The sequence below is a fragment of the Haliotis cracherodii genome, unplaced genomic scaffold (assembly GCF_022045235.1).
Source record: "Haliotis cracherodii isolate W230 unplaced genomic scaffold, xgHalCrac1.p SCAF_1, whole genome shotgun sequence".
Lineage (NCBI taxonomy): Eukaryota > Metazoa > Mollusca > Gastropoda > Lepetellida > Haliotidae > Haliotis > Haliotis cracherodii.
Window position 1 is genome coordinate 57,132,820 of NW_027266264.1, and position 279,663 is coordinate 57,412,482.

Here is a 279,663-nt window from a genome sequence, read left to right on the forward strand (position 1 = left end):
AGGTAACCTAGCTATACATTGAAAACACAGTATGTCTGTCTCCTGATTAACATGACTGAATAGTTTTGGGAAACGCTTAATAAAATACTAACGTTTTAGACATGTCATGTAGATATAGTTAGACCATCATCGGATTATACACAGAGTAAGCTGAAAACAGCAATGAAATAGCGTTTGCTTTCTATGTGGAATATGTATTTTATTTTATTTTCTCAAGTTCAAACGTGCGAAAACGATGTATGCCTGTTCGCCTAGGGTACATAAACGTTTTATTGTTCTCTGTTGGAAAAGACTAGATAGTCTTACTCCATTTCCGCTTCCGGTGACCAATGGCGGAGATTTTCTTTCGTATGAAATTACAAAATTGTTTTCCTACATAGCTTTCTGATTTCGAATGAAAAAATGGAAACTCAAGCACAGCCCACTTCAACTAACCAGTCTTCAACCCCAGCATTCCCAATCCCTGGATACGTGTTGGACGACCTGTGCAGGTTTGTTAAAGAATTATTGAATTGTCAAGGCTAGTGATCTTACTGTGTCTTAGCACCGGACACTCTATTTCCGCGAAATGTAGCTGTTGTAGAAGTCCATCTGAATACGAAATTGCATGTCACCAGCCCATGTCATTTTCTTGAATTAAAAACTCGAATTAATAAGTTCGTGTTGAAATGTGATTATCAATACCGATCATATTGACCACTAATCTCTTGTGTCAGTACGATTTTCATAGGCTTGGAATATAATCATCATGTAACAAACACCTTGTTTATATACAACATATGTCTAAGTTCAGTTTTCAGCAAGTTTAGTTCACATTTTATTGCGATATGGCATCAGAGGATCCAGATAAACCAATCAAAACATTACCACATAAGTGAATCAGGACGGTTGTCGTACATTTAACGTTTAAAGTTCAAGGGAAGAGGAGTATCTTTAGGATTCTGTGTCGCACAGCCTGTGGGCATGGCGAGAACGATCTATACTATAGGTGGAATTCTATAGAACACCAGAAGAAGGCTTGGCAACAATGCCATTTACCGGTTAAATTACTGCTCTATACATCTGCTATAGGGCTACCACTGTCTCACTATGCTATTACCATGGCTCACACTCGAATGCACTCGCACTCGTCTAAGGTAGCTGACACACCTTGCGATCCATCACCCTTTACGATCTTAGGGAGCTGTCACACCTTTCCGGCCCAAAACCCCTTTGTATTCATTATGGTTAGCCTTGTTACAGCTAGGGTAAGCCATAATTTCTTACCTTTTTATAGTGTTTCCAATAATCCAGTGAGGGTAATCTTTTTAGAGCATAGTCTGTTTTAACACTTTTGTCACTGAATTGGTTACTCATTTTGATGGACAATGGCAGTCATGGCTTCCTCAAAAAGATGAATGGAGACGGTAGTAGTAACACGCATTCGAAATCATTGTTCACTTAACTACGCATGAGTGTTAATGAGGTGCAAATGACCCATTAAACGAACACTAATTACATGTGATGGTGCTCTTGGTCCAGTGGTAGAGCGTCAGCTAACTAATGCACTAATGAGCCAATCCGGTAAACGCGTCACAAGTTACAAACAAAGACAGAATCTCTATTAAATTTGCATCATAATGATAACAACCTGGCATATTTTCAATGGACCCAGACACAGTAAATCATTCAGCATTTTGTTGTGGTCTGCGTGTCACTAAGACAAGCAAACCATTTTTTTAAGAAACTCACGACATGCGGGTTGTTAGTCTGACAGCTAACTGACTGAGCTACATCCACACGGTTAAACTGATTTTACCTAGTCATGCCTGAGATGTTACGGAAATGGTCGGAAATGGTTGAATAGATGATGGGCACTTACGAAGATTATGGGTAGGCATGGTGTCTGGTGACAGACACTGACGATTGATCCCGATGCCATTTTGCACACTCATCAGGTTCTATAACCTACAAGATACAGAGTGGTTAGGAATAATCCGTTATTGCATTAACTGAAAACACCTCCAGGCAACAGATGTTGAATTCACAAGAGTATCAGTATTTGTTTATTCATGGGGTGATATTGTGACTGAAAAGAGTGAGAGGGACCCTGTTGCAAGAGGGTCGTGATGGGTTTTAATGCTTAACGTAAAACACCCTTCAAACACTATCGTAAACGTAAAAGTCATCTTTTTGTATCGTAAAAGCTTATCGTAAAATACCAAAAATAGCTGCTTAACGTAAATAAATAATTTACTGCTTATCGTAAAATGATTAAAATGGTGAAAAAAACAATCTGTCTTCAAGACCCAAATGCTTCGCCACAGAAAGCAGGCTGCGCAACTGACGCAGGGGACCAGTCTAGAATGTTTAGCGATTTGAGATTTTACCAGGTTTTAAAAATATGAATTGTCAGGATGAAACGAAAGCAGAATTAAAAGTCCCATGTCCTGCCATGGCTGATTTAGGAATTTTTCGCGATGATTTTATTGAAAAAGAAGAAAAAATACTGCTTAATGAAAACATACCCTAAATTTTACTGCTTATGGGACCCCCCCATCAGGACCCTCTTGCAAGGCTGACGTCGCAGGGCATTGTTTCACTGGTGTATAGGGCAACAAAATTTCACAAACAACGCCATACCGTTTTGTTTGTAAACTTTGTGTTGCTGAATACTAAAGGTAGGCCTAAGAATTTTTCCCTTTTAAGGAAGAGTTACTGTTCTTTTCACCCATGTCAAAAAAACTCCAAATACCCAGTTATCTGATTGAAATTTGCATACAGCTTGGAATCCAGTGTTGTGTTTGGACCTGATAACTCCTGCAAAATGCCCATTAAAATGAAAAAACAAATGTTTTATTTTAAGCAGCACATATATATATATGAACACTACATCTAATAAAGTTTACACTGAATTGCTACACAGGGATGTGATAATCCAAGCAACAACTCCAAACATGCTAAACTGACAAACAAACATTTATTGGCATTGCAGCCAAGTTCAACTGGTCATCAACGGTTTTGATTATGCTCAGCGGGGTGGTGTGAGTGTGCATAGTGGAATAGATGTTCCTAAATTAAGAAAGAAATGCTGGAAGCAACTTACAGCTTAGCATAACAATTACAGTATGTACAATGATGTATGTGCCATCACATTATGGCTGAAATACTGCCAACATGACTTTAAATGGAACTCACTCACTATGTATGTACCATTCAACAAACATATAAGTAACCATGGTAACAAGAGATAACTCCATAATAATACCAGTAACAGGATGTTTATGAATTCCACATAAACATTATTGATGGGTTTGACTTTCTGATCTGTCGCTCGAACCAAATTTGGACTACTTGAATCTGATTGGTTCACATAAACAGACACCTATCATGGCCTATAGACCACTCAATGTAGTTTCATGGTTTTTTTTAGTCGATTCATCATCAATATCCCTGAGGAGGAGCGTCAGGACTTGATCCGCATCTTCTTCCAAGTAGAGCTGGCACATTGGTTCTATCTTGACTTCTACTGTGCCGAAAACCCAGAACTGAAGACATGTGGAATCAAGGAATTCTCTTCCCACAGTATCCTTGCTGTAACATGTACCTTATAGCATTGTATAGATCTTATTTTGATGGTACATAAACAGCTAAACTTATTTCTTTAAGGCCATGAAAAGTTAAAAAAGGGTTTGAAATCATGATACAGGAAGTTTTGAAATGTATATGTGACAAATGTTTTTGATGAGAAATCAGTAATCATGACATTGTTTGGTTTTGTCTGGCAAAATGGTAATGTTAGTTCATGCATGTCAATATTGACCAGAGTCTAATGTAAGGGTTATTATTCCTTTCTCAAACTGTGCCAACATGCTAAATTAGTTTTTTTCTGGTAAGGTTAAAAGCCTTAATTTTTGAAAATGAGTTTTTGATGAGAAATGTTTCTTTTCATTGCCTAATCGTGATAGTAAATTAAATATATTTTCTTAACCATATCAGTTTTCCGCCACTGTCCATTTTTGTCTATTCATGCAGAGCATGTGGACAAGCGGCTCGAAGAATGGAGAGCCTACAAAATGAGCGTCCCAACCTATGGAGCTATCATCCTTGATCCCGACAAAAAATATGTATGTTCAATTAGCATTCGTGATGTTAGTGTGTGCTGGTCACATGTGATGAGTTACATCTCATCAACTGGGTACTTTGGTAGTTAAGTCTATGTGACCCTGTACAAAAATAGGGGCCCAGTCATCTGAGGAGCCAGAATTTGCTCTACAGAGTAACATCCCTTAGGCATGTCAGGAAGCTCTGATTATGTTTCTAGGTTTTTCAACACGCAACTCATGTTCGTGGGTTTCACAATGGAAAACGTGCAAGACCCACATCACTTCCGGCTTTCCTCCGACATTAAGCTGACTTGCAGTGATGTATGCCTAACTATTTTCAAAGCGGTGTTAAAATCACTCACTCACAATGACTTGCGATCAACATGCTAAATGAACTTCCCAGGATTAAAAAAATAATTACTTCTACTGTTTCCATATTTTAAGTGACATTTTCAAATCTTGCATAGTTCATAACAATTTATTTGTAATAAGTAATGTAACTATGAGAAAGATAAGGCGATGTAGAAAATGTATGTGGCCGCTTGCAGTGTCTCCTGGTGCAGGGGTTTTGGACCAAGTCAAGCTGGGGGTTCCCTAAGGGCAAGGTGAACGCCGAGGAGATTTCCCTCAACTGTGCTGTCAGAGAGGTAAGTCCAGCAATAAGATTGGCTACACATTACTTCTTTCATAGGCATACTTGCCAACCACACTCTGTATATCACTTGCTTAATAACGGTGGTAGAACCTACACCGAAACGTTGCCCCTTAATTGTAATAAAGAAGTTGTTCATCCATAAATTCTTATCCTTTCTTGGCTACGCATGCTTTTATGACAAGAGAACCTAAAGTAGCAAGCTGTACCATTCTTGTATTCATGTAGCATGATTTCAAAAGTAGATATCCATGTAGTATAACCCATAGGGTAGAAGGATCATGTGTAATAGCTTTGTGATATTTGTACGTAAATTTTAGTGATTCTCAACATGCTCAATGCTGATTGGTCAATTGAAGCCACATGATGTCACAGTGCTTCATTGTAGAGAAAAATGTGATATGATGTCATGCACCATTCATGACGTCACACATTGATTACATTACGTCATCTGAACAATATTCTACCATCTTTGAAGTTTCTATGCAGGTAGAAATTTTTTATGTTTTTCTGGATTTTCTTTCAAATTTTTAATGAGTAATATATAGAATAACCTACGTGGAATCACGGATTATCAGTACCTCGTGAATTAATGCTGTAAGTCCCTTGCCAAAGGCTTGGGATTAAAGCCATTCACTCTCATGTGATAGATAATACATTCCTCTAAGCTTGTTGGTTATTGTCTAATTCTGATTCGGATCAAACCACAATATGAGAAAGGGGGGAACTTACAAATTTGGGGGTGTAGTTAGTTTGATTCATGTCTTTCAAACACAAACTTCCCCCTCTGCCAACTCGGATTTATTATGTATATCAATGCTAAATAACAATTACCCCAATCAAATAGACATAGCCTCAGTTTCACATGATGCACTTATTAGTAATTTCATTGTCGAAACCTATACTGAAAATGAACAATAGGCGGAATAGTATAGTCCTTCTTTAAAAGGACTGTGATGATTCAACATAGTGCTAGTACAATATGATACTTTGTGCCATTATGCGATGCTTGTGTCCTAGGTCCATTTTTTACATGATGTATCGTAGCCATTTTCAGAAATTGTCTTGACATTGTAGATAGTGTCTTGTGTCAACAGAGATTATGTCTCTATGTAACAAGGTAATTAATGACCAACTGTTTGATTGCCTTAACAGAATAACTAAAGTCATTTAAAAAAAATTGGGTGTTCTTTAAATCTTTTTAGTAGTTTACATCATGAAATTTGAGTAAACAGACAGACAAATAAGTTTGTGAACAAAATGAAACTTGTAGGGATTATAAATTTGCCTGAGGATAGTTCCCCCTTTAAAATTAATGATGTCAAATGTTTCTTTAATATGTCAACTTTGATTTGCTATCATGACAACTTTAATGATGTGTATTGTACAGTGAGAGTGACCTTTATATGTTTATTGATAAAGAGACCCCCCGTGGTCTAGTGGTAGAGCATCTGCCCGGATTGGGGAAGGTCGTGTGTTTGATCCCCGGCCGCGTCATACCAAAAGACGTTAAAATATGGTACTTGTTGTTACCCTGTCTGGCACTCGGCATTAAGGAGCTAAAACAAGGACTGGTCGGCTCAGAGTCAGTATACTCACTGTGTCTGACCAGGGTATTCATGTTAAACTGCGGCATGGTATCTCAGTGAGCTAGCACTATAAATAAGCATCAGTTCGGACTAGTACAAGCAGCCACACAAACACACGTACATGCAGTCGCTATATAAGTGCAATAATCTTGGACGCAACGTTAAACACCATTTCACTTCACCTCACCTATTGATAAAGTACAAATTTACATTTTTATCTGTTGTTAGGTGATGGAGGAGACAGGATTGGACATATCAGCACTTATCCGAAAAACAGACTACTTGGAGAACCAGATGAATGATCAGCTGACCCGTCTGTACATCGTCCCAGGGGTGCCACTCAATACACATTTTCAGCCCAAGACACGCAAGGAGATAAAGGTTTGGTGTCTTACTATTCTGTTGTCCTTTGATAATTATCATGAAGTGTTATTCCCTGGTCATATGAAAACAACAGAGTTTAGACCTGATCTATCACTTATTTCAAAACTCGTACAAACTTAAATTACAAAATAACACTCAATCACCGGACCAGCGTGTCATAAATTTTACTGGTCCTTAAGAAAATCTACTAACTAGGAACAGTGGCTCAGTGTTAGTGTAAAGTACTGAGTCTGTATTAACCATGTTATTGTCAGCTGTGATTAAGTATGACACCCAGGAACTCAACTGCTTTGTCATAGATTAAGCTTTTTAGCTATCTCTGTCGCAAGAAAGTTTACAAAATGAAGATCCAGGTTAGAATTGGTCCTCACCAACCCATGTTTGTCATAAGAGGCAACTAACAGGATCAGGTGGTCAGTCTGGCTGACTCGGTTGATACATTTCATCATATCCCAATTGTTTAGATCGATGCTTAAAATGTCATCACTGGATTGTCTGGTCCAGACTTGTTGGAATTTTGCTGATTGTAGTGTTCAACATCAAGGGGCTTTATCTAGACCTGCTCAAGTTTGGAGCAAATGTCAGAAAATTTTGATTAATTGGAATTAAACATTTCCTAGTTCATGCTGTTACAGTTAACGCTATTAAGTGTTATGACTTTGGAGAAGGGACTTGTTTTCACTAATAACAGAACCAATATAGAGGAAGAAGCTTTAATCTTTAGTTTCACTAGTGTTAAAATGAGCATTGATGCCTCTTCCTCTATATTGCATTGAATGCAATGTGAAAACCTCTGAATTTAGGCAAATAATAACTTTGAAAAAAACCACAGTTTTAAACAAAATAGCGATTTGCCTGCTGATTGCACATAGTTTGGAGTTCTAGATAAATCTGTGGTTTTGTAGACATGGGTCTGGCCAGAATAGAACCTGTAATCATGGTAATAGTATTACATGTATGCAGATGTTTGTTTCAGAGCCTGCAGTGGTTTCCCATTGACTCCCTCCCATGTCACAAGAAGGACATCGGGTGCAAGACGAAGCTGGGGATGAACCCAAATAATTTCTTCATGGTTATCCCCTTTGTGAAGTGAGTGTTTCTGTGTTTCTGCAACTAAGTTGACATTACAGTCATTGAAGATCCAGGTTAGAATTGGTCTTCAGCAGCTCATGCTTGTTGTAAGAGGGGACTAACAGGATCAGGTGGTCAGGCTTGCTGAATTGCTTGATGCATGACATCGTATCCCAATCATGTAGATTGATGCTCATGATGGCAAACATTTGTCTGTCTGGTCCAGACTCTATTATTTACAGACTGGTTTCATACAGATGGAATAGTGCGGTGTTAAACAACAAATAAACAAACAAAACACGCAATGATGTCAAATTGTTATGATTCAATGCTGCCCACTTTGTAAATTGTAGGAGTATCACAAGGGGTATAAGTCATTTTAGTCACGAGTGAGTGGTATGAAACCTAACGCCGGATGTAGCAAGGTGCAAGAGATGTATTGTCACTCTCAAAAATCCATGTGCAGTCTGTTTCCTTCATGGCGGGGTAGAAGGGATCTATTCTCCCGCTCAGGACGATATTTCCCTCCCAAGCGGGATACGTGGTACGTTATCAAGATCACGTGAACTAATCAGATCTCAACATTCTGACATGTAGTTAGTTTATGCCTAAGTGAATCAAGTGGTCAGGCTCTGTGACTTGGTTGATGCATGGTACCCCAACGGTGTGAGTCATTGCTCATACTGGTAACTAGGGCTGCAATGAATACACTATGAGGTGAATATGATTCGTATCACAAATATAGTGTAACGAATACGAATATTAATTCACGAAAACAATAACAAGTCAGCAGTTGCTGTATTATTTGTTATATTCAGTGAAGCATTAACATAAATGTTTTGACATGGTTTGTTAATTATAAATATATTATACATTTATATACTGCACTTATCCAGGTATAAGTATCTGCTCAAATGTGACAATGACCAGTGACCCCAATACTGTTAAATTAAATATTATAAGAGTGTTGTCTTTGAAGAAATCTATGCATATCATATGTTCTTATGGATATTTTTAGGTACAGGGTATGTAAATGCACATACTTGCATATTCATAAATATTCGATTCTAATGGCAAAGAATAACGAATTCAATTCATGAATGGATACGGTTCGATTCACCGAATATGCGAGCGAATCGTAACAGCCCTACTGGTAATATCATTCACTGGATTGTCTGGTCAAGACTAAATTATTTACAGGCTAACGTCACACAGCTGGAATATCGGTGAATGAGGCGTTGAACAACATACAAACGAACAAAGAAACAAATGCCATTTTCAATAATATAAAGTATATTGTGACAATTTGATGTTTAGTCTATGATTCCTAGAGCACAGGTTAATGTTGGTGATGTTGGTTATTAAAGTATTTTGAACTGTGAAGATCTGGGGTATAATAGGTCTTCCGCAACCCATGCTTGCCCTCAAAGGTGACTATGCTTGTCATAAAAGGCAACTAACGTGATCAGGTGGTCAGACTCGCTGACTTGGTTGATACATGTTATCGGTCCCAATTGCGTGAATCGATGCTCATGATGTCAATCACTGGATTGTCTGGCCCAGACTCTATTATTTACAGACTGCAGTCATATAGCTGGAATATTGCTGAGTGTGGTGTTAAACAACAAACAAACATTAAATCATTTTAGATGTAGAACATTTGGAGTAGCAATCTGAGCACACAGAAATATCAACCTTGATTATCCAGTGTATTGTAATATCTATCCCCCTTCTATTATGTTAAACACCCTGGACATGTTCTCTACCAAATCTCCGATTCAAATGTCACAACGCTGAATGGGTCCAGGGGCCTGTTCCACAAAGCGATCTTAGTGCTACGGCTGTCGTAAGCCTGTGTAAAGTAGAAGAGTTACGATCATCTAAGCGCTAAGATCGCTTTGTGGAACGGACTCCAGGACATTTATCAAAACAGCATGGAGATATAATACACTGGATAATATAAGATGATATCTTTAAGAGAAACCAACCAACCAGCACATCCTCACACACGTTTGAAACCCTCTGTGAAAGGTCTGCTTTTCCATGTAGTTTATTTCCACTTCAGACAGCTACGCAAATGGTTAGGCTTCAATTCAGAGTCTCAAACTCAGTCTCAGTCGGATGGAGAGTTCAAGAATACAACCAATCAGCAAAAGGCATCCAAGAATCGTGAAGCCAGTGATGGGAGACAGTCTGGGACGCGGCAGAAGCAGCGGCAGACGTTGGTATTTGGTCAGCAGCTTCAGAGTGACTACCAGGAGTACATCCAGCTGAAGGAGTCCGCCAAGCAGGCTGTGAAGGAAAATAAGCATCGAGCAGAGTCCCCGGGGAAAGGGCGTGGCAATGTTGTCAAGGCAACAGGAAGCCAGCAGCGTCAGCAGGTGATGCAGTCTCCACACCAACAGAACAAACAGCAGTACCAGATTCTGGTGAGGCTCTATGATGAGAAAGTATCTATACTCCAACACTGGCTGACCCCCTCCGCTCGGCATTCCCTCACCACCACCCACCACCACCCACCACCACCTACCCCTCTTATTTTTTCTCTCATGGATTCAGCAGTCAGGTCATGATTTCTCCCAAGATTTAAACTTCAAACATGCTACGCACCGGCGGCAATCATGAACAAATATAAGACATCGGGGTGGAGACTGCTGCCCAGGACAAACATAGTTTCGGATTAATCTTTTTCGGGATTAAGCGTCAGTAGTTTGATAAACTTTTGCATATCTTGCCTTGATGTGTGAGATGAGGTACGTTCTTCCGGTTTCAGAACGATAGGTAAAATTGCAAGAATCTTGATTGTTTTTCGTAATATGCATTATTTTTCGACTGAATGGTTTACCTATAATGTATATAAGTTCAGATTTTTTATTATTCGCAGCGTTTGTTGACTTTGTTCAACTAAACAAATCGCGAGTTAGGCCATGCTCAAAACATATTTCTTTCGTTGGTCGGTTTGTCAACAACCGGTCAATGTCAGAAAGTTTATCAAACAAAATAAAAAAAAATGAGATTTTTTTTACAAAGATATATATACTTCCATGTTTCTAATTATAGGAACTTAAGTTTCTGAATGTAACTGAATGATTATAATAGTACTACGGGATCACGATGCATGTGGAGTTGTTTGTTTACCGCCGTTGCCATGATTGTACAAGTTCCATCCAATTGATGATGTTATGATTCAGATTGTTTTTGTTTACAATTAGTTACACCGAAAGTTGCTAATTTTTAGAAATTAATGAACTTGAGTGTTTTTCATTCGTCAGCAAACAAAAAATCATGATCGAATGTAAAAAAAGATAAAATTGTAAAGAAAATATCGGACTGCATGCGGCTTAACGTGAAGTGCCAAAAGTCAACAGTGGTTGTTTCTGGTAGTTATGCGCCGAGAAGTTGGGCCGAAACTTTTTTAACATGTGATATTTTCTTTTTGAGGTAAATAAACCACTGAAAGTTTTAATATTGAGCAAGCTCATTAAGCCTTCTTGGTAAATAGATATGGCGAGTTTTATTTTGGGGTGTCGTTATGATATTCGCCTGTCGAATGGGTTTGACATCAGATGCACGGGAAGTGACACCTCTGTCGAATGGGTTCAACGTTATCGTGCAGAGCTTTAAGCAGTAGCTAGCTGCTGAGTGTCCAAGCTCCATGATATTGACTCCTTTGAGGTGTTATCATACAAATACTATTTCTTGTTGGATTTTAAGTTAAAAAAATCATTAGTACACATTTTTGTAAGTTGTGTGAGTTTTTTAACTATATTTCATAGCTCAGCATCTGTGTCAAATGTATATGAGTAGAATGTGCTGTTCTGTTTGCCAGGCTCGTGATGGTGCTGTGACGGGACAGACAAGGAGGAATCTTGCCACTCAGTTTGACAAACAACAAGGTAAGCACACTCAACACGCCGAGTACTGTCTTAGTCTGGCTGGGACTCATTTCATATTACCCAAAGTAAGCCAACAGAAATTACATGAGATAACTCTAAACATATTTTCATTTGGAATAAAAGATTTATCCCCGTGTATTAAGGGTAAAAATATATTAGTCTTGGTTCTCAGGTTCACATCATCATTAAGTCAGACGCATGTTTTGTTTTTGTTTCCATTTAAAAAAAATATGTTTTAAATATCCTTAAATATTCTGTGTTTTGAACACACAACCTCGGCAGTGAAATGTTACAATACAAAGTACTGTATAGTATTTTACTTATCAAGGAATACATTTATGTATGGAGGCCCTTTCCCAGGTTGATTGTACACAGCTGTTTATTTGGTTACATAATAGTTTGAAGAACCAGAAAAAAAAAACAGAAAAAAACACTGCCCACCACAATATTTACAAAAAAACATCACCTGAGAACTCATTCCTTTATTTTAAGCCATATATTTATATTTATGTCCTTATGCTGTATATTGGAATAGCAATGGCTATGATGCAGGTTATTTTTCCTTGTGAAGATTAGATCAAGTTCCTTACGTCGAGCCCTGCTTGAGATAACTCAACATATTGTCATTTGAAATAAAAGATTTATCCCTGAAATAAGATGGCCTCATACTGTATATTGGAAGACTTTATCTGTTTACATGCAGCTATCCTCATCCATAGGGTTTAGCATATGTCTGGGTCTCATACTGTATATTGGAAGACTTTTTCTATGTACATGCAGCTATCCTCGTCCACAGGGTTTAGCATATCTCTGGGCCTCATACTGTATATTGGAAGACTTTATCTGTTTACATGCAGCTATCCTCGTCCACTGTGTTTAGCATATCTCTGGGTCTCATACTGTATATTGGAAGACTTTTTCTATGTACATGCAGCTATCCTCGTCCACTGTGTTTAGCATATCTCTGGGCCTCATACTGTATATTGGAAGACTTTATCTGTTTACATGCAGCTATCCTCGTCCACTGTGTTTAGCATATCTCTGGGTCTCATACTGTATATTGGAAGACTTTATCTGTGTACATGCAGCTATCCTCATCCACAGGGTTTAGCATATCTCTGGGTCTCATACTGTATATTGGAAGACTTTATCTATGTACATGCAGCTATCCTCGTCCACTGGGTTTAGCATATCTCTGGGTCTCATACTGTATATTGGAAGACTTTTTCTATGTACATGCAGCTATCCTCGTCCACAGGGTTTAGCATATCTCTGGGTCTCATACTGTATATTGGAAAACTTTATCTATGTACATGCAGCTATCCTCATCCACTGTGTTTAGCATATCTCTGGGTCTCATACTGTATATTGGAAGACTTTATCTGTGTACATGCAGCTATCCTCGTCCACAGGGTTTAGCATATCTCTGGATCTCATACTGTATATTAGAAGACTTTATCTATGTACATGCAGCTATCCTCGTCCACAGGGTTTAGCATATCTCTGGGTCTCATACTGTATATTGGAAGACTTTATCTGTGTACATGCAGCTATCCTCATCCACAGGGTTTAGCATATCTCTGGGTCTTGGGAATGACAATGCATTAAACATTTCAGGACGTTCCACTCAGTCGGAGAAACTACAGAAGAAGCGTGACCTCGGAAAAGGGGAACTTTACTCAAAGACATGGCTCAACTTTCGTTTTGATGTGGATGCTATAATGGCCTGTCTTTCCTAGTTGTACAGTTCCCGGGAAACAGCAGTTTCCGTGACGACACTTTTGCTCATTGTTAATCAGGACACCTACAGAACAAAAGCAGTCTGGTACCTGATGTGATTCTGCAGTGAATAACTTGCTCTGATGCTCCCAAGGGCATGGGTGCCCAGTGGCCTAAGGTATCAGATTTTAATGTGCAGAATCGTACCCCTTACATGTGCCAGGATCTGCTGACCATGGGTTGGAATTCCAGATTTCCCCAGGTTATGGTCCTTGAGTTGTCAGCACCATGAACCTGTTTGGGCGTTTCACCAGAGTGGTAAACATCGAAGACCAGTGCCACCCTGGGCTATCTTCCCACATTAAGCCATGATGGAGGTAAAATACTGTTCACAGCAGCATTTAACCCAACCTGCTCACTGATTCTCCATGTTGCATTAGCATGAAGAAGGAAACTTTAAGACGTACACCAGCCAGTATTCCGAAACTATAAATAACTTGTTGAGTTGTCCCTAACCATGTATTGTTCAGAGGAAAGAGGGGAGGTTTTTGTTGAAAAAAATATTAGATATTGAGGTAAGGTTGTTGTCACACTAGAGGTTAATTTAAATCTTTCTGTGAGATTGAAAAAGCTTTCTACAAAAATATTGAATGTTGCTTTGGATGTTTGTTTTTATATTATGAAAAAGATAAACAATGATGAAAGTACTGTTAAAAGTACATTAGGTAGGTCAATATAAGAAGGTTAGATATGTTTTGCTTTCTAATAATGTTTCACCCTCAGAAATGGTTTAATAAGTTTGTTTACAAAAAGTTGTTTCTCGGATTTTGGGGGATTTTCTTTTTGTTTTGTCCACTGACCATACCACTATTAAAGGAAGAATTTGCAAACCAAGTAAATTAAAAATCAATTGGCTGATATCGGTTCCTTTATGACCTATCAGCATGTTGTGTGTAACATTGAGTGGGAGGGGAGACAGGATTGGCTGCTGGCCTCTGTCCACTCAAACTCTGGAAGCACTTTTGAAAGCTGAATCACAATTGACATTTATTATTCCTACTCATGGACTTGTTGTATCTTATCAGTAGGAGGGCCGCGAATAGCTGTAATATTGCTGATGCGGTGTAAAGCAGTATTTATTCATTCATTCTTTTAGCGGATCAAAAGATTCAGTTGCTGAGTTGCCATGGTTACTGCCCATAGCTCTATTTAACATTCCCACCAATATCCATGTAAAAAGCATTATTTCAGGGTACTACTGTAGTTGTTAGGGTATTTTAGTGATAAGAAAAAGTCTGTGAACAGGATTTATTGGATATTTTTTAAAAATACATGATTTCTTATTTTGCTGAGAATGTACATTTCTCCAGAAAACTCAATGCTATCATCAATCATCGAGCTGTTTGGGCAGCCATTGTGAGTTTCTTATTTCTGATTGTTTTAGACCATAATCACAACAGAAAATGACACATTTACTTATATCATATTCATATTCCTTCGGGCATGAATTGACTTTTGTTGATTGATGGAAAATGTACCCTGATATTACTTTCATGAAAAGACTCCATAAAGGACTTACATTTCATATTCATTTTTGCATTTTGAGAATACAACTGAGAAGTTTCATTGTCACCATTTTAATGAGTTCATTGTACAAACACGTGGTTTCCATTTCAGAAAACAATTTTTGATTGAAACCTGTATTTGTCCCTCCTGGATTATTGCTGCAACAATGTGTAGGTACTTGCGCATCATGAAGCACATGAAGCATGAGCACATTGAAGGAGTAAGTTTAATATTGATTGAGTTAGGATGTACTTCATTGCAGTCACAATCTCATTAAAATCAGATATTCGTTCTCGCTACCGCCAGTGAGAGCTAAGATCATATTTTAATGAGATTCTCTCAGGCACCATTTAATGCAAGTAATTGTTTTGTACGTTTGATAGATTTGTAAATGTTTGCTGTTGTATAAACTTTTTTTAACAATCCTGATTCATGTTGTTATTTTGTGGATGTCTTGTAAACCAGAGTGTTATTTCACAATATTTCAAATGCTGTTGACAGCAGTGAGACATGTCTTAGTATCTGGAATCATATCTCCGTATCCATCTGTCATGATTTCAACCATCCGATTTCTAACTTACAAGATCATGACCACTCATCTTGTAACAAGAAATTATAATACCTCAGTCAATGTATTTGGGAAATGCCCATCCCAAACAGAACAGACCCTGAAAACTTCCCTGTGGGGACTCCCAGACCTCCTACTTTGGGCTGACCATTAAGATCAGATGGTTTTGCAAGGCCTAGCTGATGGGGTCCTCAAACCCAAACCGGGTGCTTCATTGCTGATGCTGACAACCATTTTCAACATTACTCACAGACTCTGTATAAAACCTTACGCAGGGCGCATAAAACCCCATGTACCCCTTGTGAACCCGCTACAACTAATAAAACTCTCTCTCCGCAAGCCATCAGCATGCATCAGGACACATTATGATCAACAACAATGTTGGATGATGGTATGGTTTTATTGAGAATGGATATTCAAATATGCAATGGTATCACAAAGTGTAGTAATAGGACAAGTACAAACTGATATGTAATCATTGATGCACGCAGTGACACACGCAGCCATACTGATGGGTACCTGTAAGAGTAACACTGGTTCATTGCAATGTATTTTGTCTAAGAGGATACATATTGATACAGACCCTTGAAGATCTGGGGTAGAATAGTTCTTCAACAACACTTGCTTGCCGTAAGAGGCGACTAACAGGATCTGGTGGTCAGGCTCGCTGACTTGGTTGATGATTGATGCTCATGATGTCAGTCAATGGATTGTCTGATCCAGACTCAATTATTTACAGACTGCCTGCCGTCCTATAACTGGCAAATTGCTGAGTCTGGCATAAACAACAAACAAACATATTGATACAACCTTGGCTCTTAAAACTTTTCTTTTCAAGCTCTAACACAATGAATTCCCTGTTTACACCTCTCTTTAATATATTTAAACATCAAAAGGATAAATCATCAAATGTACATATTAGATACTTCTAATTTATTCCTAATGAAGACTGGAGAATGTTTTTGTTGACACTGAAAGAGTTTGTGTGTTGTTTTACGCTGGCCTCAGCAATATTCCAGCTATATGACGGAGGTCTGTAAGTAATCAAGTCTGGACCAGACAATCCAGTGATTTACATCATGAGCATCGATCCACACAAATGAGATACGATAACATGCATCAACCAAGTCAGCGAGCCCGACCACCCGATCCTGTTAGTCGCCTCTTACGACAAGCGTAGTCGCCTCTTCCGACAAGCATGGGTTGCTGAAGGCCTATTCTACCCCGGATCTTCATAAGTCTAAGAGCCATGTGTTAGGAATGTAGGTTGTTTGTACACATACATTTTTGTTCTGTTAATATTGCAAACCCACATACTATAATATGTGTCCTCTGTTAATGTTGTAGGTTTCACTAATATCATGACATGAATATCAGTAAAAAGCATTATCGCACACACCTTCCAGGACAGGTAACTCCCTTAACCCTGGAAAATGTGTTGGACAAGGTTGGAAGAGATTTTGAATTTCAACAGGAAAACTTGAAAATCACAGTGTTTGTAATCATGGTAATGTTTGTACATATCATGACCGTGAATCATAAACATATTACGCTTAGTACATGTCCAGTGCAGCAGTGTTGTGTGAACAGGAATTTACGCTTACACATATTTCATCCCTCGAAAAGGTGCAACACATTTTCCAACCAAAACATACATGTTACAATTGATAGAATAGTTGCATACTGACACCTGAATCAGTGGCATATAGTCAACATACTGAAAACTTTTGTGATAAATGAGTAAATGTTTAAAAAATATAAACCAACGCCGATATTGGTCAAATTTCCCACTAAAACATAGATGGGTTCAGGAACCAATCTTGATATACCCAACGTCTTATCTTTTGATAGTACATCTATGAATCAGGATGAACTGACATCTGCCACTTAACCATGTTAACAAGTTGGGTCTATAGAACAAGCATAAAATAGGAATACAGTGAGCAAGTGAGGTACTTTTATACCAACAATGCTAAGCGACATGCCGAGTCTTAGACAAGTATGAATAATGATACAGTTGCTTCTATATGTCTATTGCATTTACATGAGACTTAACCACACCTATAATTAATATCACATTGCATTTTGTTCTTCCTCAAGGTTAAAGGGATTGTTTCCCCTCTTTCCTGATTAGTCACCAAAGTTTGTTATCAGTGGAATGGTAGATACAGAAGTCTTGCCTACTATAAGGGTAACGCTATTTTTCAGGGCATTATCATTTGCAGAAGCCCAAGGTCTTCCATTTACTGCCCGACAAAGGATGGCAGTTGAAAAGACCGAGGGCTTCTGCAAATGATAATGCCCTGAAAAATAGCATTACCGTTATTATAGCTAAAATGGATGGAATTTGTTATCAAATAAAAAGAAACAACAATGTCGATTTTGAAACATTTACTGCAATCAACACGAATGTCACTGACCCACTTTTACAAATATGGAAACGTCATAGAACAAACCAGATGACGTCACTATTGAACATTACGTCACCTATCCCCATCCTATGACGTCACCTAACAACGGGCATGATAATGGCCCTTTGTCAAGTAATATAAGGGCATTATCAAGTTACAGTGGCCCGCTCATTTCTGATAACATGCAGGCGTTTTTATGATAATTCTATCCATTTTAGCTATAATGACAAATATACTCAATGTACAACAAATACCTGAGACATGCTTCTATTCCTCTGAAACTTAAATCCATGTAAATAAAATTCTTCTTCTCTGTCTTGCATAAAATACACAAAGATGTTCATAGTCTTCTTCCAAGGCCCTAAGCTAATCACATAGCTGTTTACATCAGCTTTGGGATTTGTTAAGGAGCACATTGATATCTTCCTGTATTGTGTTTACAAGTTTCCCATGGTCCTGTGCTCCGTTCAAAAAACCTGCAAAAAGAAAAACAAATCTTTAAAACTTTGATGCCATGTAAAATGATCAAAACATAAAAACTTTGGCGTATCATCAAATGTTTAACCTCTGAATCTGACATGAAACAAATATTCACTATGATGTACAGTAAATTATGGTTGTAAGAACTCTAAGTTTAGTTTGTTATATCTGTCTTCCGTTATGCGCATTTCGACCGTCAGACATCTTTTATCAAGTCATGTGACATCCTTTTACTTGACAAATAACAAAAGTGTGCACTGTACATGTACAGAATATATCCATTTCAATCATTGTGTTACTATTGTTAATTGAGGGTGTAATTTGAGGGCAAGGTGTCAGTACTTAAAGAGTAAACCAATTGCCTTCAATTGTTTATTGACGTTTTGAAAAGCAGTGCTTGGTCGCAGTTGTTTTTAAAGGGAGATAAGTGACACGTGAGGAGCTCAGCTCAGGGATTAACAGTTCCTTATACACTTAAACATTATCATTGACAGAGTACACCCGTGTGCGAAATACGCATTAGTCGGAAAGCGCACGTTAATTCTCCAAAGTAAGTAAGTAAGTAAGTCAGAGTACACCTGGGACCACAAGGTGAGTTCGCTGTATCTGTTATTTTGTTATGAGGGTTATACCCATCAACTTTATATGATAAAATATACAGCAAAGGGCCGGGGCCAAAAGAACAGTTCGGTATATCCGTCAGTTTTAAGCGTGTTCGTTACAAACATAGTTTACTGTCTATGATATAATCACTAAGATGTATATGATTATTGTTAAATCTGGTGCAATTTTAGCTGTAAGCAATAAGGCCACAATCAATTAATTATTAGATTTTCATCAAAATATATTTGAAATGTGTTTTTTCGTCATATTTTGCTGTCAAGTCATCTGCGTAAATTAACAGTCAACAGATGTGATTGACATGAATACTTGGTAGGACGATGTATCTTATCTGTTTCAAGTCAAGAAAGAAGGCAACACAATGCTGCTGATTTTCTTTGTCTGAATGTACTTGGGAACAATAAAATGACGTGAGGCGGTTGGGGACGAAACCCTTATAACAATTATATTATGACCTAATGCCATCCTCAGCCGAAAGTTTTCAGAGACAAAAATATAAATCTAAGATGCAAGGACCCCGTTACCATGGTTACATGGAACACTAGAACGCCCATTAAACAAAAAAACATTAGGTAAAAATATCTATTGCAACACCTTTTTCGTCAACTGTTAAACTTACAATATAAACAAAAAAATATAACCCAAAACCTTTTATATAAAAGCATGGCAACATAAAAAAATCAGAAAAATGTCTCAAAGATCTTCGTAAAGACAGCCACAAAAATGGTCGCTAATTAATAATTAACAAATTAAATATTCTAAAAATCCCTGACCTTTTACTGATCATTAATGAATGATACTGCCACTTAAAAAAAGTATCTGATCTATAAACTATCAAATGCTGACTAGCGTTACACTTGTACAGGTCAAGTATACACCATGTTCTTCCTTTGATAATGTAAGTGGGGCGGTCAGGTAGCCTAGTGGTTAAAGCGTTCACTCGTCACGCAGAAGACCCAGGTTCGATTCCCGACATGGGTACAATGTGTTAAGCCCATTTCTGGTGTCCCCCGCCGTGATATTGCTGAAATATTGCTAAAAGCGGCGTAAAATCAAACTCACTCACTGATAATGTAAGTATGGACATGATTCACACTTAGAGGAGAAACCTACATATGTCGTTCTGTTCTCTCAATTCCTGTAGGTTCAGGTTATACATTGGCCACACCACCTCCTCAAAATACCACGGGGGATCTGCAGGTATGTAGACCCTCTCACTGGGGAACAACACATCAACATATTAGTATCATGCAAACAAGGCGACACAAAAACAATGTCATCGGTATACCTCAGCCTTATGGAGATGTTTATAAAATTACAATATAAATTATTTGTACATACATATGTCGTATATCTGAATATACCAAACAAAACTACTTCTGAAGCTTGTGAGCACATGGAATATTATTGTGTACCCATTTTGTCTCTCCATGATAACTCAACACCATAAGATTCCTTCTGTTCTTAAAATGCTGTCATTTCATCCATTCAAGTGAATTTAGGAAAGGTACCAGTTCAAAACAGAACTTTTCATTTCGAAGTCTGTTGTTTAATGCAATGCCGCACTCAGCAATATTCCAGCTACATGAGCTTCACACATTGTACCAATGTGGTGAATCGAACTGTATTTCAAGATGAAATTGAATAATATCTTGAATAATTTTTTGGTAAAAATGAGACCCTGAATATATGCTCAACACACATTGAGCATGTTGAGAGCCATCTTCCTGAGGCAAGTGTGTACACGAGCCTATATCAAAGCCTAGTTTCTACCCTTGACACATCAAGGCCACTTTACTTGGCTTGACCTCGTGCCACCTCGCGATGATCACGAGTTGTGCCCCTTGTAATGAAAATGCGACATCCTATCAGATTCATCCCTAATATTAAACATAGGCAATCATTGGGGTTTTTTAAAAGATGAACAGAGACAGGCAGCAGTAAATCACTTTCATACGAAGGTGTGTACCAGTACGAAGATTTTGTGAAACGTTCTCTGATTGGTCTATCGATATGTGCGATTGTCCAATCATACTTAGCACAGGAAAGTGGGCTTGATGTGGCAAGGGTGGAAACAAGACTTTGATAACAAGGCTAGTGGACGTTCTTGCCTTGGGAAGTTGTTTGACAGCATAATTCAACACCACTTTAATTTCATCCGTTTGTTGTTTAATGCCGCACTAAGCAATATTCCAGCTTTATGATGGCAGTCTGTAAATAATCTAATCTGGGCCAAACAATCCAGTGGTTGACATCATTAGAATTGATCTATACAATTGGGATAGATGACATGCATGAACCAAGTCAGCAATCCTGACCACCCAATTCCACTGGTTGTGTCTTATGACATTCATGGGTTTCTGAAGACTAATTCAAACCCAGATCTTCACAGGACTCACTCAGTTTGATCAAGAAATATTGAACGGTCTTTCAGTTATGCTCTGGAAATAAAATGTGATGGACAGAATGATTCATAGACAAAACGACTCACAATTCTTCCTCCCACCTCGTGGTTGGTAATTATAAATAGTGATACAGTTCCTGAATTGATATATGATGTACATACAAAGTCTACCATTGAAACGTTGTTGATTGACACCAGGCATTAGTGGACGAAATGAAAAGTAGAAACAAAGTCTCACCTCCGTCGATCTTTACACGTTTGCTTGTCAATGGTGATGAAATACTTCTTGTCGAATAACCTTGCCAGTGGACTGTAACAAAATAGTTAACTAGATATGAGTGAGTGAGTGAGTGGGAGGGTGGGTTGAATAAAAATCTTGACTATTTCAGTGAAAAACAAATTGGCAGCAAAGTATTGCTCATTTTCAACAAGCTAAACATAAGACCCTGAATATTTGCTGAACACACATTGAGAGTATAATTCAACACCTGTTTCTTTTTATTTGTTTGTTGGTTAATTCTGCACTCAGCAATATTTCAGCTATATGATGGCAGCCTGTAAATAATCGAGTCTGGGTCAGACAATCAATGACATCCAGAGCATCGATCTACGCTATTATGATACAAAGCCATGTGTCAACTAAGTCTGACGACTCTATCCCATTAGTCACTTCTTACAACAAGCAGGGGTACCTGAAGACCAGACCCGTGAAGATTCCGGGATAGAATAGGTCTTCAGCAACCCATGCTTGCCGTAAAAGGTGACTATGCTTGTCATAAAAGGCGACTAACAGGATCGGGTGGTCAGGCTCGCTGACTTGGTTGATGCATGTCAGCGATCCCAATTGCGTGGATCGATGCTCATGACATCAATCACTGGATTGTCTGGTCCAGACTCGATTATTTACAGACCGCCGTCATATAGCTGGAATATTGCTGAGTGCGGCGTTAAACAACAAACCAACCAACCAACCAACCTGAAGACCAAGCATCGAACATCACAAAATCTTACTCAGGGTAACCCCACCAAAATGTGTCACAGATACTGGCACCCCAACCTACCCGTAGTTGAAAATAAGGATCCCCTCAATGAAGAGAAAACTTGTTGAGTTGTTTCCCTTGGTCTGTTGGTTCTGTATCCACTTGTGAACATGATTCACCATTGACTTCATGTCCATTGCTGATAGCTCTGTAACAGTGTGTAGATATGTCTCAATCGGTTAGGTGTAAGGTACATGTATATGAATGACATGATGTCTTGTTGATGTTGTTATGGGTCAGTCTTTCATATACCAGCCTCCATGCCGCATCATAAATTTATCACTAGTAAAACAAACAGAAAAACAGAAGAAGCCTGTTACCATTTCTAGAAGACCGAGAAATTATTCCATATCAGTTAGGTGAAATACATGCCTATGGCAACGTCAAACCAGATGTGTTGCTTAGATAACTTTGTTTATTTGTTGTTTAATGCCTTCCTCTGAAATATTCTAGATATCTGACATCTATATGAGCATTTATATAGCATCCACCTATATATGGGCATCGATCTACACAACTGGGATATGATGACACGCATGAACAAAGTCAGTGAACCTGACCACCCAAACCTGTTAGTTGCCTCTTATGACTAACATGGATGGCTGAAGACCAACTGTAACCGGGTTGCCTTCAGCTAACCTAATCAAGAACCTTAAATGCAATTTTGCCCTAACTGACATCACTTCCAGTCTAATGACATGATTTATGGTTTGGGAAACTAACATGTCATACACACAGCGCGTTCAGGTAACCAGGAAGAAGGCTTTCTATTCAGTGACAATTTCTGTGTGACCTTGACATTCACTCAAAACCTTTCCACTTTAATGCGCCACCCAATGTTCGTTGCATATCAAATTTCATTCAATTGCAGCAAACACTCCTTGAATTATCATCAACATTATGAGTGTTTGGATTGGTCTTAGGACAGTCATAGGAAAGGTTTTGCTTTGGAAAAAATCAAACATTGAATTCATTTGTCTAGGCTAAAAAAAACCCACAGTCTTGGTTCTCAGGCACTGCCCGCATCATCATAAAGTCTGCAACGTGTTTCGTTTTTATTTCCATTTTCAAAAAATAAAAGTCTTTAAACACACGACCTTGTCAGTTAAATGCTACTATACTTAACAACAACATGATTTCCCCGAAATTTAATGTAAACAAAATTTGGTTACATCCTAGCATGAACAAAAAAAGCCAACAAACCACTGCCCGCCCATGCGATAATTTCAAAAGCCATTGCCTGAGATTAAATTCTATTATTTTTTTTAAAGCCCCATGTGTATACTATGCATCCCGTCTCTGTCATGTCTGCATAGCTGCGTTTTCTTCTTAAACAGCGTGTAACATGCATACACAAGACAATATGGAACACACTACAGTGTAACGAACTGGGGAACCGAGAACGACAATTTGTACAAACAATGACAACATGATGAACTTACTTTCCCAGTTGGCATGATCTCGTTGTGGTACCATCTCCAGCCTTTCATCACGGGGATCCTAGAAAGCATTCACAACAAAGTGTTAGCGTAACTTAGACAGAGGATGCATGACAGTACATTGTCAGGATATAAAAGCATTGCCACCAAAAAGACGGCATGCAGTGCAAGGTGATTCCAGACATTTTTCAAATTGTCACAAGTTATATACCACATAAAGCCAAAATACCATTTGTGTAAATAATTCATCACACACATCTCAAGAATTGTCAACAGTAGGTTTAACAGGATAAAAGGGAGGTGAAGAGTGGGGATGAACGTCGCGTCCAAGATTATTGCACTTATATAGCAACATGCATGCGTGTATGTGTGCGTGCATGTACTGGTCCGGACTTATGCCGATTTTATAGCGCTGACCCACTGAGATACCATGCCACAGTTTCACATGAATACCCCACTCAGACACAGTATAGAGACTCCAAACCGACCAGTAATTGTTTTAGCCCATTAACATGATTAATGCCAAGCCCTAGGCATGGTAACAATAAGTACCATCTTTTAACGTCTTTTGGTATGACATGGCCGCTCTCCAGGAGGACACTCTACAACTAGATCACAGAGATAGTCCCAGGACATAAGTGTACTCTGGGATCATTGCATAAGTTCACAGGCAACCACTCTCAGACATTGGTGCATCACACTAAATTCTGCAAATCCATCATTTTTAATGACAATTACAAAATATTTTTAAAAATTTCATATGTCATATGAAGAAGACTGTTATCCATGCTTGAAATATCATCATACTAAAGAGATGAGTTCAGTGTGTGCCTAGTTGTGTTTGCTAGTATTCTTACTGGGGAAAAATATAAAATGTTCCTCCCTCATCACTTTTGTTATCAATAGTAAAAAAAACAATACATCCTACCTACTTTTGAGACAAATGTGACCTAGGAAACTTTTTTTATGCAGCCTAAACAGTCTTTTATTTTACAGATGTTGTGGTCTGTCTTCAATATGAACCCACCAGGAAGTAGAAGTCTTGACACATCGCTGTAGCACCAGGAAAAGTCGCACATAGTTTCTTCACAGCAGTCGTTTTTCCACTGTTTGTTGTACTGAAAATATCAAGATCCAATTTACTAAAATCTGAGTGACTAAGAAACTTGCTCTGTTTGTATACTTTGAATTTAGTCCAGTTTCTTGCCAGTCTGAAACCCCTTCTGAACTTATTGGGTATACCACAAACCACTTGCTGCCCTCTGACATTTTAGATTACATCACAAATATTCAGGGATTCCCCTGAGGAGACAACTGATGACATATTCTATGTTGTTACTAATTCTTGGGATCAGTTGTGGACACTTAAATCAGATGAGCAGACAGAAAAGCCCTGTAATATAATACAAAACCTGAGGCAGAAGTGGGCTGGCTGGGCAGGGGCTTGATTGTTGAAACTATGCAGCATGACAAAAGAAGCAGAACCCGTCTTAACTTTCATTGAGAAAATATCCTAAAATGTGAAAAACTATTTCCATTTCTGTACTCATACTCCATGTGATGTCATCAAAGCCCTACGGAGAGCTAGTGATATGGTCACTTTGATGTGTAAAGCTATATGGTCAAGCACCTCACTGTTGCAGTTCTAGTAGTATGTCTTAATTATAAATAATTTTTTAATTTGAAGTTTACACGATATACGGCTTTTCCATTGGACGAGATGTCGGTCACATGACCACAAAACTGACGTTCATAAGTGTATGAACGACACAATTTGACGTTAATATGTTTTTCACGAGGCCGTGTTCTTGAAATGATGTAAACACTGACGGACTACTTCCACATTCCTGGGGAAACCCCTCGGAATTCCCCAGCACAAAAACATGCATAAGCGTTCTTTCTGATCATTTAGAACCTTTATTCTTGGTCTCAGCGTTTCAGTATACACTGAGAAATGTCAGAGAGCGTGACTGCATGATTGTTCACGAATATGAACAAACGAAGAAATGCACATCTAAACTATCGTAGTATCGACTCGATCCGTGCCTAGGCTGACATTGACTGTCTCCAGCAATCTATGAATTTACCTTAGTGTCTGTTTGACGCATCTTTATTCACACTGAGAAATGTCAAAGAGCGTGACTGCATGATTGTTCCCGATTATCCTCACTACGGCCCATCCTAATGAATAAACGAAGAATTGCACATCTAAACTATCGTAGTATCGACTCGATCCGTGCCTAGGCTGACATTGACTGTCTCCAGCAATCTATGAATTTACCTTAGTGTCTTTTTGACGCGTCTTTATTCACACTGAGAAATGTCAAAGAGCGTGACTGCATGATTGTTCCTGATTATCCTCACTACGGCCCATCCTAATGAATAAACGAAGAATTGCACATCTAAACTATCGTAGTATCGACTCGATCTGTGCCTAGGCTGACATTGACTGTCTCCAGCAATCTATGAATTTACCTTAGTGTCTTTTTGACGCATCTTTATTCACACTGAGAAATGTCAAAGAGCGTGACTGCATGATTGTTCCCGATTATCCTCACTACGGCCCATCCTAATGAATAAACGAAGAATTGCACATCTAAACTATCGTAGTATCTACTCGATCCGTGCCTAGGCTGACATTGACTGTCTCCAGCAATCTATGAATTTACCTTAGTGTCTTTTTGACGCATCTTTATTCACACTGAGAAATGTCAAAGAGCGTGACTGCATGATTGTTCCCGATTATCCTCACTACCGCCCATCCTAATGAATAAACGAAGAATTGCACATCTAAACTATCGTAGTATCGACTCGATCTGTGCCTAGGCTGACATTGACTGTCTCCAGCAATCTATGAATTTACCTTAGTGTCTGTTTGACGCATCTTTATTCACACTGAGAAATGTCAAAGAGCGTGACTGCATGATTGTTCCCGATTATCCTCACTACGGCCCATCCAAATGAATAAACGAAGAATTGCACATCTAAACTATCGTAGTATCGACTCGATCCGTGCCTAGGCTGACATTGACTGTCTCCAGCAATCTATGAATTTACCTTAGTGTCTGTTTGACGCATCTTTATTCACACTGAGAAATGTCAAAGAGCGTGACTGCATGATTGTTCCCGATTATCCTCACTACGGCCCATCCAAATGAATAAACGAAGAATTGCACATCTAAACTATCGTAGTATCGACTCGATCCGTGCCTAGGCTGACATTGACTGTCTCCAGCAATCTATGAATTTACCTTAGTGTCTGTTTGACGCATCTTTATTCACACTGAGAAATGTCAAAGAGCGTGACTGCATGATTGTTCCCGATTATCCTCACTACGGCCCATCCTAATGAATAAACGAAGAATTGCACATCTAAACTATCGTAGTATCGACTCGATCCGTGCCTAGGCTGACATTGACTGTCTCCAGCAATCTATGAATTTACCTTAGTGTCTTTTTGACGCATCTTTATTCACACTGAGAAATGTCAAAGAGCGTGACTGCATGATTGTTCCCGATTATCCTCACTACGGCCCATCCTAATGAATAAACGAAGAATTGCACATCTAAACTATCGTAGTATCGACTCGATCCGTGCCTAGGCTGACATTGACTGTCTCCAGCAATCTATGAATTTACCTTAGTGTCTGTTTGACGCATCTTTATTCACACTGAGAAATGTCAAAGAGCGTGACTGCATGATTGTTCCCGATTATCCTCACTACGGCCCATCCTAATGAATAAACGAAGAATTGCACATCTAAACTATCGTAGTATCGACTCGATCCGTGCCTAGGCTGACATTGACTGTCTCCAGCAATCTATGAATTTACCTTAGTGTCTTTTTGACGCATCTTTATTCACACTGAGAAATGTCAAAGAGCGTGACTGCATGATTGTTCCCGATTATCCTCACTACGGCCCATCCTAATGAATAAACGAAGAATTGCACATCTAAACTATCGTAGTATCGACTCGATCCGTGCCTAGGCTGACATTGACTGTCTCCAGCAATCTATGAATTTACCTTAGTGTCTGTTTGACACATCTTTATTCACCTTTCAATGATCGGCCAGTTGATCAATGATGACTAACACATGTAACCACCACAGGTTCATTAACAACTTCGGAAATCTCTCCCGTCACGTTTATTGTGTCGGCCATTTTGACGTCTTGTACTTGATGTAAATGTATTATGACGCGCTGTCATTGTGACTGACTTACTGAGGTAGTTCTTTACAGACCTTTCTCATCTAATGAGGATATGATTTGAACACATGTGCTGCATAAGATGTTTCTGAAGAGCAAGTTGTGCATCCATACGCCCATGTCACCTCTCTTTTTGAGGAACTATTTTACTCCGCGATATAGCTGGTTGTTGTATGGCTGTCAGTGTAAACATGAAGTCACACGTACTAAATAAAATTGTGTTTAGATCTTGACCTACATCCTTTGAGGTAAGAAATTGTGATAAAAATTATAAGAATTGACTTTCACTTTGAAAGCTCCGACGTTCATACAGTTTGGCCCTCACTCTATGAAAGTTCATACTCCAATGAACTCACACAAAGTGAAGGTCAATTCTTAAGTAAACGATATGTAAAGCATAGTAAAAGGCTTGCATTATTTTTTCAGAAAAGTCCAGTCACGTGATAAGCCTACACCGGCGGTGTGGTCACTGGAGCAGAAATTCTCGTGGACTGAGGCGAGAATAGCTATGCTGGGGGGTTATCAGCTGTTGTTTACAAACAATACTTCAGAACGTCAGTGCCCTATCCCACATGGTATCGTGGTCGAGCAGTCTGATTGGTAATATCACCGTGTGGGTTTGTTTTGGTTGGAGCCTAGACCAATCACAGCACTCGACAAAATTGAGCGCAGAGATTTTGACCGACAGCTACGACTGAGCCAATATTTTGACAAAATCACCCGATATAGGTAATAAATTGAAAAAAAATGAGGCATTCAGTGAGTATGTTGAGGTAGGTGGGGAAGTTTTGTGAACATGACATGCATACATTTCCATTTAATTTAACCCTCATGGTGCCTGGACGTCAGTCAGCCTGCAAACCGCTCAGTGCCGCACTGTGCTGACGTCGCGGTTACAAAAACGTATACATTGTATCAAAAGTGTTGCAACGTCTTTATTTCTTCACACAGTGTAACCAAATTGTATAACATGCAACTCGGGTTGATTGTCTTTCCAACAGTATCTAAAGTCACCAAATCCAAAAGATCTATGCACTGCCCAGCCATGGATAAATGTGCTAGTATTAAAAGTTTCCTACTTTTCCACATTAATCGTAATATGGACGCACCCGAATATGGCAAGCAAAGTCAAGTAAGCGCCCTTGTTTGAAATCTAAATGACCAATAATTCATATCATTGGCAAGTACATGTCCTAACAGTGATAGACATATAATATTTATGTTGTAGTACACATTCACTGAGAATTTTCCGTGAGTTATATTTACCGATAAAAAAAACGATGAAATTGTGTGTGTTTTTGACGTCAAAACAAAATTGACGGAAGTGGTCGTGATTAATTCATACACAGACTGTTTCAAAGATTATGTCACAAAACGAATGACAGTTTGGAATGTATATCGTGAAGAAATCCCGGTTACGTCCATGTATGTTTCAATGACCGTGCTCTTTTATTAGTGATAAAAACAACTTCCGGGTAATTGACATCGTACATTTTCAAAGGACAAAATGTGAAAGATCGCTAAACAGCCCTAACAATACTCAAATTGACATCGCTCAATATCAGGCATCATTGTTATTTCATAATAATTAACAAGATTATACTAACGTAATACCACCCAAGAGTAAGTACATATAGATTCAATCAAAATTGTTGAAACGTTTTCATGGGCAGCAAATCTATTCAACAAACCTATTTTCGATCACTCGCAACTCGGGCGCCATATGTCATTGTTTCACTATGACCACCAGAAAACACATCCTCGTATCAGCTCGTATTTCGCACTTGGCTGCCTAACTTAGACCTTTGCTAATATACTTGTATGGCCAGTCCATAAAATACCACTTTTTCTTTCATTTATTCATTTGTTTTATAAATACGACTTTAGAAGTGTATTTACACCTAGCTAGGTATGTACATGTACATTAAAGGGCATACGTGATAGTTTATTTCCACTAGTTTCCCATTCCATCCCATTCTACTGAAGGAAAAGTTTGAAAAAGATAATGATCGTTTGTCAATGAAAGTAATGGAATTATTTGTCATAAAAGGAAAAATATATTCTTGGTATTGAACTTCGAAAATTGAACCAGCAAAATCTTACATAAAAATGGTTTATTATGTCTTTCCTTTTTTTCTTAATTTTGGCCTAGATAAACAACAGCTTGGAGGGAAGATATACAAAATAAAATGGTGGAAAAAAAACACAAGAATGTATTGATTTTACTCTTGGACAAATCAATACAAAGAAAAATCTATTTCATACCTAGGATAAAAAACTAAGTAGAATCTAGTTACTACTATATGTCACTGGTCGAAGTATTTGGTAATGCAGAGTGAAAAAAGACATACAAAACGAATTCACATTTACACTAAAAACTCTTTGTCTTTCAGAAATTGATTATCTATATATTGTGAGAAGATCTATGATTACTTTTACTGTTTATGTTATAAATTGAACCATTCGAGATTCTAATAGATGAAGCTAAAATATTAAAAATCTAGATGGTTTAATATTGGATCCATTTTGACAGCTTTCTCACTGTACTCAACTAAATGCATATTATTTTTTTGGAATATCAAGCATTCAAACAGATATGAAAAGCACATGTCAACATACCAAAATTAGAAAACTGCGCCAAATATACTAACACCGTTAGTCAAATGATAAGCGATCTCATTCACTCGTCGGTCGCCGTAGACATTTTCCAATCGTGATGTACTAGATATGCTTTCTAGTTCAGTCAAAGAGAATATTGTTATTTGGAAAAGGAAACCACGTGTATCCATTATACTACCACAACATTAGATCAGCTGTTTCAAGTGACGTCATCCACGTCACAACACGCGAGGTCAAATCACGCGCACCTGTCCAGACGACAAATTCACAGCGGCGGGAAATCATCGACCGTCTATTAGCCTATTTGAATAAAATTGCAGATTGTAACGAAATAAAATTAATTGTACTCATTGCTGACATTTCCGATGACATATCAAATAAGAGTTGAAGACTTGCAATAGATTATCATACGTTAATCGAGAGTACAGTGTACATAAATAATTTGTAAATCTAATATTATTTTTTTATCTAATATCCATAGCAGAATGTTTGAAAACGAGCTATAATATATTCCATTTTCTGAAGAGATTAGTAATGTGGATTTGATGATATATATGCATACACAATTGATTATCAATTATCTTCTACAATCACAGCATGTACCATGTACATTAGACTCATGGAAAATACTATTTCAGCACACCAATCACAGCGCCATTATCACAGTTTCAATGAAAGGAAAAATAAATCGCAATCGAACTTTACAACACATCGTATCCATAAGCAGTTAATCCAAATGCAAAGAGGTATTGCTGGCATCATTGTAGAAGTTATGTTGATGTTTTCAGTAGTTCCATTATGTTTGTTTCGCTTGTACCATCGACAGAAACGGGGCCCGAGCTACCACATTTGGAACCGACCTTGACACAATATTTGTTTACAATATGGCGTCGACTCACGTTAGATGTCGTGGCCACACTTTTAAAATCTCCATTTGCGACAAAATGTGAAACAGTTAGGGCAAGTCACTCACACGGTCAGCTAGTTTGAGCAATCACACATGACTCTTAGTCATTTCATATGAAAAAAGTAGCAGTTATTTGTCTGAACGGGCGAGTATGTAGGGCAACCGGTAGACAAAAAAATCACGGCACTGCTATGATGCGAACGTGCCCTGTCGATCACTTCGGGCTTGGCCATTCAATGTTTAGGTTTTGATCATGAACCTCCTGCCCATAAATATACACTATACCAACTTAATATTAACGATTATAGCTATCTTTCCGTATCTTTGATTTGAATATTTTCTGTAAATCAGCATCATAAACAAAAAGACAATCTGCACTGTCTGTTTGTATGTAGCGCCGTGCTAAATCGCCATGACACAGTCGATAAACATATGTAATACTTGAACAAAAAACTTCCCTGGCCGACTAAACGTTAGTACTCTTACGCCAATAACTAAACAGTGGGGACTAGTGAATATTTCTGACCGGTCCGATCAGATTTCTTTTTCAAATTGGCTGTCTGATATAATAATAGTTACGTGTATGTGACAACGGTGCATAATAAAAAATTGCCTTCATTCGCATGAAGTTCAACATGGCAGAAAAAGATCGAGAAGCGCGGTAACCACATTACTAATCTCGCCATATTTCGCAATCCGTAGCACTGCATAAAATATGAGTTACACGATATTAACGTTGAGATGATTAGGGTGATGATGGTTATAAATTCATTCAATGAACGGCATAAATGTACTGGAAATATACACTGTCGTTTTCTCATGCGTACCGACCATTCCGCCATTACCGATAGTCGATAAAAATATACAAAACGTGTAAATAAACGTGTTCATAAAGGAGTGAACAGAATTGTATTTACGTGAATAAGTATTACAGTTGGGAAAAATATGTCTCTCTGACCACTCAGGTCATATTTTTTCTTATGAACACGGATTTTGTCTGAAAATATTTACGTGTATGTGACATTGGTGCATAATCAAAATTCGCCGTCATTCGCTTGGTGTTCAAACATGGCAGAAAAAGGCCGAGAAGAGCGGTAGCCACTTTACTAATCTCGCCATATTTCGCAATCCGTAGCATTGTATAAAGTATGAGTTACACGATATTAAAGCTAAGATGATTGGGGTGATGATGGCTACAGTTTTGACTTTGCGCACTTAGTGTTAAATATCAAAATTCACAGTTTAAAAAGGGCATTTTCTCGGGACCATATATGGTCCCCTGGCACTATGCGGGTGTGAAAAGTGAGGGACCATATATGGTCCCGTGGCACCAAGAGGGTTAAACGATACAGCTGATTTCTACATCGGCCAAGATGGCGAGTGATGTACCTTGTCTAATTATATATATATAAATATATATATGGGTACAGTGTTTCAGTAATATTACTATCCTGCTTCAGGGCCTGTGGCCTGTACCACCGACCTCAAGAGATCGTGACTTTGAATAATCTAATTACTTATTTACTTCAGCTTACCCAGATATGCCAATTAGAAAATAGTTTCTTGCCATAGTGATTAGTTAGACTCGTCAAAATGGTCTTCCTTCTTTTCGCCTCCCTCCGCTTTATTGGCAGCAAATGCAACAGAGTTATCGCCGGTGTTCAAACGAGACAGAAATGCACCCAGCAATTTCTTGTTCAAGTGATCTGTTTGAGTTATTTTGCGTTCGTCCTTTTCGTCTTGGTTGGCAGATGCGTCTGCCTGAAGATGGGTTTCACTTATTTTCTTTTGTACACTTAACAATTCACTTTCATCTGTGTTATCATCATGTGAGGAAACTTCGTCATCCATGTCGTGTAAACAAGTACTTTGTATCTGATGCGATGCACAATCTACGCCGATGTAAACATATAGACAGACCACAAGTTTTGTAAATGAATGCTCCTCGCATTACTAAAATACGCTGCAAGGAGCTACCAACTGGGTTGTTTTAAAATTGGTATCGTACATTGTAAACTCGGAGCCGAAAACCTAATAATTTTTTTCACTCATAGAACGAAAATTTGGTGTTATTTAATATTAATTAGCGAAATCGTGCTGCTCATGGGGCTAAATAAATTCATGTGTTTGACAAAAGCAATTACACCATCTACATCCACTCGCGTCCAGACACGTTTGAACTTTGGGATCGTATTTCTGAATTTGCACATGGATGTGGTGACACTTCCTTTTGGTCGTCGCTATTTTTAAAGAATTCCTTCTCACATGTAAATATTGCAAAGTTGTGAGAAATATTGGAAGTCGACCTCTTTTTCTGCCCGTAAGACTCAACAGATGGTCATAACCTATCTGTTTAACCATTTTGTTAGTCCAAAGGTAAAGTTTACAGGTAATGTGTGCAACAGACATGTTGTCTAACCAGCAGCTGATGAGAGTGGTGTAAACTTGCTATGAGAATTTTGACGCAGACTATAGTACCCTGTATAAATACTACCAGTAATTATGTTAGAAATTTAAACTGCTTGTTTTAGAAAGTTTAAAATCAGACTTCTTGACTTACTAAAGTCACTAGTGCCCTCGTCAAGTTCACTTCTAAGCCTATATTTCTGTGATTTTTAGCAGCTGTTCGAGGTTTGGATTTGTTTGTTGTTTTTCTGAACTCTGCATCATTTATGATGACGGCCTGTAAATAATCAAGTTTTGACTAGGCCATGTTTATGACCATTGTCGTAATTATTATGCTCAGGGTTTTATCTTGACTTACAAAAGTAGCGTCATTGGGAATTCAAATAATTTAAGGGTCACTGCAGGAAATATGAGTATCCTTTAAAGTAATGAAATGGTGTAGTGTAATCTACGGTTTAATAATTACTTTAGAGCCTGGAATGATTAAATGATCATATGGACAGTTGTCATGATTGATAGATGAAATGAAAGATGTCCATAACAGCTCTTGATGCGCTGTAAGTAAAATGAATATTATTGTGCATCCTTCAGGATGCAGTATCAATTATCATCAATTATCAACATTTGTGTGTACTAGAGGCACATTCGTGCATTGCATAAATCCCTGATCCTGATCTTTTATAATGTACCACAAAAGGCATAAACATGGTGTAATTAAGTCTGGACCAGACAAACCAAGGATTGATATACACCATGTCTAACCACCTGATCATAGCTGAGTTGACTCTTACATATCTTGTGACAAGTGGGGGCATGGGTGGCCCAGTCGTCTAAGGTGCTTCAATTCACTGTATGGAGTTGTGTCCCTAGGGCACACCAGAAACCTTTGATTGTGGATCAAATCCTGGTTTGCCCCGAGTATGTTTCCAGGTTTGTCAGCACCATAACTATGCTTATTGGTTTCACCAAAGTGGTAAAATGTCTGGGACCTACATCACTTTTGGCGTTCCTTCCACATTAAGCCGACACACTGTGATAGAACTTGAATACTGTTCACAGCATCGTTAAACCCATCTCACTCACTCACTCACTCGATCCCAGAAAACCCACAGATCTGGTATTTGACCCAAGTTGTGTCATTCTCCTTTCCATTTGTTTACCTTTGTATTTTGGTTTTATTTGTTTATTTGTTGTTTGACGCTGCCCTCAGCAATATTCCAGCAATATGATGACAGTCTGTGAATAATCGAGTCTTGACAAGACAATCCAGTGATTGACATCATGAGCATCAATCTATACACTTGATACAAGGAAAAACAAACCATACACAAAAAGCACAACTCATCAGTGCATGGCTAGACTGATATGCATCAAGCAAGTCAGACTTTTACGACAAGCATGGGTTTGCTGAAGACCTATTTGACCCCTGATCTTCACTGGTTTTGTATTTTGTGTATTCTGCAGATATATCAAAGTACTGGACACAGTCATTTTTGAAAAATGCCTAAGAAATTCAAAGGAGAAAATTCTAAAGCAGTGGAAGCAAGGGTACGAAGAGATGCCCAGAAACATGCTGAACAAGAAAAGAAACAAAAAGAAGCTGAAGACGAGCTTTGGAGAGATGATGACAAGCATGCTACGAGGAAACAGCAACGGAAAGTAAGAACAAGTTGAACATAATTATAAACTTGAAACATGCATTCAATAAACAGTAAACATTTACTGAAAATACAGTCTCCATTCCACCAGTTACCAGTTTGATTGTCCATATACTTTGGTCTTCTGCAAACTCATCTACCTTGTTAACATGTTTAATCTGACGAAATAGAAGCATGAGACCCCTTCACACAATGCATATCATGTTCTCTGGGCACTTGTACGATAAAAGAATTTTGTGTAGAGAGCATTAACACAGCCACCAGATTGTGGAGATGAAGCCATCTTTCGTCTTATGGGAACTCTACTCATGCTCCACAAACTATACCAATGAATATGAATAGTTTCAATATATATCTAGTGAAAGGGCTCCCTTCTGGGTGATAACTTGTGGCTTTGGAACGCCTATTACTATCAGTCTTCAGTCACTGTCTACAAAACATCAATTCTCAGCCACTGCTACATCAGTGATTGTTTTTTTAATCTTGTCATGGTAGGAATTAATCCAATGAATTTGGACCTGAATGCACAGCTTGAGGTTTCAAATGTTAAATTTAGCATAGTTAAATGTACAGGTAACCTACCACAACATTGAAAACACAATATGTTTATCTCCATTCTACCATGACTAAATCATAAGGGAACTCTTTGGTGTTAGCAAATATATTGAGTGAAGTGGCATATGCTCAAGCTGTTTCTCTACTGGGTAATACTTCATTCAAACTTATGGCAGGCACTGACAGCATGTAGCATGCCAATTTCGTAAGCTTGTGAGGTGGGCACCCCTAAAGAAAACTAGGCAAATGTTTCGTTCCACACCGCACGTCACTATTATAACACCATATCATTCATTGTGACGCAAAAGATATGAAGTCACACTCCTATATATTGTCTTCAAAACTTGAAATACATTCTTTTTGCAGATCTCTAACATGTTTTCTGCATGATAAGTATTGTCACACATCCTTTGAATTTTGTAGTAACAGCAACTTTGCATTTTGTAGCCTATAGTTATACATATAATTATTTAAATATGTCTACCAACAATGATTGTAAAAGAAGTACTATTCTAAAAATATTAGTTTCCCCGGTGATGTGGCTGTCAGATCGGCTGTTTCAATCAGAGGGGGTTTATTGTGATTTGAAACCTCTGATCGCCCAATCAAAATCAAGTATTTTCCAAATTCATGGTAGAATACACATTTATTATGCATAGACTACATTCTATCATGGACATGTGTTTGGTGGTGTGGTAGTGTTGTGGGTAAAGCATTCACACATCACACAGATGACATATGATATTGTCACAGTGTGTGAAGATACTTCCTGGCGTCACCACCATGATTTAGCTGTTTGATCTCAAAATGTGACTTATGAGCCAACTCACTCACTGTTTGTTCAGGAGGACAAGGAGAAGAGGCGCTTGGATCAGGTGGAGAAGAAGAAGGAGCTGCAGCAGCTTCATGATGAGGAGATGAGCAAGCTGAAAAGTGCCAAGCCTGTCGCCGCTGCCAAGTTGACTCGTGCAGATATTGCATCACAGCAGGAGAGACTCCAGGCTGCAGCAGCAGCAGGTAAAGTCTACTGAGACACCACATGTAACCTCATGTCAGTAGGGCAACTTTAGAGATCTGGGTGCTTATATCTTTGTCATTCATTTATGAAGCTTTGATGGCTTTGCCTTTGATTGTTACACACTCTGTCAACCACTGGTTTGCCTGGCCTTGGTCCTGTTATTTATGGGATGCCATAAAGGCGAAGTGTATGGTGGATCAGTTGGAAATCACATGGTGGTGTCTTCCCCTGTAGGATATCACATGGTGGGGTCTGCCCCTGTTGGATATCATATGCATGGTGGGGTCTACCCCTGTTGGATATCACATGGTTGTCTACCCCTGTTGGATATCACATGGTGGTGTCTTCCCCTGTAGGATATCACATGGTGGTGTCTTTCCCCTGTTGGATATCACATGGTGGGGTCTCATGGGCGGATACAGAGAGGGGTGCGCAACCCCCTTTTTTATTTCGAAATAAAACTTTATTTCTGTATAAATTACCACCAAAGACAATAAATAGATCTTAATTGTGCACCCCCCTTTTAAAAAAAGCTGTATCCGCCTATGGGTCTACCCCTGTTGGATATCACATGGTGGTGGCTAATGGACCTAAGTATATTTCTAGGTTTGTCATCACAACACATCACAATGTGGCAGATGTCAAAGACCTGCATCAATATGCATCACTGTGGGCTTTCCTCCCACATCAAGCCAACATGCTATGATATGACCATAACTAAAATACTGTTCAAAAGCGAAGTTAAACCCAACTCACTTACTCTCTGCATCACATTTGCCAACAGGTTATGCTTCATTCCATGTTTTCGTTTAGATTAAAATCATATTTATGATCTCATGATCATACTACTTATGCGATGGATATTCTCAGTTGTCAGCTGTGTATGGATGACCATTTTGGGGGGTGTCTCACTGGACCAGATGTTTGGTATGAACCTGTTCCAAATCTTTTTCCACAGCTGAGAAGCATGACAAGGAAGTGTCGCATGATGAGAAACCCCTTGAAGAAAACATCAACCGTCTGGAAATGGAGGGCCAGGAAGCAAGAACTGTAGAGGAGGCCATTTCCCTTCTCAGGTGCGAGCACTTCCTTAAGTTGTAAAATTAACTGGTTGACTTTGTTCAGGTTGTATTAGTCAGAGTTAGATTTGGTTGCAGTTTTTGTCCCAAAGTGTAGGGTTGGTTCAGGATGAAAGGACAGGACAATATATTTATTTTCAATTTTCTTGGTTCAATATCTGAATTTGAGGGTAGGAGAATGAAAGGTTTAATAATTGAAGGTTCCTACCTGCAACGTTTCATTAATCATGTTTTAACCTTATATGTAATTATTTAACATTGATTACCACTCTGTTGTAAATGTGACCACGGGTGCACGGCTGTGCAGAGTTGTGTCCCTTGGGCACATCAGAAACCTATGATTGTGTGTTAAAATCCCGGTTCGCCCCGATTATGTTTCTAGGTTTGTCAGCACCGTACCTGTGCTCACGTGGATTTCACCAAAGTGGTAAACATCTGAGACCTGCATCACTTCAGGTTTTCCTCCCACATTAAGCTGACACGTCGTGATATAACTGGAATACTGTTAAAAGCGGCGTTAAACCCAACTCACTCACTCGCCAAATGGATCAGGTGGTCAGGCTCTGTGACTTGATTGAGTGCCTGTCATCATACCTCAACATTGTGGACTGTTGCGCACAATATGAATCACTGGATTGTCTGGCCCAGATTTGATTATATACAGGCTGCTGTCATATTGCTGAGTGCTGTGTCAAACAACAAACAAACTGTAGAAGGATAATGTCTGCAAGTTTCAAGATATTTTTTTTCTTTCGTTTCTTTCAGTGTGAAATCAGAAAGACTTGACAGACATCCAGAAAAGCGTGTCAAGGCAGCATACACTGACTTTGAAGCTGAAAATCTTCCACGTCTCAAACAAGAAAATCCCAATCTCCGATTATCGCAGTTAAAACAGATGTTGAAGAAAGAATGGCTAAAATCGCCTGAAAACCCTCTCAATCAAAGGTCAATTGCATATAATTCAAAATGACCTGTTTGAAAAGGACAAGTGTGTAACCTTCCATTGTTAATCCCCAGTGAAATCTTATTATTATACAGGTGACAGAATGAACAGGCCCTCCAACTGAAACAGGTACCCAGTACTGCTAGACACAGGGACAGTGTGGAGAATCGACCTGGAATGTATTTGTTTTGAACAGTATATCCTCATTGTTGTCATGACGACAAGAGTCATGCTTTAGAACTAAATATTGTCGAGATTCGAGCATAGTGCTATCCCCAGCACCCAAGCACATACCACACACACAACCTGACCATTCTGTGTAATCTACTAATGCCTACAGTGACAAACGCATACAGTGTCACGTTACCAACCACACAATTGTCTATACCAGCTGCACACAAATATGAAAATGCTTAAATTTAATTGATTGCTGTGAAAACTGCCTATTTTATGGCTTGTTTGCACTGAATGTTTTTTTTGTTAGTTATTGAACATTGACCATAAACACCCATCTTCCCGAGGCAAGGGAGTTAACTGACCATAAAGGTCCAGTTCCATGCTTGCCGAACTAGGCTGGAATTCTGGAGTTATGTCTTGGCTGGACTGATAAATTCATACATAGTCCAGTCATAATTGTGTAACGAAATTGGAATCTGGTTGGTAATCTGCCATGCAGATTTCGGTCAATGGCAGGATTTGCAAAACATGTGACCCGTCAATTTAACGTCAACATATATATATATATATTCCATATCTTTTCATGTTTTTAATCAAGCTGCTCACGTGATTTGATACACTTCGCGAAGTAAGACCTGTTTTATTACAATAAAGATCTTGATTATCAATCAGATCGTCTTCACTGGGTGCTGCCATTTTGTTTCAAGCAAATGCAATGATATGAGAGGTGGAATCTGATTGGTCAATAGGAGGGACATAGAAGGGACATAACTCATATTAGCCAGTGGTGGCGCTATGATTGAGCCCAGAAATTCCAGTCAATTTTGGCAAGGGTGGAAACTGGACTTTTACAGCCAGCTAACCTCCTTGTTACAGGAAGATGGTAAACACCAAATACAGGTTTATTATAAGAACAGATTGATACTTTATTAATTTTTGGTAAACACAGCTTGGTCTTTGGTTCCTGCTTAAAAGGTCTCAATCTTCTCCAGTGCCCCAGTATGAACACTTTGTATGATGATGTTTGCTTTATTAGATCTATTGTGTGTGTGTAAAGTGACCTTGTGAGTGTACTGAAATCTGAGCTGCTGCAGTATGTGCCCATACCTAGGTACAAATTCCTTGTTTACATTCATTTCTACCAAATAACAATTAACTTCTAAAACACTTCTCAAGGACCTAAGTACCTATAATGTAAACCACTGTCAGTACTTCGCAGATTTCTCCATTACCCACGATTACATACCATCGCTTTAGTGACGTGTCTTTCTTCAGTCAGGCTTTGTATAACTCAAGGAAGTCAAATGAGCCTTATTCCATGCATGTGCCAACAGTAGCGTTGTCTGACGTTGAAGCAATGTGTAGAGTAGATGCCATGTTGGAAAAGAAATATCGCCAGGGTAATTTTTATACTTATTGTTCTGAAAACTGGCTGGTTTTCCCCCTTAGCTTGGACAGGACCAAGGCTTGATTCATTAGCTAAAATAGCGACTGCACCATTTTGTGGTTGTATGTATTTACGGTGGACAGAGGAATGTAGTGCACACAACCTGTGAAGTATTGGAGCATCTGCAGACTATTCACTTGGGTTATCTAACAGAGGTTGTCTGAACATCTGGTTTACAGTGGACTTTTGCTTCTCAATGTAAGAGTCAACGGCAGTATGCTATTTCTTGTTACTTTCATTTGCTGAAATAAGTTGAAACCACTGTTTTTGACATGTTAAAAAAATATTATGGTCATTTCAAAGTGCTATTTTCCGATGTACTATTTTTTTCATGTGGTTATTTGTTTTGCTTAAGAAGCAGTCATATATTTATTCTACCTTGCTGTTAAGTGTACATATTAACTGTGATGTGTTTTGTACAGGTCATCTTATCTTTGTACACTATTTCAACATGTTGCTGACCAGACAGACATCACTGTGGAGACATTCTCTAGGCACTTGGCCTACATTGCAGTACTAACAATAAAGGATTTACAGAATTTAACTTTGTTGTTGCTTCTCAAATAAAGATGTTAAAATTCAAAGCAGGTGGGAATATTATGTGCAGTCTCATACAGTAAAAAATTCTGCTTTCCAAGCAGAACAGCAGTGTTAGAACTCACTGGTAACACGACCCTGCTAGACTTTGGCTGCTATAATTTTCGAAAGGGCTAGTTAAATGCAGAAAAACACAATACTAACTTTCAGAATTGATTTTCCTGACTTATTCCATGCTGTGATATAGTTCGTTTTTGTATTCACTGATAGGTAGATTGGATAGGCTAGATCAGAAACAATCTCATTAAAATCAGATTATCGTTCTCGCTACCGCTAAACAAAGATCTGAGGACATCCCATTAGGGGTCACATCAGAACGACCTTTCATCCGACCAATCAGAGCATCACTTACCAGATTAGGAAAGTGAAAGTCAGATTGTGATTTCTAATCATGCAACCTCCAAACAATAGTTACGGGTTTAATGAATCCATACAATTTAGACCATCTATTAACCATTCCAGAATGTTCTTTTGTTCAGATTTCAAATTTGTAATCGAGAATTTGTCAAAATATGTTTCGAAGGGTAGTCGCGAATTTGAAATTTGTGCTGTAAAGCACGAGAAAGCTGCCTTCTGATTGGTCATTCCATTGGTCTGTCAGAGCTCGCGCAAGGTCGGTCTGACGTGACCCTTAATGGGATGTCCTCAGATCTTTGTTTAGCGGTAGCGAGAACTAAGATCTGATTTTAATGAGATTGGATCAGAAAACCCACTGTAACAGCTTTCAGTAAACAAAAAATAAAATAATGGCTTACTGGCATTCATCAGGGCTAATCCATATTGTATACACCTGGTAAAAACACCACACCAAACTTGTGTTTATCTTTTGGAAATATAAACTACATGTGACATTGATTTTATATTCCGATACATATCTACGATATATAGTATTAAGTGGTATTAATTAATTTCATGTGTATGTTTTTCCAGTGCTGAATGGCTTATGAAGCAATTGTGTTCAATTTTAACAGTGTAAAGAGTCCTATGTGGTAGGAACTGTGTATTTAGCACAAGTAGAAGTTGTGTAGCATGATGTATGTAAAGTCCAGTTAAAGGGCTTTGATTCATACCAGAAACATTAACATGCATAAATGGACCGATACCCTGTGAGGAGCATGTTGATCATCTTCCCGTGACAATGGAGTTAACTGACTATAAAAGTTGTTTCCTACCGAACTAGGCTGGAATTTCTGGGCCTCGATGGTAGCGCCACCAGTGGCTTTTACGAGTTATGTCCCTTCTATGTCCCCACAACTGACCATCTTCCTGTGACAAGGAGGTTCGCTGACTGTAAAAGTTCAGTTTCCACCCTTGCCAAAATTGACTGGAATTTCTGGACTCAAACGTAGCGCCACCAATGGCTATTATGAGTTATGTCCCTTCTATGTCCCACTTATTGACCAATCAGATTCCACCTCTCATATCACTTTCATTTGCTTGAAACAAAATGGTCTCACACTGTCTAGACACACAGTCTTGTGGAACCTGGACTTTCGTAGTCAGTTAACGCCCTTGCCTCGGGAAGATATGAATGTTGATATACTACTCAACTTTTGATAGGGATATTCCGATATGTCATTCCATTTAAATATGCACTTGGTATGTTATAAGAAACGGTTTTGTGTATCATAGAAAGATAAAAAATATCCCTATCAAGAGTGGAACTGTATATATATTCCACTGTTCATGCTACAGAGTTGCATGTCAGCTATGTGCCAAAAACATCACCATGATATTTCATGGTGAGAATTCATTGAATGATTCATCACGGTACTGAGAATACTTCAAGATGAATTCATGAGTCATGAGGCCATTGATATTTGTTACTTGGATCATGGAATTATTCAGATGGGATGAAAAAGAAGACGATACGGACACCAAACCCGCAAAGTGTGCCAAATCTGGCACCTTGGTTAAACAAAGTTTACTGCCTATATGTTCAGCAGAAACAAAACCAATGATCAATTCATATTTTTCACCCAAATCTTTCAATGATCTCAGTAATAAGGTTGGCCTTGGGATGTGAAGAACCTTGAAGGGTAATGAGAGCCTTGTTGTATTGGTTAATATAAATGAATGGTATTTCTATCTGTATGAAAAACCTGAAATAAATTTTCAGATGGGATGCCTTTATTTGTCATTTACTTGTATATACTACTCAAAAAGAATTTTAGAACACTTGATTTTTATCATATGACTTTAGTATATGAGATGACAGATTAACTAAAGTGAAAAATAGGGTGTTGTTTTACATCTTTTCAGTAGTATATGTAAATGCTATAGGAGCAATAGGAGATAAATATCACGCCATTTTCTTGTATTCCACATCATAAAAAGACCTATCATGCACTATGAGATTTGCAGTCAAACATCTATTCCACATAAGACCAAACCATTCTTATTATGAAATCATTTATTCTTTAAAAAAATAGACTTCATGTACAATGAGATATTACTGTGATATCATTCATTCTACATTATACTTTTAAAGCACTGATCAGGTGTAGATCTTTCAAGCAAGAAGATTTACTGCTATCTGCATGCGGATGTATAGGTTCAGCACACTATACATGTACTCACAATACGTTTTTGTGAAAGAAGTTATAAAGAACATTCACACCATCCAAAACATTCTTGGACATCAGCAAAGATTACACTCAAATGTTACAAGTATACCTACTAGTTTTTTACTGCTTTACATAAAATCCTAGTACAACAAACTCAATGACATGCATAGAAATGACAGACACAGATATTCATTGATAGGCAAGCTATGAGATTCATGCCAACCGACTATATTGTAACTGGGGCAATTTGAACCTAGTCAGAAGCTCCTGGCATGGGCAAGGGATGCAATGCTGCAACAACAGCCCTTCATCCCCACAAACAATGTTCATGGTCAAAGAATTATAACAATAAAAACAATCATGATATTATATGCCAAACATTGAGTTTGATTATGCTTGAAACACATGGGCCACACTCTATATTTACCGCCTCCTTGGTCTAGTGGTAGAGCATCCGCCCGGAAAGCGGAAGGTCAGGGGTTTGATCCCCGGCCGTGTCATCCCAAAAGACGTTAAAAGATGGTACTTGTTGTTACCCTGTCTGGCGCTCGGCATTAAAGGGCTAAAACAAGGACTGGTCGGCTCAGAGTCAGTATACTGTGTCTGAGTGGGGTATTCATGTTAAACTGCATCATGGTATCTCAGTGTGCTAGCACTATAAATCGGCATCAGTCCGGACTAGTACAAGCAGCCGCACACACACACATATGCCAATCTCATTAAAATCAGACCTTAGTTCTCGCTACCGCTAAACAAAGATCTAAAGACATCCCATTCGGGGTCACGTCAGAACGACCTTTCATCCGACCAATCTGTGCGTCGCTTACCAGATTATGAAAGTAACAGTGGGAATGTGATTTCTAATCATGCAATCTCGAAAACTTTAACATGGGGTATTCCGAACGATAGTTACGGGTTTAACGACTAAATCCTTACAATCTAGACCATCTATTAGCCATTCCAGAATGTTTTTTTGTTCAGGTTTCAAATTTGTAATCGAGAATTTGTCAACATGTTTCGAAGGGTAGTCGCCAATTTGAAATTTGTGCCGTAAAGCACGAGAAAGCTGCCTTCTGATTGGTCATTCCATTGGTCGGTCAAAGTTCGCGCAAGGTCGGTCTGACGTGACCCATAATGGGATGTCCTCAGATCTTTGTTTAGCGGTAGCGAGAACTAAGATCTGATTTTAATGAGATTGACACACGTGCATGCACGTCGCTATATAAGTGCAATAATCTTGGACACGATGCTAAACCCCATTTCACCTCACCTTACCCTATATTTTCTTTTACATTGGTAACAGTTGACATAAAGGTCATAACAGGAGGGAGGAAGAATGTTCAGAAATAAGTAATCAAGATTCAATAAAACGTGAGTACTTTCTCATGATTCGTGTAGAAATTAGTAAAAAAGATTCAATAAAACATGAGTACTTTCTCATGATTCATGCAGAAATGGCTGAGATATGACATGTTCAAAACGGCAGCAGTTTGTAATCTGGCCGAAATTAAAAAGGCAAAAGTGGAGCCCTAAGGAAAATAGAAATGCTGTAAATCTAGAAAAACAGGGGTTGTGACGGTCATGGACACAGAGAGGATGATAATTACTCTATGCCAAAATACATATGTTTAAAATTAGGTCAGAATTCTGCAAGCACATTTTCGAGACTACATAGCTGGGTTGATGCTTATAACGTTTCAGCCTCAAGGGCCTTGCTGTTTCAGAGGGGGTTTTCAGGAGATGTAAAAGTTAAAGAAGAATGCAGGGTCTGTTAGATGAGGGACATGTCATATCATAAGCCCTCATGAAATGACAGTTCCAGAGAGCTAAAACTATACACCACCTGCAGATGTAACAGATCACCATCTACACTTACAAAACATAGTTATTAAATTATTGTGTCTGAGAAAAAATTCCCATGACATTAACAAATGAGATTTTTTCAAGACTGAAATATCAGCTAGCTTTTCCATTGGACATTATTTTTCTGCATTGCCACACATTGGCAGAGAAAACCAGATCTGAGGTTAATTTGATCTTGGTATGTTTTACAGATTTCTTTTTATCTTAGATGTTTGATACAGTTCTGTACAGGTCCTTAACGTAAGTGACTGTCAGGAATGGTTTCAAAAGTCATAACTGCACAATACTGTCAAAAGAAACAACTGCCTTAACTTCATGGCACCCTTCAAATTAATTGATTAAGGCTAATGGTTTCTGTAATAACTTGTACATTGTACAATTCAAATTTAGTTTGCATAATAAAATATCCAATCTGAAACATGCATCATATCAATGTTGACTGTTAGATGCATAACTCTCACGCCGCACAATAATGGATATGCCTAAGATATGATTTAGAATAATACAATTTTCAAGTTAAAAAAGGTAATATTTTCTCTTGGAAATATTTTCAGTGAGACAGTTGGACATTTGTGACCGGAAATCTCATTAAAATATACATGTATATAGAAAGTCTTTACATTCACATTATAAATAAGGTGCCTTTGACAAAGCATATTATGCTAATCATCAATAAAATGGTGAAAAATACATAAACTCAGTTATGAGATTAAAACCAAATAAATATCAAAAATGATAAACATTCATTCTTGCATATAATATAGAATCACAGCTCAGTTTTATCACTGTAGTCATCACTGTTTACAAGCTGCAAAGCTTTCTTGATGAGTTCAACAAACTCTCCTACTTGAACTGTAGTGTCTGACTGTCCATGATAGGGATCGTTTTGGAGTTCTTGGGACAGGTTGGCATGCTCGTTGTGCCACTCAAGGTAAGGACCACGGTTCTTCAGAAGTTTACCGAATTCTTTGAAGTTGAGATCAGCCCTGAACGGCACCAGCTGGACAGTGACGGCACCCGGGGACAGAAAGAGGCCATTCATAAGCCCGGCGCCATTCATGCCAACAAGCACGGAGTACTCCTGCACCTTCTCAATCTGCCGAAAAGAGACATATCCGAGTCATCTTTGGAATCACAGTTTAATCCTCAATCAGTGTGTGTTGATATTGTTTTTGGAGGGTGTTTGCAAATTCCAATACGTCAATATCAATATATGGTCTTGTATCACAGATGTATTCAATATACATGATATAAATTTAATGAAAGAAGAATTTTTAAAATAACCAACACATCTGTTTTATGTAAGTTTTTGTCATTATCCATATTAAGATATTAAAATTAAGATATAACCATTGGGGGTAACTGTGAACTTCCCCCTAACATACAATAGCCTTATTCTCCTGTTAGTAGTTACCTCCCTTAGCACATGCCGGGAAACAACAAACACCACCTTGAAGCTATCATGACATTACACATTACACTAGAATCAGCCTCGTAATCATGGTGAATGATATTCTGAATGGAAGAACTTGAAACTGGAATCTCACTACAATAAATCGATTAGGCCCTCACAATGCATTTGTCCTTCATCTCCCTTCTCAACTTCTGCAGTGCTCTGACTACAACTACTACTGCTACTACTACTACTGCTGCTACTACTACTACTGCTGCTGCTGCTGCTGCTGCTGCTGGTGGTGCTGCTACTACTACTACTACTACTACATTTATATGGTGCTGTATGTAATGCATAAGCATGCTCTAGGTGCTAAGACATTAATACCCTGGTGAATGGAACATTGTGCACTTAACAGTCATGGTCAGCTCCCTGGGGAGTATACAGCCATAGCTGCCTGTGAGGCATAAGAAGGTTAACAACTACATTGCCATTTCAACCTACAGGTTCCTTTTCACTGGTTGGAGAACAGACGCACAAAGTCATTTGCCCAAACACACCACATGTGTTACAAGTGCTTCAGTCTGGGGCAAGACCAAAGCTCAAGAAACACTGAGGAGGCAAGCTGCCGAACATGGTCACTCATTCAAGGACTCTCTGCCACCAACATGGCTTAATGCTGTAACCTGTGCACAGGACCACGTGCCACTGTACTGTTGACAGCAGGAAGGCATAGGCGTGGAGATTTTCCCAGGAAACGGTCACAGCGTCATGATTCCCGCCCAGTAGATCTTGAATTGGAGACACAAATACTGTAAGCCAGTGGTTGTATCTTGCAGTGCACAGATCATGACAGGATGTCAGCAGACGACATTTGTAATGCCTGGGGTGTGGTGATCTATTGTCACTATCACAGCTAAGAAACTGTAGGCTGTTGATCTCCTGACCACCCTACCGAGACTGAGTCGTGGTCCTGACCACCCTACCGAGACTGAGTCGTGGTCCTGACCACCCTACCGAGATTGAGTGGAGGTCCTGACCACCCTACCGAGATTGAGTGGAAGTCCTGACCACCCTACCAAGTCTGAGTGTGGTCCTGACCACCCTACCAAGACTGAGTCGTGGTCCTGACCACCCTACCAAGACTGAGTGGAGGTCTTGATCACCCTACCAAGACTGAGTGGAGGTCTTGACCACCCTACCAAGACTGAGTGGAGGTCCTGACCACCCTACCAAGAGTGAGCAGAGATCCTGATCACTCTACCGAGACTGAGTGGAGGTCTTGACCACCCTACTGAGACTGAGTGGAGGTCTTGATCACCCTACCGAGACTGAGTGGAGGTCTTGATCACCCTACCAAGACTGAGTGGAGGTCTTGATCACCCTACCAAGATTGAGTGGAGGTCCTGACCACCCTACCGAGACTGAGTGGAGGTCCTGACCACCCTACCAAGAGTGAGTGGAGGTCTTGACCACCCTACCAAGACTGAGTGGAGGTCCTGACCACCCTACCAAGAGTGAGTGGAGGTCCTGACCACCCTCTCGAGACTGGCTGGAGGTCCTGACCACCCTACCAAGAGTGAGTGAAGGTCCTGACCACACTACCGAGACTGAGTGGAGGTCCTGACCACCCTACCAAGATTGAGTGGAGGTCCTGATCACCCTACCGAGACTGAGTGGAGTAACTCTGTCAGAATTTGTCGAAATGAAACGGGACTGCGATATGTGTGTCATCAACATGTCGACATCTTGTGTGTAGAGTGTCAGGGATATTTTCTAAAAGCTGGAGGAGGAGTTGATTTCACAAGCTTAGTACCCTCTGTGTGACGGACGGACAGACAGACAGACAGACAGGCAGGCAGGCTGGCAGGCAGGCAGGCAGACAGACAGACAGACAGACAGACAGACAGAAGGACAATCAATCAGTCAATGTTTTTGTCTGCTTTCTGGATTTCTTTGCTTAGCCTGATGTCACATTTGAAGCCCACAAGACATATGAATATCTCAGCGCTAGGGATAGGCTCATGTACCACACTCAAAAAAGGTTATTCTTGTTGGGTCTGCCTGACAGGGGAATGAGGCTAGTGTATTCTGGAGGGGCAGTTTTGACAAAAATTACATATGTTCAAGAACTTGTTGTGCTGACAACTGGTCTATTCATCTACAGCACAGATATTTGATAGTCACCACTTACCACAAACATGGAGAGAGGAGCCATTTAGTCATAAGGACAAGGAATATCTTTCCTTACAAAACAGATTAATACACATGTACAAAGGGAATTAAACTGTCAAAACCTGTTGCTTAAAGCTGAGTCTTGAGAAGTCTACCAGTTCCACATCAGCGATGTTGGACACTGCCTCAACCAGCTCTCCTTCATTGAGGATTCTGCGACGGTTGGTTCTGAAATGGTTATGACGATATGTCAGCTCATATGATGCGTTGTCTGTCTGTCTCATATTTTCATTATTTTAGTGTAAAATAAAGAGTTCCTGAATGTCATTTTCTTTCCTTAGAACAAAATCCTGGAGGTGGGGTTGGGGTTGGGGTTGGGGGTGGGGGTGGGGGTGGGGGTGAGGGTTACTGCCGCAAGCTGCTGCACATAAGGTTGAAATGATCTATTAATTCAATACCAATCTTAAACTCGCCAATGCCATACATGCTAGTCTTCATTCAATATTGATCAGAATTGTTTAACAACTTCTTTTAATGATCTGCACATCAGATAGTTTACTGGTTTGAATGGATATCTTACCTTTTTCCTATGAAGTTAATTTTGGGGGAAATAAAATCAGCTTTTGTTATTCTTAGTTATGTGCAAGTGATTCCATTACATTTGATCAGCTAACCAATTAAATCTTTTTGCTCATATGGGGCCATAAACCTAAAAATCAAATCAGCCCACGCCTGCTAGCAGACTACTTTCAGAGTGGTTTCCCTTTACAAGGCTGAATGATGTCCCTCATCTTGTGTCGCTGTCCACAGTTTTTGGTGTTAAAGATTAAATAACCTGTTTGTGTAGTGATAATTGTTGTCTTATTTTATTAATAATATTTGACTTCGACTTATGTCCGAGTTATGGAGATGTAAACATGGTAAACAGGTTTGCACACTTTGTGCTAAACAGATTTACACAGTGTACACACTGATTTGTAAGTTTATATGTAAAACACAAGAAGTACACAGTATATAACGTATATAACGAACACGGATAGAGCAAACAAACGGATACAACCAACTGTTAAAAAATCCCCGATTTATCTCCTATATAATATCATATATAATTTACATACATAACAAACTCTCTACAGCAAACTAACGGATACAGCGAACTGATATCTGAGAAATCTCACTCAGTGTCAAGTGTCACTGACAATTGGCTGTACGCAATCAGTGGTGAATCAACACAATTGCGGCGAATCAACTCAATCAGCGGTAACAGACCAACCTTGTTAAACTTGCAATGTGTTGATTTTACCTGTACATGTAATCTTGTTTGTAAAACAAATATTAAACATATAGATTTTACGAGATTGTGTCAAAGGGACAGGTCAGCCGAAATTGCTGAGACAAAAGGCGACCTCTTATAACACTTATAGCACCAACAACATCAAAGTGTCAGATCACTTGCATGTGCTATCATGGCGAGCAATAGTAAGAGGAAAGCTATCAGTTTAGATACGAAATTGAGAATTATAAATGCTGTTGATGTATATAACGAACAACGGATATAACAAACTTATTTCTCTGGTCCCTTGTAGTTTGTTATATCCATGTTCTACTGTACATATGAAACATATACTTGTACAAGCATGTACATTATAAGCTGTCAACCGTCCCTCGGGGTACATGGTGTGATGTATCCAGTGTGTGAGCCTATATACCCTGAACCGTCAGGCAAGAGGCGCATAGACTTTCACACAGGGTACATCACACCATATGCCCCGAGGGATCGGTACACAACGAATATATCTCACCAACATTCATTCGTACAGACCCGTTATATATGTCCGAAGTTTCACCAAATAAAAGGCTTTGATTCAGCCATGTTGACAGCTAGCCGACGACAAAAACGAACCGAGTTACTTCCCTTTATCCATTGCATTCGGATAAATAACAGCTAAACGATACTTATGCAAGATAAGCAAGTAACCTAAGGTCTGTTCCGATTGGTTTCTCAGGGGGCTAAATGAGCGGGCTACATGGAAAATAATTACCGGCTCCTTAACCAATCAGAAGCTAGTATTTCAATTAGGGCTGGGACGGGCAACTCGGGTACCCGGGTCGGGTGGGTACTGAGTAGGACCTGGGTACCCACAGGACTACCCGAACCTGTGGGTGATACATTGTCTAATGACTGAAATTATCTGGAACTCTATGGTTACACTACAAGTCATTAATGTTTGCTTTTCCTTCTGACTATGCACTCATTCCTTCTGACTTTTCATATGGTTGAATAAACATATACCTTATGTCAACTTCAGTGTATGCATGACCAGATTGTTTAATACATGTATCTAAATACGTTTTGCCAGGGCTATGCTAAAAAATATCCCAATCGGACATTTTGAGACATCTCCTGAGACCTAGAGTGGGTATCCGGGTAGGGTCGGGTAAGAGGGGGGCCGGTACCCAGGTAGTAAATTTGGACTCGTCCCAGCTCTAATTTCAATGTGAAGTGAGATAAGACGTGAATGGATAGCTTCAATCCTAGTTTACAGTTAGAGTGACGGATTACCTCTTGATAATACCAACTTTATCCTTTGAGATTTGATGATGTCTTACACCAAGCTCTTCTTTGATGAACTGAACATAGGGTATAATGAGGTCTTTGTCCGCACTGGAATACATGGGGGTCTGAAACACAATATTCATGCAAGTCTTTTTAAAACAATTTTATCAAAACTGTTTCAGTTTATTACCATCAGCTTTAACAGTTCCGTGACAAGAAGTAGAATATTTCAATTCATTCAACATTTTATCAGTTCTTAATAGGGCATTCTTCTTTATCATTGCCTACTAATCGGTCGATGGCATGAAAACATTAAGAAATCAGTGACTTACCAGTAAAACATTTTAATTTCTTTATTAACACATTAATAAGACAAACTTTCAAAAGTCCTTTATCAAAATAACCCCTACACAGATTTCCTTTATTTATGTAGTGTAATGAAGGACTCGGAAACTTAACATAGATAAAATGGAGTAGAATAGTTAGTTGTATGAAGCTTTCATGGGCTCTGTGGTGCAGACAAGTTTCATTTCATCCTTTGCTGTCCTGTCAAATACAATACTATTTATATACGTCTCTGATTTTAACCAAACACATAATTTTTTATGGTGACCATGCTCTCAATTCATATCACAAAATGCCCAGTCGTATTGTTGGCATATTAGAGTCACATGCGTTGGGTAACAAAGATCGGTAAAACTACTCTAATGAAAGCAACTTGACCAATGATGATAGTTCTACCATGAAATTATACTTGATTCTGATTGGTCATTTAGAGGTATCAAATCCCAATTGAAACAGCTGATTTGATGATGACATCATTCAACGTTTATCTCCCAATTGAACTGTCTGACAGATGTTGAATCAAGGCTAACTGATAGAATGTATACTGTACAGGGCAGAAAATGCTTACAACTTAAAAGGTATATCATACTTCTTCCGGACACAGGAGCCAACAGTCCTTGAATTTACAGGCCAAACCATATTTTACTATTCAAAATCTGGTGTACTGGCGGAGAAACACTGATATGGTACTGATTGTCATACGCACCCCAAAGTTTATGGTCTTGAAACATATGTTTCCTTGGCTCTTTTGTATCCTGTCATCCAGAGGTAGGAGAGTGTGTGAGGAGGCCAGCACCTGCAACATCCGCATCACACCGGTCATTATTACCATCATATCGGTGAAAAGGAGAGCCATACATCTCCGTAGAATTCTACTTGTGTGAGTAAGTTTATCTCCCAATCGAACTGTCTGACAGAGGCAGAAAATCCTGAAATAGCCGGTCTTAGACCTTTAGAACTTTGGTAAAACCCACGAGCACTGGTATGGCGCTTACAAACCTAGAAACATAATCCAGGTGGTCTGGGATTCTATCACATGATTTCAGGTTTCTGGCACAGCAAATTGTTGCACCTCTTCATTGGTAGACAAGAAAATGTCTATAGGCTTCTACACAACAGAGGATTCTACACAATAGCCTCACTGCCCAGAGAGTGGACGGTCTTTGGTTCAATCACCTGGCCATATCACAGCAAAAGATGTTAAAAGATGGTATCCTTGTTGTTACCCTGCCTGGCCCTTGGCATTAAGGGAATAATACAAGGACTGGTAGGATTAGATTCCATATACTGTGTCTGAGTGCAGTATCTTGGCATCTTTCCAAGGCAAGGGGTTAACTGTTTATAAAAGTCCAGTTTCCACCCTTGCCAAACTATGCTGGATATTATGGCTGGACTAAAGATTCTATGCATAGTCCAATCAAAATTGCCATCCGGTTTGTAAACAAAGTGGATTTCAACACGCAGATTTTGGTTGATTGCAGGATTTGCAAAGGATGTGTACCGTTAACTGGGTGTCGACAGATATTTTTCAAATCGTTTCATGTTTAATCCAGGTGCTCACATGATTTGATGCACTTTGCGAGGCAAGACCTGTTTTATTACAATCTAGATCTTGATCATCAATCAGATTGTCTTGACTAGGTGCCGCCATTTTCTTTGAAGCAAATGCAAGTGATATGAGTGGTGGAATCTGATTGGTTAATAGAAGGGGCGTAGAAGTCAAAAAGCACCACATAAGTGGTATAAGTCTGTACTAATACAAGCGGCCACATACACAAATGTGCATGAATGACACTATAAGACCGCCTCCGTGGTCTAATGGTAGAGCGTCCGCCTGGAGAGCGGAAGGCCTGGGGTTTGATCCCCGGCCGTGTCATACCAAAAGAAGTTGTAAGATGGTACTTGTTGCTACCCTGTCTGGCACTCGGTATAAAGGGGCTAAAACAAGGACTGGTCAAACTGCAGCATGGTATCTCAGTGAGCTAGCACTATAAATCGGCATCAGTCCGGACTAGTACAAGCAGCCACAAACACATACACACACACACACACACACACACACACACACACACACACACACACACACACACACACGTGCATGCACATTGCTGTATAAGTACAATAATCTTGGACGCGATGTTAAACCCCATTTCACCTCACCTTACCATGAAGCTTTATAAGTGTAATAATCTTGAACACAACATTAAAGCCCATTATACTTCAACACACAACAGACCGCCTCCATGGTCTAGTGGTAGAGCATTTGATCCCCGGCCGTGTCATACCAATTGACGTTAAGAGATGGTACTTGTTGTTACCCTGTCTGGAACTCGGTATAAAGGGGCTAAAACAAGGACTAGTCGGCTCGGAGTCAGTATACTGTGTCTGAGTGGGGTATTCATGTTAAACTGCGGCATGGTATCTCACTGAGCTAGCACTATAAATTGGCATTAGTCTGGACTAGTACAAGCAGACACACAAACGTGCATGCACGTTGCTATATAAGTGCAATAATCTTGGACGCGATGTTAAACCCAATTTCACCTCACCTCACCTCAACACACAACAAGGAGATTAAACAGCACATCGATAGACATTAATAACTGGCTGCGAAGTGGGCCCAAATTGACTGCAAATCACAATCTGGGAAAAAAAGACATTTTCAATATGGCTGGCATGAAGGAACAATAGGTTTCACAAACTTATGTTATTGTGAGCAACATATTCCAGTATATAACTACTCACATCATCAGGGTTCAGCGACCTCCATTGTAACCACCTGATCCTTAGTTTCTGGTTCTTACAACAATCGTGGAGTACTAAGGACCTACACTGTCTCAGAATCCCAACATGGGGTTAACAAAAATAATTTTATAGCAAACACAGCATGATAATCCTGTGCAGGATTAAGTGCAGAAATTGGCAGATAATTTGCGATATTACAAGTGTTTAAGAAAACATGCACTTCCTGTGACATTCCTGTGACACGGGTTCTGACATCGTCAATACTTCACAGTGTTGTATACGCTACGTTCCTCCATACATATGAATACATATGGCTGTTTTGCACTATTTTTAAAATCTGGTATGTTCAAGCAACGAATCAAGCCACGGCCTGACTCCAGCGAATGGGAATATGCGAGTATTATACCAATGAGCCCTCAGATTACACTGCACGAACAGCAATGTGTCTTGCTTGACATCACATGCTACAGCCTTGTGGTATCTGCTCTACACATCTTCAATGTCAGTGTAGCGGCCCAAATAAACCCTGTGTATATGTTTTGCCATTAAAGATTATAGAGGCATTAATTTTGTCTGTTAAAAAGGGGAGATTACTCTAATTGTTTGTGACCTAGAAGCGGCATGGCCGAGATTTGAATGTAGATGGGCTGTCTAAGGAGAATGTAGAGTCATGTGGTCATATCAAGTGGCATGTTCAAGTAACTTTAAGCATTAACGCAATAAGCTTCATTATATGTAAAAAAGCTCAAATATTTATATTTAATGTTCAACTTGTATTTGCATGCCGTGTCATGCTGTTGGCCATTACTGCAGTAGAGTAATTTTGCATATTTCACATTGTTGCAGTCAATCTTTATCTCACATATCCTCAGCTACAGAATAAAGAGAAATGAACTGACATGAATTGACTTTTATAGATACAGTCAGGCAATGGTAGGGTTTGCACAAAGTTCCTCTACAGAGTAAGGTTCACATAACTTCCATGCATTATTCATGGCCTCTTTTGATTTGCTGACTGACAGTAGACATCCATCTCCACTACAGAGCAATGTTATCATCCTATAAAGGACCAGTGGACTAAAACTGTTAGTTTCTACCACTGCACAGCATACCCATTCACTGTATTCATGGTGATGAGGAACTTAGTGTATGCACTCCCATGAAGTATTGACGAAGCTCACTTTGGAATCCTGGTAGAGACCAGCTTCCTCTCACCTTCAGCATCTGGTACCAGTACTTGGATGTGTCGTGGAATGCTTTTGTCTCCCAGTACATGGCCTAAAACACAAGAGATGGGAAGATCTAATATGCTTCACACTTTTGAATCTGTTTCTAAATCACAAAGTAAAATATACAATCATGTAGTTTTCTCATATCAAGTTATACCCAAACTGTGGTAAGTCCTGAAGCTTGTGAGTACAAGTGACACTTTGGGGGACCCTGGCAGAATCATCTCCAATCTCATTAAATTCAGATCTTAGTTCTCTCTACCGCTAAACAAAGATCTGCGGACATCCCATAACGGGTCATGTCAGAACGGCCTTTCATCCAACCAATCAGAGCGTTGCTTACCAGATCAAGTAGTCAGCAAGTCAGCAAGCCTTGGTTGTTAGTCGCTTCTTACAACAAACATGAGTTGCGGAAGAACAGTTCTAACCCAGATCTTCATGGGTAGTGGAATAGTAATGAATGAACTCAAAGGCACAGCACTAACCCATCACTGTCTTTACAAACCAGAGCCTACAAACCTCACCAATTTATATTTTGACCAATGTTACTATTATCAACATATGACTAATGTGTACAAAGTTTTATGAAGAAACAGTTTATGAGTGATGCTCCGGAAATGAATACAACAGATGGATGGAGCCTATTTCCTTTACCCCCACCAATCTTTCTTTGTGGAAGAGATAATCTTTACACCAGCTGATAAAAAGAGACTGAATATTAAAAACAATATTTACAACACATCAACTAATACAGTCCAACACCAATAGTATAGACACATCTACCTGGGTCTCCTATTAAGGAAACAGCTGTTACCGTAAGCTTTTATTTATTATTCATACAAAGAATAGCATATTGCCTTGACAAGTTTGAAGGCTAGGTTTATTCCAGGTTTAGATATATTAGATATTTTATGTCAATTGGTCAGTTTAAGTGATATACATGTATTTCTAAAAGAGTTTTAATTGTTTTTCCTGAGAAATTATCCTGTGATAAAATTGAAACACTGGATCAGTATCAGTACAATAATGCTGTCGACCTCATTCCTATTCAATTGGATATAGCATCTGCCCGAAGAGCAGAAGGCTGGTGATTTGATCCCCGGCCGCATCATACTAAATGACATTAAACGATGATACTTTTTGTTACCCTGTCTAGCACAAGGCAGATAAAATGAGGACCTGTCAGCTTGGAGTCAGTATACTGTGTCGGAGTAGGGTATCCATGTTAAACTGCAACATGGTATCTCAGTAGGCTAGCAGTAAAAACAACATTAGTCCAGACTGGTACAAGCAGTCAAACATACACATGCACGTGCCCCCTCATTTCACTATAAGAGCATAATCTTGTTTGCGATGCACAACCTTTGTCACCTCACCTGATATTAAATTAATCCTAAGACTTACCTGTAAGCGAACTGACTCGACAGAGGGCATGAGCACAATCTTCTTCCCCTTGTCCTCTTTGCGCAGCTCAGAAAACAGTGGAATCATCATGTCATAGTGGAGGTGGAAGTAGTTGCTACCGTAGTAGAAGTACATGGTGAACACGTAGCCTTCATCGTACGTCTCATCACAGGTCATTGAATCGGATTGTTCATCAGGCCGAACAGACCATATTCCTGCTACTGCTCCACAAGAACTGTCAAAAGTGTTCCTGGAAGTGAGATCCTGCTTGTACCTAAACACTCTGTCTCTGGCATCTAGAAGGACATGCGACATCTTGCAGAACACTGGGGGATAGTGTCCTGGCACGGGGGAAATGTTGGAGGTCGGCCATGTTGCTTTACACAGGCTAGTACATATGGTAAGGAGGACTATTGCTCGGAACACCAGCAGCTTGAATAATTCCTGACTGTAGTTGGTCATGGTTCTGTCTGCAAACAAGAAACATACATCACAAACACGGGCAAATCCAAACAGTTGTTGAAAAATAAGAAATGTTTGAACTTAATGAATCTATTCATGATTATAGTTTACATCTGTTCACTGTACTCTGAATATACCAATGTCATGAATTCCACACCTAACTCTTTATAAGCCTGTTACTAGTTGGCACAAATACTGCAAGAACATGCAATGTTTCTAGTATTCAAAAGCACTACAATATACTCTACCCACTTTGGTCCTGTTTCATGAAGATAATGAAACCTTTAGGTATTAACACATGTTTCATATATGATATAACAGCTTGAATCAAGTAATATTAATATCATATAATCAATAAATACTTTGTTCATTGTCATAGCCACGGGCTTGTCTTGTTGAATAAATTTATACATATGACAGTAACAGGTGTGGGATGAGCCCCTCAAGTTTTCAAAGGTCAACATGCGACTCTTGCCCAAAAGGTAAAACACTCAAGGTCTTGGCAAAGCTTTCAAAAGGTTTTATGCAGGATGCTTCAAAGTTTTGATGCATCCATGACCCAAAATTGTATCTGATGCAATTCCCTTTTTTGCCTTGTACCATTGTTCCCATGTTTTATCATGTAAACAAGTGACTTGCCTTTGTATGTGTTTGTGATGGGTGCCACCATGGCAGGATGCATTCACCTTTATGTATCCCTGTGCGGTAACATTTCTTATGTCAAGTAAGATCATTTTGTACTAGTCCATATATACTAATACAAATGTCTACTGGAAATAACACCAAAATACAAGTATGGGCTAGTGAAATGAAAGAGTTTTGCACAGACTGTATAGATCTATGTTGCACTCAAAATAATCCAGTCACTGGCTAGAAAATCTGGAAAACGAAATCCTCCATATGTTTTCAGAGCATCCTTGATTATCTAGTTAATTATATCTCCATTGTATCTCAGTGAATAACCCAGACCCACTGTCCACCATAGCTTAGTGTGAGTGAGTTGGGTTTAATGCCGCTTTTAACAGTATTCCAGTCATATCGCGGCCTGTCAGCTTAATGTGGGAGGAAAGCCCAAAGTGATGCAGGTCTCAGACCTTTACCACTTCGGTGAAACCCACGAGCACGGGTATGGTGCTGACGAACCTAGAAACATAATCGGGGCAAACCGGGATTCGAACCCACAATCATAGGTTTCTGACGTGCTCAAGGGACGCAACTCTGCACAGCGAATCGCGGCGCCTTAAACGACTGGGCCACCCATGCCCCCACCATAGCTTAGTGCCAGAAGTCATGTGACAATCACTATTGCTCCTACCTTTAACTTAACAGCACAGAATTTCTCTCACTTGTAAAAGTAATGATTGGATGGCTAATTTTAGCCTCATAATTTTCGAATTGGGCTCAAATTTGAAGCCGATGTAGCAAAAGTGTCCAGGACATTTATCAAAATAGAAGGAAGACATTAATAAATTGGATAATGGAGGATGGTTGCAGTGTATCAAAAGCATTTTGGCTACAAGTTCCTAATTTCCACTGTTCACCACATACCTTTGAAGCTACATCAGGGACTAAAGACATTAGAACATTCCTGAAAATTTTAATGATTGTATCAATTTAAAATGACCTTCATTTTCATCTTTTCTAAACTTGTCAAAAGTCTTTGGATAACAATCGGTTTGTGTCCTGGAATGTGACCCAATCTGAAATCATGAAATACCATGAATATGTGACTTGGCAACTGTAGTGTTGTGTTGTTTACATGGTGCACATGCACATTCGCGCACTGCCAATTCGGATGTGATGTCACATGTCGAAGTGATGTCACTGGTGACGTCCTGCTTGTATTGTCATCGTGGGCTCCCAAGTAAACAGGCATTAACTAAAAGGCATCTTGTTATCATTATGTACTAGTTACTGAAGAAATACTTAGGCCTATACACTACAACCTGGCGACGAGATAAAAACTTTGAAGAACAAGACAGTCACAAGAAAATGTTCTTGGACGAATAAGTGGAATAACGCGGGACATTCAGAAACCAAGTTATCGGACAGAATGGATTCTCGGAAGTGTGGTACCTTGTGAACTGAGGATACAGTGACTTTGTGGAAATGTGTTATTTTAGTTAGTGGTGTTGTGCGGTGCATGTTTTCTCACGGATATTCATGGAAATTCATGGAACTTTGGAAATAACCAATTCCGAAACACAAAGGTGGGATCGTTTCAATATTATCTCAGCCCTGCAACATTGCCTAAAGTACATTGATCTATAGTCAAATATCAAACATGTCTATGTTTGGGCGTTTGGAAGAATTTGATAACAGTAAATGTGACTTTGAAACTTACATTGAACGTTTTGAGCAAATATGTAATGCTAATGGTATTCCGGACACCCGTAAAACATCGACACTACTGGCTTCAATTGGTCCTAAACCTTTCACATTGTTGAAATCTCTCATTGCACCGGTAAAACCTAATTCACTTTCGTACGAGGATTTTGTTGTGACCTTGTCTGCACATTTATCCCCTAAAACTCTGACAATTGCTGAACGGTTCTGATTCTATAGACGAAATCAACAAGAGGGGGAGAGTGTTTGAGATTATGTGGCAGAATTACAGCGTCTTGCAAACAAATGTCATTTTGGAAATTTCTGAGAGCAGGCCTTGCGTGATAGACTAGTCTGTTGGTTACGAAATGAAGCTATTCATCGGAAATTATTGTCAGAAGTTGATCTTAACCTTAAGGAAGTTCAAGACATTGCCATTGCTATGGAATTAGCCGACAGAAATGCACACGACTTGAAAACTGTTCAAGAACAGATCGGTGGAATTCAAATCAATAAGGTCACACAGCAATGGTCAACCAATAGGAAGCAATGATCGCGTCCTTCACCTCAGTATGACACAAATGTAAGGTCACAGTCACAGAATCAGAAGTGTTACTGCTGCGGCAAAACTAATCATAGATCAGAAGATTGTTGGTACAAGAACTTTAGATGCAATGATTGTACCAAAATTGGCCATTTGCAATCGCAATGTAGATCAAAATCAACCAGTTCAATGAAGTTTGTTGAAGAAAACCTGATCCCAAATGGATACGGAAACAAAGAAATAGATGATTATATCAGTGATACCGTTACACTGGGACTTTTTCACAACAGTGAAAAGACAGTCGGGAAGCGCCAAGCGGTGAAAGCTGTTATCAGTTTAAACAGACAACCAATCTCTATGGAAATTGACATGGGTTCAGCAACCACAATCATTCCTTTTTCAGTATACACAGAAAAACTGTCTGAAGTAGATCTTTCTGAACCTATGACAGTACTGAAAACTTACTCGGCTCAATCCATACCTTTGATTGGTCAGGCTGAAGTGGACGTAGACTACAATGGCACCATTCCTAGTGGCTGATGTGGCCAGTACACCGGCAATCATGGGTAGACTTTGGATATCCAAACTAAATCTAGACATGAACAGTCTGTTCACAGTGAATTTCAACACCGACTCTGATGTAAAAAGTGAAGTTGCAACAGTGTTTAAGAAACATGCAAGCATTTTTGCTGATGGATTAGGAACAGTAAAAGGAAAGGAAGCTAAAATCACAGTGAAACCCAATGCCAGGCCTATATTCATGAAAGCAAGACCAGTGCCATATGCCCTGAGAGAGACAGTGGAGAAATAGCTAGACAAGTTGGAGTAAGATGGAGTGATTTAAAAAGTCAACTCAAGTGATTGGGCAACACCCATTGTTGTTGTTCCTAAGAAATCAAATGATGTGAGAATCAATGGGGACTATAAAGTTACCTTTAACCAGTGGATTGAAATGGAAAAGTACCCCCTCCAAATAGCGGCGGATTTCTTTGCAACTCTAGCAGGCAGTGAAATCTTCTCGAAAATTGATCTGACAAAAGCGTATCAGCAAGTCCTGGTAAGTGAAGAAACCAAGAAGTTGCTAGTAATCAACACTCACAAAGAACTTTACTGTTACAATCATCTTCCCTTTGGCATCGCTAGCTGTCCAGCAATATTTCAACATATCATGGAACAGATCCTGCAAGGTATACCTAGAACTGTCTCCTTTCAAATTACATAGAAGTAGGAGGGAAGACAACAGAACATGTTCAACTTCTTGACCAAGTCCTTGAGAGATTAGAACACTTTGGAATTAGGGTTGCAAAAGAAAATGCCAGTTTGAACAACCTAAAATTGAGTATTTGGGTCATGTGATCGATGAAAATGGATTGCGTACAATTCAAGAGAAGGTTGAAGCTATTACCCGAGCCTCGGAACCAACAAACAGAACCCAGCTCAGATCGTTCCTCGGAATGCTGCAATACTATGCACATTTTATCTCCAACCTTCATCCTCTCAACAATCGGCTAAAGGAAAACACTGAGTGGATCTGGACACCACAATGTCAGGAAGCTTTTAACCAAGCAAAACAAGTCTTGTCTTCAGCCGAAGTGTTGACACATTATGACTCCAAGAAGAAAATCAAGTTGTCATGCAACGCATCCAATTATGGACTAGGTGCGGTTATCTCACACATTATGGACGATGGAACTCAACAACCAATTGCATTCTCATCAAGAACTCTGTCAAACAGCGAAAGAAATTATGCCCAGATTTAGAAGGAAGCACTTTCCCTGATATATGGAGTGAAGAAATTCCACGAATATCTCTATGGCCGCTCATTTACCTTAGTGACAGATCACAAGCCTCTTCTCTCAATTCTGGGACCCAACAAAGGTGTGCAAACTCTGGCAGCAGCTCGCATGCAGAGATGGGCATTAATCCTAGCAGCTTACCAATACGACATTGAATTTAGAACCACTGGTCAACATTTCAAAGCAGATATGCTTTCTCGATTACCACTACAAGAAGAAAACATTCAAGATGAAGAAGACATATTCAACTTTTCCCACCTTGAAAGCCTACCAGTCACAGCCAAAATCATTGAAAGCGCAACCAGAAAGGACCCAACTCTATCGCGAGTCTGTGCTTTCACACTGAATGGATGGCCTGCAAGTGTGACCAATCTAGACCTACTGCCATTCTTTGTGTAGCGGCCATAAAATTTCCGAGTCCCGTGATGGGATTCGAACCACGGACCTTCTGATCAGAGGTCGGATGCCTTGTCCACATGACCAAAGAGGTTAACCCCGTCATCAAGCTGACAAGGTAAGGATGTCATCTGTGGGATGACTCCACGCCCTGCTACATACTCCCCCGTCAACAGAAGGCACGTCCCGGGCCGCATAGTAGGGTACTGAGGCTTATTTTGCTCAAATTTGATATGAACGTGCTCAGCCCCACGTTGGACGCCAATGTAGCGGCCATAAAATTTCCGAGTCCCGTGATGGGATTCGAACCACGGACCTTCTGATCAGAGGTCGGACGCCTTGTCCACATGACCAAAGAGGTTAACCCCGTCATCAAGCTGACAAGGTAAGGATGTCATCTGTGGGATGACTCCACGCCCTGCTACATTTGCAAGAAGAAATGAACTGTCAGTAGAACAAGGTGTTGTACTATGGGGACTCCGCATGATCATACCATCCTCACTTCAGCTGAGAGTACTCGAAGAACTTCATTCCAAGCACATTGGCATTGTCAGGATGAAAGGAGTATCAAGAAGTTTTGTTTGGTGGCCGTCACTTGATTCTGACATTGAGAAGACTGTTAAATCCTGTGAAAATTGTACATCTGTGAGAAACATGCCCAAATCCGCCCCACTGCATGAATGGCCATGGCCATCACAACCGTGGGAAGGAGTTCACATTGATTTTGCCGAGTACAAAGGACAAAATTACTTCATTCTAATCGATGCCTTTTCCAAATTGCCAGAACTCTACCTAATGAATTCAACAACCACAAGCAAGACAGTTGAAACTCTGCGACATATCTTTGCTACACATGGCACACCAGAACAGTTAATATCTGACAACGGCCTCAGAAGAATTCAACATTTTTATGGAGATGAATGGAATTAATCACCTGTGCAGTGCTCTGTATCACCCAGCAACCAACGGTGCAGCGGAGAGATTTGTTCACGTATTGAAGATGCACCTCAAAACTTCAGAAGAATCTGGTCCCCAGAGACAGTTAGCAAATATGTTGATTGTGTACAGAACTACTCCTCACACAGTCACTGGAAGAACTCCGTCAGAACTGCTAATGAAGAGAAAAATCAGAACAAGAGTTGACTTGCTCCAGCCAAATCTAAGACAACATGTTACAAAGAAACAAATAGGCCAGAAGATAACACATGATGGTGGAAACCCTACCTTGAGACAGTTTGAACCTGGACAAAGAGTAGCCGTCAGAAGATTTAGAGGTCCAAACAAGCGGGTCTATGGTTCCATATTGCAGAGAATCGGCCCCCTTGCTTACATTGTGGACATTCACAATCACCCAAGTCATGTGCATATTGATCACATCATTGTGGCTCCTAACAACGATTCAGGTAGTGAAGACATCTTTCACAGAAGAGAAATGCTGTTACCAACAACTTTGCAGACATCACAGACCATGCCTCAGCAGCCTGCAACACCACCATCCACCACAGACAACAATGACTTCAAACGACGATGCAAGTGAGATGTCTTTCCCCAACACCACACCGGCGCCATCCATGATGATGCAACGTTCACAACGACTTCGCCTACCTCCTAAAAGACCTGATTTGTGACTTTCTCGCATTGTGACTTTTTCGCATTCTCGCATTGTGACTTTTTCGCATTTCCTCCTCCTAGTGTTGCTTAAACTTGTTCGCGGTTGTGTTGTATATTCTAAACAGGGAAGAGTGTAGTGTTGTGTTGTTTGCATGGTGCACGTGCACCTTCGCGCACATGTCAAAGTGACGTCACTGGCGACGTCCTGCTTGTATTGTCATCGTGGGCTCCCAAGTAAACAGGCATTAACTAAAAGGCATCTCGTTATCATTACGTACTAGTTACTGAAGAAATACTTAGGCCTATACACTACAGCAACCTGTGGCGGTACAGAAAAAATAAAATACTAATTTGACCTTTATATTGAGTATATAGAATAAAGGGTGTGTTATGTATGTAGCCTACACGAAGAGAATTTCACCCAAGTATTTATTGATAAATCAAATATATAAACACAAGTCGGTATCTGAGGCTTGATACACTTGATATCCAAAGACACGAGGGTGAGATTCTATTTATCATCCAAAATCATTCTTTCAAGATTTTCAGTAATAAATAGTGTCTGGTGTGTAAACATGACAGCTCTCCAGCTTCTGCTTCATTTGATTATGACGTCATGGTAACAGCTGGATGTCTGAAAACCATTGTGATGCAATAGTAGTGATATCTACTGCTTGATCAACAGAAATATGTAACTGTGCACACAAAAAGTAACTAATTTATAGACCCAAGTATCCTTCAAGTCAAATGATTTTATGTGTACAGACACGTATTCAAGTGCTTCATCTCACCCAGGCGATATCTACTGTGGAAGCCAGCTTTGGATAATAAATAACATTTAGTTCCTACATATCGTTTGGCTAAATATATTTCCTATACTAACCCAGACTCCTATGAATGATAGTGTAATAAAGTATTTGACACGTGAAGATCCGGATTAGAATTCTTCTTCAGCAACTCATGCTTGTCGTAAAAGTGAAAAATCCTAACGGGATCAGGTGGTCAGGTTCTCTGATCTGGTTGATTACAGGACCACGTAACTAATAATAATAACAAACAAATGTGCAGACAAGGCCGAAGGCCGAGTTTTTTGCAAGTTTGTTTATTATTATTATTATTACTTACATAGTCCTTTTGGTTGATGCATGTCATCGTATCCCAACATGCGTAGATCGATGCTCATGATGCACTTGATTGTCTGGTCTAGACTTGATTATGTACAGACCGTGGTCATATAGCTGGAATATTGCTGAGTGCTGCGTTAAACAACAAATAAACACATAATTTATTTCCCCTTGCTACCCACAATAACGTACAAATGTAACCAAAGCCTTTATTCTTATGTAATAAGACCTTAAATTGTAAATATTATGAAAAGTAATCTTCCTAATTAAATATTAATTCCTTAAATAAGCTGGGAAAAAAGAAGGTGTTGTTAAACATAAATTATTGTCGGAGGATACTGTCAACGAACTGTCATGGTTTGTCCCCCCCCTGGATAAAAAATCACGGGCTACTTTTTCAGACTTACACCGAATGCTGATGGGATTGTTCGATCTGAGGCGGATGCGGGAATTTTCAACAGTTCGAAAGAGGGGAAGCACATAGATACTACCTAGTTAACATGCAAGTTGTCTAAAAAAAGGGACCCACAGTGGCCCTACAAAAATGGATCGTGCGGGTGCCATTTTGATTCCACGTAGCCATTGTGCTGTCGAGCGGCACTGGATCAGAATTGAGCCCGTTTCAAATAAAACACCATTGGGTGTCAAATGTCATCTTATCGTTCGTGCTTGAGTAACCTCGGATCGTTAAAATGTCTAAAAAACCTGAACAGATAATTTGCGCAAACCCAATAAAACGCACTTACTGTCGTTACTTAGACTTTCCTAATAGATGTAGATCTTTGATCTACTTCTTGCAAGTCGTATAAACTTGGACACACCTGTTGTGCTGAGTAGAGTTCCAGATGGTTAAAGGGAGATAACTGTAATTCACGGATATTACTTTTTATTATACGATATTGCATGCAACACTGGTTCAAAACAACCCGTGCATTATCTCACTTTTAATGATTTGAACTTGAAAAAAACAAGATATTTACCTCTACTTCCCACGTTGTGAAAATACAGGTATCAGATGTCAGATTGAAAACAAAGGTATCTAACGAGAACGAGTGTAATATTTTCTATTGATTTAAAATAAATTAGGCCTAATTGTTGATAAATGCACAGTCTTTCAAATTTAGTTCTTAAAAATTTAATAGATCAGAAAATAGACTGAAATGCAGACTCAGTCTGCAGTATGTATTGAGGATAATGTGTACTTTGTTTAATATATTTTGTTTCAATGACATCATTTATTACCTTCAAATGTCGTTATCCTCTCTTAGTTCATGTAGATCTCTGATAAACTAATGGGATTCAATAGATTAGATTTATAGGTTTTTAATTATTATTATTATTGTTGTTGTTGTTGTTGTGGTGGTGGTGGTGGTGGCGGTTGTCCTCATCAGCAGCCCACGCTTACGGTAAGAGGCGACTAACGGGATCAAGTGGCCAGGCTCGCTGACTTGGTTGATGCATGTCATCGTATCCCAACATGCGTAGATGGATGCTCATGATGTCAATCACTTGATTGTCCAAACTCGATTATGTACAGACCGCGGTCATATAGGAATATTTCTTATAGCGGTTTTAAACAAACAAACAAACAAACAAACACGCAGCAGCAGTAGGTGTAGTAGTTCTTTTGGGATTAACAGTCAGGTGTGCCTCTATATAGTATAGACTTAGACTCCCGATGTGAAATGACAGGTTTCTTATTTTTATACTAATTAAATATTCACTTTTAGTCATCTCGCTCACAGCTTTTACACATTGTACGATAGATTTACGGCAATTTGTTCAAGGACTTCATGAAGCAGTAGGTAATTTTTGCCCGTTACAAATGAACATATATATACCAAAAATAAAGTGGATATATAAAAAGACCTTTTTACTGCCCGCATCAAATATTATACACACTATATCAGTTCAAAATTAACTGATTGTTTAAGATATACGAAACAAACAAGACTTTGTCTTTGAAAATGTGATATGTTATAACAATATGTAAATATAGATGAACCACACTGTGTATCACCTGATTGGTCTTTCCTTGGCCGCAGGGGCAGTCGGGTAGCCTAGTGGTTAAAGCGTTCGCTCGTCACGCCGAAGACCTGGGTTCGATACCCGACATGGGTACAATGTGTGAAGCCCATTTCTGGAGTCCCCAGCCGTGATATTGCTGGAACATTGCTAAAAGCGGCGTAAAACCATACTCACTCACTCATTCACTCACCCCTTGGCCGCACAGTTCAGAGGCAGTAATGGGATATTTTACAGACGCTTCCTAGACCATACGCGTACCCCCAGACATGATCTTGTGAATTCTTCCGTGATTGACTGAGTTGAGTTTTAACGCGCTTTGAGGGAGTGAGTGAGTTGGGTTTTTACGCCGCTTTTAACAGTATTCCAGTTATATCGCGGCGTATCAGCTTAATGTGGGAGGAAAGCCCGAGGTGATGCAGGTCTCAGACGTTTACCACTTTGGTGAAACCCACGAGCACGGGTATGGTGCTGACAAACCTAGAAACATAATCGGGGCGAACCGGGATTCGAACCCACAATCATAGGTTTCTGGCATCCCCAAGGGACGCAACTCTGCACCGCGAATCGCGGCGCCTTAGACGACTGGGCCACCCGTGCCCCTACCTCGCTTTGAGCATCATTCAAGACCTATCATGGCAGGGGACACCACGAATAGGTCTGACACTTGAATTCAAGTGTGGAGTCATATAGTTATAACTGATTTAGTGTCTTTGTTAATGAAGCACTCCTCGAATGAAATGACTTCATCATCTGTCTGACAGAACACACAACTTTAACATGGGTGTATGGAATCGGAGTGCAAGACCATATTAAAATCTTACTGGTAGGCTTGACCCTCGATATGATTTATATTTATGGTTGATAAGATTTGAATCATATACAGTTGCAAGGATGGTACGTAATAGTGGAGAAGAAAATGTATTACTCTTTATACACGACTGGTATTCGTGTCTTGAAATCCGGACTGCTACCTTTGTGAAATCTTAGAAGATTAGATATAACATTGTTCTCTTAAGTCCATAATACATTAATTATTAGATTTCTCTCCCGCCCGCCTCGTTACCAAACACGTATCATGTTATGTTTTCACACTCCTAAAATACTCACAAACGCAGAAAATCCCATCGTGTTGCCTTGTTTATTTTCTTGAAATTACAATACGGTCAGGCATGACGGCAATCAACAATCAGCAGGAGGTGCTAACACGTTTGGACTGACCAGTCATTCATATGTAGGTTTACTCCCATAAGGCAGATGTTCCAATTCTCAGACAGTGGAGGGGGAAAATAAGGTCGACACCCATATCCCCCCAATTATACATACATCTCCGTGTGGTTTCAATGAGTTTTAACTACAATGCACATTAAATTGGTGAATCCGGTATACTCGCTTCCCTTTAATCCCTCCGGTCAGTTATGCACAATTACTGGCTTCTCCGAAAGAGCCTGTGTTCCTATATATAAGGCGGCTTAGACAAACATCTAGTCTTTGAAAAAATATATTTTACAGAAAAAGAGTTGTTAAATTATAGTTATGAAATATATGAAAAAGGGCCAAGACACCTTAATTTTCAGATACTGTAGTATTCTAGACTTGCCAAAAATATATAGACTTGCATGGGCTATATTGGATATATTTATTTCTGGGTCTGTATGACAGACTACAAGGAGATATAAGGAGGAAGGTATAAGGTGGAAGACTCCACAGCAATGGATCGGGCGAGCAGCAGCCCTGTCCTTCCTTCTCAAGATACGCTACACGTCTTATTTGCTTGTATCACATACGGCTAAGTCGGAAATAGCTAGTGTTACAACTATAAGTGTTATGGCATGAATACTTTGTATATGTTATGTAGAACGAGTATCAAAGGAGCAAGTACCTGTGTCAAATGTAATTTAGAAGCTCAAAACCCACTACAAAGTAACCTTTTCTCACGTGTAATATACACTATTCACCAAGCAACCTAAATTTTGAAAACTATTCGTAGGTCTCCACGCAAAATAGTATTTGCATACCCCCACAAACTAGGGGTGTCAAGTGTGATAGCTGAAAGGGAGATAGCTCATTATGTAGATATAATTAATCACAAAGTGTGCTTGTCATTGAACATTATTTAGAGATGAAATACATATGCAGGTATGATGTTTTACAATCCTCTCTGTTAATTAATTAATTATTCATTGATAGCAATGCTCAATTTATTAAATCCCCATTCTCGTTGCAAAATAAATAATAATAACAAAATAAGTCAGGGAGGGGAATACAATGTGCCTAATTAATAATACAAGTGGACATGAAAGTCCTCGATATCCCCACTATTGTATTCAACGTCTTTAACGTGGTTTGGGTATTTTGCATGTTGTGTGATTTTGAGATGTAAACTAAACGAGAAACAACATTGCATCGTTTTCCTTAAACATCAGTTTGACCATACATGTGTTTCATTTGTATAATCAACTTATTCTACTCGTGATGGACAGAGCACATCCCGGGTTCAGTTATGACCGAGGCATGCGCTCAACCGTCACTCTCAATCACCGACGTTCTAAACGTGTGAGTTATCTCCTCCTGAAACTGCGCCACCTGTATAATGCTGTCCAGACAGGTGCTTGTCAGAATCAAAGGTTTTCTTGTCAATTATCCGGATGTATTGCATTCTAATGTACATACCCACAGGTAGTGACACACCACGGTTATCAAACTACATCACACAAGACATTGACACTTGAGTAAGTGATTAATGGACGCTAGAAACTGATTTAAAAGAATTCGTTTGGGCACAAATCAAACATATTAGTACAGTTCTTTCTTACAATGCTCAGATGTACATCCTTTCTGACGTGTTTGATTGAGTGCATGTGAATTTTATTTTTCTGTACTACACTCTAATGACAACATCGTGGTTAAGTTGTTTGTAGATGGCATTTGTTACTTACGAAATCAGTTTATATAGTCTCGCAATTGTCAACATGGGCAGATAACTCGTGGTGGGATGATAAATATACTGTAGGGTAACGGCAACTCATATCATCCGTGTAATAGAGAACATCATAGCTTGAGGCATTCTTGTATTATGTGATTGTTTTTTTTTCAATATTGCATGGCTTTCAAAGAATGACAAAGACACTTCTGGTTCATTATATTTGATTGACACTAATTTTGTCGATGAGGAAATGAAACAGCCTCAAGAAATTTATATTCCACATACAAAGATGATGGTGTAACAGAAATTCTAAATGGATGTTTGCCTTCCTTTACTCAGTAATGGTATTCATGAAGTCAGTAAGGGAATGAAGTCGGTCTGAATCCAACTCCAATCATAATCCAATCTTAACAGATTATATTACTGTTCGTCTATAGATACTAGTACCTATGGTCCTATGTGACAGTGGTCACAGAGATGAACTTAACTCGTATAACTAAAATAATTGATGAATGTTTAAGTATAGGATAAATCTTGAAATTAACCACAGATATTTCATTATATATCTATTTACTGTAAACCATATTTGGTGTTGGAACTTAGAAGGGGAAATCAAGGGTTCAGTGTCGGATGACTTACGTTAAGATTGATAAATGTAGGGAGCCCTTAGATTCAAATACTGTTGGCGAAATCCTCAAGTATTTGTTTTTTTATTTTTCAGTTTGAAGTTTTGCATTGTGATCACTGAAGATCCCCACCATGGACCTGCCAATGACAGATACCAATGAGAATGTACTGGTGGTCACCGAGGACTTCCAGTACTACATACCCAACTTGAATCAGGCTCAGGTGCGGCAAGTTCAGCATACCCCAGTCTCTCATCATAACAGTATGAACATGGGAGGTCACATCCCCATGCCCCAGTCCAGCCAAGCCCAGCATCTAGCCCCTCCAAACATCCATGCCCCTCCCGCAATGGGAAATATTGGGGGCATGAGGCCAGTACACATGGTACCCACAGGGATGGACATGGGCGACGGGCTCCAGATGCTGGGCAACATCTGCATGCAGACACAGCAGGAAAATATGGGAGTACCGCGGACTATGGGAATTCCACGAACAGTTATGCAACCGACACTTCCAGGTCAGAGTTGCAGCTACGCCCAAATGTCCATGAATGGAGGGTCAATGCAGCAACATCCTGGGAATACCATGGTGACTCAAGCAAAGGACCATGGGTATTCCAGGAACATGATGCAACCCCAAAGGGATAATGTGAACTATCAGTCGTCTGAAGCTTACAAAGCTGCCCTGATGATAATGACACCCGATAACATGCAGGACAGCATGACAACATACCAGACAGTCCAACTCAGTAATGTTAATCTCAATATCAATGCAACCAATACCAACATTCTTCCACAAGTGAACAATCCAGTGAACTCTTTTAGTGCGACTATTAACACTCTGAACTCTGTGAATGCATTGAACACCCTTCCTCAGCCTGCGGTTGTCACCCAGACCATTGACAACTGTCAGCTAACGGAACTGAGGGCCCAGTTTCACACTGACTACAACACAGACCCATTCCAGAAAGAACTGGAGGAAGATAAATCTCCTAAAAAGAGAAAGAAGATGGCAGTTTTACGAACAGGGAAGGAAGATGATGGGAAGGTGAACCAGGTGATGTTGGACAATGTAACTCTTCAGATGCCGAAGATACGAAAGAAAGGTAGTGGCAGAAAACCGAAGGTCAAGGCATGTCATTTCTGTGCAAAGGAGCTTGTGGAACCAGACAAGTCTGTGTTGTTTAAGATTGGAGAGGATGGTAAAAGCGTGTTCTTTGATACATGTAATGCTTGTTTAGCTCGGGAGAACTCACAGATTGCTGCAGGAAGGGGTGAAGTTCAACCAGAGCCAATACAACATATTCCAGTTCCAGAAATTCCTGCTCCTCCTATTGTTGTACCTAAGGTTAAAACTCCAGAAAACATCTGTCAGGTATGCTCGAAACATGTGGAGAAAATAACGTCTGTCATTGCTAAAATTGAAGATGGAAAAGTAACCTACTTAAATGCTTGTAAAGAGTGCTCCTTCAAGCCAAAGCCAGTTGAAGAAAAGAAGAAAAAGAAATTGAAGGACAAGAAGAAAAAGAAGTTAAAGAAATTAAAGAAGTTGAATGAAGTAGAAGGTGGTGCAGCTAAAGTAGATGAGCCTGTCATTGAAGGTGGAGATGTTACTGAAGCCAGACCCGATGAATCTACATCAGACGAACCGAAAGTAGTGAAGACAATCGGAACTCAGGTTGATGAAAATCCCTATAAATGGAAGTGTAGCACGTGTAAGAAGCTGTTTGGTTCTAAAAATGAGCTGCAGAAACATCGTCGTCAGAATCATCGCTACTATCGACTCTTTCAGTGTGATCAGTGTGAGAGTAAAATCAAGATCTACAGCTCGACAGAGATGGTTGATTGTTTCAACTGTGGTAAACGCTTTGACCAAACAAACTATAGTCCATATACTTTATCAAAACAGTTCTATGTTAAAAGAACTACTCAGGACCTCAAGTGCCCAATTTGTGAGAAGCAGTTTTCTTCACGAAGAGGTGTCCTTGAGCATCAGAAGATCCACACAAACATCAAGCCCCACCTGTGTAATGTGTGTGGGAAAACATTCCGGACCCTGCCCCCACTGCGGATCCACATGAGGGTCCACACTGGGGAAAAACCGTACCAGTGTGAAATGTGTGGCAAGTGTTTCCGACAAAGTTCAGCTCTCAACATGCATGTACGTCATCACACGGGAGAAACTCCATATTCTTGTGAAGTCTGTGACAAAAAGTTTGCACGAAGAAGCCAATACACCAAGCACATGGAGAGTCATACTGAGAAAACATTTGTATGCACAGTGTGTAGTAAGAAGTTCCCTACAGAGGTCCGTCTGAAGCGACATCACCGTAAGCACACAGACGAGAACCCATACAGGTGCACTGTCTGTGGTATGAACTATGAAGAAAACAGCGCATACCGCAGACACATGCAGAAGCATGACGTGATGAATCCCTACCGCTGTACCCTGTGTGGCAAGCAGTTTGGGGGACGGCGGGGATTGATGGAACATGCCGTGGGTCACCAGGAGGGCAATGAGTTCAAGTGTGGCATCTGTGGGGAGGAGTACACCAACAAGGAGGACCTGGACACTCACATCCAGTCCCACTTCATTGAGAAACCTTACAAATGTCAGCACTGTGACCTCTCCTTCTCCACCAAAAGCCTGCTGGAACACCACACCAACTTCCACTCAACCAGGGAGTTCTTTGACTGTAAGAAGTGTGGTAAAAAGTTCACGAAGCGGGTGACCTTGGACATGCACATGAGACGTCATGATGGTGCGAAGCCGTTCAAATGTTTCATCTGTGGTGAGGAATACTTGTGGAGCACCACATTAGATTCTCACATGAAGACACATTATGTAAATGTTTAGACAACTGACTGTACGACTTGGTATTTTACATGTTGAATGATAGACACATAGATGATCCATTGTTTGGCTGGGACTAAGTCTAATTATTAAAATTGTGATATATTTAACTTCTTGAAATCAAAAGACATTTTCTGTAAGGTAGGAAGACATTGTTTTGCTTACTGTATTGTAAGCAGTTAGTCTGTCCTATGACCTGGACGAGTGGTCGAGTTATATATGATTGTATAAATATGATAAAGATCGAATGACTTCTGAAACTTATTCACATTTATGAAAACCCACATTAGTCCGAACTCAATTCTCAACGAGAAAGAAGGATAAGTACCTCAGCTCAATGTTTCAGGTGAGCATGGGAACTGACCCCTGAATAGATAAAGCACATTAATTATAGAGCAGTAGGCATGAATCTCCATAACCTTACTCATCATTTTCACAGGTAGGGAATCAGGCAGACTTATACTTTTGAAGGAGCTTTGTAAGCATGCATATTGTTAAGTTACTCATAGCTATGCAGAGGTCATGTCCAGTATTGGAGACCTTGTATTGTATATTTGTGTGTATAACACAGTACACACTTGTGTATAATCAGCTCCCCGCTCCTTCATGGGTTCAGGGGTGTTTTTTTAAAATGCTAACCCATGTACAGTGTGCCCTCCAAAACTAGATTGTATTGGGTCAGATGAAGTATATGTTGGCGCAGTCAGGAGATTTCAAAGTAGGCCATAATGTCAATGTATAAATGTTGCAAGAAACAATTACTAGACATCAGAAAATATTCAGGGTACTAGAGACAATTGATTTAATTGTAAGTTTAATAGACATTATAGCCTAGCTATGTGTATATATGTATATCTAGTTGTGTGTATCACAATGTTGGTAGAATATTGAGTTTCATCATGTGTATGATGTTACTGATTTGTATGATAGTTATGACAAAGTCAATTATCATAGAAAACGAGAGAGGAGCATTCTTTGAAACTCAAATATTGTATGGCATTACGGCTTGCTATGCAGTCTGTTTGTACATAATGAACAGCTTAATGCAGAGACACTCCAACATCTATACAGTAAAGGTTGTTTGAAGAATACTTCTGGTAATGAGCTCTATATTTTATGCATCACATCAAATATTATTTTTGAAGATGAGGAAAGAGTCAGGAAATGATACATTGATGTACATTCTCAATATAATGAAATCTTTTCTTCCATCTGATACTCTTCGTAGTGAAGATCTGAGGACACTTCATAGGGGAACTTTCTAATCAGCCAATCAGCATCAAGGTCTCTAAATTCTCAGTACAATCGTAAGAGGCGACTAACTGGATCAGGTGGTCAGACTCGCTGACTTGGTTGATGCATGTCATCGTATCCCAATTGCGTGGATCGATGATCATGATGTCAATTACTGGATTGTCTGATAGAGACTCGATTGTTTACAGACCGCCGTCGTATAGCTGGAATATTTCTTACGTGCAACAACCAAATAACAAACAGTACAAATGATTGAAGTATTCAAACCAGCATATCTGATTTCTGTATCTCGAAAACAAACAAGTCCCCAAAGTAGAAAGTATGAGGGCATCATCATGGTTGTGGACGATTGGTACATTTTCTCGCTCCAAGCGCCATGGCATGTACACACAATAGCAAGTACCATCAAAGAAATATGATCTTCAGCAACCCATGCTTGTTGTAAGAGGCGACTAACGAGAATGGGTGGCAGGCTTCGTGACTTGGTTGATGCATGCCATTGTATCCTATTTGCATAGATCGATGCTCATGATGTCAATCATTGGATTGTCTGGTCCAGATTTGATTATTTATAGATAGATGTCATATAGCTGGAATATTGCTGGGTGCAGCATTAAACAAGAAACAAACAAATGAATTAAGGTGCTTGATAGTCAAATTATTTTAAAAAGCTGACATTTGAATTGCTCTAGAACAGCCTTCATTTAGACAGGGCGATTTAAGTGCACTCCTGGTTGACATCATGCGAACCTCCATGGAGGTGATCTCAGATCTTAACGCAGATAAGTATCATGTCTGTGTAAAAGATAGGATTTTAATAACATTGCATTAATGTACAGCTTTCAACAGAATTATGTTTAAGCAGTTTGGTTTGAAGTGGTTGTTAGTTCATTCTGTAAATCTTTAATAATGTATCCATGGTATAGTATGACAATCCTTAGTTCAAAGGATCTGGGACATGTACAGTACTTTAAGGGTAATCCTTTATCTGTTGGTCTAGATGTAATGTAGTGACAGATTATATTTCATGTACATGCATTATTAGTAGTTCTCGAATGTATCACAAGAAGGGCTCTCAAGATATCGCAGGGTGGATATTGCAAGGCAATATTACAATACTGCAGTCATGTTTTAATATTGCCACCATACAAGAGTATGCGATGGTTGGGTATACAATTTTGTGTTGGAAGGCACACAGTTTGGATACATTTTCAGTTGATGTGATTGAACTTATGTGAATAGGTGAATAGATGCCTGGCTTGAATAGACACGACTGATAGGCTCACAAATTAAATAAATGCCTGTGAATTGTTACCAGATCAATGCAAATGGACAGGGAAACTTTTATCTCTACACATAGATATTCCTTTATGTACTCATTGAAGTGATAGTAAGGAACAAAAGCTGTCATCATACAAAATGCAAATGTCACTCGTTCACATTTAACACCGTTCATTGAAATTAAATGTTTGCAATACTGAAAAAAATAGATGCCTGCCTTGAAAAGATGCTGGGTGTAAGATGCCCAGGCACCCATTCAAGGATATATAGTAGTTGGCCGAGTGTCCTTTTGGGTCTCAACCTCTCAGGTGCCAGGATATTCTTGTCCTGCATTTGAATGCTTAGTAGGTGGACACAATATCAATGCTTATTGGTGTCACCAAAGTGGTCAAAGTTACTATGTCAAGCTTGAATCTGGTCACTAGTTTGAGATAGAAGACCCTTACCATGGTTACAGTTGCCTCTTACAAAGTTGAATATGTGTATTGAATATTTAGTAGTTGTTACTTTGTGAATGAAATGCAATAAATGTGATAATACACTCCTTCTGAGTGTAATAACCTATCAAAACAAATAAGACACAATGCAATACAATGATGATATGTTACTATTAGACTGGAGTCTGTTATAGATTTATCCACTGTTGCACCAATATTGTCCAGTGCTTTATAGCATTTATCTGAGATGTGACATAGTAAATAAATACTAAATATGCAATAAATGCCCCAGCGTGAAATGGAATTACCACATCAGTCAGGGTACCTGTAATTCAATTGGGGTTATTCATGGGGCAATATCATACCATATGATAATATTTTTGTTTGTGCGTTAGTTTGAATGCATGAAGTATGACATGTACATTTTTTTAAATTTAGATCTTACAGTTATTTTGTGTGCCATGATTCCAATGTATAATCCCCTCTCCATAAAAATGGATCAATAAATTTCCATAATAGATGAAACATGTTTTCTGGGTTTTTTTCTTGCAAGTCTTGTAAAACGGAAGTCACCCCTAAATGTAGAAGTGATACTTTTGACACTGTTTAGGACACAGTAAATCTATTTCATTACCATTAGAAATCAAAAGTTATGTGAATTCATTCGTTGAATATTGTGAGGATCGGTGAAAAGAGAAAGTTGGTGAAATGACTCTCCGTGGCGGTACTACAAGAAAACTGAAGGAAGCACACGTCTGCTCTAGGTGACCATTAGTACTGCTTGTGTCCCCCTCTTGCGATTTTGTCGGCAGCTCCTTTTGAATCCACTTTTCGCCCGTATTCTCAGCATACTGGGTATCCTGCCAGAATGGATCTGGCATCATGTTCATCCCCCGTACGAGCGTTGAAAAAACAGCAACTGAGGTGCTCCTGAAACCGCGGAAGAACAAGTTCTTGCAAGACGTCATACCTGCACACCCGGGTGTTAACATTCAGTCTGAAGATGTGAAGGCGATTGTGTGCATGACTAGCACTGCCACCTCCGAATCTGTTCCATCATCACACAGTTGTCTGCATATCCAGCTGAAAACACTCATTGCGTCGTTGCCAAACGCGGACACGACCATCAGCATGAGGCGGATGAAAAACGACTCTCAACACAGAACATGACTTCTTGCATGTAGTGAGCGATCCGTCAGTCTCTATATGGCAGTAGAATGTTTGAAACAGGCGTGTGTTTTTAGGCTGGTCTGGAAACTGTTTACTGTTTGGTGTTTTATCCGGTAGTATAATCCCATTAAACGACAGCAGATGTTTTGAAAGAACTGTATCCAGACGTTTTTAAGATCCCATCTTTGGGGTTGTAGTCGATTCTTAGAGTCTGAACAAAAGAGTCACAGTGGTCGGGAGAACTTTTGTAATCATCTCGAGCACGTATTGGGAGCCAATGAAGAGACTTAAGTATTGGCTGATTGACCATATAGTCTAATTGATGGAGAACATTAGACTCAAAATAAATGAGAAAAAACACACACCTTGTTAGTAGACACAAGCAAATGCTTTCCGGTAGTCGCAAGGATCAGTTATCAGTTGATCAGTCGTTTCCTATGCTTATGAACCAGGTTGGATTGAGGGTGTCGGGCTCAGTGACCCTCTCATCACAGAGGTCCTGGCATCACACAGTGAGGTTGGCGTTATAACATTGCTCATAATACCAACCACTGGTTTGTCTGGTCCAAATTCGATTACAAACTGAAAATAGAGGTCATGCATCCATAAGATGACTGCATACTTTATCAACATTCACTCACTAAGTGTCAAGTACCTGATGTAACAGAAATACTTTCAAAACGACCTCGCTCAATACACCACCATATATACTGAACTAAATTAAAAACTTCACAATCCTAAAATTTTAACATATTGACCAGTTATCATTGTGGGCCCTTATTGTGTATTTAAACAGTAATGGCCACGTGTTGTCTTCAGATAACACCCGTTTTTGTGCAGGTGAATCGATCAAAATCATGTGCACAGCACTATAGTGGCAAAAGTGTTTTTTCACGTGCAACTGGTCGCGTGGCCATAATACCGCACGTGTTTTCAGCCATACTTGTTAGCAGTCATTAACAAAAAAAGAAAAACACAAGAAAACAAAAGTCTTTACGGCCATTTGTCATGCCACGCCTTTCAAATGTGCAAGAGGATCGTCAGATTGCCTTACGTCACCTCCGTAACCGATTTTTGACGGCTACATCAACCAGAAATGAACTGTTTAGGGGGAGACTGAGTGCGCAAACTGTTCGAAACCGTCTGAGAACTGCTCACCTTCAAGCACGACGGCCATACAGCGGTCCGATTCTGACTCAATTACACAGACGTCAACGTCAAATGTGGGCACAGCGACACTTACGATGGACTCAGAGGAATTGAAATCAATTCGTCTTCAGTGATGAATCCCGATTTAATCTTCGATTTGTGGATGGTAGGGCGAGGGTGTGAAGGCGCCGTCATGAACGTTACGCCCAGTGTTGTGTTCAGGAAGTTGACAGATTTCGAGGCGGAAGTGTCATGGTGTGGGGTGCTTTCTGTGGCAATGCACGTTCCAGGCTTCTTGTCATCCGTGGCAACCTCAACGCTGCTGCTTACCGTGGCCAGGTACTGGCACCAGAACTTGTGCCTTTTATGGCAGCACATGGACCCGGTTTAATCTTCCAACACGACAATGCCAGACCCTGCACAGCAATTTTGACTAGGAATTTCCTTCAGAATGCGGGAGTCAACGTCATGGACTGGCCGTCAAGGTCTCCCGACTTCAATCCCATCCAACACGTCTGGGATGCTCTTGGCAGAAGTGTGCGCACACTCCAGAACCAACCACAGAATTTGCAAGATCTTGGCACCATTTTGCAGCAACAATGGCGTCGTCTTCCCAAGCATGTGTTCACAGGCATCACAATGTCCATGTGGAGGCGTTGTGTGGCAGTTGTCAACGCACATGGTGGCCGTACACGCTACTGAACTTGTGTGCCATCAGATTCTCGTGCTTGGGACTTATGATTTAAACTTTTGATGTTATTATCGAATACCGTACGTAGGTGCATGGAACAAATTATGGTTACCACCGTTAATTAAAATCCTTCTCTGATACCTTTGTCCGTTGTATATCATATATGGGATTACTTTTAAAAATGTGAAGATTTTAATTTGACTCAGTATATATATAAGCAAGAGTAAGAAATTTGTTTTACACGAAAAACATTCATGGGTAAACGTACCGGGCTAATGATCACTTTATTGCCAATTATACAATCAGTCGTACATATTGTGAAGAAGTAGTATCCCTTAACCCGTGTTACAGGCGTGCCGGGTCAACGTGATTCGTGGCAAGAATGATGCATTATTGCGTCATTGCACTGAGTGACATCAGTAACCATTAATTTACGTCCACGGCAGTAGTTCATTACGTCAACAACGGTGTTTGTATTACGTACACGGCATCAGTTCATTACGTCAACAACGGTGTTTGTATTACGTACACGGCAGTAGTTCATTACGTCAACAACGGTGTTTGTATTACGTACACGGCATCAGTTCATTACGTCAACAATGGTGTTTGTATTACGTACACGGCATCAGTTCATTACGTCAACAATGGTGTTTGTATTACGTACACGGCATCAGTTCATTACGTTAACAATGGTGTTTCTATTACGTACACGGCAGTAGTTCAGTAGTTCATTACGTCAACAATGGTGTTTGTATTACGTACACGGCAGTAGTTCGTTACGTCAACAACGGTGTTTGTATTTCGTACACGGCATCAGTTCATTACGTTAACAATGGTGTTTGTATTACTTTCACGGCAGTAGTTCATTACGTTAACAATGGTGTTTGTATTACGTACACAGCGGTTGTTCTTATATCCTTTTAAGTCACGGTTTTGATTTTGAGACGACCCCTGCCTCCTTTGTTTTATTTATCATACCTTAGACTTTTGGCATAAAAGCGCCAGAACTTGGGCAGTTCGTCTATACACTCTATCTAAACTAATAAATGGTTTCCCTCTATCTCCCTCAAGTGTATAGAACTTGTATACATTACCTACTATACATGCAGACTCCATGCATGTCGTTTACCATGGGTTTGGTAAGCTCGTACGTGTATTGCAACATTTCATCATAGGAGCAGTGTTGCCCTAACAAATGCAGCGTGATTTTGTTATTTTCTAAGATGCACACCTAAAATGTTCTCCAATTGACTTGCTTTTGTTGTTGATTAGATGTTGTATAAAGACTATATTATTATCACAACGGGAGCCGCATGTGCTTCTATAACATGAAATTGCTGTGTTTTTTTTTTTTTGGTGGGGGGGCGTCAATATCCCAAGTTGCCCGAATGGCAAATATAAAATGTAAATTCTCGACAGTGGGACAAGTACCGTCAAACGGTTGGGGTTGCAATGAGATCAACGTACATGTATCCCTCAACATGGTGGATATACCAGATGTTGATCTACACTAACATATTTTAAAGATATTATCGTCATTACGCCTTCAAGTTCACCACAACTTCACCAGTTGCCTTATTTTTTGTATTTGTATTTTTTTAAATAGAATAATTACACGGATATGTTAACTCGCTTACTTTGCACAATAAAATAAAGATCTACATTCTTAGTTTTCCGTACACTTTTTTTACAAAACATTTCAAACGAGAATGTAAATTTAACAGTGTTCACATTCGGAGAACGAACGCTGTGACATGACGCCGACATTGTGACCCTCGTTTATCCAGTTAACGCACATCTGATACAACAGTCTGGATTAGACGAATTAGATGAGACGAATGCGGATGCATGCCGTCAAGTGAACTAGCCTTTATACACCAAAGGACCTTGGAAAACTCACGTTCAAAAGGGTTGTTTTGAAGTGCAGCTCTTTAGGTTTTGCGTGTTCCAAATTACCCTTAAATCAGCATGTCATTATCGGGAAAAGTTGCACTGATTACTGGAGCAGCGCAAGGTTTAGGAAAAGCTTTCTCGGAAGTCCTGTTGAAGCGAGGGGCGAACGTAAGCGCAGAGGATATTTGGAGTCTCAGAGTGGCCGTTCATAATTATTTTGTACAGTGTATCTATAGTTTAGTGAGCTTTAAAGGATATTTCTTTAGAGGAATCGTCCAAATTCATGCTAAAATAAATGATTAACTGATTTCCTGTTTACAACAGGTTTGTGTGGCCGATATCAAAGTCCAAACAGGGGAGGCAACTGTGTCGTCTTTCCAACAACAGTACAGCAGAGACAGAGTTTTCTTCTTTAAGTGTGACGTGACGCACGAGAATGACATCAAAGGTTCGAATCCTCATTAGGAAATATATTCCTTGAAAGCATTAATTACTGGAAAACGTTATCGTACATATTCGTAACGTATAATTGAATCCTAAGCACATTATTTGGCTCCTTGTGTGAAACCGCAACAACATTGAGACTTGTTAACAAGTACCGAATTCGACGTAATAAGCGCCCCTCTCTAATAAGCGCCCACCATGATATTTGCTAATATATTGGCTAGTGAACAATCCAAATTAGCACCCCTTCCGATCAATATACACAAGACTTATTTATTCGTGTATTATACTCACTCGATCGTGTGTAAAATGCATCCTTAATTACAGGCAATTAAATTCTGGAAAATATATCTGTCGTGTATAATACACACAGACTTTTCTTTTGTATCATTTCAGACTGTCTGCATAAACCACAAAATTTACAATCTTTCAACTCTGTTTTGTTTTTTTCACCAAAATTATATTATAATAAGAGCCCCCTATTCTAATTTTGAGAGCACCCTGGGCGCTTATTATGTTGAATATGGTATACATATAAATGAAAAAAAAAGAAAGGGGAAGGTCATGAACAGATATAGCTGAGAGCCGCGATGGGGTCCTACAGTCAAGACATGACCCTACATCACGTGACTGTAAGACCCCATCGCGTCTCTCAGCTAGAACAGATATTGTGCAATATTGTGTGTTACTGAAGTTATTTGAAACTTTCAGCCACATTTGATGCAGTGAAGAAACAGTATGGGCGACTAGACATGGTGGTAAACAATGCTGGCATAGCTGATGAAGGCGCATGGAATAAAATGATTGATATCAATCTGGTTAGTGGAACATGTCCTATATGCTCCTTGGTAAATAAGATGTCACTCATACTACGTTTGATTACTAAGTGTACTCACTGGCAGGGGTCAACCGCAATCTCAGCCGTCATGACTTTTGTACAATTAAATTATTATGAAAATTCTTGATCTGTCTCTGTAGACTCCACTTAAACCTCTCAGTTGGTACATTTTGTTCAGGGCTAATATCACAATATTAGTCATCATGCTCTGACAACATATACTCACTGCAGTGAAAACTCACACACCCACCCCACGCCCCATCCCACGTCCCATCCAACACTCCATCCCAAGCCCCCATCCCACACCCCCATCCCATGCCCCGATCCCACTCCCCCATCCCACGCCCCATCCCACGCCCCATCCCACGCCCCATCCCACGCCCCGATCCCACTCCCCCATCCCACGCCCCCATCCCACGCCCCATCCCATGCCCTCATCCCACTCTCCCATCCCACACCCCAGTCATCCGAGGCCTCATGATGAAGATGGTTTGAAAGTATTATTGGAATCAATGGGATAAATGATGCTCGTGATACAGGAGCAGGGAAACACTGGCCAAAATTGTCCTAAATATAAGCTAAGACCTGTCTTCAAGAAACGCTCTCACATAACCAACTGCCGTTATCTGCATATGCAGTTTCGGACCGCCTCCATAGTCTAGTGTGGTAGTGCATCCACCCTAAGTGCAGAAGGTCTGGTATGCGGTATCATGACATCCCTAGAATCATGTACTGGTCATGACATCACAAGTTTATCAAATGAACCGGTTGACTTCATTGAAGTGTTTCTAAAGGGTTGACATTTTCTTTATTTCCTTCCTTGAAATGAGATAAGCATCATAAGTAATACGTAGAATAACCTGCACCAAACTAGTAATAACTGATTATGTGTGATACATTGTGGCTTGGTGATTACTCTGTAATTAGTTCTAACCGGTATTAGCATAGCATTAGAACTGACACCATCCTTGTTTGTGTTGAGCAGAAGGGTGTTGTCATGGGGTCCCAGTATGCAGTGGAAGCTCTGAGACGTGACAAGGGAGGAAATGGAGGCCTCATCATAAACGTCTCATCTGCTGCAGGTATCTACACTATCAGTTGTTATAATCATGTACAGTGAAACCCCCTATTCCTGACAGTTTCCAGCAAATTGTTCAGATTAACATAGTTGCCTGATCAACAAATTGTTCAGATTAACATAGTCTCCTGATCAACAAATTGTCCTGATTAAGAAATGTTTTTATGAACAAATTGTCTAGATTATCAAAGTGTCTGGTTAACAAAGTGTCTGAATTAACAAACTGTCCTAATTAACAAATTCCCCAGATTACCAAATTGTCCTGATTAACAAATTTCTGAGATAACAAATCATGGGTACATAGGAATGTCCCTTTAAATTAGTAGTATATAGATGTTCCCACAGAATAGGGCGTCCAGATTACAAGGTTGTGGATTAATGAGGTGTCACTGTGAGTACCTCAGCATGCAGAAGGCCACAGATCATAGATGCCTCGACAACACATACGACCCCTATATGATAACATGGGTCTCTTCTCTTCACATTTCTGAAACAAGGCAATTGCCATTTTAACCAACCTCCCAGATATATTTGCTATATGTCATTACTGTTGATTAAAGCCGTTTTAATGGAGCAGTTTTGAAATCTTTTCAAAGCCTTTCCCAAGAGGATTTTTAATAAACAATGCAAATGCGATGAAAACTTCTGTTTAAAATATTCAGCTTGGGTCATGGATTTGGTTAAAGTTTGATGTTCTCTTGGAGTTAAGATTTTCAAATCTTTGCATGTCGTAAGAGGCGACCAGATGGATTGGGTGATCAGGCTTGGTGACTTGGTTAATTGTCATCATACCCAGATGCCAAGGATTGTTCACTGGATTGTCTAGTCAGATTATTACAAGCCAAGGTATACAAAAGAGTCACTTATGATGTGACGGTCAAGTGACTAGGACGTCATCATGACTGTACAGGCCAACCAGTTGACATGTATGGACCAGCCAATCAGAGAGCTAGTTTCTGTAACACGTAGTGATACATCTCTTCGCAGGTCTCACGCCTGTGTATATCACACCAGTTTATGCGGCTTCCAAGTTTGGAGTTGTTGGTTACACACGAAGCTGGGCGGTGAGTGTTAGTTAAGGTTACTGCTCAGGACCGAGTGAGTAAATGAGGTTTCTCCATGGTGGTCAGTTTTGCAGCGAGTGTGAGTGAGTGAGTTGGGTTTAATGCAGCCTCTAACAGTATTCCAGTTATATCACAGCGTATCAGCTTAATGTGGGAGGAAAGCCCGAAGTGAAGCAGTCTGGAAGTGTTTTAATTCCAAACATTAGTAGGGGTATAATGATACAGCGATACAGTATTGTATCCTAATACAAGGCCAACAATACAATACATCTTTGATGTCTGAAATTTGAAAACAATTTTCTTTGAAATGAATTGTGGCTGTGATTCACCTGAAAGTACCTCATCAACTTATGAAATAAGAGAACTGTATCAGGATACGAATCATATCACATCCATAGTATCCAGATCTATACATATCATATCGCAACCCCACCCTATCATCACACCTCTAAACATCAGATCAACAAACTGAAGCGAAACTCTAAACCCAACCCTATCATCACACCTCTAAACATCAGATCAACAAACTAAAGCGAAACTCTAAACCCCACTGTATCATCACACCTCTAAACATCAGATCAACAAACTGAAGCGAAACTCTAACCCCCCCCCCCCCCCCCCCCCCCCCCCCCCTATCATAACACCTCTACTACAGTGAATCTTTAAACCTGTGTTAAATGTGCTGCATGAATACAGGTTGTTCGGTTCACTATCACTTCGAAAAGTATTTCAGTTATATCACAGTGTGTCCACTTAATGTAGGAGGGCAGACTAAGGTGATGCCGACCTTTGACATCTATCGTGAAACACATGGGTATGGTGCTGATAAGTCCAGATACATCATCAGGGTGAATCTAGAAAAGAAGTTATTACTTCAACAGTTTTTACATTTTAAGGCCAATCCTCATTTGGGATCAATGGGTCTAAGCTTCTGCTGCATGTGTCCAACGTTTGCGGAGACTGACATAATGAAAGGAATTGACGATGGCAGCAAGTCTCTGTATGCTGATGATGCACAAGGGCTGGTGAAGATGCTGGGCATAATGTCGTGAGTATCAGTATTATATTAACACAACAGGAATATCTCCTGGTGATGCAACATCATGGTTTGTTTTTTGGAAACTTCTAAATGACAGCCTGGACAATTCATAAGGGTGTACGAAGCCATCTGAATATCAAATAGTGTGTACTAAATGCTGACTTTTCACTTTGTGGTTAGGACAAGGCTTATTCTATTTAAAATGTGTTTGAGAAAAGATTGTATCATCAATATTCCAGCTATATGATGAAATGTAAATAACAGAACAAACCAGTGATGAAAGTATGTGCAACGTCCCAAGTCATTGGGAACATTGACATACAAGCAACTGTGTTGACCGAGCCTGACCTGCTAGATCTGGCTGCCTCTTACAACCAGCAGTGGTTGGTGGGGACTCCTGCTTGATCTGGCTGCCTCTTACAACCAGCAGTGGTTGGTGGGGGACTCCTGCCTGATCTGGCTGCCTCTTACAACCAGCAGTGGTTGGTGGGGGACTCCTGCCTGATCTGGCTGCCTCTTACAACCAGCAGTGGTTGGTGGGGACTCCTGCCTGATCTGGCTGCCTCTTACAACCAGCAGTGTTTGGTGGGGGACTCCTGCTTGATCTAGCTGCCTCTTACGACCAGCAGTGTTTGGTGGGGACTCCTGCTTGATCTGGCTGCCTCTTACAACCAGCAGTGTTTGGTGGGGGACTCCTGCCTGATCTGGCTGCCTCTTACAACCAGCAGTGGTTGGTGGGGACTCCTGCTTGATCTAGCTGCCTCTTACAACCAGCAGTGGTTGGTGGGGACTCCTGCTTGATCTGGCTGCCTCTTACAACCAGCAGTGGTTGGTGGGGACACCTGCCTGATCTGGCTGCCTCTTACAACCAGCAGTGGTTGGTGGGGACTCCTGCCTGATCTGGCTGCCTCTTACAACCAGCAGTGTTTGGTGGGGGACTCCTGCTTGATCTAGCTGCCTCTTACAACCAGCAGTGTTTGGTGGGGGACTCCTGCCTGATCTGGCTGTCTCTTACAACCAGCAGTGGTTGGTGGGGGACTCCTGCTTGATCTGGTTGCTTCTTACAACCAGCAGTGGTTGGTGGGGACTCCTGCTTGATCTGGCTTCTTACAACCAGCAGTGTTTGGTGGGGACTCCTGCTTGATCTGGCTTCTTACAACCAGCAGTGTTTGGTGGGGACTCCTGCTTGATCTGGCTGCCTCTTACGACCAGCAGTGGTTGGTGGGGACTCCTGCCTGATCTGGCTGCCTCTTACGACCAGCAGTGGTTGGTGGGGACTCCTGCCTGATCTGGCTGCCTCTTACAACCAGCAGTGGTTGGTGGGGACTCCTGCTTGATGTGGCTGCCTCTTACAGCCAGCAGTGGTTGGGTGGGGACTCCTGCTTGATCTGGCTGCCTCTTACGACCAGCAGTGGTTGGTGGGGACTCCTGCCTGATCTAGCTGCCTCTTACAACCAGCAGTGTTTGGTGGGGACTCCTGCCTGATCTAGCTGCTTCTTACAACCAGCAGTGTTTGGTGGGGACTCCTGCCTGATCTAGCTGCCTCTTACAGCCAGCAGTGTTTGGTGGGGACTCCTGCCTGATCTAGCTGCCTCTTACAACCAGCAGTGTTTGGTGGGGACTCCTGCCTGATCTGGCTGCCTCTTACATCCAGCAGTGGTTGGTGGGGACTCCTGCTTGATCTGGCTGCCTCTTACGACCAGCAGTGGTTGGTGGGGACTCCTGGCTGATCCACCCACCCACCCACACCCACACCCACACCCACAGAATCTGATATATACAGAATCTTAGCAGCTGGAAGTTCCAGGGTAGAATAGGCCTTCAGCAACCCATGCTTGCCGTAAAAGGCGACTATGCTTGTGGTAAGAGGCGACTAACGGGATCCCATGTTGGGAATCGAACCCGGGTCTTTGGTGTAACTAGCAAAGATTTTCTACAGGTAATGGTAGGTTGGGAAAAAAGCAGTTTAATCTTGTTTTAGCTTGCTTCTTCATTACAGTTGCAGGTCAGCTGGTATAAAAAAATATAAAAATGGTTTAATGTGTGAGGAGAGCATTCAACACAGCTGTTGCGTCAAGCAATGGGGTGTTATTGTCTGCAGTGTCTTGTTTGTTTTTGAAACATTGATGTATAATTATTGATAGTGGGTCATATTGTAAAAACTATTTTGTGGGTGCAATATACTATCAGCTTATCAGCACGTTATAAAAAAAAGAGCAAAATCAAAATTTCTGTTTTCCTTTCACCAAGCAACGATAAATAAAAAGTGTAGCCTTTGGCTTCTTTTCTTTAAAGTTTCTTGTATTGTGTATTGCCGTGTGGACTCCCAAGAGTTACACACACAATTAATTGACTTGTGAGCTTGTAATGGAAGTTTGTTACAGGAGTCAACAGCAGGGTGTACAGGATATATTATCTTGGATAAGTTGCACAAGTCATTATAATATTGCTTATATTGTGTTCACATTTCATGTTTTTGTTTCAGAGTGAAAGAGGTGGTTGGTGCCTTTGAACAACTTCTGGACCTCCCTGATAAGAATGGTGTCGTTGTTACAGTTACTAAGAGAGATGGAATACACATAAAAAGACCAGATATGAAAAATAAGCTATGATCACATATCAGTGTACCTTATAGGGCTGGGACGAGTCCAAATTTACTACCCGGGTACCCACCACGCTATTACCCGACCCTACCTGGATACCCGCTCTGTCTCAAGACTTGGGTGTAATAAGTCCGATTGGGAATAGTTTGACCGTAGCCCTGGTAAAATGTATTTAAATACACGTATAAAACGATCTGGTCATGCATGCACTGAAGTTGACTGAAGTTTTATCTTTTTTCAAACCTATAAAAGTCAGAAGGAATGGATGCATAGTCAGAAACAAATGCAAACATAAGTGACTTGCAGTGTAACCATAGAGTTTTAGATTATTTTTGTCAATAAACAATATATCCTGTGACTAACCACGGGTGCGGGTAGTCCTGTGGGTACCCAGGTCCTACTCAGTACCCACCCGACCCGGGTACCCGTCCCAGCCCTAGTATTATATATATATATATATATATATATATATAACAATAGGATAGCCGAGCTTTGACATCGGAAACTCCCATAGAAAGCTATCCTGTCATCACTTTGTACACCCAAGTTTCATCATCAAGCATTTCAATGATATGAAAATGTGTTACCACAATGTGAAAACGGAACAAAATTTTCAGACGATCACCACATCTTGCTTGCAATCCATGCAAGCCAAGTATTACTCTGACAATTTGGCACCAATTCGTTGCACAGGTTTGTCACATGACTCATATTACTACAGTAAATCTGACATGACATAGTAATATGAAAGAACCAGGGCCCGCTTGCACAAAGCGATCTTAGCGCTGGGATGATCGCAACTCCCATACTTTAACATAGGCTTACAACAGTCGTAGCACTAAGATTGCTTTGTGCAAGTGGGCCCAGGTGTTCTTCAGAGTGGTGTATAGAGTATACAGAGTTTAGATAGCATAAGGCAGCGTATCTACTGGTGTAGAGATCTAATATTTTGCAGTTAGTTTTTTGTATCTTAAATAAGCAGATTGTTGACAATAAATTATTCATATTTTTGCATTATGATTTTCTTCCTGCTGAACAACTGAGAACTCTGTATTAGAACTTGAGGTTTCTACCAACTTGGATATAGGCAACATTTCATCTGACTTAGTAGCCAAATCGAATTGTGGAATTAATTCCTTCTCACTTCTTTCTACTGGGCACAACTAGAAGATTTGTTGCTGGTAATGAATGGATGTTGTTCCATGACAGTAATATTCTAGCAATGTTGTAGATTAGTAACAATGTTGGTTTTCTAATACATGCAGTTGTCACCATGTGAGTGAATGTTTTGTGCGGCTGTCAGCAATAGTCCAGGTACATCGTGTCAGCATGTTAGTATCCAAGGCAACCCAGTGATTTAAAGTATGACCAATTATCCATGCTAGTAGGCTTGATGGCATACAGCCAAGTCACAATCTTACTTCATGAAAGCTGTGGTCCTAACCAACTTTTGCTTGCCATCAGTTGTATAGATGGTTCGGGTGGTTAGACTTGATTATTAACAGACCACCGTCGAACGTTACAACAAACACACATACCTGATCGGCACTATGGTTGTCCCTTCTCACTAGCATGAGGTATGGTGATTATAGGGGAATCTCATTAATCGCTGATATTTTACTGATATGTGAAACCTGTGTGTGAAGTATCTTGAAGTGTCATATCTGCGTAGAGGATCGGATAAATTAAATTGCAAAATAGGTAGAAGTATTTCATTAGAATTGATCTGAGTTTTGACAACTTCCTTTGTCAGAGATCAAGCAGTAGGGATTAAACTTCAAAAGTACAAACGTTGTAGAAACTAAAACTTTGTCATTAAGTCTGGCAATAATATATCTCTTCCAACAGTTTACTAGGACTTACTACATTACTCCTAGATTGGTGTACAATTTGGTTGGTAAGGGTAGCTTCATACTGCAAATACGGAAACATATTAAGCGTCCATGTTGTGAAAAAGCTTAAAATGTCTCAAGTCATAAGATTCAACAAAATATCTTGGGAAGTCAGTGACTTACCACTGATCATACAGTTCAGTATTCAGGTAGAAATTATGATTCTGAAATGTTCCCTAGCTGATTACTGCACTGAAGCAGTTTGGGCAAGTTAATCATGTGCTAAACCAGTTAGTTTCATTTGTAACCTCAAGTCTTGCATGCTGCAGGAATAGATAGTTGTTTGAAATTGGTCTGGAGTCCATATATAAATATTGAATCGCCTATGGAGTGACCAACTAAGACTTCATTTCTGTAGACCCATGAAGATCTGGGGTAGAATAGGTGTTAGCAACCCATGCCTGCCATGAAGGGCAACTTTGTTTGTCTGAGGCGACTAACGGGATCGGGTAGTCAGGATCGCTTACTTGGTTGATGCATGTCATCATATCCCATTTGCGTAAATCGATGTTCGTGTCAATCACTGGAATGTCTGGTCCATATTTGATTGTTTACAGACAACCGTCATATAGCCGGAAGATGGCCGAGTGCAGCGTTAAACAAAAAAAAAAAATTTCTGTATTCTGACTTTGACCAGGGTATGTTTATGTGTGTTGAAAGTGTAACCCTATAACATAATGACCCTTTCAGTCTTATTTACATACTCAGTCACACAGGGTCATCTGAGAGGTCATGCTACCTACTTGTTAAGGTCTCGCTCAGCAACGTTCGTTACACACAGACAGCCTGTGAATAAGCAAATCTGGACCAGTCACACCATTGATTCAGCAAGTCCCACAAACTGCTTTGATGATGGTTTCAAAATGAATAAGCTTCGACTTTCATATATATATCTCTGACCAACCATTAAATAAGGGACCTTAAGGGTAAAAATAACATTTTGTCATCTCATTATATTTACTATAGGAATACAATGCACAAGAAAAACTTGGCATCGAACTCAATTTCTGCAAAGTCCCATTTTCAGACTTAAAATACATTAAATAATTATTTATGTAGCAATAGCAGTTCTTAAGATATGAAATGTTTTGGGAAAGAGAAATATCTCCTTAATGGATGCATGCTATTTTAGAGGCTAACATTTCATTTGAAATACAGTGTACAGGAACAGAAGCCAACAATATAATTTTGTTAACTTCAATATGTCACTGGTGGATCTGAGGTGTGTGATAGCAGTAGTTTGGTTGCACAACATACCCATCTCTTTGTCTGGTTATCCCCCGCCGCGCGAAAGCGCGAAGCGGGGGATATAGTATTCACGACCGTCCGTCCGTCCGTACGTCCCACCTGTTTGTTGCCGCGATATCTCAAGAACTAAACACTGGATTGTCTTCATATTTGGAACTATGGTGTATATACAGACTCCGCAGACACCAGTCGGTTTTGGTGACCTTGACCCCATTTTCAAGGTCACAGCAGGCATATCTGCTTTTGGAGTTGGAAAACGGTGTTGCCGCAATATCTCAAGAACTAATCTCTGGGATGTCTTCATATTTGGAACTATGGTGTATATACAGACTCCCCAGACACCAGTCGGTTTTGGTGACCTTGACCCCATTTTCAAGGTCACAGCAGGCATATCTGCTTTTGGAGTTGGAAAACGGTGTTGCCGCAATATCTCAAGAACTAATCTCTGGATTGTCTTCATATTTGGAACTATGGTGTATATACAGACTCCGCAGACACCAGTTGGTTTTAGTGACCTTGATCCCATTTTCAAGATCACAGCAGGCATATCTGCTTTTGGAGTTGGAAAACGGTGTTGCCGCAATATCTCAAGAACTAAACACTGGATTGTCTTCATATTTGGAACTATGGTGTATATACAGACTCCGCAGACACCAGTCGGTTTTGGTCACCTTGATCCCATTTTCAAGGTCACAGCAGGCAAATCTGCTTTTGGAGTTAGAAAACAGTGTTGCCGCGATATCTCAAGAACTAATCGCTGGATTGTCTTCATATTTGGAAGTATAGTGTATATACAGACACCGCATACACCTGTCAGATTTGGTGACCTTGACCCCATTTTCAAGGTCACAGCAGGCAAATCTGTTTTTGGAGTTGGAAAACGGTGTTGCCGCAATATCTCAAGAACTAATCTCTGGAATGTCTTCATATTTGGAACTATGGTGTATATACAGACTCCGCAGACACCAGTTGGTTTTAGTGACCTTGACCCCATTTTCAAGGTCACAGCAGGCATATCTGCTTTTGGAGTTGGAAAACGGTGTTGCCGCAATATCTCAAGAACTAATCTCTGGAATGTCTTCATATTTGGAACTATGGTGTATATACAGACTCCGCAGACACCAGTCGGTTTTGGTGACCTTGACCCCATTTTCAAGGTCACAGCAGGCATATCTGCTTTTGGAGTTGGAAAACGGTGTTGCCGCAATATCTCAAGAACTAATCTCGGGAATGTCTTCATGTTTGGAACTATGGTGTATATACAGACTCCGCAGACACCAGTCGGTTTTGGTGACCTTGACCCCATTTTCAAGGTCACAGCAGGCATATCTGCTTTTGGAGTTGGAAAACGGTGTTGCCGCAATATCTCAAGAACTAATCTCTGGATTGTCTTCATATTTGGAAGTATAGTGTATATACAGACTCCGCAGACACCAGTCGGTTTTGGTGACCTTGACCCCATTTTCAAGGTCACAGCAGGCATATCTGCTTTTGGAGTTGGAAAACGGTGTTGCCGCAATATCTCAAGAACTAATCTCTGGAATGTCTTCATATTTGGAACTATGGTGTATATACAGACTCCGCAGACACCAGTCGGTTTTGGTGACCTTGACCCCATTTTCAAGGTCACAGCAGGCATATCTGCTTTTGGAGTTGGAAAACGGTGTTGCCGCAATATCTCAAGAACTAATCGCTGGATTGTCTTCATATTTGGTACTATGGTGTACAGGCGGGGGATATTTCGTCACTCTGTGACAAATACTTGGACATGAATTTTATTTTGTGAAATTAAATGTGAACATCTGCAATTATGCAAAAATGTAATTTTCCTTTGAAAATCACTCTTAATGAAATTGACTCGCATAACAAATACCAGATTTGCCAGATTAAACAAGACGCTAGAATTGTTTGTTGTCCAACACCGCACTCAGCAATATTGTAGCTATATGACGGCGTTCTGTATATAATCAGGTCTGGACCAGACAATCCAGTGACTGACATCATGAGCATCGATCCACGCAATTGGGATTGATCACATGCATCAACCAAGTCAGCGAGCCTGTCCATCCGATCACGAAAGTCGCCTCTAATGACAAGCATAGTCGCCTTTCAGGGCAAGCATGGGTTGCTGAAGACATATTCTATCCTGATCTTCACAGATATGCTTGAATTGATACTACCTGACCAACATCTAAACAAATCTGCAAGTAATCATCATAACTGCAACCACTTAAGACCAAAAGTTAACATAACAGTCTATATTTTCATGTGCACATTACAGACAGCAGCGAAGGAGAATAATAATTTGCAGGTAACATATATTGAAAAAGTTTCAGTTACATCAATTTTGAACTAAGATAACTCATTTATGCGTCAAGATTAGCGTTGGACACTTGTTATGGCAAATATGGTAGTTGTAATAAAAACATTTTCTTCACAAGAAAGAACAAACTAAACAGATCCATGACAATAAAATGTTTATTTAGCAGAATGATGAGCAATGGCATGACTATGTACAAAAAACAAAAACTGAAATTGTCATAAATGGATACGCTCAACATTTTCTGCTCAATCATTTATGATAAAATTTGTGAAATATTCACATGGTAAACCTTATCAATTATCTCAACAAGACTGACAGAGATTCTGAACATCAAAAACTGGGGGACCGATCCTAGATGAAAATGTTCTGTGGCTTCACCTCTTGACATGTGTAAATAGTTGAGATACCCACAAATGCAATACATTTTACTCAAGGAGATGGTACAAATTAATAATCTCACACATTTGCCAAAAATCAAATAAGTCCTAATTGAATAATTAGTCTAATTCTATTCAGTAAAGATGATAAATTTGTGAGATGAAATGAATGGTTTGGCACAGTCTATTGTACTTAATCTTGTCTTAACCTGGAACATACCTCAACTATAAACATGATTGAAGTTCTTACATTAAATTCACAAATAATTTACAACTCAATTTGGACAACTTCAAGATAGTATCAATTAAAACAATCATGAATACAACAATGAATGAATGCTACTGATGTGACAAATAATAAAATTGCTTGTTGTCAGTCCTCACGCTCTCCCACACACAATGATTGATAAGGCAGTCTTAACGTTTATCGCCGGTAGGGGTGGTATGCCTGCTGACTGCCTCCCGACTGCCTTTGAGCACCATAGCCAGCATAGCTCGCCTGCTGAGGGTCTGGTGGGCTGCCATATGCTACCTGCTGTGTGGCGGCCGCTCCAGCAGCTCCATAGCCACTTGGGTCACTGTACACTGCGGCTGAAAATGTAATAGTAATGTCTGAGAATTACACTTTCACAATTTGGTTGGGACTATGATCTAGTGGTAGAACCCTCCCCAAGTCTTAACTATTATGCATTTAGATTGGAACTTTTCGACTAGTTATTTGTTTGTTTGATGTTTAACGCCACACTCTGCAATGTTCCAGCCATATGAGGCGGTCTGTACCAGAGAATCCATATATTGACATCATGAGCATCAATCCACACTATCAGGACATGATGACATGCGTCAATCAAGTCAGCGAGCCTGACCACCCAATCCTGTTAGTCGCCTCTTATGGTAAGCATGTTTTGCAGAAGACCTTTTCTACCTCGGATATTCACAGGTCTTTTTTTGACTTAGTGCTAGTTCCTACTATTGAGACCATATTGAGACAAGTATCTACCTTGACTTGTGGGCTGGGCATATGAGGCTAGCTGACTGTATGCTCCACCTGCAGGAGCACCTGCTGTTGCTGTCTGTCCATATGTCCGACTGGGGCCATAGTTGCTGGCATCCTGAGCATACTGTCCCATGGCTGTAACAAACATTTACGTGTACATTACACGGTTATGATCTAGAAGTATGATGCACCATCAAATCACTACATAGTTATGATAATATCTAAAACCATGTATGAAAGACATGTGAAAATGTACCTGGTGACTGCTGAATCTGTTGAGCATATGGATCTACTACAGGGGCAGCTTGAGCTTGACCATTGCTATAGGCACCACCGTAACCTTGGTAACTTTGTGCTACAGCTGGCACTGGAGCAGCTTGGTCTGTAAGCAGGAAAATTATATTCATCAGACAATTTTCTCAAGATAAGATTAGTTGGGAAAAGAAAATTCATTAGCAAAAACAAAATGTTGAAATTACAGTTAGGGTTGGATCAGATCAATTTTTCAAAACATTTCATGTGAACAGAAAATTTTAAAAGCTTGCAGGCAAGAAATGCTTCTACTTCGAAGAAAGCAAAGGCAATGAAATGAAAAATTGATGTGATCACTTCAATTTGCTCAAAGCTCTTAACTAATAACTAATGGCTTCATAAGAAATCTTATATATTCTAATAACTGAATTAAATAATCTAACAACATAAAAACATTCCATTAGTATCAAAAGAATGTGTGGGGAGACATAAAACCCATCACTTCACATTGTTACCATGGAAAACAAAGAAAAGATGTAACAGATACTGAAACTTCTAAAATACAAGGGACACTACTTCAGGCCTTGGTTTATGCATATAAGAAAAATATAGTGATTACTTGAGAGTTTTCAAAGGGTCAGGTGAACATAACTCACTATAGCGTACAAGTAAATTTAACCTCTAAACATGTTTCAAACAGTTTCTTAATTCTGTTGAGATAAAGCGTGATGGCCAGAAGGGCAGAACACATCCGCCACTGACTGACAGTATTTATTGAAAGATTTGGTTAGTTTGTCATTTTCAGAAGCCAGAAGACTCGATGCCTGAAGAACCAAATCAACATATTGGCATCAGAGAAAAATCTAAATATGTAGTAATATTTGTATACATGTATAAATACAATTGGGAATTACAAAAATAATAATTAAAAAACCCTGGTGGGATCTGAACATGAATCTGTTACGAACTTCAATAGCAATATGTTCAAACAAGATTTAGCTGTGGGGCAGCATGGTTGTTCTACACTAAGGCATACTCAAATCAACAATTAACTGAATTCTGCTGTGTGAAACAATAGCTCTACCTGATCACTTATTTCAAAAGTGACATATTTAAGAAATACAAAAAAAAAGGGATAACATATTGGGCTATGTGTCACAGGTTAAGCTAACAGACTCCTATCATTTGAACTAATAATGATAGTCGTAATCTAAATGTACTGATAACTAATTACTAAACATTGGCCATGCTAAAGCCACTAACATTACACATCACATAACCAAGGTTAGTAATCCATATATATTTAATTTTTTAAGCATTTGTATGATCAATTATGAGTATTTACCATTATTAATGATACAAACACTAAAGCGACTAAATGTTTCAACATTGTTAAATATAGGTACTATTAACATGATATGTAGAAGTACCCTGAACCACAGAAATTGATCATAATTCTCAAGGTCTGACTATTAAGATACATGGAAAAGTCTGACATACATTATTTTGCATTCAAATGTTCCTTCTCAATTTAATTTATTATACTGAACAAAGCGCCAAACTGTTTTTACAATGACATGTCCGTGAATTTTAATCTGTCATATCCATGCAGACCTTGAGAAATTTAATCAAATGATGAACTAAATATTCAGAACTGTTTTAACTATCTAAAACCCCTGAAAGCACCTGACATACCTACTATGACAGTCTGGCATCTCACTATCATGTAACTAAATCAACCACCTAAACTAATCAATCAAGAAACTAAACAATAGAAATACCAATGCAATGAGACTGTGCTCAAGTGGCATTTTTATACTTTGAAATACTAATAAGGCTAAATTAGTAAGTGCAAGAAATTGAGACTAAGTGCATGAAGTGTTACTACATTTCAGTAATAATGGATTTGTTTGTGAATCCTGATAAGTTTAACAATAAGTATATGTCTGTGTGACCAGCAGCATATTGGTAAAATACACATGCTTTCAAAACTGTCTTCCAGAGGAACCTCACCTCCTCTACAGCAAACCCTTGATTACCAAAATCTAACAAGTTACCAGTTGGCTAGTAATGGGGTCTTGTTGTTACCAGTTGGCTAGTAATGGGGTCTTGTTATTTTTCTTACCCAAACACAAGCAGCAACACAGAATAACAGAACTACATTGCTGTATGAGACAAAGCATTTTGCTTGGGGAGCCATGTATTGGTGGGGGTTTGAGGGTTTTTCATTCAGAGTTTCATAAAACAAGGTGCATTATCAATTCAAACTTAATATAAAAAAAATGAAACAGGTAGTATTTGCCATAGAAAACATAGGCATAATGTAAGAAGAGCAGTACTTCTATTTAAACTTATTTAAGTGTATACAAATACTTTGGTTGCTCACTGCTGGTTTTCGTAGGTAGGCCTGTTTTGGGAATGGAGTCCTGGACCACGTTCCACAAAATGTTCTTAAAGCAACATCTTTCATAAGTCTCTGTTAAAGTATTGGAGTTACCATCATCTTAGCACCAAGATGGTTCAGCAAATTGTGAGCATCTTTAGTATTTGAGTCAATGCTTTAATTTGACGACGATATGCATGATCCCCGATAAACTCAACTGGTCAACTGATCAGTTGAGTGAACAAATTTGAGTAAGTGGTAGGGCTAAAAATTGAAAGACGCTCAATTCTTATATCTGAATGGAAAATACTGACATCATGCTATGCCAGGTTTATCTTGCAATCCAAAACATTGAGTTTATTTCTCCTTAATTTACCATATGTTAACTACCACTCACTGAAGTCGGCATATGTCTGCTGAGCTGGTGGTGCCCCAGGCTGTCTGGGGGGTGGGGCTTGAGAGGGACTGGTGGGTACACCCCCATAACTTGGCCCCCCAGGAGCCTGAGGTGGGTAACCTGCATAGCCTGGGGCCGGGGTAGGGGGCTGGGGTTGCTGTTGCTGCTGCTGTGGTGGTGGTGCCTGCGGTGGTGGCTGTTGTGGAGGGGGCTGCTGCCCCGGGGGAGGGGAAGCCCACTGATTGTAAGGTGGAGGTGCAGCTGGTGCCGCCCCAGGGGTAGGGGACTGGGTGGCCCCAGGAGCACCCTGGCCTGGAGCTGGCGGTGTGGCTCCATAACCACCTGGAAAACAGATTAGGCTACAAATACAGACCTTTGCATACACATAGGACTGATGTAGACGACACTATCCATGCTAATTCTCTCACCAGACTAAAAATAAATTCACACAACTGACAATGAACACTCATCTTAACAGCAAAGAATGTACAACAAATAAAAAAGAGTACTAGTTCTTCATAACGATCATGGTAATAGCTTGTGCAAAGTGGTGAATATCTTATTAACTTGTCAAGCATGCACTGACTTCATCCAAAACATGTGAAAAAGATGAGACTCCGTAAGAGTCAAGACAATAAATGTGCTCAACTGGCCTTAACTCATATGAAACAAATATAAATAGTACTTTAGGAAGTGAAAAAAAAACCGGACATGGATTAAAGAAAAGGTTGCCTGTTAACCCTTTAGGGGAAATCACTCCAATGCAGTTTATGATGAAAAGTGTAATTTAGTTAACTATTGACACATCAAAATCAATAAAAACAAATCCAAGAATTTTAGGTATGACCTTTGAACCCGTTTTGAAGTATTGTCATAATTCCAATAGCAGCTAACATATAAATTTGAAAAAAAACCCCCAAAACTTGCAATATCTTAATTGGAAACAATTAACAGGTACTGTAAACGTGAAATTGGGCACTTCAACATATTAGCTCAATTTTGACCCAGGTGTATTCAGAGAAGATCAAACCGTTATGTTGCATAACTGTAAACTGTATTACATGACAAATGAGTGATAGTATGGTGGCCCAAATCACTAACCCCAGAAATAATATGGGTCCCCTATCATAACAAAAACTAACAAAGCCAATAGTTTTGGGTAACTTGAAAAAAATAACAATAGAAATCAAACTAAGCCCTGTAATCTACACATGTGACAACCACAACCACTCCTGTCCTTGATATTAATACATGCATGACTATATGGTTTCAATTCAATCCAAAAACTTTGTTTCATCCAAGCCCAAGGTAAAGCAAGTCAACTTTTAGGACACCCAATCAACAATTTTTTCCCATGATGATCTTTAAATCCTCATATATAAATATCCAAGAAACATGTGATTCATATTTCATGCACTAAAATGAAACCAGCTCAACATATTTACAGATAGAAGTGAAACAAATGCACTGCAAACTTGCTGTGTATCGATCAAATGACTCATTACCTTCAGAGCATCATATTGGACTTTTATGATAAACTCAAGTAAATGTGGATAAATATAGATATTGGTCTACTTCCGGTGGATGCTTGCTAAAGCATAATTTCTTACTAAGTCAGTATTAATGAACAACCAACTTAAACATTAAACATATTGAACTGTTCCACCTAATGTAAAATACTTGATTTCTAACACTGTTACTTACTATACACAAAACAATGTAGCATGATTAGGGGAGTAACAATGGTCAAAACCCAAACACATAACAAGGTGTGGCACAAGTGATGCCAGAACAATCAAAGGGTATTGCCATGACAACATATTTTCATCATAATGAAGTGGAACTGTGTTCCCCATTTGGCAAAATATTTCTTGAAATTCACAGCATACCATTTAAGGACAATATACAGAACAAATGAATTGATAAATGCATTGTACTGAAACTCTTGTATTGTTAAACCCCTAAACACGATCTACAAGCAACTTCATGCTCAAAAACATAAAGTAAAACAACCACTAAAATACTTTTAGCTACAAAGCTGTTTAAACAGGTACACTTTAAGCAGCTTTGTTGAAGTTGTGCATTTCATTTAATGTGTTCTTCCATCATCATCATTGTCCATCCCTGCCATGTTAAATGTTTTAAAAAATTCTCCCCCCCCCCCCCCCAGACAATTGTGCACCAATGTTTATATCAGTGGTAATCCACAGTTTGTATACAACAGTTAATATTAATAGGGTGTTGAGAAGATGAGGTCTCAAAGGCCCATTTTCTTGTACCAACAAACAGCAGAGAAGGATGGAAAAATCACACATGCCATCAAGAGAAAAACAATCCTCTTCAATACATGGTACATAATTTCCGGTACTTCTTGAAGATTCGGTAAAGCATTATATTGAATTTACTCTCAAAGCAAGGCGCTTGAAAACTGTAAAGAAATTGTTCACAGTGAGTGTGAATTATTGATGTAAGTGACTGAATGAAGTAAAAGGTTTATCTAAAGCTGTGTATTGATGATAATTGTACACATCTCGACATGAGTGGCTTTAACAAAATGCACAAATAATTCATTCAACAAATGTAACTATAAAAAAATAGGTGATTATTTTAAAAGCAGTGTTCAAAATTCAATGGGGACCATCAGTATTATGGTTACAATATCATAATAAATGCTAAAGCCCCCTGATCATGTTCATTCTTAACTTTAGGATTTGGGATTGAACCCTGTGAATTTAAAACACTGTTATTGCATAACCCAAGTCCCTTTGCCATTAGCAAGATGAGATGAAATCACTGAATAAATATATCAATGAAAGATTGGGACTTTTTCGCCGAAGGTCTCGAAGGGTGGTTTGTCCCCTATACATGAACTTCGCTAAAACCGTCCTGGGAATGAAGTTGCTACCATGGTTAGTGAATGTTCAATCTAACACAGTTGGCAGGGTTTGAACTAAACTTAAAAGCTTCACTAGCCTGGGAGGGATAATATGCCCCTGTAATGCTGAAACAATGGGAGGTATTTGGAAATTTGTACTAGCCCCAGGCTAGCGGGCTAGTGTTAATTTCTAACCCTGGTAGGGTTGTCATGTGCTATTGATACAAAGTAGTACTTGTGCCCAGGAAACAACTGTGTCTCATGTATTGTGAATAAGCTGTGATGAAACTTCACGGACAGCATACACAATATATAGGTCTGACAGCACAAATGTGAGCAAGATGGTTATTCAATTAATGATTCAGACAAGCCTTTCTTTCAATATTAATTTTAGGACAGCAAGTACAGGCATCTATCTTACCCTGAGGCGTGAACCATGACAACCCTACACTTGAATACCTAAGAGTAACTAAGCAATATCTGGTTCTCAATGATGCTTCTATTAACTACAGTGACAACATCCACATCAGATGGTGGCATTTGGAAATAGATTTTGGATATCTTTTCAGAAATCTGTATAGATGTATAATTATTTCTGGAAAAGTGTCACAAGAGGCAACATTGGGATTTCCTTGTGCAATAACTAATGGTTACTACAAAACATACCAGTCATAGGCCATGCCACTGAAATCATCAAGAACCAGGTTCACATTAACTAATACAAAGCAAAACTTGACAAAAATCAACTCAAGTTGTAACGGAATGTGGTAAGCACAGCAATACAGCATGTGAGAAACTATTAAAAATATCATCGCCACTTAAGGAATCTCAGGGTTCAAGATAAGCTTTTTTGTGTGAACTTCTTTGTCCCCTCGATTTCTTTTCTCATTTTGAATTAATGCTTTAACTTACACTTAAACAACCAAGTAACTTCAAAAGGACAAATGAAAAAGTTCAATACGTTTGAAATTGACAACTTTCCAAATTATTTTGCAAATTGTTATGAAGGATCTAAACTGTTTCATAAAAATATTACCTGTACCTTCAAATGTGTACAAACATACTTATCTTGAGCTCTGGGAACATATCTTATCTGAACTTAACTGATCAAAGAAAAATCTAATTCATGTTTTGTAAGCATTGATGAAACACTGTCAAAAAGAGTGTTTGCCAAGCGTCGCCTGAAAAAGCTCTGTCTGTGTGTAATGAAACATACCTTGCTGTCCTTGATATCCTCCACCTTGCTGCTGGTAGCCTTGATAGCCACCTCCATAACCTTGCCCATTGGATCCATAGCCAGGTGGGCCCCCGGGAGGACCTCCTTGAGGTGGGAAGTTGTTTCCTCCCTGACCCCAACTATCAGGTCCCTGGGGAGGGGCAAACTGAGGAGGACCTCCCCCCATCATATGTCCAGGTGGACCACGTCCACGCCCCCTTCCTCCACCACCGCCACCACCATCACGACCCTGGCGGGGCTCTGCACGTTTACATTCAATCTATGGGGAAAAAAAAGGAACAGTTTTAATACAGCTACAACTAACATAAATGTAATGTAATATCAATCTTTAATCTAACTAATAGAACAACAAAGACTTATTTAAGATGAGGTATAGAATACCAGTTGAAATTACCAAATGACTGTGAATGGCATCTTAAAGTGTATCAAAATCTGTTCCTTAAACTACCTAATATATGCACTTTTTATGAACTAACTGCTAACTGTGAACTAAATATCTTGACAAAAGGGCTACAAAAAGCTCCCAACCCCTTCGGTATATAAAAGCCTACTTTTACTATGATAACTTAATCATATTTGTTCAACTCCCAAAAACTCCATAAGTTCAGACAACTATCAAAATGCATCTCTGCCAACACTAAAACATCAACACAAACACCCAGGGATGAGAATGGGTCAATCTTGGCCTTTTAATAATAGTATCCTCATGGGAAATAATTGATACAAACTGAAGATGTGGTAAGAGAAGATCTTAAATGAAATAAATAAATGCATTATTTCAGAAAGTACCATCAATAGAGAATTCTCATCCCTGCCCACCATAACCAACAACATTACTGCACCTGGGACACAACACACACATTCAGTGGGGAAGCTTCCACCATTAAACATTATAAGGGAGTCAAGGGACAGATACTGAATTATAGGAAACATACATGTGTATCATGGACACAATACTACTAGTCTTTGCAAAATAACAATATTGTGTGTATAACATAGAATTTCTGGTGTTAAAGGTATAGAAACCATGATAGCAGGAATAAATAAATAATCAAGTGAGAACTTCCTACAGTATCCATTATTATTACTGTTACAATCTGTGAATACAGATCAGAAAACATTCAGAGATGTACATGCTAGTCGGAAAAGTTAAGTACTGAAATGCTAAACAACCCTAAGTTTGCTATCTGCACAAAGCACCATAGTGCCTTCCCTCTGTTACTTCCCATGCAGCGAAGAATAGCATGTCTGGCATCCTACACCCATGAGTGGACATTCCAACACTAAATCATTCTCTCTAGCCACCATCAGAATGGAAAGATACAGGTACAAACACTCACTATACTAAGTCAGATTTGTAATCAAGTAGTTCTCAATGCAATGTGAAAGGGTTGGTAGCTTTTCAAGCTAAAAATAATACCCTAAAGATGTAATTAAAATGCTGCATTTTCTAATTGTATTTGTCAAATAGCCCCAATGTCAGATATTTGCACAACATATAACATAGCACAGCAAACAGGCACTATCAAAAATGGATCAAATAACTTCATAAGCAAAACATGTTAGCATAACAAACAACTTTTGTTAACTGTAGAGAACACATATCTAATGTTTATTTATTCATACGGAAGAGATGCACTTGCTGTAACCTGGATCCTGACCATACTTCTATTTAATATTTTCATATCTAAGCAAACTTAATGAAAATGCATATTTTACTTATTTCACAGTGTCACACTACTGAGAAGAAATCTTGATAACCTCTATGAGATAAGTACCAACTTAAGCGTTTCTCAAATATCGACACACACAAATTCATAAGCAATGGTAAACTGTACAAAACTTGACATTTAATCATAAATATCAAATATGTATGTCGTTGACTTGGTATATTTAAAGAATACAGACTGCTTTTCCTCAGGCCCTCTAAGTTTCACACTGTCCCCTTTGTCATGCACAACTAAATTCACACTCAACCATACTTATTAATGGCTTGAAATACTCAGTTTGTGAGAACGAATCACTGCCACACAAACTCACAACAATCAGTTCACTGTGTTTCCTTATTTGAATCTGAAAGATAGAGCCACTTAGCTAGGCCCCACAGTTTAATATTTCAATTGTAGACTCAGTTCACAGATGTGTACCACTGAACATTGGAATGGTGGTAAGAAACTAAAGATCCTAATCTGGGTGAATGTGTGCATTAGAACCCACGACCAGCTGAGGGACTAACTCTGCACAACAAATTGTGCCACATTTGAGCACTGGGCAACCTGTGCTCCAAACCTAACTACCAGCAAAGACTAGAGTATCAGAAGCAAGGACTTGACCAGCTGGATATCATAGGTTGGTGATACTTTAGTGATATGTGTTAACATGCAGTTGTAATCACCATACACCAACGCTAAGCTCTTGGTGAAAGTATGACCCATTAATAGCTTAGTAGGAGAGCAGTTATATATGTAATTAAATATAAATGCCTTCTACAATAACAACATTTACCACAAATTGTCTGCACTTAATAACCACAATTAAATGTTAACCGAATTGACTATCTAAACCTGAATTGTCTTATCTAAAATGTTGATAATCTATTCACATCTCAGTCGCAATAAATACACTATAGTAATCATGCTAAGTAATTTAGTGAACAATCAAAATTGCTCATCTTGATTGAATCATCATGCACCTGTCTATCATGACACACATGTATACCATATTTTAGGTCAGGTAAATAAACTAAAGTCTAAACTAAACTAAGCAGTACATCTCTTCCAAAGCTGAATTGTCTCGAATCCCCATTTGGTTAAAATGTCAAATATTTAAGGGGATATAACAATAATCTTGTTTCCGGTGTTTAAACATCTAATATTTATAATGCACATTCACTAAAGAAACAGGAAAATATTCACAAGGAACTATTAAAACAATATCAAACATGGATAATATCCTTAAATGTGTTCATTAAATTAATAATCAATAATTCAATTTTATAGTGTTGTGTAAATAAGAAATAACCTTCTTCCCGTCCACAATATGAAATTGATCTCCACACACCAATTCAACGCTGTCTTCTCTCTCGAATGTCAAAAACCCAAAGCCTAGTTAATAGTAACAGCAAGACAATAATAAGCAGGTTCATCATATGCATATAAACATTCACAAACTTGAAGAGCATCTTCACCTAAAAGGAAGGGGGAAGTAATGGTTATAACAAATTAACAATATTATCAAAAATGACTTTCATGTGACAAACTCTTGATGTGACTCAGCAATATCAATGACAGCAAAAATATGTGCAGTACATCAGTTCAAGAAACAACCCATCACATGGAATCAAACCATAAACATAGCATGCCAATATGAGGTTTCAGATCAGAATCATAGTTTCCACCTTTACATTGGAAACATTTTCACTTCAGATTTTTCTTTTTTAGAAAATATTTCAATAGCTTCAAGCAACTATTCTACTTAAGGACAAACAAATTAAAGTCTAAGAGACACAAACATGAGCGGATTGGTGATGGGGTTTTCTGATGGAATAGTGCCAACAAAAGTTTGTCTTGTGCATGTGTACAATGTTTGTAAAACATGTTTCTGTTATCTGCCAAAATATTTCACATCAGATTGCAGTTGCAAGCAATTATCTGTTTCATATTCTCAAAGCGACTATTATTAACAATAAATTGTAACACTTACTAGAACTTTCAGAATAAACACTTGTACACATTCACATAATAAATCTTTCATATAAAAGACAAACACACTTGAGAAACAATCCATTTTATTGAAATCTTTGACAGGGCATTGCTCCTTGATCCATAGCAGCAGGTTTGGTATTCTTACATTAGTTTATATTACCTAAATGTGAACCCAGGTTTCTCCTGATCATATAAAGTACAAAATCTAACTAATTTGTGTGCATGTTTGTTATATTTTTCATGCAAAGTGTTCAAAACAAATGATTTACACGGAATAAAAGTGTGTCATGACCACCGTGGACTGCAAGTAAACTTTCTTTGTGGCTTGGAACTGCCCCACTGTGCTAACTTGGTCACTGTGGCCGAGATAATTCTAGCAAAATGCTCACCAGCGACTTGTACAATAAGAAATAAAGCCACTTTCAGTAAATAGAAATAACCATGCTATGTTAGAGAACATAACAATGAATATTTTCTCCCATCTTATTCTTAAAGACATAGAAGCCCATCAGCTGTGAAAATGTCGGCAATATTTCACAAATGAACTGGTGATATTGATTAAACTGTAAAGAACTTTAACATTAGTACTATCATTGCATGACGTACGTAAGGCACACTTCAGTCATTGGGAGATAAAAAAAATTGTTTTAACCAATGAACATGCTGAAAGTCATTGACTCAAGAACTTGTAGCAATTCAAAATATCTGGCACAAATTGTTTGCAAATGAGACTTTGTAGCATAATATTTTTTTACTAATAAAGGTGTTCAATTGTATGTGTGTGACATGAACACATTGAACAGCGATTTTTAACACAGAGATATTTGAAAAGTGGTCTTTGTGCTTATGGAACCAACTGCATGCACTTTATTTGGTATTATGTGAATCAATAATCCTTAAGAAACTGTCCAAATGGTCAAAAGCATAATTTAGACCTTACAAATCATTGAGTGATGTGTATCCTTTTACAAGTCAGAGCTGTGTTTTCATGAGTAAGAGACTTATGACTTACAATTGTTTTACCTATGTAAACCCCAACTGCTTCACTGTGAAAGGGTTTTCTAGTGCACAACTAAGTGATACGTTGTCTGTGTCATTGCAACATGCAGTGACAGGATTGAGAACCAGGTGTCATGAAACTCAAGCCAAGGTCAATCTTGGATCAAGTGCCGTGGCAGAAATATAAGGACAGACAATACTTTTTTCTGCTTGTACTAATTATATACTATGTACAAAAAGTGTTCTTTGAAATTATGAAGATGGTGACCCTAATGGAAATAATCTCCTCTCCATCCCCCCAAGAATGTTTTTTTAGGGCTGCAAGGGACAAGATCCAAGAACCAACCTTAGTTGACTCATTTAAACGTCACTTTCAGGCTCACATAATGAGACAAATAATCAGTCACTTATTTTCTTAAAAATGTACAAAAACAATTGTCACACACTTAAATATCCATATGAGTTTTACTAAATTCTATGAATAATTAATTCTAACAATTCCTCGATTTCATCATGACACATTATGGAATTTGGAGCAAACTTCCTGATACTTTGTATGACATTATGTAAGCCTGACAAATCTTCGTTCTTCAGGTCAAATACCACAAGACAGCTGAAATGTCTAAATACAGGATTGAAGTACATGATAAATTCAGTTTTAATATAACATTATGGAAAAACATTCTAAGAAAAGATTATCATTTATTTTTATCTAATAAATTATTATCATGAACATGATCAACGCCATACTAAAGTTAAATAAACAGCACCCATACTGAACTTCTATAGTGCAAGATTAATATAGAATTAAATTGAATCAACTGCACTATGGACTAATTCCATAACTAATAAATAAAATTCTTCACACTATTATATTGCATCAATAATGCTCAATACAAGAAATCAGGTACTGACTTAGCAAATGCATCAGTTCAGTCGTAATGGTTACTGCACTCTGCATGATGTTTTCATGGCACTTATGGTCAGTATGTCAAACAGGACATGACACATACACATCAACAGAACAAAACTGCTAACTTCACCATCAGATCAGTATATATGCCCATACTACTTTAACGAAAGTGTACCGCACAAACAAAGACGACTTAATTTTCAAGGCTAAATATGTAAAACTAATTATTGTAGATATCAATGATCAAATACAACATTAAGAGTTCAAGTTACCACTGTAACAGCAAGGACTAATGCTTCCAGCTGTTCAATATGTAAACTTGACATGTAATTTCAAGTACCATACATTTCATGACAAAAGTTATTTCATATTTCAGAATATATTCCACACCTTTATGTTACCTAAGTCACATTTCATGTGTCTCCCCTTATTGGAGAAGTATTTAATGTTAGGTAGCATGTTTCAGAAACCAAACATACCATGGTGTACACCAGGTCTTGGCACATACAAAACCACATCTTTGTGAACTCAACCTTCATATACTAACTAATATTACTTATTCCATAATATTTATTTGAATACCGAGCCATCCTTAAGTTTCACATAAAATTAACAGAGATGCCTTGTTTAATTTGTTCATATACAAACAAAGTAATAGGGTAGAGTTAAGTCTTCTCTAATAGTGCAGTCATCTTACCTCGAGAACGGCCTTTTTCTTGATCATACATTATCGTCACATCTGTCACCTATAACAGAGAAAAAAGTAATTGTTGAGCAATCCATATCATTTGATGCATTTCACAAATCTACATCAGTGATAGTGGTTGAGCAAAAATAAAATAACAACCTGCCTTTGGATGAGCGTAACAACAAACATTTAAGTGATAACTTGCATATTGTCTAAGATATGTGTAAAAATGGGACACAATTGGAATGTTACTGCAGTTTGTGGCAAAAACTTTTGAGACTACTAGTCTGACCATTCTCATCTTCACAAACCAGCATAAGCTGATCATGCTGATACAGCTACTCAAATGCATGATAAATCAACATAAACACATCTGCTAGTAATAATTGTACTCGCGAATAATTCTTCCTAAAGCCAACACTGAACAGAAATACATCATTATAATGTAATTACTATTTTATTTTAGTTGACAATGCTCATAGGAAAAGCAAGGATATACCTATTTCATTTAGTAAAATATATAGCATCATTATTCGAGCCACAAATAACAAAAATCAAGTACAGTTTCCACTAATATACAATTTCAAGCCTAGTACATTTAATAATAGTTGTTTAATAAAAGATAATTTGAAATATTTTTGGCTACCTAAAATTTTTGCTGGTCTTGTGGATTTTACCAGTGGCTACCTGAAAGAAAGTACTAGTAGCCATATGTTTACTAGTTGAAAAATTAAACTTTGAGACCTGCTCAATTATTTAATACTTACACTTCCAAACTGACTGAAGTAGTTTCTGAGACTGTCTTCATTAGCTTCGTTTGGAATGCCACCAAGAAAGATCTTGTTTGTTTTTCCTTGCATTCCACCGCGACTATCACCTCCACCATGTCCATGACCCCCATACCCTCCACGGCCGCCACCGCCACCGCCACCACCACGGCCGTATGATCCTCCTGGTCCTCCTCCCTGAAATCAACATCAACACTCAAATCAAAGACACAAGTACTCAGATGCATATTAAATCTAAAACTTGGTTCAGTTCATGTTGGTGATAAAGATAACATGGAGTCTGTATTCAGTCATAAGCAGCAATATTCCAGATGTATGATGCTGGTCTGAAAACTATAAATTCAGACTAACCAGTGGTTAGATTCTGTGTGCAAAGAGGTTGGTTTGTGATGATAAACAATTAACCAAGCCACAAGGCTTGACTTCCCAATCGACTGAGTCGCCTTATATAACAAAACAGGTACTATCTTCGATTCCAAACTAAGGCAAGTGTCAAAGGCAGGCAATTTGGATAACAAATGTTATTTTGTCCAAATTTGCAGTTTTCCCTATCATGCTTATTGGGAAGTTCTTACCTTCTTAAATTTGGAGTTATTTAGGGTAAAGACATTTTAAGGACTCTTTATCAGTGAAGTAATTACCATTTCAGAGATAAGAATAAAACTCTGAATTCTGTGAACAATTGTAGAAGAAAAAGGTACTTTTAAAGTCCAAATTATCTACAGAGAAGCTTTGTTACTGTTTCATGGACTAACAAATATGACAAAAGGTAACTTCAAAATAAATAAATAAATTTACATACACGTCCTCCTCCACCTCCACCCCCTCCGCCCTGCTTGGCATTACATGGTTTGGCATCAACCTGAAAAAGAGCATTCTCATTTGAGTACTGTCAGAAGAGATCAACTTCCTTAATGTTAAAGTTAAACAACTCATTTGTGATAGGAAATTATCTTCCCGAGTAAAAATTCATTTATATAAGTAACATGATTAAAGATTAAAAGATACAGCAGCCATTTCACCAACCATTTCTTCAAACAACAGATGGTTATTCGTGAGATGAAATGATCCACTTTTCAATAATCATGAACAAATGGAAAAACACCTGATCATTGTAAACCAAAAAAATAAGCATTATTTATCAAATTGTAATATCATTTACTAACAAAAAAAAGCAGTAATTGTACAAGCTCTTACCATTCTGTTATCAATCTTGTGTTTTTCTGGCAATACCACCTCAAGAACACTCGGGTCTTTGAATGTGACAAAACCAAACCCACGAGACTTGCCAGTCTGTGGGTTCTTCATTACTACACAATCAACCACTTCTCCATAAGAGCAGAAGTATGTTTTCAAGGCATCTAGAAAGACAAGGAAAACACACTAAACTTAACACAATAAATGTATACAACGTTTGGAATAATGAAGAGAAACTGATCAATTCACTTTCTCATTATTGCAGAGCTATTGGTAAGCTGCATATTTGCCTGAAATATGCACCAAATAAACTGAAATATGCATGATGCAGACAAACTGAATACCTAGTATATCAAATATGCACCAAAAACTATCAAAATGCTATTGAAATATAACGGATGTGCATATTACAACTCTTAGAAAAATTGATTGTGTATCAGCTGTTTCCTTTACCAACAGTTACATTTGTTGAAGTTGAATACCCAAATGTATACCTGAAATATAGTGATAGCTAAATAGATAGATTTTTTATTCACGCACTGATTGTCTTTAAATGTAATATCCAGTTATGTATGACTGTTTAATAATCTCATACCAACTTTGACTGGTGTAGGTCCGATAGCTTTTCAGATATTGTAGTAAACGTCGGTACCTTAAATTACCTTCCAGGCTATATACCTAATTAACTCTATGACATGTACCCAAAAAAGAGTCTTCATACACATTTATGGTTTTAAACATTCGCTTGAATTGAAACTATATGGCTATTGATCAAATATTCTGTACCTGCATCGGTGTTCCAGCTCAAGCCGCCAATGAAAATTTTACTGCAAAGAACAAAAACATGTTTTACTACACAGAATTTGATGCCTAAAGGATTAAAGACGGTTGACATGGTACTTGTAGAGGTGAAATGGGGTTTAACGTTGCGTTCAAGATTATTGCACTTACATAGCAACATGCATGCGCGTGTGTATGGCTGCTTGTACTAGTCCGGACTGATGCCGATTTATGGTGCTAGCCCACTGAGATACCATGCCGCAGTTTAACATGAATACCCCACTCAGACACAGTATACCGACTGAGCCGACCAGTCCTTGTTTAAGCCCCTTAATGCCAAGTGCCAGACAGGGTAACAACAAGAACCATCATCTTTTGGTATGACGTGGCCAGGGATCGAACCCAGGACCTTCTGCTCTCCGGGTGGAAGCTCTACCACTAGATGACGGAGGCGATCGGTACTTGTAGAGAAATAACAGACAAAAACAATAGTAGACAAGAATAGACCACTGTCTTAGACTTAGACTAGTGAAAATTAGTAGTGGGACGATACGCCTCAATTTATTACTTTCATACTTGAATCGATGACAGCTGTACAAGTTAAAAACATCGATCCTTGCCTTGTTACATCAAACACTAATTTGTAGTTAAAATTATTAAATCAAAACAAATATTTTTATCCATTGCGCTATACAGTAAATTGTCAGTGTGCCAGGTATTTGGCCATTCTGTCTACAAAAAAAGATGGCCTAACACCACAAATAAGAGCACAAGCACAGTTTGATTGCACAGTGTATCATCCCAGCCCTAGAGAAAATAAAGGGGAACTAGCTGCTACTAAACATCTAGTTATTTTACATAGACCACTAGGCTAGTCTGAAAAGAGTCAACCTGTTGATATTTATGAGCAACACCCCATGATGCAACTAGAGTACGATGACATGCAATCCATGGCTGTACTCTGAACAATGTAAAGTCACCTTTGAGGAGTGGAAAATCTTCATTTTTTGATAGTATGAATATGAGTATTAGGTCAGTTTAATATTTGTAATCATACTGGATGCTGCTGAAAAAGACGTAATTTTCCTTGGATTCAATTCCATAGGACATTATATACTGGAAAAGGGGAAAATCTTAATCAATAAATAACTGACATACTGTTTTGTTATCTAGACATGCATAGCCATGTTGCAATTGATCATGTTGATAGCATAGAAACTGACCTAGTTCAGAGGTCACAGTAAATGCTTGACGAAAAACGGCGAGGACTTCTTTCTTATTGAAACAAATGTTATTTTCATATGGTGGTCACGTGTTGATGTAATCACCTAATTCCTGAAGTCTATGTTAAGAACACGAAGAAAGGCACTTGTTCAGCCTATAGGAGTCTATTGGTTTGCTTGATGTTGCTAAATAGGCCCTATACCTTGTTTTAAGGAACGAGCGGCCTTGTTCAAAACACTAGTAACACGCAATAGAGGAGTGATCGTACAATCTATAACATTACAAGAATATGCAGACTATCCAAATCACGGTCTATACATCGTTACCGGCAACATCCGATACTGTAGCATTGTGAAAATGTAGGCTATGAACTAATTACAATAAAGAGACTAATTTGTCGACAACACAGCAAACAACACAGCGTAACACTGGCGAAACGATGCATGAATTGTAACTTACCCAGGTTCGTCTCTCTGCATGATGAAAATTTGAAGGTTTCTTTGTATTTGTTGAGTTTGTAATTTCTGTTACTGAAGCCAAGCCGATTTCCAAAATGGCGCTGCAAGCGTGTGGTGCAATCGAAAGAACCTTCAAGAACTTCCTGTAACTCAACTCTTGCTCACAGTAACACATTCGCAATGAGAGCCGAGAGCCGATGAAATCCGAATGTGAGTGTGCGGGCGCATACTGGGTACCTGTCTACCGCTAAGTTTGCGTCGCGTACCCATAGTGGAACCAGTTTACTACAGGGTGGCGCATTAAGCTGGTTCTTGGCCCTCAAAGCGAAACGTCAACATTTGTCATTCGTCACCACTCGCCCCTTTCCGTAAACCCGCACTCGCTATTCGGTCATTCGTGACCAACTCGTGTTATTCCGGGACAAGCCGAATCGCGACTCTCATTGCCATTCTTGCGACCGGGTTCCGTCTTAGCGCAAACGGGCATACGTAAAACAATTGGTAAATTGTCAACTCGTTACGTTATGGTTCACATATATTTCCCCATATATCATATATATTTCAGATGCAATTTAAAGCACATCGGGACATGCGGAATCTTCTTGCATGTTACGGAAAGTGGCGAGTGGTGACGAATGCTATTCGGTTTGTCCCGGAATGCCGGAGAACCCCCGCAATCTACCATCAGAGGACGCCGGCATAACCAGTAATTTTTCCAGTCTTGACGGGAAAAGCCGAACCAAATGCGTGACACCTTCGTTACTCTCCCGGTAACATCACAGTATTATTAAAAGCTCAACGAACTTTGGAGAACACATATAAAGAGGTAAACGTCATTCCGGGACGCATTCGTCACCACTCGTCCCTTTCCGTAACCACCAAGGCCTGTCCCGAAATGACACGAGTTGGTCACGAATGTCCGGGACGAGTCGAATTACTCTCACATTTTTAACATACTTCCATGCCTATGCATGTCTAGATGTCTTCATATATCACAAAGCTTGAAACAAAATATAAAAGGTATGAGACCAGGCTAATTTGACTAGGCTTATAGTTATGCAAACTCTGACACACTGATGACATGCACCACTGCCACAATAAAGTGAATTTGCATATTACTTGACCGGACATGCTTATTCTGAAATCACGACAGGCTGCCCCAATGTAAGCCTTTCAGTGAGCTTTACATATTGCACGTGGAGCCATACGACCTATGTACACAAAGGATAAAAACGCAAATGGATATATTATTTCTAAATGAGTAGATTATTGACTGTGTAAGATGTGACACATAGGTACACTCTAAGGTGACCGCTTTGAACAGGGGGTAGGAGAAGATCGAGTGAGTTAAAGAGGCACTGATCTAACGCAATTCCCAGGACTGGTTGTTGCCTTTGTTATTGTTTTTTCCCCCGTGAGTACCCGGATGATACGCAACGCAACTGAGCGTGACCAGAGACTGGGCCCCTTGTCTGCAAGGACAGCTAAATAAACTTGGAGGCAATATTTGTTTTACGCATTTTTTTAACACTGATTGGTTAACCGTGATCTATAAAAATTTCGACAAAGGGCGCATGTTAATTAATTTCTTCAGCCTAAACAAACAGACAAAAAGAACAGCGGAGCTCATCGGATATCGTCATTTGGAAATACCCCAGATGGTTATAGTTTAATACTAAAAAAAGTATCCATGCAGTGAAAGCATTTTCGGATTTCGGCTTGCGTCGATAATACGATTACTACTCCCTTGTTGTCATCCACGTTTTCTCGTATAACCCTACACTTGTGTATTTGTCGTCATTCACTTGATGCTCAGTTAATGAATTTATTACAGGTACAATTAGTGGTAGCGCCACTTAGATTACCTGACAAAGGTTCCCATTTGGCATTTATTGTGTTTGGGGTAATTATTCAATCTAAATCCAGGTTTGAAGTGAGTTGAAATGTGTGTTATGTAATATGCACGTGGCAGCCCAGCAAGAGATGAATGATAAGTTGATTTACTTTTTTTTGTAAATGAACAGATCATTCCTAGTCATCAAAGGATTAACAGAAAATACATTGATTGATTAATCACTGTTATCTTGCACAGTGGATATGTCAAGAGTGAGTGTTTACATGTCTAGGTTTACTAAAACAAAGGGAATACACTCATATCATGGCGTGAAGTGCCGATGTAAAAACAACATACTTTGTTCAAAGGGTTAACTGATAATACGTTGATTAATGGATCATTGTTATCTATCACTCAATGGATTTTTAGGAACCGTGGTTATGAAAATAGTTTCTCAGCCGACCATTGAGACTTGACACCTATGTAAAACACCTGAAACAATCCAAGTGATCAGTTGAGAAACGAACACGGATTATAATATCCCGAAACGATATATATCTTTTAAAATATTTGATTGTTACTGCGACACGTGACATCGAATAAGTTTCTTTGTACAGCTGCAGACGAGTGGGATATTGTTGCTTTGTGTGGATATTCACGGATACATTCCTCGAACAAGGAAGCTACCTAAAATTTATACACATAAATTTTGTAGGTTGTAATTATGAAATTTGCATTTTGTTTTCCTTCATTTGAACGGATTCGTTCTTGTTTCTCTACGTCTTGGTTGGGAAATTCTTCAATGCGCGATAGACGTTGTTTTCACAGGTCTTTTCCTTTGTAAGCGTGTATATATTACCGTCAATTTGTAAAATGTGATTCTCTCAGGCAATTTATAAAATGTGTAAATATTTCAGTCATTTTGACTAAAAAATCTGCCCAGATTGATTAAGACGATCAAAAGGGCCTACAAACATCACAACCGATTATTATGTAGGATTAGAAGCCAAACAACATAGAAATGTACTTTTCAACGTAACATTTTCAGTCTCTTGGTGATGACATTACACATCAAAATGTTTGGAATTCGTTATCATAATGATACAGATGGAAATGTTTTTCAGTCACTTTATAAAATAACTGAATATTTAGACGTTTAATAAATTTGTTACACATTTGACAGTAAATAAATATACACACTATTAAAAAAGCAATGCTCAGGTGAAATATTTACTTTGTGTTGCAAGTCAAAATAGTGTAAACGAAAATCGCAAAATTACCAAGCAAGTGACTTATCAAAACCTCGTCACCATTACCGATGCTACCCACAAAGATACGTACATTTCCTTATTATCTCGAAAACTGTATTTCATTTTGTTGATCAATGTTACCATACGCCCTTATTACTACCCATAAAAGTGACTAATGCGCTTACGAATGGCGCAGCAGAGGTCGGGAACTAGTCTAGATTTCTGCTATACATACATGACCAGCGTAGAAGAGAAATAGAAAAAAGGGTCTATAGTATATCAATTTCAATCCCTTGCAAATAAACAATTAATTGTGCGTTTGTTTATTTGATGTATAACTCCACACTCCGCAATATTCCAGTTATATGACGGGGGTCTGTGAATAATCGCAGGTGGACCAGGTAATCCGATGGCTGGCATCAAGAGCATCGATCTCTGCAGATTTTAAACGTTATGGAGTGCCCCAAAACTTACGAAAGTGAAATCTCACTTTTAACCCCCCCCCCCCTTCCCCCTCAACACACACACGCACACGTTTTGTTCAGGTTAATTTTATGCATAAATTGCATAAGTGGCATTAACTAAATTGCATAAAGTTAATATATATGTTTTAACCGAAACAGACCAGAAACTCCCAATACAGATCACTGAAAGAATATTCGGAAATTCTTGTGAATCTTTGTATTGTGTTAGAACCAAAAGTAAAAAGCATATTTGGAGATTCAAAAATAATATATGCATTTTTTATTGTCTTTAAAAGCAAACCCGAAATGATTCCGGGTTTGAATAGATCGCCTGTAACCATGGTAACCTGTACTGGTCGAAGAAGCTACTTAATGGACGCACAGTGTCAGCAGTGTCATGTCACAGTCAACAAGCCAGTCGAAGTATTTGACTTTAAAGGCAGCTGACCCGTGAAGATCCGGGGTAGAATAGGACTTCAGCAACCCATGCTTGCCATAAAAGACGACTATGCTTGTCGTAAGAAGCGACTAATGGGTGGTCAGGCTCGCTGACTGGGTTGATGCATGTCATTGTATCACAACTGCATGGATCGATGCTCATAATGTCAATCACTGGACTGTCTGGTCCAGACTCGAATATTTACAGATCGCCGTCGTCATATAGCTGGAATATTGCTGAGTGCGGCGTTAAACAACAGACAAACACATTATAGGCAGCTGGATGATTTTACGTGCGCATCAGACGTATGTGATTGGGGTTGGGAAACATCTGTATTTATTTGTTCGTTTGGATAAATATTAATCTAAACGTTGGTGCAACGTCAGCCTTCACCTTTTCTCGAAGGTGATTGCTGTTATGAATATGAAGGCTCCTGCTGTTCTTAATACATGTGTTGCAAGTTCATATGGACAAAACGTGGACCGCGGATAGACCACAGGCCATGGAATAATACTCGTTAGTGATTGGTATAAATTGTTCTTTGGATGTGTGAATGCTGTTAAGTACTGCCATCATTAATATTTCATTCAAACATTCCGGCGCACTGATAACTTAGCATTACGCCACTGCCACAAACTATTTTGCATATCACGTGACATGACTTTTCTCTTGTTTGTAAACAAACACGCTTAAATACGCTGATGCAAATTATAATATTTCACGTTTTATGATATTTTCTCAATGAAAGTTGACCATTTCATGACATATTTTTATCTAATTGGTAGACTTTTAAAAAAATGAAAACAGAAGAAAGGCCTATCATGATGTATTTTTTGAATGGACTGAGTAAGATGTGACGAATCCTCACATCACTCTGGCCTGTGGCAGGGGTACTTCGTAGTTTGGCCGCAACTAATTCTCGGTAAGGAAGTGTGTATTTTAGCGATTGTGGGTTTTATTGCTTTTAATTTACACCGTTTATTAGCGACGCCCAAACCATATCAAGAAGGGGGCGCCAAAAAGGGCTTCAAACAATGTGGTATTTGACCCCAGATCCTCGTCGTGACAAGCCAACGGTAACTACAAGCACAGACAAATAACAAACCAACATTTATTACTCTTTCGTGAAGATATCACCTGTTTAATAAACACACAGCTGTACTACACATTGTGTGATACCATAGCGTGTGGTATCAGTATTCGTTAGAGAGAAGAAGAAGAAAAAGAAAAAGAAGAGAGAAGAAGAATAATTTATTATAGTGTCACTCGCTGTACATATAAAATGACAAGGCAAGAATGTAAAAATTCAGCGGCCGGCAAAAATGGCCTACGAGACACTAAAAGACTCATAGAAACAATATTTTATATGTGTACACACCACATTTAATAGTAATTATGAAAATAACATTCACAATAGTATCCCCCATACGAACATCCTATATACACACAACCACATCCATTCCCACATCCAGGCCTTCACTCACAGCAGCTTACGAAAACCACGCAAACACACCCGCACATTCAGACACACCCAAACCCTCATTGACATCAGTTCAATCACATCCGAACCCTCGCCCGAACCCTCACGCACACCGTAACACTTTACCCTCACGCACACCCTATTTCTTAAACATGCCCTCACCTGTATCCTTTCCCGCATCCACACCAACTCCCTCGTCCGCACCATCAACCACGTCCTCTCTCGCATCCACATCCCTCCCCGCCTCCACAAAAAAGAAGCAACAAACACGCACAAAGACACCAACAAAGCAACAATCCACCGCCGCACACGCACGCACGCACGCACGCACGCACACACACACACACACACACACACACACACACACACACACACACACACACACACACACACACACACACACACACACACACACACTCGATCTCAGATTTTGAATAAATGCAGTTAATATACAAAATATATAGATATAATAACTCAATTAGTACTAATTGGACCTTTGCACAAATACAGCGTATCAAAGTTTTTTTTATGTCTTTTTACACGTAAAAGTGTGTAAAAATATGAACAAAACAAGACTATTGTGAAACTGAGCATAACCAGGTGTTAGTAGATCAAGGTAAATGTCCATGAACTATGACAGGTGAAAACATGTGCTTGAAACCAACGTGCATGTGATTTGTCAGTGGTTTGTGATTTGTGAGTGGCATTGTGGGATAGTGAATCATCGTCAAAATATCAGAACGTAAAAGTAGCATATTTCCTTCTCAAAGAACAACTTACATGTCATTATTATTATGTACATAAACATAGCTGTTATTTTTATTGTTATTTTGATAACTTTTTTTCCAGGCTAATTTGCATTATGCCTATAGCCTGTTTCTGCCATGTCAATTTGGACTTAGTTTTATTTTTGAATGTTGAAAGTGCCTACAAATTACCTCCTGTAAAGTACATTTTGTATTGAGCACTGAGATAAAACTAGCAAATCCAGACTAGTACTTTTCCAGTTGTTTTGTTATTTCGTATTTACATATACGTAATGCTTTAGGTCGATTATTAAATCCAGCAAAACAGTTTTTTTCATTTCCATGAGTACTTTAGTTCGCCGTATACCATCTAAGTAGGTGTAGACATTGTCAAACCGGCAGTTATTTTAAAAAATTGAGTTGTACCTTTTCAATCAGATTTATGGTTTCAGTTCCCCATACTTCAGAGCCAAACAACACACGAGGTAAAATCATAACATCAAATGCTTTTACAATACCGTCAAGTGGAAGGTTAATATTCCGTGGTTTTCTCCAAAGACGATACATGGATTTCAACCCAGGTCGTCTAATTTTTAGAGCTTCAGTGTGCCTGTGTTGTCGTACCATGCATGTATTGTTTCTCCTTGGATCAGAATAACCCATGTTGTCATTTCATTTCACATCATTTATTTCTAAAAATAAGAACCACCCACGGTGGTACAGGAGAAAAAAAAGTTTCTTAACATGACAATAAATATGTGAGAAGATGTCGGTTATACTGTACAAATATTTGGAGATAAACAATTTGCTTGAACATTTGTACGAACATTTAAACAGAAACACTTACATAAGCAAACACACATACACACAGTTACGCTCAAAGGTACTTATCTATTATACATATGAATTTTGCAAGGTTCTTGATTTCTTTTACCCTTCTGGTACTTAATATTTTATTTGTATTTTATTACATTCGGAAATTGCGTATATTTATTCTAGATAAGTTTAGATCTAGATTCATGGAACGCTTCACATTTAAACAGGTCTCATTCTTGTCGTAAACAGTGAAGAGTATGTATGGAATACTTGTTGAATCTTATGTTTGTCGTGAACGGTGAAGTGTCCACGTGGAATAATTATTGACTTTTATGTTTGTCGTGAACTGAAGGGTGAAATGTCTGTGTGGAATTATTGTTGAATCTTATGTTTGTCATAAACAGTGAAGTGTTTGTGTGGAATACTTGTTGAATCTTATGTTTGTCGTGAACGGTGAAGTGTCCACGTGGAATAATTATTGATTTTTATGTTTGTCATGAACAGAAGGGTGAAATGTCAATGTGGAATTATTGTTAAATCTTATGTTTGTCATAAACAGTGAAGTGTATGAGTGGAATTATTACCGATTCTAATGCTTGTCGTAAACAGTGAAGTGTCTCTGTGAAATACTTGTTGAATCTTATGCTTGTCGTGAACGGTGAAGCGTCTCTGTAAAATACTTGTTGAAACTTATGCTTGTCATGAACGGTGAAGTGTCTCTGTGGAATGCTTGTTGAATCTTATGCTTGTCGTGAACGGTGAAGTGTCCACGTGGAATAATTATTGAATCTTATGTTTGTCGTGAACGGTGATCTGTCTGCGTGGAATAATTGTTGAAACCTATTCTTGTTGTGAACTGTGAGGTGTCTGTGTCGAATAATTGTTGATAACATTATACGTGTGGCTCTTTTTAAGTGCTAAAATAGATAAATGATTGATGCAAGCGAATTTGCCTTTTTGTTTTAATTTCCTGTTCACAATAAAATGGATTGATCCACTTGCCTACTTTATCTAACCAGCAAAGTCACTCAGCCCTGACTGTACCTGGGTTGTCTAGATAGCCACTGTTTACCTGTTTCAAGAACTTAGACGAAGCGGGTTGATACAGATACATGCACTTGGTGGCATTCTTCATGAGGGACTTCACGGCAAATATTTATTTTTTATTTTTATGAATTTTACACCTAAGTTATCATAGTAATCAACAATTTCCAGCAAACTATTACCGAGGTAAAATTGTATTTGTTTGTTTTCGGCTTTTCGCTGCCAAAGATAATAAATGTTGACATTAAGCAATCACTGTTCGCAATAAATTTACAATGAGTGTAAAGACTTTAGTAGGAATCTTTGGTTCTTGCTTAGTAGAACAATATCGTCCGCATAAAAAAGTACCCCAAACTGGATGCATAATGTGAATGTTTCATCAGAATAAGACACGTTGACACTTTCACCCAAATGGTTCTTCAGCCAGGGTTCTAAATCGTCAAGAAAAAGGGAAAAATAAAGACACATGTATATAGAGGTATTTAGGTTGACTTAGTAGAATGTTGATTCATGAGCATCCTCGCTTATCCAGTGTGTTACATCTGCAATCTATTACCATAAATACCCTCCATAAACACCTATTTGCCACAAAGCTACGTTTTTGAGTCCAGTGACACGTCGCTACAAATGACTGTCCAATCAAGTACCACTGTTGATTCACGATTAAAACAAGGCGCGATATCAGCAGTATTGTTGCATGACGTTTCTTATACAAATGGAAACTTCATGTAGCACACGGACTTCGCTCCCTTTAATACACGTAAAACATTCTATTTCCAGCATAATGTACAGTTACTTACTTACTTACGTTTGGAGATTTAACGTGCGCTTTCCGACTGGAGCGTATTTCGCACACGGGCCCGGTCGGGCCATTTAGCGTGGTTTTGAAGGGAAAATAAAGGTGTTGCAACCAGAGGGGGGTTTTAGTGGTTGCTTATATAAGTTTTGGAGATTTTGAAATTTGGAATACATGCCTAGGGGTGTGATAATTTACAGTATTCAGCTTCGATTAAATATATGGAGTACCTATTCGTACGTGGTGACGCATTTCGAAGAGACATTTTGATTGGTTGTTGCTTTCCAGCTCCTGTGCGAGAGAAACACTGTGCGGAGTTAGTGATAAGAGAGATCGAGATGGTGACGTCACTTCCGATGAGAACCTGTCGTGGCAAATGGTCCCGTGTATGAATAATAAAATAATAATGACAAGTTACACTGGATAATCGAGACTGACTAGATGACGGGGGCACTCTGACTACGGCTCACATAAGCTGCAAAATTGGCAATCAATGGGATGGAGTTGACAACAAATGTTCCCAAAGGCTTCAGATTATTTGAGTGTTAACACACGATAACAAATAGACATCAACAATAGTAACAACGCATAAATCCACCATGTAAAAGCATCAAAATTCACATGAAATTATTCTTGTAGAGTGCACCCCGGAAGTAATCACAAGCAGTACATGCCTGTTGAAATACAACACAACCCATTAATATGAATGAGCACTAGTATAAATAGACATATATAATTGCACACACAGGCATATATTGCACAATTAGATATCCATTGGGCAAACAAGTTATCCATTGCACATAATTGAAACGCGCCTATAGAACTAGACATACATTGCACAAATGTCATGGTACATGTACCATTAAAAAAAGTTATACATTGCATTTGAAATACACCATAGTTACTCGTTAAAGGATGTAGCTATCTAATTGCCTGGACGTCGTCTTGTAAGACCCAAACAAGTGGGCTGGCCCACCTGAGCCCACTTGCACAAAGCGCTAAGCGCTAAGAATATCGTAAGCCTAAGTTAAAGTATTGGAGTTACGATCATTTAAGCGCTAAGGTCGCTTTGTGAAAGTTGGTCCTGTAATGATATCATGACGTCATTTGCTTGTCCTGTCACAACTGACTCACATGTAACTGATAGTGTTATAACATCTGGGCATACACAACGCATAAAGTGAAACACAATCTTCACCGGGCATATGTAAAATGTATGTAAAATAACACAGTACCTATAGAACATATATATGTACATTGTATATAAAATGACAAAGTGTCCGTGCATATAACATGACATATTACCATTACGTGCTGTTTTCAGATGACATATCCTTTCCTTTTCGACAAATTGTACCCTTGAAGATAGCGATGTTAATATATCTATGGTTGCGTTGGTGACCTGTTATGGTTATGTTATTCTTGGCCTTGTCAGTGGGACCCACTACAAACATTTCATGTATGTGCAGCCAAACTTTGGATGAAAGTTAACTGAGACAGAATGCGTTTATTCCATTTCTGTCTCCTCTTTTACAGTTAGTAATTCTACCAATGACAACGCCTGGCACTGATAAGACATTTAGGCAAGAAGTAGCTATAAGCATCCATATGGCACCAATTGTGCCCCCCTTCTTGCGGATCTGTTTCTTTGTGCATATGAATCGGAATATCTGTGTGGATTGGCAAAGTCAAAACAAGGTAATTTGTCCAAGAAGTTTAACTTAAGCTTCAGATATATCAATGATCTGATACCATTCAAAAACAATCAAACAGCCAATTCCCTTCAACTGATTTACCCACCTAAACTAGAAATAAAGGATACCAACAAGACTGTCTCATCTGTTTCATATTCATGCTTGAAGATTCAGAGTGACAAAACACTCTCCGCAAGAGTGTATGGCAAGAGGGATGACTTGAACTTTCCCTTCATGTCGATCAATATTTCAGCAGCTCCAGCCTTCGGTGTTTATATTTCAAGGTTACAACACCCATGGCCTCGGTAAAGCTTTCAAAAAGCCTTATGGCAGAGACACGTTGATGACATTTCTACATTTGACGCATCAGTGACAAAAATGATGTCTGATGCCATTCTCTATTGTGACCTGTACCCTATGTTCACGTGTGTTATTGGTTTTTTTATGTTTTTTTTTAGGGTTATGGGGGTGAATGATTGACTTCTTTTGCCTGTGATTGTGATGGGTACTTAACCCTGTTACAATCACTTTTTGGTGGTGATGCATAGACACATTATATATTGATCTATGATATATTCGGAATCGTGCAATATACTCTTTATTTTTAATCAATGCTTTTGAAGTCTGAAATCTAGAAAGACTTGAAGACACAAAAATATAATAATAACGTCTGTATTCGTTACACATATGTATGTTCCTGTTTCAAGTTTTAGCTTGAATTTCTAGCTAACAAATCAGTGTGAATCTCAGTGTAAGTTCTTCCATATGTTTACACATGTAACAGTCTCCTTCTCACAGTTCAAAATGATAATAATCAGAAATTTGGCCTTTGAAATGAGCAAGATATTAAGTGCATATACATATAAGTTATTAAAGCTTAAGACAACTTCTGTAGTGTGTAGTGTTATGGTAGACATGTGGAAGACATTTCCAAATTTGACGCATCGGTGACAAAAACGATGTCCGATGCAATTCCCTATATTGACTTGTGCCATATGTTTCCGTGTTTTTTCAAATGAACAAATTGACGTGTATGTGTCACCTTTTCGCGAACACCTGGTGTCATCACTATTTGATATTGATTCATAAACACATGCCCATGACATAGTCGGAATCGTACAATCGACTCTATTGGATATGGAAAGGGTTTTGTCGCTACCCATTCTAAAAGATAGTCAACAGGTTCATCTTTACATCCAATAGCTGCGTCACATTCGCGATAGGGATAACTATCACCCAGCGAACGTCAATAAGCTGTACGAATTCGACAGTTGTCTTAATATCGAGACCCTTCTTCTCACCACCATCACTGTCGACTCATCGACTCAACGACGTCCATGAACCATCGTACCATGGTGTACCCCTCATCAATCGGATATCCAGAATGTTGACTAAATGGATGAAGCAGACAGTTTGTGACCCCAGTCGTAGTACGTGTAGACAGATGGTGTAACCAGTGTATGCCTTCTACAACAGATGTATGCAGTGTTGACTACATAGATGAACAGACAGTTTGTGACCCAAGTCGTAGTACGTGTAGACAGATGGTGTAACCAGTGTATGCCTTCTACAACAGATGTATGCAGTGTTGACTACATAGATGAACAGACAGTTTGTGACCCCAGTCGTAGTACGTGTAGACAGATGGTGTAACCAGTGTATGCCTTCTACAACAGATGTATGCAGTGTTGACTACATAGATGAACAGACAGTTTGTGACCCAAGTCGTAGTACGTGTAGACAGATGGTGTAACCAGTGTATGCCTTCTACAACAGATGTATGCAGTGTTGACTACATAGATGAACAGACAGTTTGTGATCCAAGTCGTAGTACGTGTAGACAGATGGTGTAACCAGTGTATGCCTTCAACAACAGATGTCTGCAGTACAGACTACATAGATGAAGCAGACAGTTTGTGACCCCAGTCGTAGTACGTGTAGACAGATGGTGTAACCAGTGTATGCCTTCTACAACAGATGTCTGCAGTATTGACTACATAGATGAACAGACAGTTTGTGACCCCAGTCGTAGTACGTGTAGACAGATGGTGTAACCAGTGTATGCCTTCAACAACAGATGTCTGCAGTACAGATTACATAGATGAAGCAGACAGTTTGTGATCCCAGTCGTAGTACGTGTAGACAGATGGTGTAACCAGTGTATGCCTTCTACAACAGATGTCCGCAGTATTGACTACATATATGAAGCAGACAGTTCGTGACCCCAGTCGTACGTGTAGACAGATGGTGTAACCAGTGTATACCTTCAACAACAGATGTCCGCAGTACTGACTACATAGATGAAGCAGACAGTTTGTGATCCCAGTCGTAGTACGTGTAGACAGATGGTGTAACCAGTGTATGTCTTCAACAACAGATGTCTGCCATGTTGACTACTCAGGAGGAGCGGTCGCATTGTGGCCCCAGTCGTAGTACGTGTAGACGGGAGCGAAGTATTTGTCTCCGTGCAAATGTTCACTATCTTCTTTCTGAGTGATGTTGACCCTCCCAAACACACACTCTTCATATGAAGGAGGAGCTGAAACATGAACCAGTATATTACTATCTAAACTGTGTATTAAGTGTTTTGTCAATATTTGTCATGGCTTCATAAATAGGTACAACTTCTATTTGACGAAATGTCTTATTATAACGACCAGTCTACTATATTCTAGTGGAGAAATGAAACATGTATAAACTTTTTTGTTTGTTGGACGTTCCACAGCTACACTTTACGCCTTCTTCCTGAGGTAGCAAAACGCATTGTCATCTAGTTAGTCACGCGCATGAATTAACGAGCCATCAAGCTTCCTACTGATGAATGGGCAAGAAGAACCTATGTAGGGTCTTTGCAAACAATAAAGTGGTCATCCATAAAGATTTCATGTCTACATGTTCTTCCAGCTCTTACCGAAGGCTTCATATTCTAGACGTTTGCAGCAGTACACTCACAAGTCAGTGCATGTATATTTAGCCAGCATATCCCTAAGTTGAAATGGAAGACATGTTGCAGTCTTAGGTCTCACATCGGGATACGGTGACATACAACCCGTTACATAGCCTGACCACTGACCACTATTTTGTCGCTGAATCTCAACAAGGAAGGCAGTCGTAGGTTACTGGGGAACTACAATGCATTCTTGCATGGAGAGCGAATTAGATATCGAAAACAACGCCGAAACTCGGTACGAACACGTAACTTGAGCGCAAAACTGTTGTACAGTCATGTCCCGCTTCATTCGTGACTAACTCGTGTTATTCCGGGACAATCCGAATAGCGACTCGTGCCCCTCTCGTGGCCATTTTTGTGACCGGGTTCCGTCTTAGCGCAAACGGGCATACCTAAAACAATGGGGAGTACCGCCGTACTAATCCGCTTAATGGTTAACATATATTTCCCCATATATTATATATATTTCAGATGCAATTTAAAGCACATCGGGACATACGGAATTATACAGTATGATTGAACAAATGTAACTGTGTCATGGGTATATTTTTAGATGCAAGACGTATGTAAAATCAAAAATGATTTCTGAGGGATTCTTTGACGAAGAACTTGAAATCCTGCGCGCATTCTGATTGGTTTGTCGTATTTTCGCACATAACGTTCATCGATAGGGGGACGAGTCTTCTTGCAGGTTACGGAAAGGGGCGAGTGGTGACGAATGGCCCCGCTTTTACGGACTTCAGATATCCGGAAACCTCGGTTCCCGGACGATTTTCATTCAAAACGAAATAATTACTAATAATTTGAATAAAATGCGTCATCTCCACTAAGTGGACAACAATTTACAGAGGAAAGGGTAACGTCTGCGCAACTGGGAGAAAGTCGGCTTCTTTAGGCCATCGTTGTGGCTAAAACATGTCACACGAAGGAAACGAATTGAACGTGGTAAGTGAATTATACGAAACCATTACCTGATGTTCCCTGTAAGAGTTTAATGCATACCATCACGATGTCTACTTACGCAAGTTGGGCGAAGCTGTTGGACCCTCTGGAGGATATGGTGGTGGGGCATATCCTGCCCCTGGGGCAAATATATCTCTTCCCGGGGGTAGCGATTCTCCTGGGGGATAGGCTGGTGGTGTTGGGTATGAAAATATGGTCTCGGTGTAAGCTGCTGGACCCGGATGCGTGATGGGAGGATGCCTATCGGGGACATTTTGCACGGGGATGGTTCCAATTATGACTGGAAGATTGATGTCGAGATTCAAGCTGAGCCCTGGTGGACTAACTGTAAGCTGGAACAAAACCAATGATGTCATATCATAATTTCCAATTTGTGATCTCCTGGTCGCGTTATACCAAAATACGATAAAAGACGGTACATGTCCTTGTTGTTATCTTGCCGTGCGGTCGGGAAGAAGGACATAAAACAAAGACTGGTCAGCTCGGAATCTGTATATGTTTGAGTGGGGTACTCACGTTAAACTAAGGTGGGCTCAGCACTATAATACCGGTATAAATCCGGACCAGTACAAAGAGACACATACAAGCGTTCATGCACGACGCTATGGTACTGAAATAATCTTGAAGAGTAAACCCCATTTCACTTCACCATCGATTATGTTATGTAAGTTCAGACAAAAAGCCAATATCAGGATTTTTCAGGTGGAATGTTAGTTTTTATCAGCCAAAACTAACTGCCATAGGAGCTATCGCTGTGGTGAGATTAAGCGATTTGTCCTAGGAGATATCCCTACAATAAAATAACATCCAAATGATTTCGGGACTAATTCAAGAGAACCATTCAACCCTAGTTAAATATCTCACCCCACGAGTGAACCATTCAACCCTACTTAAATATCTCACCCCACGAGTGAACCATTCAACCCTACTTCAATATCTCACCCTACGAGTGAACCATTCTACCCTACTTCAATATCTCATAGTGAAAATGACTCAATCAACCCCAAATAAACAGCTCACCTTGAGAGTGTATTGTATATCAATGATCGTGCAACTTGTAAGATAAGTTGGCGGAAGAGGTGGAATAGCTAGCTGGTCTCCATTCCAGTAGTCATGGTCTCCCATTAGGATTGGCTCATGTTGCAGCTTGGCCACCTTTTCAAAAGTAGTTTTTGACTCCCCTTCTGCTAGAAATGTTGTCTCCTGAAAAGAAGAGTTGTTTTTTCACAGAATTCAATTCATCAGCATATCTATGAATCACATGCAAAACTCACTACAGCTGTTTGTATGTATGTGCATAAGTATATCCTAACTAAGTGAATACGTTTTAATGGTTCACCTAGCAATAGCCAAGCTATGTGAGGGCGGGTGAGACATTCAAGCCACAAGATCAAGATGACACGCTTAAGTCAGAGAGCCTGATCTCGACTTTCATTGGCCCTTATGACAAACTAGAGTTATTGGGGACCTATTCTGACCCAAATGCATACAGGATTGGATAATGTAAATAAAGAAAAGAACTTCAATGTGAACTCAATGTATTGAGAAATGTTTGGCTACAACCGCCGAATTTGTTGAATAAATCCTTAACTAATGACGTTTATTATCATTCACAAAAACTATCAGCTTCTTAAGGGTCTTGACTCTTTCATATCTTGAAACAAATTGTAATTGGAAATTGGTTTAAATTAAAAACAAAAACGTTCATCAAGTTGTACCAGAGATGTTGAACATGTGATAAGATTTACACACAATCACGAGGGACAAACACCCAACATAAACATTTTCCTTGTATTTCTGGTATACGTGTCTGAATGGATGCTGATAAGTAAAATGATCTAAACAGGGGTCATAAACAGCTGCAGCTTAAAACTATCTTGCTTGTGTCTGTAACGTGGCCATTAGGCGTTACTTCCTCAAACAGTTTTCATTATGTTGATGCATGTTTGGAGAAGCACCTTAGGACTTCGAACGCTTGTGAAAAAACGTCCATGAAATAGTGACCCTCTTGTTAACAACACAGTATTTATAGATTTGAACTCACCATAGTGAGAGTCACTGATGATGAATCTATTGGGCCATCTGACATATTCTCTATTTCAGCCTTCAGAATAATGGCTTCTCCTGGGACATACCCCTGTCGGTCGATGGTGAAGGTGGCAGTGATTGGCCCAGATTGACAGCACAGACAGCAGATGGTCTTCGATTTGCTCTCTTTTGCAGGCATCTACAAGAATTCATTCTGTTCTCGAGGCTCTGCTACATGGATCGTGCAGTGAATCCGGCAGCTAGGATCGGATATGACTGAGTGGGATTCAAAATGACTATGGTGTTCAATACACGGCCCTGCATTACATATTCCACCACTGATACTGAAGGGTCCACATATTATTTCAAGTACGAGCCACAACGCAGACCTGTGGTTGGTGTGTTTAGAAACGGAAATGGAAAAGCAGGAAGTGAGATAAACATCTAGTTGTATATTACCCTAAACTAAAGGAAGCTGTGGAAGTGTATATCATTCTTACTTGATCATGCAGATTTAGAAAACACCTTTCAGAAAATGTCTTTGCAGGAAATGACTTTCAAGACGTTTCCTTGAGATCTCCAGAAACTGAAATACATATCCAGTTTCAACAAGAGCAACAACAATCGAAACGTCCAAATCAAAATAGAAATGTAAGCAAATTAAACAGCAAAATATCTCATCATGCTGTATGTTTGATGATTATTTAGGTCTGATCCGGAAATCAAAGTCACTGTCCAAATATCAGGCAAAAATATAAGTTTCATTGAATATGAAACGAATGAAAGGAAGCAAAGTTGTAAACACATATAAAGATAGACGGAGGGATGGATGGAGGAAGACACACAAGTACTCACGTTTGCCAATTCATTTTGCAATTAAGACTTGGATTCTTCATGGGAATAGTTATGTTGTTGCGAGTGAGTGACTGAGTATGGTTTTCCTTCGTTTTTAGCAATATTCAAACAATATCACCGAAGTTGACATCAGAAAAGTGCTTCACATATTGTACCCATGTTGGGAATCGAACCCAGGTCTTTGGCGTGACGCTTTAACCACTAGGCTACCCCAGCGCCCCCTAGTTATATTGTAAATGTTTGCATTCAGTTCCCTTTCGGTTAAAGTATATATATGTGGTGGCAAATGGTTGAGGTAGAGGTTGAGGTAGGTATAAAAGTTTTACAAATATTACAGGATTTGTGTCAGAACTCATTGGCATATCTGTCGACAGTTCACACTAATGATATATCTTCAACAGCCTATAATAAATGATTAATGAATGGTACGCCTACAACAATTACCTCATCACTTACCGTAGCAAGAGTTTCTTGATTTAGATCCAGCGGACAGATTACTGTGAAACATTTCATGGTTTCGTGGTCAAACTTCCAGGGTTTATCAATGATGCCTTTTGCAAAATATCGCACATAACCATATTTTCCCTCAAATGAAGAAGGGATATCCTTTGGGAGTTGGTACGTGAAGGGATAGGTGTGTCGGCCTGCGGGGAGATGGAGCTTGGCCCCTGACGCATCACTGCCTAGAATCCACATGGTTAATGTAACAGTTCAAGTGGCAAAATGTGAATGTTTTATTCTAGACATGTCACCTAAATCCATAAGCTTATATTATTCACCAGGCACGAAGGATATTTGCACCATTACAAATTTAAATACCATAAGGGCGATGTAGGATAAGGGACATCCCAAACATTACAGGAAAACATTGAAATATTGGTATGACATTTTCAAATGGTTCACTAAACAAAACTACCTTTTTCGCTTTTCTTAAACTTGTAAATTTTGGACTTCTGGTCTGATTATATATATAGGAATGAATAAACTGAGTAAAAAGGCTGATTTTTAGGACATCAAAGGATGACATAACTATGAGCAAGTATGTGATTCAAGAAGAATTTTGTTTCCATATGTTTTTGACTACATCCCCGAAGATAAACTTGTATCAAAGACTTGACCATGTTCAAATATTAAAAAAGTGTTTTCTGAAATTCATCCTTGTTAAAACAGTTTATCCTTACCCGTACATTTAGTGCTGTTATAATGAACAATGTCTACCTTACATTCATGTGAACATATTTGACAGCTTAAAGTGTTTCATACTTTCTTAAAGTTTGCAGATGATGTGGACCAAAAGAAACGGTCATCCTGTCTGGTCCTTTGAGAACTTAAGATAGAAGTTAAGCTTGAAATAGACAATCACTCATTGCATACGAAAACTGGCATCTAAGACCCAGGCAATGGGAAATGAAAGGCGGTTATAAGTTCTGCATATTTTCTAAAGTCATATGCCATGGGTGTCAAGTAAAATTTGAGAGATCCTTTATTTGTGGCAATTAGTGAAATATCAAATACGTCCGTCAATGTGAGATAACTGGTTACACTATTTTATGCAGAACTATACTGGTAGATAAAGGTAGGTGTGTTGCATATATCCTTACCTCTCCCATCAAGTAAGATATCATCTTTAAAGTATTGCTCCTTCTCTGAATACTCCTCCTCATTATCGCCCGAGCCTTCTGTCCATTCCACCTCTGCCTTGCCTTGAAACCGGAGGCGGATTCCTGAAATACGCTACCTCAGTTAATTCTGTGGAAGCATAACCAGAGTACCCCGGATACAGAATTTCACCTTAATTAAAGAATTGTCAGACCCCGGAGACATCAAACATGATGTGGCTCAAAATAAACACCGGTTTATTTCAACATTCCCATCAATTCAGATCTGTTTCAGTGAGTGAGTGAGAGAGTTGGGTTTAACGCCGCTTTTAACAGTATTCCAGTTATATCACGGCGTGTCAGCTTAATGTGGGAGGAAAGCCCGAAGTCATGCAGGTCTCACTTCGGGGAAACCCACGAGCACGGGTATGGTGCTGACAAACCTAGGAACATAATCGAGGCGAACCGGGATTCGAACCAACAATCATAGGTTTCTGGCGTGCCCAAGCGACGCAACTGTGCACAGCGAATCGCGGCGTCTTAGACATCTGGGAGAGTCGTGTCCCCTTGTTTCAGTATAAGTGATTTAAATATAATAACATGAAAGTAAAGTGTTCCCCAATTCACGAAATAATTTGAAGTTATTATAAAGACAATAAATGCTGAAATTAGATAACAAAATAAGATTTCCTGCGACGGATGAGTAACAAAATTCAATGATGTCCGCAGTTTGTTGATACAATATTGCTTGGTTGATGGCCAGAAAGCCATGTCGATAAGGGCATCATCACTGACACCATGTTTGCAGGCAAAGATCACGTAGATGTCAATCCCATTAATGATCATGACAAAATTGATATTTCTATTGGTGAAAATGTCAACTCTACCTCTTCACTTGATAGCCCCACGTTTGAAAATGTCGATTGCTCCACGAGTGCAAATGTCATCTTGATTGCGCCACGAGTGAATATGTCTGTCATGCAACTGTACCGCACAACGAGTGAAAAAGTGAAACTAACTCAATGAGATAAACATAGGAAGAAAATACAAACATCCTCTATTGCGCTACCCTGGAGACTATAATTCTATATACACTAGCCTCATCTATTTCCGCGAAGATCCGGGGTAGAATTGGTCTTTAGCAACCCATGCTTGCCGTAAGTGGCGACTATGCTTGTCGTAAGAGGCGACTTATGGGATCGGGTGGTCAGGCTCGCTGACTTTGTTGATGTATGTCATTGTATCCCAATTGCGATGATCGATGGTCATGATGTCAATCACCGGATTGTCTGGTCCAGACTCGATTATTTACAGACCGCCGTCATATAGCTAGAAAATTGCTGAGTGCGACGTTAAACAACAAACAAACAAAACCATCTATATATTGCTGTTCGTTAGCCGCGATACAGAAATAAACAATGGTCTCGGTCGGTGTTACTATTTTGAGAACAGTAAGGAAGCTTGAGTCATGTGCAGGTCTGTTTGGACTAAATGAATGTTCAGATAGTCAGTGTACTTAAGGAGGAATAGTTTGGGTCCTAGGGGGAATACAAATGTCCACGATATTTTGTAACGTGCACTGTAGTGGGGAGGTGAAAATTGCAAATGAAACGCCCGATGGCATTTTTTTTTAACAATATGGCATCCATGCTAGAAATGTTGCTAAGGCGTCACTGAACACTATGGATGCCATCCTTGCATTGTTCTGCATTTGAGGGGCCGTATAAAAAGTATTTTCCATTTAAGTGTTTTAAAACACTTTTTATTGTGAATTCAAAATTATGACTGCTATTGCTTATAAGACCTATATTTCCTTACACTGGCAGTGTTTTGTTACATCTGGAGATGTAAGGATCATCCTAAAAGCTGCCGCCTTTTTAACCACTTTATTATTTCCGCTTTCAGTCAGTTTGTATATAAATGAAAATAAGAATAAAGAAAACAATAGACATCAATTTAATCACATATGGTTAATCACATTAAACATTTCAACCCTTGAATATATAACATTTCTCCACGTGCACATACACGTCATTGAATACACCACATTCTACGACAGCTTAACAGCCGATCAGCCCCATTTAAAAGTACTCTACACAGTTGGATTATTACATCCTTCAGCTGAACAGCACCTCGCATCTGTACAAATCAGTTTGTGTTTGTAACATCCAGAAGAACGTTTTGTTCTGCAACCACGCGATGTCTATTCCAGACAACTTGCTGGAATAGGCTCCCTTGACACTAGAACAGGGAGAAGGTAACCCAGGCTTTCATCTTTTCTCCAGCCCCCAGAAGCAACTGGATCAGTAACAATTTGTACTCTGACAGTTGCTTGGTTACATATAATCACTTAATCGTGAACACGCCTTATATGGTCCTGGAGCGCATGGAAATCCTTCAGCATATTTCTTCATTGCTCCAGATATTTTTTCAGCATCAGGAGTACGCCATCCTTATCATTTCAGTATAGGAGTACTGGTAAAACTAAAGAGTACTCTTAGAATACTGAATGGAATTTAATTGATTAATCTTGTATTTCATTTTAGATATGCACCACATCATTGCTACTCTCGTGTAAACTTCGTTCGTTGTACATGTATGTCTATTGTATGATGCGCACCCCCATTAAATGGTTTTCAGTATTTGGGGGCAAAATACCGACCACTTCACATACGATTTCTCCGAAATTAATGTAAACAATATAATTCAATAAATAATTAAAATAGGTAACAAACATAAGTGCAGATATACACTTTTTGTAATCAGTGTAATTACGTGATTAATTTGCGTACTACAGTGCGGATTTGTTGACATTGTATTTCCGGTTTTCATGCATACGGTAGTGTCTGCGTTGGGAATAAAACATCAAAACTCATTGTGGCGTGTATAATGCGCAGCCCCTTCACAAAGCCCTGTTGTTTTTTTAAATTGCACACTATGCTCAAGGAAATACGCTGCTTGTAATCACAATACATTTCGGGGGAAATACGCCTGTAAATGAATGTTAGAACGTACATGTATGCTGTGATGCGTATCTGATACGTTTTCTAAATTATCCACTACCGTATCGTGCGTATTATCACCATCGAAAATACGCCGGTACGGCCTTCATCTTGAGCCCTGGAAGGCACCATTTATGGTATGCAGATTCCTTCCTTGTTATTCCTGTCAAGCCTCCAGCCACCTTGCAAGAACGATTCAGCCATTTACGAGCCTGGTCAGCGGGTACTAAGTCTTGGTTAAACTGCTCCTCACTGTGTTTGACAGAAACGTGTCCTCCCATGAATTCTCTGTACACTTCCGGTGACACGCTGAATATCAGCTTGATGCACTGAACCCCGAGATTGTGATACTGAGTTGAGTTGAGTTGAGTTTGGTTTAACGCCGCTTTTAACATTATTCCAGTTATATCGAGGCGTGTCAGCTTAATGTGGGAGGAAAGTCCGAAGGGATGCAGGTCTCAGACGTTTACCACTTCGGTGAAACCCACGAGCACGGGTATGGTGCTGACAAAACTAGAAACATAATCGGGGTGAACCGGGATTCGAACCCACAATCAGAGGTCTATGCACAGCGAATCGCGGCGCCTTAGACGACTGGGCCACATTGTGATACTGAAGACGGAGAAGTACAAAGCTACGATCTCGCAGCTAGCGTCGCACCAGCCTTATATAAAACAATAGTCATGAAAGCACACATCTCAACTCAGTGATTTTGTACAACCATTTTACATCAAAGGTGAAATCAAGCATTTTCGGAAGACTCGTGATTTCATGACACTGTGAGGGTTAAAGTCATGCGACGATCGGACTCCGTACAGCTGGTAATAGAGCTGCTTACCTCTCATTTTCATTGTGTCGTTTAGTTCCACAGTGAGATGTCCCTGTATAGTCTGGCCTGGGTAGTATATAGCCTGTGTTGGGCTGAACACAACCTCAAACTTGATCAATTTCGACATTATGCCAACAAAACAGGAACCTCTACTGCCAGCTACAAGGGAGGCAATCTGCCAGCAGAGGGCGCAATGTCATGTTTAGTGCATAGTTCTCTCAAAGGCATTTTACCACCGCGTTGTCGGAGCCATTATTGATCCTTCCTTAACCCTTACTGTGCGGTGCTGCCTTGTGAAGGGCCTGACGAGAACCCCGACTGACAACAAATTATACAACAGAATAACGTTGACAGAACTATTCTGCAGAGGAACGTTCTGAATATTTGTGATGTCTCGTAGAAATGTTTGATTTAATCCCAGTTTATCTGTAAATAGTTTGATCACGTTTGGCGCCAGACATATTTTCTGCGCGTTTCTAAACGTACTTTACCTTAGTACCTTACTATGCTTTTGCAAATGAACAATTAAATGTTTAACCATTTTATATGTACATACATAAATATGTGCGTGCGTGTGTGCGTGCGTGTGTGTGTGTGTGTGTGTGTGTGTGTGTGTGTGTGTGTGTGTGTGTGTGTGTGTGTGTGTGTGAGTGTACTAGTCAGGACTGATGCCGATTTATAGTGCTAGGCCACTCAGATACCTTTCCGCAGTTTAACATGAATACTCCATTCAGACACAGTATACTGACTGAGCCCATTCAAGCCGAGCGCCAGACAGGATAACAATAAGTACCATCTTTTAACGTCTTTTGCTATGACGCGGCCGGGGATCGAACCCCGAACCTCCCCCACTCTGGGTATATACAGAGGTATATAGGTTGACTTCGTCGAATATTGATTGGTGAACATCCTCGCTTATCCAGTGAGTTATAGCTCCACTCTATTAGGATAAATACGATGGCTTCCTTTTGAGTCCGGTGACACGACGCTACAAATAACCGTCCAGTTAAATTACAATGTTGATTCATGATTGAAACAAGTTGAGATATCAGCAGTATTCGACTCGCCATGATGCATGACGTTTCTTATACAAATGGAAACTTCATGTAGCGCACGGACTTCGCTCCCTTTAATACACATAAAAACACAATATTTGATCACATATATTGAGCACTCAATCGCACGAGGCCGCGATTTTGAAATTTGATCTTTATGTATACTGAACCTGAATTCAGAAGAGTTTTATGACGCATGCTCCCGTCAAGAAAAATCATCTCCATCTATCGTGTGATAGATGACGGGTGCATTTTGACTTTGTTTGTTTGTTGTTTAACGCCGCACTCAGCAATATTCAAGCTATATGACGGCGGTCTGTAAATAATCGAGTCTGGACCAGAAAATCCAGAGAATCCGGATCTTCACGGGTCGAATGGAAAGATGTTAACAGATAAAATGACAGATGGATTGATGGATGGACGACACATTAATAACCATATCTTCCAAAATAGTGGCGGTGCAGTTCACGAATCGACAGCAAGGAAGAGTACTCTGAGGCATGGCGCATAGCAAACACAATTCTCTCAAAGGTATTTCATCATCTTGAGGTTCCTTAACGCTTATTGTGCGGTGCTGCCTTGTGAAGTGCCCGATAAAAACCTGTCTGGCTGCATATTATACAACAGAGTATCGTTGGAACTATTCTTCAGAGAAATATCTGAATATTTGTGGTGCCTCGTAGACATGTTTGATTTAGTCCTAATTCCCCTAACAATAGTTTAATATCGTTTGACGTCAGACATATTTTCTGCTTTTCATGCAGTCACTTAACTACACGCCATAAGGACATACACGTGTACATTTGTACATGCTATCACTGCATTACAAACTTCGGACCTACACGTGTTCACCTCTACTTATTATCACTTTACTACACGCTATAAGGACATTCGCGTTTACAATTCTACATACAAGCACTTCAATATACGCTATAAGGACATCCGCGTTTACAACTCTACATACAATCACTTTACTACACACTATAAGGACATTCGCGTTTACAACTCTACACACAATCACTTTACTACACACTATAAGGACATCCGCGTTTACAACTCTACATACAATCACTTTACTACACACTATAAGGACATCCGCGTTTACAACTCTACATACAATCACTTTACTACACACTATAAGGACATTCGCGTTTACAACTCTACACACAATCCTGTTTACTACACGCTATAAGGACATTCGCGTTTACAATTCTACACACAATCCTGTTTACTACACGCTATAAGGACATTCGCGTTTACAATTCTACATACAATCCTGTTTACTACACGCTATAAGGACATATGCGTTTACAATTCTACATACAATCCTGTTTACTACACGCCATAAGGACACGCGCGTTTACAATTCTACATACAATCCTGTTTACTACACGCCATAAGGACATTCGCGTTTACAATTCTACATACAATCACTTTACTACACGCTATAAGGACATTCGCGTTTACAATTCTACATACAAGCACTTCAATATACGCTATAAGGACATCCGCGTTTACAACTCTACATACAATCACTTTACTACACACTATAAGGACATTCGCGTTTACAACTCTACACACAATCCTGTTAACTACACGCTATAAGGACATATGCGTTTACAATTCTACATACAATCCTGTTTACTACACGCCATAAGGACATATGCGTTTACAATTCTACATACAATCCACTTTACTACACGCTATAAGGACATACGCGTTTACAATTCTACATACAATCCTGTTTACTACACGCCATAAGGACATTCGCGTTTACAATTCTACATACAATCCACTTTACTACACGCTATAAGGACATACGCGTTTACAATTCTACATACAATCCTGTTTACTACACGCCATAAGGACATTCGCGTTTACAACTCTACACACAATCCTGTTTACTACACGCTATAAGGACATTCGCGTTTACAATTCTACACACAATCCTGTTTACTACACGCTATAAGGACACGCGCGTTTACAATTCTACATACAATCCTGTTTACTACACGCCATAAGGATATACGCGTTTACAATTCCACATACAATCCTGTTTACTACATGCCATAAGGACATATGCGTTTACAATTCTACATACAATCCTGTTTACTACACGCTATAAGGACATATGCGTTTACAATTCTACATACAATCCTGTTTACTACACGCCATAAGGACACGCGCGTTTACAATTCTACATACAATCCTGTTTACTACACGCCATAAGGACATTCGCGTTTACAATTCTACATACAATCACTTTACTACACACTATAAGGACATACGAATTTACAATTCTACATACAATCACTTTACTACACACTATAAGGACATTCGCGTTTACAATTCCACATACAATCCTGTTAACTACACGCCATAAGGACATACGCGTTTACAATTCTACATACAATCCTGTTTACTACACGCTATAACGACATGCGCGTTTACATTTGCTTATCAAAAATGTTCAGTAGTATTTATTAATAATGCTGTTGGTGTTTAGGCCGAAACATTTAACCGACCCCATACCCTTCCCCACTGTGTTGCAAAACGAACATATTTCTTAAGTGTTTCTCTTTAATTGTAAGCAGAAGAATCTTTGCACTCGCAAGTAGTAGATGTAATTAAAACCTCCGACCTCCCATTGTCCAGGCAGAGTTACCAACGAGTTGTACGGAAGTTTATTCACAGAGAATATATGTTCCCAGGTGGCAGGGGTGAAGAAAGTCAAACTTTGGGGATGTGTTCGTGTCGCTGTATGTGGATGTTATAGACTGAAACAAAACATCAGAAAGGTAAATATTCAGTTCCTGATATTTATTTCACTTTTTCTTTCTTTCGTGTCTGAAAATACAGATTTGTGCTCTACTCTTCGGGTATGCTGTTTTCCCGTGGAGTTTCACTTTGTTGCCTGATCCACTGCTTCATCTCATGGATGGTCTGCGGCAGCTCCTGGTTGTTGGTCTCCGGTAGGAAGCGAACGATGAGAGCCACCACGATACAGAATGTGCCGAACACAGTGCCAGGCGCCCACGGCAGGTAGCGGTACTGTCATATAAGAATCATCATTGTAATTTGGAAACCCCTTATATGGGAAAAATCGTGATTAGATAGAGACAAAGGGATATTGTTTCGCATCCATGAGTCTTAAACGTAGATTATTTTACTTAGTATGGTCCGGATTACCGATGATAAACACATGCGCAGATAACAGGGGAGGTGTTAAGGAACCGCATAGGTTTAACTATGTATAAAACTGAGGATGTGGTAGTACGACTTTTTTTTTAAACAAACACAACACGCAGATACAAAGGAAAATACCACAATGCCCACATGAACAAGGCATGGCCATGAAATTGCTATAAAAATAGAATATTCTAATATTTTTTATGCTGTTAAAGTTAGATGAAGTCACCGGGCCACCTGCAATCTAGCGACGTAAAATAATATTCACTCACTCACGTACAGTAAACTTACCAACGTTCGTGAAAATGGAGCAAAGAGTCCACCAAGCTTAGCAGACATTGATGCCAGGCCAAGCCCAACATTTCTGAAAACATAGCGCCATTAACATGAGGATAGAAAATCAAATTATACTTTTGCTTTATAGCTATCATGAGTATTCCAGCTTTCGGGTGACTTGTAACCTCTGACAAGCGAGATTGTTGTAATTGTTTGGAATATGGGTCCTATGGCCTCAAATGCAATAAACATCTGAAATCGTGAATTAATATGACAAGTATAGTGCAACCATATGTATGCTTTTTTAAGACGCACGTAAGTAAACTTAAATGTAACCACCTTTGTCTCGTTGTCATGGTTCGGTTTCTTTAAGCATTTAAGCCAGTACTCGTCACCGTTTCAGTTATATTTGTAGATTCACATCAACACCACTCCTTCCCTGTAATATCAAAATTATTTACGTAAAAAGTTCCAGACGTGAATTAAGATTGAAACAAGAGAATGTGGAAACTCCCGGGAAATACTGTAGTTTGAAATTTGGACACAACGTGCATGTGGATTTTGTGTGAACATTTTATGTCCGGTTCAGTTTGTCAATCTTACAGCCATGTTACTGTGGTCTGTAATCGAGTCTGGACCAGACAATGAAGTGATTGATATCACGAAGATCGATCCACGCGATTGGAGTACGATGTCATGCAATCAGGAAAGTACACCAGCCTGACCACCCGATCCCCTTAGTCGACCATAAAGTCCACGGGGTTCACATTAAATAGAAAAAGTAAGTAAATGTTTATTTCCCCGGAGTGGGGTACTAGTTAATGGACGTTACTGCAGGTGAATTGTCTAGAAATCTATAGTAGTCAACTGACTTCATTTGGGTAATAGTTTGAATAAAATTGTAACAATAAAGTTCCTGTAATTTCCTGTAGCAGTTCTTGAAGCCGTTTCATGCGACAACATCGTGATTTTCTTTGGACACTTATGATGCCAGCCAGCAAACTTTCAAATAGATGACAAGAGAAATACAATACCAATCACTTTCAATGTAATATTTGTTTCCACATCGACACATGTCACTCATGTCACACAGTGGTCATACGTATTTAGAGACTTTAATACTATCATCAAATTCATTATGCCCATATCATGGATTAAAAAATCGTAATATCTTACCGGATGTTTGTTGGAAATATTTCAGGTGTATACAGCCACACAACTGAAAATGACGTCGATATTGCATATTTTCCTATGAAGACAAAGGCTGTAACCGCTGCACTGAAGGAAGGAACTGTGTCTGAAATATCAGTTAAAGACGATATATGAATCATGTATAGAGTGAGTGGGTGTGAGGTGCCACAAGTTCCTATATACTATGGTAAAATCATATTTACAACCTTCAATCATTGTACTATAATGTTCACTCGCTATACCGCCTCGCTGAATACCAATAATACTGATACAATGGCTGCAGTAGTACACTGAGAGGAGGCGGTGGTACTGTTAGTGGAGGGGGTAGTTGAGTGAGGGCAGGAGGTAGTAGAGGGGAGGGGGTAGTAGAGAGAGGGGAGGCGGTAGTGGAGTGAGAGAGGCGGTGGTACTGTGAGGGGAGGGGGTAGAGGGGAGGGGGTAGTAGAGAGAGGGGAGGCGGTAGTGGAGTGAGTGAGGCAGTGGTACTGTGAGGGGAGGGGGTAGTAGAGTGAGGGCAGGAGGTAGTAGAGAGAGAGAGGCGGTGGTAGAGTGAGGGGAGGGGGTAGTGGAGAGAGGGGAGGCGATAGTGGAGTGAGAGAGGCGGTGGTAGAGTGAGGGGAGGGGGTAGTAGAGTGAGGGGAGGCGGTACTAGAGTGAGGGGAGGCGGTAGTAAAGTGAGGGGAGGGGGTAGTTGAGTGAGAGAGGCGGTGGTAGAGTGAGGGGAGGGGGTAGTTGAGTGAGGGCAGGAGGTAGTAGAGGGCAGGAGGTACTAGAGAGAGGGGAGGCGGTAGTGGAGTGAGAGAGGCGGTGGTAGAGTGAGGGGAGGGGGTAGTAGAGTGAGAGATGCGGTACTAGAGTGAGTGGAGGAGGTAGTAGAATGAGGGGAGGCGGTAGTAGAGTGAGGGGAGGCGGGTAGTGGAGTGAGAGGAGGAGGTAGACAATTCGATTATTTTCTCGTTACTTTGATTATTTTCTGGTTATTTCGATTATTTTCTCGTTATATAAAAAACCTCGTTGTTTCAATTATTTTCTCGTTACTTCGATTGTTTTAAAAAGCCACGATATTTCGGGAAAGTAATTTAAATAACAAGAAAAAACCCGAAAAACCCAAAATAACGAGAAAATAATCGAAGTAGCGAGAAAATAATCAAAGGAACGAAAATAACCTCTAAATAACGAGAAATTCGTTTTCGATGTTAACGAGAAAAAAATCGAAATTTCGAGAAAATAATTGAACAAAGAGAAAATGTCGATTGAACTTTTTTATTATGGTACCAAAGTGACACCATTAGGCTTTCGTACCCACAGTCAGCAATATTCCAACTATATCAGAGCAGCAGTAAATGATCGAGTCTGGAAGAGACCAACCATTGACAGAAAGCATGAATTGCAAAATTGTAATGCGTTACCTTTGAAGTTGTCAAATAGCACCGAGACTATCAGTGATACGCCTGCTATCAGATGAAAGACCTGGCAGGTACGTTTTCTTCCAAATCTGTGGAGCAAAAGCCCATAAATTCACCGTACACAGATATACACTCTTAAAAAAAGAAACGCACATGTAGTATGCAGTTCATTGAATCTGATTGTACAAAGTATCTAGTATATAAATTTGATATATATTATTGGAAAATGTTGGTGGCCTGATATTCGACAATTGTGCGTCTAAACGCAGCCATTGTCGATTTGCGATGTCTTAAACGGCATTGTTTCACACTTGTTCAAAAATGTCATGGAGGAAACCAGAAAAGCAAAATGCACGTGCAAGCTAGTGCATTCGTAACTCGTGGTAGTGGCTATAAAAATGCAAGCATAAGCCAATAATTTGTCATTCAATTGTCAACATTTTTCAAGTTCGAAAATGCCGAGACTCAGCACTGCCGATCGGAACATCTCCTTAGGACGTACCCAAAGGGGGGAATCGCAGTCTCTTGTTGCACGCCACTTCAACGTCCACCGCAGCACCATTTGCCGCCTTTGGAACCGATACACACAGTTCAATTCCACTGCAGACCGTCCGAGAACCGGCCGACCAAGAGTTACCACCCGTGCACCGGATCGCTATTCGGCTGTTCCCCTAGGTCATCGCAATGCCACAGCTACGGAGACTGCAGGACGCATCCCTGGTTTGGGGAGGATATCGGACCAGACTTTCAGGAACCATCTTCGCGAGGCTGGAATCCGACCAAGAAGACCAAATATCGTCCCTATTTTGCAACAGATCCATTGACAGCGACGCTTGCGTTGGTGTCATTCCTTACACCCTTGGAATTTGAGAAACTGGAGGACGAGTGTGGTTTAGCGATGAATCACGATTTCTTCTTCACTAGGGAGATGGAAGACAACGAGCTCATCGTCGTCGAAATGAGCGTTTCGCCCCACATTGGGTACGTGAATTCGACAAATTCGGTGGCTGAAGTGTCATTGTGTGGAAACCATATTCTAAACCACGATTGTGGTAGTGGTTCAGGGAAATTTGACAGCAAATCGCTACATGAATAAAATTCTTCAACCTCACCTTCTTCCAGTCATTGACTGCCAAAGGGAGTTCCAGCACAACGCTCCACCGCACACAGCTCGTGTCACGGTAGACTTACTTCACAATGCCAACATCAATGCCTTGCCCTCTCCGTCGAGATCTCCAGATCTCAACCCAATCGAACACCTCTGGGATGAACTCGATCGACGTGGACGTCAACGTCAGAACACGCCGCAGACACCCCCACAACTGGCCAACGCGCTACAAGCGGAATGGAGCAGAATTCCGCAGGACAGAATTCGTACACTTGTCCAGTCAGTGCCGAGGAGATGCAGAGTCGTGATTGCAGCCCGGGGCGGTCACACGAGATAATGAGTTCAGCGCCACCTTGTGGCCTTATGTGACATGACAATGAACATTTTCCAATGCCTTTGTACAAAGACAACATGTGACTATCGAGCTCCAATATTTCATATTTGTATCTATGATATTAAATTAAATATATCGACTTTATTAGGTACAATATATTTAATAAAAAACTACCTGTGCGTCTCTTTTTTGTGAAGAGTGTATACCCCCAATGAGAGTTATATGGTCATATATCCGTTGTATTCTATCTAATTGAGATCACGTATATCATTACCGGTCAACTGTGAGCCAAAATGTGATAACGCTCAAAACATCCGTGATACAGTTCAAACCAAAGCCGATGTATTTGTCACTGTGGAACTCTGTAGAGTTGAGATACAGTCCATAGTAGGTGAGGCTGTTGGTTAACCTAAACACAAAACAAAAAAATGATATGCACGGAAACACATGCAAACCGGCTATTTTGTTTGTTTGTTTGTTGTATAACGCCGCTCTCAACATCATTCCAGATACATGAAGTCCGTCTGCATGTTATAGTGATTCTTATCAACGATCCACGCAGTTAAGGTTCGGAGACCTGCATTCAACCAAGTCACCCAGCCTTACCTTCTGATCCATTCACGACTCGCAGCGCCGCAATTCGCTGTGGGAGTTGCGTCCCTTGGACACGCCAGAAACGTATGATTGTGGTTCGAATCCCGGTTCGCCCCGATTACTTTTCTAGGATCGCCAGCACCATATCAATGTTCAAGGGTTTTTACCGAAGTGTTACATGACTGATACCTGCATCACCTACGGCTTTCCTTCCGCATTACTTTTTTAACAGTATTTCTGTTATGTCACGATGGACCAGCCTTTAATGCGAAGGGAAACCAGTGGTAGACGTCATCTCTTTGATGAAATCCACATGGTGTGATGGATTAGAAAACACAATTAATGGACACTGGTACCCGATTGCTCTTTACACATATTACAGGCTCCTTCACGTATACTACAACAATGTACACAAATTAAATTGAATAGAATATGTTCAAATGTCATATGCATCCAAAACAAACCGTTTCATCTCCAGGCGTTGGTGTTAGGAATGTGTTTGTACGGATGTGCCGGTGGGGAAGGATACGCTTAACACTTCATGAACACATGGTAGAGTCGGAATCGTATGTTGTTCTCAGCTTTTAGCAGAGATTTCTTAAGATTTTAATGGTTTTTTTTGTCGCTTTTATTTGCCAGAAAAATAAATATAGGTCCCGCTAGATCTGCTTCACTCCGGAAGAGGAAAAGCTGATGAATAACCTACCACATAAACCACGTGACTGCGGACAGCTTGAGTATCTCTCTATCTTTGAAGATCTGCAAAAGTGGCTTCTCCTCTGTTCCTTCACCATGAACGTTTCTGTTGTTTTCACCCTTGTCAAGGCCACGGTTGGAGTGCGTATCAAGGAGAGAGTGATGTTCCTCATTTGGCGACACCACCTTCTCTTTGAAGAGAGCCATGATAACATTTTCATCAACATGGTTCACACGACAAGCCTTCTTCAAGTTGCGCTCTATGATGTGGTATTTCTTGTTTGCTGCTAGCCACCTGTAGCTTTCGTCCAATATCCTGCAGCAAACATATAAAGTAATGAGTGAGTGAGTTGGGCTTAACGCCGCTTTGAATTGCAGTGATTTCACAACGTATTTACTTAACATGAGAGGAAAGCCCGTTCACAAAGAATAAATTAAGAAATGAATCCAACGCAAGATCTAGGCCTCAGCACTTTATTACAATCTATTTGGATTTTATTTCTTGATCACGCTAGGAACCTATGATCGTGAGTTCGAATCCCGGTTCACTCCGATTATGTTTCTTGTTTTGTTAGCACAATACCCGTAGGTTTCATCTGAGTGATAAACGTCTGAGACTTGCATCACTTCGGGCTTTCTTCACAAATTAAGCCGACACGCCATGGTATAACTTGAATACTGTTCAAAGCGGCGTTAAATCCACCCCACTCACCACCAAACTTGATATAAAAATCCATCAATATGTATTCAACTTTCCTTCCGGAAACAAACGAATAACCCTACCTGAAGTGTATATTTGGCAAATGTGCTTCTTGTTGGTTAATTATCAAATAGAATAGAAATACAAATGCTACAAAATACATCTTCCCGAAGCAAGGGAGTTAACTGACTTTAAAAGTCCAGTTTCCACTCTTGCCGAATTAAGATGGAATTATGGAGTTAGATTTTGGCTGGACTAACGAGTCTATGCATAGTTTTTTAAAATCCCGTAACGAAATCGACATTCGGTTCATCAGCAACATAGCAACCACCGTGCCTAATTCGTTCGATTGCAGGATTTGCAGAGCATGTTGACCGTCAACTCGGCGTCGACATATTATTTCTAAATCTTATTGTCTTTTTAATCAAGGGTGCTCAGGTAATTTGATGCACTTCGCGAGGTAAAATCCATTTTATTACAATCGAGCCAAGCAATTCGATTCTAGTTCGGCATAGGTGGAAAGCCTTGCCTCAGGAAGATGCATTTATATAGCGACTTGCATGTACATGTGTGTGGCTGCTTGTACCAGTCTGGACTAATGCCGATTTTATAGTGCCAGCCCACTGAGCATGCCGCAGTTTAACATGAATGCTCCTCTCAGACACAGTATTCTAACTCCGAGGCGACCAGTCCTTGTTTTATGCCCTCAATGCCGAGCGCCAGGTACCAACTTTTAACATCGTTTGGTATGGGGCGGCGAGGGATCGAACCCCGGACCTTCCACTCTCCGGGCGGACGCTCTACCACTAGACCACGGAGGCGGTCTCTCGGGAAGATGAACAGATCACGGTAAGATATACTTACCAGGGTAAAAATATAAAGTAAGACGATGTGAGGCCCACAACTAACTGGTGCATCCTCCAGCTCATGTTCCTCGCGAGGTAGGCAAATGCAGCATAGATCACTATTGAAACTGACCAGGCCATATGGAACATAAGAGAGATGGTCGATCTCATTTTTGTTGGGACAAGCTCCAGACAGAGAGATGACGCGGCTATTTCACAACCCTGCAATAAAGCCCGTGCGAAATAATTTGCATCTTACAATTTCGTTTTTTCTCATAAGAAACATTAGATGCAGATATGCCCCGTGAAGATCCGGGGTAGAATAGATCTTCAGCAACCCATGCTTGTCGTAAAAAGCGACTATGCCCGTCGTAAGATGCGATTAACGGGATCGGGTGGTCAGGCTGGCTGACTTGGTTGATGCATGTCATCGTATCCCAATTGCGTGGATCGATGCACATGATATAAATCACTGGATTGTCTGGTCAAGACTCGATTATTTACAGACCGGCGTCATATAGCTGGAATATTGCTGAGCGCGGCGTTAAACAACAAACATACAAAGGATACAGATATTTATGTATGCATGTTACACCCGTCATATGGCGAGGTCTTAAAGTTTTGCCCACCTTGATAATCAAGAGCGTATGTGCGATATGTATATATTGGTATGGCACCATATTGGGTATAATTTGATTGTGGTGACAGGTTATGGAGCTGGGCAAGTCAGGATGTGGTTGTATTGAGCGAATGAGGATGTGGGTCTGTTGGGCGCGTTAAGATTTGTATATACTGTTGTAAAGTTGTGGGCATTTCGGCGATTGAGTATGTGTGTGTTTTGGGCGAGTTAGTATGAGTGTCTTTGGGGCGAGAGAGTATGAGAGTGTTTTGGGCGAGTTAGGATGTGGTGTATATGCGAGTATGCGAGTGAGTGATGGTGTGGTTGTATTAAGCGACTGAAGTTGTGGATGTATTTGGGAGCTGGGATGTGGGTCTAATGGGCGAGTTAAGATTTTAATGTATTGGGCGAGTGAGAATATGGGTGTATTGGGAGATTGAATATGATGATATTTTGGGCGAATTAAGAAGTGTCTGTATTGGGCGAGTGAGAATGCGGGTGTATTGGGCGAGTGAGAATGTGGGTGTATTGGGAGATTAAACATGTTGTTATTTTGGGCGAGTTAGGGGTTGTGTGTATTGGGCGAGTGAGAATGTGGGTGTTTTGGGCGAGTTAGGGGTTGTGTGTATTGGGTGAGTGAGTATGAGTGTGTTTGGGGCGACCGAACGGTTATGGATGTTATAGTTGTGTATGGAATGAAATTGTGTCAGGCGAGAGAACCCTGTGAATGTGTCAGGTTCGCCGAGAAAGGACTCTGGGTAAGTTAGGCAAGTGAAGATGTGTATGAATTAGTTAATGGGGGATGTCAGCCTCATGGGCGAGTGAGGCCGCTGAGTATGTTAGGTTTTCTCTTGAAAGATGATTCGTGGGGCTGGTGAGGAATGGAGCTGTTTCAGGCGGATGACACCTGGGTTTTGATTGGACGAGAAAAGGACTGTGGGTATCTTGAGAAAGTGATGACTATTGGGGGACTAAATGCGATTGGTTGTTGGTCTTATAGGGCATGAGCTTGTTGATAGATGGTAGCTGGCATGCTTGGTGCCTACATAAATATTACCATCAGCGCTGCTCCCTGTAGAACCTCCAGGACAGCGAAAGCAGCGTATTGTGGAACAAATGGCATGACAGTGCCAACTACGATGGATAAGATCCCAGCCATAACCATGGAGTACTTGCGCCCATACGTATCAGCTATGACTGGGAAAACGACTGATCCTATACCCAGACCAATCATATAGAAGGTTTCGAGTAGATCACCAAGACTTTCCTTTTCACAAACAAGGTCCCACTGTGGAATAGACAACACCAATGATAATATCACGATGCTATATTCAAATTAATATCATGATAACCATTACAAAGTACAATATGAGAAATTTGATGCGAGTAAACATGCATGAGTTTTGTGGTTACAGAATTAATAAGAATGTTGACAGACTGAACACCTTTGCGCTCGCATATTGTTGCACAGTATTCTTCTATAGTTATACGATTATTCAGTAATGTACCATGCAGTTTAATGTGACAGTATTTCAAATGCAACAACTAATATTAAAATTCATGCATTAAATCCAGTGTGTATTTAGTTGAAATCTAAATCTTATTGCATTTCATATTTTGATTACCTAAACCCTCTCTGAAAGATACTCTCACAGAACAGCCGGGGATCATGACATATAAATGTTAGGAACGGTCAGAAATAAGAAATCGTCTGATTGCACCTAATTTGCATATTCGGTGACCTCGTGTTGTGCCAGCGTTAACAAATCGACATATTCCAACCAGAAGCCAACGTTATTTAGAGCGTAGCAAGAGGGGAATGTTTTCAGATCGTGTCTGGGGGCGTTCAAACGAACGTTCTACGAACGTCAACGTAAGGCAACATGAGAAATTTGGGTTTGGGCCTGTAATGATATGGGGCGGATCACCATGACTGCCAGCACGCCACTTCATATTGTCCAAGGAAGGGTCACTAGACAGCACAACATACTTGTTGTGCCTCTTGTTCGTCATAGTGCTCTACATTTTGTCTTTCAAGGCAATAAGTCGTGTCAACCATGCAGGTATCATAACTGACTTCATCCAGCAGCAAAACATGACCAGAATGCAATGGCCAGCCACGAGTCCTGACCTTTCCCCCATAAAGCACGTCTGGGACATCAGCGGGAGACGTCAACGTCAAAGGCCACCAACTACGTTAACCGAACTGGACCAAGGTGCGGCAAGAGGAATGGACGAGACTCCCTCAAATTGTCACTGGGAGATTAAATCGGACCATGCCCCGCCATATAAACGAATGTTTGATGAATAGTGGGGACATGACCCATTGCATCATCCCGAGGCAAGCCTTGGATCAAGTCATCTCAAACATTCCTTTTTACACACCCTCGCTGTCTTTCTTGGTTGTTTGCAAAACACACCGTTGTTCTGTTGATTGTCATGTTGCACCTAGTACTTCCTTTTCCTTATCCACTACCATCACCCGATACATCTTGTTATTTCTGTAACCATCTGTTATTTATTTTCGAATATCCCCTACTGTTTTGCGTAGAGTATAGGACATATTTATCCTCAATTTCCATTTTTCGCAAATAATTAATCTATTCAAAGACAACTGTATCCGAAAACAGTACAACGTCATCTGCAAAAGAAAAAAATGAAACTTTCTTCTTTTATGCTTTTACCTCGGACACAAGGGACAATTCTCTTGCCGCTTCATATTCATAGCCCTCAATGCAGTCCAGTCTCTTGCTTTCCAAATGGTCCGACATGTTGGTTGTGATGGTGATGACACATTCATGGTATGTGATGTTTAACCCCGCGTCATCTTCCCCTACTGGAAGACCTTCTTCAACTGATGTATGGTTAAGTTCTTTACACCGGAATGGGACATAAGATCCTGCATACGGAATGTATAAAAAACAAACACGTTAATATCATTTGGTTGCATAAAAGATGTTTCTCGGGACATTTTTCTCAAAGGTGGGAAGGTTTGTAGGACCTTTATATCTGTAACTTAAACATCCTTAACATATACGCTATAGCCAAGAAACAGTTGATGCCTAAATATACTGAACCAAATTGATGCTTCACAATCCTAAAATCTTAACATTTTGACCAGTTATCATTGTGGGCCCTTATTGTGTATTTAAACAGTAATGGCCACGTATTGTCTTCAGATAACACCCGTTTTTATGCAGGTGAATCGATCCAAATCATGAGCACAGCACTATAGTGGCAAAAGTGTTTTTTCACGTGCAACTGGTCACGTGGCCATAATACCGCACGTGTTTTCAGCCATACTTGTTAGCAGTCATTAACAAAAGACAAAAGTCTTTACGGCCATTTGTCATGCCACGCCTTTCAAATGTGCAACGTGAACGTGCCATCAGCATGTTGCAGACGGGAACGTCCGTAGCTGAAGTCGCAAGGACGATGGGTTGTAGTCGACGGACTTTTTATGACCTTTTTTCCTAACAAGGACCCAAGAACCATATAGTACCCGTACAGACCCCTTACGAAAAACATGATATTGTCCTCACAACAACATGTTCTGGCAGTCGTACGTGACAGACCCGATCCGACCAAGCCAGTGACCTGGGATTGCTTGATCAGGATCGGGTCGATCACATGTGTTGTTAGTGCGTTGAAATCCCAGATAAACTCTCATTATTATATTTGTATGCCAGTTTATCACCCAGTCTGGGAATTGAGGGTGACATTCATTGTTCAGATGAGCTTAAAGTTGTTTCTTATAAGTCTTAATTACATTCTTTCATCTAGTATTGTGGAATATACGCTAGTTTTGAACAGGTTTGAAATGTATTAAAACTTACTGATCATGTACACACGAAACATGAATAATTCCGAGCCAGAAAACACGATTGATCAATATTTAAGTGAACTCCCAGATATATACTGAACCAAATTAAAAACTTCACTATCCTAAAATTTTAACATTTTGACCAGTTGATCATTGCCCTTATTGTGTATTTAAACAGTAATGGCCACGTATTGTCTTCAGATAACACCCGTTTTTGTCCAAGTGAATCTATCAAAACCATGTGCACAGCACTAAAGTGGTAAAAGTGTTTTTTCACGTGCAACTGGTCACGTGGCCATAATACCGCACGTGTTTTCAGCCATACTTGTTAGCAGTCATTAACAAAAAAAATAAAAACACAAAAAAAAATAAAAGTCTTTACGGCCATTTGTCATGCCACGCCTGTCAAATGTGCAATGTGAACGTGGCATCGGCATGTTTCAGACGGGAACGTCCGTAGCTGAAGTCGCAAGGACGATGGGTTGTAGTCGACGGACTGTTTATGATTAACAGACGCGTCTACAGCAAACGGGTACCACCGCTGATCGCCCTCGGCCATGTCGACCACGTGAGACGTCACATGCAGAGGATCGTCAGATTGTCTTACGTCACCCCCGTAACCGATTTTTGACGGCTACATCAACCAGAAATGAACTCTTTAGGGGTAGACTGAGTGCGCAAACTGTTCGAAACCGTCTGAGAACTGCTCACCTTCAAGCACGACGGCCATACTGCGGGCCGATTCTGACTCAATTACACAGACGTCAACGTCAATTGTGGGCACAGCGACACTTACGATGGACTCAGAGGAATTTAATCTTCGATTTGTGGATAGTAGGGCGAGGGTGTGGAGGCGCCGTCATGAACGTTACGCCCAGTGTTGTGTACAGGAAGTTGACAGATTTCGAGGCAGAAGTGTCATGGTGTGGGGTGCTTTCTGTGGCAATGCACGTTCCAGGCTTCTTGTCATCCGTGGCAACCTCAACGCTGCTGCTTACCGCGACCAGGTACTGGCACCAGAACTTCTGCTCTTATGACAGCACATGGACCCAGTTTGATCTTCCAAAACGACAATGCCAGACCCCACACAGCAATTTTGACAAGGAATTTCCTTCAGAATGCGGGAGTCAACGTCATGGACTAGCAGTCTCCCGACCTCAATCCCATCGAACACGTCTGAAATACTCTTGGCAGAGTCTGCGCACTCTCCAGAACCAACCACAGAATTTGCAAGATCCTGGCACCTTTTTGCAGCAACAATGGCGTCGTCTTCCCAATCATGTGTTCACAAGCATCACAAGGTCCATGCGGAGGCGTTGTGTGGCAGTTGTCAACGCACATGGTGGCCATACACGCTACAGAATTTGTTTGCCATCAGGTTCTCGTGCAAGGGACTTATGATTTAAACTGTTGATGTTATTACCGAATACCGTAGGTGCTTGGAACAAATTATGATAACCACCGTTAATTAAAATCCTTCTTTGGACATTAATGGTTAAAAATTACCTTCTCTAAAACATTTGTCCGTTGTATATCATATATGGGATTACTTTTAAAAATGTGAAGTTTTTAATTTGACTCAGTATATAATCTTTGTCAGCAAGTGAACTCTGTGCGCCGTAAAGTTCCCGCTCCTTACAACACGCAGCTGCAGGATGTGGATGACTGAGCGTGAGTGCCGGGTAGCTTTTCATGTTGCTTAATGTGTTTTCTCTTTTTCGAATTTATTCATGGATGCTGGATTTAGAGAATTGTAATCGTTTTGTACCACATTCTTCCGAGTGTCGGGATGAGGTTCTGAACGCGAGTTTTCACCTTCATAACCGTATGAAGACTGTGACGTTAGCTTTAAAGAGGAAATACACATTTAGCTATATTTTGTAGTTTTCATGAAATGTATTCATGTTTTATGATATCATTAAAAAAAATGCTGACTTATTTGAATGTTTAAGTTCTTCGCGAATGAAGGTAGTAACATGCGTTGTGAGGTGAGACTGCATTGAGGTCTCGTGTCTTCGCCGATTCTTACCCACAGTTTTTATTACAACTGTTGGAAACGGGAACAAAATGTATTCAGTGTTTGTGAATAAACATGGTATAGCGTGATATGTGTATCACATCTTAGTGTTGCCACTTATCCCATTTTCAACAAAACTGAAGCTAATAGCAAAATGATACAAGATTTGTATGTCTTCGCTGACTTTTACCCATTTTGTGTTAAAAGTATTGCATCATTTGGAGATCCGTGGCGCCATAGACATGACATGTTCACCAGATGTGCAGTTACGTCGACATATCACCCATGGCGCAATTGACCCATGAACATCCGGGTTAGAATAGGTATTCAGCAATCCATGCTTGTCGTAAAAAGCGACTCTGCTTGTGGTAAGGGGCGACTGACGGGGTCGGGTGGCTAGGCTCCCTGACTTGGTTGATGCATGTCATCGTATCCCAAATGCGTGTTTCGATGCTCATGATGTCAATCACTGGATTGTCTGGTCCAGACTCTAATATTTACCGACCACCGTCATATAGCGGAGTACGGCGTTAAACAACAAACAAACATACTATGATTGGGGCATGTTACCGTTGATTGCTGGACTCTCTATGCATTCACTGTATCCTGACGACTGCGCTACCATGGCTGACGTCATCAGCATCAGCTGCCACAGGACATATTGTCAGCCGCGTCACTGTATCCTGACGACTGCGCTACCATGACTGATGTCATCAGCATCAGCTGCCACAGGACATATTGTCAGCCGCGTCACTGTATCCTGACTGCGCTACCATGACTGACGTCATCAGCATCAGCTGCCACAGGACATATTGTCAGCCGCGTCACTGTATCCTGACTGCGCTACCATGATACTTATCAAGACAGAGTTCGAGAATTCAAAAAGTTCAAAATTCTAATGTGTCCCAGGCGGGGATAGTGATAAGGTTGTTTTCTTGTTTTAAGTGCAACCATGCATTGTGATTCTAATGTCAACCATATTGTGATTACAGTGACTCAAAACTGACAACATTCCCCATTTCCTTAGGTATCATAATAATGCAAAATCACGAATTATATAGGTGAGGTGAAATGGGGTTTAACGTCGCGTCCAAGATTATTGCTCTTATATAGCGACGTGCATGTACGTGTGTGTGTTTGTGTGGCTGCTTGTACTAGTCCGGACTGATGCCGATTTATAGTGCTAGCTCACTGAGATACATGCCGCAGTTTAACATGAATACCCCACTCAGACACAGTATACTGACTCCGAGCCGACCAGTCCATGTTTTAGCCCCTTAATGCCGAGCGCCAGACATTTTAACAACAAGTACCATCTTTGAACGTCTTTTGGTATGACGCGGTCGAGGATCGAACCCCGGACCTTCCGCTCTCCGGACGGACGCTCTACCACTAGACCACGGAGGCGGTCCCCGAATTATATAGAGTATGTTGTTAGGTAATGTATGTATACTCGGACCCCGTGGTACGGCAGCATTCATCGTATCGCGGCATTTGTGATTTCCGGTAGTTCACGCGGGACACGCCTCTTAGCGGCTGTCTTTTAATGCAAATCAGTAGCCAGGAAGTGCTCACTTCGTAAACGATTTCAGTTTCCTCGGAATGTTCCGTTTGCTGTAAGTAAGGAGTATTAAACGTGTTGATGCTTACTTCTGACATCTTTTTTAAAATATTGCCTTACCTCCATCTATCAATGGCCAAAGATATAACCCGCCGTTCCCCAAGTAAACTTTCTCTATCGACCTGAACTAGATCATCTGCATATTCATGGCGACTAATAGGGTAACGGAAGTTATGTAGTCCGCACATTTTCCCCCGCTCTGTGCCCAGAATCTAAGGGCAATGATGCCAAACTTAGAGACACGTTCTTCACTAGAAGCCAAAAGATAAATACATACTTTGGGCATACTAGGAGTGCTTTTTATATATTTATTGTTGACTGTTAACATTTTTCCATTTTGTGACAAATTATTGTCATCCATTTTAAAAAACAAACAATCTTAGAGTATCATTTCTGATATTTTGTTGTTGATTTTTAAAATATTTTTCTCTTACTTTTCGGTAAATATGCATTGAATACCTATTACTGATAACGCATTTACAATTTTACTTGTACTGTCTTTGCACATGTCTGGACAAATCACTGATGTTTGGCATGATCATACTAAGTGGTCGGTAGAAGTATGTCCTCTTTTTGTCCAATTCGGACCTCCATACACAACTTTTACTTGTACCGCGATACCATGGAGTTCTCTCCCTTGTCAAACTGAGCGCGAGGCCCGGCTTTTACTCGGAGCTACTAAAGTAAACAAGAAAACATTGACGTAGAGCATAAAAGTTCCCCGCCATATGTGATGCCTCACAAACGCATAATTATGATGTTACTGAAAGGCACGAAGGAGCATAATAATATTAACCACAAATACCACAACGTTGTTGTGGAAAAAAATATTATTTATTTTGAGTATTGGGCAATACAGTTGATACATGTGCATAAGGTAGGACTATTTAAAAATAGTTTCTTGTATAACGCCGCACTCAGCAGTATTCTAACCATATGACGGCGTGAGTCTGGACCGGATTCTCCAGTGATTGACACCAAGAGCCTCGAACTACGCAATTGGAATATGATGTTATGCATCGACAAAATCGGCGAGCCTGACTACCCAATCCTGTTCGTCGCCTCTTACGGCAAGCATGGGTTTATTTAAAAAGTAGATCGAAGGAAACGGAAGCAATTTCTGGCACAAATGTAAACATGTTGAAATAGTATCAAAACTTCCAACAACGTTGGCAGATATACATACTAAAATAATAGATCACATTCTTTTTACACTTGGCATTTGGTTATAATAATGTAAATGAAAATACTAAGGGCTCCATATGGCAAAAAAGTCATACTAGATAGGGTCTTTTGTCACAACCACAGATGCACATACTCAAAATATTATCACGTAGTTGGATAACATTTCAATACCGGGACTAATCAATAACGGAGATTCCTCGTCTCTTGTTTTACGTTTTTTGGTCAGTTTCTTTTGTGTATTTCTTTCTTTCAAAGTATAGTAATTGTGATCATGATGAGTTGAGTTACTTGGTCTTTTTCTATGTACTATTTTTTATCCAGCGTCAGTAACTGTTGTGGAATGTGGTTTACTTGTAACAATTACTGGTTTGAGTTCATATGATGATGATTGATTGGTTTGTCGTTTAACGCCGCACTTAGCAATATTCCAGCTATATGACGGCGTTCAGTAAATAATCGAGTCTGGACCAGACAATACAGTGATTAAAATCATGAGTATCGATCCACGCAATTGGGATCGATGCCATGCATCAACCAAAGCATGGCCACCCGATCCCGTGTGTCGCCTCTTACGACAAGCATAGTCACCTGATATACTGTTAAGATGTAACATAACAATTCATCCATACTACTAAACAGAAGTTAAACTGCTTGTCCATTCGGATCAGTCGGACCCAAACCATTCCGCTGATGAGAGTCAAATAATGCATACGAATCAAAATCCGTAAATATCGCAATAGAGACATCATTCAAAGTTACCAAAAGTGACTGGGATATCAATATTGCTTGTTGAAATGATTCTATGAAATTTGTTTTCCCTGCTTCAATATCTGGAGCACCTGACGGGGCCATAAAACTGATTATGACCTAAATACCCCTCGTAGCCTTCGGTGTAAACTATGTGACTGTAGAGAGCTGTGCCTTCATCCAACAGATTATCGAGGTCAGGGGAACACGGTACAAACGCAAATAGATTTGAGCCATGGGACACAAAATATATGATAGCGACCAGAGCTACGGCTGTACATTGAATTCCATTAAACGGTTGAGAAATACTACAGCCTTGATGCAAATTCGCCGACACACTACTCCGATGCTGCCTTGACTTAGCTACCAATCGTTTCACATGTGGCTATGTGCGGTGCACTTATTAATAAAAACACGGGAGACTGAATATAACTATTCCAAATATTTCCAGTGAATATGAGCATCCAAGCAATCAAAAGTGTGGTATGTAGAATGTGGAATTCAGCCGTATTACATTTGAATTGAGATGTCGTCGTTGTTCATGAATAAGCATATTCAAAACATAGTTTATATTATGCTGTTATTTACGATCTCCGGAGTACAGTTCTTCTTTTGTATACACCGTGAAAATCAGAAAATTAGTCCTTGAGGAAAAAAGGACATATGATTACACATGAATGGTTTAATAATGTCAGCTAATGACCAGAAAAGGTCAGATGCATCAATTAACTACATAAAGACGATTTTGAAGTATCTCGTATTGCTGGAAAAGAATAGCATCAACATTCCACGCACATGATTTGTATGTTTTGTTCCTTAAATGCGGGGCTTGTAATTTCAAATAAAGCAACATTTCGACATACATGCTTCAAAATTAACGTTTCCCGTATACTTCCCCGCCTTTAGGGTGGGGAAGAATGAACTTTTACCAGTAACATATGTTAGATAAAATAAATGACATCTGATATAGAGAACAGGAATAATCATAAAGGTTAGTGAGTGCATTTTGTTCCGTTTAGTGTACATGACAAGTACCGCGATACCCCGAGGTTGCAGGCTATATATAAGCACAGTGCATTCTACTCACGCGAAGTTCACTAAAACATTACAATGCTACATGCTTTGCATTTGAAAAGAAAGACAATACAAACTTTATTTATTATGACAAGTCACCATTCGAAGTTTATAAGTTTCCTCATTAGTAAATACAATTTAGTAAATACATAATTTTAGTTACTCAAGAAAAACGGATGGCTGGGGTTTCCCAGTGGTTAGTGTCCGGGTTAAGCACATTTGTCTCTAGTATGATCTGAGTGAACAACATATACTCGAGAACTTTGACACTTTGTTTGGACAAGGGTGTGTGTATTCTCATGTACAGGTATTATTTACTGACTCACCTGTGAATATGATACAGGAAACTGCGAAGGCAGCAGGTAACATATTTAGGACCAGTGGAATTAGTTGATAAATCTGATATACCCCTCTCCATTTCAAGGCCAATAGTATGCTATCGAAGCCTTCATCGCTATTTGAGGCGGCCATCGCCCTGATATGTTGTAACGCAAGTAAGTGTAGATAAGACGTTGGATACAATGGTTCATGCGCACCTCAGTTCACGCCGTTGCACGAAGTTTACCGTGACGAATAACCTCCCTTGACGCGCCCTGTCTCAAGCTGCTCAAAGCGATAGTCCGTTCGTGGGGCTCTCTATACTATCGCTGCCACCAGTCAAAACTCCCCACTGTGATAAGTGGCCCCAACCATGCTTGGAGTTGAACTCGCAACCGAATGACCGTTATGTTTACAAACAAGTGACGACTGTCGTGACGTCGAAAACACTGACCGCTGACCGTCAATTTGAATTTCTATTTCATTAAAAGTATCATCTTTAATTGATATAGTAAGAATGTAAGGGAGAAGTTGGTTGATTTTCCGTTAGTCTGCAAACTCGAACCAATCTTATTATTAAAACAACAAAGTAAATTCATCTGGAAAACATGTCAGTCGTAAACCTTTTCAAAATGAAATATGATGGCATTCCCAAAGACATAAACGAAACGAAGATTGGTGGCGGGTTAAGTACCGAGTTGGCGTTGGACATCGAGGACGGAGAGGCAAATAACATCGATAGTGCTAAACTCGACTGGCACGAGGGGCGGAGGATCGTTGAATTAGGGATCCTTGCTCAGAATTTAATCTGTGTGGATTACAGGGGTGCTTTGCTATTGAGTGACACCATAGAAGAAACACGATACGGACTTGCATCAATATTATACATAAACTGTGGCGAGTATGGTACCTTGAACAGTGTGCCTACCGGCAAAAGTCATCACAAGGATGGTCATCGTGGGGTGCCAATATATGAGTGTTCACAAAATTAGCTGCAGTTAAGACAGCAAATGTTGTTATTGAAATTGATATTGGACACCATTTTTCCAGAAAGATAAATAAATTATTTAATAAGTTTATGTACTGTTTACCTTCATCATGTTCATAATGTGAACATTTTAAAGTGTCAAAATAAAAAATACATTTTGTCTTGTTTGAGAATGGAATTTATCATCCAAAACTGGCTCCCACAGGAGATATCGCTTGGATTAGATCAAGCGATATCTACACTATAGACATCGCTGCAATGAAATTACATCACAATGTTTTGCAGGCAATTGTGACGTTACTGGTTACTATGACGTCACAATCAAATTACATCACAAATGGCTCTGCTACTGAAGCTGTTAGCAGTACTTTTTACACTGAAGTCACTGCTAATTAAAGTCTACAAATTAAAAAAGTTGGAAGAATGATGTTGGATGATAAATAAAATCTCACCCTCGTGTCTTTTGATATCAAATATATCAACACTCGTTGATAAAAGTGGCAAAAATCCTCGGCAAGCCTCGGAATTTTTCCACTTTTATCAACTCGAGTTGATATATTTGATATCAAAAGACACTCGGGTGGAGTCTCTATCTAATTTATCATTAACAATTGTTTGCAGATATTGATATTCATTTGAGTGGTAAGTATTTTGGTGTAGCATATGCTTTGGCCATTTCTGTGCTTTATTGTTGCTTTCCTAACAAAGCTACATCTCCCGATTTCTATCATAACTTATGGCTGAAATATTGCAGCTGTCACGTAACACATCAACTTCATTTTCCCCATTTCTATCAGACCTATGATTAATACCCTCTAAATCCTTGAACATGTTGTGTTCGTACTTTGCATCATTGAAGAGGTAGAGATCGGAAAGATTAATGACTTGATTGAAGACTGTGAAAGGCTTTTCATCCAAACCTGGTACATGTTTTTTACCAAGGGCTGAAGTGGTGCCATTTGCTATTAAGCATTTTTTTCAAAATTGCATGGAAACAAGTTTGACTTACCCGAAACGAAGGTAGTTCAGGAGCAGCACTAAAAATATTCATCTACATTTGTCATCAATGGCAACAAGTTTGACTTGACTCTGTACATAGTGGTGTGTTTGTCTGGACCATATCTCTAAAACTAATAGGTATTCTCTCTTGAAATTGTGCACACACAAAGACCAGGTTGCAAAATGGCAATGTTTGCTATTCATTGGTGTTTAGAATTTATATTTTTTCTGTTTCCATGGAAACAAGTTTGCCATTGTATTTCTATGTCAGGTATAATGTTCCGAATCCCAATTCCATGGTATTGTTTTGATAGCTGTATAAATACTCATGTATATGGACAGATTAGATAGAAGTTCTCTCATCAAATTAGACTTAGAGTAACAGTCCAATGATTTGTTCTTTCGAATTTGTGGGGGCCGGGAAGGGGTTGTCATCTTCTGATGACTCTTGTTATCACATTGTAAACATTGTGAAACTTGCATTTGTTACAATTATTGTTGTGTTTTTAACAAGTGTTGAAGCATACATTCATCAGGACATGTATGTTAACATGATATTTGAATGGGGACGGTCGGGTAGCCTAGTGGTTAAAGTGTTTACTCGTCACGACGAAGACCTGGGTTCGATTCCCCACATGGGTACAATGTGTGAAGCCCATTTCTGGTGTCACCCGCCGTGATATTGCTGGAATATTGCTAAAAGCGGCTTAAAACCATTCTCAAAACCATTCTCACTCACTCACTCACTCTCTGATGTTTGAATGCTAAAATGTATATATTTTCCCAACGAAAAGGTGAATACTTCAAGCATTAAAATGACATGTTTTTTCAAGTACAAATTGATTTGTCAATCCTCTGTGAAGTTTTCATAATCTGCTCAAGTATGAATCCATGACAGTTCTGGTGTTGGAAAACATCGGATGGTAATTGGTGGTAAGCAACTACATGTCCGCTTATGATTGTGGAAACCTGCAACATGTACCTTTGCTATCTTTCCAAAACATGAGCCGATAAGTAATAAGAAATAACTGTTCCAATGCATCTCTGAATTTCCAGTTTCATTGAGTTACTACACATTATTTTATTGACTTTGCACATTTTATTCTCCTCCCTGAATTTCTAAAATATTCTATTTTTCTGTTTTTGGTACGAGAAGCATATGATTAATTAATTGCTATCAATGGATAAACAGAAAGTATTGAAGAACATTAAACCTGCCTATTATGTTATATCTAAACAATACTCAATGACAAGCATGATATGTGATTGATTATATCTAGATAGAGGGTTTATCTCCCTTTTCAGGTATCAGGATTGACACTCCTAGCCTTCTTTGGGCATCCAAATACTCAATATTTTGCGTGGAGACCTACAGATTACAAAAAATGATGTTGCTTGGTGGATATTGTACGTTATGCGTGAAAATGGTGACTCTGTAGTGGGTTTTGATCTTCTAAATATTTAACTATTTACATGAGTACTTGCTCCTTTGATACCCGAGCCGCATTGAATATGTTGCTGTTTTCCCTCGATTGTTTCTATTTTTGGTCCTTTTTTCACCATACTTGTATGTAGTTAACCAACTTAAATAGTGATAAATACTACAAAGTAAGTTTAATTAGACTATTAGGTTAATGTGTTCCAAGGGGTCAGCTTAAGCAATTCTTTATAGTTATGGTAAATCATGTCATTTGAGGCCTACCCCTCTATACATGGGTGGCACCTACAGCAAAATATAGCATGGAAAGGTAATATCTATTTTTTTATTTGGTACAAGTATACTATACACTCTCTTCATGTTACATCTCAGAGCATTGTAGTGGGTTTCACTTGATGTGTCCAACGTCAAGGCATTTATATATGTGCGTGCATGTCCATGTAAGACTATGAATAATTGATCACCTGACTGTACATATATGTAATCTTGGTTTTAATATGCCAATGTTTCACATCAATTTCTGCTCATGATCTCACATGCTGATGACAATGTATTTTGTTCACTTTGATGACCTGAAATGAGAGGCGGTTTTAAGTACTGCATATTCTGTAAAGTCTTATGCCATGTGTGTCAAGTCAAATCCTTTATTTTGGCAATTGATGATCAAATAATGGCCGTGTATGTGACATAACTGGTTACACTATGTGCAACACAACTATGGAGGTAGATACAGGTAGGTGTGTTGCATACATCCTTACCTCTCCCATCAAGTATCATCTTTAAAGTATTTCTACTTCTCTAAATACCCCGTCATCATACCTTAGCAGAATTCCACCTCTGCCTTGCCTTGAAACAGGACGCGGATTCCTGAAATACAATGTCTCAGTAAATTCTATGGAAGCATAACCAGAGTATTCGATGGCGCCATGGGTGAATAATTAAACTCTTAAACTACATGCTATAACGACATGCGCGTTTACAATACTACATACAATCCCTTTACTACACGCTTTAATTACATGCGCGTTTACAATTCTACATACAATCACTTTACTACACTCTATAAGGACATACGCGTTTACAATTCTACAATCCCTTTACTACACGCTTTAATTACATGCGCGTTTACATTTCTACATACAATCACTTTACTACACTCTATAAGGACATGCACGTTTACAATTCTACATGCAATCACTTTACTACACGCTTTAATTACATGCGCGTTTATAATTCTACATACAATCACTTTACTACACTCTATAAGGACATGCACGTTTACAATTCTACATGCAATCACTTTACTACACGCTTTAAGTACATGCGCGTTTACAATTCTACATACAATCACTTAACTACTCACCATAAGGACATGCGTGTTTACAATTCTACAATCACTTTACTACACGCTATAAGGACATGCGGCACTCGTGAAGAGCAACCTCCCCGTGGTGAGTGCTGGGTAACGCTAATAGCTCTTCACCTGTGTGGACTCGTGGTAGAATGTGTTCACAGCACCCCATTGCTTGTCGTAAAAGGCAACCTGTTTACCGTGGGTTGCGCTCCTGTGTTGGTGGAGGAAGGGAGTCTGGTGGTTGAGGGCACTGGAGCCAGGAACCGGTGTTCCTTTGCCCAACACACCACTTCGACCCTAACTTCACCTAGACGGGTGGTAGAATGGGCCCGATTCCATGAATCGACTGGTCACGCCAAGCCCTGTGCATAAAATTGGGTATGCACTCACGTGATTTTTATAAATGTATTATTTAGACTTGGACGTGTATATCATGCTTGAATTTTCAAACTATCAGGCACTCGTGAAGAGCAACCTCCTCGTGGTGAGTGCTGGGTAGCGCTAATAGCTCTTCCCCCGTGTGGACTCGGGGTAGAATTTGTCCACAGCACCCCATTGCTGGTCGTACAAGGCGACGAAATTGGGCAACCTGTTTGCCGTGGGTTGCGCCCCTGTGTCGGTGGAGGAAGGGATTCTGGTGGTTGAGGGCACTGGTTCCAGGAACAGTGTTCCTTTGCCCAACACACCACTTTGACCCTAACTTCACCTAGACGGGTGGTAGAATGGGCCCGGTTCTATCAATCGGCTGGTCATGCCATGCCCTGTGTATGGTACACATTCATGTTAATTATGTTCTGTATTTTTGAATACTGTAAATGAATGTTCTCCTTGAAAATTATATGTACAAATTTGCCTAGAGTCCCATGCCTGAAGGCGGTGGCTCATGGGCCAATCTGGTAATGTTGACCTCCAAACTCAGTATGTATCCAATTTCTTGTCATGGGCAGAACCAGCCTGGCATTTATTTTGGTATACAGATATTGCTGTTTGTGTCATATTTTCTGGAGTATAACAACCCTGTAGCCCTGGTGTATGCATCTTGGAGATCCGGTGCTTTGCAACACTGTCTATTATGATACTCCGTGGTGGGTGGGGAGCAGGGTTGCTGAATCACTTCAACATAATCATGGCTAACTCACACTCTGGTTCAAAAAGACGTCATTTGGACTCTAGTTCTTCTGATGAAGCTGATACTCTTCCTGATTCCTGGGCTCGATTCCTTGTGATCGAAGCCACAGATCATGAACCACTAAAACTAAATCCCTTTGCTGTATCCAAAGCAATTCATGGATGTTGTGGAGAAGTCAAAAATGTCACACGACTGCGTACTGGATCTCTTCTGGTTGAATGCTTGAGGAAACAGCAATCTCTAAATTTATTATCAATCACACACTTTGCTAATGTTGAGGTTGCTGTTTCTAAGCATAGAACATTGAACTCTTGTCGTGGCATTGTTCGCGACAGGACACGTTCACTTTCAGACATGTCAGAAGATGAGATTGTTTCGGAACTCAAACATCAAGGAGTACTATCTGTCAAACGTTTTACCCGTAAGGATGACAAGTCAAATATCATTCAAACAAACACCTATTTGTTCACCTTTGCCCGTCCATCGGTTCCACAATCAATAAAAGCAGGTTATGTCAACATCGGAGTGGATGTGTATGTCCCCAATCCACTCCGATGCTACAAGTGTCAAAAGTTTGGTCACGGTTCGAAAACATGTAGACGCCCCATGGTTTGTCATCGTTGTGGTGGCAACCATGAGAGTATGGATTGTACTAAGGATCTACAGTGTTCAAACTGTGAAGGCCAACACATGGCCTCTTCTAAATACTGCCCTGTATATCAAACAGAAACCCAAATACTAAAACTGAAATGTGAAAAAAACATCTCTTTTGCAGAGGCTAGGGAGCTTGTTGCCAGTCAATCAACAGCTCCTTCAACTCTGAATTATTCTGCTGCCGTGACCAAATCTGCTAAACAATTCTCATCTGTACTGTGTCAGACTGATTTGACATGGGTCAATTCAAATCGACCTGTTCCAAGTACTTCCGTCACTGCTATCACTGAACGTAAATCCACATCACTATCGTATGGTGTTCAGGCTGAAACTCAGACTTCGTCTGAAGCATCTCCTGAAGCTGCTACTGAAACTTCTACTGCAGCATTGCCTGAAACATCTCCTGAAGAACCATCTTCTCTGGAACGAAAATCATCTAAAAAACAAAGAAAAAAGTTAAATAGAAATCAATCACCCAGTACCCCCTCTTCTTCGGAAGTAACTACTCACAACTCCTTTAGTGCTTTAGACATGGAGGTGACTCCATCGTCAGACAGTAGCGAAAGGTGTTCCTCTTCCTCACGTTCACGTGAGAGATCTCCCATTGAGCCACCGTGAATCAATCATCACATTTAATACAATGGAACTGTAGAGGACTTAAGAATAATTATAATGATTTACAACTTTTAATTCAGGATTTCAAACCATCGGCGATGTGTCTTCAAGAAACATATTACAAAGACACTGATCACTTCGATATAAGAGGTTATACCTCCTACAATGTCTTTTCACCTCCAGGGGCAAAAGCCACTGGAGGTTCTTCAATATTCATGCAAAACGGCGTTATCCATAGCCCTGTTCAACTTGCTACTCCTCTTCAAGCTGTTGCCGTCCGTGTAACCTTACACATAGTTTTTACTTTGTGTTCGCTCTATATTCCACCATCTTCTTCCCTTCGACAGTCTGAACTTCAGGCTCTTTCTGATCAACTACCCAAGCCCTGTATTATTATGGGTGATTTAAATGGGCACAATCCACTCTGGGGTAGTGTTCAGACAAATAACAAGGGTAAACTTTTGGAAGATTTCATTTCAAACAACGACTTGTGTATACATAATGATGGTTCAAACACATATCTACATCCCGGTACAGGTACCTACTCTGCTCTTGATTTATCACTCACTCACTCTGATTTATTAAACGAATTTGAATGGTCCGTCCACGAAGACCTCTGTGGCAGTGATCATTTCCCTACCATTTTAAAACCTGTCTTACCTTCAGATGTTCCACCTTCAACAAGATGGAACTTCACTAAGGCCAACTGGCCTTTATTTGAAATGCTCGCATCCAAAAAATTGAAGCCTGACCTATTTATTGACGTGACTGATCCTGTGCAATTATTTTCTGATGAATTAAACAAAATCGCTGATGAATGTATTCCTAAGTCCTCTACAAATCCACACATCCGTAAACCATGGTTCAACAATGACTGCAAACAAGCTAGGAAGGCACGGAAAAAGGCTGAACACTATTTCCGTCGTCATCCAATGGTTCATAATTTGAATAAATATAAAATCTTAAATGCTAAAGCCAGGCGTACGTTTAAACAAAATAAACGGCAATCTTGGCAACATTATGTTTCCAAAATAAACTCACGAACGCCCATGTCCAAGGTATGGAACATGATACAGAAAATTAAAGGTAAGGGTTCTAAAAGTAGTACCCACCATCTTAAGTCTGGGGATGACCTTATAACAAATAAATCGGATATTGCAAATAAACTCGGTGAAACGTTAGCGAAACATTCTTCTTCCTCAAATTATGTCCCTCAATTCCAAAAATTTCAAAAACAGCAGGAAAAGAAAACTATAAATTTTAAATCCGATAATGGGGAAGACTATAATGAAATATTTTCGATCCATGAACTTCATACTGCTCTTGGACAAGCTCATGATACTGCTACAGGAGCTGATAATGTACACTACCAACTCCTGAAGCACTTGCCAGAATCGTGTTTAGAAACCCTTTTGTTGATTTTTGATGATATATGGACAACAGGTCAGTTTCCTTCTTCCTGGCGTGATGCTATAGTTATACCCATACCGAAACCTGGACGGGATCACAGTGATCCCTCAAATTATAGACCCATTTCATTGACCAGTTGCGTTTGCAAAACCATGGAACGCATGGTCAACAATAGATTAACATGGTACTTGGAATCAAATAATTTAATTACAAATATTCAGTGTGGCTTTCGAAAGAATCGAAGTACCGTTGACCATTTAGTACGGTTAGAATCATTTGTTAAAAATGCAATAATAAATAAACAACATGCAGTGTCTATCTTTTTCGACTTAGAAAAAGCATATGACACTGCATGGAAACATGGTATTTTAAAAGATTTACACGATTTTGGATTACGTGGCCGTTTGCCGCAATTCATATCTGAGTTTTTAACTGACAGGCATTTTCAAGTCCGCGTGGGTTCTACCCTGTCTGATCATTATCATCAGGATCAGGGTGTCCCACAAGGCAGTATTTTGTCTGTCACTTTATTTAGTATTAAAATTAATAGCCTTTCAAAAGTTTTAAGCAATTCAATTGATGGATCACTGTTTGTTGATGATTTTAATATTTCATGCTGTGGTAAAAATATGAATACTGTCGAAAGGCAACTGCAATTGTGTCTAAATAAAATTCATAAATGGGCATTAGAAAATGGTTTTAAATTTTCAAAATCTAAAACAAACTGCATCCACTTTTGCAGAAAATACAAACCTCATAAAGACCCAGAACTAGTTTTAGCTGGCAATCCTATTAAAGTTGTAAAGGAGGCCAAGTTTTTGGGCATCATTTTCGATCACCATTTGACCTTCTTACCGCATATAAAGTATTTGAAAAATAAATGTCTGAAAGCACTTGACTTGCTGAAAGTTGTTTCAAATTCCAAGTGGGGAGGGGATCAGAAAACCCTCCTCCAACTTTACAGAGCACTTATCCGATCTAAACTGGATTATGGCTCCATCATTTATGGTGGAGCCTGTAAAAGTAATTTAAAATTATTGGATACAATTCATCATCAAGGTCTGAGGCTTTGCCTTGGTGCCTTCAGGACTTCACCCATTAATAGTCTGTATGTGGAGGCTGATGAGCCATCCCTAAAACACCGTCGCATAAAATTGTCTTTACAATATGTCTCTAAATTATATTCTAATCACTCGAATCCAGCATATGACTGTGTTTTTAATCCCCTTTACGAAAATCTCTATAAAAAAAAATCATCTCTTATTCCACCACTTGGAATAAGAATACAATACCATATTTCTGCTGCTAAAATAAATCTTGACACTATAGCCCCTACTCAGCTTTTGTCTTCTCCGCCATGGCAGTTAGTGAAACCAGTGGTGGACCTAACCTTAACTAAACAAAAGAAATCTGAAACAAACCTGCTGGTTTATCAACAACAATATAATGAATTAAGAAATTCATATGATACTTACAAATCAATCTTTACAGATGGATCCAAGGATGGTGACACCGTTGCCAGTGCCACTGTCATTGGATCCAAGACTATCTCATCCAGATTACCTGATAACTGTTCTATTTTCACAGCAGAAGCCAATGCCATTCTAGTAGCTCTCAAATATATTAGTACACAGTCAAAATATCAGAGGTTTATTATATTTTCTGATTCTCTTTCGTGCCTGCAGGCTATTCATAATATGTCACATCAACATCCACTTTTACTCGAAATTATTGAATTGTTTAATTCTCTAGCTACTGGCCAATACGACATCGTTTTTTGTTGGTTACCCAGCCATGTCGGAATTGTTGGTAACACCATGGCCGATAATGCTGCAAAAGCAGCACTCAACAAATCTGTGACACCACTTCTGATCCCGTACACTGATTTCAAACCCATGATTAGATCTTACATCCGAGATTTAATGCAGCAGAAGTGGGACGCCCAAGTAGGTATCAATAAATTACATGAAATTAAACCTAATATTGGTTACACCTACTTGGGCTGTCAGTCCAGATTTGAAGAGGTCATTTTAAGACGATGTCGTATTGGTCACTCACGATACACTCAGGAGTATATTTTAAAAGGTGAAGATCCTCCATTCTGCATCCCTTGTGATGAAAGAATCACAGTCAAGCATGTCCTGCTTGACTGTGTTGATTTTGCCATCACAAGGGATAACTATTTCAAAGTTTCATCACTCAAGGATCTTTTTAACCTAAGCTCTCATTTAATTCTTGGATTTTTAAAGGAAATTGAATTGATTAATAAATTTTGATGTCTACAGTTATATATTTTATAAATTGGTAGTATATAGTTCTTAACTGAGATTGTAAGTGGTTGTACCCTTGATGGGGGTTGAAGTAGCGTAAAATTATTGTCCCCCTGAGAGGGTGCGTAACCCCTCTTCATTTAAAGTAATTTATATATACCAGGTTTTTAATTGTAGAATATTTGTTAGTTTTAATTTTGGCTAAACTTGTCCATAATCACCAGTAACTGAAGGGATGGTGTAAATCCTGCCGGGGTCCTTGCAGGTAGCAAAGGTACTGTAAGTCCCCATGGTCCCCGGTATGGTGACCTACCTTTTGGTTGCTGGTGATCTATAGCCCACTTTTACGTTGTATTGTAACGTATTGTATTATATGAATTGTGAATTTTTATGATCATTTACTAGTTTTAAACCTACACCTGTGATAATCTAGTACTTTTACTGTCCTTTGTCGGCAGGTTTATATTCTAAATTGATGTATTGTCTAATTTGTTATAGTCACTATATGGCTGAAATATTGCCGATGTGACTTTAAATCTTAACTCACTCACTCAAACTATCAATGTAACAATTTGCCTAGAGTCTCATGCCAGAAGGCGGTGGCTCATGGGCCAATCTGGGGATGTTGACCTGCCAAATTCAGTATGTATCCAATTTCTTGTCATGGGCCGAACCAGCCTGGCATTTAATTGGTATACAAATATAGCTATTTGCGTCATATTTGCTGGAGTATAACATCCCTGTATCCCTGGTGTTTGCATCTTGGATATCCGGTGCACCAAAACACCGTTCTTTGTAACACTCCGTGGTGGGTGGGTAGCAAGGGTGCTGAATTACTTTATTTCATCATGTCTCACCAATACCCTGGTTCAAACCGATCAAAACGTAGACATCTGGATCTAGATGACGCTGATCAAACTGCAAACTTATCTCGTGAATTGGATTCCTGGGCCCGATTTATTGTGATCGAGGCAGCTGATAAACAACCATTAAAGCTTAATCCTTTCGCCATTTCAAAAGCAGTTTCAGGAATTTGCGGAGAAGTTAAAAATGTGACACGTCTTCGTACTGGCTCTCTTCTTGTTGAGTGTTCACGGAGACAGCAATTTCTCAATTTGCTATCTATATCTACATTTGCCAATATTGAGGTTGCTGTGTCCGTACACAAAACCTTAAATTCTTGCCGAGGCATTGTTCGAGACAGAGCTCGTCGCCTGTCCGACATGTCCAAAATTACAGATGAATTGACTAGTCAAGGGGTAACTTCAGTAAAGCGTTTCACTGTGAAATCCAGAGACGGTGACATCATCCCGTCAAATACCTATATGCTTACATTTGCACTGTCGGCCCTTCCTAAGTCTGTTAAAGCTGGTTATCTAAACATCGGAGTAGAGGTGTATGTCCCCAATTCTACAATCACTTTACTACATGCTATAAGGACATGCGCTTTTACAAGTCTACATACAATCACTTTACTACACGCTTTAAGGGTATCCGCGCTTTAAAATTCTACATACAATCACTTTACTACACGCTAGAAGGACATACGCATTTACAATTTTACATACAATCACTTCCCTACACGCTATAACGACATGCACGTTTACAATTCTATATGCAATCACTTTATAAGGACATTCGCGTTTTTAATTCTACAATCACTTTACTACACGCTACAAGGACATACGCATTTACAATTCTACATACAATCACTTCCCTACACGCTATAACGACATGCGCGTTTACCATTCTGTATACAATCACTTTACTACACTCTATAAGGACATACGCGTTTACAATTCTACATACAATCACTTTACTACACGCTAGAAGGACATACACGTTTACAGTTCTACATACAGTCACTTAGCTACACGTTAGAAGGACATACACGTTTACAGTTCTACACACAATTCTGTTTACTACACGCTATAACGACATGCGCGTTTACAATTCTACATACAATCAATTTACAACACGCTATAACGACATGCACGTTTACAATTCTACATACAATCACTTTACTGCACGCTAGAAGGACATTTCATTGCAATAAACAACAACCCTATACTATCTTGTATATGTTTTCAATCATCGGAGCCGAACAATTGATCTTTTTGTACATATTTGTATCGTTGTGTTCAAGATGATCGCGTCACAAGTTCAGTAGTATTTATCAATAATGTTCAGTAGTATTTGTTTATCAATAATGTTCAGAAGTGTTATCAATAATGCTGTGTCAACTACACTGTTTGGGCCGAGACATGAAACTGCCCCCACCCCCTTCCCCACTGTGTTGCGAAATAAACATATTCCTTAAGTGTTTCTCTTTTTTGCACTTGCACGTAGTAGATGTAATTCAAACCACCGACCTCCCACTGTTCAGGAAGAGTTACCAACGAGTTATACTGAAGTTTATTCACGGCAAATATATGATCCCAGGTGGCAGGGGTTCCACAGAGGGAACTTAGTCAAACTTTAGGGAAGTGTTCGTGTCGCTGTTTGTGGATGTTATAGACTGAAACAAAACATCAGAAAGGTAAATATTCAGTTCCTGATATTTATTTCACTTTTTCTTTCTTTCGTGTCTGAAAATACAGATTTCTGCTTTACTCTTCGGGTATGGTGTTTTCCCGTGGAGTTTCACTTTGTTGCCTGATCCACTGCTTCATCGCATGGAAGGTCTGCGGCAGCTCCTGGTTGTTGGTCTCCGGTAGGAAGCGAACGATGAGAGCCACCACGATACACAATGTGCCGAACACAGTGCCAGGCGCCCACGGCAGGTAGCGGTACTGTCATATAAGAATCATAATAATAACCCCGATTCCTCTAATTTGGAAACCCCTTATATGGGAAAAATCGTGATTAGATAGAGACAAAGGGATATTGTTTCGCATCCATGAGTCTTAAACGTAGATTATTTTACTGAGTATGGTCCGGATTACCGATGATAAACACATGCGCAGATAACAGGGGAAGTGTTACGGGACCGCATAGGTTTAACTGTGTATAAAACTGAGGATGTGGTAGTTCGACGTATGGAATACCCCTATACAAATAGTATAATTATTCTAATATTATCTATGCTGTTGAAGTTACATGAAGTCACAAGACCACCTGTAACCTAACAAGGTATGAAGCCCACGAATGACGTAAAATAATATTCACTCACTCACCTACAGTACACTTACCAACGTTCGTGTAAATGGAGCAAAGAGTCCACCAATTCTAGCAGAAATTGATGCCAGGCCAAGCCCAACATTTCTAAAAACATAGCGCCATTAACATGAAGATATAAAAATAAATGATACTTTTGCTTTATAGCTATCATGAGTATTCTAGCTTTCGGGTGACTTGTAACCTCTGACAAGCGAGATTGTTGTAATTGTTTGGAATATGGGTCCTATGGCCTCAAATGCAATAAACATCTGGAGTCGTGAATAACTATGACAAGTACTGTGTGTTGTGCCTGATTTTTTATTTTAAAGTACTCACGGAAATGAAAAAACCCTGTTTTTTCGATCTCAGATTTTAAATAAATGCAATTAATATACAATATATATATTGGCACAAATACAGCGTATCAAAGGTTTTTATGTCTTTTTACCCGTAATAGTGTGTAAAAATATGAACAAAGCAGACTATTGTGAAACTGAGCATAACCAGGTGTTAGTAGATCAAGGTGAATGTCCATGACCTATGACACCTTGACGACAGGTGAAAACAGATTCTTGAAACCCACGTGCATGTGATTTGTCAGTGGTTAGTGATTTGTCAGTGGCATTGTGGGATAGTGAATCATCGTCAAAATATCAGAACGTAAAAGTAACACATTCCCTTCTCAAACAACAACTTACATGTCATTATTATTATGTACATAAACATAGCTGTTATTTTTATTGTTGTTTTGATAACTTTTTTTACAGGCTAATTTGCATAATGCCTATAGCCTGTTTCTGCCATGTCAATTTGGACTTAGTTTTATTTTTGAATGTTGAAAGTGCCTACAAATTACCTCCTGAAAAGTACATTTTGTATTGAGCACTGAGATAAAACTAGCAAATCCAGACTAGTACTTTTCCAGTTGTTTTGTTATTTCGTATTTACATCTACGCAATGCTTTGTGTCGATTATTAAATCCAGCAAAACAGGTTGTTTTTTTCATTTCCATGATTACTATAGTGCAACCATATGTATGCTCTTTTAAGACGCACGTACATAAGTTAACTTAAATGTAACTACCTTTGTCTCATTGCCATGGTTCTGTTTCTTTAAGCATTTATACTATTGACTAGTACTCGTCACCGTTTCAGTTATAATTGTAGGATTCACATCAACACAACTACCTTCTTGTAATATCAATATTATTTACGTAAAACGTTCCAGACGTGAATTAAGATTAAAGACAAGAGAATGTGAAAACTCCCGGAAACCTCGGGGTTTCTGATTTTGAAATACTGTAGTTTGAAATCATGAAGATCGATCCACGCGATTGGAGTACGATGACATGCAATCAGGAAAATACCCCAGCCTGCCCACCCGATCCCCTTAGTAGCCCAGAATGTCCACGGGGTTCACATTAAATAGAAAAAGTAAGTAAATGTTCATTTCCCCGGGGTGAGGTACTAGTTAATGGACGTTACTGCAGGTGAATTGTCTAGAAATCTATAGTAGTCAACTGACTTTATTTGGGTAATAGTTTGAATAAAATTGTAACAATAAAGTTCCTGTAATTTCCTGTAGCAGTTCTTGAAGCCGTTTCATGCAAAACATCGTGATTTTCTTTGGACACTTATGATGCCAGCCAACAAACTTTCAAATAGATGACAAGAGAAATACAATACCAATCACTTTCAATGTAATATTTGTTTCCACATCGACACATGTCACTCATGTCACACAGTTGTCTCGAAATCTATTGTAGTAATTCATTTGGGTAATAATTAGAATAAAATTGTAACAATAAAATTCTTGTAATTTGCTGTAGCAGCTCTTAAAGCCGTTTCATACGACAACATCATGATTTTCTTTGGACACTTAAGATATCAGCCAAACTAATTTCCAATAGATAAAAAGAAAAAAAGCAATACCAATCACTTTCAATGTAATATTTGCTTACACATCGACACGTGTATACACTCATGTCACACAGTGCTCATACGTATTTAGAGACTTTAACACTATCATCAAATTCATTATACACATATCATGGATTAATAAATCTTCATGTCTTACCGTATGTTTGTTGGAAATATTTCAGGTGTATACAGCCACACAACTGAAAATGACGTTGATATTGCATATTTTCCTATGAAGACAAACGCTGTAACCGCTACAGTGAAGGAAGGAACTGTGTCTGAAATATCAGTTAAAGACGATATATGAAATATGTATAGAGTGAGTGGGTGTGAGATGCTACAAGTTCCAAATCTACTGTGGTAAAAACATATTTACAGTCTTCAATCATTGTACTATAATGTTCACTCGCTATACCGCCTCGCTGCATACACATAATACTGATACTGAGAGAAACCATCTTCACAATGGCTGCAGTAGAACAGTGAGAGGAGGCGGTGGTACTGAGAGGGGAGGGGGTCGTAGAGTGAGAGAGGCGGTCGTAGAGTGAGGGGAGGGGGTCGTAGAGTGAGGGGAGGCGGTCGTAGAGTGAGGGGAGGCGGTCGTAGAGTGAGGGGAGGGGGTAGTAGAGTGAGGGGAGGGGGTAGTAGAGTGAGGGGAGGCGGTGGTACTGAGAGGGGAGGGGGTCGTAGAGTGAGGGGAGGGGGTCGTAGAGTGAGGGGAGGCGGTCGTAGAGTGAGGGGAGGCGGTAGTAGAGTGAGGGGAGGCGGTAGTAGAGTGAGAGGAGGCGGTGGTACTGAGAGAGGAGGGGGTCGTAGAGTGAGGGGAGGCGGTCGTAGAGTGAGGGGAGGCGGTCGTAGAGTGAGGGGAGGGGGTAGTAGAGTGAGGGTAGGCGGTCGTAGAGTGAGGGGAGGGGGTAGTAGAGTGAGGGGAGGCGGTCGTAGAGTGAGAAAGGCGGTAGTAGAGTGAGGGAGGCGGTCGTAGAGTGAGGGGAGGGGGTCGTAGAGTGAGGGGAGGGGGTAGTAGAGTGAGGGGAGGGGGTCGTAGAGTGAGGGGAGGCGGTAGTAGAGTGAGGGGAGGCGGTCGTAGAGTGAGGGGAGGGGGTAGTAGAGTGAAAGGAGGCGGTCGTAGAGTGAGAGAGGCGGTCGTAGAGTGGGGGGAGGGGGGTAGTAGAGTGAGGGGAGGCGGTAGTAGAGTGAGAGAGGCGGTAGTAGAGTGAGGGGAGGCGGTCGTAGAGTGAGAGAAGCGGTAGTAGAGTGAGGGGAGGCGGTAGTAGAGTGAGGGGAGGGGGTAGTAGAGTGAGGGGAGGCGGTCGTAGAGTGAGGGGAGGGGGTCGTAGAGTGAGGTGAGGAGGTAGTAGAGTGAGGGGAGGAGGTAGTAGAGTGAGGGGAGGGGGAAGTAGAGTGAGGGGAGGCGGTAGTAGAGTGAGAGAGGCGGTAGTAGAGTGAGGGGAGGCGGTCGTAGAGTGAGAGAAGCGGTAGTAGAGTGAGGGGAGGCGGTAGTAGAGTGAGAGAGGCGGTCGTAGAGTGAGGGGAGGGGGGTAGTAGAGTGAGAGAGGAGGTCGTAGAGTGAGGGGAGGCGGTAGTAGAGTGAAAGAGGCGGTCGTAGAGTGAGGGGAGGCGGTAGTAGAGTGAAAGAGGCGGTCGTAGAGTGAGGGGAGGCGGTAGTAGAGTGAGGGGAGGCGGTAGTAGAGTGAGAGAGGAGGTCGTAGAGTGAGGGGAGGCGGTAGTAGAGTGAGAGAGGCGGTCGTAGAGTGAGGGGAGGGGGTAGTAGAGTGAGAGAGGCGGTCGTAGAGTGAGGGGAGGGGGTAGTAGAGTGAGAGAGGCGGTAGTAGAGTGAGAGAGGAGGTAGTAGAGTGAGAGAGGCGGTCGTAGAGTGAGGGGAGGCGGTAGTAGAGTGAGAGAGGCGGTCGTAGAGTGAGGGGAGGGGGTAGTAGAGTGAGAGAGGAGGTCGTAGAGTGAGGTGAGGAGGTAGTAGAGTGAGAGAGGAGGTCGTAGAGTGAGGTGAGGAGGTAGTAGAGTGAGAGAGGCGGTCGTAGAGTGAGGGGAGGGGGTAGTAGAGTGAGAGAGGAGGTCGTAGAGTGAGGGGAGGAGGTAGTAGAGTGAGAGAGGAGGTCGTAGAGTGAGGTGAGGAGGTAGTAGAGTGAGAGAGGAGGTCGTAGAGTGAGGTGAGGAGGTCGTAGAGTGAGAGAGGAGGTCGTAGAGTGAGGTGAGGAGGTAGTAGAGTGAGAGAGGCGGTCGTAGAGTGAGGGGAGGCGGTAGTAGAGTGAGAGAGGCGGTCGTAGAGTGAGGGGAGGCGGTAGTAGAGTGAGAGAGGAGGTCGTAGAGTGAGGTGAGGCGGTAGTAGAGTGAGAGAGGAGGTCGTAGAGTGAGGGGGGGCGGTAGTAGAGTGAGGTGAGGCGGTAGTAGAGTGAGAGAGGCGGTCGTAGAGTGAGAGAGGCGGTCGTAGAGTGAGGGGAGGGGGTAGTAGAGTGAGGGGAGGCGGTAGTAGAGTGAGGGGAGGAGGTAGTAGAGTGAGGGGAGGGGGAAGTAGAGTGAGGGGAGGCGGTAGTAGAGTGAGGGGAGGAGGTAGTAGAGTGAGGGGAGGGGGAAGTAGAGTGAGGGGAGGCGGTAGTAGAGTGAGAGAGGCGGTAGTAGAGTGAGGGGAGGCGGTCGTAGAGTGAGAGAGGCGGTAGTAGAGTGAGGGGAGGCGGTAGTAGAGTGAGGGGAGGCGGTGGTAGAGTGAGAGAGGCGGTAGTAGAGTGAGGGGAGGCGGTAGTAGAGTGAGAGAGGCGGTAGTAGAGTGAGGGGAGGCGGTCGTAGAGTGAGAGAGGCGGTAGTAGAGTGAGGGGAGGCGGTAGTAGAGTGAGGGGAGGCGGTCGTAGAGTGAGGGGAGGGGGTAGTAGAGTGAGGGGAGGCGGTAGTAGAGTGAGGGGAGGACGTAGTAGAGTGAGGGGAGGGGGAAGTAGAGTGAGGGGAGGCGGTAGTAGAGTGAGAGAGGCGGTAGTAGAGTGAGGGGAGGCGGTCGTAGAGTGAGAGAGGTGGTCGTAGAGTGAGGGGAGGCGGTAGTAGAGTGAGAGAGGCGGTCGTAGAGTGAGGGGAGGCGGTAGTAGAGTGAGAGAGGCGGTAGTAGAGTGAGAGAGGAGGTCGTAGAGTGAGGGGAGGGGGGTAGTAGAGTGAGGGGAGGAGGTCGTAGAGTGAGAGAGGAGGTCGTAGAGTGAGAGAGGAGGTCGTAGAGTGAGGGGAGGGGGTAGTAGAGTGAGGTGAGGAGGTCGTAGAGTGAGAGAGGAGGTCGTAGAGTGAGAGAGGAGGTCGTAGAGTGAGGGGAGGGGGGTAGTAGAGTGAGGGGAGGCGGTAGTAGAGTGAGGTGAGGAGGTCGTAGAGTGAGAGAGGAGGTCGTAGAGTGAGAGAGGAGGTCGTAGAGTGAGGGGAGGGGGGTAGTAGAGTGAGGGAGGCGGTAGTAGAGTGAGGGGAGGAGGTAGTAGAGTGAGGGAGGCGGTATAAGAGTGAGGGGAGGCGGTAGTAGAGTGAGAGAGGCGGTCGTAGAGTGAGGGGAGGCGGTAGTAGAGTGAGGGGAGGCGGTAGTAGAGTGAGGGGAGGACGTAGTAGAGTGAGGGGAGGGGGAAGTAGAGTGAGGGGAGGCGGTAGTAGAGTGAGAGAGGCGGTAGTAGAGTGAGGGGAGGCGGTCGTAGAGTGAGAGAGGCGGTCGTAGAGTGAGGGGAGGCGGTAGTAGAGTGAGAGAGGCGGTCGTACAGTGAGGGGAGGCGGTAGTAGAGTGAGGTGAGGAGGTCGTAGAGTGAGAGAGGAGGTCGTAGAGTGAGAGAGGAGGTCGTAGAGTGAGGGGAGGGGGTAGTAGAGTGAGGGGAGGCGGTAGTAGAGTGAGGTGAGGAGGTCGTAGAGTGAGAGAGGAGGTCGTAGAGTGAGAGAGGAGGTCGTAGAGTGAGGGGAGGGGGTAGTAGAGTGAGGGAGGCGGTCGTAGAGTGAGAGAGGCGGTCGTAGAGTGAGGTGAGGAGGTCGTAGAGTGAGAGAGGAGGTCGTAGAGTGAGGGGAGGGGGGTAGTAGAGTGAGGGGAGGGGGGTAGTAGAGTGAGAGAGGCGGTCGTAGAGTGAGGGGAGGGGGTAGTAGAGTGAGAGAGGAGGTCGTAGAGTGAGGTGAGGAGGTAGTAGAGTGAGAGAGGAGGTCGTAGAGTGAGGTGAGGAGGTCGTAGAGTGAGAGAGGAGGTCGTAGAGTGAGGTGAGGAGGTAGTAGAGTGAGAGAGGCGGTCGTAGAGTGAGGGGAGGGGGTAGTAGAGTGAGAGAGGAGGTCGTAGAGTGAGGGGAGGCGGTAGTAGAGTGAGGGGAGGGGGGTAGTAGAGTGAGAGAGGCGGTCGTAGAGTGAGGGGAGGGGGTAGTAGAGTGAGAGAGGAGGTCGTAGAGTGAGGTGAGGAGGTAGTAGAGTGAGAGAGGAGGTCGTAGAGTGAGGTGAGGAGGTCGTAGAGTGAGAGAGGAGGTCGTAGAGTGAGGTGAGGAGGTAGTAGAGTGAGAGAGGCGGTCGTAGAGTGAGGGGAGGGGGTAGTAGAGTGAGAGAGGAGGTCGTAGAGTGAGGGGAGGCGGTAGTAGAGTGAGAGAGGAGGTCGTAGAGTGAGGGGAGGCGGTAGTAGAGTGAGGGGAGGCGGTCGTAGAGTGAGGGGAGGCGGTAGTAGAGTGAGAGAGGCGGTCGTAGAGTGAGGGGAGGGGGTAGTAGAGTGAGGGGAGGCGGTAGTAGAGTGAGGGGAGGAGATAGTAGAGTGAGGGGAGGGGGAAGTAGAGTGAGGGGAGGCGGTAGTAGAGTGAGGGGAGGAGGTAGTAGAGTGAGGGGAGGGGGAAGTAGAGTGAGGGGAAGCGGTAGTAGAGTGAGAGAGGCGGTAGTAGAGTGAGGGGAGGCGGTCGTAGAGTGAGAGAGGCGGTCGTAGAGTGAGGGGAGGGGGGTAGTAGAGTGAGGGGAGGAGGTAGTAGAGTGAGGGGAGGGGGAAGTAGAGTGAGGGGAGGCGGTAGTAGAGTGAGAGAGGCGGTAGTAGAGTGAGGGGAGGCGGTCGTAGAGTGAGAGAGGCGGTCGTAGAGTGAGGGGAGGGGGTAGTAGAGTGAGGGGAGGGGGAAGTAGAGTGAGGGGAGGCGGTAGTAGAGTGAGAGAGGCGTAGATAGAGTGAGAGAGGCGGTAGTAGAGTGAGGTAGGCGGTAGTAGAGTGAAGGAGGCGGTAGTAGAGTGAGGGGAGGGGGTAGTAAAGTGAGGGGAGGCGGTCGTAGAGTGAGGGGAAGGGGTAGTAGAGTGAGGGGAGGCGGTCGTAGAGTGAGAGAGGCGGTAGTAGAGTGAGGTAGGCGGTAGTAGAGTGAGGGAGGCGGTAGTAGAGTGAGGGGAGGGGGTAGTAGAGTGAGGGGAGGCGGTCGTAGAGTGAGAGAGGCGGTAGTAGAGTGAGGTAGGCGGTAGTAGAGTGAAGGAGGCGGTAGTAGAGTGAGGGGAGGGGGTAGTAGAGTGAGGGGAGGCGGTCGTAGAGTGAGGGGAGGGGGTAGTAGAGTGAGGGGAGGCGGTCGTAGAGTGAGAGAGGCGGTAGTAGAGTGAGGTAGGCGGTAGTAGAGTGAGGGAGGCGGTAGTAGAGTGAGGGGAGGGGGTAGTAGAGTGAGGGGAGGCGGTAGTAGAGTGAGAGGAGGCGGTAGTAGAGTGAGGGGAGGGGGTAGTAGAGTGAGAGGAGGCGGTGGTACTGAGAGGGGAGGCGGTAGTAGAGTGAGGGGAGGCGGTAGTAGAGTGAGGGGAGGCGGTCGTAGAGTGAGGGGAGGCGGTAGTAGAGTGAGGGGAGGCGGTCGTAGAGTGAGAGAGGCGGTCGTAGAGTGAGGGGAGGCGGTAGTAGAGTGAGGGGAGGAGGTAGTAGAGTGAGGGGAGGGGGAAGTAGAGTGAGGGGAGGCGGTAGTAGAGTGAGAGAGGCGGTAGTAGAGTGAGGGGAAGCGGTCGTAGAGTGAGAGAGGCGGTCGTAGAGTGAGGGGAGGGGGTAGTAGAGTGAGGGGAGGGGGAAGTAGAGTGAGGGGAGGCGGTAGTAGAGTGAGAGAGGCGGTAGTAGAGTGAGGGGAGGCGGTCGTAGAGTAAGAGAGGCGGTCGTAGAGTGAGGGGAGGGGGTAGTAGAGTGAGGGGAGGGGGTAGTAGAGTGAGGGGAGGCGGTCGTAGAGTGAGGTAGGCGGTAGTAGAGTGAGGGAGGCGGTAGTAGAGTGAGGGGAGGGGGTAGTAGAGTGAGGGGAGGCGGTCGTAGAGTGAGGGGAGGGGGTAGTAGAGTGAGGGGAGGCGGTCGTAGAGTGAGAGAGGCGGTAGTAGAGTGAGGTAGGCGGTAGTAGAGTGAGGGAGGCGGTAGTAGAGTGAGGGGAGGGGGTAGTAGAGGGAGGGGAGGCGGTAGTAGAGTGAGAGGAGGCGGTAGTAGAGTGAGGGGAGGGGGGTAGTAGAGTGAGGGGAGGGGGTAGTAGAGTGAGAGGAGGCGGTGGTACTGAGAGGGGAGGCGGTAGTAGAGTGAGGGGAGGCGGTAGTAGAGTGAGGGGAGGCGGTAGTAGAGTGAGGGAGGCGGTAGTAGAGTGAGAGGAGGCGGTCGTAGAGTGAGATAGGCGGTCGTAGAGTGAGGGAGGCGGTAGTAGAGTGAGAGGAGGCGGTGGTACTGAGAGGGGAGGGGGTCGTAGAGTTAGGGAAGGGGGTAGTAGAGTTAGGGAGGGGGGTAGTAGAGTGAGAGAGGCGGTAGTAGAGTGAGGGAGGCGATAGTACAGTGAGGGAGGCGGTAGTAGAGTGAGAGGAGGCGGTCGTAGAGTGAGATAGGCGGTCGTAGAGTGAGGGGAGGCGGTCGTAGAGTGAGGTGAGGCGGTAGTAGAGTGAGAGAGGCGGTAGTAGAGTGAGGGGGAGGGGGTGGTACTGAGAGGGGAGGGGGTGGTAGAGTGAGGGGAGGGGGTAGTAGAGTTAGGGAGGGGGGTAGTAGAGTGAGAGAGGCGGTAGTAGAGTGAGGGAGGCGATAGTACAGTGAGAGAGGCGGTCGTAGAGTAAGAGAGGCGGTAGTAGAGTGAGGTGAGGCGCTAGTAGAGTGAGGGGAGCGGGTAGTAGAGTGAGGGGAGGCGGTAGTAGAGTGAGGGAGGCGGTAGTAGAGTGAGGGGAGGGGGTGGTACTGAGAGGGGAGGGGGTGGTAGAGTGAGGGGAGGGGGTAGTAGAGTTAGGGAGGGGGTAGTAGAGTGAAAGAGGCGGTAGTAGAGTGAGGGAGGCGATAGTACAGTGAGAGAGGCGGTCGTAGAGTAAGAGAGGCGGTAGTAGAGTGAGGGGAGGGGGTAGTAGAGTGAGGGGAGGGGGTAGTAGAGTGAGGGGAGGGGTAGTAGAGTGAGGGGAGGGGTAGTAGAGTCAGGGGAGTGGGTAGTAGAGTGAGGGGAGGGGGTAGTAGAGTGAGGGAGGGGGTAGTAGAGTGAGGGGAGGGGTAGTAGAGAGAGGGAGGCGGTAGTAGAGTGAGGGAGGCGGTAGTAGAGTGAGGGGAGGCGGTAGTAGAGTGAGGGGAGGCGGTAGTAGAGTGAGGGGAGGCGGTAGTAGAGTGAGAGGAGGCGGTGGTACTGAGAGGGGAGGGGGGTAGTAGAGTGAGGGGAGGCGGTAGTAGAGTGAGGGGAGGCGGTAGTAGAGTGAGGGGAGGTGGTAGTAGAGTGAGGGGAGGCGGTGGTACTGAGAGGGGAGGGGGTAGTAGAGTGAGGGGAGGCGGTAGTAGAGTGAGAGGAGGCGGTCGTAGAGTGAGGGGAGGCGGTAGTAGAGTGAGGGGAGGGGGTAGTAGAGTGAGGGGAGGGGGTAGTAGAGTGAGGGGAGGCGGTAGTAGAGTGAGGTGAGGAGGTCGTAGAGTGAGAGAGGAGGTCGTAGAGTGAGAGAGGAGGTCGTAGAGTGAGGGGAGGGGGTAGTAGAGTGAGGGAGGCGGTAGTAGAGTGAGGGGAGGAGGTAGTAGAGTGAGGGAGGCGGTATAAGAGTGAGGGGAGGCGGTAGTAGAGTGAGAGAGGCGGTCGTAGAGTGAGGGGAGGCGGTAGTAGAGTGAGGGGAGGCGGTAGTAGAGTGAGGGGGGAGGACGTAGTAGAGTGAGGGGAGGGGGAAGTAGAGTGAGGGGAGGCGGTAGTAGAGTGAGAGAGGCGGTAGTAGAGTGAGGGGAGGCGGTCGTAGAGTGAGAGAGGCGGTCGTAGAGTGAGGGGGAGGCGGTAGTAGAGTGAGAGAGGCGGTCGTAGAGTGAGGGGAGGCGGTAGTAGAGTGAGGTGAGGAGGTCGTAGAGTGAGAGAGGAGGTCGTAGAGTGAGAGAGGAGGTCGTAGAGTGAGGGGAGGGGGGTAGTAGAGTGAGGGGAGGCGGTAGTAGAGTGAGGTGAGGAGGTCGTAGAGTGAGAGAGGAGGTCGTAGAGTGAGAGAGGAGGTCGTAGAGTGAGGGGGAGGGGGTAGTAGAGTGAGGGAGGCGGTCGTAGAGTGAGAGAGGCGGTCGTAGAGTGAGTGAGGAGGTCGTAGAGTGAGAGAGGAGGTCGTAGAGTGAGGGGAGGGGGTAGTAGAGTGAGGGGAGGGGGTAGTAGAGTGAGAGAGGCGGTCGTAGAGTGAGGGGAGGGGGTAGTAGAGTGAGAGAGGAGGTCGTAGAGTGAGGTGAGGAGGTAGTAGAGTGAGAGAGGAGGTCGTAGAGTGAGGTGAGGAGGTCGTAGAGTGAGAGAGGAGGTCGTAGAGTGAGGTGAGGAGGTAGTAGAGTGAGAGAGGCGGTCGTAGAGTGAGGGGAGGGGGTAGTAGAGTGAGAGAGGAGGTCGTAGAGTGAGGGGAGGCGGTAGTAGAGTGAGGGGAGGGGTAGTAGAGTGAGAGAGGCGGTCGTAGAGTGAGGGGAGGGGGTAGTAGAGTGAGAGAGGAGGTCGTAGAGTGAGGTGAGGAGGGTAGTAGAGTGAGAGAGGAGGTCGTAGAGTGAGGTGAGGAGGTCGTAGAGTGAGAGAGGAGGTCGTAGAGTGAGGTGAGGAGGTAGTAGAGTGAGAGAGGCGGTCGTAGAGTGAGGGGAGGGGGTAGTAGAGTGAGAGAGGAGGTCGTAGAGTGAGGGGGAGGCGGTAGTAGAGTGAGAGAGGAGGTCGTAGAGTGAGGGGAGGCGGTAGTAGAGTGAGGGGAGGCGGTCGTAGAGTGAGGGGGAGAGGCGGTAGTAGAGTGAGAGAGGCGGTCGTAGAGTGAGGGGAGGGGGTAGTAGAGTGAGGGGAGGCGGTAGTAGAGTGAGGGGAGGAGATAGTAGAGTGAGGGGAGGGGGAAGTAGAGTGAGGGGAGGCGGTAGTAGAGTGAGGGGAGGAGGTAGTAGAGTGAGGGGAGGGGGAAGTAGAGTGAGGGAAGCGGTAGTAGAGTGAGAGAGGCGGTAGTAGAGTGAGGGGAGGCGGTCGTAGAGTGAGAGAGGCGGTCGTAGAGTGAGGGGAGGGGGTAGTAGAGTGAGGGGAGGAGGTAGTAGAGTGAGGGGAGGGGGAAGTAGAGTGAGGGGAGGCGGTAGTAGAGTGAGAGAGGCGGTAGTAGAGTGAGGGGAGGCGGTAGTAGAGTGAGAGAGGCGGTCGTAGAGTGAGGGGAGGGGGTAGTAGAGTGAGGGGAGGGGGAAGTAGAGTGAGGGGAGGCGTAGTAGAGTGAGAGAGGCGGTAGTAGAGTGAGAGAGGCGGTAGTAGAGTGAGGTAGGCGGTAGTAGAGTGAAGGAGGCGGTAGTAGAGTGAGGGGAGGGGGTAGTAGAGTGAGAGGAGGCGGTCGTAGAGTGAGGGGAGGGGGTAGTAGAGTGAGGGGAGGCGGTCGTAGAGTGAGAGAGGCGGTAGTAGAGTGAGGTAGGCGGTAGTAGAGTGAGGGAGGCGGTAGTAGAGTGAGGGGAGGGGGTAGTAGAGTGAGGGGAGGCGGTCGTAGAGTGAGAGAGGCGGTAGTAGAGTGAGGTAGGCGGTAGTAGAGTGAAGGAGGCGGTAGTAGAGTGAGGGGAGGGGGTAGTAGAGTGAGGGGAGGCGGTCGTAGAGTGAGGGGAGGGGGTAGTAGAGTGAGGGGAGGCGTCGTAGAGTGAGAGAGGCGGTAGTAGAGTGAGGTAGGCGGTAGTAGAGTGAGGGAGGCGGTAGTAGAGTGAGGGGAGGGGGTAGTAGAGTGAGGGGAGGCGGTAGTAGAGTGAGAGGAGGCGGTAGTAGAGTGAGGGGAGGGGGTAGTAGAGTGAGAGGAGGCGGTGTACTGAGAGGGGAGGCGGTAGTAGAGTGAGGGGGGAGGCGGTAGTAGAGGTGAGGGGAGGCGGTCGTAGAGTGAGGGGAGGGCGGTAGTAGAGTGAGGGGAGGCGGTCGTAGAGTGAGAGAGGCGGTCGTAGAGTGAGGGGGAGGCGGTAGTAGAGTGAGGGGAGGAGGTAGTAGAGTGAGGGGGAGGGGGAAGTAGAGTGAGGGGAGGGCGGTAGTAGAGTGAGAGAGGCGGTAGTAGAGTGAGGGGGGAGGCGGTCGTAGAGTGAGAGAGGCGGTCGTAGAGTGAGGGGAGGGGGTAGTAGAGTGAGGGGAGGGGGAAGTAGAGTGAGGGGGAGGCGGTAGTAGAGTGAGAGAGGCGGTAGTAGAGTGAGGGGAGGAGGCGGTCGTAGAGTAAGAGAGGCGGTCGTAGAGTGAGGGGAGGGGGTAGTAGAGTGAGGGGGAGGGGGTAGTAGAGGTGAGGGGAGGCGGTCGTAGAGTGAGGTAGGCGGTAGTAGAGTGAGGGAGGCGGTAGTAGAGTGAGGGGAGGGGGTAGTAGAGTGAGGGGAGGCGGTCGTAGAGTGAGGGGAGGGGGTAGTAGAGTGAGGGGAGGCGGTCGTAGAGTGAGAGAGGCGGTAGTAGAGTGAGGTAGGCGGTAGTAGAGTGAGGGAGGCGGTAGTAGAGTGAGGGGAGGGGGTAGTAGAGGGAGGGGAGGCGGTAGTAGAGTGAGAGGAGGCGGTAGTAGAGTGAGGGGAGGGGGTAGTAGAGTGAGGGGAGGGGGTAGTAGAGTGAGAGGAGGCGGTGGTACTGAGAGGGGAGGCGGTAGTAGAGTGAGGGGAGGCGGTAGTAGAGTGAGGGGAGGCGGTAGTAGAGTGAGGGAGGCGGTAGTAGAGTGAGAGGAGGCGGTCGTAGAGTGAGATAGGCGGTCGTAGAGTGAGGGAGGCGGTAGTAGAGTGAGAGGAGGCGGTGGTTACTGAGAGGGGAGGGGGTCGTAGAGTTAGGGAAGGGGGTAGTAGAGTTAGGGAGGGGGTAGTAGAGTGAGAGAGGCGGTAGTAGAGTGAGGGAGGCGATAGTACAGTGAGGGAGGCGGTAGTAGAGTGAGAGGAGGCGGTCGTAGAGTGAGATAGGCGGTCGTAGAGTGAGGGGAGGCGGTCGTAGAGTGAGGCGAGGCGGTAGTAGAGTGAGAGAGGCGGTAGTAGAGTGAGGGGAGGGGGTGGTACTGAGAGGGGAGGGGGTGGGTAGAGTGAGGGGAGGGGGTAGTAGAGTTAGGGAGGGGGTAGTAAGAGTGAGAGAGGCGGTAGTAGAGTGAGGGAGGCGATAGTACAGTGAGAGAGGCGGTCGTAGAGTAAGAGAGGCGGTAGTAGAGTGAGGTGAGGCGCTAGTAGAGTGAGGGGAGCGGGTAGTAGAGTGAGGGGAGGCGGTAGTAGAGTGAGGGAGGCGGTAGTAGAGTGAGGGGAGGGGGTGGTACTGAGAGGGGAGGGGGTGGTAGAGTGAGGGGAGGGGGTAGTAGAGTTAGGGAGGGGGTAGTAGAGTGAGAGAGGGCGGTAGTAGAGTGAGGGAGGCGATAGTACAGTGAGAGAGGCGGTCGTAGAGTAAGAGAGGCGGTAGTAGAGTGAGGGGAGGGGGTAGTAGAGTGAGGGGAGGGGGTAGTAGAGTGAGGGGAGGGGGTAGTAGAGTGAGGGGAGGGGTAGTAGAGTCAGGGGAGTGGGTAGTAGAGTGAGGGGAGGGGGTAGTAGAGTGAGGGAGGGGGTAGTAGAGTGAGGGGAGGGGTAGTAGAGAGAGGGAGGCGGTAGTAGAGTGAGGGAGGCGGTAGTAGAGTGAGGGGAGGCGGTAGTAGAGTGAGGGGAGGCGGTAGTAGAGTGAGGGGAGGCGGTAGTAGAGTGAGAGGAGGCGGTGGTACTGAGAGGGGAGGGGGGTAGTAGAGTGAGGGGAGGCGGTAGTAGAGTGAGGGGAGGCGGTAGTAGAGTGAGGGGAGGTGGTAGTAGAGTGAGGGGAGGCGGTGGTACTGAGAGGGGAGGGGGTAGTAGAGTGAGGGGAGGCGGTAGTAGAGTGAGAGGAGGCGGTCGTAGAGTGAGGGGAGGCGGTAGTAGAGTGAGGGGAGGGGGTAGTAGAGTGAGGGGAGGGGGGTAGTAGAGTGAGGGGAGGCGGTAGTAGAGTGAGGGGAGGCGGTAGTAGAGTGAGGGGAGGCGGTCGTAGAGTGAGAGAGGCGGTCGTAGAGTGAGAGAGGAGGTCGTAGAGTGACGGGAGGCGGTAGTAGATTGAGAGAGGCGGTCGTAGAGTGAGGTAAGGCGGTAGTAGAGTGAGAGAAGCGGTAGTAGAGTGAGGGGAGGGGGTAGTAGAGTGAGGGGAGGGGGGTAGTAGAATGAGGGGAGGGGGGTAGTAGAGTGAGGGGAGGGGTCAGTAGAGTGAGGGGAGGGGGGTAGTAGAGTGAGAAAGGCGGTCGTAGAGTGACGGGAGGCGGTAGTAGATTGAGAGAGGCGGTCGTAGAGTGAGGTAAGGCGGTAGTAGAGTGAGAGAAGCGGTAGTAGAGTGAGGGGAGGCGGTAGTAGATTGAGAAAGGCGGTCGTAGAGTGACGGGAGGCGGTAGTAGATTGAGAGAGGCGGTCGTAGAGTGAGGGGAGGCGGTAGTAGAGTGAGAAAGGCGGTCGTAGAGTGAGGGGAGGCGGTAGTAGAGTGAGAAAGGCGGTCGTAGAGTGACGGGAGGCGGTAGTAGATTGAGAAAGGCGGTCGTAGAGTGACGGGAGGCGGTAGTAGAGTGAGAGAGGAGGTCGTAGAGTGAGGGGAGGCGGTAGTAGAGTGAGAAAGGCGGTCGTAGAGTGACGGGAGGCGGTAGTAGATTGAGAGAGGCGGTCGTAGAGTGAGGTAAGGCGGTAGTAGAGTGAGAGAAGCGGTAGTAGAGTGAGGGGAGGGGGTAGTAGAGTGAGGGGAGGGGGTAGTAGAATGAGGGGAGGGGGTAGTAGAGTGAGGGGAGGGGTCAGTAGAGTGAGGGGAGGCGGTAGTAGAGTGAGGGGAGGCGGTAGTAGAGTGAGGGGAGGGGGTAGTAGAGAGAGGGAGGCGGTAGTAGAGTGAGTGAGGCGGTAGTAGAGTGAGGGGAGGCGGTAGTAGAGTGAGGGGAGGCGGTAGTAGAGTGAGGGGAGGCGGTAATAGAGTGAGAGGAGGCGGTGGTACTGAGAGGGGAGGGGGTAGTAGAGTGAGGGGAGGCGGTAGTAGAGTGAGGGGAGGCGGTAGTAGAATGAGGGGAGGGGGTAGTAGAGTGAGGGGAGGCGGTGGTACTGAGAGGGGAGGGGGTAGTAGAGTGAGGGGAGGCGGTAGTAGAGTGAGGGGAGGCGGTCGTAGAGTGAGGGGAGGCGGTAGTAGAGTGAGGGGAGGGGGTAGTAGAGTGAGGGGAGGGGGTAGTAGAGTGAGGGGAGGCGGTAGTAGAGTGAGGGGAGGGGGTAGTAGAGTGAGAGAGGCGGTCGTAGAGTGACGGGAGGCGGTAGTAGAGTGAGAGAAGCGGTAGTAGAGTGAGGTAAGGCGGTAGTAGAGTGAGAGAAGCGGTAGTAGAGTGAGGGGAGGGGGTAGTAGAGTGAGGGGAGGGGGTAGTAGAGTGAGGGGAGGGGGTAGTAGAGTGAGGGGAGGGGGTAGTAGAGTGAGAGAGGCGGTAGTAGAGTGAGGGGAGGGGGTAGTAGAGTGAGGGGAGGGGGTAGTAGAGTGAGGGGAGGGGGTAGTAGAGTGAGGGGAGGGGGTAGTAGAGTGAGGGGAGGGGGTAGTAGAGTGAGAGAGGCGGTAGTAGAGTGAGAGAGGCGGTCGTAGAGTGACGGGAGGCGGTAGTAGAGTGAGGTAAGGCGGTAGTAGAGTGAGAGAAGCGGTAGTAGAGTGAGGGGAGGGGGTAGTAGAGTGAGGGGAGGGGGTAGTAGAGTGAGGGGAGGGGGTAGTAGAGTGAGGGGAGGGGGTAGTAGAGTGAGGGGAGGGGGTAGTAGAGTGAGGGGAGGCGGTAGTAGAGTGAGGGGAGGCGGTAGTAGAGTGAGGGGAGGCGGTAGTAGAGTGAGAGAGGCGGTCGTAGAGTGAGGGGAGGCGGTAGTAGAGTGAGAGAGGCGGTAGTAGAGTGAGGGAGGCGGTAGTAGAGTGAGAGAGGCGGTAGTAGAGTGAGAGAGGCGGTAGTAGAGTGAGGTAAGGCGGTAGTAGAGTGAGAGAAGCGGTAGTAGAGTGAGGGGAGGGGGTAGTAGAGTGAGGGGAGGGGGTAGTAGAGTGAGGGGAGGGGGTAGTAGAGTGAGGGGAGGGGGTAGTAGAGTGAGGGGAGGCGGTAGTAGAGTGAGGGGAGGCGGTAGTAGAGTGAGGGGAGGCGGTAGTAGAGTGAGAGAAGCGGTAGTAGAGTGAGGGGAGGGGGTAGTAGAGTGAGGGGAGGGGGTAGTAGAGTGAGGGGAGGGGGTAGTAGAGTGAGGGGAGGGGGTAGTAGAGTGAGGGGAGGCGGTAGTAGAGTGAGGGGAGGCGGTAGTAGAGTGAGGGGAGGCGGTCGTAGAGTGAGAGAGGCGGTCGTAGAGTGAGAGAGGCGGTCGTAGAGTGAGGGGAGGCGGTAGTAGAGTGAGAGAGGCGGTAGTAGAGTGAGGGAGGCGGTAGTAGAGTGAGAGAGGCGGTAGTAGAGTGAGAGAGGCGGTAGTAGAGTGAGAGAGGCGGTAGTAGAGTGAGAGAGGAGGTCGTAGAGTGACGGGAGGCGGTCGTAGAGTGAGGTGAGGCGGTAGTAGAGTGAGAGAGGCGGTAGTAGAGTGAGAGAGGCGGTAGTAGAGTGAGAGAGGCGGTAGTAGAGTGAGAGAGGCGGTAGTAGAGTGAGAGAGGCGGTAGTAGAGTGAGAGAGGAGGTCGTAGAGTGACGGGAGGCGGTCGTAGAGTGAGGGGAGGGGGTAGTAGAGTGAGGGGAGGCGGTAGTAGAGTGAGGGGAGGCGGTAGTAGAGTGAGGGGAGGCGGTCGTAGAGTGAGAGAGGCGGTCGTAGAGTGAGGGGAGGCGGTAGTAGAGTGAGAGAGGCGGTAGTAGAGTGAGGGAGGCGGTAGTAGAGTGAGAGAGGCGGTAGTAGAGTGAGAGAGGCGGTAGTAGAGTGAGAGAGGCGGTAGTAAAGTGAGAGAGGAGGTCGTAGAGTGACGGGAGGCGGTCGTAGAGTGAGGTGAGGCGGTAGTAGAGTGAGGGAGGCGGTAGTAGAGTGAGAGAGGCGGTAGTAGAGTGAGAGAGGCGGTAGTAGAGTGAGAGAGGCGGTAGTAGAGTGAGAGAGGAGGTCGTAGAGTGAGAGAGGCGGTCGTAGAGTGAGGTGAGGCGGTAGTAGAGTGAGGGGAGGGGGGTAGTAGAGTGACGGGAGGCGGTCGTAGAGTGAGGTGAGGCGGTAGTAGAGTGAGGGAGGCGGTAGTAGAGTGAGAGAGGCGGTAGTAGAGTGAGAGAGGCGGTAGTAGAGTGAGAGAGGCGGTAGTAGAGTGAGAGAGGAGGTCGTAGAGTGAGAGAGGCGGTAGTAGAGTGAGAGAGGCGGTAGTAGAGTGAGGGAGGCGGTAGTAGAGTGAGGGGAGGGGGTAGTAGAGTGAGGGGAGGGGGTAGTAGAGTGAGGGGAGGGGGTAGTAGAGTGAGGGGAGGGGGTAGTAGAGTGAGGGGAGGAGGTAGTAGAGTGAGGGGAGGCGGTCGTAGAGTGAGGGGAGGCGGTAGTAGAGTGAGGGGAGGAGGTAGTAGAGTGAAGGGAGGCGGTAGTAGAGTGAGGGGAGGAGGTAGTAGATTGAGGGGAGGCGGTCGTAGAGTGAGGGGAGGCGGTCGTAGAGTGAGGTGAGGAGGTAGTAGAGTGAGGGGAGGGGGTAGTAGAGTGAGAGAGGCGGTCGTAGAGTGAGAGAGGCGGTCGTAGAGTGAGGGGAGGGGGTAGTAGAGTGAGAGAAGCGGTAGTAGAGTGAGGGGAGGGGGTAGTAGAGTGAGGGGAGGGGGTAGTAGAGTGAGAGGAGGCGGTCGTAGAGTGAGGGGAGGCGGTAGTAGAGTGAGAGAGGCGGTAGTAGAGTGAGGGAGGCGGTAGTAGAGTGAGAGAGGCGGTCGTAGAGTGAGGTAAGGCGGTAGTAGAGTGAGAGAAGCGGTAGTAGAGTGAGGGGAGGGGGTAGTAGAGTGAGGGGAGGGGGTAGTAGAGTGAGGGGAGGGGGTAGTAGAGTGAGGGGAGGAGGTAGAAGAGTGAGGGGAGGCGGTCGTAGAGTGAGGGGAGGCGGTCGTAGAGTGAGGTGAGGAGGTAGTAGAGTGAGGGGAGGCGGTAGTAGAGTGAGGGGAGGGGGTAGTAGAGTGAGAGAGGCGGTAGTAGAGTGAGAGGAGGAGGTAGTAGAGTGAGGGGAGGAGGTAGTAGAGTGAGGGGAGGCGGTCGTAGAGTGAGGGAGGCGGTCGTAGAGTGAGGGGAGGCGGTAGTAGAGTGAGGGAGGCGGTAGTAGAGTGAGGGGAGGAGGTAGTGGAGTGAGAGGAGGCGGTGGTACTGTGAGGGGAGGCGGTGGTAGAGTGAGGGAGGCGGTAGTAGAGTGAGGGGAGGCGGTAGTAGAGTGAGGGAGGCGGTAGTAGAGTGAGGGGAGGATGTAGTGGAGTGAGGGGATTATTTAAATTACTTTCTTGTTAATTCGATTATTTTCTCGTTTTTTTATTACTTTCTTGTTAAATAAAACACTCGAAATTGATTATTTTCTCGTTATTTCAATTATTTTCTGGTTACTTCTATTTTTTTCGAAAAAAACTCACTAAATTCGGGAATATAATTGAAATAACAAGAAAAAACTCACTTTTAAAAAATAAACTTGAAATAAAATAATTGAAGTAATGATAAAATAATCCAGCAACGAGAACAAACTCGAAATAACGAGAGAAAAATCGAAATAAAGAGAATTTCGATTTAAAAAATAATAATTATGGTTCCAATGTGGCAGCAGTAGGCTTTCGTACCCATTGGTAGTTGTTCACCGCCGCAGTCAGCAATATTCCAACTATATCAGAGCAGCAGTAATCGATCGAGTCTGGAAGAGACCAACCACTGACCATAAGCATGAAATGCAAAATTGTAATGAGTTACCTTGGAAGTTGTCAAATAGCACCGAGGCTATCAGTGATACGCCTGCTTTTAGATGAAAGACCTGGCAGGTACGTTTCCTTCCAAATCTGTGGAGTATAAGCCCATAAAATCACCGTACACCGATATTTACCCCTAATGAGAGTTATATGGTCTTATATCCGTTGTATTCTATCTAATTGAGATCACGTATATCATTACCGGTCAACTGTGAGCCAAAATGTGATAACGCTCAAAACATCCGTGATACAGTTCAAACCAAAGCCGATGTATTTGTCAATGTGGAACTCTGTTGAGTTGAGATACAGTCCATAGTAGGTGAGGCTGTTGGTTAACCTAAACACAAAACAAAAAAATGATATGCACGGAAACACATGCAATCCGGCTATTTTGTTTGTTTGTTGCATAGCACCCCACTCAACATTATTCCAGCTACATGAAGTCCGTCTGTACATAACAGAATCCGGACCGGCAACCAAGTGATTCTTATCAACGATCAAATTTATTAGAGTATGTTCAAACGTCATGTGTGTAAGACATCAGTGACACTTTTATATGTCTGACTCAACATTTGCTTGAGTACAAGGGAGATAACTCCAGGTGGTTTTAGATTCCAATCAACTTGACATGCACAACAAAGAACCTGGTTAAGACAACCTGCATAAGCATTCTATGACACCTCCCTTCTTAATATAGTTATTCAACATGTAACTTTCTTATAAATGTTCCTGAAATAAAAGTTATAAATGTAACTGCATGCCAGCCTTAGAGTCAATAATATAAATCCTATCACTTATCTCTATTTTACTTCACATTAAAGTCTCTTCTCTGGTATTAAGTTTTAACTGCAAACACGTTATCAATTGTCCATCACAACACTGGACTATCATCACTGATCATTATTCAAACTTGAACTTTAAAACACTTTGAAGGCAATCTGAGTATCTAGCTGGTGGCTTCATCACACGACCGCTGACAAGACTGATGACTGGTCCGGTTGTGGCCTGCGACGTTGACGACGATGCTGACCCTTCCGCTGGCTGACAATGACTGTGATGATGACTGTGACGATGACGTTGTAGTTGATGACAGTGGTGTCTTCACTGGCTGTTGGAACTGTGTTGTGTTGTTGGATGTTATGGGAGATTCAATTGGAGTATGTCCTCTTTCATTGTTGTCAAAACACAATTTCAGTGGGTTAATTTCATTTGTTTTCAGGAGATCTTTCCGGTTTCTCCTGAAGAATCTTCCGCTACTTTCAGCAATGTATGAACCCATTGCTTTGAGGGTAATGAGGAGATGACATCTTGTGTTCAAATCCATATTCTCTTGCGAAATCATGAAACTCATACTTTATATACTGTGGTCCATTGTCTGTCATTACAGATTCTGGAATCCCATGCCTTGCAAAATGTTCTTTCAGGATGTTGATTGTAGTAACAGCCTTCATGTCATGTAGTTTGGAGACCTCAAACTACTTTGAGTAATAATCAACCACAATGATGTAGCGTTCTCTTCCCAGTTCAAATATATCTAATCCAACATCTTGCCGCGGTCTGTCAGGTATGTCACGCTGAATCAACGGCTTTCGTTGTTGACGATTTCTGTAGCAACAACACACACCGCAGCTTGATACTAAATCTCCGATCTGTGCACTCATGCTTGGTCAATAGAGTACTCACGTGCACGCTGCAAACATTTTCCCACTCCAACGTGGCTCTGATGAATTTTTTGTAGGTACGATGATGCATTCACCTTTCAACAAGAGTCCATCTTGAAATCAATTCATGAGTATTCCAGTGTGGCTTAATTTTCCAACCTTGTTGGGAACATCAGGCCATACATGAAGGACATACTCCTTTAGTTTTTGAAGAGAACTGTCATGTTCTGTTTCCAACCTCATTTCGGCCAGTCAATTTCTGGAAATTGGTAAGTTCTCAACTGTAAGTACCTCCAAATCCATATTTTCAGTTACCTCTAGGCTCAGGGTATCTGGGATGTGCATTTCTGATACAGGTCTGTATATGACTCTCAGGTCATATTTCTTTACTTTCAACATGAGGCATTGAATCCGGGGTGGCGCTGCTGACAACGGTTTCTGGAACAGGCATTCCAGGGATCTGTGATCGAGTTTCCACGACAACAGTTTTTCCATATATGTACTTGTGTTGCTCCGTAAGACAATAGCTACCATCTCCTTCTCAATTTGCACGTACTTCCGTTCCACAGGGTTGAGTGATCTGTAAGGAGCAATAAGTTACAGGCTGTTCATCTTGAGTGATACACGCTCCAACTCCACGAAATGATGCATCCACAGAAAGCTTGATTGGAGAGCTGACAATGTTATATTTCAATACTAGTGAATTACGATCACTGTTTTCAGGTTGTTAAAACATTCTGCTGTCTTTCAGTCCACTCCCAGTCAACTTTCTTCTCCAAGAGCTGTCGAAGAGGCTTGTTAATTGATGAGAGGTTTGGTATGAATTTTCCCAAATAATTGACCATTCCCATGAATCTTTGTAGATCTTGTTTATTCTCTGAGCTAGCATCTCTGTGATTGCTCGAAGTTTTTCTTCACATGGTTTCAGCCCTTCCACACTGAATGTATGTCCGACGTATGTTACTTCCTTCAGCCTGAAGTTGCATTTCTCTTTGTTTAGCTTCAAGTTCATATCAGAACACTTTGTCAGCACTTTTTCCACTACTTTGTCATGTTCTTCCACTGTATTTCCCAATATAAAAATGTCATCAGCTTTGCCGTCACAGCCATCAATATTCTCAAAAATATGTGTGAATGTTCCATGAAAAATATCTGGAGCACTGCTAATCCCAATTGGGTAATCGTTCAAATTTATACCTGCCGAAGGGTGTATTAAAGGTGGTGATCCAGGTACTTTATTCATCCAGTTCTATCTGGTAAAATCCAGATACTGCGTCCAGTTTTGTCAATACCGAGGCGGTCGGGTAGCCTAGTGGTTAAAGCATTCGCTCGTCACGCCAAAGACCCAGGTTCGATTCCCGACATGGGTACAATGTGTGGTCCCATTTCTGGTGTTCCCCGCCGTGATATTGCTGGAATATTGCTAAAAGCGGCGTAAAACCATACTCAATCAATCAATCGTGAATACCGTTGCTTCCTTCAGGTTAGCTGCAACTTCCTCTACAGTCTTCATAGTGCAATGTTCACGAAGTATAACTTGATTCAAGCTGTGCGGATCAAGGCAGATCCTTACTTTCTTGTTTGGTTTTTCTACAACGACAATAGGGTTGACCCACTTTGTTGATTTTTTTACCCTTTTTATTATGCCGGCTTTCTCCATTCTGTTCAATGCAGCCTTCACTTGATCCTGGAGGGCATATGGTATCTTTCGTGGTGGCTGAACTACTGGTGTTACAGACTCGTCTACGTTCATGTGATGTTTGATGCACTTGATCTTCCCAAGACACTTGAATGTTTACTCGAACTTGCTGAATATCTGTGATGTATCTACTTTCTCTTCTTTTTCAGCTGTGAACATCGGCTTGATCAAGTTCATTTCCATGCATGAAGAAAGTCCTAGTACTGGCTGTACGTCTCTGTCTACGATGACAAACTGCACAGGAAACATCTTCTTGTATTCGACAAGAAGATGTGCTTCACCCATCTGTTCCAGCTTTTGTCCAGAAGTTGACACTAGCTTTGCCATTGATCTGGTAAGCATTCTTTCTCCAAGTGATTTGTAAAATTCCTTTGACATGATGTTACATTCAGCTCCAGTATCCAGTTTCATTGAAGCTTGGTTTCCACAAACATCAATTTTCCAGTCTTTTTCTGTGTCTTTTCCATTTGTCAGTGCGTCTATGAATAAAGTTTCTTCTTTGTTTCCACCAGAATCTTCAGATTCATACTATGTCATGCCACTTTCCAGCATGTGAACTTTTTTCTTCCTTGTATCCTGTTGATTGAAATGCCAAACGCGTGCCATGTGATTCTTCTTGCCAGAATTTCCACATGTTTCACCAGTCCTTTTTCATTTGTTTCATTACCTATCTTCATACCTGTCCTTGAATTTGTTTTTTCTTTCGGTTTGATTTCTTTTTTATTCACTTTGATGAGGATTTTGGTGCAGCTTTTCTCCTTGGATTATCTCCGAAATTTCATGAATTTGTTTTTCTGTTTCTCCTGCTAACTCTGTCTATCGCCTTGTCTAATGTTAAGTCACACAAGTCTTGCCCTAACTTTATCACTGACAATTCCACAAACAATGCGGTCTGTAATTAAGGAGTCATTCAAATTGCCATATTCACAAGTCTTTGCCTTATTTCTGAGATCAGTAACATAATTGTCTATAGATTCATTGGGACCTTGATTTCTTGTGTTGAAAAAATGTCTCTCATAACATTTCTTCTTGGGTTACAGTAAGCTTCAAATGTCTCATAAATTGGCTCTAATTTTGTTTCATCACCTGCATTTGTCCATCTGAAAGTGTTGTAAATGTATTTGCCTGCACTTCTTCATCCTTCTCAGCAGTACCGCTTGCAATCAGATAAATTCTTAATTGCTGCTAAAACCTTCTTCAGTTTTCTGCCAAATTGCCCTTCAAACTCAGTCCAGGAGGTCCAGTTTACTTCTGACACCATGTGAGACATCAATGACTAAGACAGGTGTAAGACATCAGTGGCACTTTAATATGTCTGACTCAACATGTGCTTGAGTACAAGGGAGAAAACTCCATGTGGTTTTAGATTCCAATCAACTTGACATGCTCAACATGTCTTTAACCTAGTTAAGTCAACCTGCATAAGCATTCTATCAAAATATATATCAAAAAAGACCTTTTCATCTCCGGGCGGTGGTGTTAGGAATGTGTTAACATGGATGTACCCTTGGTGAAGGATACGCTAAACTCTTCGCGGACATCTGGTATTTGATGGTGATTCATGAACACATGATATAGTTGGAATCGTACACATACTCTGCTTTTAGCAGAGATCTTTATTATGATTTTAATGTTTTTTGTCGCTTTCATTTGCCAGACAAATAAATATAGGTCTCGCTAGATCGCTGGATCAGCTTCACCCCGGAAGATGAAAAGGCTGTTCAATAACCTACCATATAAACCACGTGACTGCGGACAGCTTGAGTATCTATCTATCCTTGAAGATCTGCAGAATTGGCTTCTCCTCTGTTCCTTTACCATGAACGTTTCTGTTGTTTTCACCTTTGTCAAGGCCACGGTTGGAGTGGGTATCAAGGAGAAAGTGATGTTCCTCATTTGGCGACATCACCTTCTCTCTGAAGAGAGCCATGATAACATTTTCATCAACATGGTTCACACAAGTCAAGTTGCGCACTATGATGTTGTATTTATTGTTTGCTGCAAGCCACCTGTAGCTTTCGTCCAATATCCTGCAGCAAAAATATAGAGTAATGAGTGAGTGAGTTGGGCTTAAACGCCGCTTTGAATTGCAGTGATTTCACAATGTATTTACTTAATATGAGAGGAAAGCCCGATCCCAAAGAATAAATTAAGAAATGAATCCAACACAAGTCTAGAATAATTTGTCAAATCTAGATTTCCCCAGATCTAGGCCTCAGTACTTTATTACAGTCTATTTGGATTTTATTTCTTGGGCATGCCAGGAACCTTTGATCGTGGGTTCCAATCCCGGTTCACTCCGATTATGTTTCTTGGTTTGTCATGGGTTTCATCAAAGTGGTAAACGTCTGAGACCTGCATCACTTCGGGCTTTCCTGCCACATCAAAGCTGACACACCGTGATATATCAATATGTATTCAACTAACCTTCCGAAAACGAGCAACAGCTCTTCTTGTTGTTTAATTTTTAAATAGAACATAGAAACACAAATGATACAAAATAGATCCTATCTATCTGAGGCAAGGAAGTTAACTGACTTTAAAAATCCAATTTCCACTCTTGCGGAACTGAGACGGAATTATGGAGTCAGATTTTGCATGGACTAACGAGTAGTATTTAAAAGTCCCATAAAAACATGGCAACCGCCGTGCCTAATTCGTTCGATCGCAGGATTTGCAGAGCATGTTTACCGTCAACTGGGCGTCGACATATTATTTCTAAATCTTTTCATGTTTTAAATCAAGGGTGCTCAGGTGATATGATGCACTTCCAGACGTAAAATCCATTTTATTACAATCGATCTCAGAAAGATGGGAAGATGAGGTGAGGTGAGGTGACATGGGGCTTAACGTCGCGTCCAAGATTATTTCACTTATATAGCGACGTGCATGTGTGGCCGCTTGTACTGATGCCGATTTTATAGTGCTAGCCCACTGGGCATGCCGCAGTTTAACATGAATACCCCACTCAGACACAGTAGTCTAACTCCGAGCTGACCATGCCTTGTTTTACCCCCATAATGCCAAGCGACAGGCATGGTAACAATTGATACCATCTCTTAACATCTTTTGTTATGACGCGGCCATGGATCGAACCCCAGACCTTTCACTCTACAGGCGGACGCTCTACCACTAGACAATGGAGTCGGTCTCTCGGGAAGATGAATAGATCACGGTAAGATATACTTACCAGGGTAAAAATATAAAGTAAGACGATGTGAGGCCCACAACTAACTGATGAATCCTCCAGCTCATGTTCCTCGCGAGGTAGGCAAATGCATCATAGATCACTATTGAAACTGACCAGCCCCCACTGATTATGACAGAGATGGTTGATCTCTGTTTTGCTGGGACAAGCTCCAGACAGAGAGATGTCGAGGCTATGACACAACCCTGGAATAAAGCGCGTGCGAAATAGTTTGCATCTTACAATTTGTTTTTTCTCTCAAAAGGAACACTAGATACAGATATGCCCCATAAAGATCCGGGGTAGGAGTGAGTGAGTGAGTGAGGTAATGCTTTACGTCACATCGGCAATATTTCAGCCATATCGTGACGAGAAATTAGACATGAAATATACATATATTTAAACTTTATAAAAATCTGTCATCGAAGGACAGTATGAGAACTAGAATATCACAGAAAAGATTTAAAACTAGTTGCGGAAGATTTAAAAGCATTAAGTATTAAGGAACAACACAATATAAAAATGGGCTAGAGATCGTCAGTAACTAAAGGGAGATCACCACACCAGGGACCATGGGGACTTACAGTACCTTTGCTTCCTGCATGGACCCCGGCAGGATTTACACCACCCCTTCAGTCACTGGCGATTATATGCAAGTTTAGCCATGGAATAAAACTAACAAAGATGCTACGATTTAAAAGTCTGGTATGCAGAAAAATACTACGAATGGTGTGGGACTTACATACCCTCTTAGGGGGACAATAATTTTACGCTACTTCAACCCCCCTCGAAGGTACAGCCACTCACAATCTAAGTTATTTATTAGCACTACCAATTTATAAAATAATATATTAAGCACATCAAAATTTATGGCCAAGTTCTATTTCTTTTAAAAAACTTAATATTAAATGAGAAGTTACATCATTAAAAAGGTCCTTAACTGTTTTGACACTGAAATATTTATCCCTTGTGATGGAAAAATCAATACAGTCAAGCAGGACATGCTTGACTGTGATTCTTTCATCACAAGGGATACAAAACGGAGGATCCTCACCTTTTAATAAATATTCATTTGTGTATCTGCTGTGGCCAATACGACATCGTCGCATAATGACCTCTTCAAATCTGGACTGACATCCCAAGAAGGTATATCCGATATTTGGTTTAATTTCATGTAATTTATTGATACCTACTTGGGCGTCCCACTTCTGTTGCATAAGATCTCGGATGTAAGATCGAATCAAGGGTTTAAAATCAGTGTATGGGATCAGAAGTGGTGTCACAGATTTGTTGAGGGCTGCTTTAGCAGCAGCATCGGCCATTGTGTTACCTTTGATACCAACATGGCTTGGTAACCAACAAAAGACGATGTCATATTGGCCAGTAGCAAGATCATTAAATAACTCAAGAATTTGGATTAAAAGTGGATGTTTTGAAGACATATTTTTAATTGCCTGAAGGCATGAAAGAGAATCTGAAAACAGTATGAATTGGTTATGTTTAGATTGATTACCGATATATTTAAGTGCTGTAAAAATGGCGTTTGCTTCTGCAGTGAATATTGAACTGTTATCAGGTAAACGTGAAGAGATTGTTCTGGATCCAATGACAGTGGCACTAGCAGCAGCGCCACCATCCTTGGATCCATCTGTAAATATGGATTTATAAGTGTCATAATTGTTTCTTAGTTGATGGTATTCTTGTTGGTATATTAATTGGTTAGTATCGGATTTCTTAAGTTTGGTTAATGTCAGGTCTACCTCTTCCGGGGTAGGATAGGTCTTCAGCAACTTCACAACTCGGGTGGTCAGGCTCGCTGACTTAGTTGATGCATGTCATCGCATCCCAAGTGCGTAGATCAATGCTCATGATGACAATCCATGGATTGTCTGGTTCAGACTCGATTATTTACAGACCACCGTCATGTAGCTGGAATATTGCCGAGCGCGGCGTTAAACAACAAACTAAAGATACAGATATAAATGTGAATGTTTCACCCGCCAGGGCTTGTTTCTGTCATATGGCGCGGTCTTAAAGTTTTGCCCACCTTAGTAATCAAGAGCGTATGTGCGATATGTATATATTGGTATGGCACCATATTGGGTATAATTTGAGTGTGGTGACAGGTTATGGAGCTGGGCAAGTCAGGATGTGGTTGTATTGAGCGAATGAGGATGTGGGTCTGTTGGGCGCGTTAAGATTTGTATATACTGTTGTGAAGTTGTGGGCATTTCGGCGATTGAGTATGTGTGTGTTTTGGGCGAGTGAGAATGTGTGTGTTTTGGGCGAGTTAGTATGAGTGTCTTTTGGGCGAGAGAGTATGAGTGTGTACTGGGCGAGTGAGTATGAGAGTGTTTTGGGCGAGTTAGGATGTGGTGTATAGGGCGAGTGAGTGATGCTGTGGTTGTATTAAGCGACTGAAGATGTGGGAGCTCGGATGTGGGTCTATTGGGCGAGTTAAGATTTTGATGTATTAGGCGAATTAGGATGTGTCTGTATTGGACGAGTAAGTATGCGTGTGTTTCGGGCGAGTACGTATGAGAGTGTATTGGGCGAATGAGTATGAGTGTGATGGTGGTTGGTTGGTTGTTTACGCCACACTCAGCAATATTCCAGCTATATGACAGCGGTCTGTAAATAATCTAGTCTGGACGAGACAAACCAGTGATTAATATCATGAACATCGCCCCACACAATTTGGATACGATGACATGCATCAACCAAGTCAGCGAACCTGACCACCCGATCCCGTTAGTCGCCTCTTACGACAAGCATAGTCGCCCTTTATGGCAAGCATGGGTTGCTGAAGATCTATTCTACCCCGAATCTTCACGGGCCTTATCAGTGTGGATTGGGCGAGTGAGAATGGGGGTGTTTTGGGCGACCGGACGGTTATTGATGTTATAGTTGTGTATGGAATGAAATTGTGTCAGGCGAGAGAACCCTGTGAATGTGTTGTCTTGGGTATGTTGGGCGAGTTAAGATGTGTATGAAGTAGTCAATCAGGGATGTCGGCCTGTTGGGCGTGTGAGGCCGTTGAGTGTGTTGGCTTGTGGTCTTATTGGGCATGAGCTTGTCGATAGATGGTAGCTGGCATTCTTGGTGCCTACATAAATATTACCATCATCGCCGCTCCCTGTAGAATCTTCAGGGCAGCGAAAGGAGCGTATTCTGGAACAAATGGCATGCCAGTGCCAACTACGATGGATAAGATCCCAGCCATAACCAAGGAGTACTTGCGCCCATACGTATCAGCTATGACTGGGAAAACGACTGCTCCTATACCCAGACCAATCATATAGAAGGTTTGGAGAAGACCACCAAGACTTTCTTTTTCACAAACAAGGTCCCACTGTGGAATAGACAACGCCAGTGATAATATCATGATACTATTTTTACTATAATGATACCCATTACAAAGCACAATATGAAAATTTGATGCGAGTAAACATGCATGGGTTTTGTGGTTACAGAATTAATTAGAATGTTGACAGACTGAACACCTTTGCGCTGGCATTGTTTTGCTCATTATTCTTCTATTGTTTTACAATTATTCAGTATTGTAATGTAACAGTAATTCAAATTCACCAACGAGTATTAAAATTCATGTATTAAATCCAATGAATAACTATTTGGATTCCAACTGATTGTAATTCATATTTAGATTACCAAACACCTCTCTGAAAGATAACTTTACTCTAAAAGAAAAGCTGGGGATCATGACATATAAATGTTAGGATCGGCCTATAGAAGAAATATCAGCTTTGAAAAATGACTGCCGCAGATTGAAAGATGTCGGAGGCAACACCATACGCCCAATCACACTCGAAACATTGCACGTGGGCCATGAAATTCCTCAATGCACGTGGGAAGGGGGTCATGCTCGATTTATGACACTTACCAATTAGTTATTGTTAACTGTATAAACTTTGATGTCAATAAGTATATATACCTATGTTGTTTAGCACTATTCATCACTTGCTTGATAAAGGTGTTAGGATCTACACCGAAACCTCGCACTAATTGTAATAAAGAAGTTGTTCATCCATAGAACTCGTCTTACTTCATCACACCAACTTCTAAATGCCACTGAAAGAAGTTAGTTATTGTTAATTTTCATTTTATTTCATTTTCCACAGTAACATGTAAGGTCTCTACGTTTCCTTTAGAGTGGCTTTTGTGATCAAATTGGGAATGTGTCGTCTACAACGCGATAAACGCTAAAGAGCTGTTGGCATGTTTCAAACTGGAAGAATTCAGCAAGAGGCAGCTAATACGTTCCACGTGTTTCCGCCTATGATTTGCTGACTTTGGAAGAGGTTTCTGCAGTAACAAAATGTTAATGAACGTCACCGCACAGGGATCCCTACGTCAACAACTTTCAAACCAGGCCCAAACAGCTGCCAATCGCTGTTTACTTGCGCCAGGCCACCGAACTGGTACTGGTACTGAAATCGACTGATTGTAGCTAATTGCATACTCGGCGACCTCGTGTTGTGCCACCGTTAACAAGTCGACATATTCCAACCAGAAGCCAACGTTATTTAGCAAGAGCAAGAGGGGGAATCGCCGATGGCCAAGTGTAATGTTTTCAGATGACTTCTGGATAGACGTGGATGTATCTGGAGACGTTCAAACGAACGTCCTACGAACATCAACGTAAGGCAACATGACAAATTTGGGGCGGATCAATATGACTGCCAGCACGCCACTTCATATTGTCCAAGGAAGGGCCACTAGACAGCACAACATACTTGTTGTGCCTCTTGTTCGTCATGCTGCTCTACATTTTGTCTCGTAACTGACTTCATCCAGCAGCAAAACATGACCAGAATGCAATGGCCAGCCACGAGTCCTGACCTTTCCCCCATAAAGCACGTCTGGGACATCAGAAGGAGACGTCAAGGTCAAAGGCCACCAATTACATTAGCCGGACTGGACCAAGGTGCTGCTAGAGGAATGGACGAGACTCCCTCAAATTGTCACTGGGAGATTAAATCTGACCATGCCATGCCGTACAAACGAATGTTTGATGAATCGTGGGAGCATGGTCCATGTACTGTTTGGGGTAGAGTATCGGACACATTTACCCTCAATTTTCCATTTTTCACAAATAGTCTATTCGTAGACAACGTATCCGATAACAGGTACAACGTCATCTGCAAAAGACAACAAATGAAACTTTCTTCTTTTATGCTTTTACCTCGGATACAAGGGACAATTCTCTTGCCGCTTCATATTCATAGCCCTCAATGCAGTCCAGTCTCTTGCTTTCCAAATGGTCCGACATGTTGGTTGTGATGGTGAAGCCACATTCATGGTATGTGATGTTTAACCCCGCGTCATCTTCCCCTACTGGCAGACCTTCTTCAACTGATGTACGGTTAAGCTCTTTGCACCGGAATGGTACATAAGATCCTGCATACGGAAGGTATAAAAAACAAACACGTTGATATCATTTTGGCTACATTAAAGATGTTTCTCGGGAACATTTTTCTCAAAGGTGAGAAGGTTTGTGGGACCTTTAATATCTGTAACTTAAACATCTTTAACATAGACGGTATTGCCAAGAAACAGTTGATGCCTAAATATAATCTTTGTCAGCAAGTGAACTCTTTGCGCCATAAAGTTTCCGCTCCTTACAACACGCAGCTGTAGGATGTGAGAGACTGAGAGTGAGTGCCGGGTAGCTTTTCGTGTTGCTTAATGTGCTTTCTCTTTTTCGAATTGTATTTATTCATGGATGCTGGATTTGGAGAATTGTAATCCTTTTGTACCACATTCTTCCGGGTGTCAGGATGAGGTTCTGAAAGCGAGTTTCCACCTTCATAACAGTATGAAGACTGTGACGTTAGCTTTAAAGAGGAAATACACATTAAGCTATATTTTTGTAGTTTTCATGAACTGTATTCATGTTTTATGATATTATTAAAAAAATGCTGACCCATTTGAATGTTTAAGTTCTTCGCGAATGGAGGTTGTAACAGGCGTTGGGAGGTGAGACTGCATTGAGGTCTCGTGTCTTCGCCGTTTCTTACCCATAGTTTTTATTACAACTGTTGTAAACGGGAACAAAATGTATACAGTGTTTGTGAATAAACCTAGGCTATAGCGTGATATGTGTATCACATCTTATGTTGCCACTTATCCCATTTTCAACATAACTGAAGCTAATAGCAAAATGATACAAGATTTGTATGTCTTCGCTGACTCTTACCCATTTTGTGTTAAAAGTATTGCATCATTTGATGATCCGTGGCGCCATAGACATGACATGTTCACCAGATGTGCAATAACGTCGACATTTCACCCATGGCACAATTGACCCATGAACATCCGGGTTAGAACAGGTATTCAACAATCCATGCTTGTCGTAAAAAGCGACTCTGCTTGTCGTAAGAGGCGACTGACGGGGTCGGGTGGCTAGGCTCCCTGACTTGGTTGAAGCATATCATCGTATCCCAATTGCGTTTATCGATGCTCATGACGTCAATCATTGGATTGTCTGGTCCAGACTCTATTATTTACCGACCACCATTATATAGCGGAGTGCGGCGTTAAACAACAAACAAACATACTATAATTGTGGCATGTTACCGTTCATTGCTGGACTCTCTATACATTCACTGTATCCTGACGACTGCGCTACCATGACTGACATAATCAGCTTCAGCTGCCATAGGACATGTTGTCAGCCGTCAACAAAGACTCAGGTGGGCGAGTCTGTACAACGATGGCAGAACAGAAACCGTTTTCTGATGAGAGCAGGTTACAGCCCTTCACAACAGATGGATGTGTGACAGGGTGTGCATGTGTATCGTCGTTGGGAAAAACGCACGGCTCATTGTGTCCAGGACACTGTTCTATATTGATGTGACAGGATATTGATTTTGGCAGTGTTTTGCGTCTAGTTGTCCTTCTGCCCGTATTTCCATCTGTCCGTCCGCTTCTCAAAGGGGACAAATTTTCTCAAAAACTATTTAAGTCAGAAAAATGAAATTTCACACACTGATATAACTGGTCATGATCTTAAATGACTTCGAAAATTCATTTTTTACAGAGTTATGGCCCTTGTTCCATGCTTTTCAAATTCGTGCATACTGGGGACACGTTTTCTCAGACACTACTGAAATTACATGAATGAAAGTTTGCCTACTTATCTAAGAGATATTTGTGAAGGCTGAGTTCGAAAATTGGTTTTACCCAGAGTTACTTCCCTCCCTACGTGTTTTTTAAGATTTGAGCATACAGTTTCAGCCCTTGATCCATGTTATTTTACAAAGTGCATATAAGCGTCTTCAATGGGGACAAGTTTTCTCAGAAACTTTTGAAGTTAGCTTACCTAAGAGATACGTATCAAGACTGAGTTCGAGAATTGGTGCCGTATATTATTTTCTTCCAGAAAAGAGGTCTTTTCACATTTAATATTTATTTCTGCTGAGATAAAGCGACCCTATTGCCTATCTTAAGGCTTTATAGGACTCTTTTTTATAGTTTTTCTAACAAAATTCTAATGTGTCCCAGGCGGGGATAGTGATAAGGTTGTTTTCTTGTTTCAAGTGCAACCATGCATTGTGATTCTAATGTCAACCATATTGTGATTACAGTGACTCAAAACTGACAACATTCCCCATTTCCTTAGGTATCATTACATATAATGCAAAATCACGAATTATATAGAGTATGTTGTTAGGTAATGTATATATATATATATTAGCAGAGTGCATTCTACTGACACGAAGTTCACTAAAACATTACAATACTACATGCTTTGCATTTGAAAAGAAAGACAATACAAACCTTATTTATTATGACAAGTCACCATTCGAAGTTTATAAGTTACCTCATAAGTAAATACAATTTAGTAAATACATAATTTTAGTTACTCAAGAAAACCGGATGGCTGGGGTTTCCCAGTGGTTAATGTCCGGGATAAGCACATTTGTCTCTAGTATGATCCGAGTGAACAACATATACTCGAGAACTTTGACATTTTGTTTGGACAAGGGTGTGTGTATTCTCATGGACAGGTATTATTTACTGACTCACCTGTGAATATGATACAGGAAACTGCGAAGGCAGTAGGTAAAATACTTAAGACCAGTGGAATTAGTTGATAAATCTGATATACCCCTCTCCATTTCAAGGCCAATAGTATGCTATCGAAGCCTTCATCGCTATTTGAGGCGGCCATCACCCTGATATGTTGTAGCGCAAGTAACTGTAGGTATAGTGGAGAAACTGTTTCTGATATTAACCCTTAATATCACAGTGAAACCGATATCAGTGAACCTGCTGACTGGCATTACTGAAGGGTGAGGATACAAATGGTTAAACTGTGCACGGCTTTTATATATATGCGTGCATGCATGTCCATGTAAGACTATGAATAATTGATCACCTGACTCTACATATATGTAATCTTGGTTTTAATATGCCAATGTTTCACATCAATTTCTGCTCATGACCACACATGCTGATGACAATGTATTTTGATGACCTGGCATTATTTGGATTGCACTCATGTGTGGGTCGAGTGGCGAACGCCCCCCCCCCCCCAAGGATACAAGTCGTGAGAAGCTTATTGAAACAGAAAACACATTCTACCTACAAACGTATTTCTTTAGTGAGGCACCACGTGCAGTCTAGCTTGACTGTACACGCTATTCAAGCATATGTAAAATGTAATGAAGACTTTTTTTCGATTGACAGTGAGGGAATGCTGATTTGAATAGTATTGAGGTTAAACGAAACAGCTTGACATTGAAAGAACGGAAATAGAGCATATACTGGCAGGCACATTGTCAGGCTGACGTATAGAATGAATGTGTAAGTTATGTATAAGGCTAAACAAGAAAAATTCTATAAGGGAACCCTCGAGCCCTTTCTGTTTTCTACAGTGAGTGAGTGAGTGAGTGTGGTTTTACGGCGCTTTCAGCAATATTCTAACAATGTTTCAGCTGGGGACACCAGATATGGGCTGAATACATTGTACCCACGAAGGGAATCGAACCCGGGTCCTCGGCGTAATAAGCAAACGCTTTAACCATAGCCTTCCCCACCGCCCCGTCTATTTCCTGGAGTTGATAATGGGATGGGTATATGCTGACAGTGAATAAGGGCTAGAATAGGATTGGGTGATTGCTTTACAAGCACGGGTGTGTAAAGAAGTCTAGCATATCTTCGAACCATACCAAAAGGTGCAAGTCTAAAGACGATCAGGGACTACAGGTACACGGTGAAGTCACAATGACCTCGTACATGTTATTTATATTTGAATTTGATCTTTTTACATCCTATTCTTGATATTTGAAAGCTAACGGAAATGTGAGAATGTGCAAACTATATGATATTTATCTTTAAGCCATCAAAAGTCTATTTCTGGGTACACCCCCCCCCCCCCCCCCCCCCCCCAACATTTTACCATGGGCTCCACTTGGGGTTAAAGTGGCCTGGGGAAAATGGGTCCTAGATGGGTTGTCCTTCTGGACCCCGTTCGGATTTGTGCAAGGGTTCCAGCAGGATCCCAAATGGGCATACATTATATTGCCAAGATGGAAGCCAGGGGCTTGTGCCTCTGAAGGTGTGTATGAGTTGTTTCCTGCATGCATATTACATGCAGCCCTTTTGTGGTATCACTACCTCATACATGCATATTTTGGTCAAATTAATGTGCATTAAACACACCCCGTTCTTCACTGTGACAACACAAACATTCATGACAACTGTTTTCAGTCAGCAAGAAGAACATACAACTGTTTTGGTTGTATTTTCTTTATTTAGATCTTTCAATCACAGCATTAATGCACGTATCGACCTTTTCTTTATATATTTTTAACTAATCCACGAAACCAAGAATATAATGTGTTGTCCTTACTGTCGTAACCATTTCTGCTGTGACTACGCAAGTCATTCTGTTCATGTCAATTCACGCATCCGACCCCCTCCCCACAACCCCCACAGAAACACATTGAATACGTAAATACGTAAGTAGATAAACGCGATAAATATATATATATATATGCGATACATTAGCTTTTACCTCAGATAATTGTCATCATTGTCAAAATTATAGTCTAAGATAATAGAGTCTAATCCAGTCTGGACCAGACAATCCAGTGATTGACATCATGAGCATTGATCTACCCAACTGGGATACGATGACATGCATCAACCAAGTCAGCGAGCCTGAGCATCCGATCCCGTTAGTCGCATTTTACGGCAAGCATGGGCCGCTGAAGACCTACTCTACTCTATCCAGGATCTTGACGGGGCCTTTTGCAAGTGTACAGGCACTATTGGAAATATAAATTGCGAGGACATAATACAAGGATGGTCTGGGTATCAATCCCCATAATTAACTGCGCTTGTAGATCTCTGCGACTCTGGGTCTTTTCCCGAAAAAAGACAGTTTACTGGACGGCTGAAAAAACATTTACTTTTACGGTTACCAGCTGGTTACTAAGGAAGAAGTTCGTGCACATCCCTTACCAAAACGAGTCCAAAATGGCGGAAGGTGTCCGGTATCCTGCATTCATACTATGCCTTGTAGCAATGTGTCGGTGTGTTAGGCATCTGACTATGTTTGCGGTAACGAAATAACAATGTAATGACCAGGCAGACTCTAAATGAACGCAATGCCTCATTCACTGGGTTCCGGCGATTAGACGCTTAGATGTTTCGTAGACTGGAGTATCTTCCCTGTGATAAAGGGCAATAACTCAAGTCGGCGCTCCGATTGATTCCCGCGAAAAATGATCATTGACACTGTGTAGGCAATTGTCATTTGGCCTACATAATAGTTGGGCCACTGTTTAAAAACGTTTCAGTTGGAACTACATGTATATTGACACACTATATTAATCGAACATTCAAGGAATACTTGCAATGTTTAGGAACCGATTGTGACGATAGATTTTAAGAATAACATTATATTATGAAGAGATTATATCGCGTGTGAGCTGTGGAATGAAAAAAAATCCTTTATTAGGAATAAACACAATATATGTATTTAGCTCATCAAGGCTTATCACAAAATCCATATGTAATACGCCAATATAGAACATCATACAAACATGCACAATACATGATACTTACCATCAGAAAATGCACTCGCGTGATTGTTTGTTTTAACCCTATCTACATTATGGGTAATGTGTATTGGAACCCATGTAGGCAAAACCCTTGACAAGTTGCTTCACATGGCATACTCTAAACCCAAGTGGGGCCCATGTGTACATGCTTGTGGGGATGTTGCATTCTAGGGTACACTTTGCATATTTGAAGAAAAATGTTGCGATACAAGTATGAATACTAGTATACCTTATAAGTCTTAATTACATTCTTTCAACTATTTTTGTAGAATATTGGCTAGTATTGAACAGGTTTGAAATGTATTAAAACTTACTGATCATGTACACACGAAACATGAATAATTCTGAGCCAGAAAACACGATTGATCAATATTTAAGTGAACTCCCAGATATATACTGAGCCAAATTAAAAACTTCACAATCCTAAAATTTTAACATTTTGACCAGTTATCATTGTGGGCACTTATTGTGTATTTAAACAGTAATGGCCACGTACTGTCTTCAGATAACACCCGTTTTTGTCCAGGTGAATCTATCAAAATCATGTGCACAGCACTAAAGTGGTAAAAGTGTTTTTTCACGTGCAACTGGTCAGGTGGCCATAAAACCCCACGTGTTTTCAGCCATACTTGTTAGCAGTCATTAACAAAAAAAGAAAAACACAAGAAAATAAAAGTCTTTACGGCCATTTGTCATGCCACGCCTGTCAAATGTGCAACGTGAACGTGCCATCGGCATGTTTCAGACGGGAACGTCCGTAGCTGAAGTCGCAAGGACGATGGGTTGTAGTCGACGGACTGTTTATGATTAACAGACGCGTCTACAGCAAACGGGTACCACCGCTGATCGCCCTCGGCAAGGTCGACCACGTGTGACGTCACATGCAGAGGATCGTCAGATAGCTTACGTCACCTCCGTAACTGATTTTTGACGGCTACATCAACCAGAAATGAACTGTTTAGGGGTAGACTGAGTGCGCAAACTGTTCGAAACCGTCTGAGAACTGCTCACATTCAAGCACAACGGCCATACTGCGGGCCGATTCTGACTCAATTACACAGACGTCAACGTCAATTGTGGGCACAGCGACACTTACGATGGACTCAGAGGAACTGGAATCAAGTCGTCTTCAGTGATGAATCCCGATTTAATCTTCGATTTGTGGATGGTAGGACGAGGGTGTGGAGGCGCCATCATGAACGTTACGCCCAGAGTTGTGTACAGGAAGTTGACAGATTTCGAGGTGGAAGTGTCATGATGTGGGGTGCTTTCTGCCTTTTATGGCAGCACATGGACCCGCGTTTGATCTTCCAACACGACAATGCCAGACCCCAAACAGCAATTTTGACAAGGAATTTCCTTCAGAATGCGGGAGTCAACGTCATGGACTGGCCGTCAAGGTCTCCCGACCTCAATCCCATCGAACACGTCTGGTGTGCTCTTGGCAGAAGTCTGCGCACTCTCCAGAACCAACCACAGAATTTGCAAGATCTTGGCACCATTTTGCAGCAACAATGGCGTCGTCTTCCCAATCAAGGGTTCACAAGCATCACAAGGTCCATGCGGAGGCGTTGTGTGGCAGTTGTCAACGCACATGGTGGCCATACACGCTACTGAACTTGTGTGCCATCAGATTCTCGTGCTTGGGACTTATGATTTATACTGTTGATGTTATTACCGAATACCGTAGGTGCTTGGAACAAATTATGGTTACCACCGTTAATTAAAATTCCTTCTTTAGACATTAATGATTAAAAATTACCTTCTCTGATACGTTTGTTCGTTGTATATCATATATGGGATTACTTTTAAAAATGTGAAGTTTTTTAATTTGACTCAGTATATTAAGAAACGATATGAAAAGAAATGACGTTGTGGAATTCAATCTTCATAGTAACGTCCATATCCGGTCCATACCTCAATGCAGGCAAGACATCTTCTGGGAATGCTGGATATCAAACGCTGGATTGTCTACTTTGGTATCTGTCGCAACTCTTCTTGTAAAACCCGTCCAAGCTGTTACAAATTTTCAAACCCTTCGCCCTAGAATATCCCAAATGTGACATGTCTGGATAGTTTGCTAGCCACAATGTTGCCACACATTGTTGCCACACATTGTTGCTTCAGACAGTCGACTGCACCATTAACTCTCTGAGGAAGTACGTTGTCATTCGGGAACTGACTTACCCGCTGGGAAAAGTGATGACCACTGGACATTCCACATAACATTGACCGGTCATGTTATCTTGCGCGATCATCTAATCCGTCCTGTGTTGGTATGTGATGCCAGTCCAGGTCATGATGCTGCAACCACCGTCTCTATCGTGCTGCATCTCTATTAGACTGCTGCCGGATAATACCTTCCTCCACAACAGCTCCAAACATCTGTAAAGCATAAACACAATCTCAATTCACCAGAATACATGGTGTATCTCCAATGCCGCTGTTGACGACCTCCACTGCCTGCTCTGCACACTGTTGACTGAGGCGCCTGTGTGTCATAGTCAGACGTATTCCTCTGAAATGACATCTTGGTATCAGATCCGCAGTTCATATACCCGTTTCATATCGTTGACGCCGAAAGTCTAATGTGTCAGTTTTGAAGTTGCCCCTTAGTTCTGATGCAGAAATGAATCTGTTCCTCAACGCAACTGTGCGTACATATTGATCCTTATTGATAGTAGTCTTTCTTGCCCTTCCCCATACCATCCTAAGCTTAACCCCACCAATTTGCCGATATCGTTCCATCAGTCGGGATATCACACGTTGAGGTTAACCAATCTAAACTTATTATGTGTTTGGCAACTGCATTCTGTGATTGTCCAGCTTCAATCATGAATACTGCTTTTTTCATTTAATATACTTATTTTTCACTCTTTGTTATGATATTTACAATAAGGGGGTCTGTGCGTTAAAACATATTACCACTCAATGAATACACTCTTTGAGTGAAGCGCCAATTCATCATAGAGTGCCAGACCGCCTCCGTGGTCTAGTGGTAGAGCGTCCGCCCGGAGAGCGGAAGGTCACGGCCACATCATACCAAAAGGCTTTAAAAGATGGTACTTGTTGTTACCCTGTCTGGCGCTCGGCATTAATAGGCTAAAACAAGAACTGGTCGGCTCGGAGTCAGTATAGTGTGTCTGAGTGGGATAATCATGTTAAACTGCGGCATGGTATCTCAGTGAGCTGGCACTATAAATCGGCATCAGTCCGGACTAGTACAAGCAGCCACACAAACACACACAATAAGTGCAAGAATCTTGGACGCGACGTTAAACCCCTTTTCGCCTCACCTCACCTCATAGAGTGCCATATCATTTGCAGCCGTGCTTGTCACTCATACATTGGGTTAAACCCTATCTAACCCGTACCTAAAACGTCAATGCCACGTTTTAGGCACATTTATCGGATGTGATACCGTCGGATTCGTTATCTATGATGCGGTAACTCACTGTACCAGGACAAAAGTAGAATCATGATCACAAGGAAACGGTCTGTCGCCTTCAAGTTGAATATCCTGTCTAAGTGAAACTTTAAAAGGGAAACTTCGATCGGTGCTTTTATCAATGTGTAATATTTTGTGCTATTTGAGTTTATTAAGGAAGTATTAACTGTTGTTCAATCGTCATGTCATGATCGCACGCTTTATGTTTGATACAGACAGTGATTTATTGTGTTAAAAGAAAGAAAAAAGGAACTTTGAAGGGTTAAAAATTTCGTGCTCAACTGTTAATCACTATAGAATGTAACGGCAAATATCCGTTAAATCTACGTTAAGCCTTTTCCAATATATTGCAAAATAGAGCTCTAGGGGCACCTCATAAAATCATATTTTTTCGTCCAGGAGAGATGAGACAAACTAAATGAATAAATTATGCATATTTAGGCAATGTAAAATGTTAACATGTATATGAGTGTCTGTGCAGAAATAAAAAATACAAGTTTTGTGATCATGATGCTAACTTGTATATGTATTGACAAATCAGGTAACATTCATGTGAAAGTTATTACTGTTATTTGTAAATAATGATGATGTAAACGAAAAATAAATCATTGCAATGTTTGTTGCTTAGCATGTTCAGCTGAAGATAAGACTTAAGCATGTAAAATTTTATTTTCAACTGCACTTTTGAAGTCTTGATGTCAGCATTGTAAAAGTTGATATTTTACCTTTGAATAAGTACACCTTCTGTGTTCTCAAAATTTTATCTTTTGCAATTGGCCGAGAGTACAATTTGAGCGGGGAGCGACATCCTAATCTCACCCCAGAGCATATCTAAATATTTTAAGAATTACAACTGACACCAAGCATAACAGCACCTCAAGGACAACCCGAACTGTAACATATCTTCAGATTTCCTTGAATATTTTGGGGTCAAGCAACATATTGCCTACGACAAGAACAACATGGCCTGTAAACATTTTCAAGTCCAACACACTGGCAATCTGAAGTACTGATTCTGGAAATCTTTGGTCACCGTCAGAATACACCATGAACACTGGACATGCTGGAATAGGAAACAAAACATCTTGAAGCTCTCAAATATACATAGCCTAGCGTGATTCTAGATACTTACGGAATTTAGTGCATACTGGTGAATATGTTCCTATTCATACTGGTACAGTAATTGCCCTGACTCGGAATTTAGGAAACTTTTCGCTACGATTTTTGAAGATTTGTGAGTAATCATGAATGTAATCATGAATCTTTGAATGTAAAGCTTAATTATCATGTTTTGAGAGTGGTATGGATAGATAAAGCACAATTGGCATGTTTATGAATATTTCTGGTGTCAAACCATGTTATTGTTCTACGATTGGGTATGATACTTTTTCATAACAATACACATTAAAGGTTAAGTACCTGATTTTCAGCTTATAAGTCGCATGTTTTCATAGCAAATAAGGGGCGGTCGGGTAGCCTAGTGGTTAAAGCGTTCGCTCGTCACGCTGAAGACCCGGGTTCCAATCCCGACATGGGTACAATGTGTGAAGCCCATTTCTGGTGTCCCCCGCCGTGATGTTGCTGGAATATTGCTAAAAGCGGCGTAAAACCATACTCATTCACTCATAGCAAATAAAACATAATCAATGGCACAGACAGTTTATTTCTAAATGAAACCAAGTATTTGTTAAAGTATTATTTCTCGTATTTGCATCACCTGGGTTAATCAAACAGATTGGTCCATTAGACAACAGATAATAAACCTTATTCTGGACTAGTAATCTTAACCTGATTGGTCTAACTGGCTATTGGAAAATATGGACTGCCAGTGTGCTCATTTTGTATAACTTGGAATTATAGGCAAAATATATTGGAATAGACAAATTTTGAAAAATAGGTGCAGTCAATGTTCACTAAATAATGCAAATGTACTCTTGTGATCATCACAACCAGAAGATTTATAAGATAAAAGCATTACATTCCTTTATCATTATTGTTGCTCATACTATCAATCACTGGTAATCTGATCGAGGATTGATGACATTCATAGTCTGCGACTTTATGACAATTATAAACTTGACAAAACACCACTCATTTCTTCCCTCAGAATGAATTACACTTCATCTATTATAACCTGTTAGCCTGTCACTGTTTTATCACAGATGAAACAGTAGGAAATGTTACTGACTGATTATTCAGTACTTTAGTGTATTTGGTGTTGTATTTTTATCACTTCTGTTCAAAATATTACCCCATAGTTTGGTCTCTATACTCTACAGCAGGACCAAACTTCTTTATCATAAAGAAACAAAACTATTCACTGCATATACATTGTAAAATCACAAGTGTCCACTCCCAATTTGTCCATCACTGGATCTTAGCAAATAATGTTTGAAATGATTTGATTAAAAAGTAAGTAAATCTGGAACTTTTTGCGCCTTGAAAAAATTGCGACTGGCTAACCACAGCCTTTAACTGCGTCTGGAAGTTTTACGACGCTCTGTCAAGTTTACCAACTACATATAATTGTCAATGCAAGAAAATAACCAGCCTAGATAAGATCAAAGTTACTTTTTCACGTTTTAATTTTGATAGGTAGGAAGAGGCGTGATGAGAAGGAAGCTCAGCGTATAACCAGCCTAGATAAGATCAAAGTGACTTTTTCACGTGTTATGTTTCATAGATAGGAAGCGGTGTGATGAGAAGGTAGCTCGGCGTATAACCAGCCTAGATAAGATCAAAGTGACTTTTTCACGTGTTATGTTTCATAGATAGGAAGCGGTGTGATGAGAAGGTAGCTCGGCGTATAACCAGCCTAGATAAGATCAAAGTGACTTTTTCACGTGTTATGTTTCATAGATAGGAAGCGGCGTGATTAGAAGGAAGCTCAGCGTCAGTCAATGATTTTGAAACTATAGATGCATGTGTTGTTGTAGTTGACAAGGAAGGTATTTGCTGGCTGGCGTATGACTCGGCTACTCAGTGTTGTGTAAGCAGCTTGACGAGATGTGGCAGGTTGACAATTCAAATTAAATGTAACTTCAGCAAATGGCTGGCAGCATCAAGGAAGTGTATGAGACTCTTCCTTCCTTGTCCTGGTATAGCCAGGGAACGCCATAGTATGCAAGGGAACTGCATAGCATAGCGAGGATGCATCACGGTACAGATAGAGTACACCACAGTATAGCGAGTGCATGCAGATACACTTTACCCCATAGGATATTAATTACATCAAATATGTACGGCATGTAAGATTCATCACGCTACGAGGTACAACAATCGCTTTCTGAACCCGAAAACACCCACTTTAGATCCGAAAACACCCACTTTAGATAGATGTTTTCAATGGACGCCATGGTTTATCAAACTATAGAGCTGAAAGCCTGCATTCAGAGACAACGCCTAGGGCTGTCACGCCGAGGCCGCGTGACAGTCTTACATAATTTGCAAAGTACAGTGAACCTTGAAAAATTGTGTTAGATTTAGAATGCTGTCATTCAAATGACATGTGCCAACTATATTTTCAGACCATATGAAAGTTACCTGTGTATATTATAAATTACAAATTGGTATTTGGGTAGAGGTAAAAATATTATAAGTCAATACTATATTTTGAAATTTTATGCATCATTTCGAATCTGGGCATGAGCAATACATTTAAAGTCACAACACATGACATGCACTTCTAAGTGCATATGTTATTGATATACATATATTACAGGCAGTAGCAAATAAAAGATATGTGAAATGTCATTTGGTACCAAATAAATAATGCATTGTTGGAATCATCAAAACGCAGCCACAACCGAATGCGTAACCCAAAGGTAACAATACAGAAATGTAACGCCACGGGGCCGTTGTACAAGCATATTCTGCATGTGTAACATCGGGAATGTGTGTGTGTTTTCGTTTGTTCTCGGTTGCCTAAACGTATTTTGTTAGTGAGCCAGTGTGTTGGGTTTAACGCCGTCACGGGTATGGTCCTGACAAACCTTGAAACATAATCGAGGCGAATCGGGATTCGAACCCATGTCTGTTATCAACTGTTCAATTGCAGAGCCATGAATAACAGCACCCTGACGGAACAACGTCGTTTAAAGTTGGAAGCGGGAGAATCGAATTCGATAGTATCCAGGTAATTAAATGTGTCCGAGGGCCCCGTCTATGTACTTAGGTATCGATACCAACATACAACTGAAGTCCAGGATTGCAAAGGGTATCTGACCGAACATAGCGGAACCGCCTTCGTGAGGCCTGCTTCCAAGCCAGACAGCGAGTCAGAGGTGTTGATTTGACGCAACAACATCGTCACTGCGACGTCAGTGGTGTCAAGCTAGCTTTATCTTTCAACTTATACTACATGTTGATTACAACACGAAGTTCCAAACAGTCTTGATTCTTTATTCTTTCTTATTCTTGTTTCAACTCTCATGTACAAACATTAGATTAACTGTAACAAATAGAAAGGATTTCATTGAGTATATGGCTTTTCAATTTGATTAATTTACACATTAACTTCATAATACAGCAGTATTATACTAAGTTGGACTTGTTTAATTTACAAATGTATGAACATTTAACAATAAGGTGTACAACACAAACCTGGAAATTGCACTAAGTACATAATAGTCCAATAAATGTACAGAAACAATGCTTTAACTGCACTTGATAAACAGGAAGCTTACAATTTCATATACCTTTTATAAATTTAGGCCGTGAGAATATTATGAACAAAATTGAAGTCTAGGGTGTATTTCCATGAGCCAAGTCTAAACCAGCCACAAACCCTCAATTATGAAGAATTAAGATACTGTGTATGGTAGAAACTAAGAAGATGCATTTCTAAACAAATTCCTATTTATGAATTTTCAAATGAGTGACTAAATGTGCCATACCATTACTTTTGACTTCACTGGCTCCTAGCATGACTTCCTCCTGCATGCTGCTTAAAGCACATGGTGACATGACCACACCAGTCTGTGCTTATCTCCCTTCTTAATAAGGTTGATGTAAAATTGGCACATGACCAAAAAATGAAACATAACATTCTTACCCAGGAAATTAAATAAACATCCGAACCATAACAAATATTTAATATTGTATATTGCTGTTGCTATATGTAATACATAATTTGTGGAAATTCTAGAAACCAGATTTCATACCTCCTTCACCAATTAAGCTATCATAATTGATAGAAAATAGAATGAAACATTTTGACCATTACACTACACTTATAACAGGACAATGCATGCATTGCTGCAGAACAACAATTTTCAGGAGTTCGCGTAGCCCTATACCGTGCAAGGTTTAAACCTAAAAGACCATCCACCGGACGAGATGTATCGCCCCATACTACATCGTCATCCCAACAACCTTTACAGTAAAGCAGCTTCGACTACTTGATTATTTACAGACCGCCGTCACATAGCTGGAATATCGCGGAGTGCTGGTTAAACAATACACCAACCAACCAACATTGTGTCCACTGGAGCGCACAGACATAAACCTTGAGATCTGAAAAACACTTGCTGAAAGGATCCAATGAAAGGAATATCAGTAGAACATGTTGTGATCTGAATGTGAAAAACTCTTTTCAGTTGAGCTACTCGCTATCAGGTTGTATATTCAGTACAGTTTTGTGTAGAAGGCGCAGTTGCCTCAACGTATGACAACATGTCGCCCGTATCAACTGTTTGTGTGTTCGTCCTCCTGGCAAACATCCTTACCACCACGCAGGCTCAGGGTGAGTGACAATATTTTACTGATCTGTATTTGGAGTATCAACAGTTAAAGATATATCATATTTGAAATCTGGATATATTAAGGGCTGGTCAAAAAGTTCTGAGCTTAACAAAGAAAACAACAATTATGAAAGTGTATTTTATTTCATATTTCAACAAAATCTCTCTGATTTTCAATACAGTTCTCATATCGATATTGAAGCTTTTTAATTCAAATTTTCGGAAGCCACTCTGAAATACCCACTCACGTCAGCTTTGTGGTCATCGTTGTCGTCACAGCGCTTTCTACGAAGGTGTTCTGTCAGTTTAGGAACCAGGTGGAAATCACTTGGTGCTAGATCTGGCGAGTTTTCATAGTTTAATAACATCTACAAGAAAACGTGATAATGTCTTCACGTTAGTATGCAAGTTTTTGAGCGTTTACTGATTTCTTACCAGCAGCCACTCTTAGTATCACTTAATACTGGGCCCTCCATTTCTAAAAATGATTATTTTGTCTTATTGAGATTCACTTTCATACCTGTTTTATTACAAAATAATTCCAGTGCTGAGACATGAGTGTACATGTTTTTCACATCAGCAAACAAACATACATCTTCCAGTACATAGACCAGTCAGATTCACCTTCTGGTATCACTTGCATTTGCTTCAAATAAAATGGCGGCGGATCGATAATCAAGATCTATGTTGTGATAAAACGTGTCTTACATCGCAAAGTGCATCGACTCCTTAGTCCAGCCAAAATGTAACTCAGTAATACCAGCCTAGTTCGGCAAGGATGGAAACTGGGCCCCGTTCCACAAAGCGATCTTAGCGCTAAGGTGATTGTACCTCCCATTCTTTAACACTGACTTACGACAGTCGTAGCGCTAACATTGCTTTGTGGAAGGGGGCCCTGGACTTTTATAGTCAGTTAACTCCCTTGCCTCAGGAAGATGACAAACATATGCCCTAACCACAAACTCTTTGCATAATGTCGTTCAGCTTGATATATGAATGATGAATATTTAATTACTTAAGAAACAGCCTTGGCGAGTACCAACACTGTATGAAAACTAGCTGGACAGACCATCTGCTGTACTAACACGTGTTGTAAGCTTTCATTACACTGATTCGTTGGCTAGGTTATCAAATATTAAATACATCGTGGTTAACTGTATCAAAAACCTCTAAAATGCCTAAAAAGAGACGCTATAATCTGCCCTTTACTTACATGTATATTTCTGAATAATTGCTTGAAGGTTGAACATTTGATCAGTTGTAGACTAGTGATGGCAAAGACCTGCTTAGTAATTCACAGACAATGTTATCTCATTCACATCAGTAGTTGAGTGCAGGACTCTTGGACCGCTCCTGGCCTCTGATTGGTCGGTTTGGTCACGTGAGCCCTGATGACGTCACTTCTGGCCACGTGTACTATGCGCATGCGCAGAGGGCATTGTGGGTCATGCGTGCGCATCCAAGAGGGCGACACTTCCGGTATCATGTGTCATGCGCATCCAAAATCGAGCCTCTTCCGTTTCCTGTGGCGAACGCATCCAAAATGGTGTCACTTCCGGTTGTGCGTGCGCACCCAAGATGGCGGCACGTCCGTTGCCGTATGGGCGCGCATCCAGGATGGCGGTACCTCTTGTTTCGGTTATGCGTGCGCACCCAAGATGGCGGCACGTCCGATTCCGAGGGGTTATCTCCCCATCCAAGATGGCGGCACGGCGCCTCCAAGATGGCGGCGGCGGCGGAGGAGGGAGGCAGGGAGGTAGGTGGCTCCGCGGCGGCGGCGGTGGAGGGAGGGAGGTGGCGGCGGCCACTCTTGCCCAAATAGGCAGGAATTCCAGGGCTCGATCGTAGCGGCACCAGTGGCTTTTACGAGTAAGTCGCTTCTAACCCTTTCCTATAGACCAGTCAGATTCCACTTCTGGTATCACTTGCATTTGCTTCAAATAAAATGGCGGCGGATCGATAATCAAGATCTATGTTGTGATAAAACGTGTCTTACATCGCGAAGTGCATCAAATCACGTGAGCACCTTGATTAAAAAACATGAAACGATTTGGTAAATATCTGTTGACAATGAATGAGCGGTGCATATGCTTTGCAAATCCTGCAATCGACCGAAATCTGCACGACAGACTACGAACCGGATTTCGATTTCGTTGCGCGATTTTGATTGGACTATGCATAGACTCCTTAGTCCAGCCAAAAATGTAACTCAATAATAACAGCCTAGTTCGGCAAGGGTGGAGACTGGGCCCCGTTCCACAAAGCGATCTTAGCGCTAAGATGATTGTAACTCCCATTCTTTTACACTGACTTACGACAGTCGTAGCGCTAACATTGCTTTGTGGAAGGGGGCCCTGGACTTTTATGGTCAGTTAACTCCCTTGTCTCAGGAAGATGACAAACATATGCCCTAACCACAAACTCTTTGCATAATGTCGTTCAGCTTGATATATGAATGATGAATATTTAATTACTTAAGAAACAGCCTTGGCGAGTACCAACACTGTATGAAAACTAGCTGGACAGACCATCTGCTGTACTAACACGTGTTGTAAGCTTTCATTACACTGATTCGTTGGCTAGGTTATCAAATATTAAATACATCGTGGTTAACTGTATCAAAAACCTCTAAAATGCCTAAAAAGAGACGCTATAATCTGCCCTTTACTTACATGTATATTTCTGAATAATTGCTTGAAGGTTGAACATTTGATCAGTTGTAGACTAGTGATGGCAAAGACCTACTTAGTAATTCACAGACAATGTTATCTCATTCACATCAGTAGTTGAGTGCAGGACTCTTGGACCGCTCCTGGCCTCTGATTGGTCGGTTTGGTCACGTGACCTCCGATGACGTCACTTCCGGCCACGTGTACTATGCGCATGCGCAGAGGGCTTTGCGGGTCATGCGTGCGCATCCAAAAGGGCGACACTTCCAGTATCATGTGGCATGTGCATCCAAGATGGCGTCTCTTCCGATTGTGCGTGCGTATCCAAGATGGTGGCACGTCCGGTTCCGGTAGGGCGCGCATCCAAGATGGCGTCACGTCCGGATCCGGGAGGCGTGCGCCTCAAAGATGGCGGCACGTCCGGTTCCGAGGGGTTATCTCCCCATCCAAGATGGCGGAGGAGGGAGGCAGGGAGGTTGGTGGCTCCGCGGCGGCGGTGGAGGGAGGGAGGTGGCGGCGGCCACTCTTGCCCAAATAGGCAGGAATTCCAGGGCTCGATCGTAGCGCCACCAGTGGCTTTTACGAGTAAGTCGCTTCTAACCCTTTCCTATAGACCAGTCAGATTCCACTTCTGGTATCACTTGCATTTGCTTCAAATAAAATGGCGGCGGATCGATAATCAAGATCTATGTTGTGATAAAACGTGTCTTACATCGCGAAGTGCATCAAATCACGTGAGCACCTTGATTAAAAAACATGAAACGATTTGGAAAATATCTGTTGACAATGAATGAGCGGTGCATATGCTTTGCAAATCCTGCAATCGACCGAAATCTGCACGACAGACTACGAACCGGATTTCGATTTCGTTGCGCGATTTTGATTGGACTATGCATAGACTCCTTAGTCCAGCCAAAAATGTAACTCAATAATAACAGCCTAGTTCGGCAAGGGTGGAGACTGGGCCCCGTTCCACAAAGCGATCTTAGCGCTAAGGTGATTGTAACTCCCATTCTTTTACACTGACTTACGACAGTCGTAGCGCTAACATTGCTTTGTGGAAGGGGGCCCTGGACTTTTATGGTCAGTTAACTCCCTTGTCTCAGGAAGATGACAAACATATGCCCTAACCACAAACTCTTTGCATAATGTCGTTCAGCTTGATATATGAATGATGAATATTTAATTACTTAAGAAACAGCCTTGGCGAGTACCAACACTGTATGAAAACTAGCTGGACAGACCATCTGCTGTACTAACACGTGCTGTTACCTTTCATTACACTGATTCGTTGGCAAGGTTATCAAATATTAAATACATCGTGGTTAACTGTATCAAAAACCTCTAAAATGCCTAAAAAGAGACGATATAATCTGCCCTTTACTTACATGTATATTTCTGAATAATTGCTTGAAGGTTGAACATTTGATCAGTTGTAGACTAGTGATGGCAAAGACCTACTTAGTAATTCACAGACAATGTTATCTCATTCACATCAGTAGTTGAATTCAGGACTCTTGGACCCCTTCTGGCCTCTGATTGGTCGGTTTGGTCACGTGACCCCTGATGACGTCACTTCCGGCAACGTGTACTATGTGCATGCGCAGAGGGCATTGTGGGTCATGCGTGCGCATCCAAGAGGGCGACACTTCCGGTATCATGTGGCATGTGCATCCAAGATGGCGTCTCTTCCGATTGTGCGTGCCTATCCAAGATGGCGGCACGTCCGGTTCCGATTGTGCGTGCGTATCCAAGATGGCGGCACGTCCGGTTCCGGTAGGGCGCGCATCCAAGATGGCGTCACGTCCGGATCCGGGAGGCGTGCGCCTCAAAGATGGCGGCACGTCCGGTTCCGAGGGGTTATCTCCCCATCCAAGATGGCGGAGGAGGGTGGCAGGGAGGTTGGTGGCTCCGCGGCGGCGGTGGAGGGAGGGAGGTGGCGGCGGCCACTCTTGCCCAAATAGGCAGGAATTACAGGGCTCGATCGTTGCGGCACCAGTGGCTTTTACGAGTAAGTCGCTTCTAAGCCTTTCCTATAGACCAGTCAGATTCCACTTCTGGTATCACTTGCATTATCTCATTCACATCAGTAGTTGTGTGCAGGACTCCAGGACCGCTCCTGGCCTATGATTGGTCGGTTTGGTTATGTGACCTCTGATGACGTCACTTCCAGTCACGTGTACTATGCGCATGCGCAGAGGGCATTGTGGTTCATGCATGGGCATCCAAGAGGGCGATACTTCCGGTTTATGTGGCTTGCGCATCCAAGATGGCGTCTCTTCCGGTTGTGCGTGCGTACCCAAGATGGCGGCACGTCCGGTTCCGGTGGGGCGCGCATCCAGGATGGCAGTAATTCCTGTTTCGGTTATGCGTGCGCACCAAAGATGGCGGCACGTCCGGTTCCGGGAGGCGTGCGCCTCAAAGATGGCGGCACGTCCGGTTTCGAGGGGTTATTTCCCCACTCAAGATGGCGGTACGGCGCCTCCAAGATGGCGGCGGCGGCGGAGGAGGGAGGCAGGGAGGTAGGTGGCTCCGCGGTGGCGGTGGAGGGAGGGAGTAGGCGGCGGCCACTCTTGCCGAAATAGGCAGGAATTCCAGGGCTCGATCGTTGCGGCACCAGTGGCTTTTACGAGTAAGTCGCTTCTAACCCTTTCCTATAGACCATTCAGATGCATAAACTCCTTAGTCCAGCGAAAATGTAACTCAATAATACCAGCCTAGTTCGGCAAGGGTGGAAACTGGGTCCCGTTCCACAAAGCGATCTTAGCGCTAAGATGATTGTAACTCCCATTCTTTTACACTGACTTACGACAGTCGTAGCGCTAACATTGCTTTGTGGAAGGGGGCCCTGGACTTTTATGGTCAGTTAACTCACTTGCTTCGGGAAGATGACGAACATATGCCCTAACCACAAACTCTTTGTATAATGTCGTTCAGCTTGATATATGAATGATGAATATTTATTTTCTTAAGAAACAGCCTTGGCGAGTACCAACACTGTATGAAAACTAGCTGGACAGACCATCTGCTTTTCTAACACGTCTTGTAAACTTTCATTACACTGATTCGTCGGCTAGGTTATCAAATATTAAATACATCGTGGTTAACTGTATCAAAAACCTCTAAAATGCCTAAAAAGAGGCGATATAATCTGCCCTTTACTTACATGTATATTTCTGAATAATTGCTTTAAGGTTGAACATTTGATCAGTTGTAGACTAGTGATGGCAAAGACCTGCTTAGTAATTCACAGGCAATGTTATCTCATTCACATCAGTAGTTGTGTGCAGGACTCCAGGACCGCTCCTGGCCTCTGATTGGTCGGTTTGGTGAGGTGACCTCTGATGACGTCACTTCCGGTTACGTGACGCCACGTGACTTATGCGCATGCGCAGAGGGCATTGCGGGTCATGCGTGCGCATGCAAGATGGCGACAATTCCGGTCCGTGTGGCGTGCGCATCCAAGATGGCGGCACGTCAGGTTCCGGGGATGGGGTGCACCTCAAAGATGGCGGCACGTCCGGTTCCGAGGGGTCATCTCCCTATCCAAGATGGCGGCATGGCGCCTCCAAGATAGCGGTGGCGGTGTCAAGGGAGGGAGGGAGGGAGGGAGGTGGTTACGACGGTGGCGGCGGAGGTGGGAGGAGGGAGGAGGGAAGGGAGTCGGACTGTTTGTTTTGGTTTGAGGTTAGTCAAAGCAAGGATGAAAGCGTTCTTTCAGGAGAGATAGGCCCTGAAAAGGGCTGTTTTGGAGAAGAAGAAGAATACTTCTTCACCTGCATAGACGCAGTGGTGCAAAGGCACGGATGGATCGTTACCTGTCTCCTGACAGGACACTTACTTGTGTTGCTTAAACGCCTCACATAAGTGTCCTTCAGGACGGTGTTACAATACACGCACTGGAATGTGCCATCACGTGCCCTCGTCCCATGTGCATACACAGGCAGGCAACCATTGCCCTTCTCGCATTGCCATGGAGGAAGCAATGGCAATGCTGGTGATGGTACTGTTTTCGTAGAAAAGTCCCACCGGCACTCTTTGCACAGTTGCACCCTTACTTCAATCGAAACTATCTCCATGTCCCAATTCTCTGAGGTGGTTGCCATGATGATGATGATGATGATCTCATAGAATGCAGTGTGTGTGTCTGGGTTCGCTCTTGTTTTATAGGGGAGGCACTGAAACCCTGCTTCTTGATTGATCCAACACGCAGCGCACCGATAGGTCTGTTCCGGTGCCTGGCCTGCGCCTTGGTTTTCCAAACTGGACCGACCCTTGTGTTTCTTTTCCATGGGAAATAGATTTTACCATGGGAGAGAAAGCACAACCCCGGTTCGACCAATCAGAGGGCCTCCCAGGACAAAGGCGGTCTCTGATTGGACGACAACCCAAGCTTCTGATTGGTCAGATTTCGATCCGGTTCTTTTGTCCACCGCCACCACGATCATGTTGCATAACGTTCGTCCGAATTCTAAAGGTGAACCAACATGGGCAGACATGAACGTGATGTAGGAATGCCTACGTGATGTACTTTTGTGTCTCCATGCAAACGTGATGTCACGCGTGACTACAAACACACGTTGTTTTGTTGTTTATAAACGTACGTGACGTTGTCACTCGCTCATCCACGCCGATGTGTTGGCACTCGTGTATGTCTACATGCGTGCTGCTATTCGTGTCTACATGCAAACGTGGTGTCACGCGCGTCTCCATGCAAAACGTGGTGTCATGCGTGTCTTCAAATAGACGTTTATATATTTAGATCGATAGACATATGTGATGTTTTACTCGTAGGCGTGTGTTTTACTCGTAGATGTGTACCTCCAAGAGGACGGGGAGGGTGTGGGTTCATTTGGATTCTTGTTTGTGTTGGCAAAGCAAGGATCAAAACGTTTCTTTCGGGAGAGATGGGTGGCCCTGAAAAGGGCCGTTGGAAAACAAACTGGAAACGGTCGGAAACTGTCGGAAACTGTAGGAAAACTGGAACACTGGAAATCTGAAGAACCGGAAACGATTGGAAACTTGAAAAACAGTGGAGTAGCATGTGCCATGCGTTAGTCACTTTGCTCAGTTGATCTATCTTCTTCTTCCTCCTCTTCATCGGACTGATGACGTCACCGACGCTTTGAAGAGTGCTTTATTGAGGGGCTTCTGTCCCGTTTTCTTTTACCTAGACGTAGTGTGACGTCTGCATGGAGTTGTGTGATGCATTTTTTTAGGGCACGGACATCGATATGCATGGCTTCTATGAGATGAAGCACTTGTGTCACTTGTGTCGACATGGACAGCGCTGCAGGAGTCTTCTTTCGACTGGCTTCTGGGCAATCTGCAGCGAAATGGCCCACGGCATGGCAGTTGTAACATGGGCCCTGGGAAGTCTTCTGCTTATCTTGACTGCTTATCTTGGGACAGACATAGTGGCGGTGACCTTGAGTGTGGCACTCGGTACATGTCAGTTCAGGGCAGTACAGGTAACTGTGACTGTCGGTCTGGCACTTCATACAGTTGTATCAAGACGACATGGTTGATCTCTCATTCAGTGCTAGAATTGTGACGGTGTGCGTGGCTTTGCTCTTTTTTATTTTTTATAGGAGAGGCACTGACACCCTGCTTCCTGATTTGTCCAACACGTAGTGGACCGATTGGTCCGTTCCGGCATCCGTCCTGAGTCCCGGTTTTCCAAACCGGACCAACCCTTTTGTTTCTTTTCCATAGGAACACACACACACACAAAACCCACAGGATGAGGGGGCGTCCCTGTGATTATTGTGAACAGGAAACTTTGTCACTAGGATTGAACAGGACACTCTACTCTTCTCTTCCAAACGTCTGTATTTTTCGTTCACTTCTTCATCAGGACAAAACACACACAAGGGGTCTTCGCATGGGGCCTTGGCGTGCTTCAGATGTTTTTTCCAGGGTTTGTCTGTGGCTTCCAATTGGCAGAGTGTCACACCGCAGCAATAACAGATAACACGGTCACCTCGTCCTTGATAGAAATAGCCAGCCATGGCCATGTCCTAAGGGGTCTGGGTCATCTGTCTAGGCCACGTTTGAAAATACCTCAGACGTTGTTGAAATGGATCATTGTCAGGATGAGAAGGATGACTCAATGTGTAAGAAGGAGAAGGTCCCTCAACAATGTCACTGAGTCGCCATGTGTCGTCCATAAAGAGTGTGTCGTCCATAAAGAGTGTGTGTTTTCTCGCATTTTCAGACAACCACTCGGTATCGGTCACATGTTGGGATGATGGCATGGCATTCATAGGCCGTCTTTGTCCCATGATGACTGTGACTCCACTGAAGGAAGGTCAGGGGTTCGCCTGCTTTTATGAAAGTCACCTCTCCTCATCTCATAGGATCGGCACATACACGAGGGGCATCTCGGATGTCGAAAACAGGCGGGCGCGTACGTGATGGTCCTGCAACGTGGTGGGTTTCAAGAACAGGTAAGTGTAAGGCTCTCGGGTGGCGTCTTCACAGGCTTCACGCAGAAAAGGAACTATACCTGGAAATACCTGCCGAGCCAGACTGGCGCTCTATGATGCATCTCTCGGATTTTTAAAGAGGACCATGTAGTGAGCATTCAGGCTGATGGTACGATGTTGCGGCGATTGGGCAACAAGTTCTGAGTGAGATACAGCACAGATGTGTTTCTGTGATGACTTTTCTTGGTGAACCATCGCAGCACTTGCTTTTCTTCTTCTTTCGTATTGTCCCCCAGCAAATCATCGATGACCAGCCAAAATGGGGCCACACCTTTTTCAGGCAAGGCACGATCGACTTCTTTCATGCTGTGCACAAACTCAAGAGCGTCCCCTAAGCGGTCTGCCATCTCTTCCAGCTCATGATGGAGCGGTTGCCATTCGCTGTACACCCACACGATGCGATGGTGTGGGTGGCATATCCAACACCTTGGAGCGATGGATCTGCTCCATACATGATTTCACAAAGGAACTTTTTCCTGATTCTGTGGGTCCCGCAATGAACATCGTGAAAGAAAGACGTACGGTCAAAGGGGAGGTCATGACCTCTTCATCATTATCATCATCATCATCACCAAATGACGCCATCATGTGTTCTGTGTGACTGACATACAGCAGCGGCGGTGGCGGCGGTGATGTCACTGGTCTCATAGGTGATGGTGTTGGTGATAAGCCATGGACGTGTTTTTTATGACCAAGTAAGACATCTCTTCTAGAAAATGTCTTACCACAGTCTGAACACGATGTGGACTCCATGACGACTTACAAGGCAACTGATCTTTCAAGCATGGCCTTTTCTCTTTTATCCATTTTTCTTTACTTTTACAACAAGCATGTGCACAGACATGACAGACATTTCAACGCAGCCTCTACCCTTGGTTTGGCACCCTATTGGAGTTGAGATCAATCAAGACAAAAAGAGTCAGTGCAATTAAATCAAACAACAACATCAACCAGATACATAGGAAATACGTAAAGACAACTGAGGATGGACATGCGAAGAACCCTAAAACCTTTCATCTTCCATGTTCCATCTTCAAGCTCTTACATCTTCAAGCTCTTTGAGTGAAGATGGTGTCACCATAAGATGTGATCCTCCATCAAACAGTCCAAAACAGGTCCCAACCATGTTTGGTCCTCAGTAGGACAGGTACAGTCTATGGCCTCCCTGAAACAGACATGACACATCACTTGACCACTGTTGCAGCTTATATATCTCAACATGTTGTTGTGGGGACAGGCACTACATTCAGGTTGTACAGGCGTGAGTTGAGCTTCTCCATAAGGATCGTTCTTGTTGTTGTTGTCGTAGCAGACCATGGGCATACCTGAGGAGAAGACATCCTCCGGTGATGCTGGTGACCAAGAAGCATCAAGCAGGGTGGGTGTGTCCAGATCCATTGAAGGGAGGGCTGTCAGCTTGGGTGCTTCATGATCATCACCGTCACTGGTCGTCATCATCACAGGCACATTAGGTGAATAGAATGGCTCCCGATGGATTTGTTCTCACCACTGTTCCAACACAGACGTTGAACTGACATCGGCGAAAGGAAGGATGGGTGTCCTGTCAATCCAACAAGAAAAGAACCCTTAAGTATACCCACGATCATAGTCATGCATTCGTGACACTCATCATCATCATCATAACGTCATACACATCTCATAGAATAGCATGATACTTACAGTAGTTCTTGATGATGGATCTTCAGAGACAATTTCTTCCGTGGTCGCCTTTTTGAAGGTGTTGCAGGTTTCAAACATTCTGTCACTTTTGTTTCACTGTCTGCTGCTGCTGCTGCTGTTGTGGTTGTTGCTGCTGCTGTGGTTGTGGTTGCTGCTGCTGTGGTTGCTGCTGCTGGTTTGCTTGTGTTTTTCATCTGGGTCTTCTTTATCTTCTTCTTCAGTGCTACTTTCTTGGGTTCAGTCAGTTTCCTTATCTTCAAACGTATCATGTCGCACATCACTTTGACGGCCTTAGCACGTAACTGGGCGTACGCGTCGTCGGTCTTTATCTTCGCACACATTACGTCGTACACTTCACCCCACAGTTCACCGGTCATTTCACCGTTCCCTTCACCACTCCCTTTACCACCCATGTCGCTCCGTGTCTTGGCATTCATAAGTTTGCACATGATGTTGTCGATTGACTTTTCTGTCCCTTGTTTCTTTCCAAGGATGTGTGTCAACACTTGATGGTACTCTCTCCAAACATGTGTTTCTTCCAGATAAAACGCCAACAGCCAACACAACATGAGGAACATCAATCAGAGGGATGATGTTGTTGCTTGGACAGCGGTAGGAAAAGTGATGACCAGAGAGCGTCTGTCGGTTTTAAGACACTGATTCCCTGTTTCCTGATTTGACGAAAACCCGTCCTTCTCATTGGTTGGTTTCTGTCCCACACGCCGCCTGTCCCACAAGCACGACCTCGGTTCAACCAATCAGAGGGCCGCCAAGGGCAAAGGCGGCCTCTGATTGGTACAAAACCCAAGTCTCTGATTGGTCAGATTTCGTTCCGTGTTTTTTCTGAAGGTGTGCATGTGGATCCACTTTCAATCCGTTGTTTCTTCCACGTCTACACGGATGTGAGTCAACACATGATGGTACTCTCTCCGAACACGCCAACACAGCGTGAAGAACATCGTGACACCCAAATGGTATGAAATAAAAATGATCTAGTCGTCTCTGTATCCAAAGGGGAGCATGTCTACAGGCAGCCCTGTGGTTTCATCATAGACAAGGCGTCGCTTGTCGTAAACGGTGCGGTAGTCTTTTCGGGTGGGTTGGGTCACAAGAGCGTTCCCGTGTTGAGGTCCTTTACAAATGATTTTATGAGGGTAATCCAAGCTGATTTTCTCCCCCTCCTTCCCAGGTCGTTGTCCCAGTATCAGTCCTTTCATGGTGTCAAAGTTGAGATGTTTTTGGTGTCTGTAATTCTAGGTGAACCCTCGCACTTTGCTGGTCGTGCGCTTTCCATCAGGTCTGGGGTTCATTAACTCATAGCCATAGTTTTTGAGGCCTCCTGACACAAACGTCTTGATGGTGTTTCCGTCCTGTTCGTCTGTAATCTCACCCAACGAATGGCCCAGCTCTGGATTCGTTTCGTCCTCCATAGAAGGCATCGAGAGGGTTTAGCAGACCAGGTAAGTGGATACAGTGGGGTCCCTGCAAGAAAGCATGCAAAGCAGAGTCCTACTGTTGCATTTTGTAAACTCACATTCCCACACGGTGACGACCCGTTTCTGACACCCATGCCAGAAACACCCCAGGAATTTGTAGATGGTGCCTGTTGCTGGATAGTAGGCATCCACACTGTAACAATGTGAACTCCTATTCACCTCCATTCCTGGCATGCTGGAGGTACAGACGGGGGTCGGTCTCCATGAGATAACTTAACCAGTTCATACAGGCCTGGGAATAGTTTCTCTTGGGTTGGTAGACTTGAGGTGGTAGAATGGCTGTGGTATCAAGTTTCAGATCATGTTTTCGGAAGGATTTCATGGTGAACGCAGTGAGCGTCATCACCTCTACAAAGGGATCCATGCAAACCGTCCTGATGGCGTTCTGTCGGAAGTCAGCAAATCCACGCCTCAAAATATCGACATCGCTCTGACAGTAGGCTAAGAGTTGTTCTTGCAAGTCAAACAAGACTCCTTCTTGAACTTTCTTGGTATGCCACTGGAGGAAGGCAGTGCGTTCCGTGGGAGACATGCCATCGGGATCATACATGACAGCTGGTGGATAGAGACCTCTGTAAGTCTGGTTGGCTTCAGTATTGAAAAAGTGAGCAAAATACCCTTTCTTCAGTTCATTCAGTCCAAAGGTCTTTGAAACACAATCGTCCCAGGGTTGCCTGTAAAATCTGTTGTCCATTCCGAATCTTGGTGGGGAGTTTTACCAGATGTGGGTACATACCCTTTATGATCAAGTGCAGATCATAGGCTCGCGCGTTATGTGCCATCACATTAATGAGCTCCTCCTTCTCGGGCGGCTGGACGATGCTATTCTTCTTCTTCGTCTCCTTTTCCTCACCCTCCTCCAAGTGGGTGGGCGCGTCCACCTCCACGGCATCCTCCCCCTCCTCCTGGGGTGATGGACATTGCTGACGTTTTGTCGGGGGATGGCTTGAGAGGGTTCCGTCCTGTTTTCTTTTGCGTGCGCCGCCCTTCTCTTCCTCCTCTTGGTTCTTCTTCTTGGGTTTTTCGTCCAGGACCGTCAACCACACACACACATCGCGTAGTGTGGTGGGGCCTCGAAACGCTTTCTCGCGGCTGGGACCGTAACCTTCTTGTCTCCATGGACAGTGTTTGCACAACTCCTTTGTGGCTTGACAGATGCATCGTCCACATTCTAACTGCACCACGCACAAATTTGGGATGTGCTCCCCCGTGTCTTGCCTGCATTCAAAATCATGGAAAACGTTTTTTTAGTCTCGTCGGTTTTGGTTGTAGCATTCTTCCTCCTCCCCCTCCTCTTCATCGTGGGCTTCAGGGAGGGGAGTCATGTAACAGCGATGGTCTGGGGTCATGGGTTCACACTTGTATATCAGTCTCCGATCCACCCCTTGACTGTAGACTTTCAGTTGATAGTTGATTTGGGCCAAGGCACGTCCCACACGTGCTAGGTAGTCCAGCCCCCGACAGGGACCTTCAGGAATGCCAAGGCGCCGAAACAAGTGCCGTGCCCGTATGCCTTGAACGTCAACTCGATCCGTTCTCGTCAGTCTCATTCTCTTGCTTTCCAATTCTTGGGTCAGAGGGTTGGGCTTCTGGGCCTAATGCTGTGCCACCACAAGGGCCCTTGCCAAACAGGATTGATCTTCGTTCTTGATCCGTACAATACCCGTTTTGCATTTTAAAAATGCTTCAAGTCCAACCACGTTTTTCAGATGGTGACCACTGCCTGATCCTACCCTGTCGGGATCTGCTACGTGTACAAAGGTCACAACCATGATGGCATCGATGTTAAGGGCTTTATTGGACTGTTTGACTTTTTCCACAGCATGCAAGATATCTAGCCCATGGAGATCTTCAAAGCGACGAAAGGGAGTGTTCAAAGCGGGGTGTTCGATACCTAGACCAATACGATCCCCCTTCTGGCCTGACATCTGTGGATAGAAGTCCTCGATCACCCTGTCAAATAAAGACGGTAGTTCTATAGGAACGTAGTCTGGTGGTACGGTTTCGGAGTAGTCTGGGTTGAATGTCAAACGATAAGTATGGTTAGCGGTTCTTAACCGTCTGGATTGAGTCGTGTCTTCCCTGTCCAAACGGTACGCATCATTCTTCTTGCTCGTCATGATGGCTATGAGTGCCTGATGAACGTCTGCTCTCCTTGATTTAAAGACAACCCATCCCCAAAACAGGATTGAAACCTGACCAATGAGAGGCCTGGGTTTTGAATCAGAAGACAGCACCCGAGCCCAGTTGTGCTTTCTGTCCCATGGAAACAAACATTTCCTATGGAAAATAAACAAAAGAGTCAATTTGTTTTGGAAAACCGAGTTGCAGGTAAGGTGGAACGAACCAATCAGCATGCCACGATGTCGACCAGTCAACGTGCAGTGATGTTCGATTCGGTCCCTCTCCTATAAAACAAGAGAGCAACCACTCGAGTGGGTCAGTGTCACTTGTGAATTTTATTTTTAAAATCATCATCGCATCGAGAATGGCAGAGACGAAGAAAAGCTGTACGGAGACGTGGCATGTCGCCATTCAGTAACACACCATCGCCCCATTATCTACGCTTTGTAAGAAGGCTCGCTTTGTTCAAGGCATGGCCAACGCAAATGAACCAGACCGCTGAAGAGATGGCCCATGCAGATGTAAACACAGAGTGCCGATGTTGTTACTGTTTACAATGCGGCACATGGCTGAGAAGATGGGCGTCCCAAGACGATCCTTGGGTGGAACACCACAAGTGGTCCCCACACTGCGACTACCTCAAGCTGACGGGTCTGGTGAGACACAAGAAGCTACAGCTACACCATCTCTGTGAGAAGAATGCAAATCAGAGCAACGCGAATGAGGAAGCTTTCGCCGCCTTCCTAGGGTGAAGTTTCCGTTCCTGTTTCCGTTCCCGTTCCAGTTTCCCGTTTGTTTTTCCAACGGCCCTTTTCAGGGCCACGCATCTCTCCCGAAAGAACGCTTTCATCCTTACTTTGACTACCCTTAAACCAAAACAACAAAACCCGACTCCCTTCCCTACTCCCTCTTCCTCCTCGGCCGCCGCCACCTCATCTTCAATGTTTTCCAAAACTGTCTTGGATTAGTTGTGAAAGATATTAGTTATCCTTTTAATGCTCAAAGTAATTATTTTTTTCTTTCTAAATGCGTCCTGAATAAAGATGTTTCTAATATTGTCCATATCCTAATTCAGCTGTAAATTATCGAGTCAGGACCAGACAATCCAGTGATTGACATCACGAGCATCGATCCACGCAATTGGGACATGCATCAACCAAGTCAGCGAGCCTGACTACCCGTTCCCGTTAGTCGCCTCTTACGACAAACAAGGGTTGCTGAAGGCCTGTTCTGTCCGGGATCTTCATGGGTTTAATAAACGATAATGAGGAATAATGAGTAAACGTCAGGCCCAAAAAACTGTTAGCCGTGGCCTTGGCATTGGATGAGTGGCTAGTTGAAAGAGTCTTACTATTAGTATGTCAGGGCCCACTTGCACAGAACAGTCTTAGTTACAATCGACTTTAGGCGGCTACAATCAACTTTACAATCACCATACAAGTGTTCTATTCCACTTGCACAAACCGATCTTAGCGCGACTGTAAGACTGCTTAGAGTTAAGATCGCGATCTTAGATAAGATTGAAATCTTCAACAGTGAATTTACGAATATTTTAAACTCGACTCCTGTCTACAGTTGTCTGCAAACGCGCATAGTTTGCTGCGCATATAATACGTGGAACCGGTAATGACACGTAACACGTACCTCCCTCCATCGCACTTTGCACAGTTTCAAGAAAGGTCCCAATCATTTGAAGGAAACGATTACCAGAATGAAGGCATATATTCTTGTCGGCATTAATATTGTCGTGATTTGTTTTCTATTTCAACTAGAGAAATGCCTACTCATGATTGTATTCAAAGTATTGAAATACAAATAAATACCTTATTTAGCAACACAATTATTATGAAAATAAAAATAAATAATAATAATAATAATAATAATTCCTAAAATCATAACGTGTAAATGCATGATCGTCATCTATTTCGGGGAGCTTTTCGTAAAATCCTAAACATATCGTTCATGATTTCGTTTCATAGACGGGAACTATCAAAAGCGCATAGGCGGGAAATAAGAATAATGAATAATGTTTCGAGAAAGCAATTGTTTATGTATAGGATAAAACACGTCCTCGGGTTGTAATGATATTAAAAACCCGCGGTTTTAAATATCACTAACAACCCGAGGGGAAGTGTTTTATCTAACTTATGAACCGAAAAAAGAAACTTAAAACAACATTTATCAACATTTTTATGTTTCGAACATACTTTCCATGAACATTAGGAAACGGGCGTAAAATATCTGTTGCTGGCATGCGGATCTTGAAAAGGACATCCTAAAAACATAGTGATTTATCAGCGCCTCTGGAGCCTTGTGGTACACCCACTGGACTACAGATACGAAGGTTGGGAGTTCGAAGCTCGGGGATAAACAGAATATATTTGTCATTTGATTTTACATTTCATTTCATGTTGCAATCTCAACCGAAGTTGTATAAAAACAATACCCAGGACATTATATAAAATCCATCGGATAATATAACACATTATATAGCAAATATGACTTGAATATCCTTTAAAATCCCGGGGACATTACAGCGTCCCTGTTTATGAGATTTAACCCGACCAGAGAACAATAGGACGATGTCACTGGAGGTTCATAAAATTATATATTCACTGGGTATTAATTTTTATCGAAAAGGTCACGGGCGTTACAAATCGCTTGTTTCGCGAAAAGGTATGTTGATTCACATTTCTTTCAGTATTGAGTCAGATGGGAATATTACTTTTATCTATCGACTCGATAGTTACGTGTTGAACTATGGTAATTAACGATATTTCTGACGTTAAAGCTGTGGTGCGTTCTTCATGTTGTTAAAGTGTCGATTCGAATTATAAAGTTTAACAAAATAAAGAGGCAATGTTTGAACGTAAAGCAGATTATTTATGTGAAATAGACCAAGACTTGCACGCCATTTTGTCAAGTTTATTCAGGGACTACAACAATCTTAGCTACTTAAGATTGGTCCGGACCAATTGTAAGTTTCGATTGTAGCTTACAATGATCTTAGCCTACATTGCTTTGTGCAAGTGGATGACGATTGTAGCCGAAGCCTAAGATCGCGATCTTAAGGATTTACAATAATTGTAGCGCTAAGATCGCTTTGTGCAAGTGGACCCCGCACTCAGAATTTTGATCCCGATCCGAATCTTATAAGGTGGTGTTTTATAGCTAGAGTTTTAGGGCTGATAATTTGTTTGTGATTGGCCCAAAATCTGTTTTCTAGATAAGTGTTTTTAAGTAATTTAGATATTTGTGCGTATATGGCTGTTGTATTTGATGGTTGCAGTAATAGTGTGATGTTGTATTTGTATTATGGGGGAAGGGATTGGTATACATGTAGTTGTCAGTGGTGTTGTTTGTATTGGGGACAGTGATTGAATATGTGATTGAATAAGTCTTCAGTAGTGTTTCAGTGAGTGCAGTTTGGGTTGGGCGTGGTTGTCTATTTTGACTATACCATTTTGTAATTAGGTTGAATTGGCCGCTATGAATTCTGTTATCTCTTTATCTGAAAGGACCGACTTCATAAAGTTGCGGCACTTTGTAACTGGCTCATTCAAAAGGGACTTTATCCATGTGGGTAATATGTTTTATCATATAATGGGTAGGTTTCTCGGCGGGATAAAGTCAACGGATAAAAACGGTATCCGTTGGGGTCATATGCGGATAGAGATGCAAATATCAAAGGTCAAGTAGGGACTACTTTCACTGTTTATAAACAAACATGGCGTCGCCCTCGTCATTCGGCGATCGAGTCAGAATTAACCATCGGGAATCCGGATAAACTACAGGGATAATTGCTATCATTATCAAAAGAACAGTCTAATATACTGAAAATCAGTGTCTAACTGTGACGTAGCTCAGGCATTTTATAAGTTTGGGCAACTTAAGAGATATAAATTTCGAAATAATTTTGCGAGGGCACGAGGCCTAGCCAAGCGGGATCAGTAGCCATATATCTGTGCTTGTAAACCTCTGCGGATTGAAACCTTCTCCACAAATTAAAACAGTTGGATTTGGCCGAAATATGTTTGACTTGTTACCTTGTTTCCTTTTGTCGCTGTGTGTACATCTGACTACACTTCTTATCGTTATGACAGGACAGACCGACTGTAACAACGTCTGACCGTGGCCGTGTGACGTCTCATAGACTAGGGTTAGAGTAGCTTCCCTTTGACAAAAGGCAGTTACTCTAGCGGACAGACCGATGGATTGCCGCGAAAGGCAATTAAAAACAATAGTTGTTTTGCTTATATGTTGCTTCGCCACTGTATAAGAAACAGATTTCAGCTCGAACTATATTGGCTACTGTCACTGTCCGACTGACACACCACTTACCCTGTGACGTAATAAATATTAATCCGCGCATTCCAGGAAAACTCGCAATGTTTCGGTAATGTTTGTGAGAGAGGGAAAGCGATTTTGAAGCACAGAATTAAATAATGACATTATATGATAAAGAGGTTATCACGCTTGTGTGTTTGGGGATGGTAAATATCCTGTATTAGGAATAGACACTATGTATGTAGCTCGCCAAGGCTCGCTAAATACAATGTTTATTCCTAATGCAGGATATTTACCATCCCCAAACACACTCGCGTGATAACCTCTATATATCTTTGGGAGTAACTTCAGGCTGCCCCGCTCAGTTATCAGTAGAACGAAGCAGTTGAATATACTGGTGATTTGTTATTCCCGGGAGTATAACATACATATTACATATATAAAGACACTATATTATAACTTCAATATGGTAGGTGGTAATATCGAGAGTAGTATAGAAGCAACCGACCTTAGACACAAAACAATTTAGTCGATGTCTCTGGTGCTCAGTTTCAAACTCAGTTCCCTGATATCTTCAGAAATTACAGGTTCACGGCAACGAACGTTAAAACAGTACATGATTGGTTCTCCAATCAAATCGAGTTATGGGAAAACCAGCTAAACATTGCTATACAGTGTGCCACAACATGCTTTGGCGTATCTGTTAGTGACCAGATTAGGCGTGTCCTTGCAGAAATAAGTGCATTACCACAGGATCAAGCATGGAATACGTAAAAAAAACCGTACAATTGGTGGGCATGTGAAAGTATTTGTGGGGAATTTGCTATTTCTACAGAAGGGATTGGCATATACATGGAGTTAACCATGGTCTAGGTATACCGCACACACTCTGTTAAAGAAGTCAGCGATGATTAAATGAAAAGAGGTCAGCTTCTACCGAGCTTTGCTCTCCCAAGTAACGAGTGGAGAGACGATTTTATGAACTTTAAGGGTGGTGTTGCTTTCACCGTCTGAAAGGTTGAGCAACCACAAGCTGTCGAAAATGCTTTGAAAAAAATCGTTTTAGATAAATCGAAGGTTTACTCATCTCAGCGTTGAAAGAATTAATGACACAATCAGAACTTATGTTGCGGCTCTCGTTGGAGCTCGGTCGCAAACACGCACAAACATCATTGGCGCGGGGAAATGTTCCTTCAGGGTTCCTCGTAGATTCTCTGTATTTGGAGAAACAAAACCAAAGTTTAAGAGTCAAAGTTTAAGAGTCAAAGTTTAAGTAACAATCTTCTTTGTGAGCATTGCCTTCAGGAAAACGTTTCTGCATCTTCAGAACGTATTGTGTTAGAGTATTGTCTTTGGCTATTTAAACATAAGCACACAATTTGACATATTACCTTTTAAAATGGTGATCCTTAGCAAACTTTGTGTAGTGTACTTCCACAGAATTTCCTTTTAGTGCAGATCCATGGCCAACTTCTGTTGGAAGTCACTTGAGTTTCTATTTGGGAAATAAATACCCAGTCGAATTGCCTCAATGTCAACATTTTGTCTACTTTCACCACTGAACCTGTCTGCATCTCGACTATATTCCGCCATTTTGGGTGTTGCATTGCTATCTAGTTCAGTTATCTGCGAACTAGTTTCTGCTGGTTCTCCAATGTCTGGTTTGCCAACAATTTCCACGTCACCTTACACCTTGCTGCGGACCTTGTGTTTGGATGGCTATAGGGGAATAAATTTGGGTTGTAATCTGAAGTTTACTTAGAAAACAATATGAGATATGCTAGACTTCTCGAAAATAACATATTTGTGGAATTCAGGGATATGATAGGCAACATGTAGGCATCCCTATGTGCACCAATTGTGTCCCCTTTCCTTGGTGATCCGTTTTTTATGCATGTGAATCAGAATTTCTGATCAAATTGGCAAAATACAGGAATTTAATCAATGGTGGAAGAACCATTTATAGATTTGTCCTCCAAGGGTATATAAAGTTAAACTTCTGGTATATTGATCTGATATCATTCAAAATGGACACAGTTTATTATCTCGATAACATGACATTTGTTTCCCTATTTGTGAAAGGTCAAATCTTGAAAATACTGTAATACCAAAATATACTAACACCTCTCTGTTTTACCTCATTTATGAATGCTTAGTGGATGCAATTTTTATCTTTTAACAGTATCTGCTTTAAAGTTTCTTTATTTCAGTCAGATATTAGAAAATATCTCGTGCTTTGTGTAAAGTGGTATTCAAATGCAATTGAGTCATGTTAATAAATTTTAGTGTGTTAATCCAAAATCCATTAATTATATTTAACTAATAACATCTCTTGTCCTGAAGTAAATATGACAAAAAATCAAGAAACTTGGTTCCATTCCTGAACAGTAAGATGTATCAGCAGATCCCGTAAGTCGCCTCTTACGACAAACATAGTCGCCTCTTACGACAAACATAGTCGCATTTTACGACAAACAAGGGTTGCTGAAGACCTATTCTACTCCGGATCTTCATGAACATTAACAGTGCCCCGAGCAACCTTGATCCTGCTTCAGGGAAATCAGTAAAACAAATGCGATTGAGGCATGTACATTGCATTTCATCAAATTCCAATCTCAATTATAAAGTGTCATGATATGGTGTCTTGACCACTACTTCACACGAGTCACCTTGACGTTCAGTCTTCGCAAAAAATAAAATCTAGTTTCAACCTAAGGTGGTGTTATATGAAGTCTCCATCCCATATATGTATGGGGTTGAATAGGTCTTCAGCAAACCATGATTGCCGCAAAAGGCGACTATGCTTGACGTAAGAGGCGACTAATGGGATCGGGTGGTCAGGCTCGCTGACTTGGTAAATGCACGTCATCGTATCCGAATTGCGTGGATCGATGCTCATTTGTGAATGGTTTGTTTGTTGTTTAACGACGCACTCGGGAAATTCCAGCTATATGACGGCGGTCTGTAAATAGACCAGACAATCCAGTGATTGACATCATGAGCATCGATCCACGCAATTGGGATCGATGACATGCATCAACCAAGTCTGCGAGCCTGATCACCCGATCCCGAAAATGTAATGTAGATGGATACTGATATCCAAGGCCAACTGTAATCTGCTTTGCTGTAGTCCACATGTCTCATGTATTTTACTGGAGTTATGGGTCTTTGCGGTACAGGTCTTGTATGTAATGGGAGCACATTGCCTGTTTTCTTTCATATAATTTTATCACACCTATTTTGCCCTACACAAAATTGAATCTGTTTCGGCGGATAATGTAGACTGGTTATTCATTTATTCTTGCATTGATAATTTATATTTACTTGGTCGACATTACTGCTGGTGGACTTAAGTCCCCGATTTTCATCATAAGTTTAGTAGCATGAATTATGCTGAGTTAACTACAAAAGAAATATTTTGGCCGAGACGTTAAAAGTTTCGAGATTCGGGTTGTTTGTAAACACAGCTGTCACGTTTTGCTCGTGGCATGTCGTCATTGTACATATCTAGAGGGTTGAAAATCTCCATGTCTCGAAATGCCTACTGAATTGGTACTTTTCCCTTTTTAGCCCCAAAGAGACGCATGAGGCGAACAACCTCCGCCTTCTTAAGATATTTTGTCTTAAGTCTAAGTCTTAAGAGTTGAGACAAAATATGGTCTTAAGTTAGTTTCACGATATTGGTGTCATCACTGACTTTCAATTAATATATTTTCACAGCTATTTTGCCCTTTACGCCAAAAGGTATCTGTTTCGGCAAAGTTGAATTGACAGTTTATATATGATTATTATATTGTCTTTTTAGCTCACCCTGAAGTTGTGATCCTGTTGACTGAACGCCACACACTTTTCGCCCATGGATTTGTTCACAGATGGGATCTCTATGGCGACAGTCTGACGCAGCATCCTCTTACTTATATCACCACCCCTACAGCCATTGACTATGACAATGTCACCAGGCGAATCTACTGGACGGATATAAGCAGAGAGGAAATCCGGAGTGCTGAACTAACTGGTGGAGACAATACTCTTGTTGCAAAACTAAACAACAGTAGGTGAATTAGTTTTCAAGAATTTTAATATATTGTTAAACGAATGGGAATGGTTGCTGTAATCCCAATGAGCCCTGATTATGTTTGTCAGGCTTGCTTGTGGCTTTCAGCAAAATAGTAAACGCCCAAGACCTGCATCAAGCTTGAAACACCATGACATTACTGAAATACTTTTCAAAGTCACTCACTGACGTCTTTGTGTTGATGTGGGTCAAGGACTTCTGAGCCGATCACTGCTTACCATAGTGTGAGGCATTAAAGTCGTATCTCTTTTATGGCCCTGCACACTAATGTACTTTTCAGTTTCCTACCCGGAAGGCCTCACTGTTGATGGCAGTGCCGGCAAAATCTTCTACACAGACAGAGGAAATAAAGTCATTGTTAGCATCAATATGAATGGATTTGCAAGGACAACGATTGTAAGTTCAAATATCAGCTACCCCCAAGGCATCGTAGCAGACAAATCCGACAGGTAAGAGCGTTCTTTCTTAATACAAATTGTTACAACTTGACAGTTACGCCAAGTAATTGTTATTGCAGATTTTACAGAAAATATCTTTTGGTCAGGGAAAACGTGGACAAGGAAATTGATTGCTCATACAATAATCATTATCAGAAGCATGTGCATGAACAATAGTTGTCTGAAAGTAAAATAAAGAGAGCACTTTTTTCCACCATACCTTCACTTTCAAATATCTAAAGTTTCACAACGTAAAATTTGCATGTTTTTCATTTGCATGTTTAGAAAAACAACAAAAACATTCCAATTTTTCTACGACATTACAAATATCTTATGTTAAGTTCTTTAAACTATTCATGCACCAGTACCATTATGTCACACATGTGCCAGCTTTATGTCATTCCGTTACATATTGTCACAGCTTTACATAATGAAGCGGAAGGCTGAAGTGTGGTTACAGCGTTGTTACTACAAGCTAAAGTTCTGGGTTCAAATCCCTGCATGTGTTCCCATAACTGTCCATTCTTTGCGAAATAACATTCGTCACAGGTCTATGGCATGATAGTTACATCTGACATTTTCTAAATTGTGTTGGATTAGTAAACCATATGATTAGTTTTGCCTTACAAACTTCTGGTAGTCCGTTTATTTGTTACTTGATCTATAATGATATCGATAAAAAGAGCTCCAATATAGAGTATGAATCACTGTAGGTGCTTTATTTTTCAGGAAACTGTACTGGGTTGATCATTTGAAGCACACAATTAATGCTTGCAACTACGATGGAGGTGGAAGACGGACTCTCGTATCAACGGACATTTACGCACCTATGGGGATTACTATGAACGAGAACAGTGAGTTGACACCACCTTTATAACATATAAACGAGCATAATGTTCCCGTGCTGTTCAGATATACTCCCCATTATTGAAACGCAGATTCAAGATGATAGGTAACCTATGTTTTGTAGAGCTGGTTTGAAAAAGGTATGGGTAATTTATCTGACTTATTGCAGAACGATGGTGCAATGATATAAAAAAGTCCTTTTTATCTATTAGACCCAGTTCATTGAAAACAGTTAAGAATAAAATAAGATCAGGTGACAAGTCAACCCATTATATGTGATGGAAACAAAGCTATGGAACAGATATTGAAAACAAAACAAAACATGATTAAGGCTTGTGAATGACGTTTTTAAAAGAGTGCATATCAATTAAAGACAGGGTTATAACATTCTGAATATTTCATTCACTTATTACTGTTAATGAATTTTTGTATAATATTCGAAAAAAGATGATTAACTATGCTCTTTATGTAAAGAAGATAATATAACTGTCCTCCATCTTTGGGGTAAGCAAATGTAGTATTTGTTATGTAAGAATGATAGAAATCAGCATTAGACGGGTGAGGGAAGTGAGACATTTTGAGTTGAGCAAAGATCTAATTCGTATACTGTTTGGTATAAATCACAAATTGTGAAACAATATATTCAACATAGTTGTTAAATATCACATATCTTTAACAGCGTTTTACAAGATAAACGGCGACTTTAAGAGGTTTTCAAGTGTTGAACTGGAAGATACATCAGTAAACTAAAACCGAACCATAAAATTAGTAATTTTTGAAAAGATGCAGAATCGTAACAGAGCTATTTGAAGAGGGAATATAGTACGGGAGCTGCTATAAAGTACTGTATGCGTATTCCATCTGGAATAAGTTTAGCCAAAATCAAAAGAAACTATTAACTATCCTTTAGTGCACACTATTGTAACATCATCTATCATAACAAAGTTGAATGTACACGATGACATGTAATATAACGATATACTTCCTATTCGTGAACTTTACCTTGGCTGAATTCTATATATATAGATATTTCTACATATACTGAACCGCATAAGAAACGTAACCCCACTTACATGCATGAAAAGTTGTCATTTAAATATCTGGGTAATTTTTGTCAGTTTCTTAAATTCAACATTAGCTTGTCCGGAAAAATGAAATTTGATGATAAAAAAACAAAGCAGATGACAATAAAACCGATCGCCCAAACGCGCAACAGCCATGGTAACCCGATGCACATGAGTTCCATGGAAATCGAAATGCACATGCGTTACCCCATTTCTTTAAAAATCCACCCAGATCGGATAACATTCATTCGTTATTGAATTAATACCACATGCCAAGATTGACAAGAAATCAGCGACACCAAGCCCTTGGACGAAGTCCACCTAAGGACCATGTACAGGCTCCAGCAACGGTACCAGACCACCAACTCTACAGATGACCAACCACGTAGTGGAAGACCAAGGGTCACCATCCGACGTCAGGATCGTGAGGCGGTTGACAGTATGCGACAGTATCTTCAAGATCGCTTTGTAACTGCTGCGGAAACGGCTCGACACACCATGGAGATACACCAGCGACACATTAGTGGGGACACCATGCGTCGACAATTGACGAGCAGACACCTCCACTGTCACAAGCCACACCGAGGACCCATTCTGACACCACGTCATCGTGAGAGCGTCTTCAGTGGGCAACACAGCACCAGCATTGCCGCCACCAGCAGTGGAGAAGAGTCCTCTTCTCAGGCGAGAGCCACAACTGTATCTCAACAGCAGATGGCAGAGAGAGAGCCAGGCGACGCCGTTGGGAGCGTTATTTGGATGCTTGTGTTGTTGAGAGAGACTCGTGGGGTGGTCCGAGCATCATGGTGTGGGGTGGAATTGGTCTTGCATAGAGGGTCGGCCCTGTGGTCTTCCAGAACATCGGTCCAGGGAGAGGCAATGGTGTCACAGCAGCTTGGTACATTGATCAAGACCACACGCCATACCTCATTTGGCACTTCACCGCAAACACAGGTTTCAACAAGATAACGCCCGTGCCCACACTGCGAGAGCAATAAGAGTCTTCCTCCAGCAGAATGGCATCAGATCCACGCAGTGGCCTTCCCTCAGTCCCGATTTAAATCCCACTGAGCACCTATGGGACGTGATTGAAAGACGGCTTAAAGACGTCCGACCAAGGCCGACAACTGCAGCTGAACTGCGCCAGGCGTTCCTCAGAGTGTGGGCTCAAGTGCCTGTGGCCTTCATTAACTGCCTCATCCATTCCATGTATCGACGTTGCACAGCAGTCATCAGTGCACATGGTGGACACACGAGATACCGACTTGTGATGCCATTTTCTCAGAGACTAGTGTTGTTTCACTTTTAGAACATTTGAGACTTTAATTCAACCTTTCAATCTTTTTGATATGTCTCAAAGTATGTTTACAGTGTTTGGGCAAATATGGTTTCTCACATATCTATCTATGATAACGTCTCTTTTGTGGTTCAGTATATATTACATGGATGTATGTATCCATATCTATGTATGAAAACATAATCAATTTGTATCAATTATTTGTTTCAAAGTTGAATCGTGAAAGATATTACTTCGTGTAAATATTCCTTAATTCCTCGTCTTTAATCGATTCTGATCATATCAAGCCGGACGTCTCTATTGTTGCGAATACAACGGGAACGTGTACTCCATCCAGAAGGATGGCACCAACAGGAAAACACACTACAGGGACACTGTGACCATGCCTCACTTCATGGACATAGCGGTCTTCAATGGCTTTCTGTACATTGTTGACAGAACTAACAGGTTGGATACACATTTTATTATTTGTGTCATCGATATAGTTGTACAGCCAAGACCAAGTATGGATAGAGGATCATTTCTACAAATGGTTACTAAATAATGTATTTCATGATGTCATTACATTTTATGATATTCCATATTGATAAGGTTATGTTTAAACCTAACTTTTTATTTCAGACGTCTTGTTAATTCCTCAATACTATTATGTTTCTGTACTGAAGACCTGTGTTTCAAGCCTTCAGTGTTCAAATCAGCGTTAAGCCCAACTCACTCACTGAAAGCCCTTATCCGAGCGAATCATATGTGGTTCCTATTCGGACATTCACTTCATGACCTTCACTTCATTATTCTGCAAGGGGGCACAGACAATTATATGCACTCGGAAAATGGAGCTGCAATGCACTGGCGTTCTGCATGATGTATTGCCATTTATAGTTCATGCTTGATACATTGAAATGAGTCAGTTCAGACCATATCATTTACTACATAAATGAATTATCCTGAAACTTGAAACAGTGAACGATACACTTATGTTGTGATAACTGCTGATAACTGACACAATGTAAAATGTCTCGTCCACGTTCAATGTCATATAAACATACTCCATTCAACATTTCACAGGAGCATTCGGGTGATCTCCGAAAACGACAAGGCTACACATACAGGAAGACTTTTCTCAGGATCATTCAAAACAATAACAGGGATCCACGTCTTTTCTCCAAATTCAGTGGAAACAGGTAAACAAACATACAAAGAGATTAAAAGTATGTACCTGCATATAGTTTCTAATTCATTTAAGAATTAAGCTTTGCGGACAGATTCTTCTTACAAAGTTCAACACTAACGTTCATGTTCATTTACAAGACACATGGACCGCCTCCGTGGTCTAGTGGTAGAGCGTTCGCCTGGAGAGAAGAAGGTCCGGGGTTTGATCCCCGGCCGCGTCATACCAAAAGAAAGATGGTACTTGTTGTTACCCTGTCTGGCGCTCGGCATTAAGGGGTTAAAGCAAGGACTGGTCGGCTCGGAGTCAGTATACTGTGTCTGAGTGGGGTATTCATGTTAAACAGCGGCATGGTATCTCAGTGGGCTAGCACTATAAATCGGCATCAGTCCGGACTAGTACAAGCAGCCACACACACACACACACGTACATGCACGTCGCTATATAAGTGAAATAATCTTGGACGCGACGTTAAACCCAATTGCACCTACAAGACACATGTTGTTCCAGATTAAGGATAGTTTGTATGAATATGATGTCTTACCATTTTCTTATTTGAGATAGATTAGCCAAGCCACCTGTGCCTTATTCCACAAATTCTTAGTGTGTAACGACTGAAGGTAGTCTGAGCGATAACACGGCTTTGTGAAGCCGATCAATGGTCTTTATTCAAGGAGATGGTATGATGTTTGATATGGTTTAGGTATGTTGAGGGTAAGGTGTTGCTACACGTTTGGTGATGGTATGGTGATGGTATGATTATTGTACGGTTTTGATACGATTATGGTATGCTGAAGGTATGATGTTGATACGTGGATGTTATTGGTATGGTGATGGTATACTGTTGGTATGGTGATGGTATTATTATAGAAAGGTTTTGGTATGGTTATATTATTCCGACGGTATGGTGTTAATATGTGGATGTTATTGGTATGGTATGGTACTGGTAAGGAGTTGGTGTCTTCATGGCATGATGTTAGTATATGTGAGGTTAGGTGAAATGGCATTTAACGCTGCATCCAAGAGTATCGCACATTGATGTTGCTAGTATGATGATATGGTGATGATGTGGGGTTGGTATGCTTTTATGGTGATTTTATGGTGTTTGTATGATGGTATGGTGGTGTTGGATCGGTAAAAGGTATGCCGTTTTGGTTCGATGTTTGTATGGTGATGGTATAGTATTGGCATGATGTAAGTGTGGAGATAGTATGGGTGATGACAGTGTTGGTTTGGAAAATGTATGGTAATGGTTTGGGTGATACTCCGGTAATGGAATGGCGATGTAAGGTCTCCGCACGGTGTTGGTATTCTGATGATATGGTATGATATTGGTATGGTGATACTCCAGTGATGGAAAGGCGATGTAAGGTCTTGGCACGGTGTTGGAATGGTGATGGTGTCGTGTTGATATGGTGACAGTTGGATCTTGGTATAGATATTGTGATGGTACGGTGATGGTACATGCATTCCTGTGCTCCTGAAAAATATATAGTAGATTTGACCTTATCCTGATTCATACTAATTGCTTATCTCTCTCTTTTCCGAAAGGTCAAGGAAACTTCTGGAACTGTCTTCCCAGATAACAGAAAAGCAGCTCACCCTACCGTACCCGTTAAGCCGCGCATGTGCATCGGAAACACGTGATCAAGCTGGTATACTCGTCACTCTCATTTTCGCGACAACTGAGAAGTTTGGAAATATTTGCTGAGGTCGGAAATCCGAGCCATCCTATTAAAATTAACCTTTATTCATCATAATTAACGATAATGTCTTAATTTGGCTTTGAGAGAAGAAGAATTTGCACAATATATCTTCGGGGTGCAGGAAGATTGGCCATAAAACGAGGGAATCATCTCGATCTGCGTCACCCTCATCAGGGACGACTTTAATAAAGAAGAAGAGGGTTTTCTCCTACACTTTCTTCTTCAGAAGAAACCCAGTCTTGATTTCAGAGAAGAAGTTCTTTTAGATCATTCCTAGCTGTTCCCTAGGTAGCGGAAGTGTCGACACCTTATTGAAAGGATCTACAAAGTCGAAAAAGAAGTCTCCTGCGGTTTCTTCCGACCCTTTGAAGAACTTACAGTTTCCGGCAGAGAAGAAGTGTTCATCCTCTTCCTCATCAAATCCGTCTCCAAATAAGAGGGACATGTGCGAAGGTGATAACAACTACAAAACTGATTGCTTTGTTATCCGCGAAGGGTTTTACAAAGGGGTCAACAAAGTCTACTTCGAAGACACAGAAGAAAGATAGCTGCACGAAGCCTTCCATCTGCAGGCAGCCCACCACCTCCACTCAGCCGACCACCTCTATGCAGCCCCAGACAGTGGTTCCACCACTATATAGGCAGACAAAGACACTCATTTTGGACAGCTCCTTCATGCAGCCACAGGCCTTCACACAGGACCAGTCCTTCATGCAACCCCAGACCTTCACGCAGGTTCAGATCATGCAGCCGTAGACTTTCATGCAGGTTCTGGCTTCACACAGCCATAGGCCTTCATGCAGCCATAGACGTTCAAGAAGGTTCTGGCCTTCATGCAACTCCAGACCTTCGCGCAGGTATGCAGGTTCCGTCTTCACGCAGTTTCCGGTCTTCATGCAGCCATAGACCCTCACGCAGCATCAGGCCTTCATGCAGCACCTTGCATGCATGCAGCCTCCAGCGTTTACACAATTTCAAGGGTTCATGCAGCCTACATTTTGACAACATTTATACTTACTTAAGAGCGGCATATCAGTTGATGAATAGAAGACTTAACGATCATCCCATTGGGAGTAATATCCTTCCACCTCCACGGTCACAGTCTGATATTGAAACCTTAGTACCAATCTGTCTACGATCGATTACGCATTCGACAGAGTTGGCATGGTATCCAGGTTCTGGTATCATCATTCACTGCCTTCATTATTCTCAAAACGGATCTAAACCCTGCAGTCACATCATCGCTTCCGTGTCACCAGTGTGATGGGCATACCATTTCCAGTCATCTACATGCACCATGTGTAAAAGACATGCTACGACAACACACACGTTTTACATTCTACAGGGAAGTGACTGCATATACACCATTATCCTTCAGAACTCGGGATACCACATTGTCCTTCTACCATACAGTTCACACTGGATTGTCAAGTGTTTGGAGCTTAGACTTGGTCCTCTGCTAGAATGCAGTATTCCAGTTTCCTGCGCAGGATAATTTATATTTCACGTGTCAAGATTTCCCTGACTGTAAATTAGGTCAAACCGACCTAATGCGACCCATGCATGCATGTTTACAGATTGTTTTGCATGATTACTTTTACGTCATGCTGCAACCGCACCATCAGACGCCTGTCACTTTTAAACTATATTCAGTAGACCTCTGATGACAACACGCGGAATAATTCACACAGAGGCACCACCCTTCATCGTCGCCTTGATACAAGAATGATAGCGCCTATAGGACACCCAGGCAAGGGAATCCATCGTCTCTTCACCAGAAGCATTGCGTCGATCATCCCGGAAGGACAAGTCATCCCTCACATTTGATGATCGGGAATTTGTGAAAATATACACATTGATTCGGCATATATTCTCAATGATCTCTACGTTTACGGTATTGATCATCGTACTTCATACGATCAGACCGAATATACCTGCTTGGTCACGTGTTTCCGGTGCGCGGCTGAAAGGGTGCATTCGGGCGAGCTGTTTTTCTATTCTCTGATCATACAGTTCAGGACGTTTCCTATACCTTTCGGAAAAAAAGATATATAAGCAATTATTATGAGCCAGGATAAATATTAATGATATTTTTACTTTAAAAAAACACATTTCTGTTAAGTGAGCCGAGGTTAAATTCGGATACACGTCACGTTTATGTTTATTGCATTTATATTACGACGTCACAAGTGTTTGGTTGCCTGTACTAGCCTGGGCTTACCACTGAGATACCATGCCGCAGTTTAACACGCGTATTTCCCCTTAATGCTGAGTTCCAGGCAGGGTAACAACAAGTACCGTGCCATCGTTTAGTCTATTTTGGTATGGTGCAGCTAGGTGATCGAACTACCGACCTGATGTGCAGTAGCTAACTTGGTATCACCAAAGAAGGCAAAGAATGTCATTTTTACTCCAAGCTACATTCAGTGAATGAGTCTGTTTACTGTCGGTTTAAATGACAATGTGGTCATTTCGTGCCTTCGATACTCCAACAACCTCTTTTTTACTGAACAAAGTTGTCCCGTCTTATGATGTTTCCAATTTCATTTTTCAAGGTGAGTGAGTGAGTCAGTTGGGTTTAACGCCGCTTTTAACAGTATTCCAGTTATATCACGGCGTGTCAGCTTAATATGGGAGGAAAGCCCGAAGTGATGCAGGTCTCAGACGTTTACCACTTCGGTGAAACCCACGAGCACGGGCATGGTGCTGACAAACCTAGAAACATAATCAGGGCGAACCGGGATTCGAACCCACAATCATAGGTTTCTGGCGTACCCAAGGAACGCAACTCTGCACAGCGAATTGCGGCGCCCTAGAGGACTGGGCCACCCGTACCCCCTTTTTCAAGGTGAATAAAAATGTGAAAGAATTAATTGAACCTTCTAATTCTGCTTTGCCACCATTTCCGCTTATATTTAAAATCACCTGTCCCATCTTACGATGTTTCTCTCCTCTGTTGGTGGTGTTCAAACAATGATGACCTACCTCAAAATACAAATCACAGTGGGTCTGTCTCCTAATTACTCAATTTTCTTTCAAGGGTGTGCTGACGGAAGATACGGCGCTGGGTGTACTAGCGTGTGTGGCCGATGTGCCGGTGGCGTGTTTCTGTGCGAGAAGACCACGGGGAAATGCTTGGGTGGGTGCGTTGCAGGGTACAAGGGAAACCTCTGTACTCAAGGTAAATACAAAGCTCCTCAACAGACTTGAACAGGGCGAAGTTGTTATGTGCCAGAGATATGTGTTTATTATTGTGACTACTGTCTACTGTGTACTATGGAACCTCTCTACTGAAGCACAATAGGGAAAATACTACAAACACTACTACAGAAATTATGTTGTTTTAGGTTTATTTATAAAGTCAAAATTATTCATAAGAAAATAGAATAAAATATGACGTATTTTGGAACTATGATACTAGTAAGTATAGAGGGAACCTCTGCACTGAAAGTAATGAAGTAGGGCAAATTAACAGATACTTTCAATCCGACATGATATCGACATTGTAAGTATTCCTAGAATATTTATCCCTTCACATAATAATATCCCTGATGTATGTTCATTAGCGTGTCTTGGAACATACGGCAAGGGATGCTCTCCATAGGAACGTCACGCGAAAGTCAACGTATGGCAACATGACAGACTTAGGTTTGGTCTGTATGTAGGGCGGGATCACTATGGCTGAGAGAACACCACTGCATATTGTTCATAGGTCAGTGGACAATATTTCCGAGGCAACATACTGCGTACAATAGTTGTGACGTTTGCGTGCAAGACTGGTCTTTGTTTTGTCTTTCAAGACGATAATGTTCGTGTTAACCCCGCACGTACCGTGAATGATTACTTCCAGTAGCAAAACATCACTCGAATGCAATGGCCAGCCGGGTGTCCTGACCCTTGCCCAATGTATCATGTCTAGGACATGAACAGGAGACGCGTACCCCAAAGGTAGCCTGCTACGTTAGGTGCTGCAAAAGGAGTAGACACGACTCCCTCAAATTGTCATTGGGAGACTATTCCGGACCATGCCACGCTGTATAAACGACTGTTTCACCAATATTGGGGTTATGATTGGCCCAATATTGATCAAGTCATCTCACACGTTCATTTTTGACTGAGCACTAATGTCTTGCTTGGTTGTTTGCTCCAGTTTCAGCTGCCAGAATACTGCAGATGCATCTCTCATAGAAAAGAATTGGTACACATGCATTATACCGGTTTTATACATGTTTGTTTGATGCTCCTAATAAAGCCCCTCGCGACAGCATCACTAATTGAAAATTAGGGCGATAAAGCTAAACATAAGCAGAAAAAATTACCTCGCTTGCGTTTGTATGGTTTAATATGATTAAACCTTAAATTTGAATATCAAAGCGATGCATAGACGTCGAAAATTGGACATCGACATCGAAAAAGTAACAATTGTTACATTTGGGACAACACTTTCTTGAAAAAGTACTCGTTCCATAATGGCTGTTAAATGAGAGGCAATAGTGTGATAGCATCAAGTATCTTTTTATTATTCGCTAGTCACGCCGAAGACCCGGGTTCAATTCCCGACATGCGTACAATGTGTGAAGCCCATTTCTGGTGTTCCCCGCCGTGATATTGCTGGAATATTGCTAAAAGACGGCGTAAAACCATACTCACTCACTCTTTATATTAGCTTGTAATATTGAGTGAATGTCAGAGATTTAATGTTGCATTATTATTTGTAGTTCAACACACGTTGTGGTGCAGTATCTATCAGGGTTTGCATAAATATTGTATGAGGTCGATTTATTTCAGACTGCGGGGAGGGACACTATGGAAGTAATTGCCAGCACAGGTGTGGACACTGTAAGTCTAATCAGCCATGTAACTCCACTTCGGGTGTGTGCCATGGTGGATGCAGTGTCGGGTGGAGAGGGTCCACATGCGATCTGAAATGCTCTCAAGGCACCTATGGGGAAGGATGTAGCAGGCAGTGTGGTTACTGTGTAAGAGGAGACGTGTGTGACGCTGCGACCGGCGTGTGTCCAAATGGATGCCAGCTACAATGGAGCGGCATTCGATGCCAGGATGAGGTGAGTCTTTGTCTCGAACATCATCATGGATCGTAACAATACCAAGATATTATGGCATATCCATCAACAAATGTCAAATAGCAGCATATGTTATGGAATATGATGATACTTGTCATGTGACGACCATTCGTAACAGTATAATTGTGATCTAGTTTTCAAAGTCGACCTCAAAACGCTTGGTAAGAGGTAAAATGGTGTAAATTTATACTTACGACAATATTTTCTACTGGAATACAGGGGGGTGCGTGTGGTCCAGTCGTCTAAGGCGCGGCGATTCGCTGTGCAGAGTTGCCAGAAACCTATGATTGTGGGTTCGAATCCCGGTTCGCCCCGATTATGTTTCTAGGTTTGTCAACACCATACCCGTCCCCATGGATTTCACCGAAGTGGTAAACGTCTGAGACCTGCATCACTTCGGGCGTTCCTCCCACATTACGCGGATACGCCGTGATATAACTGGAATACTGTTAAAACGCAACTCGCTCACTCACTCACTGGAATACACGTTGTTCGATAACTGAATTGTCTCCCTTTGCATTCCACAAGCTATTACTTACGGTTTTGTTTGAGACGCGAGGTTCGTTTGTGACACTGGGTTCATACAATTATATTTTGAAGTAATTATGTGGTGTAGGGGTGGTTTGTGTGTGGTTAACGGGGCGAGAAAAAAGGTGTGTTCTCGATAGCTGAGCCCATTTTGTCTGCATCTTTTTGTCAGTTGACCTGTTGATCATAAATAGGAGTAAATACATTAACAGAAAATACTTTCTTCAATCGTATGTATTTCTAGTTCCTTGTAAAGGACTCGGCATGCAGTTTCAAGCCAGGATCTTTGGGTACATGTGAGTACTTTGTATTTCTCGTTCCTCTCAAACGTTTTATCATATAAACGCTGGATACAAATTCCAAATGTTTTCTTAAATAAAGTTACCACTATGGATGTTTCAAATTTCACATGATTATGTACAGTTCGCCGTACCTTGAAGATACATTTACTCACACAGTCTTTATTGTCGAGTTGTCTACTTTTGAACATCGCATACCTTCAGTATCTGTCTATTCTATGCACCTTTAGCCATCAATTACAATTAACAAATATTCTACATTAAAACAGTGTTAAATATAACAACTCTTTGAGTGGCATGGACTAACGATGCCCTCTCGTGGGGATCACAATTATATATTTTAGCCTCCCATTGTGTATAACGTTTAAGGGATGTTGTCAATCGATAGGTTGTGTCATGTCTGACTATTTGCAAGGCGATAATGTACATTCAAGACAATAATTTTCTGTTGGAAAATATGTCATTTCATATATCATCATTCGTGCTTTTGTTTACGATCCAATAAAAGTGGATTCAAACTTATTCCAGATGCTTTCATCGTCGTTGCTGTGTCAAGGATCTTCTAGCAGTCTTGGATGAAGTTCTACAGATATCCTACGTCAGTTCCTTATTGTATTGATTCAAGCTTACTTTGCTTATAATCTGTTTTTATGATCGATGAGTGACTCAAACAGTAGTTTCCAGCCGCCTTCAACAATTACCCAGAATCATCACAATGGCGTACTCCAGAAAGGGCTTCATACTTTGTATCCACGTTGTTATTGTTATAATCCATATTGTTATAAAATGTCCATTTTACGTCTAAAAATTAAATATGTTTATGCCTCCTGTACTCACACCATAACCATATATATTCGTTAACCATAATTTGAAAAATATGAAAGTTTTCATACACAGACATAGGTCAATACCATACTACGTGTAGCTTTGATTCTACTAAATTGTTTGTTCTTAGATGCTTTTTTTGTCGGCCAAACAATGTATTCAACTTTACACTGAATAAAGAAATATATTAAAAGCATCCAGTAGAAGTTCAGGGATGTGTACACGTGTATTGAATTTCTGAGGTCCTGGGTGCGGTTGTACAAAACAACCTCAGCATTACGACTGTCTTAAGCCTATGTTAAGGTATGGGAGATACGATCACCTTAGGGCTAAGATTGCTTTGTACATTGCCGTCCTGGTGGAATGGCCATCTTACATTTATTCAAAATTGAAAACAATTCCTACTAAAGTAGTTTTGGAAACTTCCAATCTACCAATGCCAACCAATGCCTTCTTTCAAATTGTTTTGTGGTAGACATGTGGAGTCAATTTCCAGATTTTTCACATCAGTGACCAAACTAATGTCTGATGCAATTCCCAACTGTGACTTGTACCATGTTTTCCCGTGTTCAGGTTAACATTTTACTTGCCTTTGCATGTGTTTGTGATTGGTGCCACTGGTGGGACAGGATACGTTCGTAGTTTCGCAAACACCTGCTATCATCACTTATTGATAGTGATTCAAGCATATATTCTTATGATATCATCGAAATCGCACAGCCGACTCTGCTTTAAGTAGACATTTCAAACAGCTGCAATTCTTCAAATGTCTTGCCCAAGATACCAGTGAAGATCCGGGTAGGAATAGGTCTTCAGCAACCCATGCTTGTCGTAAGAGACGACTAACGGGATCGAGTGGTCAGACTCGATGACTTGGTTGATGCATGTTATCGTGTCCCAATTGCGTAGTTCGATGCTCATGATATCAATCACTGGATTGTCTGGTCAAGGCACAATTATTTACAGACAGCCGCCATATGGCTGGAATAGTGCTGAGTAAGGATAACTCATTTTGTTAATGGCTGGCTACTGTGATGTAATTAAGGGGCTTGATGGAATGTCCGTCCCTAAGGCGCGGTTGAAATTTAACCTCTGGTCGTGGGTACGAATCCCGTTTCGCCCTGATTATATTTCTAGGTTTGTCAGCACCATACCCGTGCTCATGGGTTTCACCCAAGTGATAACGTCAATGGCTGACTTGGCTGATACATGTCATCGTATCCCAATTGCTTAGACAGATGCTCACCATTTCAATCACTGTATTGTCTGGTCCAAACTCTCGATTGTTTACAGATGGAATATTGCTGAGTTCGGCGTTAAAGAATGAACAACAAACAAATGTCAGACATGTATAACATCAATTATCCATGCCGTGATATAACTGACATTCTTTTCAAAGCAGCGTGAAATCCCCCACGAGTGTGAAGCATGCTCGTGATCACATCTAGGAACACTTTCTCATATTACAAATCAATAGGTAAAAAAGTCTACATCAATTTTCTCTGAAGCTGACACATGTGTAGTGGAGAAAGAAGGCGTAGTCTTGTTGCCTCATCAACTATATATGAATATACCCAATGTATCAGTAGACGTATATGGTATGGTCATAAAAAAGTCATTTCTCATAATAAACTTGCTTGATATTGAGAGTCGGTGAATATGGCTCCATAGCTTCAATCTGTCGATTTGTTTTTGTCTGTCCAGGCAAATCCAGTTTGTATCAAGTATACCGTGTATTTTTAGTTAGAGAAGCCCGTCAAAGTATTCCGAATCTGTGGAACGTTCGCTGTCTGTATTCTCTTGAGATACTTGTAGTGTGTATCTGTAAGTCTATTAATTTGTCACAATCACACTAAAAGTGTCATATTGTCTCAAAAGTACGAGAACATTAAGTACAGTCATGCTTTGTTGGTTGTGGTTTGTGAAGAATTTATATGCAAGTGATTGAAAATGACATGGGTAAATATTTGAGTTAATGTTTACAATCGCAACGGCCCTATTTCATTCATATTATGGATGGCCCATATGGTGGAATGTAACAAAGTAATTGTTGCATCATTGGTACAAAATAAGAGGAAACACCCTGGTGGAAAATACGCACCATGCACTAATACAGAGCATTGTTTTCTTTGTGCTATCGAATGTTCTTTCTTTGTTTTCTGTTTGTTGTTTAACGTCGTACTCAGCAATATATTCCAGCTATGTGACGACTGTGTGTGGATAATCGAGTCTGGACCCGCCTTTCTAGTGATTAACATCACGAGTATCGCTCCACGCAATCAGGTATTATGACATTCATCAACCAAGTCATCGCGTCTGACGACCCCATCCTGTCAGTCGCCTCTTTGGACAAACATAGGTTGCCGAAGTCCAGTTCTAACCCGGATCTTCTTGTCAAATGTTTGGAGACGGGGCCCTGTTTTTGACCGATAGATGGTTTGTACTGAATTTGGACATTGAGCTGATGACGGTACAATTATGTTCAAAGCAAGTTGCTGTTTAAAGCTTTCTTCAGAATTGTCACGGGAAGCGATGTTTTATTTTCGCCTGGAATATGTTTTATGAATGATGAGGTTAACATATTCAGCTATCAATATACTACTCAAAACTAGTTTACGAACACTCGCAATGGGTAGGCTGTGCGTTGCAATACCCGCCTAATTAACTATTTAGTCTTGACAGCCACGCGTCGTGGACAAGAGACTAACTGGTGGACAGTCCAGCAACGGGAGAACATCTCGTTTATGGGACACGGGACGGACTTAGTGAAGAGACATAAAATAACATGCTGTTTCTGGAATATAGAAAGTTCTTTGACTAAACATGATGATATAGATTTTATTAATCACATAAATACATTTTATATGATAGGACTAACAGGGACATGGTTGCATGGTTTTGATATTTCGTCATATTTTTGTGTTTATCAGACCCTGTCACAGATTGCTATGAAGCATTCACAAAATGCAGGGGACGCTACTCGGGTGGCATAGCAGTGTCGGTGAGACATTGTTTCAGTGAATATGTAAAGTGCCTTCACGCCTTCCATATGGGTATATTTCTTAAATAAACATTACAAGACATTTGCACATATATCCCTCCACAATATTCACCCCATTATGATAGAAATAACATCACGAATGTGTTCTTCATCTGGAGGATAAATTATTGATCTGAAACATTTCGATAATGATCCAATATTTTCGATAGGGGTGATATTTTAATGCAAGAACATACGGTGAAAGAAAATTACACCTTTGCTTATGTTGACAACTATTATTATAGGAATAATACAGAACAGGATATAGTGTTAGATAAAGAATCTCCATATAGCAGATAAATGGGTATGAGCAATCATTAATTGGTATATGTGGAACACTTGGTCTCAAAATTATAAATTGGGTCTGACGCCATGACTGAATCAATGACTTTGTTTTGAAACATGGGCGCCAGTTTAAGTAATGATTGTGTTATATCAATTAATGCTACAAATTCGATCAAAGATTTTACTATTGATGACAGGTCGAAATCACACCATCTTCCACTTGTATTGGAGTACACATACATGTATATTAGGACCTCTGTAAAAAGACTAGATCTGAAATACGCTATTTCCGAACACATCCTCAAGAACCAAGGCCAAAACATCATCACGGAAGCCACGAAAGTCCTGTCTACCAACAATAACAAATGGCAACAAAGAAAACTACAAGAAGCCATTGACATCAGGAAAGACCAGCTAGCCATAAGCGTGACCAGGGAATCCATCTGCCCAGTGCTTGGGATTCATTGCTTTGATCTTTGTCGGTGCTAATTATCTTGCTGGCTTCCATTTGTCCATTGAAATACATTTCAACACTTCTAAGGCCGAGATTTAATCAAAAATTAAAAAACGCATCAAAATTAAAAAAATTCAATCACTTATTAAAAATTCTAATTCTACTTGGATCAAAATCCTCCTTACTAAACCCTTATATAAATGCCACAACTCTAACATTTCGACTCCTTTGTGATAAAATATTTTCCTGTATCATCAGTGGCAACACAAATTTAAATTTCACATTATATAAACAGAATAGACATCCAAATAGTAACTGCAGCAACTGCCACACACTCAAAGATCTAGACCATGTTTTTAAATGAACTGAACTTTATCACACTCAGGCCGCTATCAGCGGTATTAGTGGTACACCATTGATCAAACATATATATCACTATATACAAATATACAAAATATCAACAGATTACCGAGCAGTGGCTTCAGTAAATAAAAATACAGGAAAGGGCTCAGTTACGAGACATATTGATAGGGTTAAATAGCAGCATTATAATTTTACAAAGTTTGGATAATTTAGTGTTTCTTATCGTTTACTATTAAAATGCAAATTAATTTTATACATATTTGGTGAAATGTAAACATATTTCCTAATTAGCTGTTTTCTCTCATTTTGAAATAGTGGACAGATAAATAGTGAAACTCCATCTTCCAGTTTCAATCGGGTGATTGTGATTGGAGGCTCTAAATTTTAATAAGTCCGGCCAAATACTTACATTCATAATTAAATAATCTTCGTAAATCAGGGATTCATTTTTAACTATGGTATGCATGGCTTCTTTGGAAGATTTATTTCGTGTGGCTTTCCACCATTGTAAAGTGATATCATTTTATTTATTCTTAACCATATTTTTAAGCTAATTTGGATTTTGAAAACTTTGTGATTGCCAAATGAAACTTAGCCCAAGATAGTCGAAGATTTGTTTTACAAAGGTTTTCGATTTATGTTTTCGTCTTTCCAATAGGTTATCATAATATGATAGCTTGTATATGAGTAAATATAATTTTGATGATTTTCCGGATAAGAGATTTGACCAAAAAGAAACCGTTCTGATCTTAACTACATTACAGAAGATCGTCCAAGTTCGCCATGAACCAAATAATTTTGGGTACTAGTCCGACGTGATGTTAAATGTGGTAGCTGAACACGTTCTATATTAGACAAAGTTTAGAACCCCACACTTCACATCCATATAGAAAAATTGGTCAGACCATACTATCGGAAAGGCGCATTAGGCAACCACCTGACATATTAAATTTACGTCCTTTGGACAAAACATAATACATTGATTTGGTTGCTTTCTCTACCAGATTTTGTTTCGTAATAGTGAATTTAGAATTCGTCTGCAGGGTGACGCCTAGATAAACTAAGCTGCAAAAGAAAGTATAGGTTGGCAATTTGTAATTTTCCTTAAAACAGCTATAACTAGTGGAAAGTGGGTATTGGGAATCTGACTGCCCAGGAACAGGTACCAAAAAGCACATCACCCGAATGCGCCACCTTTGACGGCGCAAGTGCGGTGACAAAAATAGTAGCCAGGCTGATTCAACGGTACAGACAGACAGGGGGGACACAGGACAGGCCTAGAACCGGACGACCCCGAGTGACAACACCACTGGAAGACGGTCAGATACGGCTCATTCACCTGCGAAACAGATTCGTAACGGTGACGGCGACAGCAGCAACAGCATTGGGACATCCCATTAGCCAACGTACAGTACTACGACGACTTCGTGCTGCTGGAATCCGAGCATATCGTCCTTTCCTAGGAATGGTACTGACTGCTCAACATCGACGCCTGAGACTGCGATTGGCGAGGCAGATTCGAGGCTGGCAAGTGAGAAATTGGCGTCGAGTGCTGTTTACTGATGAAAGTCTGTTTAACTTGTTTCGAGAACGAGTTTATCGACGCAGGGGGGAACGGTTGGCTCCGGCGTGTATTCGAGAGGTCCATCCATTCGGCGGTATTTGTGGAGATCAGAAGACTGATTTGGTGATTATACAGGGAAACCTGAACGCTGTGCAGTACAGAGACCAAGTGTTGCAGCCAGTTGTGCCTCTCTCCTTACAAAACCAACAGCAGGGGACATTGTTTCAACACGACAATGCCAGGCCCCATACTGCAAGACTGACCCGGAACTTTCTAAACCAGCAGAACGTTGACGTTTTGCCCTGGCCTGCCCACTCACCCGATATGAATCCTATTGAACATATGTGGGACCATCTTGACAGACAGATTAGAGCACGCCATCAGCCTCCCGTCAACAGACAAGAATTGCAGCAGGTCCTGGGAGACGAGTGGCAACGGGTTCTTTCCCTGTCTAACGTCATTTTATTACAAGAGCAATCTCATTAAAATCAGATCTGAGTTCTCGCTGCCGCTAAACAAAGATCTGAGGACATCCCATTACGGGTCACGTAAGAACGACCTTTCGCGAACCTTGACCTTCCACTGAAATGACTAACAAGAAGTCGACATCAGCCAATTAGAAAGCAGCTTTCTCGAGCTTTACGGCACTCGTTTCAACCTGGCGGCTTCCATTTCAGACTACGCTTGAAAAATATGTTGACACAGTTCTCGATTAAAATCTTGAAAACTGAACAAACGAACATTCCGGAATGTGTAATATATGGTTGAGATTGTATGACAGTGCTTCCCACGTACTGTACAATGCCCCCTCCGTTCAAATGTTTATCCCACAACTCAATTATTCAATTCATCCATTACGCTAAACTAACTGACAAATTTTAGAACCTCCGAAATAAATGCTGACTTAAAAATCTATAATGTAAACAATTTTTGCCCATTTCGGATCGGGGTCGAAATCTCTAGCTCGGACTGTCTTCTATGACGTCCGCGCCTCAAATTTCTAGTATCCATGACACTAACGAGAACCCTAGTTGTAGTCGTAATCTGAGTTAAGTCTTAGAATATTTTATGTTTTCTTCTAAACATAACACAGGTATTATCTATTTATTCCATACTTTATGTCTGGTACAATAATAAATCATAATAAGTTAGATTTACTACTCTATATTAATTATTTATAATGAATTATTAATGATAATAAATCATTTATAGTTAATATATTAATTCTCTTTTACCCACTAAAGTTACAGCTTTTGGGGATGGTGTTTTATCCTTATTAAACATTATTCATATTTACTAGAACCCACCAACCCCGTCCACGAAATAAAATAACTCTGAAGTGGACGTTAAACCCTTAATTTCAGTAAGTCAGTCTTAGAATTTATTCACCCGATGAAGGGGTAAGTATATAGTCCGAAACGTTGTGTTCCTCATAATAAAGAAGTTGACATCCATAAATTCTTTTCCTCATGTGTATCACTTCTAAATGCCTTTCAAAAGCTTATAAACAGCATGTCTTCTCTTTCACAAACACGGCGCTTCCTGGTGCCAAATCTGTAAAGTAAGCGGGATATCAATTATTACCATGTCAATATTGTGGCCGAGAGATTGCCGCGAGAAAGCAATACAACGATAAAACGAGACACTGAAGCGATACCACAAGACGAGAAAGCGATAACACGAGATGAGAAAGCGATAACACGAGATGAGAAAGCGATAGAGCGAGAAAGAGATGGAAGGAGGCGAGGAAGCCATAAAGCAAGTAAGAGATAGAGCGCGAAAGCGATATAACGATGTAGCGATAAAGCGATAGAGTGAGTGTGGATATTTTCCATAATGCCGTACATTTAAAAGGTTTTTTTCTGATATTCAATGATCCATTTCTAAAATTTTAACCCCTTTTTGCTTTTATACCAGGAACCTTTCAACATTTTGTGGCAGAGATGAATAAGTAAGATACAGGCACAGAATGCTATTTCGTTTCGTGTTTACTTTTTTGTATTGTTGTAAATAGAAAGATTCACATACACTTCAACGGAAATGTCTTTTACTTTTACTTTTTATTTCACAAAATTCCACAGAATGTACGCGGATAATTTGCGATTTTTTGCGAAACTTAATTGACCCTTCTATGGGAGTTATTAGTTTTACGTTACCAACTCACCCACCCACATTCAATACTATACTAAAATATACAAACAATAATATAGAATGACAGCTGATAAAACATACGTTTTAGATAATCTTAGTAATGCACTTCATATTGTTACCAACGTTAACTATGTGGCCACACTAATTAGGATATCTATCCATATGCGTAGTTTACCCACGTACACATATCAACTGTGATAAAACGCCATTGTCACATCGATGGGCGCGGTGAGGTGACCTTGTGGTTAAAGCGTTCGCTCGTCACGCCAAAGACCCAGGTTCGATTCCCCAATAGGTGCAATGTGAGAAGGTCATTTCTGGTGTCCGCCGTGATATTGCTGGAATATTGCTAACAGCGGCGTAAAACTGTACTCACACACATAGGTGTCTATAAAATTGCTTCATGCATATACTTGTAGATTTGCACAAGACTATAGACACAAAACAAGTTGATCATAAATAAAATGTCCAAAAGAATATTTACGTTCAACAATATTATGGCACTCACACTGTAACATCATATACTTCTCAAAACAATTTAAACAACACCCACAGTTCTAAGATTGTGTTTTTCAATACAATCATCCATGACTGATTAACATAGTCATATGGAAGAATTGGGTGTTCTTTGACTTCTTTTAAAAACTACTTATTTTAAAAACTACTTATTTTAAAAACTACTTATTTTAAAAACTACTTATTTTAAAAACTACTTATTTTGAGAGTATTGACATGACTCGCCATGCGGGGACGGCCTGATGGTCATATAAAACTCCTAAATAGGGCCATAAATCAGATAAATTACTTTTTACTTATTACTGGATTATTTTAAAATGATATACTTCTGAACAGTTAAATTATGTTTAATTTAACGGTGAGAAATTTTAGCATCCTCTTTGAAATGTGATTTGAAAAAATCTCACTTCTCTTTTATTCAACAAAAACATTCCCACGGTAGTGTGTGGGTGACTTGGGTTTAACGCCGCTTTTAACAGTATTCAAGTTATGTCACCGCGTGTCAGGTTAATGTGGGAGGAAAGACCGAAGTGATGCAGGTCTTAGACGTTTACCACTTTGGTGAAACCCACGAGCACGGGTATGGTGCTGACAAACCTAGAAAGATAATTGCGGCGAACCAGGATTCGAACCCACAACTTTGCACAGCGAATCGCGGCGCCTTAGACGACTGGGCCACCGGTGCCTCCCATTCTCACAGTAACGACCCAACACAGTGTTATATTTACACCTCGTAACAAGTCTTTTGTTGAAGATTATATATACTCTCTCCAAAAAGAAACGCATATAAGAATTTTAACTTCAGATTTCTTTTTATTTTGATACACTGTGGACAGTGAAATTTTACACAGGAAATGTCAAGGTATCACTGTTTAATAAGACATCGGAATAAGTCAGTTTATGAATCACACATCGACGTTTTATGGCGCTGAAGTCAGTACCTCGTATGACCACCATTGGCGTTCAGAACAGCGCGACATCGTCTCGGCACAGAACGAATTAGTCTCTGAATCTGATGTTGCTGCAATAAAGCCCACTCTGAAGTGCATGTGCTAGTTGCTGGAGTGTCTGGGGCTGTGAGTTACGCTGTCGCACCCGTCTGTCCAGGGCATCCCAAAGATGTTCTATCGGGTTTAAGTCTGGTTATCTGGAGGGCCAGGGCAGCACATTGATGTTCTCATTCTGGAGGAAGGCCCTCGTGACAAGTGCCGTATGAGGTCTGGCGTTATCCTGCTGGAATAGCTCCCTCTGGCGGTTGATAATGGGAAGGAAGTGTGGACGAAGGACTTGATCGCAGTAGCGTTGCGCTGTCAGGTTGCCTTGGATCAACACAAACTCACTTCTTCCAGTGTGGGATATGGCTCCCCATATCATCACGCTGTCCCTGCCGGGGACACAGGCGTCGGCAAAACGTTCATGACGTCTGTACACCCGCATTCTTCCATCGCGTCGTTCCAACAGAAATCTCGATTCATCGCTGAAACAGATTCGAAGCCAATTCACCAAATTCCAGGCCTGAACGTTTGTACACATAACGAGGCCAAAGTAGGGTCTTTTTGCTCCTAAACCCGCCTCTCGTAGTCTGTTTCTGACAGTCTGTGCAGATATCCTTCTCAATCCGAGTATTTGCCTAGCGTTAGTGGTCGCTGTAGCTGTTCGCTGACGCAGGTGATGTACCCGGATGTACATATCTTGCGCCACAGTGGTGACTCGAGGACGTCCACTTCTAGGTCCATTTTCAACCGAGTTCTGCTGCCGATATCTCTCCCAGAGACGAGAAATCGTGCTTTGATGAACATTCGACGGGCAACTGGAAGTTGAGGTTGTCCTGCTTCTAGGAGACCTATGGCGATGTGACGATTGGCGCGCCTCAGTCTTGGCATTTTGCAGTCTTCACAAACTTCCAAATAAAGTGAATTTAAAAAGACGGAGATCGATCTTTTATACCCATCCACGACACGATGTGATCCTCGAGTTTCCCGCGCGTGGCACGTGCAACACGTGTTCTCTGACATTAAATGCGTCTATCGAAAATCATGCTTTAACATACGGGGTTTTCATGCGGGGTGCGTTTGGATATGACGTTTTAAGACAAAAACACCAGAGAAATCAGACACAAAACAAATATTTTTGAAAAACCCACCCTGTATCAAAACATTGCTGCATCAAATTACCATTTTCGTTATGCGTTTCTGTTTTAAGAGAGTATATTTATGGATTTTATTGTACACACATTTGGTTTCTTGTAATGATGTTAGTACCTTCATTGTGATTCTTGTGAAGTAGCATCGGTTCGTCTGGATAGCTGTACCCCGGCCAGCCTCCCCCTTGGATGTCGACCCGAACACCATCTGCAGACCTCGTTACATACGGGGTGTGCGGGTTATGTCCATACGCAGACCATGTAAGCTGAGAAGTGAAAGAAAGGCATCACTATGTCGTAATGTCTTGCTTGAATTTTACAGTACCCAGTGATGGGTTCTTTGGCTCATCCGTGCCTTCTGCAGTTTAGACAGAAAGACAGACCACAGTGTGTTTACAGTTTGTATATATATATTTCATATTTAAAAGAACTAAGATCACTTTGACTATTAACGAAATTTCGGAGAAGAAAATACGCGGGAAATTCGTTGGAAGGAAGATGTTTTTATTTAATGTTCAGTAAGATCAACAATAATCATGAATATTATCTAGGAAGGATTTTTTTGTGATTTACAAAAAGTATTTGAGACAAGTGGAATGAAGTAGGTTCTCAAAACCTCAACAGACTTGCTTAAACGTTTTCAATCTAAAACATGAACAAGTTCAGTTATGTTCAAAACATTTGACTTTGCAATTTTGTACACCACCATCCAACATGGTAAACTTAAGGAAAAACTTAATTCATTGACCCATGGTGTATTAGTCACTAAATGTGGTGATCATAGATACAGTTACATCATTCATTATAATCAAAGCAATATGTCAAAATTGAATGAAGTTCACAGTAAAAACAATATGTCAAATGGTGGACTCATTAATAACAGATGAAATTAAGGGTTACGATATGTAGGCAAGAAATAGCAATCCCCATAGCAAGCAATGGACCGATCCAGTCCCGCTGCCTTCTTCGTTTTTGACGTTAGTGAGTACAACCACGCACTGGGTAACAGCCGGCGAAACTTGATTGCGCGGGCCTTTGAATTTAGCTTCGGATATTTTGGTACCAGTCGTTTGTAAAAAAATATCTAAAGAGGAGGGTTATACATATTTTGTTTTGGGGTTATATTTTAGTTGTCAAATTGTATATGATGAGTGAAAATTAGGTATATGTCAGATGCAATGGTGTATCGGTCAGTGAGGAAGTCACCATTGCTGACAGTGAGAAGCGTATGACGTCGAACCACTCATGTCAGGCAGGGCACGGATCAGTCAATTATATTATTCTTCCGTTGGCAGGGTAAGAAAGGTTTGATTTTACTTTCCATTGTGAACACAAACACAAGCTAGTTGCAAATCACGTGGATATTTACACAGATTGTCAACAGTTACATTTTGCCTGCGTTTTATATCTGGTGCTCTAGGGTTAACCAATAACCTGAAAGGCACCGAGATGGTGTTTGAGTTAATGAATAAAAACAAAAGAGTAAATTATTTTCCCTCTCTGCTACATTTTTCGTTGTTTTTTAGTATATATGAATCATAACTTATTAAGCTATATATATTTGGGCATGTGATTCGACATGTCACCAGTGATGTATCTAGAACTGACGAGAGGCAGGCATTCAGTCCGAATCTGCTTCACGTGTCAGTAAAATTTTCCCCTTCAAAAGCTTTAACATTTTTATGCCAAACAAAATCAACACAAAATTTAAGTAAATCATGACTTGAAAACTCCTTATTTAAAAAAAATGATTTATTTCTTTCCAATTTGTTTGCAAGGGCACAGAGTTTTAAGTCCAAAATTTAGATACAAATCCCTGGTCACACTTCCAGAATAATGGACTTAATGAACAACCAGTATTCAGGTACATGTATGCGACAACAGTGGACAACATAAAGTCAGCCACTGTAGTTGCCATGGTTATCGCATTCGGATCCATCATCCAGAATGAGGACACTGGTGATGGCAAATCTATTTGAAAGGAGGTTCTGCAGTACGTCCAATCACTTAACTTGCATTGAAACTACAACACAAATATTATCATTTTTTATTCAAAAGAATTGCCATTTTACTTTCTACTACTATTGATGTAAATTTGGTACAAACAATACCTCTATATGTTCAAAGCTTTCATCAGGCAGGGGGTCTATATACTCTAGTAGTATAGCCTCCCTGGTTTTATGAAAAAATAATTTTGGACAAGTATAACTTACAATTTATTTAGATGCAATTCTTCGGTATCTGGACACCTGAACTTAATTAGATATTTAAACATACATTCCATGTATGCTCCATAAATACTAGTGTGAAAAGAACTTTTCCTTGAATAATAAAAAGACATACATACGATAGGGATCAGATCGTGTCTATGATACCAACTGATTGTCATCTAAAATGTTCTGAAGATGTTTTAAAATTAGGGGAAGCCGTATCAAAGTTGAAAACCCCTACATGAAAATGAAGCCATTTGTCTCCCGCAAAAACTCTGAGATAGAATATAAAGAATTACACCAAGTCTTGATTAAATACATTCAATATCCATCACTGTTATATATCAAATTAATCAAGAATGATATAACTAATTCTGCTACAGAATTTGTCAGGCACCCTGGATAATGCCTGACCAGGGTGTGAAAAAGAGATACTGTTTCTGTTTTTACAAATTCTTTGCATTTTGAAATATGTTTTATGTGTTTTGATACCGTAAATCACTTTCAACACTATCTCTTAAATCAATACATTAAGGAAAATGTCTTATTGCCAGAGCCAACAAGCTAAGTTTTTTACCAAGTTGGTGTTGGACAATAAATCATTGTGTTAGTTTGTCTAATCCTGCATTTAAAACAGATTAATCTGACTCTCATATCGCATCGGTTAAGTAAATTTATTTCATATGTCGAGTGAACAAGTGACAAGTTATGTCAGAATATGTTGCCATGTGTTTTCAGGTGAACAACTTTTCACGTGTTTGTGACCGGGGCCACCGGTTATGCGGGAAACGCAAAAAAGAGTTTCTAATTTTGGCGTGGAATTTTCCAAATTTGACGCATCAGTGACATATACTATGTCTGATTCAATTCCCTATTCTTGTTTCTGCATGTCATGTGACAGGTGCGTCAGGTAGGGCAGGATACGCTCACCTTCTCAGGAACACCTGGTATCATCACTATTTGATAGTGATTCATAAACACATACTGATGATGTAGTCGGAATCGTAGAAAGGAGATAGTTGTATGATTATGGAAATGTTTTCTGTTACTTTTGTCCAGCGCTTGATTACATAGTATATTCCTAGATGCAGTTGGAGAATGTACACAATCACAGCTAATTTAAGTGATTGCATAAATGAATAAATATTTCTGCACTGATGTTTTAATGAAGAAGATGTGTATGGCCAGTCAATTCTACTTACCATCTTGTCAATGATTATGCCAGTTCCGATAGTGTTTATATGGAATGTGCCTTTTCTACCACAGTATAGATCCGAGTAGCAGTCACTGGCCTGCCCATAATGAAGTGTTTCTCCAGTTGAAGATGTGAATGTGAAGTCAGTTAGGTGAACAGCCATAGTCTTAAAACAGATAAACAATTAAAATGATTACATGTAAACACGACTTAGCTTTCATATTTCAATGCTATGTACTAAAAATATAACGGGTCAAACATTCATGTGAAATTAGCCAAGTCCAGAGTACAAATAACATATATACTGATACACGTTAAAAATGTAAATCAGATTTTCACTGGAATCCAAAATAAACCCCAAACTATACCACAACAGATTTATTGAATGATTATCAGAAAGTAACATTTCATGAATGACAGCCACAATTAAGAATTTCCTTTTACTTGTGTGAATTTATATTTTTGTATGAACCTTCATAGAGTGAGCGTAAATTGCATGAAGGTCGGAGCTTGCGACGACGTTCATACAATTTATGGCCCTCACTCAATGAACTCACACAAAGGGAAAGTCAACTCTTATAATTTTTTAATCACAATTTCTTACCTCAAGTATGCAGGCCTAGATCTATACACAATTTTATTTAGTACACGGGACGTCATGTTTACACTGACAGCCATAGAACAACCAGATGTATAGCGCTAGCGGAATAAAATAGTTCCTCAAAGAGAGAGTGACAAGAGCGTATGTATGCACAACTTGCTCTTCAGAAACAGCTGACACAACACATGTATTCAAATAATATCACCATTAAGTGAGAAAGGTCGGTTAAGAACTACCTCAGTAAGTCAGTTACGGTGACGGCGCGTCGTAATACATTTACATCAAACACAAGACGTCAAAATGTCCGACACGATAAACGTGACGGGAGATATTTCGGAAGTTGTTAATGAATCTGTAGTCATCATTGATCAATTGACCGATCAGTGAAGAGTGATTAAAGATGTATCGAATAGACAATAAGATTTTCCAATAAGGCTGTTGACTGTCGCTGTCATCCTGGCCATGGATCGAGTCGATACTACGATAGTCTGATGTGCATTTCTTCGTTTTATTCACTAGGATGGGTCGTAGCGAGGATATTCGTCAAAGATCATACAGTCAAACACTCTCGCGTTTTTCAATGAATACTACAACGCTGAGTTCAAGATTACAAGATCTAAAATGATCATAAAGAACGCTTCTGTTTTGGATTCGTGCTAGGGAGTTCCCAGGAGTTACCCCAAGTTGTGGAAGTAGTCCGTCCGTGTTTACGTCATTTCAAGAACACAGTCTCGTGAAAAACGTATGCACGTCAAATTGTGTTGTTCATACACTCATGAACGTCAATTTCGTGATCAGTGTATATCGTATATCGTATATCGTATATCGTGTAAACTTCAAATTAGAAAATGATTTCAGATTGGATAACAATTACAGAGACGATGAAAATTACGCAACCACCGTTAAACTGTCACCAGCTGGCCTGTGCACCTGCACGAAGACGACGTGCACAAGACCGACACATACGTCTTTCAACTACTGCGGGAATGTTCCTCCTCAATGACCGAACGAGGTTGTTAGCGTTATTTGACGGTGGCTGAAGCTGACGTAGGCGAGGTCAAATATGTTCAATGGGCTTTAAATCCGGTGATTCTACTGGACGGTTTATGACTTAGGTCCCTATGATGGAGATAGTCTCGAGAAATCCTTGCGCTGTGATGTTGAGCAGAGTGTGCTGAAACAACAGCTGTTGACGTCGGTGACGACGCACAAATGCATAACTGGTCGTTGTACAGGTCTTAAAAATTCGTTGACGTATCGTTGGGCTACCGAGGTTCCACGTACTCCTGAAGCTAGCATTGGTTGGTGCCCACACGTTCAGGCTGCCGCCACCAAACTGATATCTTCTCCATTGCACACGTAACTGTAGCAGGGCGGATTTGACGGTCCTGTCGATCTTTTGTTACGGATCGTTGGCCAGGTCGGACACTTCCAGTCTGTTGACATCGGTCAAGCAGACGACCAATTGCTGAGAGATGCATCTGGAATAACTTTCTGCTTCTGCGATACGTGGCAACATTTCTGAATAACAGCATCTGAAGGGTCCCGATATTAGATACGCAGGTGTTTATTGTGCAATGTTCTTCACAATGCACGCTCTGAGTTTCAGGTGAGGCGAGTTTAACGTCGCTTCCAAGGTAATTGCACGGTAAAATTAACGTGCATGAACGTCGCGCGCGCGTGCGTGCGTGCGTGTGTGTGCGTTTGGCTGATTGTATTAGTCAGATCTAATGCCGACTTCATAGTGCTCGCCCTCGCAGGCAAGAATACCTCACTGCGACACAGAATACTGACTCCGAGCCGAATAGTCCTTGTTGGAGGCCCTTAATGCTGATCGCCAGACAGAGTTTACAACAAGTAATAACTTTAAAGGTGGTATGACGGGACCGGGGATCGAACTCCCGTCCTTCCGCTCTCCGGGCAGACGTTACACCACCAGCGCCACCAGAGTTTCAGACAAAAAGATTCGTTTGTGCTTTTTGACCGCCTCCTTGGTCTAGTGGTAGAGCGTTCGCCCGGAGGGCGGAAGGTCCGGGGTTCGATTCCCGACCGCTTCATACCAAAAGACGTTAAAAGATGGTACTTGATGTTACCCTGTCTGGCGCTCGGCATTAAGGGGCTAAAAGAAGGACTGGTCGGCTCGGAGTGTGTGTCTGAGTGGGGTATTCATGTTAAACTGCGGCATGGTATCTCAGTGAGCTAGCACTATAAATCGGCATCAGTCCGGACTAGTACAAGCAGCCACACAAACACACACACGTACATGCACGTCGCTATATAAGTGCAATAATCTTGGACGCGACGTTAAACCCCATTTCATTTCGTTTGTGCTTTTGGTATAGTCTCATGAACAGTAACGACGCGTTTGGTATACATGACGTCCCTATTTCATCCACATTACTAGACCATTTTTTAGCCTATGTGCTTTTTTCAAAGTATCTCATGATATTTAAAACAATTTAATCTTTACAAAAATGTCTAATATATTGTTACTCATTCGCTCACTCACTCTGAGAGACTGAATATTCCAACGATTACCTGGATGTTTACTCTGATTTTGAAGAAGTTAGTTGTGCCTGGTTTTCCCACTGCAACGGCTGGCATCGTGGTAGTTTCATCTGTACACCATGGATTCGCAAGTTGGGGATATGTCCCGGTGTTTGTGACAGACAAACTGATGAACTCTTTAGGAGATGCGGTGCCCATGTCGTTACAGAAGATCCTGGTTGGACAACCCAGGAAGGTGGGGGCGTCAGGGAAGATCCAGTATTCACCATCAGTAGCTGAGGAATCAGCGTCCTTCACGTCAGAACATGATTGAATGACCTTACCTATGTAAAATAAACTACATCTTAACCACCTAGATTGCTGAAGGACAACAATATATCCTTCCTCTTCAACCCTCACTTTTCGGTTGAATACAACTGAAAATGCCTTACGCACGCAGGAAGGAAGTGTTATTTGCCGCTCGACGCCGCAAGGTGGTACTGCTGCCATTCGTCGGCGGACTGTAAACAGACCATAGAATCCAGAGATCGATGGACCAGAAACTACAGTGACAAGTTAGCGTATTTACTGATCTTGTTGAAACTAAAAACGATATGTTAATTTTGAATTACGTCAGCTGTATACAAGTGCATAAAGTCTGCTGATTATACGTAAAGAAAAACTTTCAAGAAATATGTTTGTAAATAATGCATTCTGATTCATACTTTATATAAACTGAACGGCAAAAGAAACTTTTTACCAGATTGAAATAAATGTAATTAATAAACTAAATAAACAAAAGTTTGAGGTAAAGTATGTTTAATAAACCAACAATTCCACAAAGTATTGAACAACTCAAACTTGACATTTTGGGGTTAAATATTATAACACCAGACAAACAAAATCAGTGTGAGTTGAAAATTCAGATGTCCAGATTTTCACTGCAACTCATTCAAGCACGGAAAGTGGTTACAGACACAAAACTTGTCACTTTAATACCGAATCTGACCACCCCGTGCCTCCACGGAAAACGTCAAACGTTTGATGAGGTCACGTGGCAAGCGCTTCCCATTCATCTTGTAGAGAGTGTTACAGGTCTTGTCTGTTGGCGGGAGGGTGTGGTCGAACTCTAACTCGCCTGTCCAAGACATCCCAGAGGTGTTCTATGGATGAACATGGAGAACATGCCGCGAATTTTGATGTGTTTACTTTAGGGGATAGGCCCTCGAATAGATCGTTTATCATTATATTGAATAGGGTGGGGCTGAGGGTACTGCCCTGGGGAGTGCCATTTTCTAGGGGTCCGATAGTGTTTGGTCTATACCCACGGTTATTTTACGATTGTTTAGGAAGTCCTGGATGTAGTTTATTATCTGACCTTTGAGTCATATTTTTTTAAGTTGTTTGTATTAGCCCGTCGTGTCATACCATGTCGAAAGCTTTAGAGAAGTCTAAGAAGATGCCTGTGGTATATTGTTTATTTAGTTGTCCTGTCTTAATATCTTGCTCTAGTCGGGCGAGGTTATCTAGGGTTGTGCGGCCAGGAGTGAAACCGCTTTGATCTGGGTTTAGTGCCTCAAATACAATCACACTGCCTCCCAATGCACATACACTAAAACTAAATGTAAAAAAAATGCTAACAAACAGACTGCCCAGGCACATGCACACCCTGGTGCATCCATTGCAAATCCACCCAACAAACTTCACTTTCAAACCAATGCCCACACAGACACACACTCACCCAGCAGGCCAACAAACACATAAACATAGAAACGGCCAAAATCCAAACACGAAATTTTGCTACACCCGCATCCAAACCCAATCACCATCCCACAAACACACACCATACCCATAACCGACAGCTCTGTCTGGGGCCCCTACCGAGAAACCGCACCCACCTCACACACCTCACACATCTCACATAGCCATAACATCAACCCCCGCATGCAAAACAAAACGCAAAACGACCGCCACAACACGACGCTCATCCAAGCACCCTACAGCCCACATGACAACAACACTCCCCTACCAGCAAGCACAACAACAAAACAAACACTAAGAAATCATCAGCTACACCCATCCCGCAAACACCTTCACAACCCTCCACATCACATGCCTCCCCCATGGAAACTCAATTAGCTAAACCTAATCTAACCGATGACGAAAATTTCTCCACTACTGAGGAAACAATAGACACTACTCCAACTAAAACAAACCAAACTTCCCTCTCAGCCCCCAAAAGGAAGAAAAAACTAAACCGCAAAACTCCCCAACCAGCTAACACCCAAAACCTAAATAACCTCACCTTACTCCTAGTATACACGCATAGTCAAAACTCACCAAAAGCTAGCATGAAATCCTTCCACAAAGTAGCTTTCAATCTAAAATTAACCAATCTTCCATTCTTCCTCTTAAAACCTCTACCTAAAAGAAGTCACCGAATAAAATAAAAACTAAAAACTAAATCACCAATCACCCGAACCCAATAATGGAAGGACTAAATATTTTTCAGTGAAACGCCAACGGACTCACCTCCCACGGCCATGAACTAAAAACTAAATTTAAATTAAATAAAGGCCCTCACATTGCTTGTATCGTGGAAACCAAATTCTCAAAAAAATCCAAATTCACACTACCTAACTACAACTCAATTAGAACTGACAGAGCTAAACCAAAAAACAAGAAGAGTCGCAGGAGGACTAATCATATTTATCAGGGAAGATATAAATTACGAAGAAATAAAAATAGACACGCCAAACCTAGAAGTCAACGGCATTAAAATCACATTAAATAACCGAAAAATAAACATCATAAATATATACCACTGGGCGGAAAAAAAGTCCAACCTGAGGATCTAAACAAACTACTCCAAATAAGCGATAAATCTACTATATTCCTAGGAAACTTTAACGCTCACCATCCTACATGGACCATAGATGATAAAATAGATAATCATGGCAAATTAATCTCCGAATGGATAGAAAAAAACGACCAAGTACTCCTAAATAACAACCAACCCACGAGGTACGATATAAGATAACCCAAAAAATGTCGGCTATCGACCTAACCATATGCACCGCAGATCTAGCTCAAAGTACTCAATGGGAAGTGCACGACGTCCCGCTAGGTAGTGACCATTTCCCCATAAACATAAACATAGGAAATACAAACGTACCAATCCAAACAGAAAACCAAGAACCAAAATTCCATTACAATAAAGCTAACTGAGACCAATTCCAAGATATCTGCAACGAAGCTAACTTAAACGAAATAGAAAATAATGACCCAGAAACCTATTGTAAAAACCTAACAGACTATATATTAAACGCAGCCAAAACCTCCATCCCCTTCAAAACATCTAAGACAGGCAAACCCACGGTACCATGGTGGAATGGGGAAATAGAACAGACTAGACGAAAACGTAAATCAGCCTTCAATAAAGCAAAACGCGACTACAAACATCTAAACATAGCCCAAGAACTAAACCACCAGGTTCAAAAACTAGTCCAACTAGCCAAAAGTAGAGAATGGAAAAAATTCTGCGAAGGTATAAGTAACCGTACAGATGCCAGAACGGTCTGGCGCAAAATCCACGCCATTAGAGGCTTAAAACGACACAAAAAAACTAACATTAACAACTCAACCAACCCCGCCCAAAAAGCAAATAATCTCGCCAACCACTTTTCGGCCGTTAGCAGTAACACAAATTTCAGCCAAAAATTCCAAGATAAACTTAAAACAAAAAACAAACCCACAAAAGAACCAAACAATAACAATCTAGAAATAAACCAACCCTACACAACGGAGGAGCTCCTCTACGTAATCCAAAACAGGAAAAAGGGCACAGCCCAAGGATTAGACCTAACTTCTTCACAAATAATTAAAAAAACTCCCCCTAAAACTATTCCAGGCACTACTCAAACTATACAATCTCATCTACCTAAACGGACAGGTTCCTACTCCCTGGAAACAGGCCCTAGTCATACCAATCCCTAAACCTAATAAACTAATCAACTTAACTCATATAGACCAATATCCCTAACTTCAAACTTATGCAAAGTAATGGAATCAATGGCTAAAAATATATTACAACATTACCTAACCCAAAATAACATCAACTATTGAACTGCATGGCAAGTATTTATAAAACGAACGGGGGAGGAAATACTCTGGGGGGAGATTTTATTTCGTAGGGTGGGGGAGGGTTTATTTCGAGAGGGGCGGAACTGTACCGGTATAAATTCGCCGGGGGGAGATTTTATTCTGGGGGCGAATATATTTCGTGACACCGGCAACGGTAAGACTTTGACGTTGTTGTTGGCAAGGGTGTCCACTACGATACGAGTTGTGTGGGTCCTGGCGTTGGTTCGTACAGGACACCTCGGGGTTGTTGCTGGAGCTAGGGCGGAGCTACTGGAAGGAGGATGTCATCTCTATAGCGTTGCGCATTGAGGTTTCAATTGATGACGACGAGTGGGTTGTCTGGTATGCACAAATTAAACCCCACACCAAAACGCCACCTCCATCGTAAGGAACGACTTCTTGAAAGAAAACAAGCAACTGTCCGTTGACCTCTGCTACGGTAATCATGCTGTCTGCCATGAACTCTAAACAACCATAACCTGCTTTCGTCCGTAAAGACCACGCGTTGCCAATCCCGACGCTGCCACCGTCACACTGTACTCGCCCATTGTATTCGTCTGCGTCGATGTTTAGCGGTCAACATCTGTCCTCTGAACGGACGGTAGGCCCTGTGTTTTCTGGTCACCCGCCGACCCAAAGCATTCACTGCCGAACGTTCGCAGATACCGGTCTTCCTGTGGCCTAGAGACCCGTGGTCTCCCTGTCCTGGGCCTGTCCGATGTCCTTCCAGTCTGTCTGAAACGCAACACAGGAACAGCCAAAGGTTCTTGCAACATGGGTGTGCGTGGCCCCCACTGCTCGCTCTTGTTGTTTTGATGTTAGTCTTGGCATTTTAAATGTGTTTTTTTACAATGTAGATGTTTGACACTGCTAATGTACCGTATATATACGTCTGAGGCACGTTCATTTCTACCAACAATGACATCATGTGATTTATATTTTTCGCATTTGATAACAAAAACACCTACGCATTGCCGGCAGGAAATACAGGTACAACAACGTTGCATTTGGGCTATGTGTTTGTGCCTATTTGGGTTTGAACCAGTAAAACTATTCATAATATGCATGGGAAGAATTAGGGAATTAGAATAGATACAGTATAAATTGAACCAAAATTGTGGAATATCATCTCGTGAGACGCCATAACCGACGCAAAATGACGAGGGTATTTATCAACATCATGCTGTGACAAAATGAAGATACAACCACATTCAATGAATTTCCTATGTATTTTTACGATATTATAGATATAATATAGATCCATGGTGATCTACGCGATCTGAAGGAGCGCCATAGATCGCCATATGATGAGGCGATATAGGGGTACTTGTGATCGGATTGCGATCAGATAGCGATCCAATAGCGATCCGATGGCGACTTGATGGTGCTTGATCGCCACCCAACCACTCCAAAATGTGGCGATCTTGCACGATCAGTTCCCGCTCCATTCGCGATCCGATGTGATCTGGATGCGCTCCATTGGCGCTCTATTGGCGATCCGATGGCGATCATTGTGATCTATGGCGCTCTTCTCTGATCCGATTGCGATCGAGTGCGATCTATGAAGATCCGTTAGAGGTCAAGTAGCGCTCTAGGCGATCCGATTGCGACCTGATCGCGGCAAAGGGCCCCGATCCTATAAAAACCTGTGGCTTTCAGCCGCGCTCTTCAGTTCTGTGCTTGGCAGCAGACGGGTATCACCATGAGCCATAGAGATGCTGCCATATTACAAGTGATTTACAATCTCGTGAACCAGCAGATTGCTATTCTGGCCCAGCAGCCTCGAAGAAGAAGGAGAAGGAAGGCTTTTTGGGTGAGACCCTGGAGCGCCATTGGAGCGCCACAGAGCGCCACAGGGTGGCGCTCCAAATCGTGAACCAAACAGTGAAGCACAATCAGAGTGCCATCAAAGCGCAATCGGAGCGCCAATGCATCTCCGAGGAGCACCATCAGATCGCCATGGAGCGCCGAAGATCAGTAGGCCAGCTTTTGTGGCGATCGGCGGCGCTCTATGGTGATCCGAACGCGGTCCGAATGCGACCTTGGCGATCAAGTAGCGCTCCGATGGCGATCTAGGCGTTCAATTAGCGATCTGATGGCGCTCTGGGCGGAGCGCCACGGATCTTTGTGCAGGGGAGTCAACCGGCGGCGACCTTGGCGATCATGGAGATCAGTTAGCGATCTGTTAGCGATCCGTTAGCGCTTTTGGCGATCTTGGCGCTCTATATGGCGCTCTATGGCGTTCTATGGCGCTCTCACGGAGCGCCGTGGATCGCCGCCTAGTGGAATGGGTGGTATAACTTCTGTAATATTGATCATAGCCGGTTTACGGCTTTAGAAATTTAAATATACAACGTTTCTCATGTTATGTTATATTATCTTCGAGACTTTTATTTACATGTTACAAAACATGTTATGTTGGCATGACGTCAAGCAAAATAATAATGCCAGATGTACAGTTTCAAGATAATATAACCATATCACTGTATTCGCATTGTTAAGAAGTTGAACACTTCCTAATGGGGTATATTCAATCTGTACCCTATCTGTTAGTTTATGTGGAAACAGTTGTCCTGTCAAGAAGCAATCAGAACAGAGTATCTTAATGCAAGGCAAGATGGTAGTAATTGTCATTCAGAAAGGTAGTCTTGCAATTGCCCAAACCATACGAATGCATTTGGAACATACACGTTAGACACTAACTATACATGTGAAACTGTTTCGGAGTGCAATAATCTATATAATTGAAATG

General features: G+C 41.4%; 10 protein-coding genes and 2 pseudogenes across 15 annotated transcripts; 5 read left to right on the top strand and 7 right to left on the bottom strand.

Moving 5' to 3' along the window:
- The first annotated feature begins 322 nt into the window (after positions 1–322).
- LOC139465792 (m7GpppN-mRNA hydrolase-like) lies at positions 323–15,330 on the top strand. Its single transcript, XM_071247712.1, has 9 exons — positions 323–491; positions 3,413–3,564; positions 3,979–4,106; positions 4,634–4,732; positions 6,555–6,707; positions 7,687–7,799; positions 9,847–10,210; positions 11,611–11,677; positions 13,295–15,330. Exons 1-9 carry the CDS (start codon positions 403–405, stop codon positions 13,414–13,416), a joined length of 1,287 nt encoding a protein of 428 aa, XP_071103813.1. The 5' UTR covers positions 323–402; the 3' UTR covers positions 13,417–15,330.
- Positions 15,331–15,928: 598 nt separating this feature from the next.
- Positions 15,929–33,551, bottom strand: LOC139465801 (nicotinamide riboside kinase 1-like). Its single transcript, XM_071247724.1, has 7 exons — positions 33,196–33,551; positions 24,953–25,043; positions 23,929–23,986; positions 22,508–22,634; positions 21,685–21,756; positions 20,156–20,259; positions 15,929–18,417 (listed from the first exon to the last, which is right to left on the bottom strand). The coding sequence occupies exons 1-7, from the start codon at positions 33,228–33,230 to the stop codon at positions 18,329–18,331; spliced, it is 576 nt and encodes a 191-aa protein (XP_071103825.1). The 5' UTR covers positions 33,231–33,551; the 3' UTR covers positions 15,929–18,328.
- A 318-nt stretch (positions 33,552–33,869) lies between these two features.
- Positions 33,870–43,658, top strand: LOC139479698 (coiled-coil domain-containing protein 124-like). Of its 4 annotated transcripts, none has more exons than XM_071262570.1 (5): positions 33,870–33,927; positions 35,531–35,725; positions 37,125–37,296; positions 38,256–38,373; positions 39,142–43,658. In XM_071262570.1, exons 2-5 carry the CDS (start codon positions 35,567–35,569, stop codon positions 39,344–39,346), a joined length of 654 nt encoding a protein of 217 aa, XP_071118671.1. In that variant the 5' UTR covers positions 33,870–33,927; positions 35,531–35,566; the 3' UTR covers positions 39,347–43,658. The 4 variants fall into 4 exon arrangements, with proteins under 4 accessions (XP_071118671.1, XP_071118646.1, XP_071118654.1 ...); XM_071262545.1 differs by having other exon boundaries at positions 33,876–34,049; XM_071262553.1 differs by having other exon boundaries at positions 33,876–34,036.
- A 1,199-nt stretch (positions 43,659–44,857) lies between these two features.
- On the bottom strand, positions 44,858–66,916 carry LOC139465806 (uncharacterized). Of its 2 annotated transcripts, none has more exons than XM_071247747.1 (7): positions 66,898–66,916; positions 57,819–58,288; positions 56,401–56,463; positions 53,147–53,236; positions 52,102–52,220; positions 49,661–49,766; positions 44,858–47,066 (listed from the first exon to the last, which is right to left on the bottom strand). In XM_071247747.1, the coding sequence occupies exons 2-7, from the start codon at positions 58,278–58,280 to the stop codon at positions 46,737–46,739; spliced, it is 1,170 nt and encodes a 389-aa protein (XP_071103848.1). In that variant the 5' UTR covers positions 58,281–58,288; positions 66,898–66,916; the 3' UTR covers positions 44,858–46,736. The 2 variants fall into 2 exon arrangements, with proteins under 2 accessions (XP_071103848.1, XP_071103839.1); XM_071247738.1 differs by having other exon boundaries at positions 66,823–66,915.
- Positions 66,917–70,692: 3,776 nt separating this feature from the next.
- LOC139465820 (uncharacterized) lies at positions 70,693–76,128 on the top strand. The gene is made up of 2 exons (XM_071247757.1): positions 70,693–70,833; positions 71,749–76,128. Exon 2 carries the CDS (start codon positions 71,787–71,789, stop codon positions 74,508–74,510), a length of 2,724 nt encoding a protein of 907 aa, XP_071103858.1. The 5' UTR covers positions 70,693–70,833; positions 71,749–71,786; the 3' UTR covers positions 74,511–76,128.
- Positions 76,129–82,296: 6,168 nt separating this feature from the next.
- Positions 82,297–90,458, top strand: LOC139465830 (15-hydroxyprostaglandin dehydrogenase [NAD(+)]-like). The gene is made up of 7 exons (XM_071247769.1): positions 82,297–82,550; positions 82,707–82,830; positions 83,538–83,644; positions 84,650–84,746; positions 85,730–85,806; positions 86,703–86,854; positions 89,331–90,458. Exons 1-7 carry the CDS (start codon positions 82,458–82,460, stop codon positions 89,455–89,457), a joined length of 777 nt encoding a protein of 258 aa, XP_071103870.1. The 5' UTR covers positions 82,297–82,457; the 3' UTR covers positions 89,458–90,458.
- Positions 90,459–95,048: 4,590 nt separating this feature from the next.
- Positions 95,049–114,358, bottom strand: LOC139479725 (DAZ-associated protein 1-like). Of its 2 annotated transcripts, XM_071262582.1 has the most exons (13): positions 114,182–114,358; positions 112,505–112,545; positions 111,719–111,882; positions 111,324–111,383; positions 110,501–110,698; positions 109,743–109,791; positions 106,451–106,533; positions 103,409–103,688; positions 102,859–102,876; positions 99,318–99,659; positions 96,542–96,667; positions 96,289–96,420; positions 95,049–95,879 (listed from the first exon to the last, which is right to left on the bottom strand). In XM_071262582.1, the coding sequence occupies exons 1-13, from the start codon at positions 114,199–114,201 to the stop codon at positions 95,713–95,715; spliced, it is 1,680 nt and encodes a 559-aa protein (XP_071118683.1). In that variant the 5' UTR covers positions 114,202–114,358; the 3' UTR covers positions 95,049–95,712. The 2 variants fall into 2 exon arrangements, with proteins under 2 accessions (XP_071118683.1, XP_071118691.1); XM_071262590.1 differs by lacking the exon at positions 102,859–102,876 and having other exon boundaries at positions 114,182–114,357.
- A 12,676-nt stretch (positions 114,359–127,034) lies between these two features.
- On the bottom strand, positions 127,035–137,119 carry LOC139465839 (arrestin domain-containing protein 3-like). Its single transcript, XM_071247781.1, has 7 exons — positions 136,978–137,119; positions 133,141–133,263; positions 131,996–132,222; positions 130,701–130,883; positions 129,677–129,859; positions 128,715–128,988; positions 127,035–127,282 (listed from the first exon to the last, which is right to left on the bottom strand). The coding sequence occupies exons 1-7, from the start codon at positions 137,093–137,095 to the stop codon at positions 127,137–127,139; spliced, it is 1,254 nt and encodes a 417-aa protein (XP_071103882.1). The 5' UTR covers positions 137,096–137,119; the 3' UTR covers positions 127,035–127,136.
- Positions 137,120–140,891: 3,772 nt separating this feature from the next.
- On the bottom strand, positions 140,892–159,817 carry LOC139465846 (solute carrier family 22 member 6-like). Its single transcript, XM_071247795.1, has 10 exons — positions 159,775–159,817; positions 151,666–151,880; positions 150,039–150,269; positions 148,382–148,584; positions 146,828–147,133; positions 145,802–145,936; positions 144,089–144,174; positions 142,665–142,785; positions 141,504–141,576; positions 140,892–141,074 (listed from the first exon to the last, which is right to left on the bottom strand). The coding sequence occupies exons 1-10, from the start codon at positions 159,815–159,817 to the stop codon at positions 140,892–140,894; spliced, it is 1,596 nt and encodes a 531-aa protein (XP_071103896.1).
- Positions 159,818–173,232: 13,415 nt separating this feature from the next.
- On the bottom strand, positions 173,233–207,598 carry LOC139465851 (organic anion transporter 3-like; annotated as a pseudogene).
- An 11,960-nt stretch (positions 207,599–219,558) lies between these two features.
- On the top strand, positions 219,559–255,948 carry LOC139479748 (pro-epidermal growth factor-like). The gene is made up of 10 exons (XM_071262611.1): positions 219,559–219,688; positions 242,236–242,481; positions 242,786–242,954; positions 243,672–243,796; positions 246,437–246,596; positions 247,215–247,330; positions 252,064–252,204; positions 253,812–254,089; positions 254,880–254,931; positions 255,463–255,948. Exons 1-10 carry the CDS (start codon positions 219,619–219,621, stop codon positions 255,498–255,500), a joined length of 1,395 nt encoding a protein of 464 aa, XP_071118712.1. The 5' UTR covers positions 219,559–219,618; the 3' UTR covers positions 255,501–255,948.
- On the bottom strand, positions 229,918–230,972 carry LOC139471910 (uncharacterized; annotated as a pseudogene).
- Positions 255,949–279,663: the final 23,715 nt, after the last annotated feature.

Bases quoted from the DNA above. Each gene is read 5' to 3' on its own strand.
- LOC139465792 (XM_071247712.1), top strand. From the start codon at position 403: ATGGAAACTCAAGCACAGCCCACTTCAACTAACCAGTCTTCAACCCCA. The intron at 492-3,412 runs GTTTGTTAAAGA...GGTTTTTTTTAG, and splicing joins GTGTTGGACGACCTGTGCAG to TCGATTCATCATCAATATCC. The intron at 4,107-4,633 runs GTATGTTCAATT...GGCCGCTTGCAG, and splicing joins TTGATCCCGACAAAAAATAT to TGTCTCCTGGTGCAGGGGTT.
- LOC139465801 (XM_071247724.1), bottom strand. From the start codon at position 33,230: ATGGCAAGAAACTATTTTCTAATTGGCATATCTGG. The intron at 23,987-24,952 runs GTGGGTTCATAT...AATGCTTTCTAG, and splicing joins GTCAAGACTTCTACTTCCTG to GATCCCCGTGATGAAAGGCT. The intron at 21,757-22,507 runs GTAGGTTGGGGT...ATTTTGTTACAG, and splicing joins ATCCTTATTTTCAACTACGG to TCCACTGGCAAGGTTATTCG.
- LOC139479698 (XM_071262570.1), top strand. From the start codon at position 35,567: ATGCCTAAGAAATTCAAAGGAGAAAATTCTAAAGCAGTGGAAGCAAGG. The intron at 35,726-37,124 runs GTAAGAACAAGT...CTGTTTGTTCAG, and splicing joins CGAGGAAACAGCAACGGAAA to GAGGACAAGGAGAAGAGGCG. The intron at 37,297-38,255 runs GTAAAGTCTACT...CTTTTTCCACAG, and splicing joins CCAGGCTGCAGCAGCAGCAG to CTGAGAAGCATGACAAGGAA.
- LOC139465806 (XM_071247747.1), bottom strand. From the start codon at position 58,280: ATGACCAACTACAGTCAGGAATTATTCAAGCTGCTGGTGTTCCGAGCA. The intron at 56,464-57,818 runs GTAAGTCTTAGG...CTTGTGTTTTAG, and splicing joins TCGAGTCAGTTCGCTTACAG to GCCATGTACTGGGAGACAAA. The intron at 52,221-53,146 runs GTGCGTATGACA...ATTGTGTTTCAG, and splicing joins TCAAGACCATAAACTTTGGG to ACCCCCATGTATTCCAGTGC.
- LOC139465820 (XM_071247757.1), top strand. From the start codon at position 71,787: ATGGACCTGCCAATGACAGATACCAATGAGAATGTACTGGTGGTCACC.
- LOC139465830 (XM_071247769.1), top strand. From the start codon at position 82,458: ATGTCATTATCGGGAAAAGTTGCACTGATTACTGGAGCAGCGCAAGGT. The intron at 85,807-86,702 runs GTGAGTGTTAGT...TTACATTTTAAG, and splicing joins GTTACACACGAAGCTGGGCG to GCCAATCCTCATTTGGGATC. The intron at 86,855-89,330 runs GTGAGTATCAGT...TTTTTGTTTCAG, and splicing joins AAGATGCTGGGCATAATGTC to AGTGAAAGAGGTGGTTGGTG.
- LOC139479725 (XM_071262582.1), bottom strand. From the start codon at position 114,201: ATGCAGAGAGACGAACCTGG. The intron at 112,546-114,181 runs GTAAGTTACAAT...TGTTCTTTGCAG, and splicing joins ATGCAGAGAGACGAACCTGG to TAAAATTTTCATTGGCGGCT. The intron at 103,689-106,450 runs GTTATTTCTTAT...TTTTCCCCATAG, and splicing joins ATATTGTGGACGGGAAGAAG to ATTGAATGTAAACGTGCAGA.
- LOC139465839 (XM_071247781.1), bottom strand. From the start codon at position 137,095: ATGTCGAAATTGATCAAGTTTGAGGTTGTGTTCAGCCCAACACAGGCT. The intron at 130,884-131,995 runs GTAAGTGATGAG...GAATTCTTGTAG, and splicing joins ATCAAGAAACTCTTGCTACG to ATGCCTGCAAAAGAGAGCAA. The intron at 129,860-130,700 runs GTGAGTTCAAAT...TCTTCTTTTCAG, and splicing joins CATCAGTGACTCTCACTATG to GAGACAACATTTCTAGCAGA.
- LOC139465846 (XM_071247795.1), bottom strand. From the start codon at position 159,817: ATGTTACCTGCTGCCTTCGCAGTTTCCTGTATCATATTCACAG. The intron at 148,585-150,038 runs GTAATATTTATG...GCTTTATTGCAG, and splicing joins TACAGGGAGCAGCGCTGATG to GGTTGTGAAATAGCCGCGTC. The intron at 141,075-141,503 runs GTAAGTTTACTG...CTTATATGACAG, and splicing joins CTCCATTTTCACGAACGTTG to TACCGCTACCTGCCGTGGGC.
- LOC139479748 (XM_071262611.1), top strand. From the start codon at position 219,619: ATGTCGCCCGTATCAACTGTTTGTGTGTTCGTCCTCCTGGCAAACATC. The intron at 242,482-242,785 runs GTAGGTGAATTA...TGTACTTTTCAG, and splicing joins TGTTGCAAAACTAAACAACA to TTTCCTACCCGGAAGGCCTC. The intron at 254,090-254,879 runs GTGAGTCTTTGT...ATGTATTTCTAG, and splicing joins GCATTCGATGCCAGGATGAG to TTCCTTGTAAAGGACTCGGC.